Source organism: Vicugna pacos, chromosome 19, assembly GCF_048564905.1.
Source record: "Vicugna pacos chromosome 19, VicPac4, whole genome shotgun sequence".
NCBI lineage: Eukaryota > Metazoa > Chordata > Mammalia > Artiodactyla > Camelidae > Vicugna > Vicugna pacos.
This window is the reverse complement of record NC_133005.1, coordinates 8,909,830-9,155,717: the sequence shown is the minus strand read 5'-3', so window position 1 is coordinate 9,155,717 and position 245,888 is coordinate 8,909,830. Positions and strand designations below refer to the sequence as shown.

The window sequence follows — 245,888 nt, the reverse complement described above, 5'->3', positions numbered from 1 at the left end:
CATCATAAAGGACCAAGAAAAAAAAAAAAAGTAACAAACTAAGCACAAATTCAGCAGAAGAAAAGAACTAAAGGGGGGAGTATAGCTCAGTGGTAGAGCGCGTGCCTAGCATGCATGAGGTCCTGGGTTCGATCCCCAGGACTGCCATTAAATAAATAAATAAACAAACCTGATTACCTCCCCCACAACAACAAAAAATAAATAAATAAAGAGTGGATGACTACATTAAAAAAAAAAAAAGAAAAGAAAAGAACTAAAAAAGATCATAGCAAAAGTAAGAGACCAGAAAAAAATAGAAAGGATCAATGAAACTAAGATCTGGTTTAATTGAAAATATTTCTTAAATTGACAAAACTTTAAGTATAATAACTAAAAAGAGAGAGAGAAGACTCAGATAAATAAAATCAACAATGAAAGAAGAGGCATTACAATAATACCACAGAACTGCAATGATCATAAGAGACTATGAGAGTTATACACCAACAAGCTTGTTAAGCTAGAAGAAATGGATAGATTCCTGGAATCATACAATCAACCAAGATTAAATCATGAAGAAACAAAAAAATCTAAACAGATTAATAATGACTAAGGAAACTTAATCATCATTAAAGATCTCCCAACAAAGAGAAGTCCAGGACCAGATGTCTTCACTGGTGAATTCTATCAAAAATTTAAAGAAGAATTAACACCAATTCTTCTGAAACTTTAAAAAAATAAAGTGGAGTGAACATTCCCAAACTCATTTAATAAGGCCAGCATAATCTCAATACTAACGTCAGATAGGGTAAGTACAAGGAAGCCAATTCCTAGCCAGAACAATTAGGAAAGAAAAAAGGACCTGAATTGGAAAGAAAGAAAGAAGTAAACTGGCGTTGTTTGCAGATATTATCTCATATATAAAAATCATAAAGATCCCACCAAAAGACAATTAGTACTAATAAACAAATGTTAAAATTGCAGAGTTGAAAGTCAGCACACAGAATCAACTGCATTTTTATACCCTAACAGTGAGTCATCTGAAAAAGACACAAATAAATGGAAAGATACCTTGTGTTGATGGATTGGAAGAAATAATATTGTTAAAATGCTCATACTACCCAGTCATCTATAGATTCAATAAACCCTTTATCAAAAATTCCAATGGCATGTTTCACTGAAACAGAAAAAAAAAATCTTAAAGTTGGTGTGGAGCCACAAAAGACCTGAATAGCCAAAGCAACCATGAAAGAAGAACAAAGCTGAAGGCATCACACTTTCTTTCAAACAGTATTTAAAAACTGTACTATTTGAAATACTGTGGTACTGGCCACATAGGCCAATGGAACAGAATGGAGAACTCAGAAAGAAATCCTCTCATATGTGATCAAGTAATATTTGACAGTGGAGCCAAGTTTACTTAGTGGGGAAAGATAGTCTATTCAATCAATGGTGTAGAGAAAACTGGATAATTGGATATAAAAGAATAAAATCAAAGCCCTATATTATACCACTCCAAAATGAACTTGCAATGGATTAAATACTTATATATGACATGAAACTCTAAAATTTCTAAAATAAAAGAAAGAGAAAGCTTTTTGACTTCAGTATTGCCAGTGATTCTTTTGGATATGACACCAAAAGGAAAGGCAACAAAAACAGGAATAAATAAGGAGGCTATATATTTAAAAAAAAAAAAAAAAAGCCTGCACAATGATACAACCAAAAAAGTAAAAGGCAAACTATGAATGGGAGAAAATTTTTGAAAAGCATGTATCTGATAACGGTTTAATATCCAAAATATATATGGAACTCATATAATTCAAATGCAAATAAAATAATCTGTTTTTAAGATGCCAGAGGAACTGAATAGCCATTTTTTTCCAAAGACTACATACAAATTGCCCAGATTTGAAGCCTCTAAAAAGAAACATCATTAATCATCAGGGAAATGCAAATCAAAACCACAATAAGAAATCTTATTTATCACCTCTTACCTGTTAGAATAGCTACTATAAAATAGGGGAGATGAGTGTTGGCTAGGATGTAATGGAAAAGAACACTTTTGTGCTTCATTAATGGAAATGTAAACTTTTGCAGTCATTGTCTGGAAAAGAGTATGGATATTCCTCAAAAAAATTAAACATAGAACTATCATATAATGCAGCTAAAAGTGTTCTGTACCTCAATTTCCGGGGGGTGTGTGTGTGTGTGTGTGTGAGTTTACAAGCAACTCTATCCCAGCTAGATGTCCTACAATTCAACTCATTTCTGACTACCTATCAAGAGATAGCCTCAGATTCCACTGGTTAAGAGCACAGACCCACCAGACCTTCCTCCACTTTAGATGCCAACAACTAGCTGCTATTTTCACTTGTGCCCCTGATTGGAGGGTCCCATGACCCCTCCACTCCTTGTGTTTAATTTGCTAGAGTGGCTCACAGAACTCAGGAAATTCATTAGATGACTGGTTTATTACAAAGAAAAATTAAAGAATAAAAATCAATAGCGAGATGAAGAGAACAAAGGAGCTTCTGTCCTCATGGAGTTTGGGGCCCACATAGCGTGGTGGTAATGGACGCCTTCCGGTTTCCCAACCTGGAAGCTTTCCTAACCCCCTACTTTGGAGTGTTCATGGAGGTTTTGTTACACAGGCACTATTGATTAAATAATTGGCTATTGATGATTGATTCCATTTCCAGCCCCTCTCCCTACCCAGAAATCAGGGAGTAGGACTGAAAGTTCCAACCCTCTACTTGTAGTTTGTTCCCCTAGCAACCAACCCCCCATCTTTAAGAGTTTTCAAAAAGTCACCTCATTTACATAAATTTATTTGTGATTGAAGGGTGCTGGTTATGAACAAGACACCCATTTCACCTTTATGGCTCTGAAGCCTTTTCAGGAACTGAGGACAAGAGATCAAATATTATCACAAAAGGAGTTCCCATCTTTTGGGAGCTGTGAGCTAGGAACAAGGACAAAGACAAAATCTATACAAGGAAGACATTTTAGTCATCTGAATGATCTTGCATATATATGTTTCTATCAGCTTTATTCATAACTGCCAGACTTCAAAGTGACAAAAATAGCCTTCACTATGAGAATGGGAAAACTGGTAAATCCAAACAATGGAATATCATTCAGCACTTTAAAAAAGCTATCAAGCCATGTAATGTTATGGAGGAAACTTCAGTGCATAGTACTAAGTGAAATAAATCAATCAGAAAAAGCTACAAACTGTATGATTTTAATTACATGATACTCTGAAAAAGGCAAAAATATGGAGACAACAAAAAAGATGAGTGGTTACCATGACTTATGGGGAGTAGAGGGAAGAGTAGGTGGACCATAGAGAATTTTTAGAGCCATCAAACTACTTTTTATAATAATGCAATAATGGATACTTGTCAATATATATTTGTTCAAATTCATAGCATGTACTACACCAAGAGTGACCCCTAATGTAAACTATGGATATTGAGTGATAATGATGCATCAATGTAGATTTATCAATTGCAACAAATACACCACTATGGCGGGGAATGTTGATAATGGGAGAAGATACACATGTGAGGGGGACAGTGATTATATGGGAAATCTCTATACTTTACATTATATTTTGCTAAAGTCTCTGAAAAGAAAGTCTATTATTTTAATTTAAAAATATGGTGAAGAAATCAACAGAAATGTATTGTGATATTTGTATTATGCTGTATGAGGGGGTGGGAGTCCTCCTCCACTTGGGAGCAAAGAGGAAGGGGAAGAGGTTAATGAGTCAAAGTGAAAGTAGTAATTGCTTCTGGGGATGTACCTTAGGAAAGGAAGTGATTGTTTTGGAGGATAAAAATACCATAGCTTAATAAAATAAAATTGAAAAACTAAAAGGTAACTAGAATAATAAACTGCCAAACATATGAAAATGTGCTCTGTTTACTCAGAAAATAAATTGTATTCTGGAATTCCATAAAAACCTAATTAAGGTTGATTTTTGTTGGGCTTCATAGTTGTTGCAAATATAGTTATTTATCAATTGTTCTTTGGGGTCCAGAGAGCTCTTAGTTGCTGGAGACCGTAATTTCTTAAAGCGTAATAATTGTATACATGGTTTTTAAGAAATTTTGAAAATGTCCAAAATGCTAATGAAATTTGCACATTTATTCAAGATCAGATTAACTAAAGCACAGTAATATCTACTCATTCCCTAATAAGTTATTCAGAAGTTTCCACTAATTTTCTTTTAGATATAAACTGAATAAAGTTATTTTATAGCTGCCCTTTCCAGTTCCTCCAGAGACCGATCACACTCACAAACTTTTTTTTTAACTAAAAAACAATAAAGCCATAAAGCCCCTTTTTTAGCAAAGAGCTTAAGTCCAAACTTTGTTTTCTATCAATGTCTCCACCAGAAGAAGAGTTCAAAGAAAATGAAACAAACAAATGAAACAACAACAAAAATTATTTCATACCATGAACAATTATTATAGAAATCCCTTTGTAGTCCAAGCCCTTTCACAATGCAACATCTCGCTGTTTCTTTGCAGCTAGTGGACACACTTTTACTCTGATTCTGATATCTATCCCCACTGCTTTGAATTTGACATGTCTGTTACATTACTTAAAGAAATTGTGACTCTTAATCAGAAGGTCCATTAACTGATGATTAAATTGTTAATCATTGATTCATCCTCTGCTACTTTATTGACTCATCTGCCAGTCTCCTGAGATTTATTTTCTTACCATTTGGATATTCACCTGTAACATTTCTAACCTCCAGATTCCAAAAGTGCTTAGTAAGTCTGCCACTTATTTTATTGTCGTGTTTGTTCTTTTACTCAATTGAGTGACTTGATAGTTTTCCTTTTTTTTTTTTTTTTTTTTTGGCAAAAAACATCACCAACTGCATGTGGAGATTTTTGCATTTAACTTGCAGTAACTCCACCAAAGGGGAAATGTTTTTCCCACATTGTTTCTTTTCCAGGGGAAGATAAGTTTTGTCTTTTTTAACTGCAATCTTTTGGTATAGTTTTCCTCAGTGGTTCTGCGTTGAAGGAAAAATGAATAATTCAGAGTATGCATCACCCCAAAACTTAACAGCTCAGTTTTGAGCTCAAAATATGATCTTTTATAGCAAGTGCAAAATTGGAAAAACATAACCCTCCAGTTGATAAGCCAAAGAATTCTAGATACTTGATACTCTCCAATTAAAAAAAAAAAAACTGTGCCAGCAAATGAGAAGTTAAGAAAATTGCTACTTGCCTTTTTTCTTGCTTTGCAAAAATCTCTGCCTAACAATCCTGTTACTGAAGGGATTCAGCTTTCATCCTGAAGTTATGAGATTTTCTTTGTTATTTAGTATTTCTGAAGTAACATAGAACCATATGCTATGATTATCACAGAAAATAAATATAATCTGGATATTCTAATCTTGGTTAGAAGAATCACCAAAAAGGAAATGGAAGATTGGAATTCCACAGCTTTTGTTTGTTTTTAAAAGTATAACTTTTTTCAAGCTTTATAGGGATATAACATATATAACATTGCAAGTTCAATGTGTACAGTGTGATAATTTGATATATGTTTGTATTGAGAAATTTTTAACACAGCAAGGTTAGGTAACACTTTCTTTACCTCACATAATTACCAGTTTGCTGTTGTTGTTATGGTGAGAATGTTAAAGCTGTACTCTCATAATAAGTCCCCCATGGTTCTTTAAACAAGGGCAAGGTCATTTCCAGGATCTAGGATAAGATGGAAACTGCTCTGCTGGTGGAATGACAATGAAGGGGATTCCATGCAGTAAACAGACATTTATTCTAACTAGGGTGTAAGGAAGACAAGTAAAAAGAAAAAAGAAGAGAAGGATGGAAGATGGTGCAAAGGTGCAAAAGAGCTGGAGACAGAGAAAACAGTGGGGAATTAATTTAATCCAAACCAAATAGGGAATTTTGTTGGCTTCTTTATTCTTCATGAAAGAACTCTAGATCATGGTCTAGGATATTATCTTTGGAATAAGTGAAACTTGTGCCTTCCCAAGCTTCATTAGAAAGAATTGTTTCAATTTATTTTGTATACTTAAAAATATATTTGGTGGAGCTCTGCAAGCAATTGCTTCATAAGTTCCCTGGTCTATTTCAAATACAATATACAGTATTGCTGGAAAGTATTAAGTATGTCAATTATACTGCCCACGTATTTCCCTTTGATGCTTACAATAACCAAGGGGAAATTGATGCAAGGGAAGAAATACAGATAATAATAATTTTCTTCTTAATATATGTCTTTCTGAGCGATATTGTGGACACAAGCTATAAATTACTATACCGATTTAAAGTTATAAAATTAAAAACTAGTAGGCAGCAAGTGGAGATTTCTGCCACATAGACTGTATGGCAGAAATAAATAGCTTCTCACAATGGGGACAGTTCCATTTAGACAAAATACTTTTTTTTTTCTTTATTTTACACAGTAATGTTGTCATGACCTTCATCCAGACTGGAAGTTTGGTAACATTTTCATTTATGTCTTCTCTCTATGGGAATAAAGTATTCTAACCTTGAAATCTCAGTTCTTATGTGAAAAATAACTTTTTAGATACTTCAAACATTTATGTTTGTAGCAACAAATGTTCCAATATGAATACAAATCATTAGCTTTCAAACACAGCAATAAATAACTTGAAACCAGATGACACGTGTCCTTCTACACACACAGTTCACTGTCAATTCTCAGAAACAGTTTACATAATCTTAAATGGCACTATGATTATATATGTTTCTTATTAGGCTGTGCGTAACTAACTTGGGGCTTCACAGCTGTGTGCCAGCAACTCTAAGCATTTCTTGATTCAGCTATAACTTTTGATATACTTCTTATCATCAATATTAATACAAATATTTTTAAAATCATCAACTTCATCCATTTATACATTTATTTCACAAACAGTCCTTGAACAACTACTGTTTGCCAGACACTTCCCTAGGCCCAGCAGATATTTTAAAAAATATTACACCTGCTATCCTCTGCCCTTAAAAGACTCACTCTTTATTCAAATAAGGAAAACAAATGTGAAAATATATTTTAATTCAAAGTAATGTCTACTGTGAGACCATGTTGTTAGGACTAGATTGTGTGTGTGTGTGTGTGTGTGTGTGTGTGTTGACATAATGTAAGCTCATTGTCTTAATTTGGGTTGCCCCAAAAACAGACACTAAGCAGGGATTTGGGTTCAAGTAATTGTCAAAGAGGTGATCACAGAAAGTCCTCTGAATGACTGCTTTGTATGGGAGCTCTATTCAGTGCTCTCTATGGGCTAAAGCAGTGGCTCTCAGATGTTAGAGCACCTCAGAGCTACATGAGGGAACCACAGTAGACGGCGGGGCCTGCACCCAGAGCTTCTTATTCAGTAGGTCTCTGGTGGAGTCCGAGGACTTGCATTTTCATAAATTCCTACCTGATGCCGAGCCTGGGGTCTTGAGACTGGATTTGAAGAACTGATGACCTAGAGGATGTGAGTAGGTGACAATAACATAAGCTATATGTACACATATTCAAGCATTTTTGATGTCTTTAGTCTTATTCAAACATCACTGTTTTCTCATATTATCAACCATTCATTTCATCAACAATTGAATTTGTTAGGTTTCACTCATGCATAAACTTGGAATGGCCTTGCCCTCTCATCAACTAATTTTTAACCAGGTGACTATATCGAGGTGGTTAATTAGAAAATACCTGACAGGTATACACTTATTAATTTAACTTAATTTAATTTAATTCTATTTTATTTTATTTTGGGGGGTATGCCTGTTGCTATAAAGTATATATTTATCATTAATTTGAAAGGAGCTTGTGCAAAGGTTATTGCACAAACAGATGTCCTCTGGGATAATTCATGTGAAATAGCTTTTGATGCTAGATCAGGATGTGTGAGGAGTAAAAGTGTGTGCGTGTGTGTTAATGATCTGTGCACTTACAGCAAGAATAACCGTATTTGTTTATAAATATTTGATAAAATTCTTTCAAGTATGAAACCAGAATTTTTCTGTGCACCAAGTGAAGTATTTCCATGAGGTTCATGGAGCTGGAATAAAAAGAAAATTCTCGTAAGTCAGCTTGGTTAACAACAACAACAACAACAACAAACTAGCTGTACACCTTACTGCCTCTGAATAAACAATGTTTTGTGGAGAAATCTTTTTATTCAGTTCTTGCCTGTGTCTACACTACAGGTAAAAAAGCCATTTATGGAGGGACATTTTTAAAATCGAATGAATGTTTGTACTTACGTGGGGAGAAGAGTAACAAAAATGCACTAAACTGCAGGACGGTATTTATTCCCACAGAGCACACATGCAATTTTCTATTCTGAGTGCACATTTAAATCCACATAAAAAGGCACTTTATTTTCCAAGGACACTGAGTAGAATTATGTAAACTGACTGAAAAGAGATGAACTCTATTACAGCATGTACCCTGGGCCTTTAAAGGCATCAGAATTAAGAGAGCTGAGTGATGCCACTAGCTGCGTAATCTTTTCATTCTGATGCATAAGTTTAGATGGTAAGGATCAGAGAGAAATATACGAAGTCTCTCTCTTCACTGAGGATTCAGTTACCTCAGTAAGACTGAGACATACATGGGGACAGCATATGGTAAATGAAACACCTGAACAAAAATGCTCTGTCTCTAAACTTCACTGTGCTTTATCCCTTAAAATTCAAAGGTTAAGAAGCTAAAGACTAAAATAAATTTTCTCTTATTAGAGACATTTGAATAATGCAATTTAAGTATCTAGCCTGAAAAAAAAAAACACTTCTTTAGGGTCAACTTATACTTACTAATAAAAGTTTTCTCCCCAAATCTGTCTTATTGTTAAATCTATTTTTGCCTACAAGACAGACTCTTCCTTTTTGCTGAAATCCCAGATATTCCAATGCTCTAGTTTTTAACAAGGAGTTATATTCCAATTCAGCCCCATGCTTCAAACCCTGTATTATTTAAGAGTAGCCTTTGTGATTTGCCACACATTTTCTGGTTTTAAGAGGATTCAACTTGACAGGGTTTTAAAAGCTGGGTATATAGGGAACATCAGTGGTCCTTCATTAAATACTGAAAAATTACCACCAGGATAGAGAGGAGGATATGAGAAAGCAAAACTTGTGATTTAACACATAGACTCATTCAACAATTCCCAACCCCTCTTCTGCCCCAGTTGCTGTGAATCATTCAGGGTGCATCATCTAATTCAATTCAAACAGAAGCACTCTGAGATTGTTACTATCTCCTCACAGCATGTTCATTAATGTGTTCATGCCCCTCAAACCACCTCCTCTCTCAAACACTCTCTTCCCACACATCCCACCTCCACCACCCACCCTCTCAGCCTGACAAAGGTCAGCTGGGGCTTCAAGGCCCGTTGCAAATGTCCTTTTCATCATAAAACATTCTTACATCTGCTTCCCAATGTGAATCATTCTCTATTCTCAGCGCAGTGAACATGGTTTATAGTTTCAAATCTGTATTTCAGTGCTTGTCACTTTGATTATAGTCTATTACATATGTACCTGCTCCTCCACAAAGTCTACAAATTATTAGGAAGAATACTAAAAATCTATTCCTATTTTTTATTAGCCAGTATGGAAGAAAAAGTGTCCATGGACTCTTCTTTGTAATTCAGTTCTGCTCAGTTCAATCAGTATTTTTAAAGTACCTACTGTTGCCCAAGAAATTGAGATAATCCCCAATAATTCAAAGATGGATTAATATTGAGAATTTAGGGTAAGAGTGACAGATATGTATGCAGGACATTTCATACAACAGAAATATGGTGTTTTCCTGAGCAAGAAGTGTTATACAGCCCAACACAAAATAATATGGTAGATTCTGGATTGAAAGAGGGAGGATCTTTATCAAGACTAAGTATCAGGAGGCATAGGAAGGAAAAAGAGATCAGTCTTGGTAGAATATGGACCTGAGCCTGGACAATCTTCTGAACCCAGAAAGTATGTCTCTGTGTGTGTATGTCTACTGGAAGAGCTGTGTACTAAGCTTCACAAAGATTTTACAGCTAAATACAAACATCTCCCAGTGATAAACTACCACCTGGTCAATGAAATCACGATAGTCCTAGGCCACTGCAATGCTGTTATATGCTGGAGAATGAACATAGTAGGTAACCAGTTTGCCAGGTTTTAGGAATGATGACCCTCTGAGGCTGATTCAGTGTAGCCTGCCCTGGTGACCAGACAATTTCTGCATTGTCGCTCAAGGCAAACCTGTTGTGTAGTTATTCCTTGATCCATTTTGCAAGGTTTTCCCCCTCATCTAAATAAGTACCCTGAAGCTTGGGTGGTAGAAAGTCTGATGATAGCAAAAGTCAGAGCAACAATCATTTAATATGAACTGGAAAAATTTCAAACCAACCAGCAGTGAACTGAGAAAAATTTACAGAGTTTTATTAGTCATTCAGCCACACCTGTAAATTTTAAATGCTATCAAACATTTGTCCAATGCTATTTCTAAAATCCTTCGTCAAATGCAAACATTTCTAAAAGCCTTTAAAAATACATGTTCTATTGTGGACCAGTAGTATCCATGAGTGGCCCCCGTCTTTCTTCCTCTGACATCCAGACTAGGCTCAAATTTGCCTCCTTTATCCTTCCACCTACCCCGACTCCCATCCAGTCATTTTCTATCATTGCTAACTGTATCTTTCATTTTCCTTTTAAACAGAGGTACAAAACATTGAGAAAGTAGGGGAAGGGAAATAAAATTATAGTAGAGTAGTAAAAAAGAGAGAGAGAGACCAATATAAAGTTAAGATGTACATGGCCTAGAGCTAATTAGGACTATTTTTGGGGGGGTGGGGGGAAGTCATGAAGAAAAAGGCACCAGGAGTAAAAGAAATAAATGCAAAAAGAATGAGATTTTCAAATGAGGACTGCATATCCCCTTCACTATGTTTCAGTAACATGTGCAAAGAATTATATTGTTTTCAAACTTATGTTTTAATCAATGGACTATTTTTTTTCAACCAAAGAAGTACTTTGAGCCTGAACTATATGGGTTCTGATTTCAATGGAGCTGAATGTCGCCTGCTGTTCCATATGGAATATATGGCCTCAGTCCACAGGCTGACCGTAATGTAGAGCTGAAGGACTTCCAATGAGGTCTCTAAAAAGAGAACGGGACAACTGGTAATCGTTTTGTTTACTGGGCAACTGAATTAATTGTTGACCCTTAAGAAATGATACCATTTATTCTACCAGAAAGTCTTATATTATCTTATATTAGTAGAATTCTGGTAATATAAAACTGAAAACTAACTCAAAATATGGCATTACTGAAAACATAATCAGTAATCAAGATATTTAGGACTGATTTAATAAAATGTATTACACATTCCTTGAAGAGATGGATAGAAAGAGCGCTAAATAGGTATATGCTGTTCTATCTAGTTTTAGGGCCACCATATACCACTGAAACTTAATTTAAACAGCCAAATATGCTATAAAATTTTAATATATACTAATGCTTATGTTCTTTGATGGGGTCTAAGGTCTACTGATTTTCAAACAATACTTTAATTCATGTTCAGTTTGACCTCCAGATATATATGCCATGCATGTTAAACTTTTTTACTTCATAATCAGAGATGTTTTGTCTACCTTTGTATCCCCAGTGGCTATTTCCATGCATGGCATTGTAAATATTTGGGAAGATATTTGGTTTATAAGTGAATGAATAAGTAAATAAACACTCCCTCACTGTATTTTTCTAAAGTGAACAGTAGTAACTGAGTGGGCTCATAAGTTGCCCTTGTTCAGATTACAGCCTCTTGTACACAGACAGCCTGAAGGCTGTGTGTGGCAGTGAAAGAAATACTTGCTTATTCAGTGGTGGTGTAAGATTTTTGAAGGTATCTTGTACAACATTGGCTCAGATGCCATGCATCTGATGCTTGAAACTATGTCTGTGATGCAACAAATTTAATTCTCTAAATTACCTCTGGTAACTAACTTGGAGATCCTAGGCAATGAGGTATCAGGGGTCTGAACACCCCCACACATCTGGCTGGAGGGGGCCACACTTGTACTGAACTTTTCATAAGACCAATCACTTGCTCTGGCTGAAGCTTCAATATTCTCCAGGCCTAAGGGTCTCCTGAATTTGGCTTTACTATACAGTTCTTGCAAAAAGCTGGCATCTAAACACAGACTGCTGGTGTCCAAGTACCCCGGTTTTTTCTTCACTGGCAAAGTTGCCTTCAGATTTGTTCCATGAGAACAGAGCTACATAGAAGCAAAATTTCTCCCCTTCCTGAAACAACCCACAGCATGAGCAACAGAATACCCTGGTTCTAGAATTTATCTCCCCAGCTATACAGAGATACAAGAAGTGATTTGCCTCTTCTTTTTGTTAATGCTAGCTTTATAAAAGTTCCCACTAATGCCTGTTCTCCAGAATGTATCTTGTGTCATTGTGAACTGCGTCTCAGTGTGTCAAGCACTGCTGTAAGGTAAATGGTGATTTCAAAAAACGTTTTGCATGACAAAGTCATCCCTTAGACATAAGGGTTCCCCATTGTACTTTCCCTTGGACAGGGCTGGTTAGGGGAGGGGACAGGTAGAGCATTATCTTTTAAAATTAAACTCTTGGGGAGAAGTTGCTCCTTTACTATGAGTTGAGTCTTTTAAATCATTATTTTCCTCCAGGAGCAGGCAATTCAGTCCACATGAGGACATTCAGAAAGAGATATCTGATCACTATTCTCTAATTGGGTCTTTAAAATAATAGTCTATGATGAGTAGCCCCAACCCAGAGGAGTTAAATGCATTGATCATTACCACTATGTTAGGATTTGAATTTGAATCTATCTGACTCTAACTTTGATTTTTCCACTTCTTTGTAATGGGCAGCACTTAAGATTATATAGTCAGTCATTATACAAATAATGATCATTGATTTCTGAAATATCAAGGGTATTTTCCCAGTGAGAACAAGATCTACCATTTATTGTTACTGGAATAGAAAATGGCACATACGGTAGGTGTCCATTAATATATGTAAAGTTATTGAATACATATATAAAATTATGCATGAAATCTCAGGTGTATACTATTTTAACTCTAGTGAAAATTTCAGTGATTAAAAGACTTTTTGTTTAGATATTGATCACAGAGGTAATTTGGTACAGCAGACAGAGTGTATCTTCTGAATTAGAAAGACGGCTTCAAGTTCTTTCTCAAATCTTAACCAGGTGAGCAGGTTTTTAACCATTCCAATGCTAATTTTCCTAATGTGCCTGTCTTTAAGGGGTTTGTTTTACTTATGCTGGGCTGGACCAGTGTGCATCAAACTTCAATGTGTATAGACATTCATCTATGGGGCTTGTTAAAATGCAGGTGCTAATTCAGGAGGTCTTGGGTGGAGCCTGAGAGTCTCCATTTCTAACACACATTCAGTTGACACTGACACTGCCAGGTTTGGGACCATATTCTCCAGCAAGGAGTAGGGAGGGGCTCATCCTCAGCAACACTGACATCATGACCCAGCTAAGTCTTTGTCACAGAGCCCTGTGCCTGCACTGCAGGATGGTTAGTAGCACCCCTGGCACAGTTCCTGGCACATAACGGAAACCAGAGGAATATTTGGTCATTTATTTTCCCATATTCTGCTTTGACTTGGGGGAGGTCAGGAAGTTCAGGCTGATGGTCACCTCTAGGATGGTAGTATCCTCTAGAACACGAGTCAGCAAACGACCACTCAGGCCAAATCTAGACTCCACAGATTTTGTAAATAAAGTTGTATTGGATCTCATTCACAGCCATTAGTTTACCAATTTTCTATGGCTGCTTTTGCACTAAAATGACAGAGTTGAATACTTTCAGCAGAATCTGTGCAGTTCACAAAATCTAAAGTATTTATTACTTGGTTCTTAACAGAAAAACATATCAAGTCCTTTTTTTGGGTTTTCTTTTTTGTTTGTTTGTTTTTGGTTTTTGGTTTTTTTGCATGTAGTATATTTTACTCCCATGAAATAAACCAAATTTTTTCATATTTGCTGAAAAGTAAAGCAATAATATTGTACGAAATGATATACACAGGATAGGTTGTGCATAGCAGTTTCAGAAACACCATTTCATTCACCAGAGAAACTATTCTAAAACTGATATTCACACTTTTTTTTAATAATAATAGTGTGTTAGAAACATGCAGTGTGGCATTTAGTATATACATTCCTTTGCTCGCAAGCAAAAAATCCTAATTGCTTCTATATAACATGTTTTATTTTAAACCCTAAACTCTAAAAACACTGTTGTGATATTACTAACAACTGCTTTTTTATAAAATTAGTTTGACATTTTGATATATATATATATATGTATATATATATATATATATATACACAGCCTTTCAGTCATTTTAATGTTAACGATGCTAAACTTAAAAAATAACAAGCTTATAGTAATGTTAAAATGGCATATCCAGTCAAACATTTGCGTATGTCCTTGCAACAGGTGGAAATACTTTTAGTGAAAGACGTCAAATTTGTGGAAATTCCTTTGAAATCAAGAGCTTTCTTTAATTCGGTGGCTTCCTTTTCTGTCTTCTCTTTCTCTCCCTTTCTTTAGCGCGCACGACCTTCTAGGGTAACCCCTAGTCTTTCCAGGGTAGGTCTGCCCCCTCCTGCGGGGCCCTAGGGTCCGGGCACAGCAGGTGCGGCTCCCAGGGGCCGGTGCAGGCTGTGCTGGTGAGCACCAGGCTCTGCATGCTGGCGGGGCCCAAGCTGGAGCGCTGCTTTGCTTTCCGTCTCAGGCTGGCCAGGCTTGGGTTACACGTGTCCCTATAAACGTCCAGAGGGGTCGACAGCGCGTAAGGAGAGAGGGCATCAGCACCGCGGAATCCAGCGACGGGGTGCTCAGGTTGTTCAAGTTACTCAGGCTGTTGAGGCTGGAGCCTGGGAAGACCATCGTTGCTGAGGGCACTAGGCTGGATGACATGCTCATGGATGAGATGGAGATGGGCGGGGATAGCGTGCCCCGCGATGACAGGGGCTGGGTGTTCATCGAGCTGAAGAAACGGAAGCTCTTTGTGGGCTGGGAGGCCGACGTGAGGCCCTTGGAGGCCCAGGGGTTGTATGAATAGCCCGGGGACATGTCGTCGTAAGGCTGCGTAAGCCGGTTCAACTGCGGCCCAAAGCCATTCTTGCACACCCTAGACTTCGGGTTGCACTGTCAGTTTCTCCATTTGGCCCCTCAATTCTTGAACCAAATCTGGACTCGGGCTTCCGTAATGTTGGTCCACACTGCGATTTCTTCATGCATGGACATGTCCGGGTATCATTTCCTCAGAAAAGTGGCCTCCAGTTCCTGCAGTTGCTGGGGAAGTGAGTCCACTGCCCCGTCACCTCTCTTTGAATGGGTCTTCGGCACCAGTGTCCTCATTCTTTCCCTGGTGGCTCTTATCTTTCTCTGCAAGTCCTTTTCTTGATACATGAAAATCCTGGACCTTTAACTCTTCTAAGCTGTAGAAGCAGTTTCACAGCCGTCCTACAGATTAATTCAATAGGTGCTGAATCAAGACTACTTCCTTCGGGTTGGTCTCACAGAGAGTGGCTAGGTTCTTTCCATTTTTCAGTGAGCCATTGGCTTCCTCAACTCAGGTGTTATGCAGCTTTTTCAGACACAATGGAAACAAGAACAAACCAAACCCCAGGTGCCAGAGAGCATGGCTAGGTTTCTTTGAAAAATTAATTTTCCCAGCACAGATGGTTTACATGCCTAATTACAATTGAAGTCAGTCACAAGAAGAAAATGTGTCTGTCTCCAATGGCTTCCAACTTCGCTTAACCTAGTATGTTTGTACTAGTGACTGGTAATTTGCATTTGTGCAAGGTCTTAATAGAGTGTTTTTAAAAACAAATTCAGAAGATTCTGAAAGGAAAGTACATATGTAGGAATTTTCTGGGTAGAGATGAAGAATGATTTATGATACAAACTTTTGTGGAAATTATATGGATAAGCTGCACTTGGTTGCCACTTAGAGGAGAAAAAGGGGATGTGTAGCTTAAGGTACAGTTTTATTCTAGTGTGACAGATTATCACAGGTGAGCTTATTGTAACTGCTCCATGCACTCTCATGCTTACTGTGAAGCAATAACATGATTAGAATCGGCTATGTTAGGGTTTCTCAGTCTCCGCACTATTTGGACACAATAATTCTTTGTTGTGGAGTCTGTACTGTGCAATGTACAAGGTTTGGCAGCATCCCTGGCCTTTGCCCATTACATGTCAATTTTAACCCTCTCCCAAGCTGTGGCAATTTAAACTGTCTCTAGACACTGTCCGATATCTTCTGTGTGTCAAAATCACTCCTGGTAGAGAATCACTAGGCTATACTATGCTACAAGAAGATCAGTGGCTTACTACCCCAAATGTTCATATCTTGCTCATATAAATTCTACTGGGTAGCTTTCCAGGGCAACTGTACTCTATGTCCTGGTTCAGTATTCTGAGCTACTTTGATCTTATGGTACTTCCAATCAACACATGCTTCCTGGATCATCACGGAAACTAATGAGAGTGTAGAACTGAAAACAAGTTCTTAAATATTTATGCCCAGAAGTGACATTGCCAGTTCTGTTCACATGTCATTGATCAGAGCAATTACATGGCCATGCCTACCTTGTTTAGCATAAGTATTACCCATAAAACACCATTTTCTTCAGTGAACATTTGTTACTACTGAGAACTACTGTATTGTCAAGAATAGAGAGGCAGGATAATATTGTAGTTGAATGTGTGGATCCTGGAGCCAAAGCTCTTGGGGCTTAACCCCAGATTTACAGCTGTGAGTTTAGACACACTGTGTCTAATACTGTGCCTGAGTTTCTTCATCTCAAAAACAAGGATAATAGAAGTACCTAACACACAGGGAGCTGCAAGAGTGAAATATGTTAGCATTTCTAAAATTCCTAGATATAATAAGCACTTTTTAAATGTGATTAAGTAAAAAGAAATAATTTACAGGGAGAATAATTGTATACATTTTTATAAAAATATTGATAGGGTGAAAAAAGTTTTTTAAAAATGTGATGTGTATTCAGAGGAATTTGACTCTTTTTTTCCATTTGCAAGTGTGTTTTATTTTTATTTATTTTTTTCCTTGATGAACATGAATGTAAAAGTGTTCTTTTTTTTTATTGAAGTACATTGATTACAACGTGTCAGTTTCTGGTGTACAGCACAATGTCCCAGTCATGCATATACATCCATATATTTGTTTTCATTTTTTTCATTAAAGGTTATTACAAGATACTGAACATAGTTGACTGTGCTATACAGAAGAATTTTTTAAAAATATATTTTTATATATAATGGCTAACATTTGTAAATCTTAAAACTCCCAAATTTATCCTTTCCCATCCCCATTCTCCAGTAACCATGAGATTGTTTACTATGTCTGTAAGTCTGTTTCTGTTTTGTAGATGAGTTCATTAATGCCCTCTTTTCTTCTTCTTTTTCTTCTTCTTCTTTTAAAATTCCACATATGAGTGACATCATATGGTATTTTTCTTTCTCCTTCTGGCTTACTTCACTTACAATGATGATCTCTAGGTCCATCCATGTTGCTGCAAATGGCATTATTTTATTCTTTTTTATGGCTGAGTAGCATTTCATTATATAAATGTATCACAACTTCTTTATCCAGTCATCTGTCAGTGGACATTTATGTTATTTCCATGTCTTGACTATTATAAATAGTGCTGCTATGAACATTGCAATGCATGTATCTTTTCACATTAGAGTTACTTCCAGATACATAACCCAGAAGAGGGGTTTCTGGATCACATGGTGAGTCCATTTTTAGTTTTCTGAGGAATCTCCATACTGTTTTCCATAATGGCTGCAGCAGAATACATTCCCACCAACAGTGTAGGAGGATTACCTTTTCTCCACAGCCTCTCCAGCATTTATCATTTGTAGACTTTTGAATGACAGCAATTCTGACTGATGTGAGGTGATATTTCATTGCAGTTTTGATTTGTATTTCTCTGATAATTAGGATATTGAGCATTTTTTTTCATATGCCTATTGGCCATTTGTATGTCTTTATTGGAGAATTTCTTGTTTAGGTCTTCTGCCCATTTTTCGATTGGGTTGTTTGGGGTTTTGGTTATTAAGTTGTATGAGCTGTCACCTCACACCAGTCAGAATGGCCATCATTCAGAAGTTCACAAATGATAATGCTGGAGAAGCTGTGGAGAAAAGGGAACTCTCCTACACTGCTGGTGGAAATGCAGTTTGGTGCAGCCATTGTGGAAAACAGTATGGAGATTCCTCAAAAGACTAAAAATAGACTTACCATATGACCCAGCAATCCCACTCAATCAGCTCAGAAGGAATCCTAATTCAAAAAGACACCTGCACCCCAATGCTCATAGCAGCAGTATTTACAATAGCCAATACATGGAAACAACCTAAATGTCCATTGACAGGTGACTGGATAAAGAAGAGGTGGTATATTTATACAATGGAATACTATTCAGCCATAAAAATGACAATATAATGCCATTTAGAGCAACATGGATGTTCCTGGAGAATGTTATTCTAAGTGAAGTTAACCCGAAAGAGAAAGAAAAATACCATATGATATCATTTATATATGAAACCAAAAAAAAAGACAAATGAACTTTAATATAAAACAGAAACAGACAGACTCACAGACATAGAACACAAGCTTGTGGTTGCCAGGGGAAAGGAGGTGGGAAGGGACAGACGGAGTTTGAGATTTCTAGAAACTGACAGATATATACATAATAGATAAAAAAGTTTACGCTGTATAGCACAGGAAATATATTCAAGATCTTGTAGTAGCTCATGGTGAAAAAGAATATGAAAATGAATATATGTATATTCATGTATGACTGAAAAATTGTGCTGTACATCAGAAATTGACACATTGTAAACTGACTCTAGCTCAATAAAAAATATAAATAAACAAATAATAAGTTGTGTGAGTTGTTTATATATTCTAGAAATTAAGTCTTTGTCAGTCGCATCATTAGCAAATATTTTCTCCCATTCCATTGGTTGTCATTTTGTTTTGCTTATGTTTTCCTTTGCTGTACAGAAGCTTATGAGTTTAATTAGGTCCCATTTGTTAGTTTTTCCTGTTATTTCCATTGCCTGGATAGACTGCCCTAGGAGAACATTGCTAAGATTTATGTCAGATAATGTTTTGCCTATCTTTTCTTCTAGGAGATGTAGTATCCTATCTCATATTTAAGTTTTTAAGCTATTTTGAGTTTATTTTTATAAATGGAGTGAGGGAGTGTTCTAAGTTCATTGATTTACATTCTGCTATCCAGTTTTCCCAATATCACTTGCTGAAGAGACTGTGTTTATTCCATTGTATACTCTTGCCACCTTTGTTGAAGATTAATTGACCATAGGTTTGTGGACTTATTTCTGGGCTCTCTATTCTGTTCCATTGATCCATATGTCTGTTTTTATGCCAATGCCATGCTGCTTTGATTACTGTAGCTCTGTAATATTGTCTGAAGTCTCGGAAGATTATTCTTCCAGCTTCACTCTTTTTCTTCAATATTGCTTTGGCAATTCTGGACCTTTTGTGATTCCATATAAATTTTAAGATTGCCTGTTCCAGTTCTGTAAAAAGTATCCTGGATAATTTGATAGAGATTGCATTAAATCTGTAGATTGACGTGGGAGTACAGCCATTTTAATGATATTGATTCTTCCAATCCAAGAGCATGGGATATCCTTCCATTTCTATAAGTCTTCTTTAATTTCCTTAATCAATGCTTTGTAATTTTCTATGTATATGTTTTTCAGCTCCTTGGTCAGATTTATTCCTAAGTACTTTATTGTTATGGATTCAATTTTAAAAGGGATTGTTTCTTTATTTTCTTCTGTTGATTCATTGTTAGTGTAAAGAAATGTAAGTGATTTTTTATGTTAATCTTGTATCCTGCTATATTGTCAATTTTTTTAATTAGCTCTAGTAGTTTTTTGTGGAGTTTTTAGTGTTTTCTGTATATAGTAAGTCATCTGCATATAGTGAGAATTTTACTTCTTCTTTTCCAATGTGGATCTATTTTATTTCTTTTTACCTTGCCTGATTACTGTGGCTAGGACTGCTAAGACTATGTTTCCTTTATTTATTTATTTATTTGTTTATTTATTTATTTATTTATTTAGGGAAGAGGAGGTAATTAGGTATATTTAATTATTATTTTCAGAGAAGGTACCCAGAATTGAACCCAGGACCTTGTGCATGCTAAGCATGTGCTCTACCACTGAGCTATACCCTCCTCCCCAAGACTATGTTAAGTAGAAGTGGTGAGGATGGGCATCCTTCTTTTGTCCCAGATTTTAGTGGGAAGGTTTTCAGTTTTTCACCATTGAGTACTATATTGGCTGTAGGTTTATCATGAATAGCTTTTATGATGTTGAGATATGTTCCCTGTATACCCACTTTGGTAAGTTTTTATCATAAGTGGGTATTGAATTTTATCAAATGCTTTTTCTGCATCTATTGAGATTATCATGTGGTTTTGGTTCTTTCTTTTTTGGACGTGGTGTATCACATTAATTTGCATATGTTGAACTATCCTTGTGTCCCTGGGATAAATCCAACTTGATCATGGTGCATGATATTTTTTATGTGCTGTTAAATTATGTTTGCTAATATTTTGTTAAGGATCTGTGCATCTATGTTCACCAGTGATATTGACCTGTAATTTTCTTTTTTGATCATATCTTTGTCTGGTTTTGGTATCAGGGTGATGGTAGCTTCATAGAATGAGTTTGAGAGGACGCCTTCCTTTTCAATCTTTTGGAAGAGTTTGAGAAGAACCGGTATGAGTTCTTCTTTGTATGTTTGGTAGATTCCCCTGTGAAGCCATCTGGTCCTGGACTTTTGTTTGCAGGGAGGTTTTTTATTACTAACTTTATTTCACTTCTAGTGATCAGTGTGTTCAAGTGGTCTATTTCTTCTTGAGTCAGTCTTCATGGACTGTATGTTTCCAAATACTTGTCCATTTCTTCTAGTCATCCACTTTGTTTCCATATAGTTGTTCATAGTATTCTCTTATGATATTTTGTATTTTTGTGGTATTGGTTGTAATTTCTACATTTTTCTTTCTTAATTTGTTTATTTGTGTTCTCTCTCTTTTCTTCTTGGTAAGCCTGGCCAGAGAAGTTTGTCAATTTTACCCTTTCAAAAAAAAACAGCTCTTGGTTTGATTGATTTTTCTATTTAAAAAAATCTCTATTTTATTTATTATCTCCCTAATCTTTATTATTTCCTACCTTCTGCTGGCTTTTGACTTTGCTCTTCTTTTTCTAATTCTTTTAGATAGTAGGTTAAGTTGTTTATTTGAGATTGTTCTTTATTGAAGAAGGCTTGTATCGCTATGAACTTCCCTCTTAGGACTGCTTTTGCTGCATCCCTAGATTTTGATTTCATCATTGACTTTTTTTTTTTTTTGGTAGCATGTTGTTTAATCTCCATGTTGTCATTTTTTTTTTCTCCTTTGTTTCTCTGTGGTGGTTTTCTAGTTTCATGGTTTTGTGGTCAGAAAAGAAGTTTGAAATAATTTCTATCTTCTTGAATTTGTTGAGGCTTCTTTTGTGCCTGAATACATGATCTATCCTAGAGAATCTTCCATGTGCCCTTGAAAAGAATGTATATTCTATTTTTTGTGGATGTAATGTTCTGAAAACATCAACCAAGCCCAATTGTTTTATTGTGTCATTTAGTTTCTCCATTGCCTTATTGATTTTCTGTCTGGAAGATCTGTCCAGTGATGTTAATGAGGTGTTAAAATCTCCTACTATGATTGTGCTCCCATCAATTTCTCCCTTTATATCTGTTAGCATTTGCTTTATGTGTGTAGGTGCTCCTATATTGGGTTTGTATGTGTTAACAAGTGTAATATTCTCATCTTGTATTGCTCATTTTATCATTACAGTGTGTCCTTCCTTATCTTTCTTTATGGCCCTTTTTTTAAAGTCTATTTTGTCTCAAATCAATATTGCTACTCCTGCTTTCTTGTCATTTCCATTTGAGTGAAATGTCTTTTTCCATCTTCTCACTTTCAATCTATGTGCATCCTTCTCCCTAAAATGGGTCTCTTGATGCAGCATATTGTAGGTTCTTATTTTATTGTCCAGTCTGCCTCTCTGTGTCTTTTGATTGGAGCATTCAGTTCATTGACATTTACAGTAATTATTGATAGATGTGTGCTTTTTGACATTTTGAACTTAGTTTTCCTGTTGATTTGGTATTTCTTCTTTGTTCCTTTCTTTTTCTTTTTCTTTTTGGGCTTTGAGTCACAATACATTTTTCTCTTCTGGCTGTTGTATTTCCTTCAGAAGGCATTTAAGAAATTGTTACCATTATAACTTCATGAAGATAAATGTTCTTCCATGTGCACCATATTTGTGACTTGGCTTCCTAAATTTCCCAGATTCACCTGCTTTACAACTTCTAGAGTGTTCAACATACTCAGACATTGGCTTGTATCTTATTTATAATTTGGCCTTTATGTTACTCCAACAGAATTCTGATCTAGTCTTTCTGTGTCTTCTTAGTTCCTTTGTTCCTCTTTGTTATCATCACACAAAGCTTCAGATAAACAAATTTCTTATTATCACCCAATTTTCAAATATCTTCTTAACATTGTTTCTGCTTGAGATTAGAAGAGAAGATTCAAAAGGAGTGAATCTCTGGAAATCTTCATTATTAAGCAACTCTCCAGCTGATTTCTACACACATCACACCACCACAGCCAAATTCCTTTAAGAAGCTATCTTATAATAAGATTCTACTATACATCTAAAATGCATTTATACAAAAAATAAAAATAAGCAAAATAGTTTGAAATATTTGTCATTATGCACATGAAATCGTTATCATATTCCCTTTGAAAAACTACATACATATGTCTTTAAAGTGATAAGTCAAAATGTAGGTCATAATTTCACCTAATTCTTTCACTAGGTTTCAAAATATTATCAGTAAAAAAAAAAAAAAGAAAGAAAAAATATCAGGTAAATATACTTAGAGAAAAGAATAACAAACATGCATCTGTGATTATACGAATGAAGTTTTTAGTACATATCCTCTTCCCTGTGGCTTTTTCTTCACCAAAATTTTGGAAACATTTCTAAATAATAGATTACAGACTCTTGGAGAGAAAAAGTAGTTCTTCCTTCCATCTCTAAACTATCCTAGTGTGATGAAATGCCATGAATTACCTTTAAACCTTAGTGGTAGTAAGGAAACTCTTCTAAACAGTCCTACTCCAGGCCACTGTTTTCAGAATTTCCCCTTGAAATAATTGTCTATAATCTATATATTAGTATAAATGACAAGGAAAAAGAGAGCTCTAATATCAAATTTTGTAACAATATGCTGTGACTCAGACTCACTTATTTTTCAACAGTTGAGGCCTCTGGTTTTGATATAGACATCAACATAAATAATTTAGACTAGGAATAATTAATGGTTTCAAGATCAGCTTAATATACTGAATTTGTTCAAAGGTATAAGGTTATGACATTTCCTTGTATTACAGCATTTTCCACAATCAGCTTTCCTTTATGTCAGCATAGCAATCACAGTCCATAAGAAGCAGTGGCAACTCTATTAGATATAGGACAATAAGGCTGTAAATGAACCTTCTCCTCACAAATTAAAGATGTGTCCTGGACATCTCATTTGCATGTTATCCTCTGAAGAATTCTGTTCCCTTATGGTACACATTATTGTTAGAGCAGGCAAATAGCTAGATGTGAGCAGAGAAAGGGGAACACAGACCAAGTGGCAGGAATTGGGCAGAAAGGAGGGGCACAGGCCAAATGCAGGAAACCACACATCATGTGAGCAGCAGGGATCCTTGGGCAGAGAAAGGAAAGCAGGAACCTTGGGGCTGATAAGGGATCATGCCTTTTGGGATGACAAGTGGCCTGGAGAAGAACAAAGAAAGGTGAGAAAAGGCAGGAATTTCTAGTGTCCAAATGTAACCTTTTGCTCATTATGCCCTCATTTCAATAAAATTAGCCTTGCAGATCAGAAGTGCCCATCATGCACCAACACCAGGACACTTCCGATCCAGGCTAAATAAGGACAAAAATCCCTCCTCCCTACCATATGACCCAGGAATCCCACTCCTGGGCTTGTATCCAGAAGGAAATCTACTTCAGGATGACACCTGCACCCCAATGTTCATAGCAGCACTATTTACAATAGCCAAAACATGGAAACAGCCTAAATGTCCATCAACAGGTGACTGGATAAAGAAGATGTGGTATATTTATACAATGGAATTCTATTCAGCCATAAAAACTGACAACATAATGCCATTTGCAGCAACATGGATGCTCCTGGAGAATGTCATTCTAAGTGAAGTAAGCCAGAAAGAGAAAGAAAAATACCATATGAGATCGCTCATATGTGGAATCTAAAAAACAAAAACAAAAACAAACAAACAAACAAAAACAAAGCATAAATACAGGACAGAAATAGACTCACAGACAGAGAATGCAGACTTGTGGTTACCAGGAGGGCGGAGGGTGGGAAGGGATAGACTGGGATTTCAAAATTGTAGAATAGATAAACAAGATTACACTGTATAGCACAGGGAAATATACACAAAATGTTATGATAACTCACAGAGAAAAAAATGTAACATTGAGTGTGTATATGTCCATGAATGACTGAAAAATTGTGCTGAACACTGGAATTTGACACAACATTGTAAAATGATTATAAATCAATAAAAAATGTTAAAAAAAAATCCCTCCTCCCTTTGGGAAGGTGGAGTTGGGATGATAATCAGGGAATATGACCCCAAACCCTTTCCTCCCCAATAAATATTCTGCCCATTCATTTTTATACCCTATGTAACTGACTTGCCAAAGAAACTCAGGGTAGCTACTCCCCTGAGCCTGCCCACTCTCCCCTGAGAGTGTACTATCCGTCCTTTAATAAATTCTCACTTTACCTTTTTTAACCTCTAAGTCTTGTCTCTGAATTCTTTCTGGGATGGGATAAAAACCTGGAACACCAGTTGCATCTATAGGCAACAGTATCAATGCATCAGCTCTCTCAAACACCCCCTAAGAGATTTTGATGCCACTAACTATCAAGGATACCCATATATCACTGGTCTTTCACCAATAGCCAGTATTAATACCCTGAAAACACATTAATCATAGATCTCAAATAGGAATACATGAAGGATAAGACAAAAGAAAATACTCAAATGTTCCAAGATGGAATTTAATTAGTTACAACAGACTTTTCTGTTACCTATGCAACAGAATTTTCTCCTATGTAAGAAATCAGGGATTTCTTTTTTGGCCCCCAAATCTTGATCTGAATATTTATTTGATAAGCAGGGCTGGATTATCCCGCCTCCATGGTGGGTTCTGGCCAGTATAAGTCCCACTGAGATGGAATGAATTACTTGAGACTCTGTGGAAAAAGTCAAAAGAGCAAGAATCAGGAGCCAACTCCATGAGCCTCTCAAATGCTCCCATTGATTATTGTGTATAATCAAAGAAAAAATCATTAACAGTTGTGTGGGATGGAATGCAGGAATTTAGGGAAAAACAAGATGGGATCGAGATTGTAGAAGTCGCAATGAGTACAAAGGCTTAGTGTATCTTTAAGGAAGTCATGGGGAGAGGGGAACAAGATACATTCTTTAGATATGTTCATTACAAAGCAGATCGCCAGACCAGCCATGTCCTTGTTTTGGGGATAATAGACTATCTAACAGCACACAAGCCCAGTGTTTCTAGCTGAGGGCTTGGGTTATTGCTTTGCAATGAGCAGCGTGCTATCTAAAACCTCAACTATGCAAGCAAGTCATTGCCTTTGCTTTTTACAGCAAGGAGACAGGAGTGCAGATGCACAAGCGCCTGCTTGCAAAGCAGTTACTAAACACATTTGTTTTTCTTAAAGGTGACAGGTGGCTGGGGTCTGTTACAATTTGTTAACCCAATCATGGACTCCCATGATCCACCAAATGTATCACTTCATACTTAGTAGCAGCTCCTAAAACATGCAAGCATGATTTATAATAGTAACTGGTACATAATAAAAGCCCAATGAATGTTAGTTTGCTAACACTGTTTTTATTTTTGTCAAAGATTCTACCTTTCAAGAATTAAAAAAGTCATGGCAGCTTTGAAATGGAATTAACATCAGATATACACCTTTTAATCTAAGCATACAACAAAATTTAGCCAATTGCCAATTTCTAATTGATTGTTTATAATATCTATTAACACATACACAAATTTGGGTCAGCTTTCAGAAAAGTAAAATAAATATTTGTCTATGGGCTGTGCCTGACAAAACAATACAATACATTTTTGTGTCTAAATATATCACTTGGCTAAGTGCAAGCTTAAAATTTCCAGTCAGGTATTCTTGGTTATATATATATTTTTTTCTTTCATCACTTTAAATGTATTATGCCTTCTGACCTGCAAAATTTCTGCTAAAAAGTTAATTGAGAGTCTTATGTAATTTCTCTTTTACATAACTGGCTGCTTTTGACTTCCTGCTGTGAACGAAATTACTGCAATGTGAATGAAAATACTGCAAACATATCAGTAAACAAAGAATGCTGAAACCAAGTCATCAGCGGCTGCCACCACCCGCCAGTGAGGACATGCCTGCAGCCCAGCCTCTGCAGCCCTTCACAGTGGTGCCCTCTGAGCGGACTCAGAATAGGAAAGGACAGGATACTGGCCCTAGATAGCTACGTGCTTGACAAAGGAATGGATTCAATGAGCCCAAATGTCTGCTTCCTCCCATACATAGAAAAGCACTAAATTCTTGAACTTGAGATGCCTGGTTCTCTTTAGATACCAAGCAATCTTCTGTTGTTCCAAGCACCTGGTCTTTGTTGTAAAGCACCTGTATATCCTAGCTCCTCCCCTACCTCTTGGGAGCAGTCCCTCAGAGAGATCTGAGAGGCTGTCATCCTGGCTCAAGTCTTCCCATCAAATAAAACATAACTCTTAACTTTTTGGCTGCACATATATTTCAGTCAACACTGCTTTTAAATTGATTTATTTGTTTTCTTTATCTTTAAATTTTGCCATTTTAATGACAATATGCCTTGCTGTGAATTTCTTTGGGTTGATCTAGTTTGGGGTTCCATTTTTTTTCTGGTCTTGAGTGTCTATTTCCTTTCCCATGTGGGAGAAATTTTCATCTATCATCACTTTAAATAAGTTCTCTCCCTCTTTCTCTCTTTCCTCTCCTGAGATTCCCTACACTGCGAATGCTTGATGTTGTCCCAGAAGTATCTTAAACTGTCCTCATTTTTAAAAGTATTTTTTGTTTGTTTAAGCTTGGGTATTTTCCATTACTCTGTCTTCCAGTTGGCTGATCTATTCCTCTGTATCATCTAATTTACTGTTAATTTCTTCCTTTGTATTTTTTATTCATTGTATTCTTCAGCTCTGCTTGATTTTTTAAATATTTTTGAACTCTTGTTAAATGTCTCACTGTGTTCTTCTGTTCTTCTTCTGAGTTCAATAAGCATTTTTATGATCATTACCTTGAACTTTTGTCCAGGCCGATTGCTTATCTCCACTTTTCCTTGTTCTCCTGGGGTCTTATTTTTATATTTTATATCCCTCTTTCACCTCATTTTGCATAAGTCTCTGTATTTTTTTTTTTTTTTGGTATGTATTAGGTAGGTCATTTATGTTCCCCAATCTTGGAGAAGTGGACTTACATAGGAAAAGGAGTCTTACATGGGGCCCAGCAGCACACTTCTCTCTGTTTCCCAGAGTTGTGTGATCTGGAGTGTCCTCTGTGTGGGCTGATTGTCACACATTGGTAGATGGGGCTGGCCCTCAGCCCGTTGGTTGCCAGGCGCTAACCTGTGCGAAGGCTTCCAGTTGCTGGTGAGCGGGGTTGGCTCCTGCTGTGGCTGGTTCATAAGCCAGGAAGATCCAGGGCTGAGGCTGGACCACTGGCTGTTGTGGCCAGGCAATGGCATTGATTGCTGCTGGGACTGGTGTTCCCAAGACTGGCCAGCTGTTGGGTAGGTACGCCTCTGTCAGGTGCTAATAGGCTAGAGAGGGGGCTTTAAAAAGGCACTTAGCAGCACCAGTATCACTGTCATAGAACAAGCACCCCAGAATGCTGCCACAAGCCTCTGTGTCCCCAGGAGGAATCCCAGGACCTCCAGTCTCTGGGAGTCTCTCCAAGGTCAGGAAGTGGGTCTGACTCAGGTTCTTTTCAAATTATCATCTCTGAGCTGGGTGTTAAAGCATGTGTATTTTGCATGTGCCCTTTAAGAGCAGAGTCTTTGTTTCCCACAGGTAAGCATTCATATCTATATAATAAAAGTATAAATATCTAAGTGAGACATTATATAGTAATAAAAGTAGTGGTAAGGCTGGAAAATGGATCAGAGAAAAAGGGTTTTGGCGTCATAAAACACTATCCCTTTAAATAAAAAGTTAGATATATACTAATAACATAATATGATAACTGTTAATGGTGACAGGTAAGTATATATGTTGTATTATTTTATGTGTGCTTGAATTGTTTGATAATTAAGAATAAAGTTGGCACAACCAGAACCCTAAAATTACAGTAAATATGTATCCCTCATCCAAGCTAGTGTAGACCTGGTATATCTAAAGTCAAAAATTAATTGTCATCCCTCCCCAGTGACTCACAATGATACAATTAGTTCTTAAATGCCACTTCACACACAAGGGTGAAAGGGGTCAGGGAAGAGAGCAAAACTGCATTGATTAGGATTCTATGTAGGAGATATTGGAAGTGTTCTTCATTCACCTCCAGTTACAAACTCAGAATTTTTATGATAGTTAAGTGAATTAATACCTACAAATAACTTAAAACAGTGCCTGATAAAGTAAACACTCAATAAATTCTGGTTATTGTTGCTTTCAAAACACAAGAGAGAGATTATAGAAGTGGCCAGCTCTCAAAATTACTAACAAGTCAACAATAACATAATGCAGCTAAGATCTGAGTTTAGGACACCACTCAGGTACAAGCGTTCCATACTTACATATCATTTGGTATACATAAATCAGACAAAGAATTTTGATAAACAGATGCTTGCCTTTATTACGTTGTAAATAACTGAAAGGAATAGGAACAAATATGCTGGCATCAGCAATGATTTAGAACCAGCAGAGTGGTGGATTTCACTTTCACAATTACTCTGTATATCATCCCTCCCAGCAGTGACAAAATGTGAGTATCAAAACGTAAGCCTTGAAAAATAGAAAAGAAAGTGTAAACTTTGGAACTTATCAGTTCAGCGTTCAAATCAGGGTACAACTTTTTATTTTTTTAACTAGGAAAATGATATTGAAAATGTATTTAAATAATCTTTGCTTCAGAAAATTTATCATATAAAAAGTAATGTCATGACTGAATTCCCAGGGCTGTTGTAAGGTTTATATTCATATAAATATAAAGCCTGGCACTGATGTAGGTAATGTTGGTTCCCTGTGTTAAAATATGATCAGCCTTCACAATATTTACTGTCCCATTATTTAACATTTCTCATTATCACAACTCAGTTATTTCTGTGAGAATCACTTATCAATCCCAATTAACTTAAAATACATCCTTTTAAATCAGTGTAGCTACAAGCTTCCATGAAACTGTTTAGTAACTTCACATGTGTTATTAAACATTTATTATTACACCAACCACCTTTACTAGTTAAAGCCATTCAACACACACACACACACACACACACACACACACACTCACATACATAGATGCAGCAATTAAGTTAACTGGAAATTTTAAGAAAATGTAAATTCACGGATGCGTCTCCTGTGCATTCCTTCCCCAGAGGCCAGTAAAGGGTAGGTAGGAGGATCCCTGCCAGTGACTGGCATCAATTTACAGCTGAAGTTTTATTGCTTCTCTAACATGTCAATAGCTCATTCATTGAGAACGTGGTGTACGGCCTCCTAATGCAGTTCTCAGGGAAAAAAGTAATAAGACTGATTAAGAGGAGTGATCAGTACATCACCAAGAGGGCAAAGAGGGAAACCCCAGCCTCCCTCCATCTCCCCACAAAGATCAACAATCTTTGATCCCCCCCAAATAACTGACTTTTGGAGATCTCATAGGGTCTACTTTAAAAATGTAAGCAACACAAACACAAAATTAACTTGAAATAGTTAAACATAAAACTTGAACTTGTAAAATTCCTAGAAAAAAACAGAGGAGAAATCTCCTTGACATTGGTCTTGGATACTATAGACAAATGTGTACACAGCCTAATATTCTCAAGTGAACCTGTATTCTGACAATAAGAATTAGTTAATAGCTGTGACCATTTTAGGACAGTTTTAACATATAACTCTGTGAAGAACACAAAGGTAAGTAGAAAATTATAAAATCTTAAATGTAGAAGAAAATTTAAAGAGCATATATTCACTGGCAATACAAAATGCATTCTTCAATAAGATGGCAATGCCTATGATGGCATTTGGCACCTACTTGGTGTTCAGTAAATATTTATTCACCTAGTATCTCTTTGCTGTGCTTGTAACATCAGATCGCTACCACACTGATCTAGTAGAACTTTCAAAAGAAGACTTGAGGAGAGTTGAACCCAGTTTTGGTGAATTTTTGCCATTTGGTGGAGACTGCTGCTTCCCTTACTAAGAATTTGTCACCCAGATAATATAATTATTTCTAAAATTTATCCAGCCCGATCATCAAGACAAAGAAGTCTTTAGCTTTTTGGTCAATTTCTTCTCTTTCACATGTTAGTTAAAACTATTAAAAATATTTTAAAATCCTCTCTTGGCACCATGTCTTCCATCAGTCATTTTTCTAAAATTTCTTGAACAAATTGTTTACGCTCAGTCATAAGGTTTTCCGCATCTTTCATGCCTTGTGCCCACAAATAACATCCTCAACATAGCCAGTTACGGAAGTGATCCTTCTGAAATAAGCATATTTCACCTTTTTTTGCTCTCCTTTAAAATACTCCCGTTTTGGAGACCCCACTGCTTTGTTTCTCTCTTTAATAACCCTCCTTAAAAAAAAAACCTTCCTTGTATTATAAAGAATTTTTTAATAAATATGCCTCAATTATCATTTCAGTGTTGTTTCTCACATTTGACGCTGTCTTGCATATCACATAACCTCTTTCCGAGCTCTCAAACACCCACATCCTCAAACTGCCTTTTTCCTGGACATGGGCCAGTTTGTTTATTATTCTGGGTGTTTCTATGTGTTTTCTCAACTTGTCACCTCTATGGAGGTAAAAAATCACTCCCATGAGAAGAGAGTCCTTCTACCACCCCACCCGTACCCCGGAGCACTATTTGTTTTTGTCAGGGATTCCGATCCAAGGTGGGGAGGCTTCCTGGTGGCCCAAAAGGGAGCAAAGTATGGCAGCATGAATGAGGTCATTGGCATGGGGAAGCTGGAGGCAGGCTGAGGAGAAGATGGGTGAGGGGGAGCTTTTTGGCTTTCCTCTCTTGGGCAGGGAGGAGGGTTTCCCAAGCTGGAGGCCCAAGACGAGGGAGGGGAGCTGTCAGTTGAGTTCTGACCCTGGCCCTGACCGGGGTGGATCGCTGAACTGCAGTGGTTTGGGCTCTCAAGCCGAGAACGCCCCTCTTTGTGCAGAAACACCTTCCGCGGATCAAGAAACTCCATTCCAAGACCCTCGTCGGAAGAGTTTTTTCCAGACTGACCACGATCCTTCTAGGCCAACGGGTCCAGGGAATGGGGCCTCCATTCGATCTGTCTTCCATCCATCTGTCTGTCCACAATATCTTGAATGTCCTTGTAGAATTCTGGATGGTAGCACCTCTCCAGGATCCTCCAAATCTTTGTAAGTCCTATCCTGGCAGATTCCACCCCAAAGTCCTACCGCACAGCGCAGGGAACTAGATTCAGTCCCTCGGGACGAGGTCTACTGAAAAAGACCCAGCCTGGACCAGCCTGGACCAGCCGGGCCATCCGATCAATGTCTTTGCAGGGTCTAAAAAGAGGCCGACAGGCAGGTGACCCTCAGCAATCAGCAGGTGAGCACGCCGGATGGATCGGGATCGCCGGGCGGCCAGGAAGCCTGGCCGGACCACCTGGCGCACGGACCGCCTGGCGTGCATTTCTCCACTTGGGTGGGCCAGTTTTTAATTATAAGTAATTATGAGTTTTCTTCAGCAAAGATCCCCTAGGGATGACAATAATAGTCTTACTGCCCTAATTAAAGCTTTTTATAATAAAGCTAATATCTATTCTTGTTTAGGTGAAAAATGTTTGAGATTATTCTTGCTTTTAAAATCTTCAAAATAGAAGAGTTCAACCAACCACAAGATCACATCTATGAGCTGTGATTTCATTCCTTAGCAACTAGGCAGGATTTTACAATTACTTTTGTCTTAATATCTAATTTAAGACAAGAGAGAGTTAAATAACACATTTATCACTTATTAATATTATTGTTTGAAATAATAGAAAAAAAGTATACAAATAAAATGAATCCAAAGCTCTGCTGCAAAGTCAGAATGGGTCCCATCAACAAAGTAAATGGTGGAGAATTTCTTGAGCAAGGAATAAAAATAAGACCAAATGCATACCTGAGGATTCTGAAATCCTATTCAAGCTAAAGAGACAGTCAAAAATAAATGAATTGTTTTGCAGAAGAACTCCAGAATAACTTAAAGATGAGAGGAAAGAAGGATCAAAGGAGAATCAACCATAGTGTAATCAGCAGAGATTAATTAGAGAGATGGAAACGATTACATGATCCTTTATTCTCAGAAGTAACCTCCCTCTCCCACTGGTTGTCTCCAGGAAGAATCACAAATATAGCCAACCAAATGAAAAATAAACTGAAACAGTAGCCTGAGACTCCTATGGGTACCAAAAGTCATGCAAGCCCACAAATAGAGAATATAATCTACCTACATTTTCTAGAGTCAACTGACCCATTACATGTTAATCGCATCCTTGAGGTTTGAGTTTAGTGCTTTCATGGATGCTGTGAGCAATGCTTTTTAGTGCATATTTCACAGTAGTTTTCTGTTGCTTTCACCTTTGAGAACAAATGCTCGGGAATGTATGGGTACATTTAATTGGTTGTTGGGTTGGTATGAGGCAGAAGTGGTAAGACTACTCCTGCCAACCCAGATTCTCAGAGAGGAAATTAGTAGCCGAGGCAATAGGAAACTGATTTAACTGATCATGTAATTAGCTAGATCTATGTCAACACTGAGGATGAAGTGTGGGGAATAAACAGAAATTGATTCTATGAAATGTTGAACTTTCATTTTGTTTTACATTTCAACTAAGTCTGCCATGTTGCCTAAGTTTACTTGAATATTTTAAGGCATTAATCAAAAAAGAGTAATAACCCAACAACTGGAAGAAGAGTGTCTGGAAGGATCCACAGAGTTTAGCACACAACTGAATGGACCAACATTGAAAGATCATTCACACTTAGTAGAAGAAAGTTGGCAATTGTCCCCATTTGCTAGCACTTATTGTTTCTCAATAGGTGATTATACCTGAAATACAACATGACCCGAATGCTTGAATGAGGGCATGAGTGAAGAAGAAAAAGTTGCATTTAGAATAAATTAGAGGAATTTATCAATATAGTCTATCCACAATTTGGGTTAAATACACAAGCATAGATTTTACAGGTAAAAATCAGAGAGAAGATGAAGTAATTTGGGGTTGGGCTGAATTGGTACCTGTGCAATCACTAGAGGCTTGGCATTTAATGTGTTTGTTTGGGACTTGGTTGGTCATTAAAGTACTTTCTAAGTGTGCAACACAGTTAGAACCAAACAATGACCAGAAAGCCTTTGGGTGACCCAGGGTGAAAGATCCAGTAACAAAAAGCAATAGAAATGCTGGGTTATCACTTTAAGAATACTTAGCATCTCACCATGTCTCATGGCCAGTCCCAGACCCTTTCCTCTTGATCAAGTGAAACAATTAACCAAAATCTTTTACATAGAGCTTTCTTTCCCAATGCAGCCGCACCTTCACCGACCGCTCCAACCTGCGGGCCCATCTCCAGACCCACTCAGATGTCAAGGAGTACCAGTGCAAGATGCTCCAGAACCTTCTCCCGAATGTCCCTGCTCTGCAAGCACCAAGAGTCGGGCTGCTCAGGGGGCCCCCAATAACTCTTAAGGCTCCTTCTGACTCTCAAGACCCTCCCCTGACTGCAGCCTCCCCCAGCTCCAGAAGGAAGTTACCCACATCCTTCTCACTGCCACAGAATTCCCTTCTGAGCTCCACCTTCTGGCTGCATTGGGCCCCACAGGACTCTGAGGACCAGTTCCCAGTCATCCACTTGGGTGTCTCATTGGGCTCTGAGAGAGGCCTTTCTGTGGACAGCTGATGGGACGGTGGCTGGCATCAGAGACCCCTCCTGGTGGTCGCCGCTCCCAAGCATTCCGGAGTTGGCCTTTCTGTGTGAGTTTGTGTATCCAAAGCTGTTGGATACAGCTGCTTTGAGCTCCAGGACAAAAGATGTCAGACTTATAAGAAATTATTCCCCAACTGAGGGGACCCTCAGGCCACCCCTCCAGGAGATGTGACTGACTATGCAATTGTCTACCTCAGGTGCACCCACAGGGCCTGCGGGGATGGTCACTGACACCAGGACAGCATCTAGTCCCCAGGATGCCCCAGGGCCTGGGCAGCTATTTCACCCTCCTGTTTGTCATGGGCACCTGTTTCATGGGCAATTTAACAACGTCGCAAAAGGGACTGTGAGTGACTGCCTTCACTTGCCGGGGGCCCAAGTGGGGGTTTCCTCCCCACTGGTGTATCTCCTGGAACTACTTCTGGGGCCCGGCAGGTGGGCCCAGGAGGAAGATGTTTACATTTTTAAAGGCACACTGGTATTTATTTTGCAAGCAACATTTTATACTAAGGAAGCATTTTGTATAGTTATATGTATGGTTTATTAATATTCAATAAAGTGGTTAATTTATATATAGAAATAAATAAATACATACATACATACACAAACAAATAAATAAATAAATAGTAGAGCTTTTTAGTTTGTCCTCTGTGGGACAGGAACATCTATGAGACATTTGTAACATCATGTTGAGTGGAATGAGTCATGGGGTTTTGACCCCAAGTGCTAATTGCTAAATGCTGTTAACAAAATGAGTACAGTCACTGCAGATACAGCGCTATGGGCATAATAATCAGGGTGCAGAGGATGGTCTGACATCAAGAGACCTCTCCTGTTAATCAATTCAGAATTCACCAAGAACAAAACCAACAATCACGAGTCCCAAGAACAAAGGGCTCACTTGAGTTACTGGGCAGTAGAGTCAGGTCCTTCCTCCTAATTTCTAGTTGTGAGTTAAGTTTAGTCTTCTGTATATCAGAGTTTTTCAGATTTCTCCATGGCCATTGATCTGGGTAACTCTTCACTGAGAAAGGAAAATGTCCCATCTTTTGAATCCAGAAATGGCAAAACAGTAGTTGGAGTCTCAATATAACAGTCAGAATAAGAGTTTACCTGGACTTGGTTGATAAATGAAGCTCTCACTTGGAATCACCTTGTGATAGACCCAGAGGAACCCATGCCATCCCTTCTGGTCTCTTCCCCAGTTACTGTGCTATGAAACCAACGGAAACCTAGTTCCATGATGTTAGTAAGTTGAAGTCATTGGATGTTCCTCTTTATGGAAACAGTAAATCAAAAGAAATATTTAAACCTTGATGGAATTGCAAAGATATCTTAATAGATTTGAAAGATACAGAGGTGGAAGTTCCAAATATATTCCCATTTATTTTCTGAGTTTTTCCAGTACATATAATGGATAGTTCTTTAGAATAATAGGATTACAGAGAATTTAATCAGGTGGTGACTTCAATTGAAATGAGTATTCCATATGTGAACACTACCATGGAGCAAATTAATTAAGCTCCTAGAACTTATTATAAAATTGTTGCTATGGCAAATAAATTTTTCTCCAAATTATAGTTAATTTTCAACCAGGCAGAAGAGGAGGATGCTATTTAAATCATGACTCAGGGATTCATCAATTATTTTATTTTTCTCCCATAATCCAGACAACAGTTATCCCAAAGATCTCATCACCCCCAGGAAGGTTTGCTCTCTGCTGTATCACAAATATTATTTTATGAATTAGAGACCAGAAGGCAGCAGATACCCTAGGCTGTCTTGGTAAGATACATATACTGTATACTTAGAATATTTGTCCTTGAAAAACATGTCATCTCATGAATTTTCTGACAATTCTTATGTTCTTAAACATGTTAGGATATATTCCTCAAGAATATGTTGTACCCCCTTGAAGTGAGAAGATGGTGGATTGCCTACATGGGACTCTGGATTTTGGAGACAGCAAAGATCAGTGGCCTTCTTCTTCTTCTTCTTCTTCTTCTTCTTCTTCTTCTTCTTCTTCTTCTTCTTCTTCTTCTTCTTCTTCTTCTTCTTCTTCTTCTTCTCTTCTTCTTCTTCTTCTTCTTCTTCTTCTTTTCTTCTTCTTCTTCTTCTTCTTCTTCTTCTTCTTCTTCTTCTTCTTCTTCTTCTTCTTCTTCTTCTTCTTCTTCTTCTTCTCCTTCTCCTTCTCCTTCTTCTTCTTCTTCTTCTTCTTCTTCTTCTTCTTCTTCTTCTTCTTCTTCTTCTTCCTTTCTTCTTCTCCTTCTCCTTCTTCTTTCTTTTTCTCATTTTTGCTCATGTACCCTAACAAATTTGAATAGTTCTATCATGAGTTTAAAAAGTTACCATTGATACAATTCCTAGTGAGTTGTAAATAATGACATTTCAAAAATAAAAATTAAAAAAATTACATGCTTCTTTTTAAATGTAGTGCACGAAATCAAAATACCAAAGTAACTTGATACCCACCATCAATTATTTACAAAAATGCATGGAAAAAGTTTTCTTCAGCAGTCACAAGTTTTACATCTCTCCATATTCTCCTTGGACTTGTAACTTTATACTGTTTCCCTTAGATAATTGAATTCTAATATAATATCTTTTAAGCCTAAACAACTTATTAATCACATTCTTATGCTTTTCTGCTACAGAAATATTTCAATAAATTAAAGGAAAAAAATCCTGTGATAATAAGACTCTGAGCCACAAACAATTCCTTCTATGTAGTCATCATAACAATTATAATTACTTGTCTACTTAGTGCAGTAGGCAGCCCATCGGTCTCATTGTAACAATTATAACTAACAGACAGCTGACCAAATGACACAAACATATTGGGGACTTTGAGAAATTATGAAACATACAATGTATAATTTAATTTTAAAATAATCTCTTAGCAATAGAAAGAGGGCATTTCTTTCTAATAAGTTTAGGTATCTGTAGAAGAAAAGCACTTGTAAAATTGAGACAAGGCTCAACATTAATCTTATGACTCAGTGGGGTTTTCCTTTTTCATTTTTTTTTTTGTGCAGAGAAACATTACTCATAATAACAAGATGGAATTGAAGGAATTTTTTTGTTGTAATATCAATGAGTTTTTTAAAACCCTTCTGAAATATAAGCCCTCAAAACCAAAAAGACCAAATGCTATCAAAATTTATTCCTAATTATACATCACCAGGCAATTCAATTATGCCTCCTTTTTTTTTTCCAACAAACAACAAATATTTATTGAACATCTATTATGTGCAGGCACTGTTCTAGAACCAACACTCCCAAAATAAGGAAAAACAAGATAGAGGTAGAAAATGCAAATTCTGAGGGAAAGGGGTGATTGAGGAAGAAGGCTGAGGGGACTGAGGAACGTGCAGCGACGGGGCTCAGCCTTCGGCCTCCTCACCGAAATCCTCCTCCTCTTCTGCGCTGGCATCCTGGTAGTACCGCTGGTACTCGGAGATGAGGTCTTTCATGTTACTCTCAGCTTTGGGGAACTCCATCTTGTCCACATCCTCACCTGTGTAACAGTGGAGGGACGCTTTCCATGGAACATTAAGTGTACTAATCCAAGATGCACTTGACCAGCTCCTGGACGGCCGTGCTGTTGCCAACGAAAGTGACCACCAACTTGAGGCCACGGGGTGGAATGTCACAAATGGCTGTCTTGACATTGTTGGGGATCCATTCCATGAAGTAGCTGCTATTCTTGTTCTGCACTTTGAGCATCTGCTGATCCACCTCCTTCATTGACATCACTCATGGAAGACAGCAGACATGGTGAGGTGCCGGCCATGGCAGGGGCCACAGGCAGCCATCATATTCTTGGTATTGAAGACCTGCTTTGTGAACTCGGGCACAGTGAGGGCCTGATGATGCTGGCTGCCATGGCTGGTGAGAGGGGCAAAACTGGACATGAAGAAGTGGAGATGTGGGAAGGGCACCATGTTGACTGCCAGCTTGTGGAGGTCAGCATTGAGCTGACCAGGAAAGTGAAGGCAGGTGGTGACACCACTCTTGGTGGCTGAGACGAGGTGGTTCAGGTTCCTGTAGGTTGGCATGGTCAGCTTGAGGGTGCAGAAGCAGATGTCTAAAGGGCCTCATTGTCAATGCAGTAGGTCTCGGTGGTGTTCTCCACCAACTGATGGATGGAGAGGGTGGCGTTGTAGAGCTCCATCACAGTGTCAGACAACTTGGGTGACAGCACCACACTGAAGGTGTTCATGATGTGGTCAGGATGCTCTTCATGGATCTTGCTGATGAGCAAGGTGCCCGTCCTAGAGCCCATACCCCTGCCCAACAAGTGGGTCTGCTAGAAGCCCTGTAGATAGTCACAGCTCTTGGCCTCCTTTCGAACCACTTTCAAGACCAAATCAACCAGCTCGGCCCTCTCTGTGTAGTGGCCCTTGGCCCAGTTGTTGCCTGCACCAGACTGACAAAAAACAAAGTTGTCTGGTCTGAAGATCTGATCAAAAGGACCTGAGTGAACAGAGTCCATGGTCCTGGGTTCTAGATCCACCAAGATAGCACGAGGAGCATATTTAACATCTGTGGCTTTACTGTAGTACACAGAGATGCAGTCCAGCTGACCCATGATAGGTGCCGGTGCAGTCACTGCCATGTCCATCACCGATCACCTCCCAGAACTTGGCACCGATCTGGTTGCTACACTGACCTCCCTGGATGTGCACAATTTCCCTATGGTTAAAAGTTATTCTAATCTTTTTGCTCACTTCAAGGTGTTTACAGGGCAAGAAAATGATATGTAATTTGTTTTTTTCTGCTGCTGGTCACAGGCTGGAAGGATGGGATGGGCCCCAGAGGCTGGAGTAGTGAGGTCCAAATGCAGTGGCAGGAAGGTTCTGAGAGGGAGAAAGGAGCAATTATGCCTCTTTCAATGTTGTTAACAACAAATAATTAGAAATATCATTGTTTGCTAAAGGATATATATTTTTTTGAAATGTCAATTACTACAATAGCTCAATTTCTGAATTTTGGAGAGAAATACAAAGAATTAAAAATGGTTAAAATGACTACTGGTTATATACCTTTGTTTTTTTCACCTAGATGCACTTTATTTCAACCCAAAATAGTCAGAAAAAGTTAAGAAAATTGCAAAATTTATTCATTTCAAAACATTCTTTACAACAAAATATTTTTAGAAACTTTTCATATTACCAAGTGCATCAGATATATTTTCCTCAAAACTTCAGAAATATATTCTTAGTTTAGTCAATATATGAAAAAAAAACCATATAAAGCAGATATTTAATTGCTTCTCACATGTCCTGCCGGCAGGCTGGCATCATTCTATTTAATTGAGTCACCTTGCTGCTAATTGGTGCCTATGAAGTCCTAAACACTTTCATGTAACCTAATAACAAAAACTAGTGCACACTATTAATCACTCTCAAATGAATATGTTATTAGGTAATAGCATGTCACTTCAGAATTCTAACTGTAAGATGGGAGAAGCAGAAAAAAGGAGGAGGAGGAGAAGGAGAAGAAAGGAGAGATGGTAGAAGAGAAGAAGGGAAAGCAGAGAAGACAAGAAGAAAAGGAGGAGAAGAGAAGGCAAGGGAAGGGAAGAAGGAAAAGCACGGAATCAGGAGACGGTTTAACAGCGGGCTGGTCATACAGATGAAGTCACCTACCGTATTTCTTGCCAATGCTTTCTTTGTTTTAATTTCACAGTACACTCTTTGGAAAAGATTTTATTTTTTTGACCTTGGTCTGAGGGTGAAGACTTGAGGTTGTTAAGTAAAAGCCATCATTGTTACTACCAATCCTCTCCATATGTGAATTTAGATAACACCAACCCATGAAAAAGATCACATTTATGATGCTATCCTTGGATTTTAGCCAAAATATGTACAGGGAAACCTTCTATAGGTTTCTGGTTCCTAGACTAAAACATATTTCCCAGACACAATATGTGAAACAGACTCTTTTTTTTAGTGTCCTTGAAATAAGGAAGCATAGTAAACTTTAGGGTTAGTGAGAGGTGTGCCTTTGTTTTACAATATGGAAAAGGGCTCTCACACAGAGGTGGGTGGGGAAGATGGAAAAGGAATTTTGGTGCCTCATCAAGAGATTAATTTTTTATGGAATCATATGAACTTGATATATATATATATATTCCCATAATTTTTCCTATGTCCATGTATCCCTTGGTAAGACATATATAACCCAGGTCCCATCTGTCAGTTTTAAGTGTTCCAAAGAAGAGTCACCTTCTTAGGTGTTTGTTGCTATAGTCTAAGTGACTTTCCCACTATGCACATTTATCCCAGTGACATTGGAAATGTCTCCTGTGGCCTTGAATGAAATGTGGAGCCCATAGCAACTTCAACAGAGAAAATGGAACAGGTACCGTCCTAGGATTCTGTATCAAGGCTATGCCCTTAGGAAAGTAATCTTTCTTCTCCTATATATCTCTAGCATGTTGGCAGTCTTTACTCTTACCTCCCTAGTCCACTGCCACCTCACACCTGGACTTGTAACAGCCTCCTGGCTGCTTCTGCTTCCACTCTTGTCTCCTTTTGATCTATTCTCAGACAATGAGATCTTTTTTGAAAAGCTTCATCAGGTCATGTTAAGTCCTTGCTTATAAATGCCTAACATTTCTTTATTAAATTTAAAATACAAACCTCTTATTAAATCTTCCAAGGCTTTCCCTGGTTTGGCTTCTGCCCACCCCTTCACCCCAATATCAGAGTGTTCTCACTCTTGATCCAGACACTCTGTCTACATGAACTTCCTTCTGTCCTTTCCACATTTAGAGCACATAATGAATCTAACTATTCTCTTCTCATTCCCTACTTTTCATTCTCTATTCTCCAACTTAATTTTTCTTTATATATCAGAAAATGATAGTGTGTGTGTGTGTGTGTGTGTGTGTGTTTGGTTCATTTTTCTTATTTTTTATTTTTTTGAAATTGGATAGTACTTTCTGTCTGTTTTGCTTGCTTACTGAAGCATCTGCAGTACTTAGAACCTGGTATATACTTGGATGCCCATTAAATATTTTTGCAATAAACTTAAGAAATTAACTAATGGATGTGTTTACCTCTGTATAGTCTACCTGCCACTAGGTGAGTATGGAATGAATTTGGTCTAGTTTAGATCTCTGTCCCTAGGGCTTAGGGCATGGCCTGCAACCATTAAAATAGGGAATAAATAGGGATAATAATCATAGTGGCTAACATTTATCGAAGGCAAGACACTGTTCAAAAAATTGTTTTACTTAATCCTCACAATCTTTAAAACAGGTTATTCCCATGGATAGCCGAGGAAACAGAAGCATAACATTAACACATATCAAAGCAGCGATTAGAATTCAGGGCTGGCTCAGCCCACAGGCAGGCCTTTAACCACTCCCTGACATAGTAAAGGTTATGTGTTGGGGGTTGAGGTGGGTATATACTTATTATCTTTTTGGAATTTTAATAACTGATAATAGACCAATATTAAATAAGAATATAAAAGTATAGTGTGAGCATCATTAATGATGTAGCTAGATTCCCAATAACCTCTAAAGGTCAAAGCATCTCTATCCTGTTAAGGTTGGATTAGAGACTGTTTCTGTGACACAAGAAAAAGATATCTAATAACCCTCCTTATCTACATTGTGGGCAAAGTTGAATCTGCAAGGCAGCTCTCACACATGGTTACCAGCGGTCACCGGGCAAGCCGTGGCCGGTGACTGCTGCGGACAGAGCAGAAGGTGAGGGAAAGGCAGGTCAATATTGCGATTTTTAGGACAGTATCCACAGCTCACTAATAAGATGAGTCCTTCTTAACCTCTTGGTGAGGGATGTGGGAAGAAGTTCAGAGAAGGAACAAAATGATAAATCCAAGAATCCCTAGGAAGGATAAGATGGAAAGAAGGATGGAAAGAAGTATAGAAAGAAAAGGACCTCCTTGTAAAGCAAGGAACCAAAGCAGCAAATTTTTGGCTTCATTTGTGTTTTTATGATGCTTACACTTGTAGATAAATTTATGAAAGTAAAATAAAACATAAATACAAGCAAATATATTATCAAATATTATGTCCAAATTGTTGGAAATGATTTTGGAAATTTATAGAAAATTTTAGCTTTCTGGGAATGGAATTACCTTGTAATATGTAAACATGTTGTTCAGTTTTCATATATTTAATGTCTGTAGATGTTTCTAGAAACCCAATTTCTATTAAGTTAGAGGTTTCATTGAAGAGGACTTTTGGACTCTGGCTTTAAGGACTTTCTCAAATTTCATAGGAAAAATAAGACTCATATAAGGATGTGAATGATACAAAAGAATATAAGGCAAAAGCTTAGTGAGCATTGGTACTTGCTATTAAAAATAAAAAGAAAGGTAGAGTGTGGGGGAGGGGATGACTGTGCCCAGATCTGCAGACCGGGCTGTGTTCGGTCAGGCAGGACACTGCAGGCAGGGGACCTGAGTCCGCGGAGTGGAGGGTGCAAGGCATGTCCCGGGAACCACATGCAGTGGGGGTTCTTGTATCACAGAGACGCTGTAGGAGCTTGGTTAAGATGCAGTGAGGATGAAATGTGCTCCTATCAGACTAAACATGGTCAATATTATGAAATAAATGATTTCTAAGACAGATTGTAAGAGTTCTTTCCCAGGCCAAAAGACAAAAACCAAAAAACTAATGCGAATCTGTAACTCAAGAGATGGGATCCGAGATAACTGACCATTATTTATTTTTTTTTAGTGGGTTACAATCTTTTTTAAGTAAAATGAGAGCAACTTTACATTTAAAATTAACTACAATGAAAATTTAACTTGTCTCTTCCCTTTCCCAGGCCAGTTTGCTCTCTTCATTTATTAGAGGCAACAGTATCATTAATTCATTATATATCTAACCAATACTTTTCACATTATTCCTAGATTGATCTGTATCCACCTATTCTATAAATTATTTTTGAGTTGTTTTTAAATTCATATAAAAACTGTTGTATATAGTTGATCCTCATTATTTACAGTTAAGTTCTCATGAGACAAATTCATGAGAGTTGAACATTTTTGTCAACTGATTAATACATTGTCTGTCTTATGTGTGTTTCTGCTTAAATGTACTTCAGTATTTTTTTTGTTTAATTTTTTAAATTGAAGTATAATCAGTTATAACATGTCAGTTTCTGGTATACAGCATATCCCCATCGTGCATATATATACATAAGTTTGTTTTCATATTCTTTTTCTTTAAAGGTTATTAGAAGATATGAATATAGGTCCATGTGCCATACAGAAGAAATTTGTTTATTTATCTGTTTTTATATAGTGGTTAACATTTGCAAATCTCAAACTCTGATTTATCCCTTCCCACCCTCTTTCCCCAGGTAACCATATGGTTGTTTACTATGTCTGCAAGTCTGTTTCTGTTTTGTAGATGAGTTCATTAGTGATCCTCTTTTTCCTTCTGCTGCTTCTTTTTTTTTTTTTTTTAGATTCCACATATGAATGATACCATACAGTAGTTTTCTTTCTTTTTCTGGTTTGCTTCACTTAGAATGACGATCTTCAGATCCATCCATGTTGCTGCAAATGGCAGTATTTTATTATTTTTTATGGCTGAGTAGCATTCTATTGTATAAATATACCACAACTTCTTTATCCAGTCATCTGTTGATGGACATTTAGGTTGTTTCTATGTCTTGGTTATTGTATATAGTGCCGCTATGAACATTGGGGTGCATGTATCCTTTTGAATTAGAGTTTTCTCCAGATATATGCCCAGGAGTGGGATTGCTGGATCATATGGTAAGCCTATTTTTTGTTTTTTGAGGAATCTCCATACTGTTTTCCATAATGGCTGTGCCAATGTTTAGTATATATTCTTCTTTTTAATGTTCCTTTATCCTTTAATATTTCAGTGTGTTTTCTTATGAACAAGGATATTCTCATACATAACACATTCTGGAAATTTAACATGAATAACATACTTAAACTACAGTTCATATTCCAGTGACATCAATCATCCCAATAATGCCCTTTATAACATTTTCCTCCTCCAGTATTCAGTCCAGGGTCACATATTGCATTTAGTTGTCATGTCTTTAGTTTCCTTTAATCTGCAAGTTTTGTCTTACTTTTATGACACTGACAATGTTTTAAGAATACAGTCCAGTTATTTTGTAGAATTTCCCTCTATTTGTGTTTGTCTGATGCTTCCTCGTGATTAGATTCAGGTTAAAGCTCCTCAAGGTTGGTGCAAGGATGTATTGTTATACCTTCTCTGCCACCCACTGGTTCCTGGACTCAAGTTATTCACACTTATCATATCCATAAGTTTATAAAGCATTGTATTTCTATTAAAATATGTACATATGCATTTCATTAAATACATTTCTAAAAATATTTTTGTATAAAATACATAATTTCAAAAGCAATTGTTGGGCCTGCATTTCATAGTGGTTTCAAAGAGAAGTGAATTTTACTTAATAATGGCTCCATTGCGCTAAACTCATTTCTCCAATTGTTTTAACATTTAGTGTGGAAACAGTTTCTTAAAGAGGACTACTGTAAAGTATTAAGGTTCAGTGATTTCTTATTACTTACCCTTGAAGAAATTAAAACTATAGTCTCTCCGTTTTTAAAAATCCTAATTTACTTCTCTTAATAATATAGACAATGGAGAGAAAATACTTCAATTCTGATTTAGTAAGAAGTACTTTTGGCTTTTGACGTGGTAAAGATTTTGAATTGATGCTATCTCCCAAATATTTCAGGGTGTTTTTTAATTGAAGTATAGTTGATTTACAATATTTCAGATATTTTAAAATGATGAGTGAGGGGAAAGGAACCGGCAAAAATATCTTATCTGTAGAGAAGCCTGTACTTCTTAAAAGAAGCTATTTTTTTTTAAGGCTCTCACTGTAACTACAGTGCTCATACTGGAAACAGAGAATAAAAATGATTTTTCTGGGGAGTAAGAGTTGTTTCAAGGAAGAAACTGGCAGGGAGATGGACACTTTGGACAGGGATCAGAAAAATGCCGTCATGTTTTGGACATTAAAGCGCTAGCATGTTTAAATAAATATCTTACGTTGTGAGAAATATGTGAGTGTTAACACACTTTTTTTTCCCCTAGGGGGAAATTAAACAAACATTTCTTTAACAAGATAGAAACAGAAGTTTCTCCTTCTCCTGCCCCCTCCCCCGAATTAAAGTGTCTTTGGCTCTGGTTCTAGAACTTCTAGGAAAGTGCAATTAAAATACAATCGAAACGACCAAAACCCCCGCAGCAATTACTGGTTTTTCTTTCGAGCGCTCAAGAAAACTCAGAGCCCAACACTTTTTCCAAGACTCGAAGCTGCGGGTTCCGAGGCTTGAAGGACGCGTCCCTCACACTCTTAGGATGACTCAAGTCCCCTGCTCGGGTCACCCCGGTAGCCCGCGGCCTCCGCGCCGCCAGCCTCCTAGGGGGCCCGGCCGCTCGCTCGCCCCCCACCTCCCCCGCGGCCCGCCTGCAGCCTCCGCACCTGGACGGGGAGCAGGCGCGGGGCCTGGCGGCAGGGGCGCGGCGCCGCTTCCGGACGGGCCGAGCCGCCAGGAGCTTCATCTCCTTTCTCCTTTCGGCCGGAACTGTGATCGCCCGCGGTGAGTCGGGGAGTGGGACCTGCAAGCTCTCTCCACACACACAGACACACACCCCCCTTCCAAGTAACGGTGGCCGGGAGAAAACTTAAAAAGGATCCGGGCCCTCCGCCTGGGTGCCTCCTCCCGCACGGCCCCGCCGGCGGCCCGCGCCAGTCCTCTGCTCATTTTTTTAAATGAATTTGTTGGTTTTTTTTCATGTTGAATTATATGAGTTATTTGTATGTTTTGGATGTTAGTCCCGTATCAGACATGAAGTTTGCAAATATCTTCTTCCATTCAGTAGGCAACTTTCTGTTTTGATTATAGTTTCATTCTCTGTGCAGAAGCTTTTTAGATTGATTTGGTCCCTTTTCATTATATTTGCTTTTGTTTCCCTTGCTGGAGAAGACAAATCCAATAAAGTATTTATAAGACTGATGTCAAAGAGTGTATTGTCTATGTTTTCTTCTAGGAGTTTCATAGTTTCAGTACTTACATTTAAATCAACTTTGACTGAAACATTATGCTGTACATCAGAAATTGACACAACACTGTAAACTGAATATACTTCAAAAATAAAGTAAAATAAATCCATTTTGAGTTTATTTTTATATATAGTGTGAGAAAGTAGTCCAGTTTGATTATTTAGCATGTAACTGTTTGGTTTCCCCAACACAGTTTGTTGAAAAGGCTGTCTTTTTGCCATTGCACATTCTTGCCTCCTTTGTCATTGATTAATTGATCATTTTATGTTGGGTTTATTCCTGGACTTTCAAGCCTATTTCAACTATGGGTCTGTTTGTTTTTTAATGTCAATACCATACTGTTTTTGTTACTGTAGCTTTGTAATATAGTTTGAAATCAAAGAGTGTGATATCTCCAGCTTTGCTTCTTTCTCAAGATTGTTTTGGCTATTCAAGATCTTTTGTATTTCCATACAAATATTAGCTTTTGTCCTAGTTCTGTGAAAAAACATCATTGGTATTTTGATGGATATTGCATTGAATCTGTGGATTACCAATCCATGAGCACAGTATATCCTACCATTTGTTTATGTTGGCTTCTAATTTTTAACAATATTTTATAGTTTTGGTGTTTTTTGTTTTGTTTTGTTGAGCAAATGTCTCACACCTCATTAGTTACATTTATTCCTAGGTATTTTATTCTTTTTGATGAAATTGTAAATGGGCTTGTTTTCTTGATTTCTCTCTCTGATAGCTCATTGTTAGTGAGTAGAAATGCAATAGATATAAAGATTTCTGTATATTAAATTTATATTCTACAACTTTACTGAACTAATTGGTGACTTCTAATAGTTATCTGGTGGCATCTTTAGGATTCTCTAAACATAGTGTCATGTCATCCGCAAACAGGTGCGAAAGTTTTACTTCTTCCTTTCCAATTTGGATTGATTCATTTCTTTTTCTTATCTAATTACTGTGGCTAGGACTTCTAATATTATGTTGAATTAACGTGTTGAAAGTGGGCAACCTTGTCTTGCTCCTGACTTCAGAGAAATGTTAGCAACTTTTCACCATTGAGTATGCTGTTAACTGTGGATTTGTCATACATGGCTTTTATTATGTTGAGACCTGTTTCCTATTTACTCACTTTGTTTGGGGTTTTTAATTGTAAATGGATGTTGAATCTTATCAAAATATTTTTCTGTATCTATGAGTTTATCATATGATTTTTATTCTTCAATGTGTTAATCTGGAATATCACATTGACTGACTTGCAAATACTGAACCATTCTTAAACCCATGGGATAAATCCCACTTGATCATGGTGTGTGATCATTTTACTGTATGGTTGAATTTGGTTTGCCAATGTTTTATTGAGGATATTTGTATCTATGTTCATTAATGATATTGGCCTGTAGGTTTTTTGTTTGTTTCTTTGTTTTGTTTTGTTTTGTTTTTGTGGTGTCTTTGCCTAATATTAGTATCAGAGTGGTGCTGGCCTCATAGAATGAGTTTGGAAGTGTAATTTCCTCTGAAATTTTTAAAAACAGTTTGAGAGGATTAAATTTCACCTGTGAAGCTATCTGATCCTGAACTTTTGTTTCTTGGGATTTTTTTTTATTATTATTATTACTGATTTAATTTTATTACTAGTAACTGATCTGTTTACATTTTGTATTTCTTCCTAATTGAACCTTGGGATATTGCACATTTAGGAATTTGTCCATTTCTTCTAAGTTGTCTATACTATTGGCACATAATTGTTCATAGTGATATAAATGATTCTTTGTGTTTCTGTGGTGCCAGTTGTAACTTCTCCTTTTCATCATTTGTTGAGTGCCTTTCCTGTGCTAATCACTATGCATAGACACTTCCCCAAACTATCTCATTTAATTTTGGCACCAGCCATGTGGTAGAAATATCACTATCCCATGTTATAGATAAATAAGCCAACTTAGAGAAAAGTTAAGTTGACACAAATCTGCAATTGTAACATTGGGAGCTGAATGTAAACTAAAGGTTCTTTCTACCAAATCAGGATTCAATAGGTTTGAAGATGCAGTAAAAAATCAATAGCTAACATAGCTGTTATATTTTCTTCTGATATGGGCCCTTGGAAAATTGTTTCTCTTCTTAATTATTCATTTTATTTTATATTGGATATATAACTCTTAAAATGGCATCTTGCAATGCATTGTATTTAATAATGTAAAAATACAATTTTGGCTCTCATAGCATAATGAAATCCATCCACAAAACCCAGTTGATTAGTTAGTCACAGAAAATGAGTGCTACTCAACCATCAAATGTGAATATCAATTCCCAACACACTATACAGATCTTCACCTAAATCAGTGCAAACTTCTCCTTCTCCTCTATTTCCTTTGGCTTGAAATAGACTCAGAAGTGTCTAAGAATTTTAATATACTTATATTTATAATTATATGCTAAATGATAGCTACATCAAAAATAACCACTTGTTTATGAAGAAGAGTGTGATACGCTGTGTAGAACTTCATGACAAGAGAACTCCTAAGACAACACGTTATCCAGAATGGCATTGTGTTTTTGTTAGCTCAGTGCTCACCCAGGGATTTCTAGACTTCAGATTTGATGTTTATTTTTCATATTGTTTACTTTGAAGTATGTGATGTCTCTGAATAGTGTGTGTGAGAGCCCATCTTAGAGAATCCTTTTCTTTATAGTTTCATTAATGTTAGAAATGTGTACTAAAGTTTCCTGGAAATCTATTTTTAAAGACTTCACTTATTCTTTCATTTTCAAAAACAGGTATAGATTGCTGCAGGGAGACCAAAATTAGAGGAGTTCTGTTCGCTACTGGAAGAGCCAGAAAGCTTATTATCTGGTCTGGTTAACACTTTCCCCTCCATTAAGAATAAATAGGCTGGAGATAATTAAGAGAACTGGTTAATGTGTATAACCTGTTTATAAACTAAGGCCAGAAATTGTTAATTATCAGGTATAACTTCATTTGGAAAATGACATCTCTTTATTTTAAGATATAACATTTGACAAGTGAAAGAACTAACTCATGTTTCTTTGGGGAAAGGGATTTGCTACCAAAAAGAATTGGTTCCAGAGGGCTAAGCATTTTTGACATGTTCTTGAAGGCTTATGCCCATTGTCTTATTAGAAAAACATGTTGGTTATTAGAACCCAAACTTTAATAAGAAAGCTAAAGTAGGTTTGTGAGAGAAAGCCTGGTGATACAACAAGAGACAGTGTTATAAACATCAAGGACATTTCTGACACAAATAGAATATTAATTTAATTCCGAATTTGCTGGACAACCCAAAACCTTATAGATTCACAAATTTAATCTTAATGTCAGACTTTCAAAGTATCTCCATTTGGTTGAAATTTCCAGGACCCTCTCAGGATGTTTAATTTTATAAATGCTATAGTAATACAGCACAGTAGGGAAAATCTTCAGATCTGCACTTAGAAAGACCTGGGACCACATCTCATCTCTTTATTTACTAGTGATGGGACCTACATCAAGTTACTTACTCTGTTTTAGCTTTCTTATCTATGAAATGGTGTTAATTACAGTACATATTTCATGGAGTTGTTGTGAGAATAAAATAAAATAATGAACATACAATGTTTAACTCACAGTAAGCTCTCCATCCTTAGTCCTGCTTGTTTGTTATTATTACATTATCCTGGGACCAAAGGGGGACAAGGAATATGAGAAGTGATTTGTTCCTCAGGACTGTCAAAATTTCACGTTTATGCAAATAAAGGACATCACTTAACACAGGAAAATAGTCAAATATCCTAATGGTAAAAAGCAAAAACTAAAATAACAGCATTTTTGGCTGCCTCAAACATTTAATGATAGAATGACATAAATATTTACTTATGATGTGAGGTTTACCAATATACATATAGTCTTGTATTTTAACATAGTTAATGAAATGAATATGTAACACATTAATTTTAAAGTGTTGCTTATTTTTCATTCTCACATTCATCTTCAGTGTCAATGCCATTGGCACCCCTAGTGTTACTCTTTGAGTAACTGCACAGATCTCTGGAGCTCATATTCTTCAACTTTATGTAGATTGAGATACAGAAATGTTTTAATCCATGAATAAGACTATCATTGGAAAATTTATTCAAAGTCATAAGAACACATTTAAATGTTATTAGGAGTTTTGTGGGATTTTGGTTTTGTTGTTTTTTTTTTGGTCCAGTAAGTTTATGTTTATGATCACCACAATACAACAATTTGCTAAATTTGTTTTATAGCAATCTTTTAAAAATCTTTTTTAAAGTATTGAATAGAGTGCTTTGGGCTAACTAGTTTAGTCCTGGGAGGCAAAAGAAGGCATCCCCAAAGAGGTGGTGTGTGAATTGAACACCTAAATTGATTTAGATGTTTAATAGAAGAGGGTGGCAATAGTCCCCAAGGTATATCAATGGCAGGGATACTGGCCAAAGGCTACTGCACTAATATAGGGGTGGGCTGTAGGAAGCAGTGAGCTAGGAACTGAGTGGAAATGTCAAACTGAATAGTCACATCAAAGATTAAAGCACATAGATTTAAGCAAAGATAAGGAAAATCCAGTGGCCAATTGCATATAAGAGACAGAGAAGTCACAACAGTGCTCAAGGATTATTTGTGAAACGATTGAGGAAAGGATCGAAAATAAGCTCATGGTTTCAAGATGGAAATGATAACATTGGCAAAAGAAGCTTGTTCAGTGCTCAAAAAAAGTAAGAAATCCAGTTGGGCACTAGAAATATGTCATTCAGGAAGAGGAATAGGTGAAACACTAAAGATGGATACTTAGATATATGAGTCTTCCACATATGGGGACAGGTGCAAAGAAAATGTAGTGCAACAGAGATTAAAAACTGTCCATGCTGAATTAAAGATAAATGGTTTAGTGAAGCTTTCAATTCTTGAGTGATTATGCTTGAGCGATGAATATGCAATACCTGTACAGCAGTGGAAAGAGCGCTGGGCTTGAAATCAGGATGAACTAAATTCCCCTCTTAGATTCTCTATTTACTGGCATGAGTGATTTTGGCAAGTTATTTAATCTCTCAGCTGGTTTATTTTTCATCAATCATGAAAAACATCATCTCCCTCACTGAGAGCGAGAATTCAATGAAATAATCTAACATATGTCTGCCACATGATAAGTATTCAGTTAATGTCTTTTTAATTCTAATCTAGAAAGAAAAAAGTTTGAGAAATGTCTATCTTTCCCCTGAAGGTACCTGTTCACCAATAGAACCCAAGTTTAGCGAAGGTAAATGAGACAGGAAGAAGGAAACATCAAGGCAGAAGTATTTAGTCTACTTGAGAATCTCCTGTGGATCTTATTAGATGTCATCATGATGGCATCTAAAATTATTCCCTCATAACAATATCTCAGTGCTAGTTTAACATACAGAAACCAACTGCATTTCTTTACACTAACAATGATATACCAGAAAAGAAAAGTAAAGAAACAATCCCTTTTAAAATCGCATTCAAAAAAATAAAATACTTAGGAATAAATCTGACCAAGGAAGTGAAAGACTTACACATGGAGAACTACAAAACACTGACTAAGGAAATTAAAGATGACTTAAAGAAATGGAAAGATATCCAATGCTCTTAGATTGGGAGAATTAATATTATTAAAATGGACATACAACCCAAAGAATTCTACAGATTTAATGCAATCTCTATCAAATTATCAGATGAGAATCTTAATATCTTTGGCTAAAGGTCATTCCCAAAGTTCCAGGGCAAAAATCATAGAGAATGGATCTTCAAAATATTTTTAGGTTGACTTTCTAAGCAGGACAAAGGAACATTGGATTGAGTTACAGAACTATTATTCAAAATATTCCTTTGTCAATGACAAGTGCTGGCTTGGTGGCTAGAGTTGGAAAATGTCATTTAGCAGCCATGATAATACAGATGGGTTAGATAAGAATCAGCAGGGGTTGCTAAACCTGGGAGTGAGGGGTTTTGAAGAACAGGATATTCACATAGCCTGTCTTCCGTACACCGCTTATCAGTCACAAGTGAAAAAATATGTAATACATACTGCATGTAAACATACATTGGAGAACTTGGAGAAAACCTCAACTGGGTGATCAGAATCAATAACTCCCATGAGGAGTGGATGGACACCTTGTGTCTTGAGATGTGATACACTAGAAAGGACACACACCACTTATGTAAGGTTATGGCCAAGAATGCTGAACCTGAATCTGATTGTAAGGATCACAGAAAAACCTGAAAGGAAGAATGCTCTATATAATTTTTAAAAAGTGATTGTATTCTTTTAAAAATTTGTTAATGTCATTGGAAATGTTCCAGACTGAAGCTCTAGGAGACAGAAGAGATGTGATGACTAAAACCCAGCCCTGGACTGCAGGTCCTGGAAGGCAGGTACTTCTCATCAAGGTTGGTTTGGACAAAATTAAGAATATTATTCATGGTCTAGACGTCTTCATTAAATTTTTTAGAGAAATTTATCTAAATAATCAGTTCTTTAAATTCTCCTTTTCACTTGATTGGATATGTAAAGGAGTTCTCTGACCAAGCAATGGCATTACTTTTTGAAGTTGTTCGTACAGAGACACCAGTGGGGAGCGCCCCAAGCATGTCTAGCATGGCTTCAATTGTGGGCAGTGAGGAAAACACAGCGTGGACAAGATCCTAGACTCAAAGTTCCTAAAATAATATAAAATTTCCCTGAATCTTCCTTAAAGACCAATATTGAACATGGTCTGTAGAGTCTCTTCCAGGCCTGGAAGAAGTATGATTGGTGGAATAGAACTGTTGACCACATAAAATGAGCCACTGTCATCACAGTTGATGACCTAGAGTCTTCACATACTGTACTTGTACTGACAAAACCCTTGACTGAAGGGAACCTTAGTAAAACCTCAATTGAAGCAGAAGGGAGGAGCTGCCGTGGTGGATGTTTGGTGGTGGCCTGGAGCCTGATCTCCCCATCACCCCAGCAGTGCCCCGGCCCAATTTCTACAAACCCTAGGATGTGAAGCTGGCATTACCGACCACATGGGTTGAAAGGCATTATAGTGACTCACCTTTTTCCTTCCTTTGATTCACATACATATTCTAACATAATTGCTTTAATTTTGATCTTATTAAAAATTCTGAAAATATTCCCTGTCTTAGATGGTTAGGCCTACTGACGTTTCAACTACGTATTATGTCTGAAGGAGCATATGCTTCCTATAGGTGACTGAGTGGACTCTAATTTCCCAGTACAGGCCTTTCTGCTCTAATGCTCGCTCTCTCTTTCTTTCTCTCTCTCTCTCCATATATATATATAGACAGATATATATTTAGGGGGGAACCCTACTCTGCAAAATAGCACAGTAAAATAGCAAAGTCTATGGGGAAAAAACACATTTGAGGAAGACTGCTCAAAATGTAACAAAAACACAACAATCCTAACAAAAATAGCAGCACAGGTAAATTAAAACCTGCATTTGGACCAGTGTATCAGTCAGTTGCTCCTTTGTAACCAAAATCCTGGATTTTGTGCCTGTTCTTTGGAGATAGAGGTCCTGGGGACATTCCTGTCTCAAAGAGATCAGTTTCATTAAAATTAGAAATCTGACCCTGAATATAGACATCTTTGCCAAGAAAATCTAGTTTAACATATAGGAAATGCTTCCAGTCTGCTCAGCTTTGCTTTCAGCTTCACCAGATAACAGACTGGGTTCGGGAAACCACTAAACCAGCCACTATCTGTGCTAAAGAAAGGCCTTTCTGTCAATATTCAACTTGTCAGTCTTCTTATGGTCTTTTTATGATGCTAAGGCTTCCTCTTTAATTGTCAGCAGCCCTGCCGCTGACGGTTTTATGACATGACTGTGCTGGGAAAGATCACATGAGAAGTATAGCCCTTCCACTTTATCCTGATGTCATTCCCTCATTCACCAGCCATCTATTGAGTGAGTTTTCATCAAAGAAATAGACACTATAAGAAAACAAGCTATATCTCCATTCCCATTTTTATTAGGAACTTCAGGGGAGAAGAGAGCAAATGGGCATTTATCAAGTATCCACTGGGTGCCAACTGCTCTTCTGGGCACTTTACATATTTAATATCATCTAATTTTCACAATCTTACTAAAAGGTAGGTTCTTATCCCTGTTTCACAGATTAGAAAACTGAGGCTTACAAAGCAAACACCTCACCCAGGTTATGTAGCAGAGCCAGGTTTACATTTCAGTCTCACTGCCATTCAAATGTGCTCTTTATATATATATATTACATTGATTAGATTTTAATGCAAAAATCCCACCACTTGCATTATTAACTGGATGGAACTAGTCCCATTCATTGCTAATTACATTTGGCATGTTGTGTATTATTGGAATAGATTTTTTCCCCTAAATCAGATAAAGGTGTTTTACCAAGATCCAGAATAATTTATTCTAGGTCATCAGCTTTTATAGTAACTTTTCTTTTGTTACATTTTATAGGACTGTAGAAATTTATTAAAGCACTTTCAATATAATATTTTTCCTTTGATCTTTACAATAGTCATGTTATATAGACCAAGTAGAATATCCTGTTCCCATTTGACAAATAATGGTACAGAGCCTCAAAGAGGGAAAGTAACTTTTACCCCAAATTACTAATTGGCAGACTCAGGACTCAAACCATGTTTTCTGGCTCAAAGATCAGTTTTGGCCTTATAAATGTCAGAGAATTGTGACTCACTTCCATAGGGGAAAAAAAGATGCCAACCAGAAGATGACCCAGACTTATAATAGCACCTATTATGACTATGTTCAATGACATAAAGAAAAATATGCTTATGATGAGACATAAGACAACTCAGCTGAGAATTAGAAAGTATAAAAAGAGATTATTAAAAAAGTGTAGAGCTAAAATATACAAGATCAGAAAGAAGTCTCTTGAGGGACTTTTTCTTTTTTAGCAGAATGGAGATTGCAAATGAATCAATGAATTTAAACATAGATCTGAGGGAAAGAAAAGAATGCGGAAAATAATGAACAAAGCCTCAGGTACTGTGGCACAATTTCTCAAGATCTACACAAGGTAACTATAGTCCTGGAAGGAGGGGAAAAAAGGGACAGGAAATAATATTTGGAGAATTGTGGTTGAAAATTTCCCAAATAATACTGAAAGACATAGATTTACAGATTTAAGAATCTTAGAGAATCTCAAACAAGATGTATTGGGGGTAAAAAAGCACATCATAGTCAGGCTAAAACTGAAAAATAATGAGAGTCTTGAAAGTGGCTAGAGAAAAATCACTATATCTTTATAACTGTATCTATATCTATCTCAAAACAATGATTCAAATGACTGTGGGATTCCTCATCAGAAACCATGGCAACAGGAAGACAATGAGACAACGTCTCTAAAATGCTGAAAGAAAAAAAAAACTATAAACCTGGACTTGTACATCCAACAAAAATACCTTTCATGAATGAATGCAAAATACAGACATTTATCTGATAAAGGAAAACTTAGAGAATATATTGCCCAAAGACCTGCATGATAAGAGATACTAAAGGAAGTTTTTCAGACTAAAGGAATCCTTGGATCTTAAAGAATGAAGGAAGAGCAGGAGAAACAGTAACTATTGTGAGTAAGGATAAAATATTTTCCTCTCATTATCTTTGAAATATATACAAATGCTTAAAGGAAAAAGTGTATGACTGTCTTGCAAGACATATGAATATTATAACATAAAGGGCAGCAGGGATGGGGGTGGTAAAGGTACCTGTATGTTTTGATTATGTTGTTTCACATTCTACATAAAGTGGTACAATATTAACCCTAAGTAGACTGTGAAAAACTGAAAAACAAAACACCCACATATATACATGTATATGATGTACGTATATAATACATTATACATATATAATACATATACACATGTATAATACATTATATATGTATATGTGTTTATATATATACATTCTGGACTAACCATAAAAAAATGTAAATAAGTAGAGCTGAAGAAAATCAATAAATGAATGAAAGTTAATAGCCTGCCCACCTCAGTCTGAAGATGGGGTGGAGGTGGGTACGATATGGCCTGGTCTCCATGTGCATCAACCCAAGGCCAGCAGAGTCAGCTGACAAAGATGACAGCTGACTTGGACTCTAAAGATAACCTTTTGCTGGGTCTTTGGGAGGAAAAGGGAAGAAAAGACAGAGAAATAGGCTTTCTGGGACATCACAAATGACCCATATTGGGGAGGGAGTCAGGCACACTGTGGGACCAGAGAGGGAGCCAAGATGTCCTGAGCACTGGACTCAGAGTCTGCATACCTGGATAGAAGGGCCAAAGCTGCACTCATAAGCTATGTGACAGAGTAACTCATTTGACCCTTCTAGGCCTTGGATCCCTGCTCTGCGAAATGAGGGAATAGGAGTTACATCAAATTCTTAATAATTGCCTCTCTAGAGGGAAGGGATAGCCAGGCATCCATGCCTCGCACTTTATATACATTTGTATTGGTCAGTGTTTGGCTTCTTCATGCTCAGAATGAGGCCCTTTGTCACTCTACCCTCTCCCAAGTCATGTACATTTACCACCCCCACCCCCAATCTGATTCACTGATGTAAGGTCTCCTAAATATACGTCTTCGTTTGGGCTTCTTCTCCATGCTCCAAACTCGTGTTTCCAGCTGCCTATTCAGCAGCTCTGCTTGAGTATCCTGCCAGCACATAAACATCAAAATGTTCTAAACAAGTGTCTTCATCAGAAATTTTGTATCAGAACCACCTGGGAAATCTTGGAAAGAAGGCAAAGGCCCAGACCATATTCTACTTCAGTGAGTCTGTGCCTCCGGGTTCCTTATTAGCTCTCCCGGTAAATCTGATACCCACCAAAATTTGAGAAACACTGCTTTAAACAAAACCCACAATTTACTCCCAACTCTCCTATTCTTCCAATCAGTTCCTTTCCAGCATCCCCCTTTTCAGAGAATGGCACCATCATCCATCCAGAGGCACAGGCCAGATACCAGGTGTCATCCTTGGACCTCTGTCACCCTCACCCCTAAGCATCACCCTCTATTGTTTTCCATGTTTCTCCCCGATCCCTCTGAGCTTCATTCACCTGCACTGCCCCGGGACTTCCTGACACAACTTGCTTCTACTGTTGCTGCTCCCATCCATTCTCCACATGTCAGCCAGGATAAATGTTTTTAAAAAATATTTTATTTTGAGACAGTTTCAACCTCTAGAAAAGTTTCAAGAGTACTACAAAGACTGCCTGTACTCTCCTGACCCAGACACTGCATTCTAGCTTTTAACAATCATCACAGAAATGCCTTTTTAGGGATCACATGTATTACCCAGTTTTCATGCCTCTCTAATGCCCTTCATCTGGAGCAGTTGCCAGTCTCCTTAATGTCCATGACCTTGAAATGTTAAGATTATAGGTTAGGCATTTAACAGAATGTATCTCAATTTTAGTTGTTCTGATGTTTCTTCATGGTAAGACTAAGTTATACATTTTGAACAGTGTATCTCAAATGCCGTGTTCTTTCACTGCGTCCACTCAAGGGGCACATGATGTCTACTTATCCCATCATTGGTGATGTGAACACTGATCATTTGGTTCAGATGATGTGACCAGACATCTCTGTAAGGTTACTGTCTCCTTTTCTGTAATAAATATTTTGAGAGGAAATAGTTTGAGGCTATTTAAAATCCCATTTCTCTCCTCAGTTTCACCCCAAGTATTAGCATCCATTGATGTTTCTTTACTATTAATCCGATGGTCACCAAATAGTGATTTTCTAATAACATCATTCTTTACACTATTCAGGGAAAGCTTTATCTTTTCTTTATTTTTTTAATTCGTTTATATTCATATCAGTGTTGACTCCATCATTCCTATCTTATTCAAAGTTTATATTTGTTGCAATCATTATATATTTTGAGGCTTAGATTATCCCATATTTGGACACTGGGGAGCCCTTCAAGCTGGGTATTGTGGTCTTCTGACATATTCCCATCATTCTTTGCATACTTTCTTACTTTCTGGCACAAAAAAAAATGTACTAACTCATCTCATACTTCCCCTTCCTCTGGAAGGGGTCATTCCTCTAATGAGCTCTGGTTGCTTTTAGTACAGAAAAGAATATAGAATCCAAGATCTGAGAGCCAGGTGACCTCTGCTACACAGGTGCCATTGCTTGAGACACTCTCCCTTCATATTTATTTTTCTATCTCTTTACATATTGAAAACCACAAGTTCACACCGATACCTCCAATTCCAATTCAACGTCATGTAATTCATTCTAGTTTTCATGCTTTCCATATTCAAACCTCCTTTTCCAAAAGCTCCCATTTCCCCAATATGTTTCTCAGTATCCCTGTGTATAGCTAATTTCCTAAGCTGGCTGGGTTTCCATCCCCCTTCCGTGTGGTTCTCAATCCCTCGTAGGGCTTGCCTCCCTAACTCAGGACATCTACTTTGATTAGGCCTGCCAGATGGCTTTTTGGTGAAAGAAGAAAGCCAAGAATGTTTTGTGTTTTGTTTGTATAGAAGGAAGGGATGAGATTGGAAAGGGAAAGCCAGAGAAAAACCAGGTTATTTTTCTAAAGTACAAACCCTTCACTTTTGGATGATGTGTGTCCATCTGCACACACACGTACACACATAGCCTTTGAATGACCCCCCTTGGTCTAAGGCTGTAAATTCCATCACAAGGATCTGGGAGGCTCTGCATGTAACTGCTACTGACATCCTAGGTCCCTTTCCCCTTCTTTAACCAAATGCCAAGCATTGAGATCTTCTCTTAGCTCCTCTAAAATTTCATGTTCCCTCTGGCCACAGGGTCTTTGTATGTTTTTGTTTTGTATTTATGTTTTGTTTTGTTTTGTTTTAGATTCCTCATATGAGCGATCTCATGTGGTATTTTTCTTTCTCTTTCTGGCTTACTTCACTTAGAATGACATTCTCCAGGAGCATCCATCTTGCTGCAAATGGCATTATGTTGTTGGTTTTTATGGCTGAGTAGTATTCCATTGTATAAATATACCACCTCTTCTTTATCCAGTCACCTGTTGATGGACATTTAGGCTGTTTCCATGTTTTGGCTATTGTAAATAGTGCTGCTATGAACATTGGGGTGCAGGTGTCATCCTGAAGTAGATTTCCTTCTGGATACAAGCCCAGGAGTGGGATTCCTGGGTCATATGGTAAGTCTATTCCTAGTCTTTTGAGGAATCGCCACACTGTTTTCCATAGTGGCTGCACCAAACTGCATTCCCACCAGCAGTGTAGGAGGGTTCCCCTTTCTCCACAGCCTCTCCAGCATTTGTCATTTGTGGATTTTTGAATGACGGCCATTCTGACTGGTGTGAGGTGATACCTCATTGTAGTTTTGATTTGCATTTCTCTGATAATTAGTGATATTGAGCATTTTTTCATGTGCTTTTTGATCATTTGTATGTCTTCCTTGGAGAATTGCTTGTTTAGGCCTTCTGCCCATTTTTGGATTGGGTTGTTTATTTTTTTCTTATTGAGTCGTATGAGCTGCTTATATATTCTGGAGATCAAGCCTTTGTCGGTTTCACTTGCAAAAATTTTCTCCCATTCTGTAGGTTTTCTTCTTGTTTTACTTCCGGTTTCCTTTGCTGTGCAGAAGCTTGTAAGTTTCATTCGGTCTCATTTGTTTATTCTTGCTTTTATTTCTTCTAGGAGAAAATTTTTGAAATGTATGTCAGATAATGTTTTGCCTATGTTTTCCTCTAGGAGGTTTATTGTATCTTGTCTTATGTTTAAGTCTTTAATCCATTTTGAGTTGATTTTTGTATATGGTGTAAGGGTGGGTTCTAGCTTCATTGTTTTACATGCTGATTTCCAGTTTTCCCAACATCATTTGCTGAAGAGTCTGTCTTTATTCCATTGTATATTCTTGCCTCCTTTGTCGAAGATGAGTTGACCAAAAGTTTGTGGGTCCATTTCTGGGCTCTCTATTCTGTTCCATGGGTCTATATGTCTGTTTTGGTACCAATGCCATGCTGTCTTGATGACTGTAGCTCTATAGTATTGTCTGAAGTCTGGGAGAGTTATTCCTCCAGCCTCTTTCTTTCTCTTCAGTAATGCTTTGGCAATTCTAGGTCTTTGATGGTTCCATAGATTTTATTATGATTTGTTCTAGTTCTGTGAAATATGTCCTGGGTAATTGGATAGGGATTGCATTAAGTCTGTAGATTGCCTTGGGCAGTGTGACCATTTTAACAATATTGATTCTTGCAATCCAAGAGCATGGAGTATCTTTCCATTTTTTAAAGTCTTCTTTAATTTCCTTCATCAATGGTTTATAGTTTTCTGTGTATAATTCTTTCACCTCCTTGGTTAGATTTATTCCCAGATATTTTATTACTTTGGGTGCTATTTTAAAGGGGATTGTTTCTTTACTTTCTTTTTCTGTTGATTTATCGTTAGTGTAAAGAAGTGCAACTGATTTTTGAACGTTAATTTTGTAACCTGCTAACTTGCTGAATTCTTCAATCAGCTCTAGTAGCTTTTGTGTGGACCTTTTAGGGTTTTCTGTATATAGTAACATGTCATCAGCATATAATGACACTTTTACCTCTTCTTTTCCAATTTGGATCCCTTTTATTTCTTTCTCTTGCCTAACTGCTGTGGCTAGGACTTCCAGGACTATGTTGAATAGAAGGGGTGATAGTGGGCATCCTTGTCTTGTCCCAGATTTTAGTGGGAAGCTTTTGAGTTTTTCACCGTTGAGTACTATGCTGGCTGTAGGTTTGTCATATATAGCTTTTATTATGTTGAGATGAAAAGTTGTTTTTTGTTTGTTTGTTTTACAATGTACTGTGTTCCTTTTCCTAAAAAAATTAAAACCCTGAGCCAGCAACACTTCCATCAAAGACTGAACAGCATGGTACAAAGGTAACTCCATGGACATTATCTTCATCTTAATGCATTGCTATTCCAATAAAATCAGCAGGTCTCTGTATTGTAATGAACACTTTTTAGATAAGTTCAAATAGTGACTGTCTGCCAGGTGCCAGGTACTCTGCTGGGCGTTGGGAGGGTGATCATAAAAAGCTATTCAAATGAAGATACCCCTTGAGAAGAAAAAGGGAGTGCTAAAAATAAGTTATATTTTTAAAAATTTTTCATCAGAAAGGTTTTATTAAAAACTATAAAAATTCCATTTAAAAACTATTTCTAATAAAATTCTAAAACTTCGTGTGAAAGTTGAAAAATCCAAGAGATATGCTAAAAGGGACAGGATGCCAAGCTGAGTGGGACAGCAGTCACCCCAGACTGAATATGGCAGCAGAAGTAAGGCAAGAAATATGGCAGCAGAAGTAAGGCAAGAGGGGGTGTCCGTCCTCACTGCTCAGGCTGGTATTTATTTCACCTGGAATCTTTGGTCAAATGAAGTTGACTCACTCCTACCCTGTACACACTGTGTCTGCCTGTGCATGCTGGTGCCTTTGTTTTTTAGGAACTAGAGCATAAAATTTACAAGCACCAATTCTAGAGCCAGACTGCCCAGACCTGATCCTGGCTCCATCCACGGCTTACTGAGTGGTCTTGGGTGAGTGACCTAACATCCTGGCATTTCAATGCCCTGGTACAGAAAATGAGGGGTAGTAAGAACACCTATCTCCCAAGGTGGGTCTGATGATTAAATGAGCGAATACATGTCAAGAGTCCAAAACAGCGCCCAGCACACGGGGCTGGCTTGCCTGCACAATTTTGTTGCTGTTAGTGTCTACCTTGCACCTGACACTGAACACAAATAGAGGTGACTTGTGAGCTGGATGGAGTATTTGCATATCCTAGTACCATATTTTTAAACCTTTCATTAGCCACAGAGAATCCAACTGGAGGTTTCCTATAAAAATTCACTTATCTGACTTTTCTAGAAAAATCAGGATGTTGCCAAGTGGGAGATAACACCCTTTAGCTGGCCAGTCCCAGTCCCTCCCTACTGCTTCTGTTGCCAACTGTTAGCTTTTTCCCACCCAAAAATGTCATTTTTTTCTCCAGTTCTGTACCTTTTAGCTTGTAACCCTGATATACATTGATGAACAAACAGATGTGGGCCCTGCACTGACTGGGCTCACAGGTCCTAGCCCAGAACAGAGAGGGCTGGGTTTCTCTCCAGGGAGCCCCTTATCCAGAGAAACCTTCTCGATAGGCACATTTTATCTTAAACAAGGAAAGAATTATAAACAAATATTTAACTCACATCAAAAACATGTACGCTGAAGGGTTCAGGGGTGATATGTACTAATATCTGCAAGTTATCTGGAAATGCATCTGCAAAGCAGGATGGAGTGATGGACAGAGGGGTGGATTAGATGGATATTGACATGAGAAAGCAAACATGGCAAGGTACTGATTCTAAAATCTATGTGGTCTTTTGCAAAATGCTTCAAAAAGTTTTCAAAATAAAAACTTGAGAAAAATAAATAAATTTCAGGTGTACTAATTGTTTAGATATAGAACAGAACCCTCCCAGAAATAGTACAGAAAACTTTGAAAAACATTTTATAACCTTGGAGTGAAGAGAACTTTAGAATATACCAGAAAATCCAGTAAGTAGAGGAAAAGATACATATTTTTTTACTAAATGAATATTAAGCACTTTTGCAAGCCAGAGGACAGCATAAACAATATTAAAAGCACAACTGTATTCTTTTGAATCCAAAAAAGAATTTTATTTTTTGTACCAAAAAAGTAGAGGAACACATTGCATCAAATAAGGCAGGCAAAGGGTTAACATCTCTAATATAGAAATAATTCTTATCAATTTCTAAGAAACCAGAAAATAACCCAATAGAAAAATAGGTAAAGACATGTACAGATAATTAACCAAAGAGGAAACATGGATCCCAGAAACTGTGTAAAAAAATGGTAATATCTCTGACAGTCAGTTGAAAATACAAATTAAAACAAAATGAGGTATCAGTATTCATCTTTGGATTAGCAAATTTTTAAATATTGATTCCTCGCATTGCTGGTGAGCTGCTGGAAGACAGGCACCACAGCTCCCTGGTGGAGTGTGCAGGTTTACAAATTTCAGAGAAGCAACCTGGAGGAAGGATGCCAAGAAACACACAAGACACCGAGTAACAGGCACAATATGATCCCATTTTTATAAAGTAAACATTTTCCAGTTTTTTGAACAAAGAGAAGACTCTGAAAGCTGACACATCTAACTGCTGAAACTGATGCTTTAATGCAGGAGTCGGTAAACCACGGTCTGGGTACCGAATCTGGTGGGGCCATCTGGTTTTCTACAGCCCATGGGCTGAGAATGGTGTTCACACATTTTTTAAAGGGTTACATTTTAACTGGTTCTATAATCATCTACATCATAGCCTCCTTTGGCCTCTTAGGCAGCACAGCCTAAATTTTTTACTCTATGGCCTTTTAGGGAATGTTTACCTCACCCTGCTTCAGGGCAACAGTAGTTTCTGAGTTACTCCTTTCCTCTTCTCTGTATTGCTGTGATTTTTATAATAATCATGTATCATTTCTGCAAGCTGAAGGAATACAGGTGGACAGGTAGGTGGGTAGGAAGACCAGTCACTTTGGCCACTGTTGGGAATGGCCTTCAGAAGACAAAAGGAGACCAGGGAGACTAAATATGAAGCTACAGTAACAGCCCAGGTGACAGAGAGTGCTGCTTTGGAATCGGGTAGGCGTGGGGGCACAGGAGACACGGAAAGAAGGGGACAGTTTATAGAAACTGACCAGAGTTGCTGAGGGACTGGACATGGATGGAGAGGCACAGAGCAATCAAGACTGCTTCCTAGGCTTCAGTCGTGAGTTGAATGGTGCAGCCACTGAGCCGGAGAGTCTGGGAGGGGGAATTGGAGAGGGAATCAGAGCTGTTTTGGGCCTGTGAACATTCTAAATGGAACGATGTCAACCAGGCACCTGGACACAGACGACTAGCACTGCGGGGCTTGGGGGGCAGGCCGAGTGAGCAGCACAGACGAGGCACGTGGCGCAGGCGGCGCTCACAGCTGCCTGCTGGTGGGGGTTGGGGAAGAGGAAGGGGCCAGGAATCCACCTGGTGCCCCAGTGCTCAGCCCCACCGGAGCCAGTCCCGGCTGGCGGAGGTCTCTGATGCCACTGTCCAGACTTTTGAATTCCCCCAAATCATGTTCCAAAACATCCTCTTGCATTGGCCAGGGAGCAGCATGGCTTCAGGGGAGACCCCAGCCCCCCTCAGCTGGTGCCTGAATTCTTACCTGGACAGCCAACTCCCGTTGTTTCTCCTGGATGAATGGCCCAGCCAGCACCTGGCTCCCCAACGTGGGCAAGTGTGTTCAGGTCCAAGGCCCTCCCAGTAAACCCTGCCATGTGCAGCCACCTGTCACTCAGGCCATACTTTGACCCGAGAAGGTCCAGAAGGGCTCACCAAGGAGCTGGTGTAGGTGGGGTCTGAGGTGTCGCCCTGGAGGTAGCGGGAAAGGCTGGACACCTTGCACACAGGTTACTGTTGATGAGTGTTCCACGCAGTCAGGTCCCGGGGCACACAGTTCATCTCGGCCAGGTACTTCATGCCCGCGGCGATGCCCCCGAGCATGCCCACCAGCTGGATCACCGTCAACTGCCCGTCATTTTGCTGTAATAAGACACCAACAGCATCCAGGTCAAGATGGGCTTCAGGGGTTAAACAGAAGCTGAGGTGCCATGGTCCCACTGCTTGTCCCTCCATCAGTGCCAGGCTAAGCTACTCCCACCTCCCCCTCCCCACTCCATCCTCATCCCTCCCCTTGGATGCTCAGCTCTTTTCTCCGTCCCAGGCTTCGTAGGTTTAGTCTCCAAATTTAATCTCAAACTCATCCACTCCTCTCCACCTCCACTGCCACCATTCCAACCAAGTCATTGTCATCCATCACCAATAACAGCCTCCCTCCACCTGCCCTCCCCCTCCCCCCCATTGAATCCATCCTCTAACAGCAGCTAAAACTATCTTTGTAAGACAAATCTGGTCATGTCGCTTGCTGGCTTGAAGCCCTTCCCGCTGCATTAAGGAAAAGCTCCAAACTCCTCAGCATGGCCCACCGGGCCCCGTGGGATCAGCCTCTGCCTCCCCTTACTGCCACTCTGTCCTCACTTCTGTGCTAAAATCACAGTGACTGGCAATCTTTCACTCCTTTCCCAAGCCCAGCCTTCCTGCCTCAGGGCCCTTACATGTGCCTTTCCCCTACAGTCAACACCTACTTGCCTCAGATCTCCACTTAAATGTTACTTCCTCAAAGAGGATGTCTCTGAGGCTGTCCCCTCCCCTAAACATAACTAGCACTTTCTTAACCACTGTCTTTCAGTGCATGCTCTTATTTCCCTCCTTAGCATATATCAAAAGCTTTAGGGGTGTGCGGGTGTGTGTGTGTCTGATGCTTCATTCTAAGCTCTTTGAGACAAGAACGTGCTCCCGTGGTCACCATAGCACTTCCGGTGTTGTGGACGTTAATGCAGACAGAAAAGCTCAATAAACGTGTGCTGGATGAATAACTACTACGTCTCTTACTGTCTCCAGGATTTAAATGTCAAGGTGTTTTCCTCAACACTGGGATAACCACACCCGCCTCAGAGGGCTTGGTGGTAGGAGGGGTGCAAGAACCACCTGTGTCAGACCCGTGGCCCCTCCCAGCGGATGGGAGCTGTTGCTGCCCCCCTCCTGCCAACCTGAAACCCTGCCTTCTCGCCAGTCAAAGCTTCTCACCTGGCTGCCCTCCCTCCTCCATGCTTAGATGACTGGCTCTTCTGTGAATAAATCTGTGCCTTCCTCCTGCCTCCCCAGAGCCCCTGAGTCTGGGCTCTGCACACACTGGTTACATTAGTGGTCCCTGGGCCATGCTGCCAGGAACACATTTTCCCACCTAGACCAGCCACAACTGCTCCCCAAAGGGCTGGGAGCTGTATTCTGAGGTAGAGCATGGCCCAGGCACTGAGATGCTCTGACTGGGGGGAGGCGGGAGGAGGCGGGACACCCTGGGGCTAGTCTAGTCACCGCTGAACACAGACCCTGGCAAAGCAGTCCCTCCCTCTGCCCCAGTGCCCTCGTTTGACATGCAGGAAGCATAAGCAGAGTGAGCAGCTCCCATTTAAGGAGAACCTACTGTCTATGAGATTGTCCACAGCGCCCTCAAAGCATTATCTCACTGGGATGGACCGGACATACCATTTTAGCATGCACTCTTGCAAAAGTATTTTCTATGCAAAGGTAAGTAAGGGAAAATAAAAGAGCTGTTATAAAAATTCACTATTAGGGAAAAACTAACAATCAAAAAGTCTAACAATGATAGTGTGAATTGTTGAAGATCTCTGCTCCTTGTGCAAGATCGCAACCCACGGTCAGTTGAAGGAGTGGAGCAAACTGGCATCCCCTCCCCTCCTTCCTGACCCCCAGCCCCGATCAGAGGAAGGACCCCCAAACACACTGTGTTTCATGCACTCATCCTTGAAACCAGTCCTGTGGAGTAGGCAAGACAGGCTGTTGCTCGCTCCAACCTCGACCACCTCCCAGCCTGCCCAGAATGCACAGTCTGCAATCTTTGCCTGTAACCAACTCCGAAAGAAAGTGTAGAGCTGATTTTTAGAAACTGACTGGTTTCAGCACACGGTACCCATCTGCCAGAGCTGGGTGTTCCGTGAGTGATGCAAATCTTTCTCACTAATGAACCTCACTCAGCAACTCCAGAAGCTCGTCTGGCTTTTCCCAGCACATCACTCCTCTAAGTAGGTCTCTAGGGATCTGCTTCCCCAGAAGGTTGTCACGCAACTTCCATGTATTAGAAAATGGATTTTAGCCATAAGTCACATGGGTAATATTTTTCCAATTCAGTTTGTTACTTTCCCTCTGTAAGTGAGGACGACAACATGGTTAAAATGAATGTCTCCCTAAAGAAGCCCGCTTGTAGACAGATGTTGGGGAGGGCACTGGTCGTAGCTGGAAACAGCTTCAAGAAGAGCAGGGTTGAAAATATTTGCGGATTTGTGTCTATGTTTCCACTTTAAGTCAAAAACTTCCTTGAGCTGCTTCACTTTCTGATTTGTTTTAATATTTAGATCAGTCATCCTTATAGTTTCTGGGGTCCACGAAGGACAAGGAGTGGTTAAAAGTCCAGGCTTTGGAGCCAGATAGCCTGAGGCTGGAGACAGGCTCTGTCTCTCACTGGCTGTGTGTCTCTGGGCAAGTTATTCCCACATCTGGAAAATAAGAACACAGTGCCCATTCTTCCTAAGATTATGGATTCAAGGTTCAATAAGACAATACCTGTGAAGGCTTAGCTCAGCACCCCATGAACACTAAGACAGCAGCATCGATTGCTGGAATTATCAGTAAGGCCTTGTCATCTCACAAGTCAGCTCTCCCAAGTACCCCAGATGTGTGGCGAGAGATGGAGGACACTTCGGGCCGGGACTATAGGTTCCTCCTGGCTTTGTGGGTGTGTGGGGCAGACATCCTCGGATCATGGCCCTTGGAGAGCCTAGTTTACAGTGCATTCTGAGCTCAACAGTTTGGCATCTGTCATAACCACCCCTAACCTAATTATAGTAGGACCTAATGATGCTGGCCTGAAGTTTGGATCAATTAATCTACAGATAGTGATTTCATCCCTTGTTTGACTTTTCAATGGCAAGTCATACTTCATGGAATATGTTTTCATGCTTAAAAACAGTCCTGTGGAGTAGGCAAGGCAGGTGATAATACATTGTTTTTATAGACAAGATAAAGGAAGTCCAGAAGGTTTAAGTGATCAGCCTTTAATCACTGTGTAATTTTGACTTATAACAAGAATCTAAGACCAAACGGTAAATTGCTTCTCCAATGACACTTAATCCTTGATCAACTGGCAATGGCTGCCTCAAATGCTGTGTGAAGTCTGTGTGTAAACTCTGTAGGAAGAAGAGCCATGTTTGATTAATGATGTCTGCCGTGGTCATAGAAACAGAAAGTAGAGATGAGTACCACAAATAGGTCACTCTCAGATGAATCTTTTCTAATCCCTATCCAGTGCCTTTTCCACTGGAAAATGCTGACTGTGCAGCACATTTTCTTTAGGATCCGCAGGGAAATCACATATCATGATAAGACAGTTCATAATCTTGGTGAAATTTAAAGATATAAACATATGAAGATTTTCTGACAAGTTCAGCTGTTTTATATTCAGCTCATTGGTATAAACTCCCCCATAAAAACTTCCAGAAACATGAGCATCAACATACAAAGATAAACAAGACAGAAAAAGAAAATCAGATTTCTTAGAACTCTGAGAGAAGATCTGTTTCCATGGTGAGCACATGGTAAAAACAGAGCTCACAGAATACAGGCTAGGTGAAGTGATTTAAACTTTCTTCCCTTCATGAAGTGCTTTCTGCTGAAATTGCTTTTCTGTAAACTCACTGAAGCCACTTGCTGGCCCTTTTATTAGACCGGAAGGATTTAGGTATTTCAACTTTCGCTGACAAACCCACTTCAGAAAATGAAACCCTTGTTTGATTTGTTTGAAGAGAATGACTCATAGTTTTTGTTTTTGTTTCTGTTTTTTAACCTGAAAAGAGTGCTTTCAACATCATCTAGTTCAATGCCTTTAGATTATAGATGGGAAATTGAGTTAACGGATTTGCTCAAGGCCACAGGGTGACTCACGGCAGAGCCCAAAGCAGGGCCTTACTCTCAGGACTGCCAGTCTGGTGCCTTCCTGACAACTGGGCTGCTGACCTCTAGCTCCAGCCCGTGAATGATAAATGCCCCCATCTGACATTATTCAGTGACTTCCAAGAGTCTTCTGGTTACGACCACCCATGAATAAGCCAGCAGGGACAGTAAGGCCGAGCTTTAGCCGCAAAGGCTTTACGGGGCCTTCATGCCGCGTGGCTGCAGCATAGGACACGGAGGGAGGCTGCAGGGCTTGTTCCTAAGATTACGGAAGAGCTGCAAGATTGAATTCCTGAATCGGAGCCCCAAGAAGGAAATGTTTACTTATGGATCTGCTGCCTAATCCCTGGCACAGACTTTTTAAAAATATGAATAATGATGAAGTTACTGAATGTGTGGCTACAGATGACGGTGTTTCCAGTTCCTCCAGAATGTGGATTTTAAATCCTGCAATGGGAGAGCAGCAGTGAGCTGCCGTGAGGAGGCCTGTCCAACGTGCTCACTGGACGCCTGATGCCCAGGATCTCTCAGATGCTGATGGGGAGCTGGAGCCGTGGCCAGCCTTCAAAGCCGCCACGTCCAGTGGGGGTGTGGGGAGGAAGGGAACAAGTGCAGAAATGGAAGACTAACCCTTTTCTTTGATTCTCTGCTTCTCTGCATGGTGATCCTAAAATTATACTGCTTCCCAGAAGATGGACCCTGCCGAACTGAACCAATGACCCACTTTTCAGTTTTATCAAGCAGCGGATTCATCAATTAATGCTGCTAGGCTCCACTGCTTGGTAGTCAGACTGAAGTTAGATTCACAGATCTCCTGCCCCCAGGCCATGCGGGAAGCAGAGGCGCCGACTTCCCTCCCCCCAAGCCCTGCCTGCTCCGTTGCCCCTTCCTGCCAGCCTTTCCTTCCCTTGCTCCTCTCTTGCCCCCCGCTTTCCCCCACTTGCCTGGGCCACAACATCAAGAAAAATACTGGTGTCCAACCCACCCCACCGTCCTGCCTCTCCTCCCTCAAGAAATCGGCCCATGAAGAGCAGCAGTGTGCTGGGTTTGGGTTTTCTGCCGGCTCCTGGGAATGAATCTCCCTGTTCCCTTGCATATTCTGGGGAGAGAGTCTGATCACAGTCCCCAGGTCTTGTCGTGTGGCTCTGTGAAGCACAGACAGGTGACTTGTAGGAAATAAATGACTCCTGAACGCGTCTGGAGGCTGGTTCCAGAGGACTTTTTCTTCTAACACAGCCTTCGATTCACTTCTAGCTGGCTGTCTTCACAAGACCTCTGCTCATGAAGGAATGTCCGCGGGAAAGCACGGTCTGTGCCCTGCGCTGACACGACGGGCCTGGCCACAAGGACCGCGTACACTCAGGATGCTCCAGCTCTCCTGCCACGCTCGCCCAGACGCCTTTGTTCCAGAAATGGTCTCTAATGTTTTTCACTCAACTCGCATTTACCAAGTGCTCACTGTGCCAGGTGCTGGGGTCTCAAAATACAAAGCATAACTCATACCCTCAAGGAAGCTGTACCAGGCAACGTACGTGGGCCCCACAATCCACACCAGTCACCCCCACCCCGACAAACAAAACCCACTACTGCTCAACAACCCAGATGAGGCATTAAGTGTGTGCTCCCCACCGCAGTGTAGCTTCAGTGTGTACAATGCAGCTTCTAGGCTAGTCCTCCGATGCCCTTCCACACCGCAGCCCCGAAGCCCTGCTGCTGAGCGGGGGAGACTCCACTCAGCTAAGGACTGACTACTGAACAGGCCTCTGAACACCCAGTCGTGCTGTTCTGTCGGCCTACCAGCCCATTCCTGACCCATCTGGCAAATTCCTCTTTCTCCAGTATCAGAGAAATTCTCTCTCTCCCCCTGACTTCCTCAGGAAGATTTCAATTCTTTATGTGATACTTTGTACTCCATGCACAAAGACAACAAGTGTCACCAAGGGGGATGACTGCTGGGAGCTTTGGGCACTAAGGCTGGGAGTGGGTGGGGCCGGGACCTCTGGGCAGGTAGTATTCTCGAAGATGGGCACGACGGAACCCCCATGCCTTATGTTTATGAAGCCCTCAGGTTATGGCCCTCCAACAAAATGGGGGGCACGTTTTCTCCTCTTGAATCTAGGTGGCCCATCATGGGCTGAGGGACGCTGTGAGGCTTTTCAGCCTAGATTACAACATGGATACAGCTTTTGCCTTCTGTTCTCGGGGTGCATTCTTGGGGCCCAGTTTGCCGTGGGGAAGCCCTGGCAGGCCAGGTGGAGGGGTGCCAGCGTCAACTAGGAGGCAGGTGAGTGAACGAGCCTTCATACAATCCCAGGCCTGAGCCCCTGAGCTGCCCGTGCTGACAACACATGGAACAGAGGTGCCCCGCCGAGTCCGCCCAAACCACAGGCTTACAAGCAAAACACAGTGTTGTGGTGCCGAGCCACCCACGTCTTGGGGTGATCTGTCCCACAGCATCAGAGCCACATCTCTTTCCTTTCTTACAGGCCCAGTTCCCAGCACAGGGCATGACCACAGCAGCCACCTCATATATGTTCCAATGACTGGCTCTGTGAAGGGCCCTTTGATCTGCAGCCACAGCTACTGTTTGGTGGCTCTGGTGACAGCCGCAGCCTGCTCCTTGGTATTACCCTGAAGCCTTGCTCAGAAGGCCCTGCCCCTTCTTTGATGCCGCCCCCTGTACCCTTTGCTCCCAGGATGCCCAGCAGTCCCCAGCTGAGCCTCTGGTCCCAGTGAGGCAGGCCTTGGTCCCCTGCCTATGGTAAGAGACCGTCCACTCCTGCACATGAGCATCACGCTCACCACCACTCAGCCCCTGTCTGAGTAGCTCTGGGATACCCCACAGGAATGAAAGTGCTTCCCCTGTGGCTGCCTTTGGGCACATCCTGATGATGGTCTTTTATTAATCTTCTGGTCAGAAGCCTTCAGGGACCCCCACCTCTGGCTGGCTGGGAGCTATAGTTCCTTATCAACCCCAGAAAAGACTTGTGGACGCATGTGATCCAGTCTTCCCCTGAGTTGCCCAGAAGCGCCTCCTCAGAGGCCAGGCGGCCCAGGCATCAGAAAAGGGAAGCCTGTTCTATCTCAGGACTGTCAGTGAGGAGAGCGGGCTGGGAGGGGAGCTGCACTCGGGAGAAGTCTGAGATGGCCACTGGCGTCTGCCTGAATCATGCAGGACGGCGTAGCCGCTCAAAGTCTTCAGTCTCCATGATCCACGCGGATGCTGAGGGCCATTCTCTGTCCTCCCCCATTCATTCCTGCTCATCCAGCAAGCGCTGACCCTGGCCCTGCTCTGTGCCGTCCTTCTGCCCAGGGGTCCGCACACTCTGCTTTGTTCTTTCCTTTTAGCAACAAATCTGTTCACCTCACTGACATCTCCAACACCCGCCCGCGTTTCATCAGGGATTCCTGAGCATCAGGCTGTCCTCAAGCAGATGCTTCTCCCCCGGTCCAGACACTGTCCTCCACTGTCCCCCGGTACCAGCATCACCTATGCCCCTGAGCTGCCCTTACTCTGAGGAACAAATCCAAAGAGCCATTCTCCATGAACTCCGTGATGGTCATGACTGCCTGACTTTTGGTGACCACGCCCTCCAGGCGAATGATGTTGGGATGGTTGAACAGACCCATGACGCTGGCCTTGCCATAAAGTCTGGACACTGCTTTTCCGAGTACCCAGTCTTCAGCATCTTGATGGCCACGTAGTTTTCCCTCTTGCCCAGAAGTTCCATGTGCCCCTTGTATACCTCTCCAAACTCTCCTGCAACAAGAAGGCCATATTACCTGCTTCCTTCTCAGTGTAGGGAACCACCAGCAGAGGCAGCTTATCAAGAACAATGGTGCTCCTGAAAACAGACTCACAGACAGAGAAACAACAAACTATGGTTACCAAAGAAGAAAGGGTGGGAGGGATAAATTAGGCACTGGGGATTAACAGATACACATTATAAAATATAAAATAGATGAACAACAAGGACCTACTGTATAGCATAGGGAACTATATTCAATTTCTTACAATAACATATAATGGAAAAAATCTGAAAAGAAAAAAAATATATATATATGTATGTGAATCACTTCACTGTACACTGTACACCTGAAACTAACATTGTAAATCAACTCAATTTCAATAAAATTTTTTTAATAAAATAATGCTCCCAGTGGAATGGTGATTAGGATGGCAGAAGGGAAGTTGTGTTCTCTCATTGTAACTCTGATGTCTTGGCTCTAATCAGTTCATGGCAAACACAGTAGGAATACTCAATACTTTCTTTACCTCAGGTCTTAGAAAACTTCCACAAAGTGGAATTTCAGATTGTCTATGAGTTTGTTTTTTGCCACAATTGGCTTTTCATTTGTGTCCCAGCTGAACAGTTGAAGTGAAGTGGTCAGTTTCACCGTGGCAGAATCGTAACTTATTGTCAGCAGAGCCCGGTGCAAGACTGTCCCAGGGCTAGGGGACACTTGGGCATCAGGTACTTGAGTCCTCTGAATGGGATGTCTAGCGTTTTTGTTCCTACATTGTCCTGGAAGTATTTGTGTCTACTGAGTCCCTCAGAAAGCAGACACTGAGGAGTTAGGGAGGGAAGTTAGCAGACCCTGTGCAGGATACAAGGGAGAGGAAGCAGGATTAGGCAGAGTCCCAGATCACGACGCAGACCTGACCTCATGCAAAGAGAGGAAGAAGCAGGAGTGGACAAGGGGAGGCCCAAACTGCAACACAGATGCGGCTGGCGCAGACCTGACAGTCTCACCCAGCCCAGTGAGGAGTTCCAGAACAGAGCGCCCGTTCCAGACAGGCCCAGGCCCCAGCATCCCGCAGTGCTCAGCCACGGACTGCGGTTGCTGGAAAGAGCCTCTCCCTGCAGGAAAGCCGGGGCAGACCCGAGGTGCCGCAGCTGAAGGTTCCTGGCAGCCGAACAGCAGACCGGGCTGCCCACCTCCACGGGCGCCACAGCCTCTCAGCGCTCCTGCAGCGAGACCACCAGGAGTGAGAACAATTCTGGTGACGCTCTCTCACAGCTACCTATAAAAATCTGTCGAATCCCATTAAATGTACTTTCAAAAGTTATTTTCTGATGTAACTTGGTTTTGTAACTTCTGTTCTTTCACGTGAAACAGCTTAGCATCTCCTTGAAGTGCATCACGGAAGTGCGTCAAAGGCCTGAGGAGAAACATGGGGAAACTTTTTCACTTTCAGCTTCTGGAGGAAAATGATGCAGCTAACTGTGAGCAACCAGATAAGCGCCCAGCTGCGTTAGAAAAGCAAGCCAACACCTGTGACACAGCTGGGAGTCTCCTGTAATTCCTGCAGCGTGGGCTGGAAGGAAGCCACATGAAAGGGCTGTGTGCAAAACTGCTCCAGAGCCAAGGGAATTTGCTAGAACCTAGGGCTGGAGTAGAGGTGAAGCACCATCAGGAAGATGTCAGAATGCACCTGAGCTATACAGTGCGTGTGACACTGGGACTGAGATCACAACTGTTTAGGGTCAGACCACGTCTCCTTCACATCCGCAGCTTGCATCCCACTGCACGGTACATGGTAGGCACACCAATACAAGTGGAGGTGTCACAGTTGCAGCGACTTGTGTGGCTTTTGCTTTGCCCATTCTTGGGTTATCAACTGCTGGAGACTGCTCTATCCAGAAGATGTAGAAGTACCAGTATTTACATTTTCACAAAAGACTGTCTATCACAGTATCTCCTTCTACAGCCAAATACTGTATGACCATAATCAGGGGGATGGCTGGAAAACGGGACAGCCATCCTGCAGAACTGCCATGAGCTACTAAGAACTAATAGATGAGTGAGATGTACTGACTTCAAAGATGCCCACATTATGTTGCTAAGTGAAGAAGAAAAGAGCAAGTGACACCATGCGATCTTGTAGTCACCACCCTTATGGGGTGTGTGTTTGAATGCAGAAAGACCCTATGGAAAAAATTCATAGCAAATTTCGTTTCAAATTCAAATTATTTTAAAAAATGGTTACACTAGAAAGGGGGGAATAGGTGCGGGTGAGTAGATTGGTAAACTTAGTTTAGTTACTTTTATGTTGTTTAATCTGTTATAATAAGCATTGCTTTCGTAGTTCAAGTAAGTAAAATTTCAAGAAAAGTACCAAGGAAAAGCGACCTGCCATCTACAGGTGTGTATGTATATGTATATATACACACGTGTGTAGATGGAGTATGCTTATGTATGTATACATTCATATGTGTTTGTGTATGTATATATGTGTGTGTGTAGATATTTGGAATCCACCTTTCTGACACCTCAACCTAGTGTGTTCAGTTAGCAGTGTCACAGGGACAGTGCCATGTGGATGGGAGCTCACAATGCGGGGACCACTGTGCCCCAACTAGGCAGTTACTCTCAGAGTGACTCAACCACCAGGGAACAGCAAACACGGTGGGACTATCTCATAGACAAATGTCATCTTCATCAAAAGTTCCTGCTTGGTTAGTTGGGTGGGATCAGAATATTTAGGAATCAGAATATTATCCCATCTACACATCAGTCTGTGCAGTTCATGAATGTGCTGCAGGGAAATCCTCTAGCCCTTACCACACACACAACCCCCCACCAAGGAGGAAACTTCTGTTCTACCAGTGGTTCCCAACGCTGGCTGCCCACTGCCATCCCCTGGAGAGCTTACAACGTGCAGAGGCCTAGGTCCCACCTCCAGGAATTCTGATTCATTGATCTGGGTGCATTCTGGGCTCCTAGACATATGTAAAAGCTGCCTGCAGGAGTCAGCTGCCTAATTTCTCTGGCAAAATGAAAACACAGGATCCCATATTTAAAATGTATTAAGAATTTGAAGACTGTGATGGCAGAGCCTTAAATTAAGTGTGGGCCCTCCCGAGCACAGGCCCCAGGTAGGACTGCTCTGGTCACAGGCCCACGAAGCCTGGCTGCCCAGGGTGCTCTGAGCTGAGGATGCAAGCTGCGGGTCTAAACCACGCGAGCACATTCCACACGAGTCAGGGACCTGCCAGAGGCCCTGAAGTACCTGGAATTCACCCCTAGAGCTTTGAATCCTTTCCAGAACAGTGCTTACATTCAAGCTGCCTCTTACTGCCCAGGGCCTGACACACAGTGTGGGCTTTGTAGCTGTGAGCGGGAAGAAAGAGGCAAGAAACTGATGCAGGTGTGGCTCTGCACAGCCCCTTCTACACAGAACCGCACAGGCCACCTACACTCTTTCCCTCAGTGACAAATGCCACATCATTGCTGGGTCTTTGTGGCGGACTGGTCTTCAGGAACTGTGCTCCTAATACTTCAGCTTGAAGTGATCTCCTCTGTAGGGAGAGGATTTATTGCTATCCTATAGCCATCAGTTTCTAAAAATTATCAAATAAAACCGTGCTCTCCTGAGAGGATTTGAGGGCAGTGAAATTCCTCTATGGGAAACTGTAACAGTGGACACACGTCATGACACATTTGTCCAAACCCACAGAATGCACAGCATCGAGAGTGGACCTTAAACTGTGGGCCCTGGGCGATGATGACGAGTCAGCAGAGCTCCACCAGTGGTGACAGATGGACCACGCCCACGCTGGGGGTGTTGATCATGGAGGCCAGGCGGGTGCGGGGGCAGGAGGGTATGGGAAATCTCCGTACCTGCCACTCAGTTTTGTTGTGAACCTAAAACTGCTCTAAGAAAATTAAGTCTTTTTTAAAAAGTCCTCTCCCTGGGTAGGCCGAGATGGGTTCTGCGTGGTTACCATAGAGTGGTGTGACGGCTCTAAGAAATCTGCTCCATAATCACTGGAAAGCAGTGGCTTAAAGGATGGTGATTCTGTAAAAATCGCTCCTTTCCCGTATCTGACAAAGAAATGAATTCATATTCTCCAAGCCCAGAGGTTTTAAAATCACCAGCTGCAGAGGAAGTCTCCCGATCCGCCGTCCTCACCCGGAAGCTCTGCTCCACCCCTTAGCTGAGTGGCTCCCAGGGCAGCGGGGACAAACTCTGGCCCAGAAGAAGCTCGAGGAGGAAGCTGGTGTCTACTCCAGCCCCCACTCCTAACTGCGAGCAGGGTGCTTCCTTCCAGCCTGGCTTTCTCAGCTCAGTTTGACAAAAAGAAATGATGGGCTCTAAGGCCTTCCTATCAGGGAGCGAGGTCCTTGAGAAAGTGCTCGTAAACTCCACACAGGTGGGAATGCGTGGTGACTTAAAAAGACCAGCCAGGGTGGGGAGCGGGGGTAGGGGTGCAGGGTTTGGAGTGGGGGGGTGTGGGGGTGGGAAGTGGGGGGGTGGAAGGGGTAGGGTGTGGGATGGGGTGTGAGGGTGGGTACTGGAAGAGAAAAGGGAGGAAAAGCAGGTTTGTGCAGCCCAGTGGTACTGACCCGAGACACAGTAGGATGTGTTGCCAGGGGTGTGGGCAGTCCCGCGGCAGGGTACCTGGGCATGGAGGGTGTCTCAAGTTAAGCCCAGAGTACTAAAGTCTGGGGGTTCTGGCCTTCCAGCATCCCCACAGGCTCCTAGGGTGCGGGAGCCAATGGGCCTTAGATAAGTAGCAAACACAAAACCAAGGCCTTGTGTCGCTTACCATCTGACTGCCGTCGCCTGTGATCTTTCACTCTGGGTTCCTTATACTCTGCTCAGGGACCTAGCTTTGCTTTTCGGACGCCCTTCTTATAATGAGGGCCAGAATTTGAGGTCTGGGGTGCTTTGATCTGCCATGATATGAACTCTAAAGACCTTCCTTTTACATAAGCTCCAAATCATGGCCATCTATTTTTGATCCTTTTCGTACAAATTAATACCTAAAAAATACTTTCAACAAATCAAGCATGAACATTATACTTAAAATAGATACTTGTAGGAAACGACTGTGTAGTGGTTATGGTTGTTGTTTTTCAGGCAGCTCCTTGGCTGACAGTCATTTCAGGCCACCTAATTCTGGTCTGGCTGGACTCTGACTGGGGCGTCTTTGCAGCTGACCTTGGATCCTCACCTGCAGCCGGACCGCCTCTTGGCTGCAGCTTCAGCCACCCTACTCCAGCTTCAGGCCAGCTTAGTGCCAGCGGCTCTTAGCAGTGGTTCTCAAAGTGCTGTGCCTGCAGCATCACCTGGCAACTTGTTAGAAACTGTGGACTTTTGAGCCCCACCTATACTTACTGGATCAGAAACTCCGTAGGGAGAGCCGCGTGACTTGGGTTTTAGCACGCCTGAGGGTGATTCTGATGTGCGCAGCCCCATTTTGAGAACCACAGCCCTCGAGGCTGTCAGCGGAGGGCCATTTAGCCAGTTACTGTCACTGTCCTCCCAGACAGCTGCTAAATTATTCTCTGCAAGTTTCAGCTCCTTGCCAGGTCCTCTTCCTACCTTCCTTGAGAAATAGAGGAAGCGAGGAAAAAATAGTTCAGCAGCATTAAATGCCTCAACTATTATATATAAGATCAGAAGGGAAGAATTTTCAATTTTTGAAAATGAAACATCCAACCTGCCAGCAGGTATTTCAAGCACTAGCTGTTGGCTATGTGCAGTGCAGATTTGCACACAATTGCCTTTTTTTTTTTTTTAAGCAGCATTTTGAAGTCACAAACCGCCTTAGGGGAGGGAAAAGGAAAGCAGAGCTTCTAGTTACTAATTCAAGCTTCCACCAGAAAAGAAACTCTGAAAGAATGAATTTAAACTTGGTTTTAAAGTATGATTTCCATATAACTATGGTCATGCAACTTTGGTCGTGGCTAATCCAGAGACAGTGAGACCATAGCTGGCGCTCCACCACCTCCTGACCCTGCACCCAGGACAGACATTACTAATTGATCACAACCCTGTTTCTCCTTCTCAGCAGAGATCCCCAGGTACCCATTACCAGGCTACCAGTGTTGGCAGATGAGATGGAATCTACCAAATAGCCATGGTGCCCACAATACCTAATCCCTAGATGGTTAGAACCAATGAATTTTCTCTTTTCTCACAGCTTTTTGTTGTCATTAGCCAACCATATACCTAGATAGTACTTATTATTTCCTTCATGTAAGCAAGCACAGGTGATTAACAATGTTAAATATCTTGGCTCTCATTATTGTCCTTCTGCAGGCAATGACTGATCAAGCCAGAACTAGGGGGACCCGGCTGGAGGACGGGACAAGGGTGCTCTGGGAAGATCATGCCTTCCTCAGGGAATGGGGGACATCTTTGTGGTACCATCATACGGGCATCCTAAAGTCTAGGAGAAAGTATCATCATTCCCAGCCAAGGGCCTTGGGGAGTCCAAACCACTAGACAGAGTTCTCTGTCAGGAGCGGTGTCCCTGTGCACATGGCTGCTCTTTTCCCAAACAGTAATGAAAGCGGCAGCAGTGTGAGACTCACACTCATCAGACTAAGATCAATTGTCTCTGGGTCTCATTTCTTGCTCTAGCATTAGCTCACCTGGCAGCAGGGCAAGCTGTCCTCTGAATCCTTACATACACAGTTTACATACACACACACACACACACACATTCTAACTCCCAGGGCTAACCAAGCTATTATGAGGGTTTAATGAGACGTTGCTTTTAAAGTATGTACATGGTGAGGGTTCAGTCTATACCAGCTATATTCATTATAATTACTGACGACACCTATTTGATTTACTGCTCTGGAAACCCTTCCTGCCATGACTCTGCTCCACTCGGAGGTGACCCTCACGCTGTCCATCCTCACTCTGAATGAGCCCAGGACAGTCAGGCTGGAAGGTAACTTTCTACCAAGTCATCCCCACGAAACCCCTCCTCTTCTTCTAAGACACAAGCGGTGGGCCTCACTGGCCCCCTTCCCTCCGTATCCAGTACAAATTCCCTCTCCCCAACTCTCCTTACTCAGCCCTCTCACCACAGGCCTCCTCTTCTGTGGAAATGCTGAATCAGCAGCTGCTGGAGTCAGGAGAGGATGTGTTTACAAGTTAAAATAGAGTTGGCATCTCTCCCCCTGGATGACACCTTCTGGTGACACCCCTACCTATATTTTTGTGCATTTTTCATGCTCAGGTCTGTTATGTATGGTTATATCGGTTGCACACTGCACAACCCAGGAGTGCTATTCGTGCCATCAAGCCCAGTTATTTGGGGCAGCCCTAGTTTACGCTCTGAGCATGTCTACAGGTCAAATCGATCAGAATTAATCCATGGATCAGAACTCCACAGGTCAACTCCTGGGGACTCCTATTAGATTCATGGTTACAAAGAGCTGACATTCTCCACAGGCACCAGGCCAGATGGCCTGCCACCCTCTCTCAGGAGACTTCAGTAATTTACATCACCTGCAAGGAGAAGAGGAAGGACCAGCCTTCCTCCTTCCACCAGGCTGCTTTCAGCGCACTCACCGTCTCTCTCTGGTCTCGCATGTGAAATTACCTCGCATATTCAGCCACGTGTCTCCATCAACTCCAGTCACCAGCCCCCCAGCCTCTCCATTCGCCGTGTCTGGATACATTCTGATTTAGGTCAGTTGACTTGATGCAGCACAGCCTTCCTGACCACCCTTGGTCCCAGCACTGGCCATTGCAAACCTTCTCCTCATTTCCAAGCCCCACAACTGGTCTGCATACCTCTGAGTTCTTACCCACCCTTCCCCGTCACCCCTTCCAGTCCAGTCTAAACATAGCATCTGCCACGTTCTCCCCACCTCATTCCCACCACTCACCCTTCTCAGAAACCCCCCGCTCAGCACTTCTACAGGATCGTATCCAAACCGAGCCCTAGAGCTCTAAGCCTCAGCCTGATTCTCCAGGCTTAATCCTTAATCCTTACCCTCAGGAAACCCCTCCCCAGCAGCCTCCTCTTATCCCTGCTCTCAGGATGTGCTGCACAGAGTACCAGCCCATCCAAAGCCCCAAATCTCCAGGGGTCCCCCAGGCCCCGCTTCCCTGGGTCCTCTCTGGCCATCAAGCCTTCCCTTCTCCCACCTCCAGGGCTACACGTTCTCTGGCCCCTCGTCTTAGCTCTGTCCCCTCCCCTCCTCTCACGGAGTGGGACTGCACCTGTATTACACAATGGCCTGTCAGGCTGGATGGTTAGGCACTGAGCGTGTTTCCTAGCACCCACCACAGTCACAGGCATGGAATTAGTGTTTCATGGATGCGGATCTTCTTGAATTCTGAACTTAATCGCTCCTGCCACAGGCACAGCCCACTTCTCCAGGTCTATACTCAGCTGGAGCAGGCCAGTTTCTCTGCAACCTCTTTGAAGTTACCTTGCACATTTTGGAAGGCTGGGGTGTCCTGGTAAGCATTCAACCAGCTCTCCAGAAAACAAAGAAACAAATATCCCTGATTTATAGCATTTGCCAATTTCCATGGTGTAAAACTCCTGAAAAACTCCTCCCATGGCTGATGTCAAACTACCAAGATGATGTCACTGAACACGGGGCTGGAAACAGAGGCACACAGTTGGCTCTGATGAGACAGAGCAAGCTGGCTGCAGCACACCACTGCTGGAAGGTCATGTTCATCTCCGTCCTTAAGTCGTTTAATTTCCTCTTCCATCTCACTCTCTCAAGAGTTCCACAAAAAGTGACTTTCTCTACTAGTTTTCATCCTTGAATGCTCAGGCAGAGGTGATTGCCTTGGTGAAGTCTTCCTGATCCTCTGACTCACTCCCAGAACAAGAAGCTGGCTGCTGCTCTGTGTTGGCCCCAAGCTTTGTACATACACGCCTGTGTTGCGAGCTGTGTGAATCAGTGAGCACGCTCCTGGTCTGTTTCTCACTAAGACTGTCATACCTCAGAGCGGGGAGAGGCTGTCAGTTCACCTCGGGGACTCCACATCCAGCATGAAAAAGTATTCAGTAAGAGTGTGCTGAGTGATGCAGGGGAGGAATAGAGTGAAAGAACAATTACTTCCAATTCTTGACTTCTCATGTTGTGTTACTATTTTGCAAGCCAGATTCTGCCCCCTGCACTCAATCTGCCGGTGGTGAAGGGAAATATTGCCAATTACACTGCAGACCTTTCACCTTAGAAAAAAAATTTTTTTTAACTTGACCTTCACATCAGCTCTTTTAGCACAAAGTGAAGTCAGTCTCAGTGAGGCAGGGTGGGAGCCAAGCAGGAGTGGTGATAGAGGAGAAAAATGACTGGAGAATGAAGGAAGGTGGATGCCAGCCAGGAGTGTCTCCCATTGAAACTGCATCAAGTGACACAGAGTGAATTAACATCCACAGGGATTAGCTCTGCAATTTCTGAAACATGAGCAGAGGGGTTTCTGGTAGAGGATGGTCAGCAGCAGCTGGGCAGAAATCTTTAGACCAAGCTGCCGGGCATCTTATAAATGGGTAAATGGATCATCCCTGCCCAGGACCGGGTGCACCATGGTGAGGACCGTGCCTTCTCTGAGCAGAATGCACAACATGGCAGCATCAGCAAAGGCAACACAGAGATGGAGGATGAAGGATGGAGCGGGGCCATGATTGTTCTTTTATAGGCAGCCAGTAGTGGGCAAGCTCATAGCAAGTAGAAATTCCCTGGCCCGGTCGTAAAGTAAGAAGGCTCTTTCCTTCTCCCCCGACAAAGGTGGGAAGGGGGCTGATGTGCGCTCTCTGGGATGAAATGCAGTCCTGAACACGCTGCTCTAAGCACATGACATAAATAAAGACACTAAAACCACTAGCACCCCCGCCACGTGACATAACAATGAATAACGCGGAGGAACAGGGTGCGAGACTTAAAGACCTCCTCCCCAACATGCTTTCAACTTTGCTGGAGAAACCTGAGCCCCTACAAGTAATCCAGTTTATCTGCTATCCAGCCTTTCAAGGCATGGTCCTTAGGTATGTCAGCATCTAAAGGCGAAGGGAAAATTACCTACATAGAAGGGGAAGTCATGGTTCAGGAACACATGTAATGAAAGTCAGTGGGAAATCTGTAGACTCCTGTGGACCAGGTTATGGTCAGCCGACTGGGACTCGGGAGGGGCTGGCAGGAAGAGAGTAGTGTGTCCTCACAGGGAGAGTCCTGGTACCCACCATGGTGATGCTATGCAGTTGGAACTGTCTAAGAGGGAAACCAGAGCACGAAAACAGTGGCTTCATGGGGCAAGCTTTCAAATGTGACTTCCAATTTCACAGATGGCTTTTTGACCCCTCAGTGCATGAAGAGAGGCAATGAATGGAAGGATGGTGGCTTTCCTTGTAAAGATAATGTATGGACTGGCTGTCTGTAAGACTTGGACTCAACATACTTTATAGAGGAAAATAGTATCAGAGGGCCCATGGCCCTCCAAATACTGATGTGAACAAAGCACTTCCAGACACGGGAGCTGCAAAGGCAGCTATAGCATGCGAGTGAAGAGAGCGTGAACAATGGCTCATCCAATTGGAAGAAGAAAAAACAAAGACTGTTGTAGAAGGAAACAAAAGTAGGAGAGAGGATGCAAAGCAAACATACCTTTTAAGAAGATTCAGAAAGACAGCAGAGGGGGCAGCAAAGAGATTCCTTCCAAAGGAACAATACCTGAGGATGTTCTACTCAGTTACACGAATAAGGCTGGATCCATGGCCCAACTGACTCAACTACTGATCCATTAAAGGAAGATGAAAATCCTAGCTCAGTCTTGAGATAAAATTTCCTGAGAGCATCTCAGGCAGTTAGTTCTCTGCTAGGCTGGGTTTCTATTCCAATGCACTAAGATGGATGGGAGCACGTTCCTTGGGAGTGACTTTGTCTTGTGTTACCATCCGTATCATAGATCTTTTGTAGGAAATATGGCTACAGGTGGGCTTTCTTCTGGCAACAGTGGTCCTTCTTCAGTTCATCATGGTCTGTCTCCAAATCCATGCACACTGCAGAAGGAGAACTGAAAGTGTGGGAAGGAATCCCAGTCCAAAGCTATGGAGCTATCAGTGTCGGTCAATGGGATACTGGATCGGACTTCTAAAAACTTGTGTTTATTTCAAAATCTTCTTAATTGATTGCCCTATGTCTCTCTCCTTATCTGCATTTAGTGGTTCATTTCCAGAGCTATTTCCGAGCCTTTTAAAACTTGAGCTACCTTCTCTGCATCAAAAAATAAGCTTGGACACCATGGACAAGAACCCCAAGAGATCCCTAGACACACACCATAGGTGGTTTAGACACATCTTCTAGGGAGAAAGAAAGATGGCAGTGGACACCTAGAGCACTGAGGAAAGGCTGTTTGGACACTAGAACAGAAATGGGATGAGGGGGTGGAGAGCCATACCTGCTCTGATGACCTCTTTGATTTTCACACAAGAGACATCAATCTCCTTGGCAAACTGCCAGACAGATTCATTGGGGTCCTTGTAAGTGAGGGGGTCAAGGTAGATCTTCATCCCGTGGGACCCTTATTGGAGAACATAAGCAAGGTTAACATCTCAAAGAGGACACAGTGGTCATTAAGTGCTGGCTGATGTCCCAGGAGGAAGGGTATGGCTCGGAGGGAGGTTTCTCCTGCACATCCGGCTGCCTCTCTTTTCCTTGCTGGACTGCCCCACCTCCCTTCCCTCTGGGCCACCCTAGCCTGGGTCTCTGTCCTCTACTTCTACTCCATATTTCCTTCTGTGTTTGAGCTCTTGATGAAATGTGGAGATTACTTATAAGTGACAGATCAAGACCAGTTCCCACACCAGGCACTCACAGAAATAAAGAAGCTAATTGATGCATTAATAGAAAAGTGGTGGTAAAATGTTAGGATAGATATCAGTATTTATTCACTTGACAACTTTCCTGAGCAGACGCCACCATTAAGGTTATAACAGATAGCTGTGTCCAGGGCTGGAAGAGGGATGAGAATGGATTTAAAAAAAGAAAAAAGAAAGAAATCGCTATTAGAAAAACTAAGATAGGAGTGCCAAGCCAGGATACCAGAAGAGAAAATGTGGAAGAGCACAGAAAACACTGAGAGAGAAAAGAGTAAAGTCTACAGAGAAAAAAATGAGATGGGATGAAAGAAAAATAGTAATTGAACCCCCATGCCTTCAAACACACTGAAGCATGAAAAGTGAACAAAATGGTGAGTGAGAAATGCATAAAGGTATATGGACTTTGTCACTGATTTTACAAGATAAATAGGTCTGCATGGGGCAAAATAGAGAATTGTCACTGCAGGAAAAAAACGCATTCAAAAAGCAGAGAAGTGGGGACCTAAGAAGGAAATGGAACCCAAGAAATAAATGGGTTCATCGCGATGTCATTTTTCACCACGTTGGATGTGTCGTCAGGCAAGTATGGAGATTGTTTTCCTGGCAGGGGTGTGGTGGGAGGTGGGCTTCGAAAGCTAAACATCCTGGTCTAGCATCGCATCCTAGGGGAGAGGAGCCGTTTCCCCTGCCCCCAGCTGCTATCTGGCTCCTGGAAGAGGCAGGTCAGCGGGGCCAGTGGGCCTGAGACAGCAGGAGTGCTGGGCCTGCCGCCAGGGACCAAGGCCGAGGCGGGACCTGAGGTTCCCTGAGCTCCGCCCTCTCAGCGCACACGCCCCACCGCGGCTTCTCAGTGTCTCCCAGCCCTGAGCACGTGGTCTAATTGTGACATCTTTCATCCCCAAAACTTCTGGTGACATTACAGGTCCCCCAAACCCATATTGCCCTAGTCACCAATTCCGTCCAGAATACAATCCAGAGGGAGAAGGAAGATGCAGTGAAGAACTAAAGGGGGTATGTTTTTAAATCCAGCGAGAGCCAATGCCCTGCCCAGAGGAACTGCTTTTTCTGAAAGCTGGGTTAGCCCCAGTCATGAAATAGATTCACTCATAGTGTACAAGGCGGCCTGTTTTAGCGTGGTATGCATCATCCTAGAATGCTCTTTGGAAACTTGAGTTTGACAACATAGACTTTGGAATCTGCTGATTGAAATTTAGACAAACCACATGCTCAACTTTACAACAGACATAGGGGACATAAGTACCTTATGTGATCTTACAAGAACCCTTAGAAAAATGAAAGTTTGTCAAGCTTTATTAATGCAAACAATGTGCTTCTAACTAGGATCAGTTTAGATGCTAAATAGTCATTTCGGAGTTGAGTGCATTTCAATGAAAAAAGCTATAATTCACAGCAGTTTAACAATAAATTCTGTAGTGACTGAAAACTCCACTAAGTCACACAGAATTCTGGTACTGGATTTCTTAAAGTGGAATTAAAACAATCAAATATATTTAATCCACAAATGCAAATAAATAATACTGTTCTGATAGAAAGATAAAACAAAAGACTCTTTAAAATGAAAAAAATGGAGTAATACAACAACTAAATAAATTTATTATATAGCATCTACTTACAATGCAAGAAGTGCAAACACTAATTGCCAAGTTGTGGTAATCATTTGTGCATTTTCCTCACTAAGTGTGTCTGTCCCAGGCTACCTGATCCCTATTACAGAAGATTTTCAAAAAGTTTCCTGGCCATTTGTTAATTCATGCCCAGATATAAAAAAGAAAACTTCATTACTAAACTTTATTATTAAAAGAATCAAAGGAAAATTAGCACGGAAAAGATGGTACTACCAAGGTAAATGCATAGTCTATCGGTTTACTCAGAAAGTGGTGTGCATGTGAAAACCAAAGTCTGAGTCATGGCATTACCCCCTTGTTAATTATGTCACACAAGCAAGTCTCAAAATCTTCAATCTCAATTTTCTCCTCTGTAAGGTGGCTATCTTATTAATATGTATGTCATAAAGTTGCTTTGGAGGGTCAAGTACTGTGATGTCCTTAGTCACCTTTTTAACCCTCAGATACCTCTTTACACAGGTAGAAAGTCTGTGGTCTTGATTGTTGGAATGTGTCTTTGAGCTACAAAACTCAGTTATATGTAAAAGAAAAAAGGCATTTTGTATACAAAGGCAAAGTATTATCATCACTCTCCTAATCAAAATTGCTCTAAAGAAAACATAATTCAGATGTTAAACATGTATCTCTCCAGGCAGATGACATGATCTTATATGTATAAAATCATAAAAATTCCACACAAAAAAAATACTGTTAAGAAGTAATAAAAAAAATTTTTACAATACAAAACCAACAGACAACAATCAGTTGCATATCTATAAACAACAAGCAATATGGAAAGGAAATTAAGAAAACAATTCAACTTATAAGAACACAAAAAAGAATAAAGCATTTAAGAATAAACTTAACTAATGAGGCAGAAGACATGTATACTGAAAACTACAAAACACTGCTGAAAGAATTTAAAGAAAGACACAAAGTAATGTGCTCATGGATTGGAAGACTTAGTACTGATCAAATGTTACCCACACTACCCAAAGCAATCTACAGATTCAGTGCAATCCCTATCAAGTTCCCAGTGGCATTTTTTGCTGAAGTCGGGGGAAAAAACTTACAATTCATACGGAACCACAAACCCTAAATAGCCAAAACAATCTTGAGGAAAAAGAACAAAACTGGAAGCCTCATACTTCTTGACTTCATATTATAAATCTACAGTAATCAAGAGTATGGTACTGGCATAAGATAGACCTATAGACCAATGGGACAGAATAAAGGCCCCAGAATAAACCCACTAATGGTAAAATGGGACCTTCAACAAGGGGGCCAAGACTACACAGTGGGGAAAGGATAGTATCTTCAACAAATGGTGTTGGGGAAACTAGATATATACTTACAAAAGAATAAAATTAGACTCATCTTTCACTATACACAGAAATCAACTCAAAGTGGATTAAAGTCTTAAAAATAAGAAACAAAATTGTAAAATCCCTAGAAGAAAAAACATAGGTGAAAAGCTTCATAGCTGTAGTCTCGGCAATGATTTCTTGGATGTGACACCAACACCACAGGCAACAAGAGCAAAAATAGACAAGTGGGACTCCTACTTCTAAAGCTTCCATGCAGCAAAGGGAACCATCAACAGAGTGAAAAGCAATCTTCAGAGCAGAAGAAAACATTTGCAAATCGTACATCTCCTAAGGGGCTAGTGTCCACAATATATAAGGAACTCCTACAACTCAACAGGAAACAAAAGCAAAAAATAAAACAAACAAAACCTCCAAATAACCAAAGTTTAAAATAGGCAAAGGACTTGAATAGACATTACTTCAAAGAAGATATACAAATGGCCAGCAGATATTAAAAAAAAAAAATGCTCAGCATCACTAATTATCAGGGAAATGCAAATCAAAACCACAATGAGATTTCACTTCATACCTGTTAGGATGGCCATTATCAAACAAACAACCCAAAACACAGGAAGGAACAAGTGTTGGTGAGGATATGGAGAAACTGGAACCATTTGGCACTGTAGGTAGGAATGTAGAATGGTTGTCACTGTGGAAAACAGTGTGGAGTTTCTTCAGAAATTAAATATAATTACCAAATGATCCAGCAATTTCACTTCTAAGTATTGTTCCAAAAGAATTGAAAACAGAATCTTAAAGAAATAATGTACAGTCATATTCACTGACGCATTATTCAGAATAGCCAAGAGACAGAAACAACCTAAGTGTCCACTATTGGATAAATGAATAAAGAAAACGTGGCATATACATACAATGGAGTATCATTCAGCCTTAAAACAGAAAGAAATCTATCACGTGCTACAACACACATGAACCTGAAGGGCACTATTCTAAGTGAAATACGTCAGTCACACACACAAGGCCAAATACAATATGACTCCACTTATATAAGGTTTCTAAAGTAGTCAAACTTACAGAATAAAGTAAAGTGGTGGCTGCCAGGGGCTGGGAGGAGGGGAGTGGGGAGCCATTGCCCAATAGGTATAGAGTTTCAATTTTAGTCACGCAAGATGAAAAGGTTCTTAAAGATCTTCTGTATAACAATGCACACAGAGTTAACAGTAGTATAGTGTGCAATTAAAATTTTATTAATAGTATATATTATGTTATGTGTTTCACCAAAATTTAAAAATAATTACTAATAAAAGAGTTAAACTTCTAAATACTTCATCATATGATTCATCTCAATTTTGCACAGATAATTCTCATGCATCTTTCTTCTTACAAGATAGAAAGTTGTTTGAATTGTATAAATGCTACTTGGATTGTCTATGGCTGAGCAATTACTACAAATTCCTGTGTTTTTAATAATACGGTTAAATTTACAGCTAATTGTATTTTCACCTACAAATATTTTCGCCAGCAAATGTCTACAACATTCGGCAAATATCAAAGGTTTAGAATCCTTTATCCATATTCTGTAAGAATGCACTTATAATTTTACTAACTCTAAAGAAAACATCATAACTTCTACTAAAGAAAACATATCATAACTTGCACTAAATAAATCTCTTCCCAAAGAATCTCAATAAAAACTCTAAGTAGGGGTAGAATAATACTGAATTTCATCAACTTAGCACTACCAAATTAACTTTTTCTTACTTCCATGGCTTTTTTTTTTTTTTGCAGGGGGGAGGTAATTAGGTTTATTTATTTATTTGATTTTTCAGTGCACATACTGGGGGTTGCACCCAGTACCTCAGGCATGCTAGGCACGCACGCCACCACTTGAGCGATACCCTCCTCCCACTCTCTTAAACTTTTGTACATAATAAATAAAATACAGGCTTAAAGTGATTTCAAGGGAAGGGAGGTTAAAAGGAATCCTAAATCATCTAAGCCATAAAGGTGAGATTAATTACTGAAATATTTTTAAATATATTCCAATAGTAACTGCCTGGCCAAGTCTGAATCATCCTTTACGCTGAAGCACAAACAGGAGCCTTCCTCATCCAGGGTGCAGGTCACGTTAGGTCCCCTCTCAGGACTGCTTCAGCATCCTTTACTGAAGAGACTTACTTCCTCACTAAGTGACACTGTCTGTGTAATCCCGCAGGTGACTGCTATTTGTGTGTCTGATCTGTGCTTCCTTCTCTGTGGCCTCAGTATCTGGTGCAGGGCCTTTCACATATTAAAGCAACTATTTCATTCAGACAGCAAGTACCTATCAAGCATCTAATTTATACCCAATTCAGAAAACCATGAAGAAAAAGCCCAACTCCGTCCTAAAGAACATTATACTCCAACGTGGGAACTGATAAATCACTTGATGATTATAGGAGTCAGACATAAAGGCCACAATCGAACAAGGCCATTTACCACTATGGGAGTCCTGGGAGTTTTTAAGTCGGAGTTTACATAATCCTAACTCATACTCAGGATTTAGCCAGGAGTCAGTTATGAGTGCTCTGGCTGGAGGAAGAGATGGAAGGCAAGCATACAGTGGGGTCAGGGGGCTGAACGAAGTAGGGGTGAGAAGCTGGCTGTCAGGGGGATACCCAGAGAAGAGGCTGAGGGAAGAGATGGGGGAGAGGGCTGTGGGGAATCTTGAAGGAGACATTGAAAAGGAAACTGGCATTTATCGTAAAATAAGCAGAGTAAGATTTCCATATTAAAAAGTCACTTGACCAGCAATGTGGCCAGAGAACTAGAGAGATGTCAGACTGGAAGTTAACTGTGTGCTGCCCGCAAGCATGGAGACCCCAGACCAGCTGGAAGAGAAAGTTGATGATGTTGATTCCCATTCACCTCACCAGCAGCCAGTCAGGAGAATGTCCACAAGCTGATCACACACCCCACAATCCCCCTCCTTCACCTCGTCTTTAAAAACCTTACCTGAGAGCCTTCAGGAAGTTCGGGGCTTTTAAGCACTTGCTGCCGTGGACTCCTTGCTCAGTGCCTACAACAAACACTGCACTTTTCTTTACCACAACCTGGTGTTGGTAGACTGGCTTTACTGTGTGCTGGCAAGTGAATGCAAGTTTGGTTTGGTAACACGGCTACACGCTGGAGAACAATGGGAAGGAAAATGAAAGTAAAAGTGGAGGACTAGCCAGAAAGCTAACGTGGAAACCCTACACTAGGACTCTGACTGAGAGCAGGGTAGTGAAGACGGGACCTACACACAGAAGGGGAACCCAGTGTATCTGATACTGGTTGAACTACGTGGGAGAATGATGAGGAAGAAAGTGGCACCAAGGAGGATTTCCAGGCATCTGGCTCATATATTCAATGCATCAGGGTCCAGACAGCCACGACATGAGCTGAGGGGAGATAAGGCTAAGGAATTAAGCTAGAATCAGACCACGAAGAGAGAGCATCACATGTCATATTGACCAAAATGGAGAATTTGAAGGAGGAGAGTGACACGATCAGATCTGTGATTTACAAAGTCCACTCTGCCCTAGGAATAGTGATTGGTCGCCTAAAGCTTAGAAAGAGAGGTCATAGGCCATTGAATTGGGCTGGGGGTAAAAAAGAGGATGGAGTAAAGAGCAACCCTGGCTGAATCAAAATCATCTGGAAGCTCTTGAAAACCCCAGTGATCATACTGTGCTGCAGACCAAGTACATCACAACTGGGGCTGAGACTGGGCACGAGGTGATTCCAATGTGTAGTCCTAGCTTAAGGCATCATCTCTTCTAATGCAGCCATGGGTAACGGGAAGTCACGGCTGCTACACTTCTCATGCTCTGGTCCCCACTGCTGAATCATTCATGGCTGTGACATAAAAGTACTGGTGGTCTTGGCCTGACATAATTGGGTATTTATTTCTTCTAACCCTCTAGATATGATTCCATGTGTATCAGCACACCTTTTGATGATCAGACAGCTTGACCACAGGGAAAGAAAAACTTCATCATGTTGACTTGAATATTTAAGGATACCATGACTGTTACATTTCTGGTGGGAACAAGGTTAATTAATAAGTGAGGATTTCCATTTCCTCCCCATACTTAATTCATCAAGAGATGTTTGCTTTCAGCAGTCTTATTTTTAGACTTTTTATGTTACAAAACCTGAAAAATGACATTGGAGCGTGGAAAGGGAGAAAAGAGTAACTCTACAGTGGAGAAATCAGGCAATCACTACTTCAACCAGGTGATCTAGGTCACTGTCAACTTTAATAAGACATATTGATTGCATGGGTTCTTAATATGATGTAATAAAAATCATACATTATCTCTGCAGCATTTTCTACAGAAACCCATAAATCTATTTTAATCAAAAGAAAAACATGAGCAAAACCCCAACTGAGGGATGTCCTACAAAATACACGAACTTGTCAAAACTCAAAATCATCAAAAAAAAAAAAAAAAGGAAAGTCTGAGAAACTGTCACAGTCTAGAAGACACAGCCTAAGAAGACATGATGATTAAATGCAATGTAGTATGCTGAATGGGATCCTGAAACAATAAAAGGCCCCTAAGTAAAACTGAAGAAATCTGAATATTGAAGAAATCTGAATATTAAAGAAATCTGAATAGAGTCTTTAGTTAATAAAAATAATAATGAATCACTATTAGTTAATTAGTTGCGACAAGTATCCTAAGGTATTAATAGTAAGGGAAATTGGGCATGGAGTATATGGGAAATCTCTGTATTATCTTTGCAAAAACTTCTCTGTAAATCCAAACTATTCTAAAATAAAAAGTTTATTTAAAAATAATACTGGAATTAACTCAAATTGGATAATAGATCTAAATGTAAAATGCAAATTATAAAACTCCAAGATAGCATAGCAGAAAACCTAGATGACTTTGGGTATGGTGCCAACTTTTTAGCTACAACACCATTAAAATTCATTATAATTAAAAACTGTGCTGTGACGGATCTTGCCAAGAGAATGAGAAGATGAATCACAGACTGTGGGAAAATATTTACAAGATGTATCTAATAAAAGGCTGTTATTCAAAGTACACAAAGAACAATAATTTTTAAAAATGATTAAAAATTGAAAAAAGCCTTAGTCCATTAAGGCTGCTATAACAAAATAGCACACACTGAGCAGCTGAAAAACAACAGAACTTTGTTTCTCACAGTTCTGGAGATTGGGACGTGCAAGAACACATACCCAAGGGACCTGGTGTTTAATGAGGGCCCACCTCCTGGGTCACAGACAGTGTCTTTCCACTCTGTGCTTACATGGCAAGGAAGGGGCAAAGGATCTCTCTGGGGCCCCTTTTGTAAGGGCACAAATTCCATCCATGAGGGCTCTGCCTTCATGACCTAATGACTTCCCAAAGGTCCCACCTCCTAATATTGTCACACTGGGGATTAGGATTTCAACACAGAAATTTTGGAGGGGACACACCATTCAGTTCCTAGGACACCTGAACCAACATATCACCAAAGAAGATATACAGATGGCAAATAAACATACAAAAATGCTCAACATAAGTCATTAGGGAATTGTAGATCAAAACAAGAATGATATACTTCTGCACACCTATTAGAATGGCCAAAATTCAACATACTGACAACACCAAATGCTGGCGAGGATGTGGAGCAACAGGAACTCCTGATCATTGCTGCTGGGAATGTAAAGTGGCACAGCCACTGGGGAAGACAGTTTGGTGATTTCTTACCAAACTAAACTTACTCTTACCATATGATCCAGCAAATGTTCTTTTTGGTTTTTACACAAATAAATTGAAAATGAATGTACCTGGATGTTTATAGCAACTTTATTCATATTGCCAAAGCTTAGAAGCAACCAAGGTGTCCTTCAGTAGGTGAATGGATAAACTATGATACATCCAGAAAATGGACCATTACTCAGCACTAAAAACAAATGAGCTATCAAGTCATCAATAGACATGGAGGAAACGTAAATGTGTATTACTAAGAGAAATAAGCCATTATGAAAGGCTGCACACTGTATGATTCCAACTATATGCTATCTGGAAAAGGCAAAACTGTAGAGACAGTAAAAAAATCAGTAGTTGCCAGAGGTTAAGGAAGAGGGAGGGATGAATAGGCAGAGCATGGAGCACTTTCAGAGCAATGAAACTACTCTAAATACTATAATGGTGAAGACATGTCAAACATCTGTCAAATGTACAACACTAAGAGTGAACCCTAAAGTAAACTAAGGACTGTGAGCAATAATGATTTTTCAGTGTAGTTCATCTACTGTAACAAATGTATCACACTGGGGATGCTGATAATGGGGGCAGGGCACATATGAGAAATCTCAGTATTTTCCAATCAATTTTGCCTTAAGTTCTCAAAAATACAAAATCCATTTAAAAATCTTTAGTGTGGGAGACTCTGCTGGAAAAATGAAAGGATGTAGACTAAAAAATAACAAATATCTGACTCTCTTAGTGAAGTATTTCTTGTGTCTCTAGGCTCAGCTCATTCAACTGTGCTTGGCTCAAAAAGGGCAATGAGAGTGTCAGTTTCACTTATACCTCTTTCTCCGGTGTCTGTCATTCTGTTATAGCACCTAGAACACATTCGACCCTCAGTATTAATTAAATGGATGAATAAATTAAATGTCACTGCTCCGTGGAATTCCCTAATTACCCTTGACAAGATTAAATTACTCCATTTGTCTGTATTTCTCACTTTTATTTACTTCATGTTGTACTGTCAATTTCCTCCACTTGTCCCATATTACCTACCTCATACCTAAATGTTTACATATACATGCATACACACACACACACACACACACACACACACACACTAAATTACAAGCTCCTTGAAGACAGACTGAGCCTCATTTATGTCTTTCATCTGTCAACACTCAGCTTGGGCTTTGTATGTGGTGAACATTTCTATGTGCTTGTTGAATTGAGTTTATTTTGCCACGATCCGTTCAAAAGTTCTTCTTTAGTTGTCGTCACATAACAAATACAAAATTTTTAATTATTAATTTGATATCCAATAAATGTACTCATTAATCTAATTAATGTCTAACGACATTTGGCAAGAAACTCTCCTGCGTTTGTACTTTCCACATTGCCAGTAAAAGATTCTGAAACAGTGTTTAGTATCCTATTTGTAAGAGCAGGGCTATTGTTTAGCATTTATGTGCTCAGAGATCCATTTGATTTGCCTGTGGAAATTTTCCTTGTTCAGCATCAGGTTGGGTGGAAATAGTACCTGGCCAGTGGGGATCTGGAAACTGGGTCCTACTCTGGTCCTCGAATTTGGTGAATTACATGGCCATTGTTAATTCATTTCACTGTCAAGGCCTGAAAGACTTATTTTTAAAAGTGGACTGGATAATCTGTAAGAGTCTTCTAGTGCCAATATTTATTGTCACTTAAAGCTCTGATAATCAAACTGGATCTCTCAATTACAGGCCAGTTTTTCAGGTCATGCATTTTTCTGGCCACAAGATGGCAGGCTGTTTTCTTCATTCTAACCCAGCGAAGGAACCTTAATCCTCTTGCAGTTGTGAACATTTAAATCTCCCAATGCCTTCAAAAGTGTGGTAAATGCAACACGGACTTTATATTCTGACTCTAAAAAAAGTCTCAGAATCTTTGGATTTTCATGATAAAGAAGATTTCCTCTTTCGTGGGTGAATATTTAGACAATATTTCTATACAAATGCAAAAATCCCATAATGAGATCAAAGAGACTACAAGTATTTTCATTTGTCCTTCTTTTTCCTTACATAGCCAAAGACAATGCTTTTGGAATCCAGAATTGATAAAAACTTTGCCATGGAGGCTACTGGATAGAATACTTACAATATACTGTCACTCTCGTATTTTAGCCATTGTCCTTGACATTTCTCAAGTATGTATCCCAATCTTATTTTGCACAATTGGATTCTAGGATTTTATTTGAGACAGAAGTTATCAAGGCAAAAATACATCTATTTCATACACCAAATGCAGATTTAGGAAGAACAAAATTTGCACTTTAGAAATTTGAAATAATATTCCTTAATTGTATATAATCTATCTGCTTTAAGAAGAGGCATGATTTTGCCAACTTACCCTGGTCAGAAGTTCATTCATTTCTGTCACCAGCATATTCAGACTGCCTTCTGCCAACTCAATGAGCCTCTCTTCGGCCCGCTGAGGCAAAAGCATATGCTGAAAAAGATTTCATTCCACATGCCTTTTAGTAAATGGTCTTGTAGTGATCATGGGGTTGAACATTTAACAGAATGAATTTTCCCTTCATACACAAAGACCTTAGACTTCTCACATTCAAGAAGAGAGAAAGAAACTATTTCAACTGAGCATTACACACACAGCACTGTGCAGAATAATCTGGCAAATAACACAAACTGCTGTAATTTACTGAGACACTACTATGTGTCAGGTCTTTTTGTTTTGTTTTGTTTTGTTTTCATTTAGTTCTTACAACAGTTCTATGAGGTAAATATTATTTCATTTTGTATGTAGGAAACTGTGGCTTAAAGAGCCTTAAAAACTTACACAAGATCACGTAGCTGGGAAGGGGAGAGACAAGATGAACTCTGATTCTTTAGGGCTTCTTTTTCAGTCAACAGAGTTAGTTTACAGGCTTCATACCTCTTTCTTAGCGGACAGGAGCCCTGACAGAGGGTCCTGGCTGGGCTCTAACTACCTGGCGTGGCTTCCGTGCTGTAGGAGCGGGCCTGGCACTCACAGCAAGGCCATTTTCTTCTCCTACTGAACATAACCCATCTCACAGAACACTAACAGTAGGCAGCATCACTCTATGACAGTAATGAATGGAACAAAAAATGAGACCACTCCACAGTCTTGTCTGAACACAGACAAAATCCTGGTCTCTGTGCAGACCACAGAAGGACCCCAAATCCCAGTTCACTAATATGAGTGACCGCTGCCTCTTTCCAAATGGTAGGTTTAGTCTCTCTGTCCCTTCCCTCCTTCTAGATAAGCTTCACTAGAACACCCAGTTATAGACAGCACTTCCTGACAGCCCCCAGTCCAACATAAACCCCTGCTTCCTTGAAACTTCCCCCCAGTTCCCCAGCATAAACCCACTACTGTAAGTTATTCCTACTGTCCTGTTATGGAGACACCCCCAGTACCCAGGGTGTGCAGGGTCCCTTGTTGTGACAAGTTCACAAACCCAACTTTGTTCTATCCCATGTGTGCTCCTGCTGGTCTCCGGCTGGAACCTGGGGAGCACTGACACAGTTAAAGAAACTGAACAAAGAGGGTGGATAACTTACTGAGGGATTTAGAAGATCAAAATGGGATCCCCAGTGTCCAGACAGTCAATGAGTTATGGAAGAACACAAACACAGAATCAAGAAAGACTGAGATTTAAGGCAAATCAAGGTCATTTTGGCCAACACCTAGCCATCAGGAAATAGGTGACAACCCCTTGGCCTGGCTGATGTCCACAGATTGGAAGTCCTTTCAGAGGGACCTTCAGTACTTCATCCATAGCTTAAAGATTCTTTAAAAAAAATTTTTTACATCCTACTGAAGTATTTGCTCCTCTAGATTAATTTTCTTTCTTTGTATTCCTTCCATGTAGAATGAAAATAACTGGCCAGCATTTGTCTTTATTAGAACTCTTCACAATCCTGAATGCTGGGCCTGCAAAGTAAACTCAGATTCCCCTGCCTGGCTTTCAAGGTTGTCCTTCATGTCACCGAGCCTCACTCAAGTCTCCAGCCTTCTCTTCAACTAGCAGACCTGACTTCTAATGCCTGCTGTATGGGCCATGCTCATCTACACCTCTGCCTCTGCTCATGTGGCTCTCCCCGATTCAGTGGCCAGAGTATGAATGGACGGGCTGGGGGTCAATGTGCCCTCACCCCTGGTGGCCCGGGTCCTTCCCTCTCTGAGCTGTGCAAAGGTAGTTTCATTCTCACAGGCCCTGAAGTTATACTGCCTCCTTTCAAATCCCAGCTCTGCACCTAGTAACCACGTGACGCTGTGTCTCACATGTAACTTCCCTGTGCCTTAGTGTCCTTACCTGACTACCTGAAGGAAATGCAGATAATACATTACTCTTCTCCTGGTTCTTGGAGTTGCTGTAAAATTTATGCATAATTCATGTAAGGCTTTACTCGATTGCCTAGCACAGAGGTGCTCACCAATAAACGTTAGTGAGCCTTGCTGTCACTGAGACTGGTCTCTTCCTCTGGTAAATAGGGCTAACAGGCCTTACTTTAAAGGCCATGATCTGGATTAAAGAATAAACTCCCTAAAAGTGTGTCAGCCAGTTCCTAGTGAGGAACTCTTAGACTTCTTCCTCCAGGCCTCACCAACAATTCTGTCCATTAAAATTGTTTCTATCCTTTAAGTTCTAACACAAATTATACTTCTAATAATGGCACCTTTTCTGGTTACTCTGAATCTTATTTGTTTCTCCAATTCTAGTATTCTATTATATAAAGAAAATTCTTAAGTTTTCATAAATCACATGGTAATTATACATTTTTGCTAATTATTTATTGTTTAATTATTTTTTTAATCACATAGACTCTAAGCTATAGAGTTGTGCCTACATTTTAGGGGCAATAAAACCCCCAGGGAACCGAGTGCACTCCTGGGACATTCCAGAATCTCTCAGTAAATGATAATTGATCAATTGTGTATAAGTAGTCACTTTTCATCTTTTTTTAAAAATCAAGCTAAACAACCCAAATTTCCTTAACATTTCCTCCTTATCCCACTAACAACTGAAAGCTTTCACAACGTCCTAGAATAGTGTTTCTCCAATTAATTCTTGATGAAGTACATTCTACTATGAAATTTTAACTTTGTTTTCATCTTGACAGTAAACTTCAATGTTAATGTAGGCATTTCTGGAACCCAGGCTGGGCACCAGAGAGAGGAATACAGCCTGGCCTCAGCACCTCCCCTCGCATGCCTGCTTGAGCATAAGGCAGATGGAGCACGTGAGTCATGTGCGCTTGTTGAGCGATGCCAGATGTCCTCTGAGGACCCTTCACAAAGGGCTGTCTAGTTCTGATGGTGGGAAGGCGGGAGAACTGAGTTACCACGTGTCACATGCTGACGGAAGAACCTCGGTGGAAGCGCTTGGTATCATATTCTTGTTGCAAGTAGCAAGTGGCTTTCAGCAAAAATCCTGTTATTTTACATTAATGTTTTTAATTTGAATTTTATTGTTTTTTTAGGCTTCCTTAAGGATTACTTTTTTTCTATTTTACAGAGCTAATAAGCATAATGAGTTCATATCTGATTTTATGTTTGTACATATTTAAGAAACATAATAAAATTGATTTAGGCCAAATACTGGGAGTACGTGAGCTTAAGAGCAATCATTAAATTATAGTTCTCAAGTTTGAAAAATACCGACTTAGAAAGTCTCTGAATTTCCCTAGTGGCTGCCAGCCTTGACTTGGGACAATGGGAAGAGCATTTACTAGTTACGGCAACTACCCCTTGGGAAGCTCCTGTCATCTTTCCGCAGGCTCTTGCTGTTTCTGCTCCAACCTACCTTGAGTTCCTGAGTCAGATTTTCAAGACCATACAGAATGCTATGCGGAGCAGGCAGAGGGCCAGTCAGGCCGACGTTCCAGGTGAGCCAAGTCACTGAGAAGAAGGCTGGTGTGTTCACATCCACAAACTGGGAAAGGGAAATGACAAGCCATGTTTACTTTTGCCAAGCATCCCAGGCAGATGTTCCAAGATTTCAGCTATGAAATATTTTATGGCCCTAGTATGATTCCATGAAAGGTGATGTTTCTCATCTTCAATAATTAACACTTTCAAATGGATGACAGTTGAAAAAAGATGACAAGAACAACAAGAGAGCAGACATGCCTGTTGTCCGAAACCTGAAATATGGAGGATGATACAAACTGAAGAACCACAGAGAAGGAACAGATGGATTTTGAGGGGAACGAGTGTATTGCCTAAGTATGAAAGAGAGGGCAGATGTGGAATATAACATTATAAATGCCCCAGAAATCCACACATGAACAATCTAGAGGAAATCTGTAATTGGGAATAAAATATGCTACAGAATCTAAAAATGTGTACAAGTTCACACTGCTCCATTAGGTTGCACTGTGGAGCGTCTATAACAATTGAGTCTCCACACACTTCTTGGATTACATATTCAAAAATGGTACAACTCTTTAGCCACGAACAATGAATCAACAAGAAAAGAAAGTAAAGAAACACTCCCTTTTAAAATTGAATCCAAAACAATAAAATACTTAGGAATAAATCTGACAAAGGAGGTGAATGACTTATATGTGAAGAACTACAAAACTTTGATTAAGGAAATTAAAGAAGACTTTAAAAAAGGAAAGATACCCCATGCTCTTGGATTGGAAGACTCAACATCATTAAAATGGCCATTCTGCCCTAGGCAATCTACAGATCTGATGCGGCCCCTATCAAATTACCCAAGACATTTTTTACAGAACTGGACCAACGATCTTAAGGTTTATATGGAATCATAAAAGACTCAGAATTGCCAAAGCAATACTGAAGAAAAAGAATGAAGTTGGAGGAATAACCCTCCCAGACCAGACATTACAGAGCTGCAGGCATCAAAACAGCAAAGTACTGGCATAAAAAGAGACATGCGGATCAACGGGATAGAATAGAGAGCCCAGAAGTGAATCCACAGACCTATGGTCAATTAATCTTCAACAAAGGAGACAAGAATATACAATAGAGAAAGGACAGTCTCTTTAGCAAATGGTGTTGGGTAAACTGGATAGCAGCATATAAATCAACAAGTTAGAACACTCCCTCGCTCCATACACAAAAATAAACTCATAATGGCTTAAAGACTTAAATATAAGACAAGACATGATAAATCTCCTAGAAGAAAATATAGGCAAAATATTCTGACATAAATCTTAGCAATGTTCTCCTAGGGCAGTCTACCCAGGAAATGGAAATAAAAGCAAACATAAACAAATGGGACATGATTAAACTCATAAGGATTTGCACAGCAAAGGATACCATAAGCAAAATGAAATGACAACCTACAGAATGGGAGAAAATATTTGTAAATGATTCAACTGACAAAGGCTTAATTTCCAGAATATATGAACAGCTCATACAACTTAATAACAAAAGAAAAAACAACAACAACAAAAAAAACTCAGTCCAAAAATGGAAAGAGCATCTAAACAAGCAATTCTCCAATGAAGACATACAAATAGCCAATAGGCACATGAAAAAATGCTCAATATCGCTGATTATCAGAGAAATGCAAATCAAAACTACAGTGAGGTATCACCTCACATCAGTCAGAAAGGCCATCATTTGAAAGGTTATGGATGATAAATGCTGGAGAGGGCATGGGGAAAACGGAACCCTCCTACATTGCTGGTGGGAAGGTAGTTTGGTGCAGCCATTATGGAAAACAGTATAGAAATTCCTCAAAAAATTAAAAATAGACTTACCCTATGATCCAGCAATTCCATTCCTGGGTATATATCCAAAGGGAACTCTAACGTGAAAAGATACCTTTACCTCAATGTTCACAGTACCACTAAATACAATAGCCAAGACATGGAAGAAACATAAACATAGCAACAGATGACTGGATAAAGAAGATGTGGTATATTTGTACAATGGAATACTACTCTGCCATAAAAAAGGATAAAATAATGCCATTTGCAGCAACATGGATGGACATAGAGATCATTATTCTAAGTGAAGTAAGCCAGAAAAAGAAAAAATACCATATTGTATCACTCATATGTGCAATCTAAAAAAAAAAAAAAGACACTAGGATCTCATCTACAAAACAGACTTGCACACTTAGTAAACAATCTTATGGTTACCAGGAAAAGGGGGTGGGAAAAGATAAATTTGGGAGTGTGAGATTTACAAATCTTAGTCACTGAATACAAAAATAGATTTTTTTTTTTTTAAAAGTCTCTTCTGTATAGCACAGAGACCTATGCTCAATATCTCATAATAGTCTATAATGGAAAAGTCACTACAGTCACTACCTAAAGAAACAAGAAGAGGAGAGTGAGTTATCCTGGGCTAGAGCCCAGTCCTCTTAAGGTCCTTGCCTCCTGCTGACGCTGCCCACTGACCGCACTGCACCCTCCTCCCAGGAGCAGGCTGACATGAAGACATGTGACCAGTGAACCTGGGGCAGCAGAGGCCGCCCCCAGAACAGGCCACAGGACTGCGCCCACCTCCCAGGAGCCAACTCACCTGGAAGCAAGTGTTCCAGGAACCTGGGGCAGCAGTGGGGAATTGGTCTATTTGCCCCCATCTCCCCTGCATCATGGCCTGGGGGCAACTCCTGCTGCTCCAGCTTTGATGGAGGCACCTCCCCAGGTCAGCCTGCTCCTGGGAAGTGGCCACAGTGTTGTCAGGGAAGTGGCGGCAGTGGGTTAGCGGTGCTGCCATGCAAGCCTTTAGATTTGCTTCAATCTCCCCAGCAGCCTATCTTGGGGGCGGCCTCTGCTGCCCGAGATTTGCAGGATGCACGTCTTGGGAACTGCCTGCTCCTGGGAGGCAAGAGCTGTGCAGTCAAGGTGCGGAGGCTGCAGAAGGGATGACGACAGCTGCAGGGGAGGGGAACCCAGAACCCAGAAACCAGTCGACTTGCTCCAATCTTCCCCACAGCCTGGCCTGGGGGTGGCCTCTGTTGCCTCAGCTTCCTGGAAGGCAGGTCTCCCTGTCAGCCTGCTGCCCGGAACCAGGCGTGGTGCGGTCAGGGGGCAGCGGCAATGAGTGTAGGAGATGCCTCTGCGACCCTGTCCACTTGCTCCCATCTCCCCCCCTGCCTGGCTTTGGGGCGGCCTCTGCTGCCCCAGCTTCGCGGAACGCACTTCTCCCTGTCAGCCTGCTCTTGCGAGGCGGGTGCAGCGCGGTCAGAGGGCGGCAGCGGCGGTGTCACGACTGGGGCTGACCCCGTGCAAGCCTGGGGATTTGCTCCCATTTCCTGCTGCAGCCGCCCCCTGCACACTGACTGCACCGCGCCCGCCTCCCAGGAGCAGGATGACCTGTAACCTGCGTCCTGAGAACCTAGGACACCAGAGGCCAGCACCAGGCCAGGCTGTAGGGGAGATGGGAGCAAGTAGACTGGAGCATCTTGGGCAGGCCCCCTACCCCCGCCGTCAATGCCGCAGCCACCCTCAGACCCCTGACAGCACAACACAGGCCTCCAGGGAGCAAGGTAATCCTAAAACGTGCATCAGGAGAACCTGGGTAAGCAAATGCCGCCCAAGGCCAGGCCTCGGGAGAGATGCAAACACACCCAGTGGCTCACACCTGGCAGCCCCCCTCCCACCACCGCCACCTCCGCCCCAGTCCCCTGACCACAGCGCACAAAGCTCCTGGGAGCTGGCTGACCTGGGGCTGTTCCTCCAGAGAACCTGGGGCAACAGAGGCCGCCCCCAGGCCAGGGTACAGGGAATTGGGAGCAAATCTCCCAGCTCGCAAATGGCAGCTCCCTGCTATTCCCACCTTGAAAGCTACCACAGCTTTCATCGTCCCCACTGCTCCCTGACTGGATCACACAGGCCTCCAGGGAGCAGTCTGACCTAAAGAGGAACCTGGGGCAGCAGAAGCCACCCCCAGGCCAGGCAGCAGGAGAGATGGGAGCAAGTAACTGGCTCCCAAGGGACAGACCCCATCCCCACGCCACCACGGCCACAGTTATGGCCTCTGCCATCTTCCCAGCCCCCTGGCCACACTGTGCCCATGGTCTTACTAAAGTGGGTATAGAGGAAACATATCTCAACATTATAAAAGCTATTCATGACAAACCTACAGTCATCATAATACGCTACCAAGAGAGCTGAAAGCTTTTCCGCTGAAGTCTGGAACCAGACAAGGGTGTCCACTCTCATCACTTCTATTCAGTATACTATTGGAATTCCTAGCCATAGCAATTAAGTGAGAAAAAGAAATAAAAGGGATCCAAATTGGAAAAGAAGTGAAATTGCCATTATATGCAGATGGCATGATACTATGTATAGAAAACCTTAAAAGCTCCACACAAAAACTACTAGAGCTACTACTCATCAAGGCAGCAGGACACAACATCCACACCCAGAGATCAGTGGCATTTCTTTACATGAAATAATCCCTTTTTAAATTGCATTCAAAAAGTAAAATACTTAGGAATAAATCTGACCAAGGACATGAAACACTTATATGCACAGACCTACAAAACACTGACTAAATTAAAGAGGACTTAAAGGAATGGAAAGATAGCCCATGTTCTTGCATTAGAAGAACTAACATTGTTAAAATGGCCATACTGCCCAAAGCAATCTACAGATTTAATGCAAACCCTATCAAATTACCCAGTACATTTTTCACAAAACTACAATAAATAACCATAAAATTTATGTGAAATCACAAAAGACCCAGAATTACCAAAGCATTGCTGAAGAAAAAAGACCGATGCTGGTAGAATAACCCTCGCAGACTTCAGACAATACTACAAAGCTACAGTCATCCATGGTATTGGTACAAAAACAGACATATGGATCAATGGAAGAGAAGAGAGAGCCCAGAAATAAACCCACAAACTTTTGGTCACTTAATCTTTGACAAAGGAGGCAAGAATATACAATGGAGTCAAGACAGTCTCTTCAGCAAATGGTGTAGGGAAAACTGGACAGCTGCATGTAAATCAATGAAGTTAGACTACTCCCTCACAGCATACACAAAAATAAATTCAAAATGGCTTAAAAACTTAAACATACGACAAGACACTATAAACCTCTTAGAAGAAAACATAGGCAAAGCATTATCTGACATATATCTCAGCAACTTTCTCCTAGGACAATCTACCAAGGAACAGAAGTGAAAGCAAAAATAAAGTAATGGGTCCGAATTGAACTCATAAGCATCTGGAAAGCAAAGGAAACCATAAGTAAAACAAAATGACAACCTACGGAATGGAAGAAAATATTTGTAAATGATTCAACTGACAAAGGCTTAATTTCCAGAATATATTAACAGCTCATACAATTTAGTAACAAAAAACAAACAACCCAATCCAAAAATGGGGAGACATAAACAAGCATTTCTCCAAAACAGACTACAAATGGCCAATAGGCACATGTAAAAATGCTCAGTATCACTAATTATCAGAGAAACACAAATCAAAACTACAATAAGGTATCAGCCCACAAGAGTCAGAATAGCCATCACTCAAAAGTTCATGAAGGATAAATGCTAGAGAGGGTGTGGAGAAAAGGGAACCTTCTTACACTGCTGGTGGGAATGTAGTTTGGTGCAGCCATTATGGAAAACAGTACAGAAATTCCTCAAAAAACTAAAAATAGACTTACCCTATGATCCAGCAGTCCCACTTCTGGGTATATGTCTGGAGGGAACTCCAATGTGAAAAGATACCTGCACCCCAGTATTCATAGCACTACTGTATACAACAGCCAAGACATGGAAGAAACCTAAACATAGCAACAGATGATTGGATACAGAAGGTGTGGTATATTTCTACAATGGAATTCTACTCTGCCATAAAAAAGGATAAAATAATGCCATTTGCAGCAACATGGATGGACCTAGAGATCATCATTCTAAATGAAGTGACCCAGAAAAATAAACAAAAATACCATAATATTCATATGTGCAATCTGAAAAAAAAAGAGGCACTATGAACTCATCTACAACACAGACTTGCACACTTAGTAAACAATCTTATGGTTACCAGGGAAAGGGGGTGGGAAGGGGTAAATTTTGGAGTTTGAGATTTACAAATGTCAGCCACTATATATAAAAATAAATTATTTAAAAAGTTTTTCTGTATATCACAGAAACCTATGTTCACTATCTGGTAATAATCTATAATGGAAAAGCTGCTACAGCCACCAACTGGGGAAGCAAGAAAAGAAAAGAGAGTGAGTTATCCTGGGCTAGAGCCCAGTCCTCCTAAAGTCCTTGCCCACTGCTGATGCTGCCCCCTGACCGCACTGCGCCATCCTTCCAGGAACAGGCTGACATGAAGACATGCATCCTGCGAACCTGGGGCAGCTGAGGCCGCCCCAAGGACAGGCCCCGGGGGAGATGGAAGCAAGTCCACCTGGTCCTCCTGGGGCAGCACCCCTCCCCGCAGCCGCCGCCCCCTGACCGGGCCAAGTCTGCCTCCCTGGCGCCAACTGATCTGTTAGCAAGTGATCCATGAACCCAGGGCAGCGACGGGGAGAGGGGTGCTGCCCCTGGCAAGCTAGTCTATTTGCCCCCATCTCCCTTGAGGTATGGCCTGGGGGCCGCATCTGCTGCCCCAGGTACGTCTCCAGGTCAGCCGGCTCCTGGGAGATGGGTGCTTTGTGGTTGGAGGCAGGGGCAGCAGCAGCTGGTTACAGAATCTGCCCATGCAAGCCTGTGGATTTGCTTCAAACTCCCTCGTGACCTGTCCTGGGCTTGGCCTCTGCTGCCCCAGGATCGTGGGACTCAGGTTACAGGTCAGCCTGCTCCTGGAAGGTGGGCGCCGTGCTGTCAGGGGTCGGCGGGACTGGGGCTGCCCTGTGTGAGCGCGGGGATTTGCTCCCATTTCCTGTTATCGCTACCGCCGCCCCCGCACAATGACCGCATCGTGTCCGCCTCCCTGGAGCAGACTGACCTGTAACCTGAGTCCCCTCAATCTGGGGCTTTAGAGGCCGCCCCCAGGACAGGACGCGGGGAAGATGGGATCAAATCCACAGGCTCAATGGGACAAACCCCTCTCCCCGCCGCCACCTCCACCGCCCCTGCACCCAGACAACACCGCGTCCGCTCTTCAGGGGCAGTCTGACCGTGAGACGTGCACCCCATGAACATGTGGAAGCAGAGGCTACTCCAGTCCAGGCCTCAGGGGAATAGGGAACAATGCAGGGGCTCGGACGGGGTAGCCCCCATCCCACCCGCAGCCGCCACAGCGGCCCTGTGACGGCACCACACCCACCTCCCGGGAGCAGGTTATGGTTTGAGAGCCAGTTGGAAGTGCTCCAGGGCCATCAGGCACCCTCCCACCTCCCGGGGCCCTAACGCTTTTCCAAACCCAGGTACAAGCCGGCAAAGACGCGGGGTTCAGGGACTACTAACGTTGTGGGGGTGGGGCATCACGAACCACGGCGGTGGCCTCGGACCCGCATCAGGGTCCTAACCGGCCGCGCCGCCCCGGCCTCACCCGCCGGACCCCCCAACCTGCGCTCCCTCACCGGCGCCCCTTTACCTGCCTGGCGGGGACAGGGGAAGCGACGGCAAGCGGTGGCCTGGACCCCAGGCCACTTCCTCCTCTGGGAGCTGGTCCAGGAGCACCCCGCTCCCGCCCGGCTTCCACACGCTCTGGGCGGGCTCCTGCCTCCGCGCGTCCGTGCGCCCGCGCTTGCACGCCCCTCCTCCTCCCGCCAGCAGCGCGGGCGCTCGGCTGGGGTTCTTGCCGTACCCGACGGGGCGCCAGGGGCCGGGAGGGCCCTGGCGGGGCGCGGCGGTGGGGTGCTGGGGCGGTAGGGCTTTTCGGCCCCGCTGCCCGCCCCGCTGGGTCTACATCCCCAACGCCCCCATCCCTCCACCACCTGGGTCCCGGCACTCAACCAGAACCACTACCGCCCTGGGCTAGGCCACGCACCCCCAGCCCCACTCCCCACACTCACTTCCCCCTTCCCATTACTACCCTCCCGTTCCCGGCCAGGCCCAGTCTCCCATCAGATCCGGAAGACAGGGCTCCTCCTCACACTGAGGTCCCAACCCCCACACTCCATCCTGCTAGGTCCTAACCTTGGCCCCTGCACTCTACCTCACCCCAAATGCCTCACCACAGGACCCCCCAACATCCTGAGATGGTCTCCCTCACCTCTTAGCTGGGTCAGTTCCACTCAGAGCAGTCCCTAACCCCTCAGCCTGTACCCCCTCACTGTGGGACCCCCCACTCACTGAGTGAACCCCTGCCAGAAGCTGATCCCGTCACCCCTCGCTCCATGGTTGGGGTGGGAAAGTCGGGCTCCAGTCACGATGGTGACTGCCACAAGCAGGGGATCCAGCCTAGTATGCACCTGCATAGCTAGTGTCTGAGGCTACAGAGTGAAGCAGGCTGGGCTGGAGGTGGGTCCAATTCCTGCCCTGGTGCCCTGACCCCCGCCCCCTGTGCCTCAAACGGCGGGTCAGGGTGATTCCGGGCTGCCTGCCACTGACCTGTGTGCCTTGGGTCGTTGATGGTCCTGATGGTGCTCTGGACCCCTAGGCGGCAGCACTGGGCACATGGACCTGTGGGGGTGGGGGAGTTCAGAGGGTGCACTTGAGCCCAGGGGTGGACAGCAGGTGGTGGGCTGTGTACATGGCCTGGGTCAGCCCAGGTGGGTGCAGGGACCTTGTTCATTCATGCCAGGCCATAGGGAAGAGGGACAGGAGCTTTGAAAGTGCCCACATTAGGAAGCCAAGGCTGGAGTGCAAAGCAGGCAGCTGCACTGGCCAGGCTACCTTGGAGCCCGCCATGACGCTGGTCCCTTCCATCGGGGGAGACTGACCATTGACTGGCCAAAGAGACATCCCCTGAGTGGTATAGTTTACAGGCAATTGAAGGGAAATTGACAGGCAGTTTTAATCACCAATTGTTACTTTCTCTGGGGGAGATCAGGTCCACAGTCCTGGTGAATCTGGCAGGGATCCTGTGGGAACCCCAGCCTAGGACAGTGGAGGACCCACCCAGGAAACATCCTCTTAGCTTTCACCAAAAGGCACTGTAATAGAAAAGAACAAATCTGACTCCATATTACATCTGTTCCTTTTCCTTTAACCCTGTGCCCTGTTTTTTAGCCTTAGCCTTGTCGGCTAAGTGTCCATGTGGACAGCTGCAAAGGATTCCAAGAACAAAGAAATCCTAGACCAAGAAGTTTTTAAGCAACCAACCACAACTCCTCCCCTTTTTAGTAGAAAAGGAGCCTGAAGTCTGACTTGGGGAAGATGGTTCTCCAGAATATTAGTCTGCCATTATCTTGGTCTGCAGCTGTCCACGTGGGTCAGGTCATAGTGCCTCTGTAAAACCTCTAACAAAACAAGTTATTTTCTATTCTGCAACTTGTCTTTATGTAAGTGCAAAAGTGTTAATATCCTTAAGGGTCAGAGCCTTGAGAACAGGCTCTCCTGTATATTTCAGGCTAAAGGCAACATTGTTTTACAAAAGGTGCAGAGCTAGTAAGACCAAACCTAAAAAACAGGGCACAGGGTTAAAGCCAAAAGAACAGATCTATTATGGAGTCAGATTTGTTCTTTTCTATTATAGTATATTCTGTTTTTATGTTTTAAGTTTATAAGAATAAAGTTTAGCCTTTTCCCATTTTAAATTGTGCAATTAAGGAGCATTAGGTGCATTCACAATGCTGTGAGACCAACACCACTCGTTTCAGACTATTTCCTTCCTCAAAGTAAAAGCTTGTATTCAAAGTGAACCCCACATCCTCCCTCCCCCAGCCTGTGACAAGCCCTAAACCCATTTCTCTCTGTGTGTCTTTACCTACCCTGGAGGTTCCCTATCAATGAAATCATGTAAAATGTGGCTTTTTTTTTCTGCCCACATATCTTAATCAGGGACTGGTGAATTTTTGTTTGTTTTTACATAAATTAGTATTTTTGTATTTTGAGAGGAAAATGCAGATGGATTAAAGATGAGAAGTACTAAATGAAGCCATTTTAGTAACTGTGTGCCTAATCTTGGGGTAGGCACTGCTGTTCTAAGTGTGAAACCAGAGCCAGAAGGGAGATGCTTAGCTCTTCCTGTGGCAAAATAAAATAAAAAAAACCAAAACACAAAGGCCAAGAAAGGCAGCTGGGAAGACAAACCACAACCTGGGAAAAGCATTCCTCATGACCCAAGGTTGGAGAAAGGCTTCACATCCTTGTAGTCCAAAAACCTCTCAAAACCCAGTGTTCTGAAAAGAAACAGAACACACACAGGCAGTTCCAATGAAAGGCAGTGCAGATGGCCAGTGTCTGCTAGAGATGCTCGACCTCTCAGGTGAGGACACAGGCAGACACACTGGAGACAGCACTGGTCACCATCACATTGGCAGGTCTTTAGCCTGGTGACAACCAGCTCTGGTGACAAGGTGAGGAGGCAGAGACCCCAGCAGGTCCCCTAGAGGGAAGAGTAAATGGACACTCCTCTCTGGGAGAACAGGGTGCAGGACATATCAAAGGGCCACAGGTGCATCCCTTCTCCAGCAGTGCTGATCCTTACAGCTGATTCGATCAAAGTCCTTGCACAACTATCAAAGATGTTTTTTCTTCAGTAACATGAATTCAAAAGAATCAATATGTCATCAAGGCATTTTCAGAAGTGACCTGCCCTGGACCCTAAAATTACACATACATAAATACACACATATACACATAAATGTATACACACATACATCCAGGAAAGAGACAGACTGAAACACAGAGAAGCATAGGGAGAGAGAGAAAGAGAAGACAGACAGGCACTGAGAGACAGAGAGAGAGAATGAACACTGGAGCTGGGAATGAATGGAAGTCATGCACATTTTCATAAGTCAGTCTACATATCAGAACCCAGGCCTAAGGTCCATCCACCCTGCAGGGGAGGGTGTGGGGATCACACAAGGACATGTGACCAGAAGGCAAAAAAGCAGGGAGCGATTGTGGGGCGGCCCACCCCAGAGGCCAAGATGGGACACAGCCTGGACCTAAACAGGACAGAATGACCTAGGAGGTTGTATGCTAGAGTGGATGATGTCAGAGTTGTGTTTAATTTCAACCCCCTGACAGGGAGCTGGGAAGCAGGCAGCAAGGAGAGTGACTTTCTCCAGACCCCGGGGCAGACCCCGGCCTGTGTGGGGTGTGCTCTGGGCTGCGCCAGCCCTCTGTGGGGTCTTACCTTTGCTGAGTCTGTGCATGAGCTCCCTGTGATGCCAGCCCACAGGGGTGACAGGTGTGGTAGGTGTTTATGGGTCTAGAGACATGATGGCTTCCCTAGGGAGCAGAGGCCAGAATGATCCCCACTCTGCCACTGGGGACTAGGGAGACCTTGAGAGGCATGTGGCTTGTCCAGAGTGACTGCACTGCTGAGGAGGGGGAGCCAGGTTTGAAGCCAGCTGTGACCTCAGAGCTGCGGCCCTGGCTGCATCCAGGCCTCCCCAGGGCTATGGGGGGTCTGAATTGGTGTCGCTGTGTGTGGACATGGCATGGGGTGGGAACTGAGTCATTGGTAGCCCAGAAAGGCCCTTGGGGAGCTTTGTGTAAGGAGGTGGCTTGGGCAAGGGGACCCCAGGAAGTGACCTCACTTCCCTGGCAATAGATCCCAACAGAACTTAGAACCATGGTCACCGGGCACCCACTCTGTAGAGAAGCCTCTACTCAGCTTACTTGGTTGGAGACAGAGGCGTGTTCTGCTGCATCCCAACAGCCCGAGTCCACGGCCCCCAGAAAGCCCACAGCAAGGGGCTGGGCCAGCGGTGCCGGCGCTGGGTCAGGTCTCACCCAAGGTGCCTTTGGCCTTTTGGCCAGAGAGACCCAAAGGTAACACAGGGAGGACCAGGGCAGGCCCGCCCAGGCCGGGCCACCACTCAGATCCCACCCTGGTAGCCCCACAGCCCCTTCCTGGCTGGTGGAGGTGGAGCAGTCATGTTCAGGTAGGGGTCCTGCCTCAAGCATGAGCAGGCTGAGGAAGGGTCAGAGGCCTGGGGGGCTTATCACATCCACAACCTGGGTCACAGCTGGCTGGCTGGGGTGTGGAGAGCAGGGGCAGGGCCCTCCTTCCTGAGATGGAGCCCATGCCCTCTGTGTGTGTCTCTTCTCTCCTGGGTGACTGTCTGAGCTGACCAAGGTCCCAGTCTGATCTGGCAGCAGAGGGTTAAGTGGGCAGAAGCAGGAGTTGCCCTGGCAGGGCAGGGCTCTGAGAGCTCAGGACTGGGCTAGCTGCCAGTCACTGTCATTGCAGGGCCCGACACCACAGGAGCTGGTGGACAAGGACACCCATGCCACTTCCCTGAGTGAGGGGCTGGTGCGCCACAGTTGTGAGGGCCAGCACAGGCTCCAGGTGAGTCTGGATATGGAGGGGTCCTCACCACCCTGGCCTCCTGCCCAGACACCACCCAGGCCCCTCCTCAGGGTCCTGCTCAGCACACCCGGCTCCGACCTGAAGCACCGTGCTCACCTCCTGGGGAGTCAGGTGGAGGACCAGGAGCCCCCCGAGGCAGAGCCCAGAGGCGAGAAGGGCGGGGCTCGGTGCATGTGTGTAGGTGAGGGAGGGCCGAGGGCTGGGCCACATAGGGAGGCGTCCCCAAAGGCTGCTGCTGGGACCAGAGCAAAGACTGTCCTCAGACCACCTGTCTGGAAGAATTCAGTCACAGAACACATCCTGTGGTCACTTGCTGGGTGGGAGCTGTCTGGAAAGCTCTGGGAAGTTGTCTGTCCTTGAAGAGGCACATGGAAAGGGAGGCACATGGGTAAAGTTTTCCTCTCTCACAGCATGAGCACTTCCACTAGACTTAAAGCTCTCTCCACTTCCAACAGTTACAGATCCAGAGCAGGCAGGGGCAGGGGAAGATGCCAGAGACCAAAAACAGGACCATCAGGATCCAGTAGGAGACCCCCAAGCTCCCTCCTGCTGCTCCTGCTGCTCCTGAAGATCCTGCAGCTCCTGCACCTGCACCTGGACCCCTGGGCAATGGAGAACCAGTTCAGGCATCACCACCCCTAGGGCTGAGCCCCCTCTGTGCCCACCCACACCTTCTTCTCCAAATTCCCACCATGAATCCCCTCCCCTACCCGAACTTGACTTCCCTTCCCCTGGATTTGTTTTTCCTTGTTTTTTCTTTAGTTTAGTTTGTCCGTTTCACATCATTTATGGCATCATTTATTTTTCCATTTTAAGTTTCCTTTAATAAAATATAGATTTTTTCCCTTTTAAATTGTGCAATTCAGGAGCATTAACTGCATTCACAATGTTGTGCGACCATCACTACCATCTAGTTTCACACTATTTCTTTCCTCAAAGTAAAAGCCTGGAGCCAGAGCTTGCACTCCTCTCCCTCCCTCCCCCAGCCCCTGTCAGCCCAGAGTCCTCTTCCTCTCTGGGTGTCTTTACTTCGCCTGGGTGTTCCCTGTCAATGAAACTCTATGAAAGGTGGCTTTTTGTGCCTGATCATATGTTTTAAGTGGGGCTGGTGATTTTTTTGTTTTGTTTTCACTTCAAATAGCACTTTTATTATTTGGATGGGAAATCTAGGTGGATTAAAGATGTGATGTACGAAATGAAGCCCTTTTAAACTCTGTGCATATTCTCAGTGTAGACACTGTTGTTTCTCCTGTGGCACCACAGCCAGAAGACAGAATGGAGAAAAAACTCCTGTTTTGCCTCCTGTGGCAAAAACAAAACCAAACAAATCAAAAGACAAGCAAAAGCCCAGAAAAACAGCAGGGAAAATAAACCACAACCTAGAAAATGCATTCCTCATAATCCAAGGTTAGAGAAAGGATTCACATCCCTGTGGTCCAAAAATCCTCTCAAAACCCAGTGTTCTCAACAGAAACAGAACACACATGGGCAGTTTCAATGAGAGGCAATGCAGGTGGCCAGTGTGTGCTAGAGATGCTCGACCTGTCAGGTGAGGACACAGGCAGACGGACACACTGAAGAGACAGCACTGGTCACCATCACACTGGCAGGTCTTTAGCCTGGTGGCAACCAGCTCTGGTGACAACAGGAGGAGGCAGAGGCCCCAGCAGGTCCCCTGGAGGGAAGAGAGAACAGACACTCCTCTCCGGGGGAACAGTGTGCAGGACACATCAAAGGACCTTAGGTGCATCCCTTCTGCAGCAGTGCTGATTCTTAGAGTTCATCCCACTAAAGTGCTTGCACACCTATTGAAAGCTCTCTTTTCAAGTACGTCATTGTAATGAACTGTTTGAAACAGTGGGAATTAAAGCGACACTAAGGTTGATGGAGAGGGGATGGTGTCCATCAGTTCTGGTTCACTTGGATGAATGAATGCTGTGCATCTGGAAAAGCAGGTGCCTGGGCTTTATCTGATGTCAAGGGAGGCCTCACGGTGCAAGTATGCAGACCCACCGTCTGCATTCATGGTCCCATCTGCACGACCACATATGTGTGAAATCAACTCATCTATGGTAATTAAAGTACATTAATCCCATTTTAATAGATTTATTATGAGGACAATAAGCATTTATGAGTAAAAGATGAATTTCACAGGAGTTAAGAATCAGTAAAGAAGAAAGCCTTTTCAGGATTCAGTTGCAAGTCAGCTCCGTGGCAGTAGAGGTTCTCCAGGAGGTCGTGTCTGTTCTGAATCAGCATCCCACAGAGGTGAAGAAGTACCAGACTTGGACACTGAAGACTACAATAGATGAGAGATTTTGTTGCGAAAAATCAAGACCTACATTCACAGAAAATAACCCCATATTCATGGAGCAGAAGGCTTAATTCTACCAAGATGGCAACTGTCCACCAATAGGTCTAAGGATTCAAAGAATGCCTACCCAAATCCCTCGTGGTATTTTGCAGGAATTAACTATCAATCTAAAATTCACGTGGAAAATCCAAGGGCTCAGAATAGATGAGTGAATCTGGAAAAGGAAGAACAAAGTTCGAGGAATGGAAAACCATATGGAACCCACAGTTGATACAAAGGCACTTTAAGCTGAAGATACCTGAGATTCAATAGATGCAGAAGGAAACCTGTCATGGAAGCCAGTTCTCTCCTCTCCCTTTGCCCTATTAAGTTAGGTTGATATAAAGCCTTTAACTTTCACCATTTAACATGGAAGTTATTTTTCTGGTTGGCTCCTGCATGTGTATAAATAAACCGTTTCTCTCATTCATCTCCTCTTTACTTCTGTGGGCCCTTTGGGAGGGACTCTGGATGATGGGGACCTGCTCTTTTCTCAACTTCTTTAGTGATATCTTTTGTCCACGGTGAAGTGATATAAAAGCCTCCTTGGTTTTGGGTCAGATTTGGAACATGTATACCTTTGGGGACCCCCTGGAGTAAAAAAGGGGTTCAATACTGCTGGGAGAATTTACTGGTTGTCTTGGCCAAATGCCCAATAAGATGCTATTTGCAAAGAATTTTTAAAGGTTCTTACACTAAAACAATGATCCTATCTAAACCTCTTGGATGATCAAATAGAAAGAAAGACACAGGAGAATCCTGGCTAGCCTAAGAACATTTGCTTAACAAAACAGAAGGACAGAATCAGATTCAGAGCGAAAGTTAAAATCCATTTACATCATCAACCCTCCCACCCTTTTGTAGACTGTCCTCATGTAATCTTCCAGATGGCTCCCTGAAGAAAGCCCTCCCCAAGATCTCACATGGCCAGCTCCTTTGCCTGGATCTCATGCTTGCTTTCAGAGCTTGGCCCAATGTAAGGCTGGTCCCCAAGGCCTGAGAGAAGCTATCTGTGAAGCCTTCTCTGCTAAGACCCACTGGGCTGAAGGGGAACTATGTGCTCTGTGGGAGAGAGAGCACACCGAGCCTCTGTGGAGGCATCTCTGAGATCATCCCAAAGGCACACAGCTCTAACTCTGGACACGGGAATTTTTGATTGGCATCTTAGTGGTAAATCTCCTCCTAGGTAGAAAGAAGCAGATTCAAGATGTTGCAATTGGATGGGCAGGTCGGCCTCTTGAATTTGTTGATGAGGAGGACACTCAATTCTCTGCAGAAGTAGGAACACCCATCCCTGCTCCGCTGACTTCATCTACAGAGAAACAAAGACATGGCTCTAGGGGGAATTTAACACCCATAAACTCTTCTTACCGACGTCAACATCCCCACTTTATTCTCCTATCAGGTCCCTGCAGAAAAACTGTGACTCAGCCCCAAATATCACATACCCATCACCCTGAACCACTCTGTGTCTCTCTGTGTCCAACTTGAGCACTAAGGCCTGTGACCGTTACTGTCAAGTCGTGTCCGCCTTTCAGCCCATCTCCCGCCATCATCCCAGCCCAACCTCGGTGTCTCTCTCCAGGTCAGCAGCACTCTTCCCACTGGCTTCCCATCAGCTTACCTTGCCCTGCTTCCAATGTTTATTCCCCATACGTTACCCACAACTGTCTTATTAAAGTTTGAATCAGATCAAGTCGTTCCGCTTTGCAAACTACTCTCGTGATTTTCCATGGTATTCAGAAGGATATCCAGAGTCCCTACCGAGGCCCCCTGTGATCCGGTCCCTCACCCGTCTCTGCAGCCTCAGTTCTCACCGTTCTGCTCCAGCCCATCTTCACCGCCCAGACGGTCCCCACCAGGACAGATTTGTTTGTAACTCCAAGTCTTGTACTTACACTTCTCCCGGCCTGGGAGGCTTTTCTTGTCTGTTATCTACGTGGCTTATTCTTTTGCTTCATTCAGGACTTTGTTCAATTTTACCCTCAGAGAGGACTTTTCTGACCACATTATTTAAAATAGCACGCACATTATTTCCTATTCAATCATTTTCTCTCCTAATATGCTTTATGTTTCTTTGTGGCAATTATTAGTACCTGGCAGTACATCATATATTTATTTCCTTACTGGTTTATTGTCTGTCTTTCTTACTAGACTTATATTCATAGGACCACAAATAACGGGTTTAACCAGGAAATTTCAAACCACCTTTAAATGAATTCTTTCATAAGATGAGAATTACAGAGGCTTCCAACGGTTGCTTAGAGGAAAAAAGAGAGGATTCAGGTGGAATTAGGTTATTAAGGACCTGGGAGTTGATGGTTATGTATTTTATAGATAGTAGTGTGTATCTGTTAATCCCAAACTCCTAATCTAGCAAAAGACCAAGCTGATTATTATTTTTTTAATCGTTTTTCTTTTTAAAATTGGGTTGTTTGAGATCTCTTTTCTTCTTTGTTCTTTTCCTTTTTTTAAAAGAAATTTTTCTTATTATTTTTTTACATTGATGTACTGGGAATTGAACCCAGCATGGACTCTACCCCTTGAACTATACCTTCCCCTCCAAAGCCGATTAGTTATACTTTGACAATACATATTGAATTAAGATTTTTTATTCCATTTTCCCTTCAGAGAGTTCATAATTGAGGGAGAGAGAGTCAGAGGAAGCCCTGGGCCATCCCTTCCTTCTCAGCGGGTCACTACACAGCAGAGGAGGTAGGCTGTCACCAGACCCAGCTCACCTTTCTGCTCTGAGGGCCGACTCAGGCCACTTCTCTAAACAGAGCCATGTTAGAAGCAGCAGAAAGCCAACTAATGGGCAACAATGACAACACTGACCCACCTGCAGTTGGACATCATCTGCTCTGAAACGAACCTCTTAAAGCTTTTCTTCCCATTAGTGGATGGTTTTCAGAAATATTCCAAAGGAGATGAATCTGGCTCTTTATTTATCTGCAATTCTTAGGCCTTCTATGACTTCAACTTCAGGCTTGATTTTCTGCAGTACTTCTGCAGGGAAGCCAGGCAGAACACATGAACAGACCCTGCAGGCCACCACTGAGGCATCTGATCAAAGGCTCCTTGTTGTGCAGAGCCTGCATTCATGGGAACATTCTTATTACTCCTGTAATTAGTTCTGATCAGAGTGTCCCACAGAGAATGAGGTTTCTAGATGGCAAGTGGTCAGACGCAGGTGAGTGGTAGGGATGTGGGATGCAGATGGCAGACTGGAAGGAGAGATGGGAAATGTGTCTTCAGGCTTCAGTTCAGAATATTTCTGATTTTTATATGGACATTAAATTTGGTCAGGCTGAAGCACCATTTGCTCTAAGAGGGGGTGATGTACACGTATCCCTATGACTTCTACAGAATACATTGAAGCTGGATGTGGCAGCCCAGGGGACGGACAGATTAGAGTGACACCTACGTTCCAGGATGCCTATGATCTCAAGTTCACAAAGAGGAAAATAATACAAATATTTTGCCTGTGTAGTTCTAGGTGAAATTATTTTGACCGTTGCCGGATGGTGTAAGGTCAGAGATCATGTAGTCTTTCTTAGATCACAAGAATGACGATTTTTCTTGATGAGTCAGCAGACTGTTTCCGATGGCCCGGGGTCTGTGCCAGGTGTGTCTAGATAAACACCACACAGCCCCCCATCCCTCAAGGAGTTCATACTGTATCATGGAAGAGACAAATTTAAATACTTTCAAAACAATGTGGTAAGAGGCACTTGGCATCACGTATACTGTATGTTCAGAGGGGCTCTCGCACTGCCTGGGGCAGGGTTCTAGAAGGTAGGGAAGGTGTCCGAGAGGAAGTGCATTCTGCACTGACATCTGAAGGATTCCAGCAAATCTCTAGACCAGGAGAGTGCCTGGTGGGGACGGGATTCTCGGCAGCTTGCGTGTCACATTCAGAGGACTGGTCGTGTCTAAGAGCACTTTGCACTTAGGGAAGGAAGGTCAGTGAGGCTAGAGGTTGTGAGGAACTAATGGAAGCTAAGGCTGAAAAAAAGCAGCAGCTAGGTGATGAGAAGGTGTGACGTTAAATCAGGGAGCGTGGAATTCCTCACACACGCAGGGGGGAATTCTTTGGGGTTTTAAGGAGGAGAGTGACACAGATTAGTCATTAAAAGTGAGAAAAGTGGATTGTTCACTCTAAAGAACAGCACTGGGGAGACTAGCAAGGGGTGTGAATTAATGCCGTGGGGAGCGAGGGGCGGGGACTTAGTTGGGGGACATTAAGGAATAGAATTGTAGCACTGACGGGGGTGAGGGAGTGGGAAAGTAAAGGAAAACTCCCAGATGTATGGCATGGAAAATAGATGGTATGGTGATGCCACGGGTTGAAAAATAAACCTAGTTCTGAGCGAGTGTAAATTCAAACATTCGGAGCTTGAGATTTTTATGGGCTAATCAAGTGGGAATGTCTACTTGTCAATTATAAGCGTATTTCTGGGATGGAAATGTGATGTCCATGCTGGTGATTTGACAGTTAATCAGTGGACAGATAGTGGTTGAAGCCATGGGAATAAATGCCACCACTGACAGTTTATCAAAGGAAAGGGAAGGAGGGCACTTCTGCTTCAGAAAATATGGCAGACCAGAAACTTGAAGACCCACTCACTGAAGACACACAAAAACATAGGACACAATGTTGCCAATCTTTTTTTCCAATCTTTTTTTTAAAAGCACCTTTATTGTGATATGATTCCCATTCAATAAATTACACATATTCCACATGTACTATTTGATGAATTTGATAGATGTCTACAGCCAGAAAACCATCACCACAATCAAGATAGCTAACATTTCCATCACTCCCCAAGAAGGGCAATTTTCAAAATTTCTTATTTATCCCTTCTAACCCCCTTCTCTCCCTGGTAACCATAAGTTTCTTTCTCTATGTCTGTGGGTCTGTTTCTCTTTTGTAGTTAAGTTCATTTGTGTCTTTTTTTTTTAGATTCCACATATAAGTGATATCATATGGCATTTTTCTCTCTTTCTGGCTTACTTCACCTAGAATGACTATCTCCACATCCGTCCATGTTGCTGCAAATGGTATTTATTCTTTTTAATGGCTAAGTACTATTCCATTGTATATATATACCACTACTTCTTTATCCAGTCATGTGTCAATGGACGTTTGGGTTGTTTCCATGTCCTGGCTATTATAAACAGTGCTGCTGTGAGCATTGAGGTGCATGTGATTTTTGAATTAGAGTTTCCTCCTGACATATGCCCGGGAGTGGGAAGGCTGAATCATAAGGTAAGTCCATTTTTAGTTTTTTAAGGAACTTCCACACTGTCTTCTCTAGTGGCAATGCACTCCATATTATTGAAGTAGAGCCATGCTCAGAAAATAACGGGTATTTCTAGGGGCCAGACATGAAGTGCAGTGAGCTTGGCCTGTTCAAGAATCAGAGAGCAGTCTGCCAGGGCTGGAAGAGAGTGACTGGGGGAGTGTGGTACAGGCAGGATTCAGACCACGTGGGGACCTGACAGGCTGGGATCAGGAGCCTAGACTTCCAGTCATCCCTTGGTAACCATGGGGCACTGGTTCCAGGACTCCCCCCAGTTGCCAGCATCCACGGATGCTGACGCCTCTTGTATAAAATGGCAGAGGATTTGCATGGAACTTATGTGCAGCCACCTATAAACTTTAAATCATCTCTAGATTATTCATGGTATCTGGGGCAACGTGAATGCTACATAAGTAGTTGCCAGCGTGTGGCAAATTCAAGTGTTGCTTTTTGGAACTTTCCATTTTTTTCCAAATATTCCATCCACAGTTGGTTGAATCTGCTGGATAGGGAGCTCTTAGATAAGAACAGTGGACTGTATTCTCAGTCTAATCTAAAACAGACAACACAAAGTAAAGCAAACCAAATCAGCTGTTTTAATTAGCAGAATTTAGAGCACTGGTTCAGTGACACAGGGCTAAGAGCTGACTGTTAAAGCTAACAGCGTTCATCTACAGGAGCACATTCTGGAGCTATCTATCACCTCAGGTCTGAGCTTCTGTTTCCTCATTTGCTTCCTTAAGCTGAACTACATCGTTACCCAGAAGCTCCTGGTTTTCAGCACACCACTGTAATCTTTTCTGCAGGTGACTCATTTCTTATGTGTTTCTTCTGAAATTTTTATTTCATATAATTTTTCACCTATAAGATAAAGCAACTCGGTAACCCAAATGTAATTTTTTCAAAATATGGAAATAACTAAATTAAAATATTTCACATGAAAACCAATGCCTATCTAACGAAAGTATTATGAAAAAATAAGAGGCAAAAAAAAAAAAAAGGATGTAGGAAGGTTGTGTCCAGTCTAGTGTGTTAGTAAAAGAAAGCTGTGTTCACAGTCGGAATGCTCACAGTTTGTATGATTTTATTTAACACAACAAATACATGATGGGAGCGATGATTATTATTCTACTTTATAGATGAGGAAAGTACATTTCTTAACAAATAGGTTATTGGATTTTATTTGTATATATCTTACACTGAAGATCATACAATCACAGAGAAAAGACCCTTCCTTTGGCAAACAAGGGCTCCTCTGATCGACCTTTCCGGCCCTATGCCCTGCCCGCCTGTGGCCCAGGACAGGTGTACTCAGTGACACACCCATGAGACACAGCTGCACGGCCTCCCTCCTCCCCTCCCAAGGCCCTCCACCTGCCAGGACCCAGCTCAAACGCTTCTCCTCCCTGAAACCCTTACTAGCACCTACCTGTTTATTTCTAATTTTTTTAGTATTAAACTTTTCTGCATTTTTAGCTTACTCCTTTGTTTTTCTCAGTGAGGAATGCCATATTCACCCTCGTGTCTTCTACAAACATAGCACGGTGTTGTCTGTTCATTTGTCAAACACTTGAGAGGTTATGTTTCAGGCTCAGGGATAAAAAGGGTGACCAGGCCCTGGAAGATCCAGGTCTGGCTGGGAGGGCACACAACGCCATGAATTCAAAATAACATTTGAGTTTCTTCAGCCTTGCAGTTATTGCTGCTGAAACCAATCAAATGCAAATACCTCTTAATAACTAATTTTTAAAAGTTTCTAAAATTACAGTGTACTTCTAGGAATAGCATTTTGCTTATATTATCTAATTGCTATCACTTAAACTCAAGTTCAGCACAGTCACGAGTATAAAGTACCCATTCCAGCTGGGCGTGCTCCCTGTGGTGCGCGCACCTGCTCTCTGGCTTGGCCTCTCTCTCTTCACTTTTCCCAAGTCTGTGTCAAGAGCTTGCTTGTCTTGCTTCAGTCTTTTGAGGTCTTCCAATAAACCGGTTTTCTCTTTCTTGATATTCCTAGAAATACAAAAGCAAATTATTCCTCACCACGACAGATTGAGATATAGGCTCTCTTTCACCCCTTTCATCCTAAATTCTGCTGCTGATTATCTTTCCTAAATTTTAGCTGATCTTATCCCGCCCCCCTTCAAATGATGACGAGCCTCCCAGAGCTTCCCGGAGCCCGCCAGAGCCAGCTCTGAGGTGTGCCCAGCACAGCTGCAGGGCCCTTCCCACCGCCCTCTCACTGCTCCCAGGTGCCGACGACCTCCTAACTAGCCCGCCTCTCCCCTCCTGGCACCTGCAGTCTGTCCTCCATGCTGGAAGAGGTGAATTGTTTTGAAGAGTCCATTAATATCACTCCTCCATCTGAAACTCTCCGGTGGCTCCCCTCTCAGGGTAAATCCGAAGTCCTTATTACCACGATGTTCATTGTCACACAACCCAGTGTTGCCCACTCCTCTGACGCATGTCCCACAAATCTTCCCCCTCCTGCTCCACTCCGGCCGCAGAGACCTCCTGGCTGGCTGGGAACCCGCCCAGCACACTCCTACCCCAGGGTGCTGGCACTGACTGCTTCCCCTGCCTGCAGCTCTGCCCTCTGGAGCCAGGTGTCTCACTCCTGCACTGGCTCAGGACTTCTGTTCAGGTCCAGCCCCAGGAGGGCCTTCCCTGATCACTCTTTCTAAAATGGCAACCAGGTGTGCTGCTTTATTTCCTTCTCTAAACACTCATCGGCACCTGACGCAGTATATATTTACTAGAAAGCAGAACTTGATTTTGCTCACCCTTGTGTGACAAATGCAGAAAGAAAAATGCTTGGCCCAACTTTCCACACAATTCTCAATACCCTCATTCCTCTGCTTCACAGAGTCACACTTATCCTTCAAGACTGAGTTCAAGTGCGGCTCTTCCTGATAACCCCTCCCCACCTCCCCATGAAACTTCCATGTCGCTCCAGCACAGCACTCAGGGCTGTGATTCCCACAACCCTGACCTGTGTGTGGGCCTTTTCACATTAACAAGCTACAAGTTCTGTGGGGACCGACACTGATGTCACCACCTGGTTACCTGACGGCCCTAAGCAGAAGGCAGGTGCTCAGTAAATGAACATAGGCCTCAACTCACAACTGCTGAAGGAACTCCCGCATTCATGGCAGGACACTTGGTACAGTTCAGTTTCAAAATGAAAATTGTCAGAAATTTTGTATCACATTACCTTAAAACCCAGCCTTACCAAGAAAATGAATCTATCCATAAAGCCCTGTATTATCATGGGTTTTGGCTGCATCATTTCATTGCTGAATGTTCTGTGTGACCTTCTGTGGATGTCATTTCAGGACAGTTACTGAGGTTCTTCAAGATTTTACTGTGAGACACACTCAGGGGCCTCTGGCTGCCTCTCTGACCTTGTCCATCACTCTGGTCCTTACTCCTTTCAATACAAAATATTCAGCTTTTAAAAATTACAGACTAATGCACAGTGGAACTCTTTGTCACTGAAGATAAAAAGTTGATTTTCTCTAAAGAGTAAAATACTAAATGAGGAGTATAATTTAAGGGAAATGTTTATGTGGCATCTAAAAGAACGGAAACCCTAAGAGTGTTGATTTATTAGGAATATAAAAATACTTCCTGCCAATTCTCAGAGAAAAAACAAATCAATGTCCCAGAAAGATTTGCTGCATTTTTCCCATGGGGTCTGTGCCCCCTGTCATATCATTCTAGACTCCCTTCTGAGAAACACAAATTTCCAGTCAAACACATGGAAACCAACTAACCAACCAAATACAGTCTACCACCTGAACCATAGAATCAATTTTTCTGTTTTCCCAGAGACATTATAAAGAGTTTAGGACTTCATATGTGGTCACCTAACCCCAATGTACTAAAGAAATCATTTATTTCATTATGAAAATTAGAGCTTCAGTTTTGGACCCTGGAATAGATCTTCTGTTTGAAATACCAGGCAATATAAGATGTGAAATTTTGAAACACTTTACTGAAGTATTTGGAAAGAAAGCAGAGGTAAATCTTCATGCATCAGAACTGGGCAGATCATTAGCCTTGGCCTGGGGAAAGGAGCTTCCCACTCCAGTTTATACAAAAGTGCCCTCACATGCTAAGCTGTGTAGTTTCTAGCTTTGTCTGTACAATGTGTGTCTTCTTCTGCTTTGTGTGAAAGATCAGTGTGAGCTACCAGCAGCCCTGCCTCTTATGCCCTAAGTTATCTTACAAAAAAAAAAAATGGAAGAAGTATGTGAATAAATGTAACACACATGACATTCACAGCCAAAGAAGTTTCTTCTGACAGCAGTCCTATTTGAATGTCTAGATGAATGACCAGTCACTTCCTAAAAGAATACAGGACCCTAGCTTGCCCATGGCTGTCGGTTCAGCTCCTTCACTTAACACGTTAAAGGTGGATGTAGTGACATCCAGAGCCCTTATGGTGTGGAGCATGATTCCCAGGTAGGTGCTAGTGCTCCGCCACCCGCCACGGTGAGTGCTGGTTCTCACCACTCATAGGCTCCCCTTCTCTGGAGAAATGCCCTTGACAAATGGCAGCCCCTGCCCCTGGCCCAGAGGATACCCCCACCCACTTCCTGGGGCACACTTCATCCAGGGACTGACTGGCTGGGGGGGGTGCAAATGGCTTTCCTCCACTTGCCTCAGTTGGGGACCAACTCTGGGGTACAGTCTATTCTCTGAGCTTCCTGGTGAGAGAATAATGATGCCAGCCTCTGGCTGGAACCATGGTCTCACTTGCTCTCCCTCCCCCTCCCCACCCCCACCTTGCTGCTCTCACTCCCCTTCTGAGAGTTATCCTGCAGGAAATCCCCTTCACAAGGGCCTCCAGCTCAGGATCTACTTGTTCAGAACCTGACTTAAGACAGTAAATGACACTGTATATTTATTTTACTATTATTACTAAAAGCATCATTACTGAGATGCATTACATAAATGTCCCAGGCTTAATGACTGACCAAGAGGGCTGTTCAGTATCCTAAAACTGATGTCAAATTCAAATATGAATATGCTGAAAATACTGGTGTGTACTAGTCATCTAATGCCAAAAGAAAACCCATTGAAAACTAAAAATGTGAAAGTTACAAAACTGAAAATCAGTATATAATTTTTAAAATTTCTAGGTATAACTAAATGTATTATTAATATAACAATAAAATGCTTAGAAAGAATCGATTTGATTTTAAGAATTGAAAAAGGACTTACTTTAAGGAAACTAATTTGCTGAATAAACTCTGGTTTTCCTTGAACATTCGCTCCTCATTTTTGTTTTGTTCTTGGAGATCTTTCACTTGATTATACAATTTTTCATTTTCCTTTTTATAAACAGAAAGTTACATTTTAGTTAAGTTACATTTTATTTAACTCAGTAGTACCTATATAACATTAGCATATCTGCTCATGAAAGATACAACCTTTAAATATTTTTAGTCTAATTTCTTCAGATTTTGAGTAAGCTTTAAAATCTTTTCCAAACTGTTTCAATTTTCTTGGAAGACAATTGCTAGCTGAAAACAATTCTTTCCAAAATGCTCAAAACACTTAGTAAACAACAAAGTGCAGAACTTCTCAAAGCCAATGAACCAGTCAGTATAATGTACTGCATTTCACAGTAAGTGGGCAAGTGACTGCAGGAAAAACCACGTCCCGATTTTGCATACCAGGGATGGAAAGGCCAATGGGGCTGTTTGTGTGATAGAAAAGAACAAACTCGACTCCATATTAGATCCGTTCCTTTGACTTTAACCCTGTGCCCTGTTTCCTAGGCTCAGTCTTGCCAGCTCTGCACCTTTTGTGAAACAATGTTGTCAATAGCCTGAAATATACAGGAGAGCCTATTCTCAAGGCTCTGACTTTTAAGGATATTAATGCATTTCCATTCACATAAAGATAACAAGTTGCAGAATACAAAATAACATTTATTTTGTTGGAGGTTTACTGGGGCACCATGATATGACCTACGTGGATAGCTGCAAGAACACAGGATTCCAAGAACAAAGAATTCCCATGCCAAGAAGTTTGCAACAACCAAGCAAGTAGGAAAGGAGCCTGAGTTCTGACTTGGGGAAGGAAGTTCTCCAGGACCTTAGTCTGCCATCTTCTTGGTCTGCCTGCTCTCTGAATGGCTTTCTAAATAAAGTAGCTATTTCTTTCCCCAAGACCCTGTCTCCTAATTTACTGGCCTGCTGTGTGGGGAGCAGAATGAGTTTGGACTTGGTGAAATTTGCATCTTTTATTCTGCTTTTGGCCCATCTTTCTGTGGTGAGGAAATTGGATGGAGCCACAGTGGGTAGCCAGGATTTTTTCTGGAACTCTCTGTGAGACTAGGTGTTTCTGGAAGATTAGGATGAGGCAGAGCAAAGCCTAGACCCAGCTCAGCAACTGGCTTGAGCTAAAGAGGGGCTCAAACAGTGAGATCAGGGGCAATCTGTGCTTAGATGTTTTGGCTTATTAACCTCTTTAAAATTAAGATTCTGATGAAAACCAAGGACCTTTGGGAATTTAATGAAACTTTGAACTGTCTTACCATGCCTGGCCTAATGCCTGGCAGATGGCCTGTGCTTAATTATCTGCAGAATTCTTAAAACACAGAAAAATACATACATATGTTAACATACAAGTCATGTGTTCTGTGTGTGTGTGTGAGGGGTGGCGGCACGCTCCACACAGCAAGCACAGAATGGCAGGCAGAGGGTCTGGATGGCTCTCACTGACTCTAGGGTTATGTGTCCTGCAAAATCAGTACCATTTCATTTGCAGTAAATGCTGTCATCTCTGATGCGGTAATGCTTTCTCTGGATGTCCCTGGAGTGAAAATGCTTCTTACTGGCAGGCTCAAGACTTAGGCTACTAAGAAAATGGTAGTGAGACAGAAGAGGGAGGGAGTTAAAAAAGGGATGGGAGTGGTGGGGAGGAAATGAAGGTGAGATCTCATGCTGGAGATCATCAAACCTGTCCTGCCTGCCTGTCAGGTCAGCGTCACCAAGATGCCATCACACAGAACAAATGCCTGACTTTTACAGGACACACATTTTCTCCCACTTTTAAGTCAAATTTTTTTTCAATCTCAGGGCATTGGCAATTGATTTCAGATTCATATTTCTGAATATAATATCAAAGCTAGCCAATATTATCTATTGAAAAACATTACAGAAAATGAAAGAAAAATAGGACAGTTTCTAAGGAAACATGGTTATAAAATTAGTAACAGGCAACACGCATTAACTGGTTACTGTGTGGAGGGCACTCAGGTTGGTCTGCACTGTCTTTTTTTTTTTTTAATGACTTAAATATATATAGTTCCTAATGTGGCTTTAATGTCACACAAGTGGCTTTTAAGTATAAAGCAAGAGAAAACAAGGGTAGCCAAGAAAAGCCCTCCTGGGCCTCTGTTCTCTGAGCCTGTGGAAGGCTGCATCGGCCCAGCCGAGCCCCAACAGGTGGGTTTAGCAGCAGCTGTGACAAAGACCCCGTGTCCCTCAGGGAGAGCCAGGGCATAGGCCCTGAGTCATCAGAAGCCTGGTTTCCCACGGGGGCATGGGCCCCTCTGGGCCCGTGGCTCACTACGCCAGTGAAAACCCCCTTAGTCCACATTCTTTTAACTCCGACTAGGGAAGGGGGTGATCCAGCAGGCAGGCCAGGGGCAGAATCAGCCCGCCTTTGCTGTATGGCTCTGAGAAACAGGCATTGTCTTATCTTAATTTCACAACCATTCTTATGAGACAGGAACTGTCAGTCTCATTTCCATATCACGGATGGGAAAACTGGCTCAGAGGGGGGATGTGATTTGCCTAAGACTTCACAGCAGGTAGTGAAGCAAAGCCTAAAGCCAGATTTTTTCAATCCAGAACCCATGCTCTTAACCACTTTGATTCTGCCCATGACAAATGCGCAGACCAGTCAATTGATTACTTCCTCTAACTGCCAGAATTCCCATTACCTGTTAAACAGACACAAATATTTTTAAATGCCTTATTTTTAAAACCAAAGGATCTCAAAGCAAACTGATTATGTGCTGAAGAAACATACCTGTTGACATCCCTGAACAAGTGTCTCTTTTTCCTATTTATTTGTGGATTTGCTTTGATTTTTCTTCAGTGACAGGAGCCTATGGTTCCTGAAAATGCAACCACCTTTGATTTTTGTTTGATTCTTCAAAACTACTTCATTGAGAAAATACAGAATTTTTTTTTTTATTTGGAAAAGGAAATGATGAAGTGAGGAAGAATAAAAGAAAACAAAGTGCAGAGACCTAAACCTGTCTTACAACTGAGACAGGAAGGGGGCAGGGCACAGCCATTCAAGGAATGCTACAGCAATTAACATCAAAATGGTGAAAGATTCAACCCCCAGTAGGCCTTGAGGCTCAGGATGATAAGAGATTTAACTTCTAGTTGAATTTGAGTTCATTATATGGCCATTGTAATATATTAACATGGTGAATAACACACCCACAGGCACCGTGGCAATCCCAAGGCTAGCCACAAAAGGTCAAAGAGTGGAAAATGGCCAGCTTCCTGGGAATCCCAGCCCCTTCCCCTAAGACTGGTCCTTCCACTTATTAGCATATGAAGCCACCAAGCCCAGGAAAACCAGCAACGTGGCGCCTCACGGCCTCTCTCTCTCTCTCCCTCTTCTGAGAGGGCCCGCATTCTGTCTATGGAGTGTGTACCTTTTAATCTGAGCACCAACCCCCCACACCTTTTGGCCTTTCTCTTGCCTTTCAATGTATCTCTCTGAATAAATCTACCTTCACTCAACTGTGGCTCACTCTTGAATTCTTTCCTGCATGAAGCCAAGGACCCACACTTGGCGGGGCACGTCCCAGGGGCTTAACTGAGACCTGGGACATACCCCTTCTCATGCCTCACATCTGTTTTCTTGCATCACAACCACACTGGAATTAGCTTAACATCAGCAACAGTTAATTCATTACAGGATGTTTTGTGCTGATGGTTCTGACAATAGAATTAACTCAAAAATGCTACACAGTGTCATTCTCTGAACTTAGCCTTTCTATAGTAATATTTCTGAAACTGTCTTCTTTGAAGGTCACCGTGAACTAAGGGATTTATTTTCAAAAAAGACTGCTATCAAGAGAATGATCAAAATGAGCCAATTTAAATTCTGATTTTTTCCCCAGGGGTTTGATTTAGGCCCTTCTGTTAGGAGGCACTCTCAGGAACCTTGTTGGTGTTTGCTGTGACAAATGCATCAAGTCAAAGAGCTGCAGGGACAGTGGATGACAGTGCATTTAGCAGGGAGGACTAAAAAAGTTAATTTTTCACAAATAAAAGAAAAAATAGGACAATGTGTCTAGTACCTTGGTTCAAAGAATATAATTGTCTTGACTAAGTTTGAAGACTTCCTCTTCCTGCTGTCTTTGTAGTCTCTCATCTTAACTTCCAGCTCTGTTTTCTGAGAATGTGACTTTAATCCGCTCCCTGAGGGCTGCGCCCCTCTGCTTTTCCCCTCTGCTTGCTGAACGCTTTCAGACATAGTCAGTCCTGCTTCCTTGTTCCCACCACCGTATCCTGAAGAATCCTTTTAAGGAAAAGCATTACTTCAGTGTGTAGAGTTATATATTAGATTTGAACACAGGGGGTTAGGGAAAAATACCACAAAGAATGAAAATGACACAGTTAACAATGTTCTACTACACAAGAAAAATCAAGAAATATTCAATAGGAGTGAGTGATTGCAGCATCACTCAGTGCAGAAGAAATTTCATATATTTCATTATTTATAATTTAATTTCAACTTATAGACCATACAACCATTATGAATATTACTGTGAAATTCAATGCCTACATTTGGAAACAACACAGGAATCATTTTCTGTGGGGCCCTCAAGACTTCTCGGGGAGCCACACAGCTTTCCCCATGGGAAGCTGGAGCGGCAGCTTGGTGAGTCCTGCTTCAGATATTCCTAAATATCATAAACAATGGATAAAAGCACCACAAATACAAACTACATTGAATGTGTATTCAGCGATTATGTAACAAGAAGCACTAATAAAATGGAAGCGCTAAGACAAGTGAGGATCTCACAGCAGGCTGGTGCATAACAAGCGCCCCCATACAGCTGTCCCCCTGCATGCAGGACCCCTGCATGCAGGACCCCTGCCCGGAACTGGAATCTACTCCACCTGACGTGGAGGCCAACTGACCCAAGGCTCAGGTCAAACGACACATGGAGCTAAATAAATGTGAGGAGAATGTGGATGGGGATAATTTCAGGTTTCATCACTTTAAATAAATTACTCTTTTAAATGTTCACAAAATAACTAAAAGTATCTAAAAGAGGAATCAAACAGCAGCTGATAATTTTATGAAGCATTTTAGCACATTTTTCTATATAAAGTATGTCAAGTTATAGTATCACTGGAATAATAAAAATTTCATGGAAACTGTAACAACTAGTTTACGTTTGATTGAAAAAATAAATGATAATCCTGCTCTAATACTGTGATATCATACATTACATTAGAAAAAAATGTTACTCATGTATATTTTGGTCAAATTTTTGTCTTTTAAGTTATCTCATAAATCCCAAAACAGCAGAAATAGTTCTAAGGCCAATAATTATTCAGTTAATAATACAAAAAGAAAGTTTAAGGGAAATCTCTAGAAGAGATTCAGAGGCCTGTATTCAAACCCTACAGGTCCTGAACTGAATCCCCAGTGAATGTTTACCTGACTGCCTTTGAGGTAAGTGAAGAATTAAAATTTTAAATTTTTAATATAATTTCTTTAGGATGTTAACTTTTTAAATGCAAAGTTTACTTTTTTCATTAAAAGTGAAATAAATTGTTCTTAAAGATTTGGAAATTACAGAAAAGTCAAAAGAAGAAACAAGTCCCCAATAGTACCTCATCCCAAGATTTCCTTCAAATCTTTTCCAGGTTTTCCTTATAGAGTAGTAATCACATTTAATTGGATAGTTTGATGTAGAAGGTTTTCTGTAGAAATCTCTTAAAACATTCATAAAGGATCTGTTTGAGTCATTGTAAAATCAGGCCATTAACCCCTCCAAGTCACTGGAGGACCATTAACGTGGCCAGTGAAGGGGTCAGACCTGCCAGCATGGTGATTCTCCCCAGGACGGGGCAGTGGGAGTGTGGCAGGTGGTTGTTGCTCAAGCTGCAGTTAGCCAGTGCTTTTACACTAGAATTCTCCCTTCCTGAGTTCTTAATTTTGACTTCTCTAAGTTGTTATTTTCAATAATAGCACATGGACAGTATCTTTTCCTTTTATATAGGAAAGAAAAGTTGCTTAGATATAAAATTCAAACATGAAAACACTGCAGAATTTGGGACTTCTGAGCCCATCTTAAAAAAAAACAATGGATTCAAAAATTTCAGCCAAATGATAAGGCAATCAAAATAATTTCAGTATGGAGGAGCAATGGCTAATGGACTGGTGGAAAGCATTCTGGCTCTGTAATAAACAGAGCCAAGATCCATTTAAATAAACCCTTAAGGGAATTACAACTGCTGGAGAGAATATAATTAATATATTTATTATAAATAATATAATCATATGTAAATATATATATGTAACACATGTATTATAGTATATAATGTAAATTTATAAACAATATACTTATTAAAAATAAAACAAAAATGGTAAAAGTCATGAGAGTAGGGGATGTAAGAGGTTTACTACATATTTAATAAAAAGGAAAATTGATAGTGTTTAAAATTGGAAAATGCAGTTTAAAATAACAATACAGCTTTGGCAGTCTTTCAGGGGTTTTCATAATCTATGCTCTTGAAGGGACCTTTTGGGATGCAACATTTCTCAGGGTGAAGTTTCTTTTTCTTACAGATTCATGTAAAATGAAATCTATTGTTTTATTTAAAAGAACTGGTAAAGTGTGATCTGTTCTTATAAAATGCTTTGTTCATCTTTATTTGTCCACATGCCTGCCTTTCTCCTTCCTTCCAGCTCTCATCCCTGCTTCCTTCCATCTGCAGAAGGACACACGCACAACAGGCATGGAATGAGGTTCACACACTGACACCAGCTGTTTCTGGCTAGATATTGCTTCCTTTTTACTTTTCTGCATTTTTGAATTTAAATAATGAGCAACTATTCCTTTTGTGACAATAAACATACTAATCTAAAAATAAAAACACAAGTGTCGACAGTCAAGGAAAATTAATTTAGAAGAAAAAGCAAAATCACCACATGGCAGACACTGCTAGCTGACAACCTCCTCTTCCTCCCCACTAAAATTTTGCCCTGGGCAGCAATGTGCCAGTTAAAAACACCCCTCTTCCTGGACTCCATGCACCTGGGGTGGAGCAGGGCGCAGGGGCACAGGATCAAAGTTCTGACCAGTAAGATGAAAGCAAAAATTTCCAACACGGGGCTTCCAGGACAGCGACTACTTCTCTGATTAAGCTTGTGAGTTAATGGGCATGGACTTTTTACCTCTCACCTTTCTTCCTCCTGACAGGCCTGGAGGTTGTGCAGCCATCTTGTGAGAAGGAAGATTAAAGTTGCAGACTAGGGATTGTGCAGCAGGAAAAAAGGAGGGCTCCTTGCACAGGTGCACCAGCTCTGAATTAACTGGCCCGGGCTTCCTGGCTACGTGAAAAAGAGAAGCCTTCGAACTGCGTCAACCCCAGTCATGAGGGGCTGCTCCCTCGGGACCAGTGCTGATGCCAAGCACGTTCTCTAGACTTTCTGTGCGCTCACCTCTGGCTCAGAGTCTGCTTCTCTGACACCCAGCCTGTCACAAGTAACACCAACCCCCAAGGAATTCCAGTTCTTTGGAATAAAACTAAAATTGCTCTGGGCAATTTTCCAACAAAAAGTCAGAGATTTAAAAAAAAAAATCCTACTTAACAGAGACTCTAATGAGGAAAAGTAGATCAACACAAAAACAGACAATCACAGTTGGCCATCGCACTTTAATAAGTATGACTTGTAGTGATGTGTTTTTATTTATTTTGGCAGTCGCAAACACTATGACATTTTGAAATCAGGGAAAATGCTCATAAAAATATTGTTGCCTTCACCTATCAACTTCTATGCCATCCCCCTCATTTCCATCAACTATGACCTGACGTCTGGCTTCACTCTTAGTAATTTCCAGCTGCGCACCAGATGCCCTTCAACTTCCTCCCTGTGGGCGTCTCTCCGCCCCAGCCGCTCTCTCCCATGGGCTTTCCAGGTCTTTTTCTGTTACCGGTAATGCAACGACACCCAAACGTCAGTCTTAGGCATTTACTCTCTGGCAGTCCTACCCCCCACCAGGTGTACCCTCTGGCACCTGGATGCCCACAGTGCTTGGGCCCCCAGGACTCACTCTGTTGATCCTGTGTGCCTCACACTGTCCACACCCCTGATGTCTCTTCTTCCTTCATGACTCCACTTATGTCCCAGACACATGGGCAGCTCCTTCCTGCTCCTCTCTTAGTCCACTGCACTCACTGGGCAAAAACCACTCCTCTTGGTAAATCCAACTACACAACTGCCAACACCTGCAGTCGTGCAGGAGAAAGTGACTGTACACACACACACACACACACACACCCTGCCTGCCTGGTCCCAGCTCACATTCATGGTCACCAACCTGGAGCAGACTTCCTGCTGCTGGGAGCCCAGCCCTCCAGGAGAGCCTCCCCACACCTGCTCCCCTCCAGCACCCCAGCCGCAACCCCACTGCCACCTCATCACAGCACATTTTACTTGTCAGAGGAAGTGGAGGCAACTGGAGGAAACCACCCCCATCTCTCACCACTTCTACCCCTACCAGTACCCAGACCCACCTCTCCCCTCCTCCTTTCTGCTTTTCCACAGATGAGCTGTCCACATTCCCACCTGAAGCCCACCCTCCCACTGTGCTCTGGACCCCATTACAGCCCCTCCACGTGAGGACTCTGCTGTACGACTCCCCTCAACACGCACTTCTTCCTGGCTACTGCATCTTTCCAAATGCACATCCTATTGTTCATTCATACCATGCTTTCTCTCATTAAATTCAAAACAAGGCAAAACAAAAGGCTTCCCCTGACTCCACCCCCCTGCCAGCTACTGCCCCCTCCCCCCACCTTTTACACCCTTTCCTCCAGGGGGTCTATATCTCGAAGTAGCCAATTCCACTTCTGTTTCCACTCAATTTGCCTTTCACAGCCACCTGCCCACGGAAACTGCTTGTCCAATGCTGATGGCCTCCTTCCTGCTAAACTCCAAGGTCAGCTGTCAGTCCTCATTCTCTCTCTCAGCAGCAGCGGACACAGCAGATCATCTCTCCTCTATATACTCTCCCCACGTGGCCTCAGGAGTGCACATGCTCAGGTTTCCCCAACCTTGCTCTGCCCTTGCAGGTTAGCCCTCTCCCTCCTGACCTCTTTAGGTCAGCACGCCCCGGGCTCAGGCCTTGGTTTGCTTTTTCTCTCCAGATATGCTCCCTTGATAATCTTTGTCAAGTCTCAGAAAACATTATGTGTAATGAAGTAAGTCAGATTTTGAAAGATAAAAACTATACACACTTACATGGGGAATCTCAAATATAATACAAATGAACATATACAAAAACAGAAAGACTCACAGACAGAAAAGAAACTTGTAGTTAACAAGGGGAGGTGGGGGGAAGGATGAATCAAAGGTATGTGATTAACAGACACAAATTACTGTATATAAAATAGTTAAATGACAAGGATTTACTGTACAACATAGGGAACTCTACCCAATATCTTGTAAAACAACCTGTAACAGAATATAATCTGCAAAAAGACTGATTCACTTTGCTGTACTCCTGAAACTAACATAGTACTGTAAATCCATTATACTTCAGTTAAAAAAACCCCATGGCTTCAAAAATATTCATTTTTAACAACACTTGATACCTACAGTCCATACCTCCCTCTCAACTTCAGACTCCTCCATCTAACTGCCTCCTTGCCATCTCCACATGCACACAGAACAGGCATCTCAAAATTAGCATCTCAGCAGCTCAACTCCTGGTCATCTCTCCACCCCCAAGCCCATCTGGAGAGGAACTGCACTCTTCCAGCTGCTCAAGCCACAAACCCTGCCATCACCCATGATGCCTCTCTCACAACCCCAAACCAGTCTTTTAGACTTTCAGCTCTATCTTCTAAATACATCCCTATCCAACTGCTTCTCATTTACCACCACTGCCACCACCCTGGATCAAGCCCCATCACTGCCAGCCCAGATTCCTCAAATCCCCTTTTAACTGGTCTCTGTGCTTCTTCCTGTGCCCCTATGAATGCATACAGTCAATGGCATCAGCCCGAGGAATCTGTCTAAAGGATGTATCAGTTGAAGTCACCGCCATGCTCACAACTTCCCAGGTGCTCACCTTTCCACACTGAGTGAAAGTCCAAGGCTGCTTCATGCCCTATAAAAGCTGACCGTGCCTGTCCCTGTGATGCCCCAATCTCACCTCCCCCTCCCCTCTGCCCACTCTGCCCCAGCCATGTGGGCTTCTATGCCGATCCCCAAAATGCCAGGCATTCCTCCTTCTTTGGGACTTTTGCACTGTTTCATTTTCTGGAATATGCTTCCCACACACACCCACACAGCCAATTCCAATTCCTCCTACTAGTCTTTGTTCAAAGGGTTCTCTCACCGAGGCCAACTCTATTTTAACTCAAATGGTGACCTGCTGGACTCCACCACTGACACGCTTGCTCTGCTTTCTATTTCTCCTTAGAATGTAACATCATTTACTGATTTGTATGCTCATTGTTAAGTGTCTGTCCCTTCTCATTAGATAACAGCTCCACGAGATGTGGGAGGGGAGGTGGCACTGCCTTGCTTCCAATATACCTAGAGGGCCTCCAGCAGTGCCTAGACCCAGGTCAGTGCTCAAAAAAACTTGTTATATGAGTGAATTTGGATAAAGTAAACTTCAGAAATGTTGGGAGTTAGTTTATCTAAAATAAATATAATAGAGTAAATAATGTTAAAAATAAAATTTCATTCTCTTGTTCTCAAAGGTACAGACAGAATGAATACTCCTAAAACATTAATGAAAAACTTACACTCCTCTTGATGATTCTAAAATTTGGGAAATACTCCCAAGTATTTTTCCTTAACATTAAGCACTAGATCCAGTGGAGAGTTAGTTATTAACAACAATGAATAGATGACAGTAGCGCAAAAGCAGGTGTTCCATAGAAAAGGAAGAGAAAGTAAGAGAACACAAGGCGCCTGTTAGGGGAAGGGATCTGAGGTCCCCACATTAAGAACAGGAGAAAAGGATGCTGCATTAAGCAACAGAATGATTCCTGTGTGCACAGGCCACTGCTCCTGCTGCTCTCCTGCACGCGGAGAGACGAGTCTTAGATCTGACACGCGCAGGCTGCTGCAGCGGACGCACAGCCACGCAGACAGAAGAGACTTCAATGCTGAAAGAATTCTAATAGAGTCCAAGTGGTCCTGGGATGGATCGCTACAGGGAAAGGCAGGGGGGGCGCTTTAAGCAGGAAGTGATATTCCCAGTGAGGCTAGCTCTCCTCTGTCACAGCAGGCAGCAGCGATGGGCTTGGTTGCCTATTCAGCTGAACCACAAAGGAAAGACAGGGTGCTTCTGGCTCTACTGCCCTCCCATCCCCCCGGAGTCTAAAGGCAGCAGAAACACTCGTCTGACTTGAGCGTTTCTATCCCTATTAATAGTGGCATGGGCTCCTGCGTGGGAAACGACCCTTTCCTCCCACCAAGATGGATGACTCCATCAGGAAATAACTCAGAGAGGAACTGGGATGTATAAACTCATGCAGGTGACTGATAAAACATCCGGACTCCCCAACACTAGACCAAACTCACATCCAGATATTTCTCTCTGTATCCACCTTCATTTGTACGTTGCCCTTTGCATTCTGATTTATACCTCTTTTCTGGCAAACATTTTGGATATTACAAAGCCAACCAGATAAGGAGGGGTTTGACACTCCTATCTTATATTCACCTCCCAAATTTTCTGGGTCTCATTCAGGAAAACCTAGAATTAATGATGACAAACCCCCTGAACTGAAGTGAACTGAATCTGTCTTTCAGAGATGGAATGTAGCACCTTAAGATTAAATTTTTTCTACAAATAAGGAAAGTTCTCACAAGAGAAGGAAACAGAGAAATTAGAGAATAAGGAAAATAAAATAATACATTATATGTACTGAATTTTATTATGAAAATTATGTAATTACCTTTTTTCCTGGCTTGATTTGAGGCAGGGATGGATCTGAAGTTTTTGCTTTTTATAATGTCCTCTAAAGTTTGCAAGAGTAGAAAATGTCTTGAATGGTGAACTGGGTTTGCCTTAGCCTGAGCTCCTAACTGATGCATATAATCCACTCTGAGATTTTCTCTAAATAAAGGAGGGGCACGTCTGGCCTTCCTGTGTGATAGCTGTGTACCAGTCACAACTCCTCCTTCTCCAGAACTCAGCTGAGATCTAAGAGTCTGTGCACAAGTACAAATTCATCAGTACATAAACATCAGTTGACAGTTGTAAATATGATTTAACAGATGGCAAAACCATAGTGCTTACTGAAGAACACAGTTTGTAGAAGGTGAGCCATGACATTCAAGTTCTCCAAGCCTAATTCATCAGAATTTTAGTATTCTGAAGCATATCTTCAAAGTCAGGAACAAAAACAGCAAAATAATAAAACAAAATAGGCTTACCGGAAAGGAAAACATGTAATTACAAGAATGAACATGGAGGAGATTGGGGAAGAACACAGTTGAAATGACTTAAAATCTTATCTTTTTTCTCCAGATTTCTCAAGTTAAAAACTGCTTAGTACACTGTCTTCTTCCATAAGGAACTGGAGATAGTTTATGGTTAGTTTATGGTAAACACATAAGTCAAAATCATAAAATAAAAATGGAATACTGTGGTCATGAGTCTATAAAACAGAATAAATCAAGAACACAGAAAAAAGGAACAGAGATGTGTAAGTTTCTCAACAGCCGCTAACAGCATTTATATGAAATGCCAACTTACCTCCTTTTGCACAACACAGACTACTGATAAGATTGAATAAAAAGCATCAGAATAAACTTAATTTTCTTATGCTATTCAAATTCTGGACTATGTTTGTTTAAAAATTTTTAAATGTAAAAAAATGGCTTCTAAAAGAAAGCTAATGCAGTGGCATTTTAAAATCTGGGGATGACAGGGTGTTGTAACAGATAACTGCTCACAGATACCCAGGATCCACTTGGAGGTTAGTCTGTAATCAGTCCCGCTGGCTCACAAAGTACATACCTATCAGCAGTACTTATGTAACGTCATTTATCACTATGTCCAATCAATATAAACTATATACACTTGCCTTATGTATTTGGTCATCCTGGGGTAATAATCAAGGAACAACAAATATTTTTTTTCTACCAAATATCAAGGTACACTTTATCTATTTGTTCTTCCACAATATTTACTATTGGACAGTTATTTTCTGTACCTTCATTTGTTGACTTTTGTAAAACTATATGCTCTTCATTTCTGTCCAAAAATTGGTTCACGTTGTTTCTTGAGACATAACATTTGGATTCATCTTAAGGGATACAAGGATTAACAAATTAAGTTTCCTTATTCTTAGCCAGTTTCTTGTAGCTATGAAACAAAAGAAGACACAGAGAGTGAACCGTATATGAATCCTCAAATATTAGTTTTATTAATATATATGTATATACATGATATACATTGAAACATTTATATTATTAACATATAATACTATTAAATATATTTAATACATGTAACTCTTAAATTAGGTCATTAATGTTAAACATATTACAATTCTGTTTAACAGAGTATACTCACATGGTGTCACATAATTGTTTTAAATTTCAGATAAGAATTTTAATACAGTATAATATAAGGGATTTCGTGGTTTACTCAAAGAACTACTTCATAGTAAAGCCAAACCAAACAAGACAGATCGCTTTTGTTGAAGAAAAATAAAAAATGAATTTCTAAATGGTCCTTTTGTAGTATCTGTTATCCATATTATAACATCAACATACACTTGAGGCAGGAAAAACATTTCATACATTTCCAGTAGAAACTACAGAAGCAACCATAATTTATATCAATCAAGCATAGAATATAAATATTAAAATGCATGAATTTCATCATGGTATAGGAAAATCTTAAAATCACTAGGATTTTTAAATGAAATCATTTCTGTGGCTCTTGAGCCTGGTGCCCTCAGCAGAGTCTGAGAATGGCAGGAGAGGACAGGAAGTGTTTAAGTGCCAGCTACTACTGGCTATTGCTGACAAGATACTACGGGAAAAAGATGAGCTCAAGACAGAATGGGCTGGTCTTTAAAGAAGGAATCCAAGGGAACAGAGTCGAGAAACTCAGAGCCTCTTAGGTTCACTCTCTGCATCTGGACTCAAACAGTAAGATTCAGCACTGAAAAATGCTGTGAAAAAGCAAGATTTCATGAGAATTCTTTGTTGAAGAGTGATTCAGTTCCTTGGCAAATATCACATTAGAGGTGCCATCTTCAAACAAGATTATTGCTCCTCATAATAACCAGACAGCTGCAACTAAACTGAGAAAAAAAAAAAACCCTAATTTTCTTTAAATGTAGTTACTAGCACATGGGACTGACTGGAACCAAATTGATCAGAAGCCTAAAAAACTTTCTGAAGGAGCTGTAATGACAAAGATGACAAAGAAACCACAACTCTGCTTAAAAAAAAAAAGGCTAGAGACTTGTCTGGCAGCCTCAGAACCACCTACCTGCAGGCAGAAAGCAGGCGGAGAAAAGAGTGCATTCTCAAAGATGGGTGCCCCCTCCTCCCGTTACCCACTTCACTTGAAGCCAGTGGTGAAGAAACACAAGACCACTGGAACCAGGAGCTACACGGAACAATACATTTATTAAGTAGTTCCTCCTTAAGAGCAGAATAATGGCCTAATTAAGGGAGAAATGCCCAACTTGAAGGTAGGGGGTCTTCATAAGGCCTTTCAGTGGATCTCAAAGCTGCACTGCTGATTGCTGTAGCTTCCTCATTCTTCTCCTTTCTGAACAGGAGTAGTCTTAGTCTCACCACCATATTGGGATGGGGAAGGAAGGACAAAACTTACCTTTTAACTCACTGATTAGTAGACAATGAGGAGCTACACTGAAACCTGACAAAGAGAACTGTGCTTCAGCTGGAAATCCTGGCCTTCCAGGTGGATACCTTTCTGAATGGGACTCTGGGTTGTTTGCTTTGGGGAGGGGCTGAGTAGGTCTTTGTTCAATGAAGAGTGGAATGGATATTTGGCTGTTAGAAGGGAAGTTTCTGGTAGAGACTGGCTAGACACCTACCAAATGTGTTTACATTTCTTTCTGGGCATATGAGCAAACCACACTTCCTAGCCCTCTTGAACCTAGTTTAGCTGGATGTGCTGGTTCTTACCAACACAATGTGGGCTGAAGGGAGGTAACACTCCTGTGATTAGGCAGTTAAAAGGAAGCGTGCTAACCATCTATTTCCTTTCCTTATTGACTGATGAGTCCAGGAGGACCTCAAAACCATGTGCTGAAGACAGAAAGTCACCTGGGTCCCTAAATGACTATGTGGAGCAGAGTCCCACCCCCAACTCCAGAGACACTTGGAATTATGATGTGAGCAAGACATAAGTAATTGATGATGTTAAACTACTAAAAATTTAAGGATTATTTGTTGCAGCAGTTAGGATTACTTATCCTATGGTTTACTAAAGAGGTTTTGGATATGTATACTCAACTTTCTACTACTGACATTCCTATAATTATTGCTATACTTTTAATGTAAGTATACTTGTTTTCAGCTTTTAAACACAAATGTAAACATCTCTATTTAGAATTCACATTATTAAAATTGTGTCAGTTATGCCAACAAAGACACAAAATGTGTAGAAAAATCCCTTCAATGATACAAGTATAGCCAGCCCCAAACAGCAGTGATAAGGGAGCCCAATCAGCCCCATAAAAACACTAACTAGCACCACAGATCGGGGAAGAATGCTAGACTTAGTGGTAAGTAGACAGGGTTTAGGGTAAGCTACAGCACATCACTTTCAACTAGCACACTCAATACAAACAAGGCCAGGAAATCACTGCATGTGGATTTCATGATGAGCTTGGGGTTCAAGGAGGGGCTCAAAAACTTGTCTGTTGAAAACACAAATGAACAAATAATACAAGAATGGATGACAGGCTTTTCACAGAAATATTCTACAGAGATCAAAGACCTGACAATCCAAGTGCATTGCTGAGTTATGGCCATGTGATCTTGAACAGTTTATTCAACCCCTTTAAGCCTAGGTTTCTCATCTATGAAATGGGAGAGATAATGGAATATATATATATCTCATGGGGCTGCTGTAAGATTAAATGAAATCTAACATGTAAAGAACCTAGCACAGTATCAAGCCCACAGTAAGTGAGGGGTAAAATGTTAGCTGTCATCATCTGGTTCTTGTGATGTGAGAGCCCCACCACCAAGTTGGTTCACCTCAGTTTCATCACTTGAATGATGGGGATAAAGACGCCTGACCTACTTATTGTGTGGATCTCATGAGATAACGGATGTGACACTTGTCTTATGACAAGGTTACTGTGACATGGTACCCTGTGCTGGTGAATGACAGCAAGGTCCCACAAGCTTCCATTAAAAGCTACTGGAGCTGGAATATTTTCACAAAGCCTGTTTATCTTGTGACCAAAGAACTCACCCTAGGAGATGATGGCTGGTCTGTGACTAAGTGCAAAACTAACTAGTTTAAAAAGAAGCAAATGGATGACTCATTTACAGAATAAAATCCATGTTCTCTCTTACCACTTGAATCAACTGTCCCTGAGCTATTAAAGCTGATGAGATTTTATTTTTCCAGTGAAAAGCTTTAAGATTACCTACCCAATGGTACTAACATTTTTAGGAGCATCTATTAAAAAAAAATTAGCACTAGAAGAATTTTGATAAACTAGATAAAGACTTGATAAAGACTAATATTAAGGGAAGAGAGGAGTGTCTCACAGGTAGACTCATACTAGCTACCTTTTAATCATTCACTAGGGATGGCTACACAGAACAAATGATGCCAAAAGTTTCCAGTGACAAAACAATAAATAAATAAACACCCTGCACAATCCATTCCAAAAAACTCTTACCTGACAGGTTGTAAATCAAAACCATCAACCCTAAAGGAATCTATTCTGATAGGCTTCATCAGCTTCTCTACCATGGGCAGATCTAAGGGGAGAAAAGTTAAAAACAGCAACCAAAAATGTTATGTAAACTGCTTAATTTAATGTCTACTACCACCAAAATTACACTGTCTCTGATTGACACATTAATAAAATGGCACATATAATAATCCCAGTTTCCCACTGTAACCTCCTTGTACAAGAAAATCTTCTTAGGTATTTATATTTGAATTATATATCTATATATTTTCTCTCCCTCCCCCTACACACATCAAATATATGAATATGGGTGTATACACACACACACACACACACACACACTATGTATTTAGTTGATCTCAAATACTGCTCTCTATTTAAAAAATAACTAGCATAAGTTCATGGAAAAGCATAATGTGAAAATACTTAAGTGATTTCTTAATTTGGGAAGACATACTATAGGAGGAACTGAAATTTTACCCTATGTTCAGCTCTAACTTTATAGTTAAACCAATGATTCCTAGATTCCATTTAAACAAACCCTATAAATCCACAGATTGAGAAACAATCACTACAGTAAATTGAATTTAAATTACACCACACTGGAACTGTTCAGAGAGGGTCTCAAAGGAAGCAGATTTTACCACATTCCATGGTAGAGATGTTTTTAGAGGACCCTTCATCTTCCTGAGGATGCTCTTTCACTGAGCTCTTGGTATTTCCCCCTGTATCACTCTCAGTTCCTTGTTCATCTGCATCTTCCCAAGAAAGGGCTACATGACAATACATCTGATGCAGAGTTTCAATGTCACTGCTGCTCTGTCCGTAAGAAACATCAATTGAAATAAATGTAATCTCTAGCATGACCACACAAATACATGAAAATATAAAACACTGTCATCCCTTAATCTACCCGAAATGGTGAACAAGGCTGTGGGACAATATGATGTGATAAAGACAGGGTGAAATATAAACTTGCTAGTATGTGGCACAGCCCACCAGCATGAAATCGCAGCAGGCTCAGTAACCCCTGTCAGAGGCGGAGATGCGTCCTGACGTGGCCGTTGTAAAATCTCACCCCACTAGTTACTGTCTCTTCCTACCACCCATAACCAATCTCTGTGCTGGAAAAAACTACTCCTAAATTTCTCAAACTGACATAATTTTGTAAGGACCTCTCTCTCCTCTGCCTCTTTTTCTCTCTTTGCCTCCCAATGCCACCAGGCATCTTGTCTTCTGTGTTTCTTCCACTGAAATTCAATCCTCTAACTTTGCCATCAAATATGTGTTCCAATATCCTGTGTTAAAGCTGCTGTAACAAAAAAAATAATTTCCTAGGGGCCAAATCCAGCCTTTAAATTTCTTCAACTGTTTTAATTTTCTTCACCCTGTGAGACATCTGAAATGGCCCTTTCCCTGGGAACTGTTTATTCCATACAGCGCCTTCCTCTCCCCACCACTCTGATGGATACATCTCCATCTTTTATGGTACATTGCTCATCTCAGGACTCCATCTTTAACCCTCTTTTTTAAAAGCTCTCTTTGTAGGGAGGAGGGCTGGATAATTTCATCAAGACTCTTCACTTAATTATCACCCATATGCATGTGACTTACAAATCTATATCTTTTGTCCTTAATTCTTTTCTGAATATTAAATTTCCAAATAGACATTCAGGCTGTTCTATAAGTAAATCACATCTAACACAACCTCAAATGAATTAATTATATTCCCCAGCTGCGGGGAGCCGCTCGTGACGGAGGGCTGCCGAGCACAAAACTTGGGCGTAAAACCCCACAGTGCGGGGCGCCCGGCTCAAAGGTCAATTGAGTTAGAACAATCTCTGTCCCGCCACCCCTTTTACTAAAGAATGCACCAGGTGCGCTAATGCCTGAGGAAACATCTTTGAGCTATTAAGTCACAAAGGACCTTTAGAGGGAGAGATACAATCGGCACACAAATCAGTGATCTTTTAGAGAACAATCACCTGAGTTGAATGTATACGAGTCACGAGGTTAGGCCGTTGCCTACGTGCAGGAATGTATGAGCTAATGGGTCAAAATCATATAAAAGAACTGCTGAAAATAAACTCGGCATCCACTCTTGACCTAGCATCTTGCGGGCTAGAGTGAGACCCTCTCAACCCCAACTTGTCTTGTCTTGCTGTCTCTTTGTTACGTCTTTCCTTTTCTCAGTCCTGCAGCACAGGTTTCTGGACCTGATCGATTGTCGGCTGGCTCCGACACCCAGCAAAACCAGTTCTACTCCCAGGATCTGCTGTTTTAGCCATTGCATGATTACTCACCCAGTCATCCACAAGAGAAAACCTGATGTCACTGTTCACTCTTCCATCCCTATTAAACTCCTCCCCTTTCCACCAAGAAACAAACTCTGGAAAAAAGAACTCAAAGGACCTAATGACAATAATGATCTAAGATTTTGATAAGTCTTTTCTTAACTCATTTTGTACCTTTCATTAATAACAGTGGAATTTTCAAAGTTAGAGAAAAGAATAAAAGTGTCATAGAAGAATGGGAAAAAAGAAGAGCAGGGTGACCAGTCTCCTTTTCTCCTGATATCCATGACTAAGTAATTAATACCTAAAAACGAAACAGTATATACAGCCTCCTCTTCCTCTACATAATCTGTGAGTTGCACAGTATAAAATTCTGAGGGACTATTTTCAACTCTAAACTTAAGATATAGCCAAGTCCTACATGTGGCTGTGTAAGAATGCCTTACGATGGGCTATCTTTCTACCTAATGCTTCAGGTTGTAATAGAGAAGAAACCTGACAACACATTGGATCTGTTCTGAGTTTTAATCACTGTGCCCTGTTTTCTAGGCTTAGTCTTGCCAGCTCTGCACCTTTTGTGAAACAATGTTGCCTTTAGCCTGAAATCTACAGGAGAGCCTATTCTTGGGGCTCTGACCTTTAAGGATGTCAGCACTTTCTCACTTATGTAGAGACAGCAAGTTGCAAAAGAGAGAATAACCTTTGTTTTGTTGAAGGTTTACAGGGACACACATGGACGGCTGCAAGAACAAAGAATTCCTGCATCAAGAAGTTTGCAACAATGAACCACACCCCCTCCTCTGTGGTTTTTTGTTGTTGTTGTTGTTTGTATAAAAGGAGTCTGTATTCTGACTGGAGAAGGATGGCTCTCCAAGATATTAGTTGGCCTTCCTCTTGGTCTGCTGCCTTTCTGAATAAAATCACTTTTCCTTGCCCCAACACCTTGTCTCCAGATTTACTGGCCTGTTTTGCAGTGAGCAGAATGAGTTTGGACTCAGAAACAAGGTCACCACTGCTATTTGAAGCATGCCCAAAAAGCAATAGAGTTGCTTAAATAAATTAAAAACAAAAAAGTAGGGTATATCATTAGAGCAGAATCACTAATTAAGTGGCAGGGATATTCAGCAGGACTTTAGGGAAAAGATCTTGCCTGCCCTCTAAACCATTGATCAGACTCAGAGTAGCCTGACTGAAGGACAGAATTGATTTTATGAACAAAAGAAAAAGGCACAATGTGTTTTCTGCTCTACAGAAATACCAGGGGGTGTTAAGCATCACTTAGTCTGGATAAAATAAATGATCCCAATGGTAACCAGCAGAGCAGTACTGAACACTCAATCTAATTTAACAGGTGAGAGGTATCAGAAAGAAGGGGTTCTGGCATAAAGCAACAGCAGAGCAAACATGCAGAAAAGCAAATGACCTAAAAGTCAGAAATTAGAAATGGAAGACAGAGAGGCATCAGGGGCTGCTCAGACAACAGAGCAGGAGAAAGGTATATTTCTCTTAATTTGAGTCATTAACCCAATGGATATTAAAAATAATCCCAGGGTCATGTATGTTTATTCATGTATTTTATAGAGAGAAAAGTAAAGGGCTGACTTCTCCCCTTTTACATTAGAAAGAGAAAATACTGTGTCATTATTTTGTGTATTATTACAGGTCAAAAGCTTCCTATTTTTTTCCCACTTACAAGTTGAGAAGTGTCAAATTCTATTGTGCAGTGGCAAGGGTCCCAATGTGTAGAATTCTGTCACATCCAGTGACTGTGCCAGTCACACAGCCACAGCACAAAACAGCACCGGCCCATGAGACAGATGAAAACAAGCAAAAGGCTAGATCTGGCCCTCACTTTATAGTCATCAACTTTTAAAAGACAATAAAGCACAAGGAACTTCTTGAGTCATATTAATGAAAAAGATAATCTTTGACAACATATCACCTAAACCAAGCCTGCTTAATCCCAGAAGACAAATGGTAAACAAACAAACAAACAAACAAAAAACCACTGATCTTTTCAATTTTTAAACTAAGTTCATATACTGATTGAATATTTTTCAAGTGTATTTTTGAAATACTAGGTAAATTTAACAGGTTACAGCCAATAGGAATTTATATGCATGCCTTCATGTTCTTTCACATAATCTGTACTATTAATAGAGGTTGATGCACATAATGAGAACCACACAGCTGGCACTGCTTGTTGAATCTCAGCAATATACCAGGCACTATATGTTATTGCAGCTGATCATCCCGCGGTCTCATTTTAGAGAAGAGGAAACAGGCTTAGAGGCATTAATTTTCCAATGTCACCCAGCTGCTAACTGGCAAGGCTGGGAATACAAATCCAAGCCCACAAAACAATAAACTTATACTGTACACTCTTTGAGTAAGTGACCCATCAAATTATTTCAGAATCAAGAACATTTAAGAAATAAGGTTAAAAAAATTAGCATTATATAACTGCCCAGATAATCTTAATAGACTTTTTCTTTCAGTAATACATTTTTTGGACTTTTTAAAAAATTGAAGTATAGTCATTTTACAATGCTGTGTCAATTTCTGGTCTACAGCATGTTTCAGTCATACACATACATACATATATTCATTTTCATATTCTTTCATTATAGGTTACTACAAGATATTGAATACTGTTCCCTGTGCTATACAGTAGAAACTTGTTGTTTATCTATTTTATACATAGTAGTTAGTATCTGCAAATCTTGAACTTCCAAATTAAGTAATAGCATTCTTATTTCTGAGTTTTTCTTATAATCTATAGCAGTGGTTTTCATATTTTTAACAAAATGATAGTTTTCAGAGAAAATCATGGAGTCTACAGATGTTTGATTGGAATTTCATTTTAAAACATAAAAACTGTAATAGAAATTAATCTGCACACTCAGATGTGCCTTTTATGTAATTAATATTTTTAAGACCACCAGCATGGTAGCTTGGGTCTCTAGCTTTGTTTTCACGCACATCACAGAATCAAGTTCCTCTGGCTGTCCTGTGCATACATGAACCTCCCATAATGGGTCACTGACTAGAAAAGCTGTAGCTCTATATTGGTCTTTTACAAGAACTCATATCTGCTCACTGAGAACAGTGTAAGCGGACTATCACAGCACATACGTGACATATACTTCACCAGTGGTGAGACTGAGCAGTACTTGCCCGGCACACATTTTCATCATGGCAGAATATTCAATTGGGTGATAACAAGTAAATGAGTGATGTGTCTTGATGGAAAATTTCTGCTGTAATTTATTAACTTTTATATTTACATTTTAAAATGGAAGAGTGTAAAACTAGATAGTGATTGTTGGAATGGCAGTGACTAGAAATAAGAGATCTGAGTGGACTTTGTGCTTTTGATCATGTTTTGCTTTTTATAATCTGGTTGTTGGTTACATGGCAGTGTTCAGTATTTGAAAATTCATCATCTGCACTATTATGATACATGAATTCTACTTCAAGCATATTAGTTTGATTAAAAAATTTAAAAAACAAAATAAAATAAAAATAAAATGCAAGCAGATGTTCAGAGTTGGCTAGTGATTTATTCTTTCTATTGATCTTTTTTTCAAGAGTCTGGTTTGGTTTAGTTGACCAAACTAGTCAACTGGGACTTGCAAAGAAAGTTGAAAATTTCCCATTTGCACCTATTTAAGGGATCAGCCAAGAATATTTTGGTATTATACAACAAAAACAAAATATATAAACATATTGGAAGTCTGATGATATAAGAATATAACAAATATCTATAACTCCCAATTTTAACAGTAGTGGTCTGTTTTAATTGCTATCACTAATTTTTTAAGTAAATGTCATGAATGTAAACATTTATATTTATACTGGTAAAATGTCATTTTTATCTGTAAAGAGGGTACTTTCTAAGATTCCTTTTGGAGATAAGGGTTCCACTGCTTTAAAAAAAAAAAGTCTGAAAAGGCATTGTCTTAAAGACCTTTACAACTGTTGGTGAAGTCTGGATAGTCCTAGACATTTCAGAATTTGGGGATGTGAGCTAGCTTTTTCTCCTATACAGAGAGAACTATGGAAAAGCCCAAAACCAAAGTCTCAATTCTCCTCCACATGGCAAATTTAACTGAATACTCTGGGGGCACAGATAATTAGTTAATATTCATCTACAGTGCTATACTTTGTACCAGCAGCATTCATTCATTTTTAAAAAGTATTTAAAAACACACTTCACTGAGACTGCTTGCATTAAGTGTCACTATTAGCAAGTTCAGATTATTTACATAGAAAGAGCGAGAAAATATCAAATGTAAAGTTTTATTGTTGACAGTTATTATATATATTATTATGTATTATATGTATTTCCCTGGAAATGAAGTCAACTAGTCACAGACCCTTACATATTTGAGAACAGCTAGTTTCTCACTTTCATCTGTCCCTGTCATTTCATTATAAGTCACACCTGGCAGGGCCTTCGGCTTAGCTGTTACTTTATCCTGCTCATCAAGGCTGACCTCAGCAACAGAGTCTAATGAGCCAAGCAGCACTACTGGAATAACACAGAAGAAAAAAATATTGGGAATATACAGAAGTCTGTATGGTTACATTAATAAAATATTTAAATCATATGTAATCTGTATGAAAAAAAGATAAATATTTACATATAAAGATTATATAACCATATATCTAAGACAAGCATGATTTTCTTCTTACACACAAGAGTAGGCTTATCTCAACATATATCTATGCTTATATATAGTTCTAATGTACATTTATATGGGAAAGGCAAAGGGCCTGAAAAAATTAACAAAATAGAAACATTCCCTCCCTTATTGATGTGTAAGTAGTCAATGAAATAGTATGTATTTAAGATGCATAACTTGTTGTTATGCATCCTTATTGCTGTATAGTTTCTACTGTGTAAAAATACCAATGGCGAGAATAGCTTTTACAAGCTCTACCTCAAAGGGCATTTGTATAAGGTCAAATTTAATAATTGCTGTTATGTTATTTGGAAAAATCTGTACTCTTGATATGCTTGACAAATTTTTATTTCTCCAATTTAAAAAATTTTAAATTATCGCTGGGTCTTAATTATCATCGACAGTTTCTAGGGTTTTGGCTTTCAAATGTGGCCCTAATAGCTAAGCTAGTGCATGCTGGAATAATACACCATTACTAATTTTCCTAAGTGAACTGTACTGTAGCACTAAGGAATCAAATAGCACATAAGGGAAAGCATCTCTTTATAAAATTATTTCTGTTAGTAAACGAAAAGGAAATGAGAGAATTCAAAGACTAATAACACTTTTCAACCTCCAATAAATTAATGGATGGAGGCATCAAATATCAATAGCTGCTAACATCATAAAAAGGAGACGAGACACTAGGCGACTCTTTATGAAATAACACTCCACAATCTGACAGAGGATCAAATCAAGCCTAATCATGCCTCTGCATCCAGCTGCCAGTTTGAGGAAGCAAAAAGAATGGATGAATGTGCTAAATTGTAGTACGTATATGCAGTCAAATCCAGACTATGAAAAACAGATCAAACAGGTGTATTTCAAGAAAGGTATAAAAAATAAATCTGTAGACCAAAACAGACTTACAAGGAACTCTTTTTGTAAATGGTCAGGATTAAACACTAGTACCTAGGGAGACATACTTGGGTAAGGGAATCGTAAACAAAAGGAAGTGATTTCTGTAACAGTAACTTAGAGGAAAAGACTTACTTAAAGGAAGGGAAGGGGCTATGATTGAGTCAGAGCACATGGAGGAGCTTCTGGGAGAGCTGGCAAATTTCTGTGTATTGGGCTCTGTGGTAGTTATAAGAATGTATTATTAATTAATATAAAAAAACTGATTAAAATGGGTAGAAGATCTGAATAGATATTTTTTCAAAGAAGATAAACAGATGGCTAACAGACTCCTAAAAAGACATTCAACTTTGCTAATCATCAGAAAAATACAAATCAAAACCACAATGAGATATTATGTCATACTTGTCAGAATGGCCATCATCAAAATGTCTACAAATAACAAATGTTGGCAAGGATACAGAGAAAAGGGAACTCTATTACACTGTTGATGGGATGTAAACTGGTACAGCCACTATAGAAAACAGTATGGAAATTCTTTAAGAGACTAAAAATAGAACTATCACAGGACCCAGCAATGGAGGAAGAGGCTAGTGTGTCTATGTACCTATACATGTGTCTATCTAATAGAACAGGAGGCTAGTGTGTCTTTGCCTGTCTGTATGTGTGCCTACCTAATGGAGGAGGAGAAGGAGGTTAGCATGTCTGACTGTCTAACGGAGAAGGAGGAGACAAGTGTGTGTCAGTCAGTCTGTCTGCCTGACTGCCTGTCTGTCTGTATATGTATCTACCTAATGGAGGAGGAGGTGGCTAGTGTGTCTGTCTATCTGTATGTCTATCGATCTAACAGAGGCAGAGAAGGCTAGTGTCTGTCTTTCAGTCTATGCATCTGTTTAGCTATCTAATAGAGGAAGAGGCTAGTGTGTCTATCTACCTAACTGAGGTGGAGGAAGAGGCTACTGTGTCTGTCTGTCTTTATATCTATCTAATACAGGAAGAGGAGAAGGCTAGTATGTCTATTTACCTAATTGAGAAGGAGGCTAGTGTGTGTTTGTGTCTATTGAGGAGGAGGAGGCTCTTGTGTCTGCCTGTATGTGTGTCTGTCTGTCTGTCTCTATCTATGTACCTAATTGAGGAGGAGGAGGAGGCTAGTGTGTCTGTCTGTGTCTGTCTTTATAACTGTTTAACATAGGAAGAGGAGGAGGTTAGTCTGTCTAGCTATCTATCTAATGGAGGAGAAGGAGGAGGCTAGTGTGCTTCTCTGCCTTTCTGTGTATCTATCTATTTATCTATCTAATAGAGGAGGAGGCTGGTGTGACTATCTATCTATATATGTCCCTATCTAATGGAGAAGGAGTGTTTCTCTGTCTATCTGTCTATGTGTCTATCTAATTGAGGAGGAGGCTAGTGTGTCTAGCTGTCTATCTATATATGTGTTTATTTCCTAAGTCACCCGTTGAAGTTAGTAGAACTGAAACTAAAAATTAGTGTCTTATAACATAAATCTCTAAATAGATTATATAATGCCAAGAAAAACTTAATCACTCTCTTAGAATATGTAACATCAGAAGCATGATTTTGTTACACTACTAATTATGATGCACTTGAATTTAATAACATTCTACAACTTCTAAGGCTTTGTTATTTCTTGAGACATAAGATATCATTTAGAAATCTGATAAACATCTTAAAATCCTGTTTTTCTAATTCCTCTTAAAAGAAGCTACAAAAAAAGGAGAAAAAGAAAAGACATATGATATATTCTTTCCCTGCAAAACATTTTCTACCTCTAATATCCAACTATTTGATTCTGTTTTCTAACAGTCATGAATTGGCTACAAGCATTTTATGAATGTAAAATGAATAATAACAAATTCATATTTTAGTTTGGTTATGTTAATGTTTAATGTCTAAAACTTGAAATATTATATTGGGAAGAATTCCAGGTACACTATTCATTTATGTGTCCAATTTTGGAAAAGTTCATTAACTTCTATGATTTTCTGTTACTTCATCTAATGTATAAAATATCACATTACAGTTTTTAATAAGTTCATTGAGATATTATAAATCAAAATGCATAACTCATTATAAGTGTTCAATAGTATTTTCTTCTCTCTTTCATGAGGTTGGATTGTAAATTTCCTTAGTAACTGTTAATGACGGTAGGCCAGTTTGTACTATTACATTAAAAGATTTTAATTTCAAGTGATGGTGACTTAATTCACAAAACACTTAGCATGACATTAGTGCCTGCAACCTTTTCTGTCACGTAGACTGTGCTCAATTATCTGCAGACTTCAGTTGATGATACGTGAACCTAAAGATGTTAGCGCATATCCTGCCTTTTCTTTTTCTTTTTTTTTTTTTAACTTCTGAAATCATTCCCAAGGTCTGCATTAAAAAAGGTGGGATATCAGAATACTGTATTATATGCTGTGAAAGTAGAATCAAAATAGTCAACTGACCCGATCATAATAGCCTTTACTATGTTTCTGTCTTCAGATATGCCAGGTGTTGTGCTTAGGTTAAACAATATCATAGTGAGGAATAAAGGAGGCTTCCTCCATGATTAACCAGTCAGGCCTACATTTCCATAAGTCACTAGTAATATATAATTTTATATAACATATAATGCACATATCATTATATACTAATTTGTATAGCTATTACTTACTAAATGCCTGCTGTTAACTTAGGCTGTGTGTTAAGCACTTTATTTTCACTGTTTCATAAACCTCTAAACTACTCATGCATAAGCACTACCATCCCATTTACAAATGACAAAACTGATGTACACAAAATATAATTTTTCCCCAAATTTACATGAATAGTTCTGACAAATCCTGGATGTGAAGAGAATCTATAACACCAGCTTAGTGCAGCCATCACAACAAACTAGCAGCCAACCATCCCCATCATAGGCGGGGGACAGAACCATCACCATTCAGAGTGTATCATCTAACCAGAAAGTAAGTCAGAGAAGGAAACCAAACATCTTTATAAAACTTTCTTGGAAGCCAAAGAGAGATGCTCTTCACTCACCACCCACTTTATTGGGACCTATCAATATTCTCTAATTCAGTAAAGTATGTTTAAATATCTTAAGAAAGGAGACACTGAAGTCATATAGCCAGTGCTTGTGCATCAAGGGGGCCTTGATGGAAAAAACAGTGAAATCTCTGAATCACCACATATCCCGAACTGAACCCTGAACTGCTGCTGCCCAAATCATTGGTGAGGAGGGGAAACTGTGTTGAGAAGTGTCTGGCTCTTTAGAATGCCATGATCCAACACTGGAAACAAGATCTAAGTCCTCCATACATGGAAATGTAAGGTTTGTTGTGATAAATATGTTAAAAATGTGAAAAGGACACAAGGAACTTTATTCAATATCTTGTAGTAACCTATAATGAAAAAGAATATGAAAGGAAATACATGAGTGTGTATGTATGACTGAAACATTATGCTGTGCACCAGAGGTTGATGCAACACTGTAAACTGACAGTGCACCAAAAAAAAAAAAAAAGGGAAAAGAAATATCTTATTTTTACATCCTTAGAGGAGATTAATTAAATTGATTTAATATTTTATAACAGCTCAATTTGCAGTGATTTATGGTTAGTAAGAAAGACTAGTTCAAAAGCAGGGTCTACTAAAGTTAAACTATGTATTGAATAAAACTTACAGAAAACAGTCATTTTTGTTAGCCTTTTGATCAAATGAAAGAATCTCCATATCTATGAAATATGAAGTAGGAAAATATGAATTTTAGAATGCCTTCTTATTTCATACAAACAAGTCTTTCTCCTTATTTTTATTCAAGTGGAGATCAATGACCTTACTACTCATGAATAATAACCACAGTGACACCATGACCAAGTTAAAAGGGCACACAAAGGTAGATAACATTTTCCTTTCTAAAGGTCTTTTTCTTCATGACTGCAACAGAAACTTCACATTTCACAGATCAACTGTTATCCTTGTGTCTAGTGTGTATAAATGTTTTTCATCTCTTTCAATTTCATTTTCCAGAGAATGAAAATTCCTAACCTCTAACCAGAAATAATAGCATTTTACTTATAAGAGACAGTGGGAAGATCCCACCAATATGCATGAATACTATAAAACCAAATGGCTGAGAATTTGTTTTTAATCACAAAGAATTAGTAGTTATTTTTAATCCTCATGGTAATTGAGGGCCACGTTTAAATGCACTTACTATCATATCACTATAATAAAATAAAATTTAGAATAAGTACCCTAAAGTACAAAAGGGAAAGCATATGAAGCATTTTATAAATTCCTGCAAGTTCATACCCTTTTTGATGTACATATTCCCATTACATTTGATTTTTTAACCCCATTAACTCAAATATTGGTAGAAAAACATATACATATTTATGAACTATAATCTCATCCAGAATGTCAACACTGCTTTGCAATCACCTATCTCTACTGTCTCTCTTTCTGGTATGCAAGAGACGACAGATCTCTATAGAATTCTTCCTTTGGGTTCAACATCATCATTTCTTTATGCTCTTTCCCTTGATTTTTTTTTTCTCAGTCTCTCTCATTGGATTTTCTATATGCAGAGTTTTCAATGTTTATGTTTCTTAGGATTCTGGAACTGGAACTCTTTCCTATTCCATGCTCTTTGGGAGCATGCTAGTCCCAAAGACCTCCAGGTGGCTTCACTTAACTTCAAACTCCATACAGGCACACTGGTTTCTCTACTGCATTCCATTTACATTTTTAAATATCAGTCTCCATCTAGATGTCCAATAGAAAGCTACATTTAGCTTTAAATCTGTATACCTGTTCCTACACATGTATTTTCTAGCTCAGTTACCTCATGACTCAGTTGACCAAGTTATAAATCTCAGAGTTACGTTTGGCTCCAAAACCCCCAATAATCCAATCACAGACTTGATTTTGGATCCAAAATATCTTTGGAGTATGTCTTTATTGCTCCCATATAGGACAAACCTTTTCTATATGTAATCTAGTCTCTTTCTCACTGGTCCTCTTACTGCTTCTTATTCACTATTTTATTCTTCTGGTTTGATGCTAAAATTATATTCTTGAAATTCAAATCTAAGCATGTGACTCATTAAGGATCTTAGAAATAAAAAAGTTACATTATTATGTATGAATTCAGTAATTTTCCAAAGAAAGAACCCTGGGCCATGTGGTGTTTCCTGAAACATTGAAATGCATATTTTTAACTCTAGGTCAGGTTGCAGATTGAACTACAAACAAAGAGAAGTGACTTTAATGCATATAGATCAAATATATGAGGTGAGCATCTGAATGATAACATCAATCAAATTTATAACGCTGATAAGTGAGTCTAAGATAACCTCTGGGGCTAAAGTCAGGTTTGTGATTCAGGTGAGGCTTTTCAGGGTAAGAGTTCATGCTTGTATTCATTTTCTATTGCCACTGTAACAAATTACCACAAACTTATTGGTATAAATTCATTATCTTATAGTTCTGGAGGTCTGAAGTCTGAAATCATCAGATTCATGAGCTGACATCAAATTATCAGCAAGGATGAATCCTTTTGAAGGCTGAGAGGAAAATTCAATTACCTTGCCTTTTTCAGCTTCCAATGGCCTGCATTCCTTGGCTTCTGCTCTTTCTCCATCTTTAAACACATCTTCCAGTTTCTGCTTTCATCACATCACCTTTTCCCCTTTGGTAGTCAAATCTTCCCCTGCCTCCCTTTTATCAGGACACTTGTGATCACAGATAGGCTCATGAGGGTGTTCCAGGGTAACTTCTCCCATCTCAGGATTTTTAATTTAATCTCATCTGCAGAGTCCTGTTTGCTCTATAAGGTATCATGCACAGGTTCCAGGATCCAGGACCTGGATATCTTGGGAGGTCGTTATTCTGCCTACCACAATGTTCCAGCCCCCAACATAACTTTACACATACACACAGTAATTTTACATACACACACACACACACACACACACACACACAACTTTCAATTGTATATGGCTTTGCCAAATTCCTACTCAACCTCAAAACCAGTTTGGTTTCCAGGGTGAGTAGGAATTTGGTATGGCATTACCTCTTCTATGAGGCTTCTTCTAATATCCTTCACTGTCTTCAAGATCATCCCTCTGAACTTCGTACATATTTTTGTGAGGTGATTTACTTGGTTGCAACTCTTGTTATATTTGAGATTCTTGTACATTTTTATTTTTGCAACCCTAGTGATTAGCACAATAATAACCCATAGTATAATGATACAGTAACACATAAGAAAGCTTTGCATTGTGCACTACATAAAAATGTTAACTGATTTCTAGAATTCCTTGGGTAGTCACTTGGCACACAATGTTTACTCTAATTGACACTATGTAATCAACTGAGTAATTAGTATTTATCATATGCTTACTATGTGTAGGTATTGTGAAATTTTTTACTTCAAGTATCAGTTTATTTGAAGACAAGTGAATACAAGTGAAGACAGTAAGTTGTGAAGAAGTAAAATAACTCTTTCAGATAAGCTAAGATAAAATACTTCTTAGTTTAAAAAATTGTTTTTTTCTCTGTTATGTATACATTCTACTTTATTCAAAAGAAAAGAATAAGAGGTAGCAGAAAATTATTTCAAACAATCAGATTAAACTAATTTTATATGTGTTTATGTGGATCACAGTTAATTTCTGTTCCCTTCATGTAAAAACTATACATATGCTAGATAATTTTATTTAAAATATTCAAACTTTGGTGACTTAATGCTCCAGTGTTAAAATAAGTCTACAGTCAAGCTTCTGCATTAAAAATATGTGGATTACATTTTGGACAATACAGTTTGTAAAAAGAAAATACAGTAAATTTGATATTAGTAGTTACAATAAGGCAGAGTTTATAATATTTTAATCTCAACGCTGCCAATAACTAGTTGTGTAACTTCAGGCAAATAACTTAATCTTTCAAAATATCCATTTCCTCATCTCTAAAATGGGTAAACACTGGCATTTATTTACCTGATAAATTAGCTTATTGTAAGAAGTAAACAATGCAGTGCCTATAAGGCATTTAGGTCAATGTCTACCTTCAATAAATTGAAGCTATGAAATTTCTTCTAAATTGTGCCACAGGGCTGTGGCTAAATCATAGCTTTTCCAATAGCTAAACAACTTAATTTTATTTTAGGCCAGAATTAGGATACACTTGACATTAATGAGATTCCCAACCTAATATATTGAAAATATGGGTCACAATAGAAAGAGCTGGGGGTTATATGTCTCCCTGGATATCTCAAAAATGAGATGAAGTAAGAAGGAGTTAAGGGTTGTCTTAGAGAGACATGAATTCTGTTAACTTACAGCAAGGCAGAAGGTAGTTTGTTGTCTCTGAAGGTTGATTCCTCATATAATGAAAATAAACTTAGTTCAGATCTTAGCAACTTTTCTGAAAGAGAAAAGCATCTACATGGTGTCACAAGTTTGCCCCCAATTTAATTGTCTCAAGTTCTTCCAACTTAAGTCTGTATAATATAAAGTCTGAGGACCTAGTGTATAACAGAGGGACTATAACTGATAAAACTGTATTTAACTGAAATTTGCTAGAAAAGTAGAACTTAAAAGGTTCTCAGTTTTTAAAAAGATAAAATGTGAGGTGGTGGTATTGTTAATTAACTATGGATTCCTTTCACAATATATAATAAGTATATAAAACCATCATGTTGCACACTTTAAATAATACAATTTGACTTGTCAATTGTACCTCAGTAAAATTGGAAAAAAAAATTCTCACTGAGAAAAAAAAGTTCATATGTTATTTTCTTAAGACATGTTTTACAATTCTCTACTATGAAGGAAAAGGAATATCAAAAGTAGTCAAAAAATTTTACTTTCTAAAAGCCTTAATTACAAATTAATCATTTTTCAATTCCCATTTTACTAGTGTTAGAAGTGTATTACTAAAGCATTTATAAAGACATTCTCTTAGGGCCACTATAATTTTATTTACTCCATTTTTCACCATCACTCAAAAATCCGCAGCGTTGCATTAATGAGCCAAAAGATTTGATGTACTAAAAAGGAGAGATATTAATGAAAGAATGATTCTAACTCTATACAAAAGTCTCCCTCATCTCTGGTTTGTAACGATACAGATTGTCTATTCACAGTGTCATTTGTCAACATGCTATTATTATGGAAAGACTAAGTAATGTATCATAATTTCAAATTATGTCAGAATTTTAAACCAAAACAAAAACCTTTGGCTGTTTTCCACTAATATTTACCACCTCTTTCCATTCATGAATATTTTTTTATGAATAATGTTTGGATATTAAAGAAGCTATATAACCACAGATTTACATTTTACTTGCATATAATAATTGGTAAGAATAATGTAATGCCTTGGTGAAATACATAAAAGCTGCACTAGCCATGTTGAACACTGCCAGGAGCCCTATTTCTAACACATCTGTGTAATTAATAAACTGCCTTCAGGCTAAAGCAGCTGGTACACAATGTCTTCATCACTGAGAAGTGGCAAAACTTTCTTGACTTAATAATTAAAAATGTTTTCTCACTTCTTCCTTGTAGGAAAAATCTAGATCCTCTTGAAGTGTTTGGTTGCTTCATTTGGAAAGCAGATGAAATGAACACCTAGATGCTACTTTTTCATTGCTGTTGTTTAAGTTGCTGTGTAAACGTTAGGGAATAAAAGTTAGGGAATAGTAATCCAAAACAATAACAACAACAAAACCTAAGATATAGTCCATAGATTTCTATTTTAAAATACACTCTATCAATACTTAAAAGGGAACCAACACAGATTACATAGTGAAAAAATAAATTAATGGGAGAAAATATTTTTTTCAAATACTAATTGCCTCAAACTTTTATCTCAGTTGGAAAGAATGAAGTATTAATGAGCTTTTAATCTCCATAAGGGTAAATTAAATTTACACAGAGTAATCTCTGATCCCTAGCCACAGATTACACTTTGTAACCTCAGCTGGTTGGCCAGGAGTCTCGGTGTGGGAGGTTGGATGCTTATTGTAAATTCATTACTAATAATGTAAAAATAACTTGAAGCTTTTCTACTCATAGTGGGTAAATCATATCATTTTCATATACAAAATAATAGGTTAAAAAAGATGTTTGGCAAAATACAGCAATCAAGGTAACTGAAACTTTGCTTCTTGGTAAGCACAATAAAAGTAGTTACCACTTCAGGTTAGTAGCCTGTTCAAAGCAATTTTACCCATAAAAGTAAATTTATTTTAAATTTGAATAAAAGATCAAATTACTTGCAGTATAAATCCTGAATGACTATTATGGACCTAACTGGGCAGTTTATAGCTCTGCATGTGCAAACAAAATAGTTACTTTTTAAATGCCATTTACATCGATACATAATGATCCATGCTTATAACATGGACTTTCTTCATTGAATGTAAGTAAAATTTCAAATGTATGTGGAAAAAAAGTGAAAAGCAAGCAGATAATATGGGACAAATTAATGAACACCTTATTAATTTCAATATTCTCTTCTAACCTTAAAATAAGCAGGTACTTTGGGTTTTCTATTGGCATTGCACTAAACTTTCATTTTAAATTATGAGCCTTATTTTTAATATAATAATCTATGTTCTTTTTCAGCATATAAAGGTTTTCATCTCAACTGAACAGCTTCTTTTATTTACTCTATAAGAATGTACTCACAAATTAAATTAGGAAGCTTTATGGCTTCTAACTCTTACCCATACTGGATAAAGTCAAAGTCCTGATAAGCAAATATGGGACTGTAATTTGGTCCCTCGATATTCACACCTAGAAACATACCGAAAGTTACACTGCTTACCCCAAAATATTCAGCTATGTGGAGGCAAAATTCAATCCAATATCTGATCACAGTGAAAACTTGCTCTCTTTCCCAGAAACCTCTCTGCCTCTTGTGTTTTTAATAGGATATCCCTGTCCCTGTAACTCCAGTAGTGTAGCAGTTATCAGTGTGAGTTCTTTCTGCAATATAAAGACCTCGATAGGATCCCAGCTGTACCATTTATCTGCTGCATTACTTTACAGAACTTATTTCCCTCAGTTTCCTCATTAGTAAAAGAGTAATAATGACTGCCTATCAGATTGTTCGGAAGATTAAAATTACATAGTGCCTGTATTCAGCACAATGGCCATCACATATTATAAACATAATAATGCTAGCTGTAACTATCATCATTTATGTGTCTTTGGCAAATCATTTTACCTCACTCTAGACTTTGATGTCCTCGTTAATAAACTAAATTAGTGAAATGTCCTCTTCCATTAAGTCTTTTATTTTTCTATAAAAATAATGGCAATAATGTTATTATAATCAAGTGAATTAAAATTTCTTCTTTGGTAAGTTTTTATTAAACTGTATTCAGTGCAAAACAATCTGTCTTATATAGGACAGAATCCTACATTACAAACTGAACTTGGACTCTGAACAGAACACTGGAACCGAAATTGGCTTAGCTATTTTTGTAAGTATTATATAATATATTCCATAAGAGAAATAATCAGACCCTAATTGTAATTATGTTATCTGAAGTCAATGTGTGGGTAATAGAGATAACAGGAACCAGAGAGATGCAGGCCCTATTCAAAACCTAAAGATATAAAACATTTGATGGGAAAAAAAAAAAACAAAGAATAGTATAACTATCATTAGATGGTGTATTAATTACTTGGCATAAAAAGGCTCTGTCTTGTGATCCTTGCTGCAGCCAGATTTTAAAGATGCTTTTCTGGAAGGTACTGGACAAGCTCCTACCTTAAGATTTTTGCACATGCAGTTCTCTGCCTAAACATATCTTGCTGCCTCATTTCCTTCATGTCTTTGATGAAAATACAGCTCTGAAGTTCCTTCTCTGCTCATTTTATTTAAAATGTAAACTCCTTCCCCAGCTGAGGCAACCCTTACTCCCTTTCCTCCTTTAACACCTTCACCTCTTTTAAAATTTTTAAAAACTGATAGCATTTATCACTACTTAATACATCACATGTTTTTATTATTTAGTTTATTGCCTATTTCCTTCCATTAGAATGTAATTTTGAAAGAAATTTTTAATTGCTTTTTATTTCCACTTTTGTAAAGCAGTACTTAAAACAATGCCTAGCATATAATAGACATTCAGTAAACATGTTGAAGGAGTAAATTAAGTACCTCTGAAATTTTACAAAACAAGAAAATTGATAGAAACACAATCTCTAAGCAGTAGTGCTAGATGGCTATCATTCAGACAGGGAAGAGAAATATACTTTCCACTTCATATATTCTTTTTATAACTTTTGAATGAACACATTAATTGTATGCATTCACGTTTAAATATAAATATTTCAGATAGAAAGGATGTTTCTTAGAGACTCTAAATATTGAATATGATGGAGAGAAGTGAGTTGGCTGGCCACAGATTACACAGACTACAATCTCCCATCTGCTTCTTTAAATTACCACTAGATTTTTCTGAATGTTTATTATAAAATAAATTTATTTATTTTTATGATTTCTATCTTTTGTAAGTGGCTGTTACTCAAACAGTAAGCATAAAGAAAACTGTTTACTCTTTTGGGCCATTAAAAAAATCACTTTCTGTGCAATTTCATCTACATGGTTTCACAGATTTTTTTGATATAAACAAGTTCAGTTGTTATTCCCCAAGTGAGCTGGGAAAATGAGCTTCTGTTCACACCTAAATTTTTTAACCTAAAGTAAGTTCTCCCTCATACTAAGAAAACATCTCTTTCAATTAGATCCAGGCCACCAGATACAAGAAATATCAAGTTCATGTCAAATGTTTCAAAAGTATTGCAGTGGGAACTCAAAGTCTTTTCCTGAACCCCTCTGAAGTGTCACTTCAGTACAGTTGCTACTAGTCACATGTAGATTTTTAAGTTAAAATAAAATATTCAAGTCTCAGTTGCACTAGCCACATTCCAAGTTCTCAGCAGCCACATGTAGCTAATGACCACCATTGGGGACAGCACAGATAAAGAATATTTTAGTATTTTCATCACTTACAGCACTGCAAGAATGGATTTGTCCTGCCCTACCTAAGGCTAAGGCAAAAAAGGACTGCATAAATCTAAAGATTATAAGTACATCAAACACATATGGTAATGGCTTTTTCATGGTAAGAAATAGTCCTTTAAACATCCCCTGACCATTTTTTAGTCAAATAGAGGACAACAGCATCCAGGGATGTGTTTGTACATATTATACTTACTAGGTTTTCAATAAACATACATTGAAAAAGTAGCTAATCATTACTTCATGGCTGCTTATCATGTGCAAAACACTATTTGAGACCTTTGCAAGAATATTATTATATATATCATTATACATAGTCTACTATTATATATATATATATGCATAAACAAATTCTACCAGAAATTAATATTATATAGCAGTCATTTCTGTTCTGTTTTTAAGCCATCACTTGAGAAAACTATTGAATCAGAATTATATGGCTCAATATCATTGCATAACTATTTAAAATGAAAGAATTCTATATGTAGATTATAATTCAGGGCACACAAATGTTAGTAAACTAGAAGTTTTCTGGTCATACCAGATCCTTTGACTTCTTCATATATAAGAGCCTTCTTAAAAGGCTCCAGTACTACTCCCTCTCAGATTTTTCACTCCTATTCCTCCTTTAGAGTTTAGATCAACTGTCATTCTCTCATAAAGCAAACACTTCCCCTCCTTGTAGGCTCAACAAGGCCCCATGTAACATTCTTTCATAGTACTGTTGACGCAGCCTCATATTTAAGTTTGCACTCAAATATTTAATTTCCTTACTTGATTAAAAGCCTATCCTTTCCACTAGAGAATGAGCTTTATCAAAGCTGGGACTATGGCTATTTTTATTCACCTGTATCTCTGACACTTGTACATGGTGTATGACCAGTTAATTTAAAAAATAAATTAATGCTACCCATGCTTCTTTATGAGTCATCTCCTTCCAAACTTCTGGCTTACTGAAATTCACTTTAATGTGATAATAGTTTAAGCGGGTGGGAGGGAAAAGAGACTACTTCTTTTGGATCACTGCCTTAAATACTTCTCTCCCTCAGAGCAGATTTTGATCTCCTTCTGTTTAAAAATTAACACCACACTGTCAACATGGTATAACAGAAGGTATAAAAACATAGGAGTGAGAACACTTCTGTTCTCCCTTATGTTACTTACCCACTGCATGACCCCAGAAACTGAGCTTGTTTCCTAATCTGTGAAATGGGAATTGAACCACCAGTCTCAGATGTATCCAGTTTCGTGAGGGTCATATGATACAAATTGTGTAAAAACAGTTTTTGAAATCCAAATTATTATACAAAACTTGGGAAGGCACTTGAGTGGTATGGTTCTTATGTTTTCCTCACTGCCAAATTTAATTTTTTCCACTTTAACAAGATTTTTTTTCTTCTGCCTGCAAACACTGAGAGTGTTTCCCTCTCCTTTCCTGCTGTATTTGATTTTCCATCTGGCTACCATCCCATTTTTGTTCTCCCTTTTACTGCCAATTCACCACATTTTTGCTTGTCAGGTAACTTACCTACAAAGCCCTGCAGTCTGGCCTCCTTCTCTATCACTTTACAAAACTGTTCTCAAATGGATGCTCCATGCCATAGCCTATGGCCATTTCACCATGTTGGTTCTACCTAAACCCTACCTCATGCATTCAGCAGTTTCTTCCAATTGCTACACACTCAAAATCAGTGGCTATATACAGTTAGTCTACATTCCTATTTCAGTATTATTTTGGAAGAGTTTCTAAGTTCCTATTTAACATCCACATAAAAATAACTGGACAGTTGTCTTGTATAAAATGAAATATATGTTTGCTTGACAACAAATTATCAAGTAAATAACCAGTTCAGTTAAGATATCTTTGGAGTCATAAGAATGATGTAAGTAAATCGCTGGTTTTGTTTGCTAGGAAAAAGGTCACTATCATCACCACTAACAACAAAAACTGACCAAGTTGTAATTCTTAAAAATCAAGATAAAGTCAGCATCAACTCGTCCTTCCCAGAGCAAACTTCCTCTCCCATAGATGTGGTTCAAATGTAAAGTGATGCATACTCAACTAATAAATGTGAACATGCAAAATATATAAGTATGTTTCCCTTAGAAGTGGAATGTGTGCAGGTGTGTGTGCATGAGGGGGTAACTGTACCTCTATCTTTGTGATCTTTAAGTAGGGTTAGTCACTAGTTAAAAAAATACTTACTGGCCTTCTAGTCCACATCAGTCACTATTTAAAATGTTTATATCTGCTTCTGAACTAAAATGTATGAAGTCACCTCTGTAGAGCTTATGTGTTTGGATAGACAATAAATAAGCAAATACATAGAATTTAAACCCAAATATTTACATAAAAATTATCATAATTGCTATGAGCAGATATAATGATAGAAAATATCATGGGATAGGGACTTAAGAGTCACATGAGCAGGAAACAAATGATGAGGCTGTTTGAGTAGACCAGCTGCAAGGTGGTGATGGTATGGCATAAAATGATGGCAGAAAAGATGGAGACTGACTGACCTATTTGAGATATAGTTTGGAAGCAGAAACAATGGATTTCCAGAAGGACTAGAAATATGGGGTAGAGGAAAAATAAGAATTAAGGATGATTTGTGGTTTCTGATTTGAATTTCTGTGTGTCAGGGGCCCCAAATATTAAGATGAACAGGCACAGGTATGGATTGGAGATGAATAAAATTTATCTTTTAAATATTTTAAGATGACTAAAATAATCAATTGAAAAATCTCAGATTAGTTAAATGCATGATTTTAGAGCAGGGGTTGGCAAACTTTTTCTATAAAGGGACAGCTAGTAGATAATTCTGGCTCTCTATTTCAACTGCTCAACACTGGTCTTGCAGCAAAAAAACGAGCCATAGAAAATACCTAAACAAATGAACATGCCTGGATTCCAATAAAATTCTATCTTTGGACAGTTGTCGACTTAAAGAAAAATGTACAACCTGAAAGGAATGAGTTTAAGTTTTATTCAGGGATCTTATTAAGTAAGGACTATAGCTCAGGAGACAGCCACTTAGTAGCTCTGAGGAAACTGTTGTAAAGAGGTGGGGAGAAGCCAATTTATATATGATTTTTGGCTAGGAAATAAGCAAACATTCTTGGTAAAAGATTACTGCTCTTCACAAAGAACAGGTATCTCAGGTTAATGACTTTAGCACTTTTCTATGTATGAGAAGATGCAAGAATGTGGGGTCATTAAAATTCTTTCTGAAATATACATCTATCTAAGGGACCTGCTTATTCAAAGCGCAGGTTCCTCACCCTGTTTTTCATCCTGAATTCCTCTCAGGTTGGGTGGGCAACTGGAGTGGCTGATGACTTAATCTTTGTAGAACTGGGTGGTGAGCAACACTGTTTCTTTTTTGTTTATGTACTGTAACTTGAATTTTATATAATTTTATGTCATGAAATATTATTCATATTTAGATTTTTTCTAACCATTTAAACCTATAAAACCACCTCACATCTGAGCAAAAACAGACTTTGGGTTGTATTTGACCTATGGGTTATAATTTTACAACCCATCTTTTAGGCAGAGAATAGTTCCAGTCTGAAGAAAGCAGATAGTAATTAAAATCATAAAAATAAATGAAACTACATAAGAAGTGTAGGATAATATAAAAGATGATTCAGATACAAGGCCTGGGAAACTCTAATAAGAGTTAAAGATTATATAGCAGAAGACAGTGTGAGGAAGACTGAAAAGAAGCAAGTTAAGCAGCAGAAAGAAACCAAACAGAGTATGATGCCATGATCTTCAGAAAGAAAAAGGCAATGCTGACGGCCATCAGATGGAGGCTAGCCTGGCACAGAGCTAGGCCATGGTGTTTTCCAGTTGAATGTGAACAATTTCAACACCAGCTTGGGACAAGGTCACTATGTAACCACAATGCCGTGAAACAAAAAACAAGAGGACTCTTTGACTGCAGACAAATACAAGAACACCATGAAAACTACAAATATTTTCAACTAATAAAGAGTACCAGCTGCTTCTTCACAATTAAAGCTTTAGTCTCATCCTGTTCTTTCTACCTACAAAATAAAAATTAAGATGCACAGCCATAGAATCCAGTTGCTTCCTCAAAGCACTCAGTCTAGAACAGATTTCATTCCTTGAACCTTCCTCCAAATCACGTAATACAAGCCCAAAACCTATAACAAGAATTTCTTGGCACACTCTAATTAAGATGCCTCACAGTTCCCTATGGAATATAGTCTCCCTCCTGCACCAGGTATCCAGAAGTCCAATTTGTTCAACTACAAGTGGTCTTTGACTGGTGGACCTCAGCAAAGAGAATGTCTCTAAAAAGGACTTTTAACTATATCAAATGCTAATGAGAAATCAAATAAGATGGGAACTGAAAAGTGATTTGTGGATTTGTTTACATGAAAATAGCTGGTGTGTTTAACAACAACAAAAATAGTCCATTTGAGTGATTGAAGCAAATGTCAGATTGTAAAGGGACCTTGTATAAATGCTGCATACAAAAATAAAAACAGCATTCACAGACAAGTCTGCAAGTATGTGAATTTGATGTGAAGAGTAAAAATGGATTCATTTCACCAGTGACTATTCTTATATGTTCTAATTATAGTCTCTTACTTAATTTCTATTCTTAAAATTCTTTATAGGTGCTGCTTAGCATGCACTGAATTAAAGATCTGTAGTAAAATCTCTTTTGATGTTGAGATTTCAGGTATTTCTATCCTAAGAATGGCACAAAGTAACTAGAATGATTTTAAGTGGGAAATATTTCAGCAATTATACATTTCACAGGGAAATATTTCTGCAACATCAAAAGATTTTCATGGGGAAAAATAAATGTAGATAATTATTTTTCAATTAGTCTAAAATATTTTCATGGGAAAAACAATACATGGGTAAAATAATTCATTTATCTGGAAGTCCCGGATAACAATCACAACAGTGTAATATATATTAGTCACATAATCAAAGTATCAACATAGTTGTTTTTCATGTAAAAAGTAAACTCTAGTCTTAGGAATCTGAATTTATTAAAAATAATTTTGTTTCTTTTGGTTTTTCTTTGATGTTCAATATTAGAGAATGCGATTCTGACATGGAATCTCTTTTCCAGTAACCAGGGTAGAATATCATGGCTTATTTAAAAAAAAAAAAAAAGGAGTAAATGATTTTAAGATTCAAACTGAGCTCTCACTTTCTCTAGTATATATTTACAATTTTTTCTGTTATAATTCAGCCTATTTGTTTTTTTGTCTAACAGATAAAATATCATTGCCAGTCATCACACCTATGGCTACAGGCTTAGGCAGGAATGCTTCTGCTGTATTTCACATCTTCAAAGCAGGGCCTCGGTCTCTTTTGAGGTGCATATTAATTAGATAGGATCAACTGAAGTACTTTAAAGAGCTCTAAGAATTTTTATCCTCAATATTAGATTTCTTCACCACCTCTTCCATGCTGCTTCTATTCCAAAGAATAAAACTTATGACCTATTCCACCATAAAATGAAGCATAGGACTGATGCACTCCACAGAAGAGACTTCTAGAATGCAGCAGCTCCGCCTCTGTTAGTGAGCCCTCCTCACAAGTCAGCTGCTCTGGAACAGATGGGACCTGGAAATGCTTCTCAACCACACCTAACGGCGGTGGCAATCCTTCTGTTCTACAAAATAAAGGAAATGTATTCCTTAGCATATTGGTAGACTCTACATTTCTTTCTTTATTTCTTTTTTTTTTTACTGTTTCTTATTCTTTCTCATATTTTCCTGTATTCTCCTTTAAGTTTCATATCCAGACTACACCATGCCCAGTTAAGTCAGAATCTCTAGGAGGTGAAATGTAAACATAAGCATTTAAGAATCCTTTTTGGAAGTTCCCTAAGTTATTTGAATATGCAGCAAAGACTGGGAACCTCTGGTTAAGGTCATTGCTGATTACTGTAATCTCCTTAAATACTATTTACTGAATCCCTACTCCTATGTACCATTTACAAAGTGTATCTTCACAACATCCCTGGAAGACAATGTTTTATTAAACACATTTTATTGGTAAAGAAGTGAAACTCCAAAGTTAAGTACTTGCAAAGACCATCAAGAGTTGGCTGGACAGAGCTAGGATACAATCCAGTGCCCTCTCCACCTACCCAGCTGCTTTATGGAAGGAATATAAAACTTTTTGTATGTTCTCTTATCTTTTTTGCTTTGCTTTTGTTTTAGTAAGATATAACTGACATGTAACATATTAGTTTCAGGTGAACAACAAAATGATTTCATATTCACATACACTGTGAAATGATCACAGTAAGTCTAGTTACCATCTGTCACCATATAAAGTTACAAAATTTTTTTCTAGTGATGAGAACTTTCAAGATTTACTCTCTTAGCAACTTTTAAATATGCAACACAATTTTATTGACATCAGTGGTCATGCTGTATATTAAATTCCCAGGACTTTATTTTGTAACTGGAAGTTTGTAACTCTTAACTCCCATCTCCAAATCTATCTACCTCTCAACACCCTTGCCCTCTGGCAACTAACAATCTAGCCTCTGTATCTGTTAGTTTGGTTTTGTTTGTTCATGTTTTGTTTTATAGATTACACATTTAAGTGAAATCATATCTTTCTCTATCTGACTTATTTAATTTAGCATAATATCCTGAAGATCTATCCATGCTGTCACAAATGGCAAGGTTTTATTCTTCTTTATGACCTAGTAGTATCCCATCATAAATATAGCTTGGCTACTGTAAATAATGCTGCAGTGAACATAAGGGCACATACACCTTTCTGAGTTAAAATTTTCCTATTTTCAGATAAATGCCCAGTAGTGGAATTGCTGGATCATGTGGTAGTTCTACTTTTAGTTTTTTGAGGAATTTCCATTTTGCATTCCATAGACACTGTAACAATTTATATGTCCACCAACAACGTACAAGGGTTTCCTTTTTTTCCATGTTTTCTCCAACACTTGTTATTTCTTGTCCTTTTGATAATAACCATTCTGCCAGGTGTGAGATGACATCTCATTGTGGTTTTGATTTGCATTTCCCTGATGATTAATGATATCTTTTCATGTTCTTGTTAGCCATCTGTATTGTCTTCTTTGGAAAAATGTCTATTCAGATCCTCTGTCAATTTTTAAATTGGACTGTTTGTTCTTTTTGTTATCAAGCTGTATGCATTCTCTATATATTTTGGATATTAACTTATCAGTTATATGATTTGCAAATAACTTCTCCCATTCAGTAGACTGCTTTTTAATTTTATTGATGAACTTCCTTTGCTGTGCAGAAGCTTTTTAATTTGATGTGATCTCAATTGCTTATTTCTGCCTCTGTTGCCCTACCTTTGGAATCAGAACCAAAAAGTAAGTCACAAAAACCAATGTCAATGAGTTTACCCACTATGTTTTCCTCTAGTTGTATGGTTTCTTGTCTTACGTTCAAGTCTTTAATTTATTTTAAATAAATTTTTGTTCATGGTGAAAGAGAACAGTCTGATTTCATTCTGTTCCATGTGGCTGTCTGGTTTTCCAAAAACCATGTTTTAAAGAGACTGTCATTTTTCCATTGTATATTCTTGCCTTGTTTGCACCCTTTAATTAGCCATATATGTGGCTTTCTTTTTGGGCTTTCTACTCTAGTCCATTGATCTATGTGTCTGTTTTTATGCCACTACCATACTGTTTAGACTACTACATCTTTGAAATATAGTGTGAAATCAGGGACTGTGATACCCTCAGCTTTGCTCTTCTTTCTCAAGATGGCTTTGGCTATTCCAGATATATAGTGGTTCCATAAAAATTTTAGGATTGTTTGCCCTATATCTGTGAAAAATGACATTGGAATTACTACAGGGATTACACTGAATCTGTAGATTGTTTTGGGTAAAATGGGCTTTTTAACCATATTAATCACTCTAATTCATGAGCACAGTATCTTTCCATTTATTTGTGTAATCTTCAATTTATTTCACCAATCAATATCTTACAGTTTTCAGTGCACAGGACTTCACCTCCTTGGTTAAATTTATTCATAGGTATTACTCTTTTTGATGTAATTGTGAATAGAGCTGTTTTCTTAATTCTTTTTTCCAATAGTTTGTTGTTATATAAAAACACAACAGATAGATGTATATTGACTTTGTACCCTGCAACTTTGCTGAATTTGTTTATTAGCTTTGATGGTTTTTGGGGTGAAGTTTTTAGGGTTTTCTATATATAAAATCATGTTGTCTGCAAACAGTGATGGTTTTACTTTGTCATTTCCAATTTGGCTGACTTTTCTTTTTCTTGCCTAACTGTTCTGGATAGCATTTCCAATACTACATTGAGTAAAAGTGGCAAGAGCAGGAATCCTTGTCTTGTTCCTGATCTTAGAGGGAAAGATTTCAACTTTCCACTGTTGAGTATGATGTTATCTATGGGCTTGTCATATATGATTTTTATTACGTTGATGTATATTCTGTCTATATCCACTTTATTGAGAGTTTTGTTTTGCTTTTTATCATGAATAGGTGCTGAATTTTGTCAAATGCTTTTTCTGCAACTATTCAGGTGATAATATGACTTGACCTTCATTTATTTTTGTTTTTTGTTTTTTTAACATTTTTTGAGTTGTAATCATTTTACAATGTTGTGTCAAATTCCAGTGCAGAGCACAATTTTTCATTTATACATGAACATATATATATTCCTTGTCACATTTTTTCTCTGTGAGCTACCATAAGATCTTGTATATATTTCCCTGTGCTATACAGTATAATCTTGTTTATCTGTTCTACATTTTGAAATCCCAGTTTGTCCCTTCCCAACCCCTTAACCTTCATTTGTTAATGTGGTGTATCACACTGAATTACTTGCAAATGCTGAACCATCCTTGTGTCCCTGAGTACATCCCACTTGATCATGGTGTATGATCCATTTAATGTACTGTTGAATTTGCTTTGTTAACATACTGCTGAGGATTTCGGCACTTATGTTTGTTAGAGATATGGGCCTATAAATGTTTTGTGTGAGGTGTAATTGTCTCATTTTGGTATCAAGGAAATGCTGGTCTTTTAAAATTAATTGGAGACATTCTTTTCTCTTCATTTTCTGGAAGATTTTGAGAAGGATAACACTAAATCACCCTTGAATAATTTGCAGGATTTACCAGTAAAGCTGTCTGGTCCCAGATTTTTTATTGTTAGGAGGCTTCTGACTATTAATTTAATCTACTTACTAGTAAATTGGTCTAATCAAAGTTTCTATATATTCATGGTTCAGTTTTGAAAGACTGTGTTTTCTAGAAATTTATCTATTTCTCAAAGATTGTCAAATTTATTGGTGTATAATTGTTCATAATAGTATCTTATAATCTTTTGTATTTCTTTGGTATCAGTTGTAAATTCTCCTCTTTCAATTCTGAGTTTTACTAATTTGAAGTAAGTCTAGCTAAAGGTTTGCCAATCTTGTTTATCCTTTCAAAGAACCAGTTCTTAGTTTCATTGGTCTTTTCTATTGTCTTATTATTGGTCTCTGTTTTATTTATTTCCACTCTGATCTTTTTAATTTCCTCTTTCTACTAACTTTGGGCTTTGCTTCCCCTCCCCCTTTCATCTTTAGGTGTGAAGTTAGATTCTTTATTTCAGATTTTTCTTGTTTTTTGATGTACGCATCCATCATTGTGAGCTTTCCCCTTAGAACTGCTTTTGCTCCATCTCATATATTTTGTTATGTTGTATTTCCATTTTCACTTTTCTCAAGGTATTTTCTGATTTCTCCATTGATTTCTTTGTTCATCCATTAGTTGTTTAGTAGCTTGTTGTTTGATCTCCACATATTTGTGGGCTTTCCTGTTTTCTTCTTGTAGCTGATTTCTAGTTTCATACTACTGTAGTCAGTGAAGATGCCTGATATAATTTGAATCTTCTTAAAATTACTGAGACTTGTTTTGTGACCTAACATATGATCTGTCCTAGAGTTCCATGTCCTCTTATCTTTAAGGTTCAGATTTTCTTATATTTCCATGTCTTGTTCACCTTACATCCCCGCACTCCATCAAAGCCTTCCACTCATTTACTCTTCAACATGCAACTCCACATCACCAAGTTCAAAACCTTCCTTTTACTTCTTAGAATAAAGTACACTTGCATAACAACGCATACTTATACTTATCATTTTAAGCTATGAAAATCTGACTGATTTCTCTACCTTAGCTACCTGTGTGCTTTTTAAGGCTGTAAATGGGTAACAGTTGTCTCTGAATCTCCAAGGACTAACAATCAATAAATATCTGTCAAATATACATCAGTTTGGCAAAACCACTGTCTCATATTTAAAGGTAGAGAGACATTCTAAAATCTTTGATTTCTTAAGCATTATTCTGCTATGAATCCACATATTTTTCAATTATCTAACTATATGAGAGTTAAAAATGTGACTGTGTATTTGTATATATACATATAAACAAATGCAAGTATGTGTATTTATTGTTTAGCATTTTCTTAACTTCCAAAAACATGTTTGAATCACTAGACTTTGTTAGATTTTTAAGTGGGAAAACAGTCTTGACTCTGTGAGTTAAGATTCCTGATATCAAGGACTGCAGAACTGAGCCACTGAGAGAGATTTGCAAACTATTTTGAAGTAGGCAGCAAATTCAGGGTCCCTCTGATCTAATAAGTCATTCTACCAGTGTAGGTATCTACTCACCACACTTGGTAATTCTATACAGCTTTGTTTATGATTATGTCACTAAGTACGTTTCCCTAAAGATTTGCTCCTAATGCATCAGGCAATTGCATGCAAGCTGACTCCATGAAAGTTTGGCTCATGTACATCAACTTATAAACATTCCTTCTTCTGAACACTTTTGTCTCACAGCCTTTTGTGAGGCTGATACTAGCAACCTCCTTCAAATAGTGTCAGATTGCATGGTGACTCTGTGATGGACAAGTAAGTTTGCACACTGAGACCCACACATCTATTCTCCCCTCTAGTTTCATGTTCTACTATTGGAACCCAATTCTCTATATATGAGGTATATTCTATTTTCCCTTCTCTTTTGATTAGGGTGATAGTCAATATGTAAGATTCAGATCCTCACTTGCCATTACAGATTCTAAAATGCTTCCCACATTAAATTACTAAGTAAAACAAATAGATTTCTATCCTCAAGAAGTAAATATGTGAGCCTTAACATGCAGCTTGCAGGCCAAAGTCATTACATAGTGGATTTTACTCAAACAAAATTGCTTCCAAACTCAAGCTGCTAGTTAGAAGATACAATACTTAGCATCCTTCAAGAATATGCTTTAAACAAACAATCTTAAAAATGAGCAAAGTAAATAAAGATACATTTTATCACAGGGTGGCTTCAAAATGAATGGAGCCATTGTTCACTGTGCAATTCATGAAACTTATTTCCTAATCACTGTCATTGGAAGGCATTCTGCTTTTTTTTTCCTGTTATAAATTCAACTTACAGCAGAGTAAGAAGGTTTTAGCAAGAAAATTTTACACCTGTTTATGTCTGAAATTAAAACCACAAGAATTGAAAGGAAGAAAAAATAACCAAGGGGGTTTTCAAAAATTAAAAACTCCATCATGCATAAATGGAGCTCATCAAAGAAAGTAATTTCTGTGCAGAAAACACTCTATCTTTTGTCTTATGTAAGTTATCAAGATGAATAGTTTATTCTCAATGAAACTGCCTTTTCCTCTTTGTGTTTCATAGTTTTCATTTTGTGTCTCAAGTAAATAAACTTCCTTACTTCCATCCCACTCCATTATTCAGGTCAGTTGCATTTAAGTGTATCTCGTGCCTGGTGTAAATTGTAATTATAGATCAAGCTTTACTAATTCTATGTTTTGAATTTTAGAAACAGTAACCTCTAGAATTAATCCACAATAAACACAAAATCATTTTTTTCAAGGTGGAGTATAATATCTTAGGTATCTATGACATTACAACATTTATCTCAGCTTAGATTCAGTCTTGATCCAAATGATGGAATAAAGTTTCCACGTAATGACAACTCTAGTAAGTGCAACTTACTATACCCAGTCAATTCAGAATAACTGGTTGTAGTATATTAGATATTTTTTATCCACATTAATCCCAAAGGTTATAATCATTGGATCTGTTTATACTAATTTTTCACCTGTTTGCACTGCCTCCGTACCTAATAGTTTAAATAATCAAGTCACTTACTAAATCTTTTTGCTCTTCCTATACCTTGAGTGATTACTTTGTGATGTATGGAATATTAAAGAAGTATAATTTGTAGATATATAAAAATAAAGCATTATTTTTATTTACAAATTACTGATGAATACTTGTTTGAAAACTAAAAGAATTACAGTTATTACTCTTATTTTTCATGATTCTAAGAAACCAAACTCAGAATTTTAATGTAGACTACAAAAATATTCATACTCTTAAGCTTTTGAACAGTAACATTTAAGCTCACTCACTATGTTTCCAAATGCTTGGCAAAATAAGTTGTCAATTAGACTTTGCTTCCTTTGGTTCAGCTGAGAAATTATTTAGTAAAAGTTTCAATCTCTCAAGTCCTTATAATTTATAAGCAGGAATGTTTTTCACATTGGATAATTACCTTATATACTAGACCAGAGCATTCAAATCCTCACACAACCATTTAACATCTCACTTGCATAGATGAAAAGAGTGTTCATAATTCATTTGATATTTTAAAAATTACTGATTATAGTGGATGCTGATAGGACTCAAGCTGAATATTTAGAAAATAATTCTCTTCAAATAAGCATGATGAAAATGAAAAGTACTATGCATTCAACTCCATATTTCTTGATTCTTATAACCATCTTAAAATGAAAAGATGAACCATTAGAAAACAATAAATGGGAAAACATCAATCATATTTGATCTTGCTAGATTAGCTTACTTTTAATTACAGCCCTATAAATAGGACAAGTAGTCAGTGATCAAAAACTATGTCAAGGCTGTTTTTGACAAATATGATTTTTAGCTTCCTTCACTGGTTTCAACATAGCACTGACCTTTAAAAATGCAACAAAAAATCAGCAACATTTCCTGCATTGTAATGCAAAAAATGACAAAAACTACAGCATCACTCACATAAAAAGAATGTTATGCTAACACTCAAATCTTTCACTCAAGGCAATAGAATTTAATTTTGAAGCAAGGCAGTTATTCATCCTTTCCATTAAGCACATTTCAAAAAAATAAATAAAGTGATTAAACTGCATTGTCCCTATTTTATCCTGATGACCTGCTATTATAAATATTTCTCACCACCTCTTAGCTGAATCATTCAAAATATAAACATAGGAGCAGCTAATGTGAAGAAGTAATTTTTATATGTAACTGAATTTTTCCTGTTATTTATAGACCTATTCAATAAATTATGACTATGAAACCCACCTTTATTCAATCTTCAAATGATAGTTGTACACTGGAGACACTTCAATTTAATTTTTCTCAGCAACATCTCATATCATGTGGTTTCATTTAAGGATAAGAACAGTAATTTATTAAAATGTTTAAAGTAGAATAATAACTGTCATTTAAAAACTTTATAAAATTTTTTGGATCACCAAAGTCACTTCAAATTAATTATAAAATTTATCATGTATAACAAGTTTTACTAAAACAAAATGGTTTTGAATACTAAGGTGTCCTCATCAAAAAATTTAAACATCTTAAACCTATGAGATTAATGGTATCTCTTATGACTCGTATTTCATTAGGATAATTTAAATTTCATTTTCAAATTTCAAGTACATTTTCAGTGATACCATTTGATCAGACATAAAGGATTATAAAATCATCTAATTAGCTTGATTCTTAGTTGGCCTATTAATAAGATATTTATGCAAACCTGTCTACTAATAAGGTACTCAAATATAATTTGTCAATCTAACTACATGTAGGTAAAATATTTTTATTTGTAATGTTTCATTGCTGTCTTTAGACATTCATGTTCACTGGGTTCCAAATCTATTCTATGCATGACCCATAAAAGAAAACAAACAAAAAACCTATATAAATATTTTTTTTATCCCATTATCAAGTGTTTCTCAATAGATTTTAGTTTGGGGAATTTAAAATTATATTCAGATGCAGAAATGAACTTACTCTCATTACTTGCTATATAGATACAGCTGTTCACTCTGATATGCATATAATTTTAAATTTATCATCCTTCATACATGAATATTATTTATATTAATGTAGTCACACATATTTAATGGTTTTTTCAGATGTATGCTATTTCACAAAATATAAATACTTATCTTAGGGAAGGTCAGGTGCACCCTCAAATTCTGAACTATATTTGTTCACACACAAGAGTATAACAAATGAAGATTTAAAGCAACTACTAAAATAATTAACTCCAAAACACACACTCACATACACAATTTCATCTAAATTACTTAGATAAAAGCAGCATAAGAGTTGAAATTTTTGAAAAATTGGTTATATATTTATAAATTTACATATTTAGTTGTATATTTTGTAAAGTTCTATGTGGAAAGCACAAAAGTTAATCTGAAATAACTAAAATAATGTCACAAACACTCATAAAAACATAACAAATAAAATTCATAAGTCCAATATGCAATGGATAGTTATAATTGATAACATACAATAGGGTATACTTACTATATTATTTATTACAAATAAAAGGTTTTTGTCCTCCCATTAAAAACATACATTCTATGAGAAAGTAGTATCACAAAAAGTAAGTCCAAGAATAAATGATGAGCCAAATAAGTGATGACCTAACTAAGTATATATGCAACTTTACTTTGAGGAAACTATTCAGAAATATTCTTCATATCTCCCAATACTAGTCACCAAATCTTCCTTTTCAACTGGAACAAAATTCATAATTTTCATAATTGCAAGTATCCCTTTGACAGAGCCAAAAAACTAGATGTCATTTGATCATCTGCACAGCCAGCATAAAATAACAAATGCCATTTATCTCATGGGAGAAACAAAGTAGATGATTTCATACCTTCTGGCCATCTAATGGGTTATCAGATTACTGTTACTTCTGAAACAGGTAAAGCAAAGCAGGATAGAAAGTAGTTAAGGAAAAAGATGGTTCCAAGAGGATATGAGGGCACAGATCAGAAAGAGGAGGGTCTTTCACAGCTAAAAACTCTTTAATCCTTAAAATGGTGTCAAGTCTAAGGGAGGGTATTGCCCTTTTAATGATGGTAACAAGGGCTAATATTTTAACACTGTTTTTTAAACAATTGTCTCAGGGACTGCTGCCATCACATGCATAGAAACTGTTGTCAAATAAACTAATTTTTACATGTATGTAACCAAGCTTTGAACAGATATATACTTTAGTAATTAACCATATATTGAGCCAAGAAAACTAAATCAAAATTAAGTATTTTATAGTAGAATTCTTATATGACTTCAATTCTCAAATATGACTTATTACGAAGAATATTTGGAGCAATTCTTGATGATAAAATTATTTCAAGAAAAATTCCCACATATTTGCCCTTTTTGATCTTCCTTCTATGAAAACAGGAAGAGGGCATGTAAGATTCTCAGCAGCTCGAGTCTCTGGGGCTACACAACTACAGGGAGGAAAAAAAGGGAATCAGAGTTCAGGAAAGAAAGATACAGTCAGGGTAAGGACGCATCAAAAAAGCAGCAAAGTTCTGGGGAAATAACCACCAAGGGAAAAGGTCAAGGCCAGTTTCATGAGTCCATAACATGTTTGGTGCACAGGGCCCCATGCTTAGAAGGGCTCCACACTTGGCTTAATTATCTACTGCCACCTTTGTGAAATTATTAATAATTTCTAATGAAGGGCCTATATTTGATTTTGCACTGGGTCCCATTCCCAGAACAGGCTGACAAAAAATGCATTTCCTTTGGAAGAGGAACAGATAAGTTGGAAAAGGGGAGTCTGAAGACCACCCCAGTAAGAGGTCTGGAAGGAACAGCAGGAAGCCTTCTGGAAAAGGGAGGAGGCTGCTTAGATACTAGGAAATAAAACCAATGAGGAAGGATTGACTTGTAAGATTTTCTGAAAACAACTATTATAAAAATTATAATTAGATAAGCACTAGGGTTATGAATGGGTGATCAGATAGTTACTGATTCCCCCCCCCAAAAATGAAAGAGAGTCATATAAAATATGTCATTTCAAAAAAAAATGACAGATCTAATACTTTGCAGAAGCTACAAAGTAATATTTATTATTAGAAATACCATCAATATCAGCAAGTAATGTTTTGTCAAATATAATATATATATATATATATATATATAGTTAGTTGATCAGTTTTTGCCACTTAAAATCCTGAGTAAATCTCCAAAAAGGTAAAGTCTAATTCAAAATTTTAATGGAGTCATGAGGCAGAGCCTTTAGTTTTGTTTTGACTTTATGTAAACAAAATATGACTGTAAAATTTCACTCAGTTATTTGCACACAGAATTCCTATATACACTCTACATTTATATTTGCTTTTTGTTCCTACTAAGCTCCCATGAAATCCTATAAAGCATCATCCCATAAAACAAAAGCAGTTGCAGTATCTACCATGTCCATAAAAATATTTCTATATAAATCTTAAAATCATCTACTTTGAGTAATACTCCTATTAACTTGGATTTATGGAGAGCAAAAAGTAGATTAATACAGAGCAAAATTATGTATATGAACCATCTTTTTTCTTAAAATGACTCTTTGCTTTAGTTTAAAAGAACCCTTTGCAACCTCAACAATTTTAAGAAGATAGAAATTATCTCAAGCATCTTTACTGACCACAATGCCATGAAACTAGAAATCACAACAGAGAAACAAAGGAGAAAAAAAGGAAAGCATGGAGACTAAACAATATGCTATTAAAAACAAATGGGACAATGATGAAATCAAAGCTGAAATTAAAAAATATCTTGAGACAAATGATAATGAAAGCACAACCACTTGAAATTTATGGGACACAGCAAAGGCAGTGCTAAGAGGGAAGTTTATAGTGATACAGGCCTTCCTCAAAAAAGAACAATCTCCAATAAACAATCTAACCCACCAGCTGAATTAACTAGAAAAAGAAGAACAAAAAACCCCAAAAGGCAACAGAAGGAAGGAAATTATAAAGATCAGGGAGGAAATAAATAATATAGAGATTAAAAAATATATATATAGAAAAAAATCAATCAAACCAAAAGCTGGTTTTTTTAAAAAGTAAATAAAATCAACAAACCTCTGGTTAAACTCACAAAGAAGACAACAAGAGACAGCACAAATAAACAAAATAAGAAAGGAAAATGGAGAAATTACAACAAATAAAATAGAAATACAGAATACCATATGAGAATATTATGAAAAACTAGATGGAAACAAACTGGATAACCTAGAGGAGATGGACAAGTTTCTGGAAACATACTGTCCACCAAAACTGAATCAAGAAGAAACTGAACACTTGAACAATCCGATCACTAGAAAGGAAATAGAAATATCAATTAAAAACCTCCCTACAAATAAAAGTCCAGGACCGGATGGCTTCACCGGGGAATTCTACCAAACATACAAAGAAGAACTCATACCAGTCCTACTCAAACTCTTCCAGACAATTGAAAAGGAGGGAATACTCCCAGACTCACTCTATGAAGCCACCATCACCCTGATACCAAAACCAGGCAAAGACACTACAAAAAAAGAGAATTATAGGCCAATATCACTGATGAACATAGACGCCAAAATCCTCACCAAAATATTAGCAAATAGAATCCAAAACACATAAAAATGCATCATGACCAAGTGGGGTTCACCCCAGGGACACAAGGGTGGTTCAACATATGCAAATCAATCAATGTAATACATCACATCAACAAGAGAAAGGACAAATGATCAGCTCAATCGATGCAGAAAAAGCATTTGATAAAATTCAACACCAATTTATAATAAAAACTCTCACCAAAGTGGGTATAGAGGGAACATATCTCAATATAATAAAAGCTATATATGACAAACCTACAGCCAGCATAGTACTCAATGGTGAAAAACTCAAAAGCTTCCCACTAAATCTGGGACAAGACAAGGCTGCCCACTCTCACCACTCCTATTCAACATAGTCTTGGAAGTCCTACCCACAGCAATCAGGCAAGAGAGAGAAATAAAAGGGATCCAAATTAGAAAAGAAGAGGTAAAAGTGTCACTATATGCCAACGGCATGTTACTTTATATAGAAAACTCTAAATGGTCCACAAAGAAACTACTAGAGCTATTGAACAATTCAGCAAGGTAGCAGGTGACAAGATTAATGTTCAAAAATCTGTTGCATTTCCTTACACTAACGATGAATCAACAGAAAAAGAAAGTAAAGAAACAGTCCCCTTTAAAATAGCACCCAAAGTAATAAAATACATAGGAATAAATCGAACCAAGGAGGTGAAAGAATTATACACAGAAAACTATAAACCATTGATGAAGGAAATTAAAGAAGACTTTAAAAAAATGGAAAAATATCCCATGCTCTTGGATTGGAAGAATCAATATTGTTAAAATAGTCACACTGCCCAAGGCAATCTACACATTTAATGCAATCCCTATCCAATTACCCAGGACATATTTCACAGAACTAGAACAAATCATAATAAAATTTATATGGAACCATCAAAGACCTAGAATTGCCAAAGCATTAATGAAGAGAAAGAAAGAGGCTGGAGGAATAACTTTCTCAGACTTCAGTTAATACTATAGAGCTACAGTCACCAGGACAGCATGGTATTGGTACAAAAACAGACATATAGACCCATGGAACAGAATAGAGAGCCCAGAAATGAACCCACAAACTTTTGGTCAACTCATCTTCGACAAAGGAGGCAAGAATATGCAATGGAATAAAGACAGTCTCTTCAGCAAATGGTGTTGGGAAAGCTGGACAGCAGCATGTAAAACAATGAAGCTAGAACACTCCCTTACATCATACACAAAAATAAATTCAAAATGGATCAAAGACTTAAGCATAAGACAAGATACAATAAGCCTCCTAGAGGAAAATAAAAGCAAAACACTATCTGACATACAACTCAAAGATTTTCTCTTAGAAGAGATACAAGCAAGAATAAACAAATGGGACCTAATGAAAATTACAAGCTTCTGCACAGCAAAGGAAACCTGAAGTAAAACTAAAAGACAACCTAAGGAATGGGAAAACAATTTTGCAAATGAAACCGACAAAGGCTTGATCTTGAGAACATATAAGCAGCTCATACGACTCAATAAGAAAAAAATAAACAACCCAATCCAAAAATGGGCAGAAGACCTAAACAAGCAATTCTCTAAGGAAGACATACAAATGATCAAAAGACATATGAAAAAATGCTCAGTATCACTAATTATCAGAAAAATGCAAATCAAAACTACAATGAGGTATCACCTCACACCAGTCAGAATGGCCATCATTCAAAAATCCACAAATGACAGATGCTGGAGAGGCTGTGGAGAAAGGGAAACCCTCCTTCCCTGCTGGTGGGAATGCAGTTTGGTGCAGCCACTGTGGGAAACAGTTTGGAGATTCCTCAAAAGACTAGTAATAGACTTACCATATGACCCAGGAATCCCACTCCTGGGCATCTATCCAGAGTGAACCCTAGTTCAGGATGACACCTGCCCCCCAATGTTCATAGCAGCATTATTTACTATAGCCAAAACATGGAAACAGCCTAAATGTCCATCAACAGGTGACTGGATAAAGAAGAAGTGGTATATTTATACAATGGAATACTACTCAGCCATAAAACCTGACAACATAAAGCCATTTGCAGCAACATGGATGCTCCTGGAGAATGTCATTCTAAGTGAAGTAAGCCAGAAAGAGAAAGAAAAATACCATATGAGATCGCTCATACATGGAATCTGAAACAAACAAACAAACAAAACAAAGCATAAATACAAAACAGAAATAGACTCATAGACATAGAATACAACTTGGGATTGTCAAGGGAGCAGGGGGTGGGAAGAGATAGACTGGGATTTCAAAATTGTAGAATAGATAAACAAGATTATACTGTATAGCACATGGAAATATATACAAGATCTTGTGGTAGCTCACAGTGAAAAAACTGTGGTAATGAATATATATATGTTCATATATAATTGAAAAATTGTGCTCTACACTGGAATTTGACACATTGTAAAGTGATTATAAATCAATAAAAAATGTTAAAAATAAATAAATAAAAGGGGAAAAAGTAAATAAAAATGTAATGATGCCACCTATCCTAAAGAATGCAAAAAATTTTTAAGGTGCATTATTGTTATAATACTAAATTGATCTCATTTCAACCATTGAAAATGAAGCCACACAAGAAAACCCAGCTGGGATAGGTTTATAATTCAAATAAAAAAATCAAAATTTCAATTATAAGCACAGATGGAAACATATGGCTCTGGAAAGTGTCACTGTGTATAAATCCAGGAGCAATTTTAAAGCAAAGGGTACTGATTGAGTAACACAGATCTCCTCAACTGAACAATCTAGAATGCCCTCCCATAATCCCTTGATTTTTCCCATGCCTTGCCTGCCAGCATTACATTTGTCATCTTGCAGTCAGTTCACTGACACCCTGTGTAGCTCAGCTGGATAAATGAATCAGTAAACAATGAAAAATATGTTGAGGCACGCTGTCACTTAAGGAATAAATGTTAAGCTGGCTAGAATTATAGAGAGGAGGAAAGAGGATATGGAAATAGAAGAAGAAGGAACGTGTGAGTGATTAAATATGAGGTCATGTACGAGGGATCACAGGACAAGTCAAGGAAGGATTGTTACAATGGAGACATTCAGAGTAAGATGGATGAGATTTATGTTCAAAGTACAAACACATGTAAAATTTTAATAAGTCAAATGTTGTTTCAAGCAATTCATTAGGTTCCTTAAAGGTGATGACCAAATCAAACTCCAAAACAGAAGCAACTAGAAAAACATGTATATGAGGCACTGAGGTTCAGCCATTCGGTTGCTGCACTGTGAACCGGCATTATTCCTTGGGTAATTGGATTGCATTGCCTGCTGATTTTATACCTCATCTCACTTGAGCATGTATTTGATATTCAGAGAAAATGCAGGGTAATTAATGAATGCTGCAAGCACAAATGATTATTATTTCTATGCAGACTTTTTGGCAACTGAGAGTTGCCAAAACATCTGGAGAGAGCAACCCAGCATCAGAAATATGGATGGAGAATGGAGGCTTTGCATTCTAATCATATGCCTGCTTCTAGCTCCACACTTAATCTGCTTGGGCCTTCCCTCTGTCTCCTGGCTGCACCATCCGGCTAAGTGAACTGAGAGTTCTCCTGGTATATGTCATCTGACAACAGAACAGGTATCACTGAAAATTCCAGTGAAGAACCAGCAAAGAACTGACTCATAAATCAAAGCTCCTGTCTTTGTCTTTAAAACATTCTGAACTTCTAAGTGGCTGCTGGGCATCCCATTTACATTCTAAGTCTTTTTAGGAAGCACCAAGATATAGATAAAATGCACAGAGAATAAAGCCAGAAAGTATTTGGCTTTGTTCTCACACTTGTTACCAAGACCTGACAGGATCACTTCATGCCTCTTAATGAATGTTAGTTACATCAAATTTTAAAAGAGTATAAAAGTTTACTCTGAGCTGTCTGCAGGATTATATGTCTGCAGGATCATGTAAATATTTTTATACACTCTACAGCAATACAAACACATAAGAAGTTATAAAACTTTAGCACAATGTTTCTAAGAAATAGTTCTCAGAAATCACAGAAGTGCTGGAATATAATAAGATTTTTTGATATTTCCAAGTCAATGGAAATCTTACATCTATCCAGGATATAGATGCATGGTCACTGCATAGCAAATGTTTTGACAAATATACTGAGGGTCATGTCCACTAAGGCAGGCAGATTTTGATGCCAGAACAGTTAGAAATCAGCAGTGCAAGGGTGCTTTCTTGTATATATTTTAAAGTTAACTTCTTACTGAAAAATATGAATGATCTGTGAAATAATTTAGACAGTAACTCTAAAACTCTGCCACTCTGATTTTTTATCTTACTACCTAATGTTTACACCCTCTTTTTTGATGTATTTAATTTCCCAATGAGAATTTTCAGTTTCATATTTCACTTGAGAGATAGTTTGTGTTAACAGGAAAATAGCACAAATGATAACAATTTGTTTCAATTATGAAAGCAACCACAGAGACAATCTAGTCTTTATGTAAGATCTGCCATAAAAATACTATAGTTAACACTTACTGAGTACTTACTATGCTCCATGAACAGGGTTAAGACTGTGTGTGTGTGTGTGTGTGTGTGTGTGTGTATGTGTGTGTGTGTGTGTGTGTGTGTGTGTGTGTGTGTGTTTTGTGTCCATTTAATCTTCACACAACTCTCTAATTAGATAAACAGAGACTTGTTTAAGGTCATTCAATCCAGATCTGTCTCCAGAACTTTGGTTAAGAAATTCTCTTTGTGTATCACACACATTTTCTGGTGGCTAGCCAATAGAACATTGGCATATGACAGTGATTTAAAGAAAATAAAAAGAGAGAATCATCTTCCACGTGTGGGTGTGCTGCAAATAAACCACAACAAATTGCCACATGGAAGGTGAACATTCATTTTGTGGAATAGTTTTTATACAAAGGACAAAGGGACTCAATTCATATTCACAGCAAAGCACATTATTTTAGGAACAGTTAAATTCCGGTCACTCTTCTGTAGTTCTGTTTTAATTAAATACTACCATTAAAGACCATACTAAATAATGTGCTAACATTTCAGTTTGTGGATAAGATATTAATCTGAGGTTCTCTATCATCAAAGTGTTAAAGTGTTAGCACTAAGCAACCTGATCTCTGAGAACCCTGTTTTTTTTTGTATTTTACAAAGTATGTGTGTGTGTGTGTGTGTGTGTGTGTGTGTGTCCTCCTACTATGTGTGATTATAAGAGGGTCACAGGACACAAAATATGTAGATGTATTATTTGATTCCCTCACCAGTGTCTCAACAGATCTTTGGTTGTGTGAACTTAATATGCTTAAGATGTATCATTTTTTTCAGAAGACAGCTATTTTCAGTCATAATATAAAACTTTACAGAGATATTAAGTCAGTGTTAATGCATATTTACCATGGAAGTCAAACCATTCTATTTTCTTGGCTTGGAATAAGTAGTTTTCAGGCTTTTAGGATACAGCATACTTAAGGGAGAGTGAAAGTCTTCAAATGCTTAAGAGTCACATGGGTGCCAAGCAGGGATAAACATGATTATAAATTCTGGGTTGTTCTGTAATATTAGAATGTTAACCTTCTATTAACTACTTATATATACACACATTATATATATATGTAAATATACACATATATATATAAATTATTTAATTTCTGAAATAATCAGTTTTTTTATCTGAAAAATTGGAATAATAATAAAACCCTGTCAGGATTTGTTGTGAAGATAAAAGGAAATAGTATATAAAAAGTACTTAGGATAATGCTTTCTGCATGGTAAAACAATAAATTTAAATATTATTGCTACTTTTATTAATAACTATATACTGAAACATGACATTATCAGTTTGTTTCATTATAATTTGAGTGAAACATAAGACATGGATAAATGATTTGTTCTCTTAATCTATTTCACATTAGTACAATCAAAATTCCTAATAGTAATATAGATGTTAAAAAACAGTAATAGTGAACAAAAATTTTATCCCAGAAAAAAAGTCAGAATCAAAATGTATATATACCTTTATCAGGCAAATGATAATAGTTTTGAAAGAAGACTAGAGTCAAAAACACAAAAATAAAGAAGGTAAAGATATTATTTTAATTGCTGTCTTCTATTTTCTACAAAGATAAGGATTGTTTTGCTTTAGGAATGTTGTTCCCCCAAATTCCTCTCATTTATCTTCTAAATTCAATACCATCATGGTGTGCAATGACAGACTTGTTCTCAAAAGTCTGTATTACTATTGTTATTGACAATGTCTTGCTCTCAATTTCTAAAGGAAGGAAAAACAAAATATGCTATAGCTCTACAAGGACAGTCTTTGTGTATGTGCTCAAACATGAGCCAACAAAAATGGCAGTCCCACTAAAAAACAAAACAAAACAAAACAAAAAAAGCAACTAAGGATCGAAGAAAAAGGCAGTCATGTCCCAAAATGGAATATAAAGAACTTTTTTTTTAAGATTCAAAATTTAGTATTGTAAAGAAGTTGTTAATTATTAGATCCACTTCATAAAAAAAAAGTTTCAATATTGTCTTTTCAATTCTATTCAGATGGATATAAACAAATGAAAATTCTATTTGTTACTTCAATGCATGTGTAAATTAGGTGTTGGAAAAGAGCCTGAAACATAACTTCAAGAATTGAGTATGCATTCTTATATTCAGGGAAAGTTGGTATAAGCAAAATGTTACTTTGACAAGTAACCATGAGCTTCAAAGTAGAGGAGCATATTAATACACTGACCTGATTTCACTGAAGGAATATGACACTTCTGGACAGCTCAAGAGATTGGCTGCAATATACGGAAATAAAGATGATTACTGGAGCCACCCTGTGCTGTTCTGTGATTCTCAAGTCACAGCAGACATTAATAAGTCACTAGCTATTTTCACATGCTTGTCATAACCTTTGTGTCACAATTTCAGGGCAAAGAGAATATAAGAGAAAGAACATCATGGAGAGAAAGTTAAAGCAAGTCTGTCAAAGATTGGGTTTTATCACTGAATGAGACAGAAAACAACTAAGGAGGGGCTAGTTTGAGAGTTTAGAGAAGGATCATGAGTCTCTTAGTCTAAGTCATCTTTCAGACATTTAAGTAGAGAGATTAGTGGGGAACTGGCTATATAATCTGCAGGTCAGGACAGTTTCTAGGTTGGACATGGAAATTCAACAGTTCTCAGCTTTTTCTGGTAGAGGAATCCTTGGGAATGGATGAGATTATTTAGAGAGGATATTAAAAGACAACAAATACATGTTATGACAGGTTAAATCAAGATACAGAATTGAAATGAATGATATTCTTTCACTTTACTAAATGATCTAAATGGAGTGATTCACAAAATTATCAAATACCTAGAAACAAAAAGAGCAACATTCTTTTCAAAAAACAAAAACAATTTTTAACAATAGGTGCTGATTTAAAGAACAGAAATGGTCAATTTAAAACAGTCTAAAGAATTACAGAATATAAAAATTAAATAATTTTAAATTACTAAGTAATATAAGCAACTAACTCCAATAGAAATGACCTAAATAAGACACTGACTATAACAGCCTAGGATGAGGACAGTGACGTTATGTGTCCCAGTAACAGACTGTCAGCAGATGAAACTGTGTCTTTTATCAGATTACAAATAAAAGACTCTGTTTAAAACAATGTTTTCTTCAATATAATCTCTAGTTGTGCTCAAGAAAAGGTAAGGTGAAAAGTTAAAATAAAGTTTATTTCTACCATAATATTTTATTTGGAACAATGGCTCTTATAACAAGAAAAAATAACAATGCACATGTGCACATTTTTGTAGGAATTAACTTTCTCTCTTGAGGACTTATCCTTATTATTCTTATTGATACTTAGAGATACTTTAGTTATTAAGTTCATGATCCTAAGAAAAGTTGGTGACTATGTCTTTAAAGTAATTTCAGCTAACTTTGTGAGGCAGAAAAGCCCACTAGAGTTACAAGACCTATATGTTAATATCCTAATTTTACCATTTACTTAAATTTTCTGAATCTCAGGGTTTTCACCTGGAAAACAGATTAAAAAACACTTTGATCACCTTAAAAACCAATTTGTGAAGAACCAAATGAGACAAGGTAAGTGACAGATTTTATTACAATGTCTAAAGCAGCTTAAGTGCCATTTGGAATTTGGTCATGTAAATAAAGAACACTACTATCACACAAATCAAGGAGAAAGTAAAAAGAAAAATTTCTGTTTCATAACATATTTTGCAGAGCACATAGAGCAAAGGAGAAAGATCACATCTATGAATCCACTGATATTTCTTGAAGAAAGCCGCAATGACATCAAAGAATACTATTCACCTCCATCTATGACACCTTCATGAAGGAGGAGCACATGAAGACAGGAATAACAATGTGAACATAATGGAGCTGCATAATCCAAAACTAAAGATTAAAAAGCTACATGAATGTCCTTGAAATGCTGAAATTCTTTGAAAACCTGGGAAGGGAAGTTCATAGGCATATAAGACCTTTGGAAATCTCACATCCTATATAAAAATGGAAGAACAAAGTGAGTTTCCTTAAGTAAAAGTTGTGCATTGAATTAGCCTTTTCTTTTCATTAAATTTATAAATGTAGTAAATAAAGCTGACTTGCTTTCCTAGGAAGATGACTTAACATAATCAGTACTTTTAAAGTGACTTTCCCCCATTTGACTTATTTGCTCACACTGGTCTTTATTTTACACTTATATCTTAGGCTTTCTCATACTGGCAGTCAAAGAAGTTGAAAGTTTAAGTAACTAGCTTTCCTGAAACTTTTGCTATAGTTTCACATCAATAACTATTCTACGTTACAGACAAGTAGCCTTACAAGAGCTATTAGCAATGTGTGAGAGGTGTCTGTAGTACATGCAAACACAAGTGAAATTAGCTCTCATTTCTCCAAAGTCATTAAGCAGAAGATGTGAACAATGTAAATTACTTTTCATATTTTTCCATTTGATCAGTTGAAGGATCCCTTTGTAAAATGTGGGGAAGAGGAAAAGCACTGGCAATATGACACCCCTTTATGCTCAGTTTGAAAGTTTGTTCAATTTTATGTTCACACTACTCTACTCTCTGTTGGTCTCTTTTCAAAATGGGACTCCTTTGATAGTCAGGCATCTTATATCTTATTCCTCCAAGATCTCCATTTTTGCTGCTTCCTTGGAAAATCAGAATTTCTGTCTTCCACAATATTAAGTAGATGCTTTTTAAAAGTGTTTATGACTTGACAAAAAATGCATTAGCTGTGAAGACTGATGAGAATTTATGCTTGTGGAGACTGCAAGGAGGAGCAAAGTCTCTTACTAACACATTGATTTTTATTATAAAATATGACTCCCATTAGTTTTGGGCTACAGCCAAGTTTCTTCTCACGGTTTAAAAACGAGTAACCTTGACAAGATTCAACTTAAATCACATCTTGATCTATATTATGAACACAAAAGAACCCTTTCTGCATTAAAGTGACAATAAGAGTCTGATTTATAATCCTAAAGCAAAGAAATTCAGAGTTGAATAAATCAAATGGCTTAGCACTTTTCCCCAGATTTTTTGCAAGGATGTGAAGTCTATGAGGAAAAAGGAATAAATGCTGTCGTAAGAATTTCATCCGTAAACTCAAAGTATTATACGGGTATACTAAGCATGCATTTTCACTTTAGTGAATTTCAAAAAGATAATTAGAAATAAGACAACTGTCTCCTCAGAACTGCAATGCATCTGTGGTATTTCTGGATTCAATAATTGTGAGGGTTTTTTTTTTCTTTTCTGTTTTTTTTTTTAATAGGAACATGATACATGTTTACAAATAGCTCATGTATTTCATAATCTTAAACACCCCCAGGAAAATTTATTTCTGGTCAACTCAGAAAGTTAAACTACCTAGTATTTGTCTAAAGCCTCCTAGCCTAACAATTCTATAGTATATAAAAGAAAGTATCTCCACAGAGGACAGAGCACAGTCTCAAGGAAAAGAGACAAACACTTGCTCATTTAAAAAATTCAATCAGTATCAAGCACTATTCTGAATGATGGCAAATTTAACAAAATCCATACCCCCATGGAGCTTAACTATAAGGATGACACCAACACAAATATAATATTTATCTAATAGTTATCTCCTGGGATGGAGTTTAGGCTAGGAAACAGAAGGGACAGGTAGGCTCAGGATACTGGAGGAAAACTTACAAAACAAAATAACATTAAATTGTTTTAAATGTGACTAGAGGGGAGGAATATGCTCTGAGCAGAAGGCATACCATGAAAGAAAGCAAGCCCTTGAAGAAGCATATGCTTGAGGGATCCTGAAAAGAGCAGCTGAAGGGAGATGAAGAAGAGACATCAGAGTCTTAAGTCGTGTATTCGGAATCTCTGGGGTAAGAGTCTCTCACACATGGCTTTGAAAACATAATTTGAGATTTAGGATGAGATTTCTCCATAAAGAAAACCAACCAAATGAGAAATGATGAGCACAGGCAGCTAGGACAGTTCTATCCTCTTCAGAGTGGATGTTCCATAGGCTAAAGGAGAAATGAAACTCCATTCACTATCCTTTTTGATTTGAAATGCTTCCCAATCTCTATCATATCTACATGGATAACAACTCTCTAAAGAGTGACCCAGTTAGAAATAATTACAAATAATCCTACAAACTAAATTAAATAGCTTTGATATTTACATGCAACTAAATTTTACCTATTAATAAAATCAGTAAATATTTTTTGAAAATGTTTTAACACTTAGATGTATTAGATACTAAGAAGGAGTGTTAAGAGGATGACTTCTGGTCAGCACTCTACTGGAAATCCAGTTCAATTTAAAAGTGCTTAGTTTCAGAAGCAATATACTTCTAAAATTATTAATGCTGTCTCTGTGCCTTTGTAAAACTAACACAGTGTAGGTTAGTACTTGAATTAATCTTTCAACATTACTTGCTTTTTGATTAATTGAAATCTAATATAATATATTTATTCTAAATTACCAAGATATATAGAAAGTTGCATATATTTACTTACACACCCAAGATGAAATATTAGGCCTTTACTTTGCCACTGTATAGTTACTCTTGCAAGGAAATATGTTAAAGTTAGTGAAAAAAATGAAAAGAAATCAAATTAGCAGTCTTTTATACTACTGATACCAATGAAAGTGTACATTTCAATTAACACAAAACAAAGGAACTAATTACTATCAGACCCAAATTCACATTGTGGATTGTAACTAATGTTTGTTTTACTTGTTTTTAAACAACATACAGGAAGCACTTGCCATGTTTACACTAATTCAATATTTTGTACTCAAGTAAGCAATTCTAAAATGAAAGAACAGTTGAGGTGGAAAATGATCTTTAGATCATAAAACTCCACTCCATATTTTTCAAAAACTGTGCTTTATAGATTGAGAAGCTAACACTCTCTCATAACTTGCTAGTATCAAAGTTCAGACTGGATCCAGCTCTTACTTGTAACCAAATAATCTGTCCACCAGGTCACGTTGAGTCATCACACTGTGGGACTGCAGAACACTTGTGATGATGACTACAAATTGTAGCCTTAACCAAGAAAAGTCCAAAATGGTAAACCATCTCTGCCATCAACTTTTAATGCAACCCAGTGAAGGATTCTGCCTTAATTCACACAGATCACTTAGGTATTATGAAGAACTGAACAAATAAACAAATATACTGTTAAATAATTTCCTCAAAATGTAACCATAACTATAATGACTAAGTTAGACCATACTTCAGAAATAAATTCTCTAGTATTATACAAGAAGATGAAGGAGATTCTTTTGAATTTCAGATTGCTTTTTGTCTTTTAGTTTAACACTATTAAAATTGAGTCTATAAGCCATAAGCATAATTGATTAATAGTCAATTATGTTCAGATAGTTTAACCAAAATGGTTACTTGACTTCATGTACCATTCAGTTGACTGACTGAGGGCAGACGCTTAAGAGTGTCAAAAAAAAAAAAAAAATCATTTACTGTTCTATGGGAAGAAAATAAATACCCTGAAATATTTTTAATAATTGGAACCTAATAAAAATAAGATACTAGGCTTAAAAGTAGAAGGTGACTTAATCCAAGTTCTAACACTTCCTACCTATATGTTTTTTGCTAGCCCATTTAATCATTTGTAACATGAGATCAGTATTACCTTCTTTCTATTCCACAGGAAGTTTAAGGGATTAATACAGTAATATAGTCTAAATTGTTTCATAAATCAAGACATGTTATATTTGCATTGGAGGCTATGAGAGTTGGTTTAAAACTATAGAAATAATTTTAAACAGTCCATCAAAAATTACTGTGTATAGACTTTCTTCAATGTTTTCCCATGCCTCTCTGCTTTCCTAACCTTCCAAACCCTGCTTGTTTAACAAACTTCCTTGTTGTCTGGCTGATAGTTGGATCCAGCCAAGAATGCCAGCAGAAGCTTAGAGAGAGGAAGAAAATTGTGGAACCCATCCCCACAGCTTTTTCACCACCCAACTATGTATTTCAATTGAAGATGATCACAGATCTTGTCAAGGTGCTCTCTCCTGATTCCTGTAACTTCATTTTTCCCTTACTTTCCTAGTTTAAGGGTAGTAACAGTGACCCCTTTACTACATCATCCCCTTAAATTTTGCTGTAACTTGCTATCCCTTTGTAATTACTTTTACTAAATTCTCTCCAAATTTCCAACTTGCCAATGCAATCTGTTCCCTACTGGGAATATGACTGATACAAACCTTTAGCATTTGATATGAATCCAGAACTGCAGGGTATGACATCCTGGTGGTGGTGTTTGTTTATTTCCCCCCTTAGTAATAGCTACTGATTTGCTCAATTCTATCTCCGATTTCTTACACAATACACTTTAAAATTAATAATTCATGTTTTCAATTAAGGGCTCTCTCTTACGTTCTACTACTAAAGCTAAATGTCATATACCTTAAAATCAATCCCCATGACTTACAAATGTTAAGAAGATGAATGATAGTGTTCAATAAAGCAATCCACAATACTTCTTGACAAGCTGTCACCAACCAATTTTCAGCAGTCTTTGATGCAGATTTTGTAAGTGATCAAGAAGCCAGTATATAGGATAATGGGACAATTATCATGAATGCCTTCCTTCTAGCATGTAGAATACAGTGAAACCAAATGGCAGCTAGGAGCAATATATTGGGGAAACTAAGCTACCTGAAATTTGTTTCTCCACTGAATTACGAGTTTGACTGCAGAGGTCAGTATTTTGAGAAAGTAAACAGCAATATGAATTCCAGTGCTGACTCCATGGCCACCTGTAGTTCTATGAAAAATACTGTAATACTTTTTTTCGTTAAGCTTGATTTTTTATTTTATATTCTTTTACTCATTTGATATAGAAAATAGATGATCATATCAAGTAATGACTCCGAGAAGTAATGTTATCAGCACCTAAACTACTTCCCGATCTTAGAAAATTGTGTGGCATTTCCATACTGCTAGAATACAGTGAGTCAAATTACTTAGAAACAGAATATAGGTTTTGGAGTGTTTGTATATACAAGTTGGCATTCATGTGGATAGTTCCCCTTCATAGGTCAGTGTTTGATGTTACTCTGTACTTAAAATTATCCTAAATCTCAAATGAAAATCCAACACATGCCTTTCTTAGGAAAGGAACCAGAATTGGGTCTTGATCTCTATTTACCAAAAATTTACTCCATTGCTGGTGGGAAGTAATCTTGTATTTTCATATGGCTCTAAAACAAAGAGTTAAAATAATTTCTCAAAGCAAATAACTGAATTCTAAGGAATAGATTCTAAACTAAGCCAACCTAAATCATAAAAAATAAATAGATTTCATCTGCTGTGCTATTAAAAAGATAGTACGGTGTTATACAGAGTAGAAACTTAAAATCATCACTTATAGAAGGCAACTCAGGGAACAGAAGAGTTCTATCTATATAAAATATTTTCATATAAACTACATTAGTGATTTTTAAAGTTTTCCAAAGGAATAAGTTATATTTATTACTTTTAAGTTAATGGTTTATAATTATGGCTTTAATATAATGACTCATCAACTTTCTTTCCATGTAAATATACCACCTCACAATTCATAAAATGACAAGTATTGAAATAGGCACTAGGCAAATTTTAAACTCCTTAAATTACATATATAAATTAGAAAAAATGTCTCAAGATTGGATTACTGAGCCACAAATGTAACTGATGAAATATAACTAATGAAATAAATTATGGAGGAAAGTGTTGCTGTTTTGATATAAATATTTCATTCCATGATATTTTTTAGATTAGAGCCAAGAAAATGCGTTATAATTGCAATATTATAGCTAATTACCTTTTTCTTTGTATATATGTACATTTTTATCACTTTATATTAAACTTTAAAAGAAAATATCCTAAAGTTTAATTAAGAGTTTTAAATCAAGGGATTTACTAATTTATATCTATGAACAGTGATAAACATTTGGTAGAAAAAAATACATAGAATTCTTTTAGTTCAATGTGCAAGGGACATTACTAACAAAAATGATTTTAATGGTGTTTAATTTTTAATGTAATTGTTATGTTATGTGTTTACGTAGTATAAATTGGTTCATCTTATTTACATTTCTTGGCCAGAAAACTGTGTTTTTAATACGTTTACAAGATCATTAAAAAGAATTTGTCAAAACCATGTAGTTTCTGCGTGATTGGCGTTAAAGCTTTTCCTGCTAGTATTTAATGAGAGCTTTGGAACAAGTGTGTCAGAAGTACCTTCTAATTGAAAAATAAGAGTTTGTAGCAGAATGAACTTTGTTAAAACGTAAGATTTTGCTTTCCAAAGAGTCATCTGAAAACGTATATAATTTAATAAGGGTAGATCTAGTACAAAGTAGAAAGGAACCCAGAATAGAAAAGAACCTTCTCACCTTCGCAGGCTCAGCGCATCCTCCCCCACGGGCCATCAGAGTTTTGGCTCCTTTGAAACGTCCATGCCTTCTCCGCACTCCTCCTGCGTGGTTTCTTCATGGAAAGCAAGTACATTTTTCCCCCAGTCCTTCACAACATTTCATTAAAGTCATATTGGAATCACAATACTCTGCGGAGACATTTTTAAAAGGGAAGAGGTCCCTGTCCGCTCCAGCGCTCCACACTGTTGGAGCGGGCTCTCCTCAATTCCGCCTGGAGTCGCTTGCTCCGCAGGTAAGAGGAGTTTTCAGACGCTGTGGCGGCGCGCCTGTGCAGGCGGGACAGCAATGGGGGGGGGGGGGTGGAGGGAGTCCGCGCGCATGCGCTTAGGCTGCCGCCGCCGCCGCCGCCAACGCCACTGCCACTGCCTCCCCACTCAGGAAGCCGCCGCTTCCCCCCACCCCTCACCCCCACCCACCGCTTGTGGCACTAAATTCGGCGGGAAAAGGGAGAGCAAATGTAGCATAGACAAAGAAAGTATTTCTTGTGGGTCTATTTATTCTCAAATTCTTAGGGCAGTTTAGAAAAAATGACAGACTATTTCTCTAGTCTTTATCTAGTTCCAGTAGTAGACTTAGATGGTCTTCTATTTATTTATTCATTCATTTAACTAGTTTAATTTAGTGAGGACCTATTTCAAAATATACATTTTACAAGGTACTTATGATCTGGGAAATGGAAGTGCTTCTTTATTTCTGGTCTGGTTCCCTAAATAGATGTGGTAACGTTAACCAAAAAAGGGAATATAAGAAGGAGATTAAGATTATAAAGGAATATATTATTTTTCTTTGGTTTCATATCAGATTTATAACAAGTTGCTCAATATCTGAGGAAGTATAATGAATTAAACTTCAGTTGATTTAGAATGTTACGGAAATGACAGGCCAGCCAAGAAACAAGCATCACTCAGAGGGTTGGAGTACTCAGATTTATTACGCCGACGGGCTCAGAGGGGCTTCTGCTCTGAAGCTCTGAACACCTCCAAGACGTGCGCATGAGGTTTTATAGGGTTAATTACAAGTATGGTGCTATTAGCCAATAAGGCTCAAACAACAAAAAGCAAGGAATCATTACACTGGAGCTTATCAATTTGGAACAGATCACGTTACTGACACTTGTTGAGCTTGGATTTATGAGTTAGCTTGTTAGCCCATTAAACTGACATTAAACTTTAGATTTACAAGTTAGCCCGGCAGAACTTATATCAGTAAACCGACACTTATCACACTTAGATTTGTGACTGAGCTCGTTAGCCCAATAGACTGACACTAAACTTCAGATTTATGAGTTAGCCCAGCAGAAATCAGATCAGTAATCTGACACTTGTTACACTTAGATTTGTGACTTAGCTTGTTAGCCCAGCTGGGCTTTTCCTTCACAAGAAGACCTAATTATGTATTTTTCTTGACTTTGTTTCATAAATTTTTAATTATCAAAAGAATTATGTATTTTCCTCCTTCTGTTACTTGTAAATTCCTGTGGTTTGGAATGAATCTGAAACCTCAAAATTAAAACCCACATATTACAGGTTAATATTTTGCCTGACCCTGTTCCAAATAAACTGAAAAATCTACCAAGAAAGATATTTTTCCCCACAGGTACTTTTGATTTGCTCTCTCACCTTACTTTATTTCAATTGGCATTATCAGATTCTAGACCTCAGAAAAAGTTGTATTTATTCGATTCAGGCTTGGAATTTCTTTCAAATTTAACAAGATAATACTTGGTGAAATCATTTAAATGTTGTAGGTAATGTCTATAATATACAGTAGATTCACATTAAACTAAGTTTGTTTTTCCTTCATTCAGCTGTTAAAATCATTAAAGAAGACAATTTGGTGATATAAACAAACTTTATTTAACACTTCATGAACTGGACTGTCTTATTTCGGAGAACTGCAAAGTGGGCAGAAGGCAAGAAATGTTTATAGGATGAAGAATATAGAGCAAGGAAGAGGAAAATATAAAATATCTGATGGGCTGAGGCCACACAGTCAACCTGGATTTGGGTGAGAAGACTTAAGAGTTGACTTGTCATCTGGGGTGGGCAAGGAGAGCAAACAGTGGAGAGTCCAGCCAGAGTGCAAGCTGTAAGTTCCTTGGCTTGAGGATGGGGAGGGATTCATGTTACGTGTTCATTGGTCAGGAGATAACTCTTAGTCTTCTATAAATCAGGAATTTATGTGAAATCAATTCTCTCAATTCTTAAAGCCCATTTTTCTGAGGGTATGTGCCTAAGATTTTATTTCAAACCCTCTGGTTCCATTTTAGATTGAAAGCCTTTCACTCTGATAATGAGGAACATTTGCACAGACACAAACTTATCTAAGTTTTGGTTTGCTGACGTGGATCCCCAGCAGAAGCAGTACTATGTTGTGCCTAGAAAGTTATTTCAACACTGGGAATGTAAGTAAAAGATATACTTGAGGCTGGAAAAACTTGATTTGACAGTAGCATAAGATGCTCTCCCACAGTGTGTTCTGCATATAAAACTACAAAAATTATTTCTGTCTCCCAGTTAGTGATACACTTCAACACTAGAAGGTACTAAATGCCCCTGACCCTCCCATCACTCCAAGAATAATAATGACAATGATATGGATCAAGGGCGCTATGAGGCCACAGTACTGTGGGGTAGATGCTTCAGGTGCAAGTGAAAGATTAATTCCCTCTGAATTCACATACGGGCTCATTTGGATTCTCCCCATTGTTTTCTTTTTGACTGCTATCCCTGTGAGCAAGAGAAGTGAGACTTGCTCCCGTATTGCCCAGGAAGTGGACGTGACATGGGTTCCCTCTTATAAACTGTTTTTTAACACTCTGTCCTTTATAGGTAAAAAAATAATAATAATAAAATGAGCATTTTGAATTTCTATGCATCATTTTATTTAATCTTCATTGGAAAATGATAGTATTATTATTTTTGCATTTTAAATAATAATGATTACTAACCTATACTGAATATTTACTATAGGCTAGGCACTTCTATGAACTTTACACGTGTTAACTGAATGTATCTTTGAAATAATTCTAGGAGTAAGCACTATTGTTATTCTCAATACTAGTTATCATAAAGCAGTGTTTCATAGTGGTCACAAAAAATGTGGACTCTGGACCCAGACTACGTTTCAAAACAGGCTTTAAGTCACTTACAAGTTATGTGACCTAGGCAAGTTATTTAAGCTGCCTTTTTCTTTTGTTTTTTTTTTCTGTAAAATGAGGACAAAAATAATGTCCTTTTTATTCCATTGCTTTATGCATTAAATGAATGAATATCTATAGAATGTTCTAAACAATGACTGCCATATAGTAAGTGCTTAATAAGTATTACTGATTAGCTATAAAAGATGAAACTGAAGGGCAGGAGGGTAAACAACTTTTTCAAGGTCAAACTTGCAGAATTGGCCTGAGAATCCAGATCTCTCCATTTTTAAAGTGATAACAGCAACCACTAAGCTGTGCTATGTTGTGATTCTAAGGATTTTCCTGCTCTGGGAAGGCCTGGGGTTGAATGAATGTACCAACTTTGTTCTGATCTCAGGGAAAAATGCTTCTTTTTCCATGAGTTCAGAATTAGGGTATGGTCTTAGGGGAAAGAGACCAAAGACTCAAGATAGGTTGTTAGAAAGACTCATCATAGCCCACTTGCTGTCCATCCCAGACTGATTCAATAGGGATAAGAGCTTTACATTGGAGTTCAGGGTGAAAAAAATTATGTAATTTGAGATAGCAGCTCCAGATACCCTTCTGCACGTCACTCTTTGAAACCCAGCGTGGCAATTTGTGGTTAGTTGGTTACTTAAGAATTTAGAATCCTGTTAAATTGCTTCTTTCTGGTAATACTATACATACACACACACACACATACACACACACATATATATTATGTATCATATATCATAATGGTTATAACACTAATATAATGAGCCCATTAGAGTATATAAATTCTGTGAGTTGGGAATCAATGCAAGTTTATTGAAAAAAGAACAAAAGGAAGGAAGAAAAGACAGACAAAGATAGAGAGGTGTTGAATATTTTTCTACACAAGGCAGAGAAACTTGGATTAGGCATTAACATATTATTCAATGAAACCTATACTCCATCAAATTGAACTATATTTCATTTCTTAAATAATTCACACACTTCCACACTTTATTACTACAACCCATTTGTCCAGCGTGGAATTGCCTCCCCTCATACAGGCGTCCTCGTCACCATTCATGACCACCACTCTAAGCTCCTTGAGGGTGACAACTGTGTTACCTTCCAGGTATTCATTATACCTAATAAGTGGCTGGCAAATAGAAGAAGCATAATGCTCATTTATTGAATGAATGCTTAGTTCAAGTACCATTTCATCTGTGAATTGTGTTCTAGAACTCTGAATTGAAATGATCTTAATTCGGTTCCACTGCATTTTTCCCCCAACTTTTTATTTAGTTACATTATAAATATAGTGTTTTAAGTGACTAATTTTAAGTTGCAGCTCAAGTAGAAGTTTGAACATATACTTCCCTACTTAACCACCCAGACCAAGATATGGAATATTTCCATTACCCCATAAATTTCCCTTGGGTCCCTCCTAGTCTATGTGTCTTCAAGGGCAGTCACTATTCTAAATTTTATCACAGTTGATAACTTTTGCCTAGTCTTGAAATTTATATAACTGAAATCATATAGTAGATTCCTTTTTGTTTTGGCTTTTTTCCTTTTTCAGTCACTATAACATCTGTGAGATTTATCCATGTATATCTAGGGTTGGCAGATATTGCCAGTGTTCCAAAGTGATTGTACTTGTACACTCTGTCCAGAGTATGGTAATGTTCCAGTTTCTCCACCAGCTTGGCAAAACTTGGTATTATCTGTCTTTTTAGTTTCCACAGTTTGGGTGAGTGTAGTGCTATCTCATTGTGGCTTAATTTGCATGACCTTGATGATTAATATTTTGAGGCCCTTTTTCATTTGCTTATTTGTTTGTTTGTTTGTTTGTTTATTTATTTATTTTGGCTACCTCTTCTTGTGAAATGAATTCAACTGTGTGTGTGTGTGTGTTTTTTAATATGATGATTTATCTTTCTTATTGATTTCTGGTAGTTCCTTATATATTCTAGATATATTTGTCAAACATTTGTAGACTTTTTTTTTCCTATTCTGTATTTTACAATTACCTCTATTGTGTCATTTTATAAAAAGAAACTTGGTGGGTTTTTTTAAGTCCAAGTTATCCTCTGTCTTCCTCATGTGATTAGTACACTTTATATGCTACTTAAGAAATCTGTGTCTATAGAAAACTAAGAAAGACAATCTTCTGTGTTTTCTTCTTAAGGCATTGTTGATTTACTTTTTTCACTTAGGACCATGGTTCATCTTGAATTGATTTTTGTCTATGATGTGAGGTAGAGGTCAAAGTCCATTTTTCCATATGGATATTCAGTTGTTCCAGCACCATTTCCCCAACTGAATTGGAGTATCTCACCACATTTTTTCTTCTGCTGTTGCCATAGCAACTTTTTCCCCTTTACTTTTTTTCTCTTTTACTTTTTATTTTTTTGTTTATGAGAGGTGATAATAGCATGAAGAGTTGAATTCAGTCCTTTTATCATTCACTTACTGACTGCATAATTTTAAACAAAATAATTTACTTCCTTGGCAGTTTCTTTTGCCAAAAACAAGGGCTCAAATTGAAGTTTGTAATTTCTAACTACTTTCCATCTTTAATATTTTGCTTTTCTCTATGACCTTCAATAACAAATTGATGATGTACAAATACATTAAGATATGCAACTTCAGACAGAAGGATTTAAAATCTCACCTTGGTTTAAATAACACAAATTCCAGTTATTTATCTAAAACCCTTGGGGCTACATGTGCTTCATAATTTAGAATTTATCAAGTTTTGTAAGGTTAATTTGATGCAAATATTGTGTATTGTGTAATTCTCACAGAGAGGTTGGCACTCTGCACAGTAATCAAAACTTAATGTCTATGCAGTGAAATGTATGAAGAGAGATAAACACTATAAATAGTGATATTTATTTGGGAAACATTCTACAAAGAATTAGTTCCAAAATATTTTTAGTTTTCATACTTCTGCATTGCAGCATTTTAGGTAATGGATTGTGGACCTGCAGTATTGTAGATTCATGATACAGATAATGAAACATTAATGACACTAGTTCTGGGCAAAATCTTAGCTAATTTTCTTCAAGTTTTACAGTGAAATTTTGTTACAGTTGGTAGAATGTTTCTCTTTGTCTATATAAAATATACATTAGCAAATGCAGAATGAAAGCTATAAAAATATCTAGCAATATACATACAATCACCTTAAAATGAATAATGTATATTTAAACAGTAGTAGTGAAATCATAATGCAAATATTAGGTGTGAAATGCATAGATAAATCAGATATGAATATCAATAATGTTACAGTATTTATACTCATACATATATTTAAAAATCTATGACCATTTCAGACGTAAAACAGTAAATAATTTCCAAAACCATGATGTTTTCCTCTCTAACTTAAAGTGTTCCTTTCCAGTACTTCCTTGTTTACCACGCCACTGCTGCTTCCCTGTGTGCACTGGGCATCAGTTAGTTTCTCCAAGACAAACACCTGTACATGAAGACATTTCCTGCTCAACTTTGCAAAGGATACAATTGTGTTTAATTACTCCTAAGCTTTCAACATACTAGGAATCTAGCAATTCCTACTAATCTCCAATTGTTATTTTAGATAGAAAAGAAATTAAACAGTTTCTAAAAACTGCTTAAAGCCCTTCCCTGCAGAGCACTGTGGGTATTATAACAAATTCAGGAGCCAACATGATGGGCTCTAAGTAATCCCCACAATGGAGTTCACAGCACATAAAAATACTAATAAGTATTTAGTTTGATCAATCTAATTTCTCTTCTATTTTGTTATGGATGGTATGAAAGTAAATTAGGTAGCTGTAAATAATCATTTCACTATTCATAGCATGTTGATGACATATGAAACCAAGTTGGCCTCCCTAAGATCAGAACATAAAATCTAGTTGAAGATGTTACAGAAAAGTTGGGTACTTACCAGAGTAAGAATAATTATTAAATATCTGAAGTCTCATATCACAATTGTGCATTTAAAAGTACTAGTTGTGAATTATGTGGATCCAACCTTTACTAAATGAAAAATATTTTGCTCCCTAAAATCTCTTAATTTAGAGAATTTAAAAATAAACATCTAAGCACTAGAGTACACTTAGTTTACTAAAAAAAAATTAATTATGGAGACAAGCATTAACAAGCACTAAGTTTATTCCTTTTAGAAAAGAACTCTTTAAGTCAAGAAAAGGGAAAATTTAAAAAATTATATGACTTCCCTAGAAATGCACTATACCTACCTGGTGATTAGAATTCAAGAAATTATTTCAAAATTAAGAAATGTCTTGAAAAATAAATTAAGCATACTTATCTTCCAATGACTAAAATAACGGAACTAAAAGAATTTGCTTAGTCAAATAGGAAACACAAGCTGAGGGCTATAATCCAATAACTCTCAGACTATGTCAATAAATGCTTTCAAAAAATTCTACTCCATGTAACAGATTATAAGTGAAAAACAGTTTCTTGTGTAATAAATTCAACTATATGAACGATTCCCTTAGACTCAAGGTTGCTACACACTAGGATGGATTGTTATTCTTGAAAATAGTCTTGGAAGGATTCTCACATACCTGAGATAATGTACTTATAACTGAAGGAAGAAACCAGCTAAATTTCTTAAGATCCTTCCAACTCTATAGGACTGCAATTCCAGTTAGCCTTCAAATTGATAACTCAGCATGGCATCAAAACTACATCTAAAAATCTGAGTATGTAAATCAGAGTATATTGATGAATAAAGAAGTTCTTATTTTCAATAGTAGAACCTGACACAGACTTAATTTAGCACTTATACCTGGTTCAATTCTTAGAATACAAATTTCATAAATTAAGTTTGATTGCATGTTAAAAGTATACTTGGCATAAGTCAAACCAGTGTACACAAGTCAATCTCCTAGAAGTAATGTGTCATAATCAATTCATCATGGAATTTTCCAGAAGAAATAAGAATAGAAAATTTGCTGTATACTTCTCCTCAAACAAAGGAGGTAAAATATATTTAATGCAACTTGAATGTCTTCCTTTAGCCTTAGAGATTTTTATAAAATGGCATCTCTTCTGAAGACAGGTTGATAATAACTTATGACTCTGAGGTCTTAGGCCAGTCTCTGATATTATTGCCAGTCCAAGGAAAACTGTCTTTTGAATGACATCCAATCTAACCTTCAGCACCTAATAATTTAGAAGGCTCAGAAAACATAAAGTGCAGATATTAAAATAACTCAGATTATATATGCTATTCTTTCAACCCCCCTCTTCATAAAAAACCAAATCTAGGCTTTAAGATCAATTTCCAAACTATATTAAAGAACTGAAGGTGAGTCAATGGGCCTTAATTTATGTTTCTATATACAATTTTGTAACAAAAACATAGAAAGAATAGTAAAACTTAGAAAAGCACTATGGAAGTTTTATGGCTGTTATTCTAAGTACAATTAGTATAGTGAGAAAAGTCATCTATGTTTTTAAAAGGTGGAAATATTGCCACTTATAGATGGCAAATACAATTTTGTATTTTAATTGGTCTTTAAGAAAATCTTGCAAAATTGGAACTATATAACCTACTATCCAGACAATTTAAAAATAATTATTAAAGTATCACTTCACAGAACAGGTTTTCTCACTCACATGTGTATGTGATGATAGCAGATGGAGAAATGTCTAATGAAACTATTGATTAAAGAACAACTTCAAGGATATTTCAAGGAATGATACTTTAAAATATATAGACTCACCATGAATTATTATTTTAATGTAACTATTTCCATGAGAAAGTCAAAAGTCTTTGTATTCTCATTTTTTCTGTGGAAAGAAAATGCTATTTTAATAGGATATATGTGCAAATCGTTTTTAATGATAAATATAATTTCTTTCACAAATGGAATGATAGAATTCTGACTAGTATTTTATCAGTTTTACACTTCTTTTTTAGCCATAAGTGTTGCCAAAGAAAGCTATTTTTATTGCCTAAAACACTACATCATGGATTTTTTAAAATGGAAATTCATCTAAAGGATTTGCTTCCTTACTTTACAAAGAATTAAAATTCCCCTGAAAGCTTTCCTCTTTATGTCTTGCTTGATTGCTTTATTTGAAACAAGTGGCATGCTATAAGGTATACAATTATCTTCAATGAATAATGAAAGATCATGAAGCTAAATTGCAACTATATCAATAGGACTTGGTATCTAGTATACGAATTTGATTCTTGCCCAGAGTAGCAGTTAAAGTTGAATTGAGTTGGTGGGAAGAAAATCCAACGCAAGAAAATAAAATCTGAATTCCGGTTAAATAATGTCAGGGACATACAATTAAAAACAAAATCTTCTCACAACCCAGAAATTCTCTCTACAAAGTTTATAGAGAAAGAAAACCCTTCTATTACTGAATAAGCATTACACCAGAATGCAGTGAGCATCTCAGGTGTGAACGAAAATACTGCAATGTGAGTGAAAATACTGCAAACATATCAGTAAACAAAGAATGCTGAAGCCAAGTCCTCAGCGGCTTCCGCCATCCCCCAGCGAGTACATGCCTGCAGCCCAGCCTCTGCAGCCACTCACAATGGTGTCCTCTGAGCAGACTCAGAATAAGAAAAGACAGGATACTGGCCCTAGATAGCTAGATGCTTGTCAAAGGAATGAATTCAGTGAGCCCAAATGTTTGCTTCCTCCCATACATAGAAAAGCACTGAATTCTTTAACTTGAGATGCCTGGTTTTCTTTAGATAACAAGTAATATTTTATTTTTCCAACTACCTGTTCTTTGTTGTAAAGTTCCTATATATCCCAGCTCCTTCCCTACCTCTTGGGAGCAGTCCCTCAGAGTGATCTGAGAGTCTGTCATCCCAGCTCAAGTCCTCCCACCAAATAAAACATAACTCTTAACTTTTAGGCTGCACATTTATTTCAGTCAACACAGGCAATCAGCTAAGAGATTGCAAAGGCAAAAAGAAATGTCACTGTTTTATAAAGCCAAGCAGATACAACACATTATATCAAAAAATTTAAGGTAAACAATAACTAATTTTCAAGTCAGAGGAATTGGCAACACCATTTGTCACACATTATTCATATTAACTTTACCTGGTAACTGTACTGACCATCTATTTTAGCTAATTAGTTTTATCTGAAAGAATAACAAACTTTTCATTATTACGAAGAGAGATAATTTTGCATCTTGGAGCAAAGTGGCCACCAAGAAATTAGACTCCTACTCTTCCACAAAAACTGAGAGATTAGGAGTCCTATCTCTCTTGATGCTAGCATTTCCAGGAGATGGCTCGCAAGTTCTTGAGAAAAACTATCCTAGGGCATAAAGCTGACAAAAGGTCAACTAATAAAAGGCATTAGAAACTGCAGATCAGAAACTGCTACAATTACAAGCTTCCTAAGATAAATGCTCTCAGAAAAAGAAATGGAAGGAAACCTCTTCCCCCATTTTTAACAGGGAGAATTAAGCCTCTAATTTTTAATTTATGTTTGTCATTACAATTCAAACCTCTAAGGTTTATCGAAAATAAATCATGCAAGGGAACTACTGATTTTATTCAAATTATAAAATTAAAAATTCAAAGCAAATATATTGTCTCCTTCAATTCTTTGACATATGTAAATATTTAATCTTACATTTCTATAAAGGATGCTGTTGAATGTGAGCAGAATTTGCCTCACCAAAACATGCCTCTTTGACATAGGGATTTTTTTAGGCTGATTATTTTTAAGAAACAGCAGGCATAGGAAATGCTCTGAAAATTGAGTGGAAGGGAATTTATAAGGGAAATCTCTGTTTATAAGAATGTCTCCCTCTCTGTACCAGGAAGAGAAGGTACAGTAAACCTCTACACCTCTGCAATGGAGAAGGCAACAAACTAAATCTGCAAAACAAACTTACCGTTGTTTACAGTGCTTTTCCTAATAGCCTGCCCCTGAACATCTTTTGTCTTTAGCTGAACATTTTACTTAAACGTGATGGCTTGTGCCACTTCAAGGAATTAGTTTTCCCAGGTGTCTCCCAGATACAGAGGAGGTACACATATTATTAAGCCTCTGTTTGCCTTTCTCCTGTTAATCTACCTTTTATTATAGGAGGGGTATCTCAGCCAAGAACCTAGAAGGGTATGTGAACAAAGAACAAAAGATCATTTCTCACCACCCAGTTCTTCAAGGGTTAAGTCATAACAGCCCGTAGTGGTCCACCCCCAGTGCAACCTGAGAGGGATTCAGGATGAAAAACAGGATGAGGCACTCTGTGCTTTGAATAAACAGGCCCTTAGATACTTAGGTATATATCTCAGGAAGAATTTCAATGACTCCAGATTCTTGCATCTTCCCATACTTGGAAAAGTACTATATCATTATCTTGAGATATCTCTTTTTGTAATTAGCAGCAAACTTTTACCAAGACTTCTACATAGATTTCCCAGCTTTTGACTGAAATAAATGTGTGAAGGAAAAACTGGGCTAGTCTAACAAGATAACTCACAAGTCTAGGAATGTGAAGGAGAGGCTGGGCTGGGCTAACAAGATAACTCACAAATCTAAGTATCGGAATACTGATCTGAGTTCTGCTGGACTAACTTGTAAATCTAGGTTAATTAGTGTTGGTTTGCTGTTCATGTTTTTTGCTAGCCAGCTGGGTTTTCAAAGATATATACCTGTCTTTGGAATGTTGGTTGCTGCCTCCCCGCCTCCACTTTTGTGATAATGATGCTGCTAAAGCTGTTCCATGCCAATTGGCCGAATACCTCAAGCTTGTACTTTACCCTATAAAACCTCATGTGCACGTCTTGGAGGTGCTCAGTGCTTTGGAGCAGAAGCCCCTCTGAGCCCGCCGGTGTAATACATCTGAGTACTCCAACCCTCTGAGTGGTGCTTGTTTCTTGAGTGGCCTGTCGTTTCTGTAATAAATGCACAGCCTAAAAGTTGAGAGTTATGTTTTATTTGGCAGGATGCCTCAAATTATAGCCTCTCAGATCACTATGAGGGACTGCTCTGAAGAGGCAGGGGTGGAGCTAGAATATATAGGTGCTTTACAACAAAGACCAGGTAGCTGGAACAATAAAAGATTACTTGTTATCTAAAGAAAAGCAGGCATCTTACCTTAAAGAATTTCGTGCTTTTCTATGTATGGGAGGAAGCAAATATTTGGGCTCATTGAATTCATTCCTTGGACAAGCATCTAGCTATCTAGGGCCAGTATCTTGTCCTTTGTTATTCTGAGCCGCTCAGAAGGCACCATTGTGAGAGGCTGCAGAGGCTGGGCTGCAGGCTTCTCTTCACTGGAGGGTGGCAGCAGCAGCTGATGACTTGATGGTTTCAGTATTCTTTGTTTATTGATATGGTTTGCAGTCATTTTTGTTCATACAGCCAAAAAATTCATATGTAAACTGGCCTCTCCCCTACCTCTCCAGAGCACTTCCTGAAAGCAAACTGAATACCTGTCTCACAGGCTGCAGACCTCAGTAAGACCCTGGATAAAACTTAAACTCATAACTCTTATGTTCTGTGTTTTTCTTTAGGTCAACAGGTAGAAGAAAAGTTATTTTTTATCCTCCGCACTATCCTTACTTTTAGTCACTGGCAATATTATTCTTAAATTTTATATCTAAATACAGTTCAAGGATCATTTGTTGTTTATGGATTTTCCATTGTCACATTCAGAAAAACCTATTTTAAGGAATCATGAAAAGAAGGAAGCCAGGCTTTAAAAATTCTAATTTTCAAGGCACAAACTGATCAGTTCCATTTCCTTTGGGGTGCACACCAATTAGGACTCAGAGATCCTGGACTGAATAGGATTCCCAGGATTGGATATTTCCCATTTTAGCATACCTTGCTGATCAAAGTGGGGTCAAAGGGTAAACATTCTATCACTAATCAGATCTGAAGAAATATTAGACATTGACAAGTTATTCCCATTTACATTGTTGATAAAATAGTAACTCGGGCTATTTAATTCACTTTCCCACAGGTTAGATCATGACTAGTAACTGTATTTATTTATTTATTTTTTTGTAACGGTCTTTTTAGCTGACCAATGATTCCCTATTATGGTGCATGGCACAATCATAAAGTCCCACTCCTAATAATACATCTTTATCTTTACCCCTTATATACCCTAAAATGGAATCACAAGTTTAAGGCTCAATATGATTAAAGTGGTTTTATAGAGCTGAATATTGTCTTTGTATCTTCTGATAGAATTGTCTAAGAATTTCAACATATTTTTTCTTTTCCTCGATTTCCACATTAGCCAAAACTCAATTCCCAGAATTTCCCTCAAAAATATATTATTCTTTTGGGTTTTTTTTTTATAATTTATAATGAAGTCAGAAACCATGGCCTCTTAATGTATATGCAGACTGTCTAGCTAGCACTCTTTGATTTTAGGAATATTTAAAATCATTTTATTATATATGCATATATGTAATATATAGGCATGTAAATATTTATATAAAGTATCACTGGAAGTAACAGAATAATAGTGGTGATTTATGTAGATAAGAAGAGAGCTGAAAGGATAAAAAAAGTTAGAAAAAAATTAAATGTTCAATGCAACATTATTCCTCAGAGTCTTGCAATAAATATTGCACCAGTGGACCATAGCTGGTCATAGTGCCTAAGTAAGGGCATAATATGGATTTGCTAAAAGTGCTTTACTTTGAAATGGAGGCTCTGCATTCCCTGGTTATTGATGGTATAGTTTGTAACATTATTTTTATTCAACCATGACCAATGGAAAATTAAAACAACTTTGATCATTTTGGAAGTTCTCGGCTTGGCTTTTCATTTGTAACTATCAATTATTTAAAGAATAGTTTAAAATGGCTCTCAAAGCCCTTTGGGGGTGAAATTACAGTAATTTAGGTAGCAAATGTGAATGATCTAAGTTTTTAGTTTCATATGGGATAAAAATGCCTTATAAAAGAGTCACATTGCCATCTACTGACAGCTTTTTGTAAAAGAACCAGCATTTTCTCATTAGCCTAACTGGCTGTACACTTCAATGATCTATTACCTGACATGTGGGTGTATGAAAAAAAGGGGTAACAAAGTGTATCCATTGCTCAGTGCATCTACTTGAAATGATCTCACCATTCACAGAGGCCATTTCAAGCTATTCAGTGTTTCACTTTTATATACTGCAATTTAGATATACTTATTTTTTTTAGCTATATTTATTAATGGCATTACTGCATAGTATTTCATAGCTGATAAAACTATTTTCAGGAAAGTGACTGCAGAGTGTATGTTAATAAATCTTCCCTGCATGTATAGTACATAGAGACTTGCTAATAGGATTTCATAACAGCATTTATCTCCCAGCAGATTTTATAATACCAACCACTATGTAACAGCAGTGTTGTTATTACATTATGTGAAAAATAGGATTTGTTCTAAGGACATGTATTATAATCTGAAACACAGAAGTACAATGGTAGTTGAAGCACCTGTGCATTAAACCATTTTCATTCCTATCCTTTTCTACCTTTGCCAGAGTATCTGATATTATGAAGGAAAAGCCAGGCTGGGCTAACAAGATGACTCACAAGTCTAAGAATGTGAAAGAAAAGCTGGGCTGGGCTAACAAGATAACTCACAAATCTAAGAATCGGAATACTGATCTGAGTTCTGCTGTACTAACTTGTAAATCTAAGTTAATTAGTGTTGGTTTGCTGTTCATATTTTTTTGCTAGCCAGCTGGATTTTCAATAAGATATATCTGGCTTTGGAATGTTGGTTTGCTGCCTCCCTGCCTCCACTTTTGTGATAATGATGCTGCTAAAGCTGTTCCATGCCAATTGGCCGAATACCTCAAGCTTGTACTTTACCCTATAGAACCTCATGCACACGTCTTGGAGGTGCTCAGAGCTTCAGAGCAGAAGCCCCTCTGAGCCCGCCGGTGTAATACATCTGAGTACTCCAACCCTCTAAGTGGTGCTTGATTCTTGGCTGACCTTTCATTTCCATAACAGTATAAGAAAAACATCCAGTGCTATTGTAAATAGATTAAAGAGTCGTATCAGTATTTCCCATGAACTAGTAGCTCATGAGTGTAGCATCCTGCTGTACAGTGACTATGATTCTATAGATAGCAAGAATCAATTCCTCCCACTTAGTAGCAATCATCATCAAGTGGAATTTATTCCTCAAATGATTTCCATGGAATCATGTTAACTGATTTCTCTTTCTGCCATGTTCCAAGATGTGGTTCTCTCCAAGTTAAAATTTAAATTTAAAGTATTGTTTTTCACAAGGGAAAATTCATGGGTAGTTTTATCAGTTTCAGATAACCACATGCTGGGTATATTTTAAAATAAACACAAAAGAAATAAAAACATGAAAACTTCTTAGACAAACTCATAATCCCTTATAAAATAATTCATACACAAAACCTGAGCTCTGAGCCCCATTTAACAATAGCCAAGTACCTCAGTTCTTCATAATCCTCACAAACAAAAGGAAACAATTTTCAACCTAAAACTGCTTAGAATAGCTTAAATATATGTAAAATCAATCAGAGGACATACCATTAGCCTACTGTTTTACATATTTTTTGCCTGCAGTCAATGAAAGGAGAATACACAATACTGCAGAGCTGAAAGCCATGCACTATTCAGGTAGGGCACATGATTGCATATTTTGTCATAAATGGCTCTCCTATGATTTATCATGAAACACAGTGAATTAAAGTCTCTCTTGAATGGAGACTCAAGAAAGCATAACATTCTGCTCTCAGAACTCCAGCTCAGTTTGAATAAGAAATCACTCAAGAAGAGATGAAAGGCCTGGATTTTCATGCCACCTTTTAACTAGGTCTAAATAAATGTTTAAGATTCTTGCTACATTTCTTTGCCTTGCAAAATAGAGCATTTCCAAATGATAATCCAGTTATAGCCACTATAAAGAGCATCATGACTGAAAGATATCTAGGCTTTCTTTTCCCTCCACAAAACACATTTAAAAGACTGCAGAGAAATGCATATAGAATATGGAACATTTCCATTAATAGCACTTATTTTATAGAAACTTGACAATGAAATATTTATAGTTGAACTGTTTTTCACTTTATTTTGCTTGCTTCATATTATAAACTTGTGGGTTATGAATAAAATAGTATTATTTCAAATTATATATGACTTTAATAGTAAAAGTAAAAACAAATCAAACTATAAATGTAATGTAAGAAAATTTTGTGGTGACAGAAGTTGGAACTGTAATGTGTGAGGGGGCACCTCTAACTGGGCAAGAGGCAGCCTGTGAGAACAAACAATGGGAGGGATCTGTGGGAGTTCTGTTTCAGTTTCTCCCCAAAACTATCTTGGGACTAAGAGTGTCAGCTCCGATGACCAATCAGAACTCTAATACACATGGTCAAGAATAAAATCAGAACAGTACAGAAGCCCTGACAAAAGAGAGCTGACAGAAAAAGATGGAGACTCAATTTGCACAGCCACTTGCCCATCCCATCTGCAAATGCCCTGGGTGTTGGATACACTCTATTGTACAGATTGTCTGTCCTAATGCTGATTCTCCTTGGAAGGTAAAAGGTGAAGCCATTTAACTAAGGCTTTGTTTAATGGGATTGGTCATTAGAAATGGTTTGCTGGTCACTGGGATTTTCCACTCTGGGACTCATCTATTCCCCTCACCCCAAATCCCTTAAGCACATGGGAGTTGACACTTAAAAGTCTGACTTTCCTCCATAAGCACTGACAGAGTAGCTTCTATTCCTAAGGGGAAATGAACTCATAGGTATAAACAACAAGACACTTGAGAATCAACAACTACTAACTCTATTAGAAGAAGTATTAGAACATATGTATCACAATTTAAAATTAGTGAAATTATAGACTAAAAGATAAAAGGGAAGATATTATTAAGATGAAACAGGAATAACAAAATATACAAAATAAACAGAAAAAATATATATATAATATTAAAATAAATATAGATAGAATTTAGGACCATATGGATACAGATGAGGAATATATTAGCAAGATCAGATCAAGAAAATTTCTTGGAGAAAGAAAACAAAGAAACACAAAAGACTAAAAGATAAACTAGAGGTAGGCATGCTGGAAGAAAAAGTGCTGATATCTGGAAAAAAGATTGATTTATTTCAAAAACAGAAGAAATAAAGATGAAAAGTAATAATGATTTGAGGTAAAAAATGGGTATCAATTTCACAGATTTTTTTTTTTAAAGAAACATCAGATTAAAAGGGCTTAGGAAGGATGATTAACAAAACACCCACTCATACTTTACAGGCAAATTATAGAATATCAGTGGGGGAGAGAGGAGGGCTTAAATGGAAAGACTGAGGGATAACGGAGCTTCAGAGTGTGAATGAAATCAGAACTACAAGTAAGGTGTCAGGAATCAGGGTTGATAATTGTGTAAAGAAAAATTGTGGAAAACTATAGTAATAAGGCCAAGAGAGTCTAGGAACATAATCTATCAAGTTCACTCAAGTATTATTTCATCATCTAGGGGAATGTACTTTTGTTTATCTTTAGACTCTGGAAATTATGCATTAACTTGTTACTGTCTGGTAAAGATGTCCATTAGAAAACATAGCTTCCAATGTCTGCTTATTACCCCTCTGTTGATCATTCACCAGCTTTATCTTTTAAATGCCTATACTTGCCTGGTTCCTCAAAATGCTCTTTGAAACAGCTTTACCCTTTAACTATTTCAATCATTAATGAGCTAATAAATCTTTGAAAAGCATCCACTTGATATTTGGATGTAGCAAATATTTTAACTTGAGAAAATTATGATTTGATATCTAGAACCTGGAAGTAATATTTTGTAAGCAAACTTATTTAGATGAGTTTTTATGTCTACACCCTCTATATCCCTCAATACTTTTCTTGAAAAGTATTTTGTGACTCTGCAATAAGAAAGAGGTCTTTCTTATCTTATAAAAATAAATGTTAGCTATTGTAACTTTCACTTGAAGAATATCAAAGGAAATATATACATTAGCCTAAAAATCATTTATATAACATCATTGTCTTATAAGAAGGCACATCTTTAGGAGTTAGAGAGAAAGAGGATAGTTATGGAAATCTCTGTGGCATATTAATATGACCTGCATTACATCATGCATCCTTTAATATCTAGTAAAAATAAAATTGACTGTGAATTATTTACTTATATTTGAACTTTTGGAAATCACTTGGTTAATTATCTGCCATCCATCCAAAAGAACATGATGTCTGTTACTCTGTTATTTTCTGCTGGGGTTTAAATGAATTAATTGACATCTTCTAGCTGTCCCAGAACAGAATTTTCATTCCTTGGGTTTTCAAATTAGAAACATTGGAAGTTTAAATTTTATTCTTTACAATAAAGAGGAATCAAGTTTTTAGGAAATAAAAATGGCAGTTGTAGCCAAAAAAAGAAAGAGTTAAAAGATAACATTCAGTTTATCATGTACATTTTAATGTGAAGAAGATAAACTATCAGGTGGGCCTCAGGAAAAATTCACTCTGTATGTTTTTATTTTCTAAAGAATATCTGAACCCTTCATTTCTCAGGCATTATAGCTGTTGCGTGTCTATTCAAATGGATTTATGATGTTCAGTTTAAACTTTATGTCACTTGATTAATTAAAAAGCTGTTACATAATTTCACTCCTAATACTTCAACAACTACTTCAATACTGAGGACACAGTGCAGAAAGCACATTATAGACCAGTGACTAGGATATGAAGTTACTATGCAAAAACCACATCTGGTTTTTATTTCAGGATGGACCAGTATAATATCCTAGTGGTTAAAAATTAAACCACTAGTAAAACCAGAAATGAACTCAGAGCATGAGAAATGGGATGTAATCACCTTTATAGATGTATATTGAATATTTGCTTCTATTTGATCATGAGTAGATACAATTTAGTCACCATAAGACAGTCAACTAAGGTTCCTAGTCTTTTCAGGTATGTTTTGGGCATTTATCCTCATAATGCCAGAGGCTCCTCTGATTTTGATAAAATATTAAATAAAAGTCAGAGGAGAAGGAATTCCCCCTTTGCTGTAATGAATTTGTTGGCATACTAGTAGAAAACATTGGTCAGCAAAATGGGCTATGTTTCAGAATCAGCAACAAGACAAAAGTAAAATATCTCTTCAGCAAAGTATCAGTGTCACTATCAGGAAAATCCCTCTCCAGTTCTGCCACTGCCTGTAGTGGTGACCAGATTTGGCTCATTAAATAAAGGACCACATGGCAATTATTGAAGTGATAGGGAGGGTAAACTGTTTCCAACCGCAGTCAATCCTAGAAGACCATTTTTTTTTTGATTTTCAATTCTAGTTTTAATTTTTATTTTACAAAAAATGATCTGAAGTAATACGGAAAATGGTAGCAACTACTTAAATCTGGGATGAGATGTCTGTGTATCTGTTACATTCCTCTCTGTCCTTTTTATTTTAACATTTTTTATTGATTTATAATCATTTTACAATGTTGTCAAATTCCAGTGTTCAGCACAATTTTTCAGTCATTCATGGACATATACACACTCATTGTCACATTTTTTTCTCTGTGATTTATCATAACATTTTGTGTAGATTTCCCTGTGCTATACAGTGTAGTCTTGTTTATCTATTCTACAATTTTGAAATCCCAGTCTATCCCTTCCCACCCTCTACCCCCCTGGTAACCACAAGTCTGTATTCTCTGTCCATGAGTCTTTAGATTCCACATATGAGCGATCTCATATGGTATTTTTCTTTCTCTTTCTGGCTTACTTCACTTAGAATGACATTCTCCAGGAGCATCCATGTTGCTGCAAATGGCGTTATGTTGTCGGTTTTTATGGCTGAGTAGTATTCCATTGTATAAATATACCACCTCTTCTTTATCCAGTCACCTGTTGATGGACATTTAGGTAGTTTCCATGTTTTGGCTATTGTAAATAGTGCTGCTATGAACATTGGGGTGCAGGTGTCATCCTGAAGTAGATTTCCTTCTGGATACAAGCTCAGGAGTGGGATTCCTGGGTCATATGGTAAGTCTATTCCTAAGAAGACCATTTTTTGAAGGTCATGAGTTTGCTTTATATTCTATTTCAGTAACTTATATTTACAGTATTATATTTGAATTATAATTAATTTTATGCCCTCTTTTGTCAAAATGAGTATCAGATTCTAGATAGAAAAAACAAAATTGCTTGCTGTGAAAAAAACAAATCTTTAGTATTTAATTGGATATATAATGATAATATCTATAAAACTAATAGCAAAATCCAAATATGCTTTATTGAAAAGTTCTTTAGCACTTTCTCTTATCATCTTTCATTTTCTCTGATGTACTAGACCTAAATTGCCACTTATAATGTGTGATGAACATACAAAAACTTACTTGTTGCCTTTTGTTTTATCTGGGAGCAAGTAGATTGTACAAATAAGCTTGATTGCTCTGTGAAAGAAAATGTGACAATCTGGGACAATTCATATTGTGAACTTATTACATAGATACTTATTATGATTAGTGTTACAATTCAGCAATCAGAAGTCTGTACAGGATCCAAAGGAACACAGCAGGATAATACTCCATCTAAATGGGCTCAGGAAAAATGCAATGTATTTGACACACTCTGCAAGAAAGGCAGAATCAATTGGAAATAGAGCGTAATCATTTTTCTCTCCCTCTGTAGGTTGGCACAGAAGCAGCATCATGCATAGAAGGGAGCTTCCTATACCGAACTGTGGTTATTGTATTTGCATAAGAATAGACCCACCCTTGGGTACATTGATGATATTACTGGAGTTCTCTTTATCCCAACAGGACAGATTTCTCTAAAGACATACTGCTTACATTACATAGGACTTAGGAAACTAAACCTCCCCATCTCTGTAACTCTAAATGGGTTCAAGTGCAGCCATTACATTTAGATTGGACTTTGTATTTTATAAGAAAAAAACCACTCCCCCTCCTTAAAGCTCTTTGTAGCTGTCAATATGAAGTATTCTTTGAAAAATCAGGGAATCTTAATGTGAGAAATATAAACTTATTTAAATGTCTTCTAGCACCCAAAGGTTTTCTGAGTTGGAAAGATAAAACTTTTTATTACTATGCTGATAAAATCAGTAATTGTTCAATTTTTTAAAAGCTGTGTGTATCTCTAGTTAATTCACATCTGCTACATTAAGTAAGGTATGAGAGAAGAGAACTTTGTGGGAGGTGGAGGAGGAGAAGGCAAAGGAGTCCTACAGACATGCAGGTGGAAAGTTGTTCTCCTAAACATCTGGACCTATTTACTAGGTATTTGCTATTCTGGGATAGATCCATGTTATATTTACAAACTCCTGTGTTGGAATACAAATAATGTAAAAAATGGAATGCCTTTATTGCATAAAATATCAAAACTTGAAAATGATAATTTTCAGAATAATCAATTAGGAAATCATTAGGTTGGGGCATCATTTGTTCCTACTGAATAGAAAATTTAAAAAGTAGGTAAGTGTCCAGTAAAAAGTTCTGAAGAGATACTGATTTCAAGATACAGTCTCAACTTTTAAACCCTGTATTTCATAATGGAATACCGTAAGATGGAAGGTGATAAGTTCATTATATGACATTTTCTTCAAGGTACCCCAGACATACTTATGGTCTATTTTGTGCCTGTATTTCAGGCAAGATTTCATTAAAACTGTGTATATATTTTGGAGGGGCATAATTGTATAATACCATAGTCTTTGTTTTTTCCCTTTATATAACATATGATTAATTTTTGAAGAGATTATACATGCACATGGCATGCTTATTTTATAGGTATAAAATAATTGACAAATTAAAAAAAAAACTGTTCCATGGCCACTCATTTCCTTTCTTCACAAGGGGCTATTTTGTTTTCAGGAGTATTCTACTTATTGTTTCTTTGATTCTCATTTTTAGCAAAATTATACCACTTATTGTTGAAAGAGTTTGATAGTTGAATGAATCTTGCACCAAAACAAGTCTTTTGTTCTACTCTTCCATACTTCAGATTGTAAACCCCAGGTACCCTACTCCTTTTAACATTTTAGCTGTTCCTTCTGTTATTTACCTCTGTTTTCTGAATCACATGTGTATCCAGTTCTTTCTTGATTATTCAGTCATGAGCAGTATCTATGGATCTGCCAAAATGGAAAACATAGGAGAATGATCGAGCCTTCTTATGCTGCCCTCTCTCTGCAAAAGCACATTTTTATAGTCACATGTATAAGCATATACCTATGTGTACACACACACACACAAAATATTTCTTCCAAAAAATTACATAAATCAGATTCTTAGTGTTTAGTAGTTAACTCAATAGTCAATATTTTCATTATGTAACTATGTAAATAGCTAAGCCACGTAGAATATGCCATGTAGTATATTAACATTATATTTCATATTCTGCCCAATTCATTGTTTCCTTGGAGTTAATTTTTTCACTTGGTCACCTTTCAGTGTGACCATCACAAGCTCATCCTCAAACAATCTTTAAATGTCCCCTCAAAGTACCTAAACACGTTCCTATTTAGTTTTACTTTTTCTTGGAGGTCTTCCTCCTGAAGTCCTTTGTCCTCCAGCTCCAGTGTGAGTCATTTGCTCTCTAGACTTCCTGCTTGGCGATCATCTTTGGACTTCCTTCTCTTACCTATCAACTTTCACTCCTCTTCTGTGTGAAAACTCTTTCCAGTGTATCCATTCTTCCACTTTCTTGTTTTTCTCATTCAACTGTGCAGAGCACAGATCCCAGTTAGCTTCTTGAAGATGAATATGTGCATCAAGACTTTGAATATCTGAAAATCCTTTAGACAACTTTCAAACATGATTGGTGGTTTGGCTGGATTTACACCATCTTGTCTCAGAATTTTGAAAACATCATTCCACATTCTCCTAGCTTACAATGAGAAGGCTAAGGACGTTCTGTATCATGATCCTCTGGAGTGGCCTGTTTTCTTTTTTCTCCTTCTGTTATAATTTAGAATCTTCACTTTATATCCACTGTTGTGAAATTTTAGGGTGACTGGCTTTGGTATAGGTGTGGGGTTTTTTTGGTCATTGCTATGGGTACTTTTTTTGATTCTTCTGGAAACTATTATTTATTCAGTTATGGGCCATTTGCATAATAGTTAAATATAAATGTTCACTTCCATATTTTCTGTCATTTTTTTGGAAATCTTATTATTAGCTATTGATACTTCTGGATTGGTTCCCTAACTTTGATATATTTTTTCTTATATATTCCCATGTCTTTTGTTTTTAAAACTGGAAGTTTTTATCAACTATATCTTTATATATATAGTTATACATACACAATTTACACACACAGAGTTAACTCTGTTCTTTAAATATTATTTATTATAGGATTCTATTTTTTATACATATAATCATTTTAAATTTTCTCTCTGAGATTTCTGTTTACAAAATGTTCTCTATTTCCTCCAAATTCCTTTTTTTCTCTTTCTTTGTTAAGACTTTTTTCATGCTAGAGGCTTTCTTCAAATATCTGATAATTTTTTTTCATGTGTTTATATGTGATCTTGAAATGCTAAAATTCTGAGTATATAAGTTGAGATTTTCAACTACTCTTACTTGCAAATTCTGAAATTAAATGAAATGAACATATTTTGACCAACTGATGAACACCTTGCCTTCTGAAAGTTTTTGTGGAAAGTAGGTAACTCAGTGTTTTTTTCTGGCATGAAGAGTGTACCTTTATGGAGAAAACAGAAGCATGCATAATTAACAACTACATGAGGTCGGATGAAATGAATAAAATTTTTATTTATTTATTTGTTCCTTATCAATTGAAAGCTACTTATGTGTTAATCTGGAGTGCAGGATTTCCTCTGGCTTCTGAATATTTTTTTTAAAAAGCATCTTAGAAGTCTGTATTTTCATGTTAAGATTTATGCGTACATATGATGACTCTTTATACGTGAATAATGGAAGAGTGTGTGATTAAGGTGATTTTTGTGGTTGACTTTCCAACATCCTTTCCACCCTAAATGACTTACCTTGGTCAATATGGCAATCCTATGCCCCTTGGCAGTGATTTACATACAAACCTATCCTGGCAAATGTGTTGTGAGCAAAAGTTTTACAATGAGTTTCAGTTCTCCTTAGAGAATGTGGAAAGAGATAGTCCTTTTCCTCACCTGGATATTTTCATATCTTAATATTTCATCTGAATCAATTACAGTCTTGCAGCCATGAACATAAAGTCAAACTGAACATGGTGGAAAAGAAAGATAAAAAGGACCTCCTGTCTTTGAGACCAGCATTGGACCAATGTGTCTAACAGTCCTGGCCTAAATCTATACCGTTGTTATATTAGATAATACATATTCTTATTCAGTCAGGTTGAGTCATGTATTCAGTTACAGGCATCTCAACTGATCCCATAAATTGCTTTATATTTAATACAAAGATTATAGTTCTTGTAGGACAATGTACTGTATGAGCATACTTACTTTCAAAGTAAATGTAAAAAAAAATCGGTTCACACTTTATGGTACAATAAAATTAGCTAATTGAAAGGAAGAGAGATTTCAGGCTGTGGTAGTATTTCAGATTATATGTAAATTTGAAAATGGACAATTGAATGAGCTTTCTTTCAGGAGGATTTGAAAGTGCAATCCTATATGGGAAATCTGGGAGGGAGGATTTCTTGCTGGCAGGATTATTATAAATGTACCACATTATACTATTGTTTTAAAAATGGAGCCACTTTCTTTGGCATTTGCTATGTCAAAAATACTGTAGAATACCATTGAGATATGGATTATTTTTGTCAAATGTTTAGGTAATTGCATTGTTGCAATTTGAAGTTAATATAAAAATAATAGTTATTAAAATGTATTGTTTATTTTGAAAATAGTGCTTATGGATATTATGTATTTAATCTGAACAACAGCTCTGCAATGAAGCTAAGGAAATAATATTGTGACTGATATTATATAGATTTAAAAAATTAACGCAGAAAGAAATTAAAATACTGGTACTAATACATGGACCTCCCATGTCTCAAGCCAGCTTATCTGGTAATGATCTATTCTAAAGCTTGATAAACTTCAATGATATGCTCAGCACTTTTTAATGATTCTCACTAAAACATTCTTTATACACAACATTATGCCCTCTGTTTGCTTCCCCATCCCCTTTTCAGACTTAGATTAATTTTGAGAGGGAAGCTGAAGGTGGATTAGATAGTAATCCAGTGAAAACCATTTAGAAGGACAATAGCTTTGATTGCAGTAAATAAACTGTCTTTAAAAATCTACGTTATTGTTAGCAACAAAATCACATATACATAGAAGACTAGAAAGGATGATTCTATATTCAGGAATAAGTCATTTTGAGGGATTAAACTATGATGAACTTTAATGACAACAAATTTGGGGTTTTATTTAATATCTTCTTATTCTGGAGGGCAGAATAGTTTTGTGAGGAAATGGCCCAGAGCATGCCTTTGTGTATCTCAATATACAGTCTATCAGTTCAGCATTACTTCTGTTTGAACTACACAGAATTGTCAGTGTCTGACCACTTGGGACCTACAAAATAGCAATTTCATCTAGTTCAACCTAGCACATTTGGATCTTTGTTTTTGCTAAAAAACATCTGAGAAGAAGAAAGAGAATAAATTAGATTATCAGCTTAATTTGTGCTCACAACACTTTAAAAAATAATTCTTGTATGTATGAAGCTTTAATTTGGCATAGTTAGTTTATACACTTTTTGTTACTAAGAGACTCATAACATAGAATCATAGCTTTAAGTAACAAACACTTGCTCAAGCATTTTTGTCTGTGTAGATGACAAGGTCCCTATGAGAATGTCACAGCAACAAATTTTTTTTGAAATTCAGGGTATAATATTAGCACCCAAATTTAAGAATACAGATATTTATTTTATGCTATAATGTCAGAAAATCCATAAATGGCATCTTTTCTAATTCAATGGCTCAGTGTGAAAAGAACCCAAGAAAATAACAAAAATTAATTTAGGGAAAAAATATTCCAATTAAAATCCAGGTATTAAAATTTTCTTTGATTTTGAAGGCAGAGACCTTGGCTTAGTCATCAGCATATTCCTAGCCTTCTCCTAGCACATGTACATTGTGTTTAATATGCACTTCATGGAGTTCTTGTATTATGTTTTGTATACAAATGTGGTTATGCTCTTAGTGATTAGTGATAAATGGAACTTAGGGAGGGAAAAAGCCTAAATGATAGACAAATATTTTAACAGTATATTTGACATTTTATAAATCATAAACTTATACCTGTTTACTTACTGTAACAATGAGATCCTCTTTGATAATGCTTATGCTTTCCTAAGACTTTGATTTACATTATTTCATTTAGTTTTATTTTAAGGTTTTAATTGCACTTAATTCAGAACTATACCAAAATCAGTTTTAAGTAAGCATTCCAAAATTCTGCATAGAAAAAGTAACTACTAAAAAATTTTCCCTTACTGTTTTTAAATTTAAGCAGTAAAGTTGAAAATTATATATATTAGGTATAATATATACTTCTTATTTATAATGCAACATTAAAGATGCTTCAAATTTTAAATAGTTTACATAATAACTTTGTTGAGATTAGTTCACCTGCCTTAAAATTCACCTTTTTATTATTTACAAATTAGTGGTGATTAGTATATTCACAGAGCTGTGTGGCCACTACTACTATCTAATTTCAGAACACTTTCATCATCCCCAAAGAAATTCTGCATGCATTAGCAGTCTAAGATTATAATTATTTTTCAAAGAATAAAACAAACTACACATACTTTTTCCTGAACAAAATACTAACATAAAAACTAAGATAATTTTCATTTCCTAATAGAAAGCATTTATTAGTGAAAGTGGCAGTTTTCCATTAGGTATGCTTCTACACAAACTGTCCTTGGCAGCTTCGATTTCATGCTTGGGAGAAGACTTCCAAGGGATAATACTGTAATAATAATATTTTCTGAAAATTTTTAGACAATTTGGACTTGTAATTTCTGTTTCCTTAAATGTCTTGCTCCCATGTGTACAAAGAATATGATAACTGAATGCATCAATGACCTTCACCCTTCCCCTACCCAGGGACTTTGCCATGTAACTTTGTAGTGCCCTCTGTCTCAGCTCTTGAATGCCATATTATTTGCTTTGGCCAACATGACTTTTAGCTGATACAATACAAGCAGAGTCATGAATTGAGCTTGAACTTTTGGGATATTTTCTCTTGCCATCTGCCATTGCCATAATTTTCTTTTTAAGTAAGTCAAGGCTAACCTGTTGTTAAGATGAGACACATGTATCAGAGTGAGCCAGCTCAGCTGAGAGAGCCAGCTGTCCAGCCACAGTCAGCCTAGATTGGTCAACAGCCAACTGATGCCACCTGTGAAAAATCTCAGCCAAAATCAGCAGTCTCCTGACCCAACCAGTTCAGAGATGTGAGCAATGGATATTTGTTGCTCTATATGCTTCTGAGCTTCAGTAGTTGTTTGTTACCAAGTATTATGGTGATAGTAAGTAACTGATGAGAAATGCAAAAAATACATGACATCACTTTAGAAAGTCAGTAATTTCTCAAGCTATGGACACCTGTATATGGATAGAATTTTCTTAAATCATCATAAACAAATCCTTTCTTGACATATCTGCAACAGTATTAAACTCTGCCCTGACCCAGATGGAGTGAGTTGGTTAGAAGAGGGGATTAAGGAATTCCTTTAGTTGTTGGTTTAGGAGGACACAATATTCACCCTCAATCAGCAAAATAGGATTAAGGGAAAGTATTATCTTTTGGACATGAAAACATTTTATACAGGAAATAATCAACACAGAATCAAGGAAGAATTGAAATAAATGAATACTGACATGGTTATTATTTTAAAAGATATCCGACCAAACATGCAGAGTGCTTCAGATAGTTTGACTGCATTGACTCACTACATTTCTGGGGGCTCCAATTCCAGCCACATGGGATGAAAGAGTGTTCTTAGTGCCAGCCCACATTGTCAGGGTTTGGGTTCTGAGGAATCAGAGCACAGACATGACTCAGGAAACAGAAATACTAAAGGATCATTTAACACTAAATTCATAAGAGCATAAAGCCTCAAGCTGAGGACACAAGATCAGTCAAAGAGGCCAAAAAACTTGCAAGAATGAAAGTAGGAGCCCAAAATCAGAGTCATGGGCTGAGGAGACCTGGAACCAAAGAACAACAATGTCTGGAGTAATAAGATATCGTGAGCTATTGGCACAAAAAGGACTGAAAATTGCATGGCTTTTGTTCTTTTGTTCACAAAACTCTGAGTATTTGATATATGCTGGTTTAAAGCTGCAGTCACTGCTGTTTCTTCAAGTGACATTCCAGTCTCATTAATTTTTACCTGTGCATATAAATATGACCATTTTGAAGGCCATAATTCTCACTTCTAGACTGGTCTTATACATATTTTAGAACCATCCTGGCCTGAAGAAATGAAAAATAAAGGTAAGAAATATTACTCTGAATATGGGCAAATTTCTGGAGACTATCTGCCACAGGAATCTGAAGAATATTAGACTGACTTACCAATTTATGTTAAAATACTGTGGAATTTGTAGCACTTGTGGTCAGAATATCTTAAAAATAGGCTGGAGTGGAAAGAGTGCTGGTTGAGAGAGGAGGCAGTATACAGGAGACCAGGAATGGCTGAAGTAAGATGACAGTAGGTAGCAAGAGCCGGACCATCTGAAAAGAGGGATGGAAGGAAACTTGAGAATAACCTAAAAACTACTCTTTGAAACAAACAACCAAAGATTAAAAGAAACCAGATGTAGAATATGTGTATAAAGGACAAAGAAAATAAATCCAAACTAGAAATAAGCTAGACATGACCTGGTCAGTTAGGACAAAAGCTACATTCAGATTTACTCTAGATGAAGACCTTCTTCTCCCAAAGGAAAGAACGTATGGTTTTCTAGGTCAAAATGGCTGACATTAGTTCAGTCACATTAATTCTAATTTTGGTTAAATATGATAGACTAAGCACATATTTCTGCTCATAAAGAGCCACTGAAATAATAGATAACTTGAGAAAGAGAAACAGCAAAAGAGAGGACAAACCTGCCAAAGAGCTGGAAGCTAGGAAAGGGCAACCATCAGACATTCCAAGGACACCTGGAACACGAGGCAGAATGGATGGGATAGTTAGGAAATGAGCTGGAGAAATCAAAACAGTTGTAAGAGTCATCCCAGGGAAGCCTCAGAAAAGCAAAACACCTAAATCAGCAGCACCTCAGAGATTCTTTATGTTCTCAGGTTTCCAATGTATCATATATTGCCCTGATTATTTACTATAAAATGAAAATTCCTTAACTTGAATTAAAACAAAATGTCGTACACTTCCTACCTTGAAAATTCTTCTCTGGGAGTTCTAGCTTGGACTCCAGGTCTGTGTATATTAAAATCCCTCAGGCGATTTTGAAGGACATTCCTGGTTTCAAGCTGCTGCCTTCCTGAGCGGCTGCAGATGCTGACCGCTGGGCTCCTCGAATTAAACCAATTAGTGATTTGCTGAGTAATATGTGAGTTTAGATCACAGGCTAAATATTTTTATTTAACAAGTTGCTTTATGTTGTTTATAGTTCTAAAAAATATTTAATTATGTAGTGTAAAATAGTTTGTATTTAAAGATTTTAAGAAGAAAACACATTACAGTTTTGTAGGGTTAGCTATAAGCATTCCAATTTTCATTCTAACTTGATTGCATATATATAAAATTGTATATGTAAACTTTGTAAATATGCAGTATTACATAATATATAAATATACAGTCTAATTAGATAATATATGACACAATGTAGTTAGTTATATAATGTGCACTATATAGATCTGTATTTATATATAAATATAAAGATAGAAATACTGCAGTTAGAGATCACCATGCCAGACATTCTGGAGAACACTTTGGTGATATAGAGCTTTACAGTGCTTTTATTTTTTAAATTGTGCTTCACAGATGTTGCACTTTTGGCAAATTCAAGGTTTGTGGCAAACCTGCATTTAACAAGTCAATCAGCACTATTTTTCCAATGGCATTTTCTCATTTCATGTCTCTGCATCACATTTTGGTAATTCTCAGAATATTTCAAACTTTCTTTTATTGTTGTATTTGTTATGGTGATCCAAACCAGTGACTATGACTAGCTAAAGGCTCAGGTGCTGGTTGGCATTTTTTAGCAATAACAATTTTTTAATTAAGGGATTTACTTTTTTAAGACATAATGCTATTGCACACTTAATAGACTACAGCATAGTATAAACATAATATTTATATGCACTGGGGAACCGAAAGATTTGTTTGACTTGCTGTATTGCCATATCTGCTTTATTGCAATGATTTGGAACAGAACCCTCAGTATCTATGAGGTATGTTTATATCTATCTATATCTACAACTATTTCATGTGAGAATCAAACACTTTCTCAATAATCAAATAATTTACCAAAAACAAAATATTAAATCTGTAAAGATAGTGACTTAGTATCAAAAGTACACAAATAATGAAACTTACTTTGACACTTGTCAAATAAAAATTAAAACAAGAAACAGCTGAAAAATCCATATTTGAAAAAGTTCTAAAAATAAGCTTCCATATAAGTGAATTTTTATAATATATATAGTATCATAATACAAATATTGATGGAATTGGGTATTCATGGGATAATAAGTTGATAACAGTTTTAGTCTGCTTCTTACAGGGCAAAGAGAGGAATGAGTTTAAACTCCTTCTTCTCTGCCCCCCAAAACACACACACACACACACACAATATATATATATATATATCAACAAGAAAAAATAAAGACAGATCCAAGGTGAGTAATCCATTTTAAACCAGAAAGGAGAAATTGGAGGTTATGGCTAGGAAACAAAAGTTCTATGCATTGTTACTTTGTATTCACTATCAGTAGGAGTTGGAGTCCTCAAAATGAACAGAACTTCAGGTTGCATTTAGACATTAGGAGCTCCTTACCTTCTAACTGCGGGTCACAGGGTTCAAGCAAGGAAAGCTGTTTATAGTGGTGTTACTGATACATATTTCATAGTTAGGTGGGAAATTCTAAAATAGCCAATGCTTCATTTTGCTTTAGAATTGGAAGCTAATAGGTCATGTCTACATCTACATGTGAACAATTCAAAGAACTAATCAACAGAACTTATTGAGAGCAAATCATATCATTCCTGATTTTTTCCAGTTCCCTAAAGTGTCCCCCTATAACTGGCTTTTTATGCCTGAGTTACAAAATTTAAGATTTGGGTTTAATTCACTAAGCCAAGAAACAAAAGCTGTTTAAGTCTTTTCTTTCAAAGTCTTACAGGATTTAAGTTTTATTGATAAATTCCTCAACATCTAAGATTTGAGAATTATGAGGATGCCCCCTTTAACAGTGGATCACTCTTAGCAATGGTGGTTTATTAGGATCCTGTTTCTCTATCACAAGCATCAACCTGAATCAGTAGAAGGGCTGGTTAAAGCCCACATTGCTCATCCAGATCCTGTGACTTTGTAATTCAGTAGATCTGGGGTGGGGCTTGTAAAATTTGCCTGTGTAACAAGTTTCAGGTGCTGTTTTTCAATTAGTACAAGTACAAAACTCTAAGAACCACTGGCTTACAATATGTGTCCATTAATTTCTCAGCTGAAATCACATATATTTGTCACATGAAAAATAACTTGTGCTGATATTACCTATGTTTAGGTCTCCAAAGTGTCTCCAAAGAGACATTTGGCCCCACATACCTTTACACAATAGATAAAGACATTTTATGTCCACTAGAAAGTTTAAGTTGTTAATGCCTCTTGTGTAAAATGAAGGGAACCTGTGACAATTATGACTGCTATTGTACTCAAACTAGGTCAATATTTTAGATTAGTAAATTGCTAGTTTTTAGCTTTTTATGCATTTAAAACTTCAAACAAAAACTTTACCTAAAATGGTCTCCTGGGGCTTTCCACTGATGTCTTTTAAAGTGATTCATTCACTGAAGGAGTGCAGAGGTTAATCATTTTGATTAATTTCTAATTAATGCTACCTGTATTACAGAGGAAATAATCAATATGACCATTTGAAAAGCCAGGCTAAGATCCAGCATCACTTCTACAACATACACAGTTAATTTCTGACAATTCAGTTTTTGGGCCTCACTGGAAAAAGCTAAATCTCTCTTACTCAGTCACAACTCACTAGAAAGTTGTTTCTGTTTTTTTAATAGACAGTGTAAATCTTTCATCATTTACCTTTATCTTCTTTTAATTTTTTGGAAAAGAATATTTAAAATCACTCAAGTTAGTAATTATTGTTAAAATTATTACTGAATACAATGACAGACAACTCCTACCATGTGTTGAATTTTAAGAAAATCAAGAGTTTCACTTGCAGATTAGTTGATAGTTAAAGTAGAGCTGGCATAATTTTGAAATCTGAACTTAGTTTACCTTTAAACAACTTTTGATTCACCTGCCAATTCAGAATATATATTTTGAGATGTTGTTATATTCAGTATTATCTCAGAGACTGAGGGGAAATGCCAGAAAACAACAGGATCCCTTTTTTGGAGAAAGGATGTGTTTTTCAGTTAAAAAAGATAAAATTGACTTAGGGCATTTTTTTTTTTCTGCAGCTCTTCAGCATGGAGAATGAAATCCTGTGAATAAAATCTTGTGAGTCATTCCAGTTAAATATTTTAGTGTTAGGGTGATTTTAATTGTTTTTAAATATAACATTTAAATGTATATAACATACAACAGTACACAGTGTTTTCCAGTTTTATATAGAACTCCAAAGAAAAAATCAGAGAATAACTATTTCTGTAAAATTTTTAAACATGCTGCAATGAATGCTAACAAAATCAGAATTAATTACACCTTCCATAATTAGGCAATAAGCTAACCATGATGATAGTCTTGCTCATTTCTACAAGAAAGAACACTAAAGATACAACTGGAATAACTTCTAAAACTTTCAAATATTCACCCCATACTGAAAACTCTCATTTAAATCTGTGATTCCTACACATTGACAACTCTACTCTTCTATCATTTCTTTAATCCAGCCACTGATACTGTAATTTTCAGTTCTTGTTAATAATGCATATTAACTCTAGCTCAGAAAATACTACAAAATTCTTCAAAAACTTAGAATGTAGAACAAAACTGGCCACCTTTATACAATGACCCTTCTACCATGTTGACTAAAATAGTTTCTCCAAACACTTGACAAGTCTATAACTGATAGATCATCTCTGTGCTTTTCAGTTCCCCAGTAGGAAAATGCAGTGTATAGGATGGTTGGTTATACATTTGTTCTGTGTAAAATTCCTCTCCCAGTGTTTCTGAGCCAGCTGATGGGTCTTGTTAAAGGTCGAAGTTGAGAGAGCCATTGCTTTACTGATCTGGTATGTTGTGGATCAGAATTACAATGCTCTCCATACAGCACCTCATCAGAAGCAGTGTAAGTTTTTTCACATACCCTTTACATTGCTGGGGTTGGGAATTTGTTATCTGTTTTAATGAATCTGTGCTTTCTCAAGACTATAGTCAATGCCCAGTTAATTGATACCATCTTACAGGCTAGAGATCAGGGTCTCATCCTCTACCCACTAATCATAATTGTCTTCCCTTCCATCCAAATGTATCCTCAAGAGATAATGCCTAATTCAAATACTGTGACTATCCATACTAAATGTAGCTTCATAAAATTTACCCCTTTTAATAATACTCCCATGTGATATCTGTGATTTGGAACTTCTGTTTTAAACTAGTTTTAATGGTTCTATGATGGTTCTGCATTCTCTAAATTGTTCAAAATATTAAAAAGAAATTTTTGTGTAACTTCTGAATGGAATGAGTTCAATGATGTTAATATCACAGAAGCTAAGAGAGAAAATGGAGGGGTAGGGTGCACAGAAACCAAACCAATCAGACTAGTGATCCCAATCATAAGGAATCACTAGCCAGTACCTTTCCAATGTTTGCAATGCATACTGTAGAAAGACTTAATGAGTTTATGTTTTCCAGTATCATTCATTATTTCAACCATTCCCCATTTCTTCTACTTTAGCAAATTAGTATATAAACATGTCCTATTTTTTGTAATCTTAAATGCTTTAAATCAATGGCCTATATCTCAAGGTCAAGAAAATTGATGATTTGATGGACCATACATGTGGTTCCAGTTTTATCTTCGCTTTATTTTTGTATGCATTTGTATGCATTTTGTATGCCTATTTCTTCAATCACACTTTTCACCACTGCTACTCATGTTCAAATAAATGCCTTGTCAATCACTTCTATTCTCATTCAAAGATTGAGAGTCCTGTATACTTTCTGAAACTCTTTTTGAAAAATCAGGCATCAGCATTTGGCACTATTACATTATTCCACTAAAACATCTTGCCAATTTGTATACTTATGTTAAATAGTTGTAGGATAGACAAAATGGCCCCCTACCACCAGCACATCAACCAATGTGATGAACATCAAAACCACATATATTGTATCAGAAGTCCAGGCTTCAATTGATTTCCAATGGTTTATATCTAAATAGGATATTAACATTTACAAATATCTTATTTACAAAAGTCTAGAGTAGTAGGCAGGCAGAAGTCTACATGGGGGATTCTCACACTTTCTGAGCTATTTCCCCAGTGGGTCTTGTAGGCGCATGCTTACAGCCAGTAAGAAGTTCCATAAAGCTACTGCTAAAGATGTAATCTCATCAAAACTTCCATGGTGACTGATGCTACTTTAGACTTCACTTGATTTTGCACTGCGGCATGATACTGTGCATATGCTGCTAGCTTAGTGACTAAGTCTGTTTCTAAGGAGCTCTTGCTTTCTCTGTTTATTTGATGAATGCTTACCTGTTATCTGGAAACTGGCCAAACCTCTTGGAGTTTGATGAATATGTTCCCAAACATGAAAGATTGCAAGAATACTTTATTTTAGAGTAAAAAACATCTTACACACACTATGCCAGTAGATTTGACAGATTTTCATCTGGATGGGTATATGCTTGTCAATTAATGTCTTATAATTGAGAAACTAAAAGATAAAGAGGCAACTTCTTCACTCTCATCGGAGCTTGAATACCTACTTGGGTCCTCACCACAGATATGAGACAAATTTCAAACATCCTAAGTGAATCTTGCCTTTTTCTTTCAGATCCTATCAGCCACTTACCAAAAGACTGCAGAGGAGATGGTTGCTTTGGGTGAACTTAGGTAACTTAACATCTCTTCTGACTCCACTCCTTCATGTTTTCCAAAGGAGTCTCATGGGTAGAGACTGTCCACACTCCCAAGGCCACCAAGCCCTCTCCACTCAGGGAGCAGACTTCTCTCTCCAGGGATTGCGTGACTCCAGCAGATCTCTGCTGGACAGCACTCCATTCCTTAATTTTTGAAGACAATTTATTCACACTAATATACTATTTATACTAGAAAGAAATTGTATTAGTTGTCTATTGATACATAACAATTTATCCTGAACCCTACCTTGAGGAAAGTCATTGTATTAGTTATCTTTTGATACATAAAAATTTATCCTGAAACTTAGCTTCAACATTTAGTATCTCACATAGTTTTCAGAGGTCTTGAATTTGGAAGAGGCTTAGCTACATGTCTCTGATGATGTGTCTCTTATAAGCCACTCATTTGACTGCAGACAGTAGACCTCAATTCCTCAGTGGCTTTTTAACAGTGGTCTTAGGTCCTTGCTACATGGACCTCTTTATAGTGTTCCTATGACATGGTGAACATGAGCCAAGAGAAAAGTGCAAGAGAGAAGGCATGGCCAAGATGGAAACTGTAGTCTCTTTTATAACGAAATCTCAGAAGTGATCACTATTTCTGCTGAGTTCTAATTGCCACTCAGAGTTAGCCTCTAATTTGTGGGGACAAATTACACAAGGACATGGCCATTAGGAGATGGAAATCACTCAGGAGCTTCTTGGAGGCTGGCTATCACATCATTTAAACATAAATTTGTGATATTAATATGTCAAAGTTGTTAGATATAATTCACCAGATATTCTGGGAGAAGGATAGAAATTTTAAATACATTATAAACAAAACAGGGGAATCAATAATTTATTGAATTTGATGAGGAAAAACAAGTAATAAATACCTAGAAGATACAGAGACTTTGCATCTATGGATAGAATTATGATGATATGAAAACATCAAGAAAGTTGATATGGAAGGAAATTAATGAATTTTGTTCTGAGAATAAGCATCAGGTGACAATAAAATACTCAAGTAATATTTGGTTGATATTTGGAGATTTGAGCCTGTCCCTCAAGAGAGAATTCACAGATAAGGATAAAGGTCAGGGCATTATAGACTCTCCAGTAGAGGGAATATAATCTAGAAACAAAGGTGAGAACCAAATAATTAAGGAATAGAAAGAGAAATTATGAGCAGAAAAGAAAAGAAAAAGTGTTTATGTATGAAAGGAAAAAGAAAAATCATTACATTTTAGTTCATGAAATCATAGGAAGAAGGAAAGTTCTAAGAACAGGTTCCCAAACATCAAGGACACACACCCCCAAATAAGAAAACTGTTTCTTCTCAAGCTAAGATGTCAGGATCTAAGCACTACTCCCCTCTGGCATCCTGGGTCCCCACATTACCATTAACTGGGATTAATCTTTATGAGTCTTTTACTCCCAGTTTTCAAAGAAGATAATTTCCCCAAACTTTTAGAGAAGCAAGTAGCAAATTAAATTGGAAACTAGATCGTGTAACACTCACCTTCTGTTAGCATGTCACTGCCTTCAGCTATAAAACTGATTGATGCAATTCCAAATGTAAAAAGGTATGGGAGACTGAATATAAAGGGAAACACTTGATTGTGGATTCAAAATGTATGAGAGGGGAAATATCTGAATAAATATATTTCTACTTAACATTTATTGAAAAAAGCTCAGATACTAACAACATTTTGATTTAAATGTCTTGTGTCTTTTTACATTACAATACAAAGGGCTGCTATTTATTTTATCATTATTATCTCACACAGTCATCTTACAGAGGTGGGTTATCTCTGTATTATCTCTCCTTTTGTCCATGATACCAGTTAGTAGTGGATGTTTTTAAGCATCCCTTTTTTTCTAACTCAGACCCTAAGGAGACTTACACCTCCCAGGGGGAATTGAGGGATTACACTTAAAATAAGGGACAAGGAGCCTGAGCAGTCCCCTTCTTGTTGGCTGGGGAAGGGACAGTTGAGCAGTTAAGTCATTCAATATCAAGCTGATATCATTCAATATCAAACCAAGCAGATATCTCAAAAGTCCCAGATTTCCTTATCTGAAACATAGCCTTTTAAGAATGTGAGTGAAAGAAGGAAGGAGAGTAAATACCAGAGACAGCATGGTGGGGGGTAAAGGATTTCTACAGTAGCTACGTTGGTGGCAGAGTCAGGGCAATATGTGACACTGTAGCCTGGGATCCACAGACCCTAGAGAGAATGGCAATAAGATGGCAATTATGACAACTCTGGGCATTTTCACTCCCCATATCCCCCAACAGCACCAGCTCCCACAGGCCAGGATGCAAAAGGGCTATAACTCCAGCCCTCCATTTACTATTATTTTTTCTTCTGTATGGGAGGAAAAAACATCCTCCTCTACCCTTCTGTATTCTTAGCTGATCTTAGAATTAAATTGATGTGAGATAGAATAACAGGAGATTTTTTTTTTAAGTTAAATGACTTGTATATATGGTGGTAATCTAAGAAAACTGAGTAACTTGCTAAGATGGACCAAACCCTCACCTTAAATGCTATCTTCAGCAAAAGACAAAAGAGGATGGTGGCCTTTGTGGTTTGAGACTTCAAAGGAGAGGAAGGCAACTCACATGGAAATAGAAAAGCTAGTGTTTGCTAAACAAATGTTTGCTTGGCCAGGCAGAGACAGGGCTCTCTAGGCTTCTCTGAGTTTCCCCTATCACACCCAGACCATGTTCTCTGCAAATATCTCTGGTAAAATCTCTGTTCCAAAAGCAGGTCCTTTATCTAAATTCTTTAGGCAGTTATTGGGAAGTAACAAGAAAAGATTCCTGAATCTTCTGTTTCTTAAAAATAATCATTCTAAATTAATCCTTATGTTAAAGAGACATTTTGGGTAGCCACATTTTGCTCCCCTACATTTGAAATTGACGAGGCTATAGCAATGGCTGGTCATAAAATCAGCCACGGTATACTATATCAATTCTGAACAAAGCCTTTGAGGTCAGAAAATAGAAGCTGAAATCCCAACTCAGCAGCTTATTCACAGCATGGCCGGGATAGCTTCTTGACTCTCTAAATAGTTTCTTCAACTGTAGTAGTATGTAAGGTTAAACTTACATATAATTGTCTCGTGGAATTGTTGTGAAGTTTAAAAATTGCCATTTACTGAAAAATTTCTGAGTGCTTCATAATCTGTACAACAAACCCATGAATGAGGGGACTGATGGAGAAGATGGGTAACATTTCCGGTATTGAAAAGTTAGTGAATTACAGAGCTTGTTTCAAACTCAGGTTTGCTTAATTCTGCAGTCTATGCATTTGGCCCTTGCCTGACAAGGGGTATATATTTAAATATTTGCTGCTATCAAATTATTAACGTTAAAGAGTGAAAACTGAAAAACTACAAAATCGCTAATGGCAAAAATAATAATTGTGTACTATTATTACTGCTCTAATAACAACAAATATATACTGAGTACCAGTGTATGATCAGGGCCTTTGCATAACTTACCTTGTTCAAGAGTCAAACATCCTTATGAGGATAGAATTACCTCATAGGGTAATAATTAATAACATTTACTAATAGAATAATTTATTAGAATTAATAATATATACTATCTCAGAATTACAGAAGAGCAGACCTAGGTACATGTGGACATGGAAAAATTAAGATCTCTAAGACTAAGCGCATTTCTCACCAGGCAGTTTTATAAAGATTAAGTTGGAACCCACTGCAGGTGCCCATGGACAGTGCAGTCTGAAAGGAATTCAGGGTGAAAAACAAGATGAAGTCACTCTCTGCTTTGGCTTTTGTATAGTTAGATGCAAACCCCAGGAAGAATTTCAGTGACCCCAGATTCTTGTATCTTTCCATATGTAGAAAAGCACTAAAATCATGAACCTGAGATATCTGTTCTTTGTGATTAGCAATAATCTTTTACCAAGAATGCATGCTTGACTGCATATATTTCCTAGCCAAAAATCATATAAAAACTGGCTTCTCCTCTCTCTCTTCAGAGCTGTTTCCCCAGAGCTACTCAGCAGCTATCTCCTGGCTATGGCCCTCACTAAGACCTGGAATAAAACTTAAACTCACAGTTCATATGTTGTGTGGTTTTCTTCAAGTTCATATACATAATGAAGTAATTTACTCATGGTCCCTAGTAAGTGGAGGAGTCAAAATTCAAACCAATGCCTGTGTGACTGCAGAACCTACGTAGTCTAGCATTAATCTGTAGTATATACTGCCTGCCACCACTTGAACTCAACTGTTCTCTTTCTCAACTAGGGTCTTGTATTTTGTTTGTTTGTTTCTGTGCATGCACACATACATATGTGTGTGTATGTATTCAAATAGTTGCATTCATATTTTGATATTCAAAGTTGTATTCATAATGTACTTAACATTTCATGCTGCGTTTTCTTCTAGCATTCTCTCATAAGTTTTTCCCATATTCTCCTTCAATTGCCATAAATATATTTTATTTTATTCATGCATAACAGTCTATACAATAATGTTCTAAAACTGAAAAAGGCATTCTTCTATGATTTAACATTTCATTTAGCTTGCATTCAATTTTTGCCTGACATAAACAACTCTAAAATAAATTTATACATATATACCTTCTTTAGTTATAAAATTATTTTCCAAGCTAAATTTTCAGAAGATTCTTCTTTTTTTTTTTTCTGGTTCTTCTTCTTTTTCAAAAAAAATTTTTAAAGTGGCAGTTTTTTTAATTTTTATTTATTTGGCAGGTGTAATTAGGCTTATTCATTTATTTTTTTAATGGCATTACTTGGGATTGAATCCAGGACCTCATGCATGCTAAGCAGGCACTCTACCACTGAGTTATACCCTTCCACCCAGAAGATTCTTGAAGTACATGAACATTTGCATGACTTATGTATAAAACCAAAATGCTTTATTGAAATCATGCCACAACATACTCCAATACTAACATCAAAGGAAAATATAAATAAGACAAATGTTAAGAGAGGTGCTTTTGTTTTTGTTCATGATTACACATATCCTGACGTTGCTGTGATAGTAGTAGAAAGCACCTGGCTTGAGAGTATACATTCAGTCTGAGGGTTGGGTGTATAGAGCTGCCATGATTGTACTGTACCCTGAGCTCAAGCAGCACATGTAAACATCTTGCCAAGCCTTTCTTATAATTAAAGGCCACTGAAGAGCACACCTAACAGACCCTGAAGTCAACAGAGACCACTCAACCTTGGGCTCATTAGCATCGTGCCATAACCAACAGAGCTAATTTTCCAACTAATGCATCACAGCAGGTACTTAATAAGTTCCTGTTTATCATCTAAGATCTTTTGCTCAATCCCATATGCCAACATTCTCCCCTGCTCCTCAGGGTCCCCAATAATCTTAAACTACAAATATCACAAATACATTTTCAATTTTCCCTAAAAGCTTCATAAGACCTAACTCTTAAAGGTCTTTTCATTTTGAAGAGCGTATAAATGGATTTTATTTTACCAGCACTCAGTAAGCCATTATTTCTATGATTCTATGACTTTTTCATACCATTCTACCTAATTTCTCCCAAATTTCTGAATTTAGAACTGATCTTGAGTACTATAAACTTGAAAATCTTTTAAATTAGTGATCATATACAACAAAATGAAAGTATTTCATATAGTTTGAAAGCTTAGCTTTGATGTCAGTCTTAAAATAGATATTTTCTTAGGGAGCAGTAGTTAACTTTTCCTTCATTGAGGCTTTGTAGCTTTGGGAGCTAGCCACTGACCTTTGGAGGGTGCTGATGATCAGTGTCAGAAGGATACTGCCTTCAGCCAGTTATTCAGAGAACAATCAGTGAGAGAAGGGCTTGAACAGGAGAATATGAAGAGACTGCACATGCCTTTGAGACAGAATGGAAAATCTCAGAAAAAAAACTGAAGCATTTTTGCAGAAGGCTGAGTTCCTAAATTATGTGGATGAATTCAGGAGACAGGTAAATTGTGCTGATCACTGATAAAATGGCTATAGACTCATGATGCTGCAGAAAATTCTACTGAGATACAGATCTAGATGTAATATAAATGTAGATGTCAATATGTAGGCATAGGTGCAAAATATGTCAGTATCAATGTAGTTATAAATGTAAGTGTACACCTGGCAGTAAGCTGACATCTCTTCTCTCCTAAATTTGTATGCACTTATTTATGAAATGGAAATTATAATTGCTTTTTTTCTCATTGGAAATCAAATATTTTTGTTGTTTTTGACACACATTAACTGAATATAAGCAGCATTTATGATGAATTGATATTTAAATACATACCTGACAAGATACCCATGATCTAGGATTTGAAATGATATTCTCAGACCAAACAATCTGGTTTCAGACTGGTTTATATTCTATTCCTACAAGAACAAAAGCAAGGTAACAATTTCAATGAGGAAACTTCCACACCATTGTGATTCTACAATGTCAACTCTCAGTTATTCACAGAATAGAAAGGTCACAAATAAGTTATGACAATTTGGGGCTTAAATCTTTTATCACTGAGTTCTAGTCTTGTTTGGGTTTTCACTTCCAGGGGACATCTCATGAGACGATATTCTGTGAAATATCAAATCTCTAAACCTTATTAAAAGTCTATAGAATATTTTTCAAATCATATCTATGTGTAATATATTTGGCTTATTTGCTGCTATAATCTTTCTTATTAAATATTGATACTGTCATGAATACATAACAGATTTTTACACAGCTAGTCTAAGAATTCACTTTGGGCCATGTGAAATACCAATAATTCAGTTATTTTGTTTATTTATAAAAATGTAAAAAATAGAATTCATCTCATATAGGAATTTCTATTTTATTTAGAGCTTTGTGTAATTCACTTAAGCAAATGTAAATGATTAATTTCAACTTATGAATTTTTTATATTGGTGAAATGACTACATTTTTAAAGGAATGACTAATTTCAATTTATGAATTTTTTAGTATTAGTGAAACAACTGTATTTTTTAAGGAAACTAAAAGTTTCAATTTAAAAGTTGAAGTGAGTTTTATGTCTTTAATGTGATAGTGTCATTTTGAGTTGTTTTTATACTCTAAGGTAAAATATATGCAATTATTTAAGTGGATGGAAAAATACCCCAGAGTAAATGTTATTTGAAATGTCCCTTCATAAAACCTTTTAGGTTTTACATATGACACAATTAATTACCAGGTAAAGTTCTCATGACTCATTTACTCAAAAACACTCTGTTATCAAAAGGACTTTTTTCTTTCTTTCCTCCCCCAGTTCTTTTTAACACTTACTAAGGAGCTATTGTGAGCCAGATATTTGCTGTAGGTGCTAATGAAACAAGGATAAAAAAGATATTGTCTCTTCCTTTAAGAGGTTTACAACACAGTAAATAAAACAAAATATAAGCATATTATCATAGTTCAATGTGATAAGAGCTAAGACAGAGGTATGGACAAATGTTTTACAAGGGTTTCTTTTCCATTGTATACATTTAATTATTTTTTATAGCACAAGAATTTGCTGCTGTTTTCTTCAGTACATGAAACAATACTTTCCTATTTTCTTACAAGTCCTTCTTAGTCTTCATGGTAAGCAGGTGAGAGGGCCAATGTCAAATTTTCCTTCCCTGTAATGATGTTGAGGAGATAGCATTTATTAACTTGCTTTGAACTACAGCAAAAAATAAGATTTTTTTAAAAACCATTGCTTGTTTTGATCTAGGACCCTGCACTTCAATCTGTCCCTAATTTGAAGATGATTCTAAAAGGAAATTTCTGATATACTCAGGTAACATATTTGCATAGAAACCCGGAACTCTCAACTGACGGGGATATCTTTACTCAACTGCGGCTTGCACTTGAATTCTTTCCTGCATGAAGCCAAGGACCCACATTTGGCAGGGCATGTCCCAGGGGCTCAACTGAAGCCCGGGACACTGCCCTTCTCATGCCCCACATCTGTTTCCCTGCATCATTAGAAGTAAAACTCAAGAAAGTATGAGGCACCCCCTTAGACCACCATACCCCATGTTTTTAACTCACAACTTAGTCCACACTAAGCCTCCATCAACTCATCAATTACAGTGAAATTGTTCCCACTCCTACTGGAGCCTGCTCTTGGTGCGCTATATTCTCTGTCCTTCTACCTATCTCTTTAGACTGGGGGACAGCAGTTAACCTATGACCTCGATGCTCCCATGTATCTAGGAAGACTTGTTGATTTCAGTTTGTTTAGCTTTTTATTGTTGTGTGATGGGAATCCTGACTGGCTAGCTTTTTAAATGTCAAACCAAAAATTATTTGCCTTTACATTCATGAGTGATATAAGCTTTTATTTTCACGTATATTATTTTAGTGATATTTTGGAATTAAATATTTCCAAGACTTAAATAATGAGTTGAATAATGCACATTATTCTTTGCGTTGTATGGGAGTTTGGCTAATACTGAAATTATTGTTACTGAATGTAAAAATCACAGTTGAAATGGCCAAGCTATGAGCTATCTTAAAAGAATTCTCACTGACTAAATTTCTTTAATAGTTATTGTGACTTTCTGTTTTGTATTTTGCCCTTGAATCAGTTGTGGTAATTTGTATTTTAAGGAATTTGTTTATCCAGCTTTTAAATTATTTATATAAAATTATTCATTAATACCTTAGTATTTAATATTTGTAAGATTTTTAACAGCAAATAGACATTTTGATAGATTCTGATTTCTGACAGGATGTCTGCCTTCTCTTCTACTTATTTTTGCTCACAATTTTACCAGTTCAGGTGCTTTTATTCCTTTGAGTAGATCTAAATTTATCCCTGCTATCATTTCTCTTCCGCTTGAGGAACTTCCTTTAGCATTTCTTTTCTTTCTTTCTTTTCTTTTCTTTCTTTCTTTCTTTCTTTCTTTCTTTCTTTCTTTCTTTCTTTCTTTCTTTCTTTCTTTCTTTCTTTCTTTCTTTCTTTCTTTCTTTCTTTCTTTCTCTGTACTTTTCAATAACATTCCATAATTAGGCTGAAAAATCTATGGCATAATTATGGTACTTACAAAGAATAAACTGCTTGAAGCATGCTTGCTATCTGGCTGTATAACTGTTAATGTGAGAATAAACCTCTCACCTGGCAAGGCAGGGTTTAGACCCTTACCCTCTGTCAAGTGTTCTTCATGTAGAACAATCCTGACCTGGTCATCAGCTAGAAGCACCGGTTAGAACATGAGTGGTAAACTGCTTCTGCTGCTACGCTCAAGGTCTGCCCATATCTGCACAGCTCCATCCTGAAGATGGGGAAAACAGATAAAACCATACTGTCCGAGCTTCCCACAGAAATGATGGGGAAAGCAAGGCTCTGGAGACATGAGGGGCACACCGAGCGTGGCACAGTAAACTCCCAGGCAGCAGAGGAACTAAAACACTGCTGACCCAGTTCCTGTTCCAGGACACATAACACTGACCATGGCTGAAAAGTGTAATTTGGTTTTATTTTGGTTTTGTTTTCAACCCATACATCTTACATAGACCTATCATCAAAGAAAAAATATTCCATTTTCTTCTGAGCCCCTCATAACTTAAAAGACATTTTATGAGGGAGGGTATATCTCAAGTGGAACAGTGCATGTTTAGCATGCATGAGGTCCTGGGTTCAATACCCAGCACCTCCTACAAGTATAAATAAATTTTAAAAATCTAATTACTGCCCCCTCATAAAACTAAAAAAATAAGACATTTTATAATCATCTGAATTCAGAAACTAGACCTTCACTGTAACACTAGTATAACTAAGTGATAAGAAAAAATTTTAAATGCTTCACATTACAATGTATCCTGGATGGGATCCTGGGACAGAAAATGGACGTTAGGTAAAACTAAAGAAATGTGAACACATTTAGTTAAAGATAAATGTGTCAAGATTGGCTCATTAATTCTGATGAATGCCCCACACTAATGTCCGATGTGAACAACAGGGAGCCGGATATGAGGTGCGTGAGAACACTCTGTGCTACCTTCACAGCCTTTCTGTAAATCTAAAACTGTTTGCAAATTAAAAATTTATTCTTTCTAAGTACTGCACATACTTTTTAATCTAAGACTAATTCTTGTGTTACTGCTGGGATATTATAAAATTTTTGAATCACAAGTACTAAATATACTAATAAATGTCTATTCCCTAGAGTAGTGTTTCTTCAGCCATGTCATGTGAAACCATCCTGCCCTAGATGTGACTGTCTCTTGGGAAAGGGGAACCTAGCCAGTGGGGTCTCCACCACAGCCCTGCTTCCAACCATGAACCATCTAAGAGTCTGAAACAAAGTCTCTACTGGGAAGGGAAGTATGAAAGCCACTCTCAAGCCTAAAAGGGTGTCAGATTCTTGATTTCAGGATTTTTCCATAAATCATAGTACCACATGAGAGAAAAAGCACTAGATTGAGTTTAAAAAAAACAAAACTTTGATTCTTATCTTGACTCTCTTACTAACCAACTATGTAAAATCTTATATTTCCTCAGGCCTCAGTTTTCTCATCTGCAAAACCAGAGGACTGGGTGGTAGGGCAGAGTGTGTTTCAGCTCAGAAGTCTCAGTCTAATTTGAATCCCCCCTCCTCAGTTTTTCTTCCAGTAAAAGGGGTAAAAGCATGTGACTTAGATAATGCACATTAAAAAATGTTTTAATAAAGATCAAAAAACATTTGCCAGGTGTTTTTGCTTTTTGGCCTATCAAACAACTATATTTACCAAGATTAAAATACAAAACATGTACAGTATGTCTATCTAGCTCACCTAATTTTAAATTTCACAACTACACAGATACTCTTTCCCTCCCATGCTACCAAGAAGCAAACAATACCACCATATAGCTAATAAGAAGGATAATTTTAAAATAGTTTTAAAACGTAGTCCAAAACTGCTTCTGCACTTTTCCCTTTCCCAGTTGGAGAATACTGTCACTGATGTAAAGTACAGAAAAGGAACAAATGGATTATGAAATTGACCAGAGCAATTTTTAGCAACAGTTTCAAAACAAAGTTCAGTGGTTTAAGAAACATCAATAACTGCCTAAAACATATTATTTTTAACTGTGCTAAGGTATAAAATTTCATAAAGCTAAAATCAGTGTAAATGTAACAATTGGGTGAAATATAAACCAGAAAATGCAGGCTTCCAATGTACAATAACTATACTAATAATCAGTAACTTTTTATAGTTTATATTCAGCTTCCAAAACTGACTAAATGTAGTCAAAGTATCTGCCATTAACATAATCTAATCTCAAAACATATCCACACTCTCTTATGTACCATATTAGGGGGAAAAAAATCATGTTTAAATAAAAATGAAATCCACAAAATGAAAACTATCAAATTAAAATACACTACTTCATTACTACATTTTCAAGAGCCTATAGATAGGTACTAAGCACAACTCTAAAAGACATGGCCCCCTTCACAAGCACATTCGACTTCAAATAGCAAGGACAGTAATTAAAATTTTAATACTAAAATGTCACTCTTTAAATCATCCATTCTTTACTAGTTAGTTCTGACCTCAAGTATATCGAAATACTTCCCCCAACACTAAAACCATTAAAGATCTTACCCTGACATCTGCACATAACAAAAAAGAAATTTAAAAGACACAATTTTTCACTAAAATGAATGTAAACTGGTATTACCTTGAAAGTATCAAACACAATATACCCTGAAGCCTCCCATTTTAGCGCCTATAGAGTTGAAACTTCGTTTAATTATGCAACGATGGCATGAAATATAAGACACTATTCTACAATCTGGTTTCAACAATGATTAAGAAAATGAAAGATCATATGTAATAATATTTTAAGTAACAATACAGCCTTTTAAACTTCACAACCTTTTAACAGTCAAATTCCTAAAACCTCAGTGTTAATAAAGTCTGTTCTCATAGGAAACCAAAATCGTATCCAGTATGAGATGGCAGTTGAACAGCTAATCTAAGATGTCACTTATTCTTCAATTAGATTCCACCTTGCTCTGCGCTTTTATTTTGCACCGCAGTTTTTCACTCAAATAGAGAAAGACAAGACGCACTCAGGTAAGAGTGGTCTGGTCCTCCTCCGCCCACGTCAAGGCGAGTCGGGGGATGGGATCTGCTCCATCCAGGACCCCTCGCGAGCCCTTGAGCACCCAGGTGGACGCGGCCTTCCCCGGACTCCTCTCCTCGTGCCCGCGGGACCCCGCACCGCCAGCCGCCCCCAGCCCGGCCCCCGAACGCGAGCGGCCGCCGCCCCGACGGCCGCCGGACCCTCCCTGCTCCCTGCTCCCCGAGGCGCTCCGCGGGGTCGGGGGGTGGGGGAAGCCCGGCGGCCGACAGGCGGCGCTCCGGCGCCTCCCACGCGGCCCGGCCGGCCCCAGCCGCAGGCGGAGGCGCAGCGCGGGTCCGGGCGGGAAATCAGGTGGCCGGGCCAGGGACCGACTGTGGAGTGGCCACCTTTTCCCGCAGCCCGACGCACCCACCTTCAGCAGTTCTTAAAGTGAAAGCCTGATGGCAGTGAATCCTGTCAGGTTTTTTTTTTTTTTTTGACTTTTTAAAATGCATTTAATATTCTCGTAAGTGGCTAGTCCTTAAAGTTTTGGCAATACCTGACCCCCTCCCAACCCCTGCCTCTATGTTTTTCCTTTTTTGAAAAATTACTATGCTGTACAGCATAGTACAGCATAGTAATTCATCATTTTTACAGACTATATTCAAAGCTATTATAAAATAATGGCTATACTTCCCTGTGCTGTGCAATGTCTCCTTGTTAGATGTCTGTTTTATACATTGTAGTGTGTGTCTTTTAATGGTGTACCCCTAATTTGCCCCCCCGTCCTTCCCTCTCCCCACTGGCAACCACTAGTTTTCTACATCTGTGAGTCTGTTTCTGTTTTGTATTATTTTTCACATTCCACAGATAAATGATATCACACAGTATTTGTCTTTCTCAGTCTGACTTATTTCACTAAGCATACTGTTCTCTAGGCTGACCCACATTGCTGCAAATGGCAGAGTTTCATTCTTTTATAGGACTAAGTAATATTACTTTATATATATATATTTACATATACATACACCACATCTTCTCTATCAATTCAGGTGTTGATATGGACTTGTGTTGCTTCCATATCTTGGCTATTGTAAATAGTGTTGCTATAAACATTGGGATGTAGGTGTCTTTTCAAATTAGTGTTTTTGATTTTTCAGATACAAACACAGGAATGGAAATGCTGGATCATATGATAGTTGTAGTTTTAGTTTTGTGAGAAACCCCTATACCATTTTTCATAGTGGCTACACCAATTTACATTCCCACCAACAGGGTACAAGGGTTCAAAAGCTATACTTCCAAAGTCTTTATTTTGCATTCACTTTAAAAATATTGTTACTATATAGATAATTCTGGTTGACATTTTTCCTTCAGCTCTTTAGAGATGTTATTGTACTTTCTCCCAGTTTTTATAATTTCTAGCAATGTTTGCTTCCAATCCTAATTTTTGTTGCTCTATATGTAGTATTTCATTTTTTCACTAATTGCCTACAAGCTTTTCTCTTTATACTTGGTTTTTATTGCTAGTCTGTGAGGTACATGGCCATATTTCTCTTCTATTTGTTTTGCTTGGGGTTCAATGAGCTTTTGATCTGACATTTGTTTGCCTTTCATTACTTTTAGAAAATTCCTGGCCATTTTCCTTTCAAATATGTTTTCTCCTTTCTTCTTTACTTCTATTTTGATTTTTCCAATTACCTACAATAAACCTTTAGACATTGTCCTGTGGGATGTTCTCAGCTATTGAATGCTCAGTTGTCATTTTTTTCTGTTTGTCTTTGATTTCCATGTGGTTAATTAGTATTGCTCTATCTCAGGTTCTCTGTTTCTTCCACCAATTTGCCCATGTCTTTTTTAGTTCATTCCATTAAAATAATTCTTAATCTCTGATATTGTGCTTTACTTTTATAGGATTTTCATTTAACTCTGTAAGTAGTTTCCATTTCATTTCATATATGTTCATGTGTGTTTTTCACCTTCCCACTAGATCCTTCAACATAATAATAATAGCGATTTTAAATCCCTACCCTGTCTGATTGTTCCAACATTTGGTCTAACTCTGATTTTCGTTCTGTTCCTCATCTTATCTCATTATAATGGATAGTTTTAACATGTTTTGTTTTTGTTTTCTGCTTGACTCTATTTTTATTGTATGCTTGGCATTGTGAAAAAATTGTAGATATTGAGATAATTTATGTTTGAAAATTTTCAGTTAGGATGATTGTGGGGAGCATTGATTCAATGCAGTTGTAACCCACCTGGCTGGGCTCTGTTGTTGCTGTAGCTACATCAAGCAGACAACAAGCTTCCCGTTCCTCCAGTGGGATTCTGCCATGGCATTGCTCTGAGTGGGAGGTCTGAGGATTTCCTGAGTATTCCTGTTCCACCCTCAACTTTTAGCAGACCTGCAGACCTGTCTTAGTCTCTCTCTGTGTCCTTGACCTATTCCAATGGTAGACTGCTGTTTTTGTTACTCAGTGCAAGGTTTTGTTGAGTGCTTGCAGGCTCCTAGGTTCTCCAGGTCTTCCTGCTGCACCTCAAACCTTGGGAAGTGCAGTCAGCCTGTCCAGCCAAGGATGTCACACATCTCCTTCCCGACACCTGCTGTTTCTTATGAGCACCTGATGGAGGCCTATGGGACATTTTTTATGAGTATGTGTGGATTCCTCTTATGTCAAGGTTTCTCAAGATTCTAGCCCTCACTCAGTCAAGAAATTCATTAACATTTTATTTAATTTATTCTAATCTCTATAATTTACTAGTGATCAACAAGTTTATATGGCTTCTCAAAGGAGATTTGGACCCTTTGGAATTCAGTTTATATTCCTACCTTGTGAGATAACCCAAGGTGGATTTTTAAAACATGATTTTATAGATTATTTGGTCCTTTCTTGTTTTTCAGACTGTGACAATATTTTCTTGACGCATTTTGGATTCTTAGCAATTTGGAACATGGATCTCATTTCTTTTGATACGCCACTCTAGCTTTAACAGTTTCACAGAGTACCAACATTTTGGACGCTTTGATCCCATTAGTGTATATTGGTTTTCTGTTTCATTAAGTATGCTTCATTTTTATTTTGTTTTATTCTACTTTGTCTGTATTTTTATCACATGTAGAGACTGATATTTAGCTTGTTTTCAACTTTAATTCTTTACTATCATATGGCTCTGAGTCCTTGAATTTCACTGAAATCAGTGATTTGGCTGCATCTTGAAAGTTTAATGTGTAGTATTATCAGTATTGTTCATTTAAAAACATTTTATAATTTTCAAAATAAAATTTTCTCTTACCTATAGGTTTTACATATATGTGTATTATATATAAATTTCTAGTTATATTTTTATCATCATTTTTTAACATTGTATTATGATGAATTCATATACTTGGCTTGACTTTAATTCTTGAAGTTAAAAAAATGTTTTCTACAGTGTTTGATCACAGTTTTCACATGAAACTCCAGTCCTGGTCAACATCCTGATTACAGCCTTGTGAGAGATTTAAAAGCTAAAGGCCTGGCTCAACAATGTTCCAATTCCTGACCCATAGAAACTCTGAGGTAATGAATGTTGTTTTAGCTGCAAAGTTTGTGATAACTTCTTATCTAGCAATATATAACTAATAAGTGGGCTTTTAAAAACCATAGCTTCTCAAGTTCCAGTCCTATATGATTCTTTAAGTTTGGGATGTTAACCAGAATATGTGGAGTTTTTTTTTTTTTTTTTAACTCTCTGTGTAACTCTTATTACAATCTATCCAGATTGTGAATCACTGCTCTAGGTCGTATACCTCCTTCCCCCATAACTTTTACATTGTGAACAGAATATTCTTACTAAAACTCAGAACTGACCACACTTTTTGTGTTTTAAACCTCTCAATGACTACACATTACTAATAAAATTAACTTCCAGTTAACTAGCAGAGGGCACAACACCCTTAACTCTCTGGATGCTGTGTTATCTCCCCATATACTCTCCTAGTCACCCCACAAAAGGCATCATAAACAATATGCAGCTGGTCCTCCTTGTAGACTCTTTCCTGTCTCCATGCATTTGCTACTCTTGTTTCAACTTAGAATTTTCATTCTCTAGCCCAGCTCCCATCAAACTGTAAACTGTTCATCTACAAAA

General features: G+C 38.5%; 1 protein-coding gene, 2 long non-coding RNA genes and 2 pseudogenes across 17 annotated transcripts; 1 reads left to right on the top strand and 4 right to left on the bottom strand.

Annotated features, from left to right (window-relative positions):
• Window positions 1-14,634: 14,634 nt before the first annotated feature.
• LOC102527843 (pituitary homeobox 2 pseudogene) lies at window positions 14,635-28,036 on the bottom strand (annotated as a pseudogene).
• A 9,788-nt stretch (window positions 28,037-37,824) lies between these two features.
• On the bottom strand, window positions 37,825-39,000 carry LOC102544241 (tubulin beta chain pseudogene; annotated as a pseudogene).
• Window positions 39,001-63,620: 24,620 nt separating this feature from the next.
• Window positions 63,621-110,995, bottom strand: LOC140687365 (ephrin type-A receptor 4a-like). 13 transcript variants are annotated; one of them, XM_072943783.1, is made up of 9 exons: window positions 110,614-110,995; window positions 107,919-107,990; window positions 99,277-99,405; window positions 95,838-95,936; window positions 84,344-84,466; window positions 78,299-78,509; window positions 74,231-74,335; window positions 72,685-72,931; window positions 63,621-65,127 (listed from the first exon to the last, which is right to left on the bottom strand). In XM_072943783.1, the coding sequence occupies exons 8-9, from the start codon at window positions 72,799-72,801 to the stop codon at window positions 64,996-64,998; spliced, it is 249 nt and encodes an 82-aa protein (XP_072799884.1). In that variant the 5' UTR covers window positions 72,802-72,931; window positions 74,231-74,335; window positions 78,299-78,509; window positions 84,344-84,466; window positions 95,838-95,936; window positions 99,277-99,405; window positions 107,919-107,990; window positions 110,614-110,995; the 3' UTR covers window positions 63,621-64,995. The 13 variants fall into 13 exon arrangements, 7 of the variants coding, with proteins under 7 accessions (XP_072799884.1, XP_072799885.1, XP_072799881.1 ...); XM_072943784.1 differs by having other exon boundaries at window positions 78,299-78,505; XR_012061617.1 differs by lacking the exons at window positions 72,685-72,931; window positions 74,231-74,335; window positions 78,299-78,509 and adding an exon at window positions 72,955-73,016 and having other exon boundaries at window positions 63,621-64,353; window positions 64,921-65,127.
• Window positions 110,996-111,116: 121 nt separating this feature from the next.
• LOC140687241 (uncharacterized) lies at window positions 111,117-112,485 on the top strand. Its single transcript, XR_012061416.1, has 3 exons — window positions 111,117-111,367; window positions 111,676-111,774; window positions 112,251-112,485. It is a non-coding gene; the product is annotated as an uncharacterized lncRNA (long non-coding RNA).
• An 8,036-nt stretch (window positions 112,486-120,521) lies between these two features.
• Window positions 120,522-194,517, bottom strand: LOC107033693 (uncharacterized). 3 transcript variants are annotated; one of them, XR_012061623.1, is made up of 5 exons: window positions 141,615-142,020; window positions 137,925-138,076; window positions 128,798-129,018; window positions 124,681-124,790; window positions 120,522-121,464 (listed from the first exon to the last, which is right to left on the bottom strand). It is a non-coding gene; the product is annotated as an uncharacterized lncRNA (long non-coding RNA). The 3 variants fall into 3 exon arrangements; XR_012061624.1 differs by lacking the exons at window positions 137,925-138,076; window positions 141,615-142,020 and adding an exon at window positions 194,242-194,517; XR_004188240.2 differs by lacking the exons at window positions 137,925-138,076; window positions 141,615-142,020 and adding an exon at window positions 136,662-136,872.
• Window positions 194,518-245,888: the final 51,371 nt, after the last annotated feature.

What these genes read in the sequence shown, in the direction of transcription:
- LOC140687365 (XM_072943780.1), bottom strand. Translation starts at nt 95,933, where the DNA reads ATGCTTTTGCCTCAGCGGGCCGAAGAGAGGCTCATTGAGTTGGCAGAA. An exon ending in TGAATGAACTTCTGACCAGG is followed by an intron (nt 78,506 to 95,837) that starts GTAAGTTGGCAA and finishes TTCTCAAGGAAG; the next exon opens with GTAGGAAGAGGACCTGGCAA. An exon ending in CCTACGGAGTTTCTGATCCA is followed by an intron (nt 73,028 to 78,298) that starts GTAAGTATAGGT and finishes TCTGTCTGTGAG; the next exon opens with TCTGTTTTCAGGAGCACCAT.